The sequence below is a fragment of the Notechis scutatus genome, chromosome 2, assembly GCF_049901735.1.
Source record: "Notechis scutatus isolate UNSWTSFEM ecotype Mainland chromosome 2, rNotScu1.2, whole genome shotgun sequence".
Classification (NCBI taxonomy): Eukaryota; Metazoa; Chordata; class Lepidosauria; order Squamata; family Elapidae; genus Notechis; species Notechis scutatus.
The window spans coordinates 85175916-85447601 of NC_142010.1; the positions used below are offsets into that span (position 1 = coordinate 85175916).

The window sequence follows — 271686 nt, forward strand, 5'->3', positions numbered from 1 at the left end:
TTTTTTAAAAAAGATGGGGGGGCCAGCCACCCAGGGGGGGGGGGGTTTTTTGGTTGGCGCGGGGCCGCGGGGGGGGGGGGGGGGGGCCCCCGGTCCCAACAAATGTTTTGTATGCTCTAGTTAGTAGTTTAAAACTTTTTTGATTTTTTATCCAGGATTTCAAATTATTACTACAGCTGTGCTGTACATTAGTTTGTTTCTTATAGCGAGCTGGTGCTAATGTTCAATATTACAGTATTGGCATCTTTTAACATGTGCTAGCTGGGGGGTTTTGTAACAGGCTTCAATGCAAGCAACATTTTTGTGCTGTTTAAGATAATCAGTTTCTGTTCCTCTTGTTTTTAGTTAGAGGACTTTGTTCTTTCTGGGGAAAAAGCAGAGGAGAGGATGGCTGGTTTGGAAATGAGAATGGTTCAATAGCTATGCTAGTTTCTTCTACTACTGACTCTATCTGTTTTGTCTCTACTATCTGAACTATTTTGGCATAGATTCCATTTCTTTGTCCTGGGTAGACCTTTGCAATTCTTCTCATTCTACTTCTGTGAATGCTTTATTTTGTATTATTGATAGCCTCTGTTCTGTTACTTCTGATTCAGGAAATTGTTCTTTCCAGAACTGGTGCATTCTTTTCAGATATTCTTATTGGACTTGATTTGTAATAACAAATCATTACTCCTTTGCTTTCAGTCATTGTATATTTGTAATGGGAAAGTAACTTTACTTCCAATGATTCTGGCCCTGGTTACTCAAGAACAATAGTTATTTCGGTCTATAAAATTTATTATTTCACACAACATTGTGTAATCATAGCTGCCAGTTTTTTATTTGGTGAGAGATTAAGTGTTGTCCAAGATTGTTTAGTATTATATCCAGTATGCCAAGAACACTGGGACCACTATAGCTGGTTTATGCCTTATTTTTTCCATTTCCATTTTCAAATCTTAATATTTTATTACCTTCAATTCTTTCTCTTCTCTTCTACTATCACCTGGTATTGTCATATCAATTATCTACACTTTTTAACCACAATTAAATTTGGTGTGATTTTATCATTTTGTATTCAGAAATTCAACAATATTTTAACCTGCTGATTTTTTACTATCTTTTCAACTATCTGTTCCCACCAATTTTTCCTTATCAGCACATGATAATTTTTGCAGATCTTCCAGTGAATCATTTTGGCACCTGTGTTATGTTATTTATAATCAGCTGTGTGATCTTCTTGCAAAACTGAGTATATGATCTATTGCTGCTTCTGCTTTTTTGCATAATCTGTACTATGAATTATTTGATGATTTTTTTTAGTTCTGGCCTTGGCTGCATTAGTTCCAATAGCTTGCATTTGAGCAACCAAAACCAAGCCTTCGGTTTCTTTTTTCAATGTTCCTATTGTAAGCAATTGCCAGTTTTACTTGATACATTTTCCCTTGATCTTTTATAGAAATTGGCCACGTAATGCCTTGCCAGCATTATTTTTATTCCTTGTTTTTAATTTATATCATTTTGATATTCATGTTTTGTCTCCTGTACATTCAGTAAGTTCCAGTTTTTAACTTGCCTCAATGTTTGATTTTGAAGATCCTTTACATCAGTGAATGCTTGCTTTTCTTCAACAATTATTTGAGTTGAAGTAAACCTCTGCCTCCATTTCTACGGGCCAGGTATAATCTGTTAATATTACTGCAGGGATAATGCATAGTGACAGTCATGAATTTTCAATCCAAACTGTCCAGTTCAGCTTGTGTCCAGTTAATTCCATCTGTGTATGTTATCCCCAGGTATTGATGGCTTTGATGATGTTCCCATCGTTAAAATTATTAAAGAATTTAAAGAATTATTAAATGGTTCATCTTATAGTCAGCCAGATATTCAGACTGAATTTTATTTATTTATTTAATTCATATTGCCGCCTATTCGCCCATGGCGACTCAAGGTGGCTTACAGAATATAAAATCACATTTAAAACAATAAAACTAATTAAAAGAATCAAATAACTTAATATAGTATAACAAAATCATCCCCTACCCCAGCAACAGCAGATCACATGAGCCGTTTTAATGGGCTCCATCCTGCTCTGGGTTCCCCAGGCCCGCTGGCAGAACGAGGTCTTCAGCACCTTCCGGAAGAGTGGGGGGCATTCTAATCTCTAGGGCAGGGGTGTCCAACCTTGGCAACTTTAAGACTTGTGGACTTCAACTCCCAGAATTCCTCAGCCAGCAAAGCTGGCTGAGGAATTCTGGGAGTTGAAGTCCACAAGTCTTAAAGTTGCCAAGGTTGGACACCCCTGCTCTAGGGGAATGATGTTCCAGAGAGAGGGAGCAATCACGGAGAAGGCCCTTCTTCTGGGTCTCACCAGCATTCCCTGCCTCCCCACTCTGATGAGTTGGGTATATGTGACCAGCAAGAGACGGTCTCTCAGATAACATTGGTGTTTTTATCTATCTATCCAGGCCTTCCTAAGGATCCTGGATAGGCAGATGTTGATGTGTGATAGTGTTAGAGATATCATCGCAGAATGTGAGCTGTTCTGAGTGAAGCTGCCTATTGCAATTGACTGATGGTGAATTTGTTAAAAAAAAAAAAAGTTATTAAATTATTATTATTTAAATGTAATACATGCCACCCAGTAGTTCTGGATGTTTTTTTTTATTTGCAGTAGTCATGCAATTGCAACAGTGGTGGGATTCAATTTTTTTTACTACCTGTTCTGTGGATGTGGCTTTGTGGGCATGGCTTTGTGGGAATGGCAGGGGAAGGATACTGTAAAATCTCCATTCCCACCCCACTCCAGAAGAATACTGCAAAATCCCATTCCCTCCCCCCCACCTGCTTTCCAGCTCCGTTCTCCTGTGCAGGGCAACAAAAGAAGACCCAGCCCACCAGCTGGGACTTGGGAGGCAGAGAATAGATGGGGGTGATGCCAGTCAGAAATGGTATTTGCTGGTTCTTCGAACTATTCAAAATTTCCACTACCGGTTCTCCAGAACTGGTCAGAACCTGCTGAATATCACCTCTGAATTGCAATTTACATGCATAGAACTACTTATTCACCTACCAATGCCTTGCAGCATGTGCCAGTATATTTTGTGAATTTCTTTCAGATGTGTTATAACTACTCTGAGAATCTTGGATACTGTGATTCTTGCACACATATAGGGGCCATTGGGTTTAGAGTTTTTTTTAAAAAGTATTTATCTCTAAAAATAGCATTTTACACTTAAAAAAATTATTTTGGAAAGTCTTATATATAATATAGCACACAGAGGGGCTTGGCAAAAATCTGGACATACCGTTGTACAATAATTTCTGCTTCTGCAAATTAATGTTTGTCCAAGTCATAATTGTTAATGTTCCTATTGATGTTGGATTGGGAAAATTTAAGCTAAATGCACATGGAAGCACAAAACTAGTATTGACCTTGCCATAATCTCCTGTGAATATGTTTTTGCACAGGTACAATAGGATATTGTGTTGCCTGAACGTATTAAAGAGGAAAATAAATGTAATATAAATAGACAAACTTTAAATGGTTTCAGAAGTTCTAGATGTCAGGGAATTGATAAAGTTTAATCTGTGGCTGAGATGCTAAAGCTTTCCTAGATACTCCCAGTAAATTAACGATTGAGGCAAATTCTGAACTGAAACACCATTATCTGCTGCAGAAAAGTTTAAAAATGTATTATTGCCACACACTCAGAAGAATTAAGGGTTGATCTGTTTCATTCAGCAAACTCTTTTAGAGAAATCAATCTTAGAATTTACCAATTCCAGTTTGATGATAATCAAGAAGCATCACTGAGTTTTTTTTAATCTGCAGGGTTGTTTTCTAGTTATGCCACTTATTTCCTATGTAATTAAGCCTAAGATACAATGAGAAAACAGCATCCGTTTTATTTTGTGTGCTTTGACCATTGACCCACTTGCAAGAACACAATAAAATACCAAGTAAATTCTAGGTTTTAAAAAGGAATAGCTGGCATGTTTTATATACCGATCAAGGTACAAGTACTTGAAAAATAAATATATTTAGCTTATAGGACAGACCTTGGACTATCACTTTAGTAGACATTAACTTATTAAATCTTTGTGTCTCTAAAGTGATCTTTGTCCCTTGAATAAGCTGGCAGGGTGATGCAATGGGAACTTGCATCTATAAAAGGTGAAAAAGGATGTTCAGGTGTATTCATTCCCTTTTGCGAAAAAAAATTGATGGGCCAAAAATCCAAAGATGATTCAGACTTTGAAAGTTTTGGCAATCTTCTCCATTTGTTCAGCCCTACTATTTCAGGTAAGGACATAATTGGCATTTGAATTTCAAAATGGTAAGGCAAATGTATTTCAATAAAAATTTCATGCCTATGTCTATTATCAGAAGGGATTCAATATCTGATTATCAAGAATACAGGAATGACCTATTACTGTTTCAGTATTGGACTTCCTCAATGGAATGAATCACATCAGTTGCCAATGGCTTCTGGTTACCCAGTAAGTTCAGGAAGATGGACTACTCCAGGTCTCTTCTCTTAATGTCGTCTTCAGAGACCATGGGGGCAAACCTTCTCAGTTATGGTTTCCATTTTTTGGAATGGCATTCTTCTCAAGATTTCCACCACTTTGGTTTATTTGAGAAGCCACAAAGCCTGGCTTTTCTGGGAAAGACATTGATGATGACATCTTATGCTCCAGGGAAATTTACTGTGATGGGTAGCTGTGTGCCTATGTATGTATGTATGTATCTGTGTGTATATTTATCTATTTGTTTAACTTATTGGATTTTGTTTAACTTGTTTAACTTATTGGTTTTTGCTTGTTCTTTTTGTACAAAGCCCAGTGTTTCAAAATTGGACTAATCTGCAAATACTGCCAATAAATTAGTGTAGAAAATTGGTAATATTACGATGCAAGTTATATGAATTTCTGTGGGATGGGCAAGTTTCGAAATTATCATTGACTTAATTAATTTTTGTACAGAAAGAGTAAGCGGTTATACATTTCATGCAGAAATGATAGGATCTGAGAAAAGTCTGAAGAGAATTCTAAGAGCTGAATGTTCAAACAGATTTCACTTATAGCCAGATTATAATTATGTTTCAGATACACTGTGCTTCACTGCATTCAGAAAATGCTCAGCTTCTTAGGCCAAAAAGAACGACACCTTTCTGGAGAGGATTTTCAAGACCAGTTGGAGCACCATGCAGGGATAACAGTGAATGCTTTACAAGAGAGTGCAGGTAATTTCCTTCTCATGTCTGAAAATGAAAAGTGTTTCATGCTAACCTGAAAGTGTTTTTACCGTTTGGATAACTGCAATTATCAGGTCATTTTGACTAGGAGGAAGATAAAATAAATTAACATTTCCCAAAGTCTATAAAGTAGCAGAAGCAAAAAAATCAGTACAAAAGAAATTACAAATCTAGACTTCATTTACAAAATATTTTCTATTTAATGTTAAAACTGAAAACATTAAACAGTAATTTTTTAATATAGTACAGTACAGATTGAAACTAAAAACATTTTGGAAAATGTAATGCAGGCAATTCTAGGACAATCTAACATGAAAACTGATTTAACTTTATTGATACATTTCTTATTCCTTGCAATTGTACATCATTACCATCAAGAACAAAAATCTCCCATTTGGATGTGCAACTCTAAAAAAAGAGCTAAATAAGTACTGGTGGCACTATTGCTTTCCTGAAACAAAGTAATGCAGTTTGCTTCAATATTACAGAAACTATTGTTAAAATACTTTCTTACACATCGATTAATCTTAATGTGCCTAAAATAGTAATCAGACTGATTCTTTGTTTTATTTTGCAGGAACAAACTATGCTCTTTAAGAATATTGCAAGAGTAATTATGTCTTAAGAACAAGCTGTTACCTTGGATTATGCTCCCCTTTATTTATTGTCACCTTTCCTAATATATATATATATAGATATATATTTAAAGCTTTTCAATTGGTGCTTCAATTGTATGGACAAATGAAAGAATTTCAACTTGGCAGACATATATACTAATTTAGTTTATATTTTTCATCTTGTTTCAAGATGCGCTTTTATTCCAAGCTATGGTAGCTTCAACTGATTTTATCTTTTATTTGTATTTTTTTCTGTGCAAAAAAATAAATAAATACCTGTAAGAGCAACTACAGTTTGTTATTTGTCTTGCATACCATTCAAAAGAGAAAGACACATAACAATTAAGACACACTGAAATTATTCTGAGAAGAGATGGACTTTTCCAACAGATGATTCTTCTGAGCAAAAGTGATAATATTTTGACTCTATCTAACCATTAATAGTGCTAGACAGTTTCAAGAGTTTCCAGTCTTAATGAAGCACTTAAAGAACATTAAATTATTAACAACAGGCATTTAAATACCACCAATTCCAATACTCTTCCAAGTTTTTTTCCCTTTTTAATTTTTCTTATGGCTTTCAAACTTTCATTGCGTAGTGGGGTAATGCTGCAGTCAGCTTAATGAAAATATTTCAATGATAATCGTAGGAAGTCATGTCGCTTTCCCACTATTCTGTGTTCAGGAAATGAGAGGACAGCTTGCAATTGCTCCCATTCTCAAACCGAAAAGCTTTTCTGATCTAATGTGCAGTGCCATGGCAGAAAAGTTTATACTAAAGGATTAATTCAAGCACAGTGCTTATAAAGTTTAATACAGAAAATCTATTTGATATTTATTAAACTTAGTTTCTCCAGTTACAGTTCTGCATTGTACAAAGCATTTTAATGACACAGTAGTTAAAAAGATCTTTACAAATTGAAATGCGATACCCTTTTCTCCAAATATTTAATTGCCATAAATTTGTTTAAAAATACACATTAAACGCATATTTCAGACACTAAACTTTCTATAATCTCAATACCACAAAATACATAGAGAATACTATACAGATGTGGAAAAAAATCTGGTTAGTATATAATACTTTGCTCACCATTAACATACATGAAATGCACATATACTGACTTAGAAATCCTAATTTGGAGCCCCAAAGTACCCTTTTGAAATTTCAAATGTATTGCAAAGGAAAGGAAAAGAAGAAAAACCACAGTTTTATGTGTTTAGTTTTGGTTGAGAACAGATGACTAAATAGTAAGTAAAATGTAAGTCATGGACACAGCATGTACAATACACACAACAGACAGCCATACTGCCAATCATAATCAGTACCAATATGCATATTCAAGGTTATTTTTTAAAAAAGAAAGGTTTTTTTTTTTAAAAAAAAGAAGATAAAAGGGTACAAATAACCTCTCTCCCACCCACCCCATCCCATACGTTTGCCCAAACTAAAAGAAAACCTTCCTTATCAAATAATTTCAAATAAGATAAAGAATCTTTAATAAATATATACGCACTTTATCCTCCATATACAAAACTTCTTAAAACCATTTAAAAGGGGAGTTTGATACAAATGTGCTTGCAGAGACTATGCTTGGGCTGTGCAGCCACGTTTTCAGATATCTGAATGTAATCATCATGGGACAGTGGCTGCAGTTTTGATGTTATTTATTCACTAAGAGAGGGAAAATGGTTGTGAATCCAATATGCCAGCATCAATTCTATTTTGGCAGTCACTTTATCAGAAACAAATTGCTTTGTCAATAGGTTTTTAAACAGAACCAAGAAACAAAGCCAACATTTCAATAAGTTCAACAAGTTTCTTAGTAGAAGCGGTGGTACAAATGAACTGAGTTTGTTCAGAACTCGGATCAATCAGTAAACGCGGAGGGCATGAAGGCATTTAGGGTAAATGCTCGCATTTCCAGGATAGCCTCACTCCAGTGAGATTTATTAGTAATTTATCTCCTATATGCTATTATAAAATGACATAAATACATAGAACTTATCTAAAAGAATAAAACTGATCGTTACACTTTATATTGTACAGCTAAGCTGTGTTTGTTACAGCCTGGGGGGAAATGAAGTTGCATAAAAGCGTTCACTAGTAAAGTATACTGTTGAACTATTGGAAACTCAAATTTCCCACAATACTGATTTCTGCTCAATTGAAAATCATCATGTTCTTGACCCAAATATTTATGAAATATTTGCTATTCAAGACTCTTATCCTATGATTTGGAGGTTCCTTTATCCTTCCACTAGTTAAATGTATTCACCTTTATTTGCTCAGGCCCATTTAAACCATTTTAATAAAAATACTGCAGAGTTGATTACAGAGCAAGGAATTATACATAGCAAAGATAGTATTTCCTATAAACTGCCAAATTTGGCAAACTATCTGCTGCAGCTGTGTCTTACTTGCCTTTGGCAAGCTATTGGCTCCATATGGCTGCACCTGCTTCGTAACACTCTTACATGAGTTGTTTTGTATATAATCATAGTAATCAAGCTTCAACAATAATCTAAAAGAAACTGAAAGCATTCCTGCTTAAAATGCGAAATTTATCACTACCATCAAAATGAGGATGGCTCAACACTCAATAGATATTGTGATGTAGTTAGATGTACTATAATCTAAGACAGATATAACAAACTTTGAACAGGCTTGATTTCATCTATTTCTGCATGTAGATATAGTATTAGAAACACGTATATTACAAATTGCATACTGCCGTCAAAAGGTCTGCAACCATTTGCTCTTCTTTACAGATAAGAGACTTGAATTGTATTTGAAGACTTGGTCTACTACCCTGGATGTTCATTTAAGATACAAAAGGAAGTAGCCACGTATCTACAAAATCACTGGGTTCTAGACTAAATCTGCCATCAGAACTTCATTTTAGAATGGAATATGCCAATTGTTTTCTAACCTATTCCTAACCCCCAAAACTAAATTTTTATAATCTCTAATACCGTGTGAAAAATTCACTGCCAACACTCTGGCAAAGCATTTCAAGACTTCTAATGGATTTCAGGCTACCATTTGTGAATTGTTCTCCAAAAACTCAGCAAGGATTTTGGGGGGAAGGGGGAGAGATCGAAATTACGTGTGCGATGAAGCAATTCATTTTGCTCACTAAGATGTAAAGTATTAAGCCATCTTATAAAGACGCATCACTGGGATATATTAAAACACTGATATGTGTTTAATACTCAGTCTTGGATTCGATAATATATAATATTCCGGAATTTTCAAATGAAAATAATTGAACAATTTCTGTTAGTGATCAAGATGGTACACACAATGGGTTCAATACAGATTAAGTCCAACTCAATAAAAGGAAGATTAAGGAAAGTCACTTGCCTTTGAAGAACTTTAAAGTTTATTACGTCCTTGCACTTAACAATGAACTTTGGCAAATTACTCATGCACTCCTGAGACAATTGAATTCTTAACTTAGATGGTATTTTAAAAGTTGATAATTTGGTTTCAATTGCTTGAAAATTCAACTGATCCTTAAATTGGAAAAGGAACAATTTATTATGAATAAACGATCTGTTGATTTAGGACACCCAAATAAGACCGCCATGAGACAGCTAATGCAACAGGTAATTCATTGCAGCTTAAGTCTACATTTAAACATAGAGAAGCCTTGCTAAATTAATAAAGAGACAAACACTTAGGAAGTATCTGGAGATATATAAAAAACCAGTCTGATATATACTATTCTAGTTTTAAAAACAATAGATAAAAAAGAGACATTTTCTTACTGCTAGACTATGTTAAATGGGTACAAAAGGAAGCAAACTAGTCAAATGATCATTGCAGCACCTTATAAGAAGATAACCTATAATCCTCTCCGGGATAATGTAAAGATTTTACTATAATAAATGTGACAGGCACTTTCAAATGTCAAGGATGTTGACTTTTGATATTAGCAGAAAAATTAGTCATGGAAAATTAACTATTTATTATTTGATGCTAGCAGGAATCTGTGCTCTTCCTCTTGAATCTGTGGTTTACGAAAATGCATATATTTTAAAATTGCTTTTCACAATTGATATTTTTACTCAAGCAGCTCACATAATAAACACTGAAAGCCCGCTAAAAATATTTCTTGAACTCTTTAATCTCTGTGTTGAGAGTAAATACAATAAATTGTTTGCTAAGGGAACGATTAAAAAAAAAAAAAAAGCTTCTCCAAGACAGCTGCTCACACTGACTGAAAGTAACACAAGTATATGGAACACTAGTATGTTGCAATTTCACATAAACAGATGGGTTTTTCCATTATTGATTAGCAAAGGTGATTTTTGCACATAGTAAATTTACAGTGATAATTCAATCACTTGCATGGCAAAACCACAATATACTTTTTTGTATAAATAAAAATGCTGTATGGTTGTGCCTACATGTTTTTCTTCTGCTCTCACAACTCATTCTTGTGCTGCAGGGCGCAACAGTAAACTTTCAATGACTTTGAATACAAACCAAGTGATTAGCAACTTCAATGCAACACAGCCAAAGTATCAGGGTATAAAAGAAACCATGTATCCCCATCAGGATACAAATCTCTATGAATATACAAACTATTTTTCAGTTGTTATAATTTATGAAGCAATTGAACTTTCACTGTCCCAAAGATACTGCAATACTAATTGGTGTAAAATTCTATCCTTCTTTCAAAATTCGCCATCATTTTGGCACATAGCTATACAGCTAGACATAATTTTAGTGCAATTGTTTTCTTGAACATGCATGTTCACATCTGGGTGGGTTTTAGGAACAAGGGCAGGCAAAGCAGCATATCACAATTCCACAATAAAAGATTTTAGAGTCTGACTCTAAAACACAAGCAACATGAATTGTCAACAAATGACAGCCACTAGAATTAGGAAAAGGAAGTACAATTTTACTGCTGGAGACTGACTGGATACCAGGTCCTAAGTGTAAAACGTCTTGTAAACAGTATTTAAAATCTTCATCTAAAAAGGCATAAGGCACACCAGACATGATAGGGACGCTAAAGCAGTATTTTTTTTTCTTTTAATCAGATAAGCACCTTCTATGAAAAGGTACCTTGCTTATTAACCTTAAAGCAGATTTCCATGCATGATTCTTGCTGATCACAGTTGTTTCATTATAACTAAATAATCTGTTCCCATCACAAACATTTAACATTAATGAATGTGCCACAGAATGGCATAAAAGCAAAATTTCCAATTAATTGGACCAAAACAGTTTAAAATGTCCCTGTAATTCACAGGTCTATTCTCTACCCCGTGTTGTCCATTACATACACTGTAATTCTGACAAAGACAGATGTTTATGAAGCACATCAGTTTCACATAGGAATTACTAATGTTAGAAGCTTTGGTGTCTAACAAATTACAAGTTAGGAAATAAAAGAGGCTGCACCAAAGTACGAGATTGTCCATCTGAAACCATTCCTATTTTATACTTGGAGACTGAAGTCCATTACGTTGAATATTGCATTAAATGCAATATTTTGTAACGTACTGAGATTATTAGTGTTAAGACGTGTGTTTCGAAACTGATTTTCCATACAATTACTTGAATATTTTGACTTCAAATGATTTAATTGATGATGAAGTTATAACCTTGGAACTTAGCACATCAATAAAACTGTGGCTATCATTAAGGGTTGACTTAAATATGCAGGAAAATGTGTGTGTCTACACTTTAGAATCTATCAACCCTGACTTTCTCTTACAAGCTCCACCATCACAAGACATTACAGAATAACAAAGCTCACAAAATACTTAAATAAAGTGTCTACATTTAATCTTCACTAAGTACTTGATTAGGTAAAATTCATAGGAAAAACAGCTACGTTTTAAACCAGCCCCAAAACACAGCTTTTAAAAACAAATTAAAATAAATAAGTTTTAAAACAGATTTGTTAGGCATCATTATTAGAATTCCAATCCAATCGCAAATCAGTGAATCCATCTTACATTAAAACATTGCAGAGTTTAAACTATTTTTAAATATATATATTTTAAAATGGGGTCAGCTGAAAAAGTTCATTAACACAATGTTTGGAGGTTCTTACACACATGATGCTGGGAGACACAGGAAAGTGTTCCTTCTTCTTTGATTTCACTTTCTTTGCTTTCATTATGGCAGTCTTCCTTATTTTTTTTATGACACAGTGTTGAAAAAAATCAGAGGCAGCAAGCCTCTTATACGCTTTAGACTTCTTCAATCCAGTTATCACTTGGCATCCGAACGCAACCAATGTAATCCCTGTCGGGTGTAATGTACCAGGTCTGTCATAACACTTGCATTAAAGATCAGAGGGCCCATAACTTTGTCCAGTTCTGCAAAAAATTCTATAGAAAAAAAAAAAAGAAAGAAAAATAATCAGATTGAACCAGACTGTTTCCCATGACATCTCCCAAAACAAAATTGATAAAATCACGTTAGTTTTTATAAAACTATAATCCAAAAAGAGATTGGGAAATATATCAAAGCTTTATTGCTTTAATCGACTCAGCAGCAACTATGCTGTCATTTAAAAAAAAAATGTCAAAAAGGTTCACTCCCCTGGAGTATAAATGAATGCAACCCAAACTTACCCTTTTGTTCTCTGGCAAGCTGATCTGCTTGGTCCCAAATTTCAGTGGCATACAGAAAATTGGAAGTAACCTGGACGTAGCTGGCTGCCATCTGATGTATCCTCTGTGGAATAGTAACTGAAGAAGCACTCCCTGAAGGGTTGGTTGACCCTGACGAGTAATTTCCTGAATTCCCTGGAGACAATTTCGGTGAAACTGGAGATGGCATACTGACAGGTTTGCTAAAAATTAATTAAAAAGGGAAACTTCCTTTACCAACACTTGCAAAACTATTGCAGTACCTACTGAAATAGTAACGTTACTCAAAACCTGCATTCTGCTATTGACTCTAAAAATACAATTTCAATATTCATGCCCTGAGTTATCTGGTGGCTGCAGCAGAAACCTAGGTAGCATCCAGTATTAAACCTCCTTTAAACACCTTTTCTAAGAAGATAATTGAATGGAAAGAGTTCTGAGCACTTCTTGGTTTTTTAAATTATTTTTTATGTTTAATTGTAATTTCTTTGATTGTTGTGAGCAGCCCAGAGTTCTTAAGAAACAGACAGCATGTAAGTTCTGTCTATCTGATTTTTCAAACACACAAACACATAGGTGTGTTTTTATGTTTGTTCTGAAAAATGAATTATTTGGGTCCATGTGTATAATCTCTTATTTAAACCATCCAAACCGCTTATAAGTGTTCAGTGATATTGTTAGTTTACAATGATACTATTACTGCTCTGATAGATGATATAATTATGCAATAAAATTCCCTTCCCCTTTATTTGTGAAAATTTGACAGAAGTTTGCATAAGAAGTTTGAATCTATCAGGAGAAAACAGAAAAGTTCTGTCATATAAAACATATAGGAAAGATTTACCCACAAATTAATTAAAAAATAAAGACATATAGAACTGCTTTTATAATGTTTTAAAACCTGGATCGGAATTTCAGATATCTATTTCATGTTTTTACTGTTTAATTCATGCCTTCATACAAAAGTCACAATAATGCATTACATAAATGCTTACCTTCCCATACCAGGTGATGGGGCTTGAGAATTGTTATAGGAATTCTGTTTAGGAAAAACCCACAAATTTTAAAATGAATGCATATTCAATACTATATGTTCTACAACAACAGATTTCTAAAATAACAAATCAATCCACGAGGTGCTTTGAAATTGTCAATTTAAAAAATGTTACAGCACCAAGAAGAATTTGAGTAAGAATGGAAGTCTAATCTAGGCATAATTACTACTAAAATGAAGTGTAAAAATGTCTGCATAATTAAATAAGTGACACAATAAACTTTCCATAAGCATTATTGCTGAATTATATATCAATGATAATGTCTATTTAGGAAAAGACAAACAATCTTTCAAATTACAAGTTAGTACATTTTTAAAAAAACACACATTTTTACCTTCAAATGTTCAGTCAGTGTCTTGGAATATTTTAATGCACTCTCCTTCTTCAGCTTGAAAAGTCTTAAATATAAGAGGGACTGGCATCTGAGACTAATAAAAAGAAGAATGCTACTACTTTAGAAATTTGATAATAAAAAATCCTCACTGATCTATAATTTGTTGTAAAGTAGAAATTACACTACTACTGAGATTCTTTAAAAAATAGCTTTTTATTGAAATAATTAAACTTCAATAAAGATTAAAAAGAAATGCAAGAATTAAAACCCAATTAAGCTTTTTTTTGCTTTATTATTAATAATAATAAAGCAAATAATAATTATTTATTTTATATAGTGATTGTGCTGCTTCCAATCTAAGCAGATATTAAACTAGAATAGCAATACATGCTTTATCTTACCACCCACAAAATGAAAGTCTGCCCAAATACATTTTGCCTCTAGCTATTCCCATCTTTCTAATTTAGTTCTGAATACATACCATAGCACTGCTAGCCTTTTGTCTGCAGCAGTTGCATCTGGTGCTGAGCAATTCTTTAGCTTCATAGTGTACCTTCAACCAAAAAACAAGACAAATACATTTAAAAACTCTTTTCATTTTTAAAGAACTTATATACTGAGCATTCTCCATTTCTTAAAACCATGTCAAGTATAGCAATATACACTGTACAAAGCTAAGAGTTAACAAAGTATTTAAAGTGATATTTAGTTTTTTAAACACTTGCAAATATTAACTATTTCTATATAAGATTTAATACCTTACTTTGGCCACAACTAATAACAACCTAATGATATATCCTGTTATACATCTCCAATCCTAGTTGGCAAGGCAATTTAGTTCAGATGTTGACTCAGTGCCTAGAGGCTGTGAGAATCTGGATGGGAGGAGCCAAATCCAACCAATCTAAGAAAATGTAACGGTACTAGGTTTTGATCCCCTTGGATCTGATGCCATGTGGGGCTCCTTTCCCTTGGATAGAGCTGGATAGAGCTGGTGCACAATTTGGGGTGGGGGCATTCTGGACTACGGTGCAAGCTCAAGGAACAAGTGGGAGTCATGACTAGGGGAGCTTTTGGACAGATTCATCTCATTCAACAATAGGACAGATTCATCTCATGCAGCAACTGCACCCATTCCTAGACAGAAAGGTCTTGCTTACAATCATGTACTTCTTAATAATTTCCCAGTTGGATCACAATGTGATTTACATGACTTCCCTTCCAGATAATCTGTAAGTTATAACTGGCCTGGAATAGGATGGGTGATTTAAGAGGCTCCTGATTAACGAGCGGCTATGCCCCTGTGACAGAGCTGAGGTTGAAACTGTGGAGCATGTCCTTTTATGTTGCCCTATGTATAACGCAGGCAGATCTAAGTTACTGTCTCTCCTTGAAACAGACCCTTCTAGACCCAATGTTAGTAATTTGTTCTTATATTGTCTAGGGGATGGCTCCTCATACATCACTGCTCAGGTTTCCAAAAAAATTTTAAGAGCTGTAACCATCAGAGGAGAACGCTGTAATTCCCCTTAGTCAAGTTTTTGGTGACCAATTGTTCATGTTTAATTTTCCCATGTTCTTCTTTTGTTGTACTTGTGTTTTGGTCTGTGACCGCAAATAAAGTATTATTAACTGGCCTGGAATGCAGCAACATGCAAAGTTTGGGGTAATTTGCCTGTACTTCTCCACTGCTCTCCAGTTTCATTCCAGGTGCAATTCAAAGTGCTTAAGTCAAAGTGTACAATATCAGAGAAGGTGGACATATTGCCATCTGCTGGGACCTAGAAAGCAGGCCATTACTCTCCTTGCTTTCCCAAAGGCCTTGGAAGAACTGATTCTTTCATGCTCTGAGTTAGGATGAGGTTGTAGTCTGGTCAATGTAAATACTGCTGAACGGAGGATTATTTTTGGGCCGTTGGGAGTTTTTGATGTAGATTTGTTTGACTCCTTATGTTTTTATTGTTATTTTTGTGAGCCATCCAGGATTATTGTACAAAAAAAGCTGCCATATAAGTCTTATAAACAAATGGTGGCAACTGAAGAGCACCTCTAGAACCAACTATTAATAGTATATCAATTAAAAGTACAAGTCTCTATTGTGTCTCTATTCTGGTAATTATACTACTTGATTTGTCTATATAACTTACTTGATGAGTTCCACAGTTTCAGAATACATAGGGAATGGAGACTTGGATTCCTGAGCATTTTTCTCCAATGCATTCCCACATTCAATAAATGAAACTACAGCATCAAGGTATAAAACAGCTTTTTCAAACCTGTCAAACTAAAAAAAAAAAAAAAGTCTCACATGGAGATTTATGACAGTCAAATAATTCACCTTGAAAGGATTCAATCAGTGGACAATACGTTTTGCTTACCAATGCATCAGCATTATGTTTTAATTTCTTTGCTTCTTGCAAGTAGTGATCTGCTGAGTAGCTTCTGCAACATAAAATGAAATCGATAAAATAACAACATTTCTAGTCTTCGTTGCTCTGCTTATTTCATTATTTGTGTGTATTTGAGGATGGAATGCAAAAAGTATTTATTCAAAATATTTACATAGCTAGCCATCTTGCAACAAACTATGGGTGGCTCCTAAGAAATTTTAAAAAAATCCATAATAAAATATAAAAGCCATATTAAAGCTATTAAAGCCATAAATATTAAAGACAAAAATCTGGCACCAAATGAAGCTTCTGACATGCAGTCACCTTATCCTATCTCGGAGATGATGGGAAAAGCCCAAGTTTTCAGCACTTTTTGGAAGGCTAGGAGGGTAGAAGCCTGCTGAATGTCAGGGTAAGCAGTGTTCCATAGGATAATGGCTGCCATAGAAAAGGCACACTTCCTAATTCCCATGAAGTGGCAAAGTTTAACAGAAGGGACTAGGAGTGGGCTAAATATCATATTTAACTGAGATAGAATTTTAAAAACATGGAATGAAATGGAGAAGCCTGGCTAAATTGTCAGTAATTTGGTATAGGATAGAACTTTTCTTGGGTTGCACAATTATACACAGATACCAGGAGCAATGAACACTTTTAATATTATTTAGGATACTGTACCAGAAACCAGTGGTGAAATAGTCATCTTCCTGCCTTCAAAACAAACACAACCCCCCTTATCTTCCCCAAGACATAACTCCAGTCTAGTAATGTTCACTGTTCTTCAATCTGCACTAACACAATGCAGAGCATTTAGAACAGGGGTCCCCAACCGGTCGGCAGCATGCCAGAAACCGATCCCCCCACTGGTCTGTGCAAACCGGTCCGCCCCATCTGAGGGATGCAGGCAGCACATGAAACCATGCCCCCTTCCATCTGCAGAAAAACCTCTCTCCACAGAAGCAGTCCCTGAGGTTGGGGGCCGCTGTTTTAGAATACTGGTGAAAATGGACGTGTTCCTGTGTTGGTATTTAGCATTAGGTCCTCTGTACAGCGGATGTACATCTATACATCTCTGTGAATAACAGATATACTGGATTGAGGTTTGACTCAACTGCAATGTCATTAATATTCAGGCTGAATATACAGTAATGAATTTGGGTCAAATTTTACAAGATTGCCAGAAAAAGCACCTTTGGGATCTTAGGATCCAAAAAGTGCTTTTTCAAGAGGCAACTGGACTTTCTGGTTTTCCTTTGAAGAGCTGAGCTGAAGAAGCTTCTTCAAAGAAAACCCAGAAGGTCCAGTTGCCTCTTGAAAAAGCACCTTTGGGCAACCATGACGTGGATGACTGAGAATCTCTATAGATATATCTTAGGCTGGAAAGTCAGTTCAAAATACTGTTCAGCTTCTGGGAACAACCTTATTCATCAGCAATTTTTAAAATATAACAAAGCAACAGTATTTTATTATATTGGCACCCCAAAAATGTAGCACTACAAAACTGGAATGCCCCTCTGCATTTTTTGTAAGACAAACAGCTCAGACCTATTAATGGAACAAATTAATTAATGAAACAAATTTGACAGGATTCAGAACAAGCATAAAACAATAACAGAACATTTTAACCTCTCCTGACATTCTATTACAGATGAATACTCATGAATGCTTATGAAACATGTTCATCTTAAAAAGTGCTTGCAGAATCTTTTTGATTTTTGGCTACCATAAATTTTCCTATAACTTTTATCAAATTACAGTATAGTTATGAATTTTTTTAATATGAACTATACCCAAACGTTTCTGTTATTTTAGACACGCATTCTAGCAACAAAACCATTTCATCTTTGTTCTCACCTGTCATCAAATACTAGCTTTGCTTTTCGGGACTTTGAACTATCGGAACTTGTGGTGGAGGCAGAAGGACAATTAGAAGAATTATTTAAAACCTTTTCCTTGGAAAAAAGAGAATGCAATTAATTAAAACACTGTTTGGAGGGAGAGGCATTGCAATTGCCAAGTTCAGGCTAGTTAAATCAGCCCAGATATTTGCCACAAATCTAACTTGACAAAGGTGTTAACCATAATAATAAATTCAAAACAGAAAGCAGATAAGATTTTAATAATGGTGCTATTATAATTTGCATGATGATTTTTAATACAATAATTATTTTGCCTCATTTAATACTTTAATTATAAAGCTTTGTTGTCTCTCTAATGGTATATTAACTTATGTTGAGCTAGGCTATGCACCAAATATTTGACAAAAAATAGGCTTCATCCTATTTAACTGTTTTTTTCCCCCAACACAGCTTTTCATCTAAAAAAAATAGTAGTAGAATTAGCAAAATAGACAAAACTATATTCCGCATGCTTGAATTTATTTCATGGCAAATTGGGATGGCGGGGGAGAATTGGAAATGGATATGAAAACCAATATGAAACCAATATGAACATATTGAACATATATTGAACCAATATGAACATATTGAAACCAATATGTTTGGCTACATCTGTATATCCTTGGGTTAAATATTCAACTATTTCCCTGCCGTGAAAATATAAGCTTATTTAGGAAAGTCAACATCAATTGGGATCATATCAATCAGCTCAGCTTTCAATGTTATCTACACAAACCTGATCTGTTCCCGAACATCTTAAACTTAGCTCAAACATTTTCAGGGAAGAGGTCTTTGGGCATTTACCCATTTAGGGACTCAAATGATGCCATGTTCCAAATCACATAGCCATACCTGTTTTACACAGAGGGGCATGATGTGTGAGGCCACTAAGTGGTATTAGGAAGAGGATTAGTGGAAGGCCTGAGTTTTAGTGCAAGACATTTAAAAAAAAATAAAGTTATGCTGAATTTCACACAAGATTAAAAGACTCCAAAAACAAGCTATAATGACTAATTGAAGTTTTTTTTACCTTTGTTTCTTTAGTGTTATTTGAAGCCTTCCCTTCTGTCTTCTTTTGCTTAGATGAGCTACTTTTAGTGCTGCTATTATCCTTGTTACTATTAGTGCCTGATTTCAAGGAAGAAGACTGACTGATAGTTCTTTTCCGAGATCCATGCTCTTGCTTTGGATCTTTTGCAACAACTGAGGTTGTGGCTGGAGATGGGAGAAGATCCTTCTCTTTAACAGTGCTTTGCTTTGAAGACCTATCCTCCCCAAATAAAATAGGAAACAGAATTAAAAATTTTGTACTTAATTATATGCAAAGGATATTTTTTGTCTTTGAACTATTAGCTTCCAAGCAACAAGCTTATTTTATCAAACTATTATATTTTAGAAAGAGAATGGCTTTAGACTGACACAGTTATAAAGAATAGCTGGAAAAGGTCATATAAATTTGCAAAAGGTAAGTTTACTTGAAACAGTTTACATCTTGCAATGATACCTTTAACAGCATCAAATAACAAATCTGCTTATCCAGATCCTTAGGAAGAATTCAATAGGTAGATAAAAAATGCTGGATCCAGTCTAAACATCTGGCTGACTACACAACTAACCATAATATGCCAAAATCACAAAAAGATTCCATCTTCTCTAATCCATGTCCTAATCCTTTCTTCTTCAAGATATAAATATAACTCAGCATGCAATACTTTTCATCTAATCAAAACTGTCACAATCTGAATGGAAGCAGGTATTTTGAATAAAACAATGGGATGCAAATGTGAAATAGTAAGGAAACAGAAAAAGAGGCTTAGAAAGCATTTAAAAATTTTTTTTGCTCCTATAAATAAAATTAATAATTACTATATTAAGGTGGTACAGATGTTTTTTTTAACATAAATTGGTTTTGTTTTAATGTGTTATATTGTAAACTGCCCAAGAGTTTTGATTATTGGGAAGTTTGAAAATAAGAATAAACAAGTTAAAAAATAAAATATGGAAAGTTCCAGAGGCATTATAGCAGCTGGAAGCACTTCATTTGAAGTCTCCAAATAAAGTATTCTGTAATCCAGACAGATGTTCATGCCCAATATTTGGAATAATATCTCTTAAACATGACCTCCCAAAGATTTAAAAACTGCAATGGAAATATCAAAGGTGTAAGAAAATAAACTTGGCATCAGTGCTTGTTCGAATAATACTATACAACTGAATTTTTAAAAAGAAAGTATGTGTCTGATCCCTAGATAAAGTGAAAATTAGAAATAGAATACATAAGAATGTGCTTACACCATGTACTTGTGTACTATAGCTTCGAAAGTTACTCACTCTCTATTACTAGAAGTCTTGTGTGCTGAAGGTTTTTCTTCTAGTTTAGTTTTCTTGCTTTCAGTGCCTCTGCTGTCTTCTGCGTTCTGTGCCAGAACATTTGAGAAATAATAACCAAGTCAAAATTTAATAATCTCAACTATACTGATTTTTATAAATCATCACAATTCTCAAAGAAGCCACTGACAACATTAGGATGGTATGAGTACGGAATGGGATAACTTGCCACAGGTAACTTGGCCATGGCCAACTCACTGCTGCCAACTTGCCACGGCCAATTCACCATGGCCAACTTACCACAGCCAACTCTCCATGGCCAACTTGTTGCAGGACAACTCAACAATTCTATTTAATTCTTTAAATAATCAAAAATTGTTTTAATTGTTGTCATTCGTATTTCATTTTATCCCTCTTTTGGCGTCACTCTTTATTATTATTCTATTATTATTCTATTCCACCATTTTTTGATATTAGTGCAACTCTTGTTCCGTGGCGAGTTGGCCTTGGTGAGTTGTCCCGCAGCTATTTGATTGCAGTGAGGTGACCATGGCAAGTTAGCTGCAGCAAATTGGCCATGACGAATTATCCTAGACCAGGTATGTCAAACTGATGGCCTGGGAGTCAGATGCATCACGTGCAGGCCACACCCACTCCAGCTCCGCGAAGGGAAAAATCATGATGCATCACGTGACGGCAATGTGACGCAGAAAATTTGACACCAGTGTCGTAGACCCTGATGAGTGACAGTAATCTTGGCAAAACAGCTCAATAGCTGTGTAGCTGGGCCAGACCAAGGAATCAAAAATACCTCAGGTTTCAAGAAGATAATTTTAATGCTCCCCTAGGGTAAATATTAATTATTGGAAATTATATTAAGATATTTCCCAGCCTTATTTTCAGTTATATTAAGGCAAAACGCCTTTGAAAACTATGAGTGTTTCCCCCCATATTTCTCCCCATTTGGGCCTAGTTGTCTTTTATGAAGCTGTCAACAAACTTAGTCATTACTATTTCTTCCATTTTTTACTACTATCCACAATTCCTTACAACTGTTACAAATAATATTCCTCACATTATAAGTAGATAACATACATTGATGATGTATGATGCCATGGTACAAAAAATACTGCTTAATTTGATGAATGTAAAGAAATGTAACTCCTCACTTTTTAACTGACCACAGAGTGTCAAAATGGCTACAATTCTTGCTATCCTAACAACAGCATTTTTTTTAAATGGAAATTTCTAGTCCTATTTACTGTACTATTTCCAAAAATATGTAAGGATATATTTATAATTAAGCTGTTAGATTAGTAGGATTGTGCAGTGTTTTGGCTTCAAAAGGGAAAAAGTGCAACAAGAGATACTCATTTGTGAGGAACTCATTAAAACAGCTCCATCGTTTCTCTGGCCTTTGCAGCCATTACATTGGCCCGGTATGATTCAAAAGACCTTTTCCCATCAAAACCAAAACGGTACTGTGACCATTAATTATGTATTAAATCAGATCTAAAAACATTGAGTATATCTTCTCATTAAAATGAAATAAAGATTATATAGCAATATAACTATGCAAATATATTATTATATGATAAAACAAAATAAGTTTTAAAAATAAACCTTGCAGGAATGTCAAGCTGCATGATGGACTGGAAAAAAAATAACTTTTCTATCTACCCTAAGCCACCTGTACTATACTGCTAAGCTAATAAAATTAATGCAATTATTTTTTTAAAATGAAACAAAAATTGTCCTATGTCCACAAGGACTATACCATAATCTACTATTCCATCCTGTTTATACAGATAGATCTAGACAAGCTTTAAGACCTTTGCATCAAGATTGCAATCTATACTGTAAAAAGAACAGTACTTATTTGTGAACACTTTTTATTTATTTGATTTGTACATCATTTTTTAGGAATTCCAGGCACAGCACTTTCCTCCTATTTTCCTCCACAACAACCCTGTGAGTTACATTAGGCGGAGATCACACAAAATAACCTCGGGATGAAGGCCACAACTTTAAAAACTACTTTATTAAATGTTCAGTTCTGATCACAAGCTTCATGCTGAAAACTGACCTGACATAATTTATGCTTTTTTCTGCCCTTGTTGGAACTTTTGTCAGAAGTTATTTTCTGGGGTTCTCTTGGATGCTTCTCGCACACATTTTTTCTCTCTGATTTTGATAGGTCTGTCTCTTTGTAAGGCTTCCCTGGTATTCTGGTTAGGAGGCTCAAGTCAATCTTCACAATAAGGGGATATCTTTCCTCAGGATCGCTGAGCGGTGAAAGGAGTTCCTTCTCTTCCATAGGAGAGAACATTCGTTGTCGTAAAAAATTGTCATCCTCCTCTATGGAAGGTTTAACAGGAGTCCTATTGCTGTCCGAATATTTGGGGGTTTGTGATGAAGGAGGAAGGCTCTCATTCTCATCAGAATCAGAGGAGGAGGTATCTGTTTCAATGAATTCCTTAGATTTCTGGGCGGGTTTGTTTGCCACCTTGCATTTCTTCTTCTCTGTGATAGGCCGAGGGGATGGTTTAGGCTCCTTTTTTATATTTGGTTTTCTGGAGCCTTTTGTGGCTGCTTTGTGTCTGTTAGAGGGTATGTTTGTTGCCATGTCCAGGGGGGTTTCACTTTCTATTTTCAAGCCTCCTCTGGGCTCTTCTGCTGATGGTTTCTCTGCTTTTTTGGGCTGCTTCTTGCCTACAGTCCTCCTTTGGATTGCACTATCACTTTGAGCAGGGGACTTCTGTCGACCACGATTGCTCTCCGATCCTTTCTGGCTACCTTTTGAATCTCTCCCAGGTGTGGAAGATATGGAATCCTTTGATCCACTTTGGTCTGCATATCCTCCCCCTGTGCTCTGATCTCTTCCCTCTTTTTTGTAACCTTGGGTTGATGGGATGTTACTGTCAACGGAGGAAGCTGGTGATACTTTGTGTGGGTTCACCTTGTTTAGCCAGTTGTCAAGCTGCCACTTATTTGTTGGAGGTGGCTCAGGCTGAAGAAAGAAAAGAGGAAAACCCAAATGACAAAATTCTGCATGAATACAGCCTGGAAAAAGAGGAATTATTTTGCCCACTTCTCTCCTATGGCCCAAAGGCTGTGACCGCATCCAAATTTGAAAAGAGGATCATCTAGAAATGAGAGGAGGGCTGTCATAACTTGCTACATTTCTCAACCAAGAGAACTGCATCAGAATTACAGAATTCAGCTCACAATTCATACCATCAACCTGGAAGGAAGCGCTGCTCTTTTCAAACAAGCAGATTCAGTGTTACCCAAAATGGCTGATACAATAATAAACGACACAAATCAGCAGCACAATTCTCTCTACTAAGAGAGCTATTCCTAGGGGCTCAGCTAGCACAGTACAGAAGTTTCATTGTGCAATTCAGGGATCTGGTTTCTTGACAGTGTCAACCATGACTACAGGTAGTCCTCGACTTATAACCACAATTGAGCCCAAAATTTCTGTTGCTAAGTGAGACAGATGTTAAGTGAGTTTTGCCCAATTTTACAATGTTTCTTGCCACAGCTGTTAAGTGAATCATTGCAGTTGTTAAGTTAGCAGCACAGTTGTTAAGTAAATTTGGCTTCCCCAGTGACTGCTTGTGAGAAGGTCACAAAAGGGGATCACATGACCCTGTGACACTGCAATCGTCGTAAATATGCCAGTCGGTTGCCAAACACCTGAATTTTGATCACGTGACCGTGGGAATGTTACAACAGTTGTTAAGTGTGAAAAACAGTCATTTTTCAGGGCCATTGTAACTTTAAACTGTCATTAAATGAACAGTTATAGGTTGAGGACTACCTGTATTAGTAGTTTACTGTTTTAACATTTGCTTTGTTACTTATAATACATTTTTTAAAATACAACATTTTCAGCAGCTTGGATATTCCATGTAACAGTTAGCACATTTTAAACAAATAAGCAAGCCGGAAGGCAATCATGAAGAATGGAAAAGGAACAACATTTTACTTTCCTTCATTTTGGAATATTCCTGTACTATAATTCTACAAGGATGACATTTTTAAATCATTTTAAATCATTTTTAAATCATCAAGGTGTATGCACATGCATTTTAACCCACTCTCCTTCCAGAGGATAGACTGTTGTTTGATCAAATCACTGCCATCCATATCCCACCACCTCATTTCCTTCTTTATAACTATCAATGTGACATTTTATACAGGTGGTACGTGACTTATGACCACAACTGGGACCAGAACTTCCACTGCTAAACAATGTGGTTGTTAAGTGAGTCATGCCTGATTTTATGATTTTTTCTGTCACATTTGTTAAACGAATTACTGCAGTTGTGAAGTGAATCATATGGAATCAGCTTCCCTCATTAACTTTCCTTGTCAGAAACCAACTGGGAAAGTCGCACATGGTGATCACATGACCCCAGGATATTGCAACTGTCATAAATACATGCCAGTTGCAAAGCACACAAATTTTGAACATGAGTCATAAGCGCAGTCATAAGTCACATTTTTCAGAGCTGTTGTAACTTTGAACATATTATTTAAGTGAAGGACTACCTGTATCTTAAGTATAGAGTTAATCAATTCACCCAAGATTTCCTGACTTTGGTGTTTGTTGTGAATTTGGAGATTTCATTTCCATGGAACAAAAAGAGTTACCTCTAGGTTTCTCAACATACAAATGTTAATATACAGTGTGTAAGATTTAGCAAAATATAAAAGGTAATCAGAACAAATTGAACACATTTACTTCTGCAAATTTTGGAAATCCTGAGAGTAAATAGAAATCACCAGTAGCTTTTTGGTTTTAAGCTAAACAGGCATCAGACTATGTTCGCTGTTGATTGCAAACAGATTATCCGTCTAAACTAATTAATTGATTCCATAAACATAAAGAGTTATTGCTGTTTATTAAAAGTACCTGAGGACAAGTCACGTCATGGTTGCCAGCCATAACACTATTTGAAAGGCAGAGAAAAAACAAAACTTACCTCAGGAGATGCACTTTGAGAAGGCTCATTTGCCTCGCTATCGCTGGAACTACTTTCACTTTCTGAGTCTGAACCCGAACTGCTTTCAGACCCGCTATGGCTGCTTGAGTCATCCCTAGAATTATCTGCTCCTTCACTTGTATGTTGGGAAGGCTCAGAATTACTAGGAGAAAAAGGGAATGGAGAACAAAGGCTGAGAGGTTTTAAAATCTTAAAACATTATTCATAGGTTGAAGAGTAAGTAACTAAACAACCACAGAAGGGCTGCATTTGCAGGTAAAATTCCACTGCCTCTTGTTTCAAAACCAATTCTCGAAAGTAGATTATATGCGACTACCATGCATATTACTTTAATATAACTGCATACTGCCAGACACTGTATCTACATACCTTCCAGGTGTACCTCTTGGTACTGTCTTATCAAACTCCTGTAAGTAAAGAAAAAAAAATGCAGATTAGCATTGATTAAAATTATGATAATAGCTTTGTTAGTGATTTACAACATGGATAAAGATGGATCATCTGTATAAATTAAAACTGAAAACAATCTGAAATTAGATTGTCAACTCATAGTCTAAATACTACTATACACTGTAAATTGATATATCGTAGATTTGCATCTTTTCCTCCTCAAAATAACCCAGCTTTTCTTCCTATGACTGGTACCTGAGGTAAATACACTTATGAGTACAATCCCAGTGTTGCTTTTTAATTTTTAAAGTTTTACTTGAAATGAAGTAAATGACAGAAAACAGCATTTTTCCAATTCAGTTAATTTATCTGCCATGAAACCTTCCACCGACTTTATTTTCTTAACACTTGATTAAACATTTTCTCCAGGCTTTTTATAATGCCCACTGTGATATTTTTCACTAGTGAAATAGTTTATTACATGTTTGTGTCCTGTCAGGTCTGTGCAATGCTTCTGATTCCGTTAGAAAGAGGTGGGAAGCAAAGGGGTATGAACACAACACCTATTTGGGACCCACTAAAGCCAAGACATCTGTTTACAGTGTATATGATTGGGCAGGAAGTCTCCCTGCAGCAGGGGTGTCAAACTCACATTGTCACGGCAGCATCACGTGACCTAACGGGACTTTCTTTCCCTTCAGTAAACTGGCCGTGGGCATGGCCAATGTGTGATGCATCCAGCCCATTGGCTGGAAGTTTGACAGCCCTGCCCTACAGCAAATCAATACTTCTGGATAAAGACAAAGCTGCTTTAATGCATTGGACACGAATTGAATTGATGCTCCCATGCTCACTGAAGCACCTTTCCAACAGAACCTAAAGCACTGCACAGCCTTACTATTTCTAATTTATTTTTGAATTCAAGATAGATCTTTAATAAATGCTTTAATTGGTATAGGTAGTCCTCGATTTACAACCACAATGGAATCTGTTGCTAAGCAAGACAGTTAATTGAGTTTTGCCCCATTTTATGACTTTTCTTGGCAGTTATTAAGCGAATCACCACAGTTTTTAAGTTATAACACGGTTGTTAAGTGAATCAGACTTCCACATTGACTTTGCTTGTCAGAATATTGCAAAAGGTGATCACATGACCCTGGTTTACTGCAACCGTCATAAATATGAGCCAGTTGCCAAATGTCTGAATTTTGATCACGTGTCCATGCATAGTCATAAGTGTGAACAATGGTTGTAAGTTACTTTTTTCAGTGTGTTGTAACTTCGAATGGTCACTAAACGAACTGTTGTAAATTGAGGACTACCTGTAGTGGACAACTTTCTCTAGCTAGAGATGTCCTTTACAATTACAGGTAGCCTTCGGGCATTGTTTTAACAATGGTTCAAAGTTACAATAGTGATAAACAAAGTGACTTTATGAACTGTTCTCAAAGTTACCACCAACATATCACCCTTGCAATCATGTGATCACAATTTGGGTGCTTGGCAACTGGTTCACATATATGACACCTGCAACATCCTGTGGCCGTGTGGACGCGATTGTGACTTTCCCCGGGCTTGCAGCCTCCCAGAGTCCTGGAATTGTCATTTGCAAGCATCTGAGGGAGCTTCCGACAATCAAAGTCAATGGGATAGCCAGATTTGCTTAACAACCACTTAATTCTCTTAAAAACAGTGGCAAAAAGGTTTGTAAATAGGGCACTACTAACTTAACAACTGATTTGTTTAGCAATGGAAACTTGGGGCTCAGTTGTGGTTGTAAGTCAAGGACTAACTTTCCACATTTTTCACCTTGTTTAAGAGTACACTAATGCATTTTACATGCAATTGCCCTTGAAAGTGAATACCAACACATCATATGAGCTGTCCAGGACCCATTTCAAAGATTTGCCACTAAGGACATGGCTTGGGAGCCAGGTGATAGCTTCACTATCTTTTTTTTAAAAAAAGTAATGAAGTTACTATTTAAATAGGTTTTTCTAGAACAAAGAGTTTAATAGTGCTGCAATTTAAACTGTGCTTTTTTTTTAAATATTTGTCTTGCCTTTGGTTAATTTCATTTTTGTGTTTATATTACATTATTTTGATTATGTCACAAGGCTCTTCAATTTGGGAGTAAAACGGCACAGAAATTAATAGTAATAATAACCTGTTCACCATCGCTATCTTCACTGCTGCTGAGTTTCAAATCATTTATCAGAACACTAGGGGGGAGAGGGAGAGATGAAAGAAGCAATTTTGGTAAAAATATTATCAGATACACCATATCATGACACTGTCAATTTTCCTTTATTATTCAACTGAAATAGTACCCCAAGAATGATAGCAAGGGCTTACAATGCTATCAAAGCCCAATAGTTATTCTGAAAATGCAAGCATTAATTGTAAAAATTCATACCTCAGAAAACAACATGGTAACTAGCATGAATAAAGTTCAAACTATGGTTACAAACATGTCTAGATGCTGCAACAGACTACATCTAACCAAAATTTAAAAATCAACCAATAATAAATCAGGAACATATTTATCAGAGACCTGATTTTGTTTCAACAATTATAATATAAGTAACTAGCATCACTGAGGCTATAGATAATTTTACAAAAGATCCCAACTAAAAACTGATACAGTCGATACCAAGCTAAAACCTATTTTTAGATTTACAATTTAGGAACTGTTATAACGTTTTAACTGAATTAAAAGTTATTAACTCATACTTCCTTTTTTCATGCTTTACTTTGAAAATTCAAGACCTGGGATTTGAATGCTTTACATATAACTAAATCTGAACAAAATATTTGTATTTTTCAAAAAATCAAGACATTACATTAAATGATAAACAATAACAAACATAATATCTTACTTGGTCTGGTTTGATTCACATCTGGAATAGAAGCAGAAATTGGGTTAAACATTTTCAAGCTAAAAGACTTCAAAGTAAAAATTAATCTTAGACTGAGTGATATTTCATTTACATTCATACTTGACTTCTACACATGCAGCAGAAAAGACACTAAAGGTAAAGAAATGGATTGTGACTGCTGCAGACTGCATACGAGACATGTCAGACAAGATGCCTGCAGCTGGAGGAAGGTGGAGTTTAGAGTCATCGGACTGAGAACTGATTGGAGATTGTGACTCTGAGGGGAGGTTTCAAACTTTTGCTTTTTACTGGGTCTAATCCCAGAATCTGGCCAGAGTTGGAATTACACCAAGACCTTGCCAATTTGATATGTTTCTAATAAACAGACTTTAAAGAAAGATGGATGCCTTGGATTTTATTTCTGGGGACATATTTATTTATTTATTTAATATTGCTGCCTATTCGCCCATGGCAACTCCAGGCGGCTTACATAATGTAAAACCATATCTTAATTTAAAAAAAAAAACTAACAAAAAGAATCAAATAAATTAATAAAGTACAATAGATCAAAAATATTACTTGGAACCTTGGCATTCAAGCTCTTAATACAAGACACCAATTACCTGCTTCACTAGCACAAGTTCTATGTGGCATGGATAATCAGAAGCAGCATTTGAGAATGTTTCTAAATAACTTTAGGGATGACCAAGATGATCAAGTAAGGTTTTAATAGGACCCTGAAACCTGCTCACCATATTTATGTGGTAAGGGCTCTCCTGTTCAAGCTGGGGAATGATGGAATCATCCCTGCAACTGCATTGCACTTACAGTAATACTATAATACTTTAAACTATAAAAACCCTGGAGAGGAAGTCTGAGATTGCTATTTAAATGTTGAACCATAAAGTATTAAAACGGTCTGTCTGCCTAGTTCTAAGTCTAGAGCAGAAATAGAAAATATCAACTCTACAGTTGTTTGGATTGCCAGGCCAAACTGGGAGGCTTCAACTCCAGAACATCCTTGATAGCACATACAAATGCAGAGCAAGATGAGGAGTAGGAGCAAGGAGGTATCGCAGGGCCTAAAAGGCAATTCAATAAGGCTATGAGGGTCAGTAAGGATGGATCTAAATAGTACTTAAGTCGTAGACTCCCAGCAAACATCAGGGCAATAGGTTGGCCTGGAAATAAAAAACATCCTATTTCAAACATTTCCATATTGCTGCCAAGTAAACTGAATATGCGTCGAGCCTTACACAATTTTACAATAAATAAAAATTTATTAAATAAAATAAAAAATATGGAAACCTAGGCCCACGGTCATTTCCTGTTCTCCAGGACAGATTCCATTTCTATTCTTTAGGACAGAAAGTGAATTATTTAGAAATAAATATACCTTGGTATAGCAAACTCAGGTATCTTGAAACAGTATTTGTATAAAATATAACCATTGCTAATTAGTTTATATTCACTCAGAATTATAGCCATACTTACGACTTAGACTGGTGGCCATTAGATGTTTTCAATGAAGGATTGTATCTTTCTGAGTGGAAGAAAAAGAGAATGTAATGGCTTAAAAGTAAACTCCGAAAACATGTGCACTAACCAAATTACACACTTTACAGACTATAACGGCCCAGTTTGACATAGCAAGATTGGACAAATTTATTATTTCAGGGAAAAAAACCTGTAAATGTGCAACAACCATCACTTGTTCAGGATTTCAATGTAAGCAAAATACAGCACATTAAAGCGCACTATATTAGCAAAATGTTAGATACAGGGAAAGACGGCATAGAGAGGAACCTGGTAAGGAATAAAGAAAGAAATCAAGGTGTTTGCAAGCCCTGACACTCAACTGCAGACTATATACATGAAGTAGATCAGTCATCAAAGTTATAGAAGAATAGTCTGATATTTCAAATTGCATGCAGCAATACTAGTTAGAATGCTAGTTATAATTATTTTTGACAACAATTGTTTTTAAAAGAAATTTGTTTTAAAATGGAATCATTCCAATGTAAGAAAATAAAAGAACAGGAAAATTATTTCACAAAGGTCTGGAATAGAAGTTGCCTGCTTTCAATTCTGTCCCAATTAGAAAAACAAGTATAGACAGCACTGCTGATGCTTATTTTTCTTATTTGTGGATATTATAGGATTCATGAATCACTTCTGTAGCTTCAAATATATATCAGATTCAAAATATATCATAAAAATACCTAAATTTAGCAATAGAGCAAATGTAAGGAAATGCAAAATTAATTGTAAAAAGCCAAATGTTCTAACTTTACCTCCTGTTAAACAAGCAAGTATACAACTGTAACTGCAAAAATGTATGAGCAACGTGATTCAGTTCTTTCCTCTGCTGAAAGTCCCACCAGATCAGTATTAAATGTTTATTTATATTTTTTTTAAAAAAACAGCATTCCAAAGGAAATCAGAATGTAAAATATCAAAATTAGTCAAAGAAATAAATTCAATAGAAAGATTAAGCATGTACTTACTTTGATCCCCAGTGCCAAAATTAGATTGCTGAGTTTCCTGTACAAAACAGAAAACTTCTGTTATTAACAGAACATATTAAGAGGAAAAGCTTACAATGTACCTTTTACCATTGTGTAGTCCATTGTGTAATTTAAGTAATCATAAATACAAAGTTTGTATATGGAAAAAGTATGGGTAATCCTTGACTTACAAAGGCCCTTAGGACCAGAATTTCTGATGCTAAATCCAATCCTGGCAGTCTTGACTGCCATTATTAACCAAAGCCCAAGATTGTTAGGCAAGGCAACTCCCTGCTGACTTCCCATAACCAAAGTCGTTGGGAAAGCTGAGACAAAGTTGTAAGTGCCAAGCCAACAAGCAGACAAGTGGCTGCTGCCAAGTGGGGGGTAGGATGCACAAGGGTATGCATGAGAGGCCTGGCATGGATCAGGAAAGGTGTGTAAGAGCTACATCACGAGTTGTAGAAGGTGCGCAGGGATGCATGTTGGGGAGCTTTTGATGTGGATTGAGGAGTGTGCAGGTTGGGGAGGATGTATGAGGATGCAACGTATGTCAGGAACAGTGCACAAGCAGCTGTTGTGGTTCACCAGCAGCAGGTGAGGATGGCTGCGGTCTCGGAGAGTGAGGACTCAGATGAGGGGCCTGCGTGTGAGGCAGGGATGCGGCCAGGACCATCAGGGAGTGGAATGCTGCCTTCGGAGATTGTGGAGGCTAGCAGCAGTGATGAAGAGGTTCCCGAGGAGCCTGTGCCCAGTGCACGCGCGCGCAGGGCTGCTCAAAGGAAAGAGCAGTTGCAGCAGCACGGGCGACTCGGGAGTAAGGCTACAAGGTGATGGCCCCTCCCTCAAGAGATAAAAGCCTGCTGAGAAAACAGAGTTCTTTGCAGGAAGCAAAGAAGTTTTTGCACTCAAGTCTTGTTCGGAATATCTTGGTTGGTGTTTGGAGACTCTTTGTGTATGAACTATTTCTTAGTAACTTTACCTAGTGTTCTTGGCAGCCTTGCACCACCTTGGCAGGGCTCATTCTTATCAGAGATAATTAGTTTGAAACAGCCTTTTAACTGTGAAGGAACAGAATTTGTAAAGAACCATTCAAAGGTTTTTCTGTTACCTCTGTTTCGTGTTTGTTTCCTTGGAACAAGGTTTGGGTCAGAACAGCAGCCAACATGAGCACGAAAGGGTTGGGGGAGGGTGCATGGGTGGGGAAGACTTGCCCCAGTGACCTGTGACCTTCTCTGCTGGCTTCCCCAATGACTTTCTGAGGAAGCCAGCAGGGAAGGTTGCAAATGGCAATCACATGATCACAGAGTGCTGCAAATGCTCATAGGTGTGAACCAGTTGCCAAGTGTTGAGAAGCAGGACCATGGGAATGCTGGGATAGGCAGAACTCAAAGAACTGATGGTAATCATCATTTGTTCAGCACCATCATAATTTTGAACAGTTGCTAACCAAATGGTGAAGTCGAGGACTACCTAAAATACAGCCCTACATTTATCACTACCTCGAATTCTGAAATTTGGATCAGATGCATCAGATCAGATGCAGATGATTACATTTTTAGAGAAAACAGTCTTATTTAAATTTTAGGTATTTAGCTTGATATTTCCCTTGTTCATCATGCCTACATCAAACAAACTCTCTGAGATCTTCAGAAAGGTTATAGATGACAGTGAGTTGAAGTGATTTAAAAATATTGCCAAACAACTGGACATAAATCATTTCATTGTCCAGAAGATTATCTACAAATGGGGAAAATTTCAAACAATTGCCAACTTTCTCTGGGCAAGCTATTCCAGCACATCAAGCCCAAGAGCAGTATGCAAGATCTCAGCAAGAACATCAGGCAAGGCTCATAAACACCAAAGGAAAAAACCAGGACTTCTGCAACAATGTGCTTTAGAAAGATGAGGTAAAGATGTGAGTTTTTGGTCACAGTAACAGAAAACGTGTTGGCAAAAACCAAAGACAGCCTTTCATCAGAAGAATCTGATACCAACTATAAAGCAGGGTAGGGAAAATTTAAGAGCTTAGAGTTGCTTTTCTGTATCAGGGCCTGGGCAGCTCACCATCATATGAATTCTCCATTGTACCAAAGAATGCTTGAAGATGATGCAAGCCCATCTGCCAGAAGATTGAAGCTCAACCTTGCAGTATGACAATGACCCTAAACATTCCACTTTTGTTATTTTATTTTATTATTATTTTATTATTCTATCAACAAATGGCTGGAGAGGAAACGGATGGGTTCTGGATTGACCAAGTCAAAACTCAGATCTAAATCTCATCAAGATGCTATGGGATGATTTCAAATGGGCTGTGCATGCAAGAAGCCCCTCAAAACATTGCACAGCTGATAAAATTCTTCCCAGTCAGTGTCTGAGACTGGTAGATCTAATATAAGAAATGCCTACTGAAGTTGCTTCTGCCAAAACTGTACTTGCTTTTTCCACAGAATGTAATGGTTGGTAATCTGTTTTAGAAACACTAGTTTGGTAGCTGATGTGCTTTTACATCTGGATGTACTTCTACATTCTTGGATAACAGCTTGCACCTAGTGTGGTTTGAACACCTTTAGTGGAAACTATATGAAAATGCAGCTTCATCATTTTGTCTTCTTGGGATTTCAATATTAATTCAATATTAATATTTCATTGGTATCTCCATAATGTTCAGAAAATTATAGCTAGCGAAGAACACAGATGAATAATGTTGACATGTTATAGTGCCATTTATTTCATATATTCACAATTTCTGTCAACTTTTGTCCCACTGAATGCTCCACAAAAGTATTCTACTAGTTATTATTAATTGGTTTCTAACTCATACCAGAAAATTCTCATACACAAGTTTTGCTTCTATAAACAATGCACATTGAAAAATATTTGCCTAAATGCTTTAATTCATCATTTCTTCCACTCAAACTACTGAGTTATTAGTTGCTATTAAACACAGGCAAATTTGTTATCTAGAAATGTTTGCGCTGGTGGTTTTTCATTTTGTCATTTTTCTATTCAATTTTTGAGCAGAGAAACATTAAACCACATAAAAACAATTTTGTGCTATATAAAACATTTAGTATCTTCAGAAATTCTGCCTAACTAATTAAGAAGGTATTCAGGATATGCAAATGTCTAGGTAATTGGCTATAAATCTTCAAGTTTTTCCAAGCAGAAATTATTTGAAAATAGAAACATTTTTTAAAGTTGTTGAATAAAAAAAATATTGAGAAAGGAAATATAAAAAATGTCATGAGAAATTGCCATAATTGCAATATGAGCACATTTCATGTGCTCAGATAAAAGTTTTTTTTTAGCATATGACTACCACTTCCAGTCTATTAGATTCTCTGATTTTGCCCAGTGCAACGATGTTTTGTTAATTGTCATAGTTTTGGATATTTTTTCTTTAGAATAAACAGTCACATGCTTGTTAGAAATCTAGAAATCTAGCACTGCACCATTTACACTGGATTGTCTAAAGTACTAGTAAGACCCTTTGAAGGCAATGAAGTGCCATGTCAGAAAACAGCACAACAAGCTTCCAGGCAGGATTCCAGTTATGAATAATTGATACTATTTAATATGTAGAATATATTAAAAAGATGTTTACCTACAGGTGAAATAATAGTGCATAATATTGTAACATCAAAACAGTTACACAAGAAAGAGAAGTTTCAAGGCCACAAAATAAGCAAAGTGTTGAGTTGAAATAAACAGATTTTGAAAATCATGCTTCAGAAAATATTGTTTCCTCATCTTAGGCTTATTTGATTTCTAACAACAGATACTTGTAATATTTATAGCATTGTTCATTTACCTTTGTTGGGAATGGAAACTTTGAAGGTTCAGTTTTGCAGGGTGTGTGTATTGCAGTAAGTGGCGGTGGCCAAATATGGGTCATCTCCTGTTGTGAACAGAAACCCAAAACATTAGAAAAATTCTTTAAAAATACACTGAAACATTCTGTTTCAGTACAATACAATTTAACTACATACCTATAGGACACTATGAGTGTCGCTCAATCATTTTCTAGACAGTGTTTCTCAACCTTAGCAAGTTTAAGGTATGTGGACTTCAACTCCCAGAATTCCCCACCCAACATGGCTGGCTGGAGATTTCTGGGAGTTGAAGTCCACATGTCTTAAATTTGCAAAGGTTTAAAAACACGGTTCTAGGTTCACCTTAATCTCTTTCCTAATGATAATCATCCAATTCCCTTTCACTTCTTAACTTCCCAACTATGGAGCTATAAGTATAGAAGAATCTATTCTGGACATTTAAAAGTAGAGTAATTGAATGGATATTGAATGGAAAGTATCCATTTACCAACTACATTTTTGTCAACTGAGTCAATGAAGATCTCTAGCTATTGGATTTATTGCCTAAATAAAGTTGAGGCTGAATTGATAAAATGGAGATACTGTATTGGTATTTCCATGTTTGAAAAATAAGTACAACTCATTCTAGTTAGAGCTACATTCTTATCATGAAATAAGTTATTAAATTTGTATGCTGCCTAATTCTCCACAACTCTGAGCAGTGCACAACAGCAAACAAAGAAATTACTATAAAGCCAATAAAACTTAAAAGGTAAAAATGGCAAAGACAAGTAAAATGAGATAATTTTTTTGCGAGAATTCACTAAAGGCTCAAGTGGCTTCAGGACAGCAGAATGCTTTAAATAAATTTCAGCTGGTTTCCAAGTGTTTCTGGAATGATCTGACAATGATAATCCAGTTCAGTTTTCAGACTGGGCTTCTATTTGTTACTGTCTGTCCCTTGATGATGACCCCAAAACCTTAATGCAGAATGCAGCAGCTACAACTGGTACAATTAAATGGGATCAATATAACATTTCACTTAAAGATTAGACCACCTGTCTATTCTCAACCAATCCCAAGATGCTTATGTTTGCCTTTAATTCCATAACTTGCTTGGCAAACAAGTACACAAAAGATCACTTCTTCCTATATCAATACTAAGATCTTTAGGGGCAACTTTTCTCTGGATATTGTGTATGTGTGTGTGTATGTGTGTGTGTGTGCGTGCACGTACGCGAAGGGGTCATTCACAATGGCACCTGTTCTTTGAATGTTTTAGTTGCAGAAACCTGCCTGGCTAACTAACATTGCTACTTGGCACTAATCAAAATACAATTTGCTTGGTAATTTTAAAATAATCAAGCATTATGTTCATTGTCTTTTAATTATTTTAATGAAGACTGTGTTTACCTTGTGTGGTTTTTTTCAATTGGAATTAGTATTTTTGGTATAACTTAATGGTGCTAAAATATCAGCGGGCTCATAAATGATAATATGAATTCTACAGTGTTATTCTTTCTTTACCAGCTGTCAAAATGCTCATTGAGAATTTAGAACTGTCCTTTTCAGGATAAAGGAGAATTAATTAACATCATTAATATCTGTTCCAGTGAAATGCTCCTTGTGAATTTTGCTTTCTACTTTTCTCTTAATATAGGAATATGCTTTTTTTAAAATAATTTTTAAAATTATACCTGAAACTTAAATAACTTTTAAGTGTTTTAAATCAGGGGTCCCCAGCCACCGGTCCGCGGACCAGTACCGGTCCGTGAAACAAGTCCTACCGGGCCGCTGGTTTGCTGGGCGCCGCCATCTTTTTTTGATGAAAAAGTGCTTCCGGTGAGCTTTTCCGGGTAGAAAGCTCACCGGAAGCACTTTTTCATCAAAAAGATGGCGGCGCCCAGTTAATGCCGGTACCAGGCCGCGCCATAAAAGGTTGGGGATACCGGGCCGCGGCATAAGAAAGGTTGGGGATCACTGTTTTAAATAATTAAGCCAGTAAACAATAATAGCCAAGGTAAATGGATAACTTACTTTTAGAATCTCATCCACACTGTTCATATCACCGGATGCTGAAGCCTATAAATCAATATTGAAAATTTAACTGGACTACATGTCAATATGTTAACATCTCCAAAACTTACAGCACTATCTAAAATGTCTAACATCTTCACACGGTACAGATAAGTCTTTGACTTAGAACCATTGGTTTGTTGAACGTTCGACATTACAACAGCACTGAAAAAAGACTGCTCCTCATATTTATGACTGTCACTGCATCCCCAGTCATGAATGGTTGCAGTTTTGGGCTCATTTGATCAACATTTGCCACCTTCCCAATGGGCTTCCAAAAGCAAGGTCAATGGGGGAAACCAGATTCACTTCACAATCACACAACTCACTTAACAATTGCAGTGCTTCGCTTAACAACTGCTGGTCCCAACTGTGTTCATAAGTCAAGGACTATTGTAAAGAGCTTTTGTGGGTTAAAATTTATATACATTTTATAAAGCAGTCAAGTTTTCAACTCAATTAGGTACTTTCATCTAATAACTGTGATCTTCTAGCAGTAATTTGGATTCAACTCACAGAGCAACTAATAAATTATAATTAAACCTTAGACTTTAGCTCATTTAATATAACAAGGTTGTCAAAATTAGCTGTTTGCATTTCAAATTATCAGACCCAATTATCAACACAACAAAAAACACTGCCATGTACTACAGCTGACTAGTGCCTTAATGCTAAATTAATAATAATATGCAGACTGGAGTTCAGAACTAATATTTTAACAGTTATGGATTTTAGTGTATTTAATGGGCTTTATATGAAAATGTGCATGCTGTATATTCTTAGCAACTTTCTTAATGCTAGTTTATATTTACAGAACATCAGAGGTAATCATAGTTCTGACTGGTATAACCATCATTTTTTAAAGACAACTTACATCAAGTGGTTGAGAAGGAATTTTCAGCTTTGTTAAATGTACTTTGCTACTAGGTTTCAGTTCATTCATATTGTTGCTATGAGTCTGGCTACTGTAGTGTTCAGAAGATAACTTTGGTTCCATTGATTCCTGACCATCCATAGGTCTTACATAGGCCGTAGGCTTCTGCAACATTGTACTTGACTTTGACATAAGCGAAGGAGGAAACGACTGACTACCACTAGAAAAAGACGGTACACGGGAAGGTGAGTCCCAATTGGTATCTGGGTCTCGTGGAGATTTGGATCGCTGATGTTCTTTACCGTGATGGTCATTTCCATGAGATCTGGAATGGCTGGGGTTCAGAGAAGAAACAACAGATGTTTTTCCAGGACTGGAAGAATGGGATTTTGAATGTTCTGATCCATGCTGGGTTTTTTTGCGGCTACTGCTGCTTCCACCACTGCTATATGAGTCACGATCATGCCTCTGTCCGCTATTGCTAGTGCTGTTGCCACTGTTGCGTTGACTACTATGTCCACCCTGTAAACCTGAGGACCGTTTCTGTGACTGGGAAGAAGTGCTAGGCGCTGGGCCTACAGGCGTCCATTTGCTGCTCTGATGAGAGCCAGTATTGTGTCTCTGATCACCAAAGAAACTTTGGTTTGATTTGTCATCTGTTGCTGATGGACCTGTTGGTTTGGGAATTCTAACAAGTTTCTGGAGAGACTGGTCACCTATAAGTTCCGTCATTTCATCATAGTTTCCAAGCATGCTTTGGATACGGCTAGACAATTTATCTTCTTTGCTGGTCTGTATGAAGAATGAGTAAAATGAATAAAAAAGATGCATACTGTTACAGTATTAAAATATACAGAAAAATAATACATAATTATTACCCAGAAATATAATCAAAATTCCTTTGATTTTTAAACTATATTTGTTATTTGAAAAAGTTGGCTTTGTACCAGGTGTGCCACACTTGGTGAAATATACACGGAGGTGGAGATTGCGAAGACTTTATTCTACACAGAACAAGAACACAGGGGCATCACTCTGTAGGCCTATGCAAAGGCCACTCCATCAACAGTACAGTTTTTATAGTTATTTCTTCAAAAGCTCAACTTATGCCCGTTCCTTTTAGGTCATCTTATCCATGTTACCTGAGTTCAGCCAATATTGCTCAGCTAGCATCAGCATTATCTAGCAGCAATCAGCACCTCTGTCCCTAATTTCTAGTGACAATTAGCACATTATACCACAATTAGTACATTGCCCCTTGGTTCCTATTTCCCAAGACACTGCCTTGTCCTATGATATGTTTGGGGTTTCATTTGAGCAAGCATTCTTGACCATTCTTGCAGGCTACTAAATATGAAGGCCTATATGCTTCTGAATATAAAGGTATTAGGGGAGGGGCCTTTTAGCCTTTCCATGACACTCACGGTAAACAGAGTTTTTTTTTATTTTCAGGGAAATACAGAAAATACAGAAGAAGTTGTATAAATTTGAAAGACAGATTGCTGGTAAAACTGACAGCAAAAAGTTTTTGGATATATATAGGCTCCAAAAACCCAGCAACGAAAAAGCTTTCTTCACTATGCATATTATTTGGAAACTACAATTTTCATCAAACTGAGTATGCTTATCAAAATTATTTTTATTTCTATAATAAAAATATACAGCATCTTGATTTCTTATTTCAAAAGTGCACCATCTCTTCTAGCTTTTTAAAATGTGGTTTTTGTAAACATGCCTTACCTCTAGGAAACTTTAAAAAATCATTTCAATCTTGCAATATAAATTTAAGGCAGAAACTTGAAACCCTATTTTTAAAGAAACTGATAACCTGTCCTCCTAGCTAGCGGAACTGCCACTTGTAACATATAAAGAGCTTTGTTCACAGTGTTGAATGACTGACTGACTAAGCAAAAGTGCAGAAGAGGAACTTTCTTTTTCTAGAGATCTGTATCTCTCTTCTTTGAAATCAAGGCAGGGCACAAACCATATAAGGCAAGAATGGAGAACGTTCTCAACACTGAAGGGTTACTTCCCAACAACCTGTGAGCCTTCCAGTGCTGCTATACTTTCATACCTAAGTTTCTGGATGAGTTTATACACGGATGGTGAAAATAGGAAGACATAGCATTCCCATTCCAACCTTGAAGGCCAAAAAAAGATACTGAATTTGTGGCACTATTTCAATCATATGGGGGAGTCAAGAGGTTTTAAAAGTGAGAATAGAACAGTCCACTTCCCATGATGCCTCTGTCATTTCCATACTTGTTTGAAGGGGAAAAATCAATGGTATATTGTGTCACTAAAAACTGACCATTTTGTAAGGCAATGTTGGAAAGCCTGGAATACCAGACCATAGAATGGTATAGAACTCATAAAGAGAATGGAAAAAACCAACAAACTGTCAATCTTTGCATAGAAGATGGTTTTGTATTTTGCATAGAAAGATATAAATGCCTATGTTAGAAGAAAACAGATTTTTAAAAAATCATATTCAGAACTTAATCTTTAAAAATAAATTAGACTTTGAAGTAATTAAACTAAAGAACTAACACAAGTTAACTGAATAAAATAAATATATAAAGAAATAGAACCTCTCTCAAAGGACAGAAATATAACAATTTCTGCAACTAAATCATTACCTATACAGTTAGGAAGGTAAATAAATAAAGCTAGCCAGCAGATAAAGCTTTTTACACTAAAAATTCAAATCCAAATACATATATATGTGCCTTATATTGCATTGTCAATTGTCTCCAATTGTTTCTTTCCATTTAGTACACTCTGGCAGAATGTTCTGAACACCTATTAAATATTGCCATCTTGCATAATTGAGGTGGTTTGCTTTCTCTGTTGTGGCCCCATCCTCTAGAACAGCACTCCTACTCCCCAAAATAATGACTGTACTCTCTCTTTTAGCTTGGTCCCCGATCTGGAGTTAATATATAGTTTAGTTTATTTATGTATTTCCCACATTTATTATTTTTATTGTATTTTGGGGGCCCTCATTCTGTTTGATTTATGTTATTTTTAAGATTGGTTTATTCTTATATGTTTTTATTTTTATTGTTTCATATGCCATCCAGAGTCAGTGGAGTTGTCCAACTGTAACAAATTTGAATAAATAAATTTCACTGCACTGTTTAATGCAGATGTTATCTTACTCTTAATTTTCACCACATGTATTTGCCTTCCTGTACTGAGAATGTTACTGAAATCAAAGATGACTGAAAAATAAGTGGGAAACTTTTCCTTCATTCTTGTTTTTTATTTCCCTCTATCGTTTAAAAATATTTAAATACTACATATTTAATATTGAAATACACATAGTACCTTTAATAAGGGGACAAGGAAAGCAACAACATATTTTCTACTCCTTTAAAGCACAAATAAAAATGACAGTTTATGCTTACATAATGTATGCTCTCATTATCAGGAAAATAACGTAACTGCATGAAAGAAACACGTTTTGCAGCATCAAAGTGAATCTCTTATATACAAACAGCCAAGCACTAGAAATATCAAGCCCTAACAATTACCTTTCATCTATAGAAAACATTCTCCGCAAATCTCAGTAATGCTACTGTCTTGAATCACTCTTTTGCTACAAGGCAAGAGTACATTGTAACAATTATCTCTGCAAGTAATGTTAACCATAATTCTATTCTACCAATTCATATTTAGACAGTTTGGGGGTCAAGTGGTTTGAGCTGTCAGTGCTGGGATATTAATAAAAGAATGTTGACATGAACGAGCTTTTATTATTCCTAACAATCATAACATTTCATTAATAGGTCTATCAAGTTTTTTAAAAATAATGTTAAGTTTACAAAACATCTTTTTTCCTCTGTATTTGCATCTAGAGTGTAAAGTTCAAATTCTTATTTTCATGTTTCTAGAATACTGATATTACAGTATACACTACATTTACTTAGAAAGTTCATCACAGTACTCAATTTACAGAAAAAAAAATCTGTCGTGTGATCATTAAGAAAAACAACAAACCTCATGCACTTACAACTTTATATGGTTCAGCAAAAAGAGGAGAACTAGGTGGGAAGGCTTCTTCACCCTGTTGAATTTCTTGATTACGCCTCTCTCTTTCTTTAATACGCAGCGCATTCCGATCTTCACGGTTCATGTTGCTATAAAGGAAAACAATGTAAATTTTGTGACAGGGCACAGAAAGTAAATGATTCTGTTTTTTATACCTTGACTGTCTGTGGCTTTGCTCTCTCTTTACAAAAAAACATTTTAATGCACATTGTTTCTAAACTAGAAGTGCCTAAACATCAGAAATCATCTTATGCATACATACTGACAAAACCTAGCCATTTACTTTCATAAGAAAAGTTATGCTGCATTCTTTAAATAAACTATTAAACATATTGTCTAATTTTTTTAAAATTACAGTGTTACCTCGGTACTTGACTGCTTTGAAACTCACTGAATTTGGTACTCGATGCATTTTGACGCAAAAATTTTGTCCTGGTACTCGTCATTTGTTGGGTACTCGACCCGCAAGCTAGAACTTGTTGATGTCAATTGCCTCGTGCCCTTTCAGCTGAAACAAAGGGTCACGCATTAGTCAGGTGGTTTGGCTTGGTACTCATTTTTAGTACTCTTTACATCTCCTAGAACCAATTAATGTGTACTGAGATACCACTGTAATTTTTATTGCTTTTCAATTAATCAAACGTAAGAATGATGATACATTGTCAAAAAAAACACAAAAAAACTCCACATTAAAATGTTCTAATAAGTGAAAAAAATGACACATATATCATAACAATAAATAATTCTATATACTTGTCAAATGCAAATATTATCCAAATATGTAAATATTTCTAACACATTTATAGATGTATTATGTATAAATGATATATTTATACATATTTCATTATGCTTGTCCTTACAGAGTCTACATCTAGAGACAATCCACTTGTAGGTGGCAAGAGCAATCAGGCTGTCAGGATTCTGGCAGTTACCCCAATTCAATGAATACCTTTAATTCATTGAAAGAAAGGGGCCATAAATTTATAATTCCAATGCTGCAATATCAGTATTTTGACCATAGCAAAGATGTAGAGAATCCATTGACACTGTCCACTTGTCAACTTCCATGTACTAAGTGTGCAGCTTAAGACAGTAATACTCTCTGAGAATTGAGAGAATATTTTCTCCCAAATCTTGGGAAATGAGATCATTGTAAAACATGTGATTTAAAGAAGCATTATCCTTATTACACTTCCAACAAAATTCCAGTTTTGACAGTCCTTTTCTATACAAACATAATGGAATCTAGTCAATTCTAAATATTATTTTTGTTGTATAAGTAAATGCATTGTCTAATTTAACATTTAAAAAGTTTTTTTTTAAATAATTGAGGAATTCTGAGTAAAGTACAGGTAGCCCATGGCTTATGTCCATTTATTCAGTGACTTTTCAAACTTGTGACAATGCTGATCAGTGGTACTTATGACTAATCCTCAGAACTGCAGCTGTTGCAGTGTTTCCATGATCATAATTTACAACTTTCCTTGCTGGCTTCTGAGAAGCAAAGTCAATGGAGAAGCCATCAAGAAGTCAGAAGTCACAGTCACATAAGATCCTTTCTTAATGATAGCAACTGGGACTGCCTAAACTGCTGTTGCTGAACAGCATGGTCACATGACATTGTGTTCTACGACTGTGTCACTTAATGGTGGCAATTCCAGTTCCAATTGCTGTTGTAAACACTGCCTGTATTTTATTCAAAATTCTTACCAGCAAGAGCTATGTTTCTTCATTCTTATATACAAAACCTGTAGTCCCCCCTCCCTCTGTCAGAGTCTTCTTAGAATGCTCCACAGAATGTCTCTTACTTTACTCTTCATATGCTCTCTAAAAAGGATTTGTTTGTACTCTAAATCCACATTTTAGTAAATAGCTCCAAAGTTATAGCAACCTGTAAAACACCTAACTTTCTCACAAAATAAATTTGAATTTAATGTTATATACTGTCAACTAGCTTTTGATGAAATAAATGTTACTGTGAATATATGATATAGGTATTTCCTTGGATAATGTTAAGAAATTCTATTTGAAATGTTAGCTCCTTTTTGGTTTGTAACAACCAGAAACTGCATTTTATCCAAAATGATCCAAGTAGTACTGTGTTTATTTACAAGATTATGCATTTGCAAAATAAGATCAAACTTCAATGTTTATATTAAACAGCACGTAAAATGTGACTAGAAGGCATGAAGACTAATAGCTAGATACAAAACAGCTATTAATCTAAATAAATATAGAAACAAAATATGTGAGAAGGATATTAATGTTCCCTTGGGTAATCAAATATATTTCAAGAGAAAAGTATAAATAACAAAGGTCATTCTCCAAAATGTTAAAAATAAAGTTAGGTTCATTATCAGCCACCCCGACCTCAGAGAATAATACAGTACAGGTAGTCCTTGACTTGAAACTGATTACTTAACAACTGGTTGAAATTATGATGGATCTCCCCAGAGCTACTTATGATTCGTTTTCAAAGTTACGAAAGCTGCACCTCCACTCCATAGTCATTTGATCACATTTTGGGCACTTGGCAATTTATTCACCCTTACAACTGTTTGACTGCAATTTGCAGGTTTCTTGCTGGTTTCTGGAGTTGACTTTGGTTTCAGGCAAAAAATGCTCATTGGGGAAAATGAATTTGCTTAACAACTGCAGCATTCACTTCAACCACTATATTCACTTAATGACCACCACAAGAAATGTCAAAAATCGGATCCAGTCAAGTGATGCCTCAACTAATGATTGCAATGACTTATAACTGCAATTCCAGGCTCAATTATGTTCATAAGTTGCGACTAACACTACCTGCACTGAAAAAATGAGTTTATTTTAAAATTTAGAATAATGCAATCTTTCAGGACATGTTTAGCTCCTACTAGTTCTTATGATTTTTTAAAAAAGAAATGTTTAGATAGACTTTTAAAGATTAATAACGTTAGTTTCAATTGTTTTCATTTCTAATCTTTTAACTAATTGGAGTGTTCTACGCAACATAAAAATACAAAGAAGAAATAGCTCTTAGCAGATGTTGCCAGTGAGCAAGACATGACACAATTTTACTCCTGCTTGCCAATATTTAGTTATGAATGATAAATAAGCTTCTGTGCTACTATAAATAACTAGTTCTTTGTACACCCATCTAAACATATTCATTTAGGATGGCCAGCTCCCAAATTACTGATTTTAGAGCAGATTCAATTAAGTATTTATGTGTACCATATAAATCATGTACTGTAATGTAGAAATTATCTCAAAAGTATTAAAAAATAAATATGCAACATTTTATTAGATTCTTTATTACAGCCAAACACTAGCTCAAAAATAAACAAAAAACAGGAAAAAAAACTGAGATAGCAAGAAAAACTACAGTAAAACTCAATTATAAAACTGGTGTGTTCAAGGTTTGACACCTGAACCTTAACAATGTTATGAGAAATAAAATCACATTGGCAATAACAATTATAAATAAAATGGATCTGGGTGATTTGAAAATTCACCCTGATGGCATATTATTAACTGTAACCAGGCATCTTTGTAATAGGAGCAATGTAGCAGAACATGCATTAATATTCAGGAATTCCATTATAGGAGCAAATATTGTATTTGAGTGTGCTACCACATAATTTCCCCCATGAATATCTGTTGGAAGGACATTAAAACTTGCCAGGACAGGGATCTTCTGACTATGGGAATTATTACTTGGCTTAGGGAAGCTTGAGGGGAAAAGTGAACATATCTCTGGGTGTGAGACATCATCCAAGTTCTTAGCCTGCTGTTTAAAGATTGCCTCTGCCCACCCCATTATCAGGATTGCACTAAACTGCAGTTCAACTTCTAATGCAACACCCTTATCGCAAAATGAAGTAGTCATTTAAAATGAGGTAGAATTAGGTTCCATGGTGGAATAAAAGTAACGTTAGCTAATAAGAGAATATGCAAGTTAAATATGGGTTTTAATTTTGTTCAAGTCCAACTCATGGCACAACACTACATTAGCAACTCATTGTTGGGGCTTGAAATATGTTCCTTAGGAGTTTAGACTGTACCCTCTTTAAAATGTAAAGCACTGCACAGACTCTAAACAAAGATTTTGCCCATTTTCTGGCTGAGAATGCTTTTAGTTAGGCAAATTTGAACAATGCATCTCTAATGTAATAATTGTATTAAAAAGATTGTTGGGTTGTTTCTTTGCATTTTGGACAATATTCTCTATATGTGCACTGCATTTACTAGATGCATGAAACTCTACTTTTATATACTTGGAGATCTGATCAGGTGTTTATTCAGTTGCTGGGGATGAATTTAGGGCACTTAATAAATATTAATACTTTAGTTTTAGCATAATTGATTTTGAGTGCTACTACACTATGTTACACTATGTACAGCTAGAGCCCATAAAGCTTGCTTTATACCAACTGGTGTCTGAGATAACAGCATAGCGTCTTCAGTATATAAGAGGATTGCAATATGTCTATCTTTCCACTTAGGCAGATGATGAAGTAGATTATTTATCTTAACTACAAGAGGATTGATATATAGATTAAACAGTAATGGTGCCAAGATACATTTTGGGTGCTTGCTCTGCTGATAGCAATTTCTTAGCGTAATGCCCTTGCCATTATCTAACTTTTAAACTGAAATTCACACTAAGCTCATATAGAAACAGGAGCAGGTGCCTATCGACAGTAGAATTCTTAAATTTATGACATAATTCATGTCTAGGGAGAAGTTCAAAAATGAACCTGAAATGATAAAAGCTGCACATTAGCATGGATAACATTATCTGAATTATTTCCCATAATCTCTGAAAACTAAGGGAATATATTTGCCTAGGCATGTCATCAATTTTTCTCATCATAGTCTCTGAGATTCACACAAGTTTCTTACTTGGAAGAGAGTCTACTCAAAAATAACTAAATTGAGGCTAGTCCTTACAAAAAGTTCTCTCTCTCTAGCAGTGCACTTGGAGTAAAGTGTTGAATGAATGTGAGGGCAGAGTCCATTTAGTGGCTCAGCTAACATCCTATAGACCAGGGGTGTCAAACTCAAGGCCCGTGGCCCATATCCCGCCCACTGGGTCTTAGATCTGGCCTGCGGGGCCACCCTGGAAACAGTGAAGAACCAGCCCACGGTGCCTCTACCAGTGAAACTTTTCCTACCTATGTATTTATCAGAATAAATACATAGTCAGCATTAATCTATCATTTGTTTTTATTTCAAAAATAAACATTTTGATCCCAAATTCTTCCCTCTGTTCTTCAATATTTGGTTGAAAGCAGGGATGGTGTGGGGTGGAGGACACTAAAAAAGATGGTTCATTGAGCTAATTGCTCCCTTCCCAAACCAGCTCTCCAGATAGTTTTAGCCATTTTTTATTAATATACAACTGGTCAAATAAGCAATAAACAAGTCTAAGAAATATAATTATCAAAAGGCAGGGAAATTAAGCCTTACTTGGATGAATCAAGAATTGATGAGCGGGCATCACATTCTAGTACTGAAGAAAAAATGATGGAGGAGGACATTTCATTGGATTGTGCAAAAATCAAGCACCACCTATGAAGTAACTTAGAAGGTGGCTCAGCAGGAAATTAAATTAAAGCAACTCCAAAAAGAACTAAAGCCATATTGGGATGCCAGCCAACATTGTTTCAGAAGGATTTAGCAGATATGTTCGAGCAAGTTAATAAACAACTGAAAAAATGGCCTTAAGTTTCAGATGTTGTAGAGTCTGATAGTAAACATATGTTGCTACTAAAATAAAATAAACAAAAAACCCCAAACCAAAATAAAATAATTTGATATTAAATAAATATTACAGACATTAGATTGGATTTAGCTGATTTGCAGCATTAGAAGGGGGGAGGGAGAAGAATTAGAGAAAATGCAGAAAATACTAATTTAATTGGGTATCTCAACTCAAAAGTTAACCATATAGCAAAGTTCATGCTTTCAGACGATGATGTAAATGTTTCCATAGCATCTTTTCTCCTGAACTCAATCAAATGCAAAACTCAAGAGATAAGTAGTAATATTTGTAAATGCTTTGCTGAAGGAAAAAAAATCTACTAAAAACATATAGACTAAAAAGAGATAAACTGGGTTGGAAAGTTTAATTTTTTTCAAGCTATTGAGTCCCATCCCATTAATAAAGAGGAAAAGCCTTCAAACATCTGAATTATTAAAAAGAAAAATTATGTAAATAGAAATTCCCCTTCAAGCTAATTTTATTTAAACCACAAGGAAGAGAGAATACTTATGTTTATGATTTAAGTATATGAGTTATGGTTATGAGAAGATTTTATTATAAACCTAAAAATATTTAACGAAGGACAGAGAACAATCTTTGAAGTCCAAATAACTGATACAACTTTATAGAAAGAAGATACGCTAAAAGAGATTTGGGGAAAATAAGACTTGGTAAGTAAGGTGGTTGCTGGTTGTAACATTCATAAAATACTAATATTTAACATAGTTTCTTATTAATTGGGAAGTAAGACAAAATACAGAGATTGGTAAAGATTGATATAAAAGTTCAATATAATGAGATGAGCTGTCAAGAGCTGAACACAGCATTCCCTTAAACTATACTGCTTAGAAAATTTCATTAATCCCTGGAACTTCTCTTCAGATGTGCTCTAAATGGCTTAGGGCTGGGATTATTGGGAAAGGGAACTGAGAAAAGGATGATGACGATAATAAAAGACTGAGAAAATTGCTTTTCATTTCATAAATTCATTTAATTTAAATTAATTAAATTTAATTCAACTGTAAATTTAATTCACAAAAATGTTTATTGATAGGAGAGACAGAGTTTCATATTTGATGGGTTTAATTTGTAGGAATGATAAGCAAAGAATAATGGAAAAGAGCTCAACATTTTAGAAACTGACAAAGTATTAAATTTTATTTTTCAAGCAAAATATACAAATGTAATAATAAGAATTTGTAATTATTGAATAATAATCTGAAAAAAGATATATAAAGGCAATACTAAAGGTTCCTTTACCACATACTCAAAAGTATGTAAAAAGTATTCATAAAATCTGTAGACTTTTTGACAGAATTGTACACCCCTATAAGGTAGCAATATCAAGAAATTAATAAGTGCAAAGAAATTTAGTTTTGTTAGAAACAGGAACTTCATAGCAACAAGAAAATTGAAAGGGTTTAATAAAGAGCTGCAATTACCTATTAATTTTATTTGCAGGCAATATAATAGCAACTTTTGTAAATTGTAATAATTCAGCTAAATATATTAAAACACCCTGGTATCAATCCCTGCTTATTTGGATATTGATTGCTGGCAAGGTGGTCTTTTGTATCCTTTTTAGCTTCTTTACTCTCTCAGAGAGCACTAAGGATTCTACAGCTTATAAATTGCAGATTATGGGCAAGCAAGGATGTAGCTATCTTCTTAATAATAGTTTTACTACTACAATCTCCAGAGTACTTGCTACTTATTTCTCTTATTAGCTTGCCCCTCCCATCATGCAACAATGAATGAGACAAACCATCACTCAAGGCAGTGCTATTCAGAAAGAACTATGTGTGCTACTTACTGTATCCTGTTAGCAAATATACAAAGAAAATGCAGAATAATTTTAAAGGAAATACAAAGTTGTTTTGAAAGTGAGCCAAAGTGGCAAAAAAAGGAAACTCCAACAGAGTGAACTGAATTAAAAATAAATATGGGGAAATGATTTCTCGTAAAAGAGAAAGCTGGAAAGAAGTATTTATTGATTTGTATAAGAATGACACTGAAAAAAGTGACTTACAATTGTTTTTCAACTTATGACATTTGTTGCAGCATACCCTAGGCACATGATCAAAATTCAGGTGCTTGGCAACTGGCTGCATTGTCCTGGGATCATGTGATCCCTCTTTGTGACTTTCCCAGCCAGCTTCTGACAAGCAAAGTTGATGGAAAAAGTCAGATTTGCTTAACGATTGATGGTTCACTTAACTGCAGTGATTCATTTAATAACTGTTGCAAAAAAGTCATAAAATGGGACACAGCTCACAACAACTGCCTTGCTTGACAAAGGAAATTTGGGGCTCTATTGTGGTTAAGGGCTACTCATAAAAAACTTGTACACTCTTAAGATTGAAAATGTAGATAGTGCAACTGGAGAAATGTTAAAATATGAATGTTACTTGTTTGAATAGGAACTATGCAGCTACTTTAATGCATGTGTCTAATAACACTAGCACTGATCCCCACTACAAAGTAAAATATAACAAAAGTGCAGGCAAAAATTAAAAGGGATTTGCTTGCTAGGTGTTCTTGGAAAAGTGTATGGCAGAATTCTGATCAAAAGGATACAAGAATTCAAAATCAGCAAAGTTTGAGAAATACAGTGTAGGTTTATGCATTTGTACAGGCACATATATCAAGTTTTATTCTTCAACACAACTCTTATGAAATAAAAGAATCTGAGAAACAAAGTTATCTATCGGTTTAAGAAAAGTGTATGATAAACTGAATAAATGTGAATGTTAGCTGTCAGTGTGGCAGAGCTATATACTGTATGATGGAAGTAAAGCATGTATAAAAAATTATTTAACAAATGGTTCAGCAGGGATCAATGTATCAGTGTGTTATGTCTCTCTGATTGTTTATTGTATCTATAGATAAATATACAAAATGCTTGGTCAAGGTGTGTTTCCTGGGAATTTGAACATATGTGTACTTCTCTATGCAAACGATTCCATGCTGTTGGTTGAGAATCTGAATGAACTTCAGTGATTGTTAGACTGTATGGTGCATGATGACTGTGGATCTTAAAATCAAGTTTTCAAAGAACAAGTAATTGTGTTTGAAATGGAAAGTACAATGAACAAACAGAAATTATGAACTGTGAGAAACTAGGGCTATTGAAGACGTGTTGTTACCTTGTTTACTAAAGATAGAAAAATGGATGGAGAAATTTTAAGACACACAAATATTGATACAGTACAAAGGTTGTGATCTATTGCAAGTAATGAATATTCATTTTTAAAAAGGCACAAAATGGCTGCACATAAAACACACTTCTGCCTTAGTTTATATAGAAGTGAGAATTAAGTACAGGTAGTCTTTGAGTTACGAATGCAATGGAGCCTGCCCATTCCATTTATAATCTGAGATTTGTAGGAGTGAATTGAGTAACTTGAACACGATCACTCCCTCATTTCACCCTTGCATTCGCTAATCAAATGCACGGCTCATTAAGTGCACATGAGGTATCTTGGGATGGGGAAGGCCAAGGAGGCCCTATGATGGAACAGGCAACCTGCTTCAGACCACCCAAGGCCTCTCCTGACCCAATGAGATATCTCATTCTCTCTCCCCTGAGGTCTCCAAAATTGATCCCCCAAGCTGCCATGCTGGGTCACTTATGAAGATCTGTCTCCTCTCCAATCTGTTTCTTTGCCTGCTTCCTCCTTTCTCATCGGCAAAGCGCTTGATGAAGCCTTCGGCGATGAAAAACAAGGCACACAGGGATGCCCGTGACCTTCCAGGCCTCCTTTCTCGCTGCCAAACTGCTTGATGAAGCTTTCAACAACGAAAAAGGAAGCCCGGAGGGATGCATGCCCACACCCTTCTGGATCTCTTTTCTTGCCACCGGAGCACTTGAGGATTGCGTCCCTGTAGGCTTCGGCAGCCCTTTGCAAAAAGCTTTTGCCAGTAGGAACAGAGCTTCAGAGGGATGCGCCTGCCCCTCCCAAGCTCCATTGGTGCCAACAAAGGCTTTTTTCAAATGGCTGTTGAAGCCAACAGGGATGTAATCTCCCTGCAGGCTTCGGTAAGAAAATGGCAAACGGAGAGAAAGCGAGAAGGACTGAAGCCTTCCTCCATTTGCAAACATCCAGGCCTCAATTCACAGAGAATAGAGGTCTAAAGTGCCAGCTCACATGAGATAAGTAGCACAAGATCTCGGACTTCTGATCTCACATAATCTCATGGGTACCTTAGGCCTCTATTCTCTGCGAATGCATCGAAAGCTTGAACCAACAAACCAGGCAAAGAAACCGTGAGAGAGAGGAGATCTTTGCAAGGTGAGTCTCAGCAGGCAGAGTGCCCATGAAGACCCAGCTGGGGGGGAGTGGGGGGAATAGGGCAAATGTTGCAGAGCCTCTGCGGTCGTTTGTAAGGGTGAACAACTGCCACGGTGCTGCATTTGTAATTTTGGGACTTGTTCGTAAACGCCAGGGGACACTTTTCATGTAACTTCGAACGTTCACTAAGGGAACATTCATACCTCAGGGATTTCCCCGTATATGAGGCAAAACAAAAACTAAATGGAATGGAGAATTTTAAAACAAAAAGAGATAGCCATGAATAAATGGATGCTGAATTAATGTGGGAAGGACGCTAGAGTTGACAGAAAAGCTGTGGTTGGATAGAGTTGATAGGATCCTCAAAACAAGAGGTGAGAAATTAAGTGAGAAGTTTAAACAATGAAAAGCAACAATCAAAGTGGTAGATTCATGTTTCATGATAGCTAAGATGTTTGCAAGAACATGAGAGGTGTGTGAGGCACAGTGACTGAGTTGGTGTAAACTAGTTTTACATGTTTCCTTTAAAAAAAAAATCTCATGGCTTTAATTTCTTTGGCTTACTATTTCCTTTTCTGTAATCTGCATAACTATGCTTACCCTGAAGAGACTTTGGGGGGGAGGGCACACGATTAGCATGCCTCTAAGAGAGACTGATGTATACACTTCTGAATCTCTCCAGATAAGGAGAGGAGAGGCACACATTGCTCTGGATATCACCTCTCCAAACCTCCAAATCAGTTGTTGTCATATGCTGAGGGAAGAATAACAGAGCATGGATATTTCTAAGCCTGCAATTCAGAAGGCATTGCATTTAAAAATTGTGCTAAATTGTGCTAAAGAAAACTTTTCTGTCTCACATAAATTCAATTATACAAGCAGAGAACATCTAATCAATTATTATTCCAGCTACAGTTTATAGACAAAACAAAACTGGCAATTAAGCAAGCATTATGAACTTGACAAAAACATCATCAAATTGTCAAAGAGAAAAAAGAAGCACCACTTACATAGTTATGTCTTAGGTATGGAAAAGAAAACCGTTCCACTTCAGCATTATGTTGATCTTTTTTATTTACAATACTGCAAACTTATCTGGAGGTAGGAAAATTCTACATTAATACAATATGCAGAATTTTGTACATTATATTTAAAACTAGCTAATTGTTAATTATGCTTAATTGGTGTTTTTATACACACGTTTTCATACATAAAAGAGAATTTAAATTTCCTTAACAACGATATAAAAGTGGTTTAGTTTTTTTTAAAATGGCAACATCCTTATTCAATTCCATACATCTATTTTTATGTCTAACTTGTTCTTGTTAAAATGTATGTTATTTATGGAGATGACTTCAATATTTAATGGTATGATTTATCAAAATGTTATTAATGCTATTGTATAGCAGTGTCATTGTCTTTAGCAATAACTTTCATTACGTGGAAAATATTTGTAAATTACCCAAAATTTAGATTCGTGTGCAAATTAATAGCAGAATTATAAAAACAACAATATATACCGTACTTATGAAATGCAATTCCTTATGCAAAACCTTGTAAGTAATGTTACTGTAAGATTGTGGCTTGAATACAATTTAGCACTTTGGGTAGGAGCATACATACTTACTACAAAAACTCCCACACACTCACAAAGAAAAGCTAAGTTGGGGGGAATAAGCACTCTGGACAGAAGAAGCTTCAACAGCCAACATAGAAGTATTCTATGACTGGCGTCATGCACAAAGCAGGTGTTATATGAGCATCTATAACACATGGACAAAATTGCCAGCAAACACACTTCCTAATTCCTGTGTTAGAGAACTAGCACACTTATATAATCAAAAATCATACTTCCTCAAATATTTTAATACACTTGACAACTTGAAAAAATACCTTTATTTGGAGATGATGAATTCTAAACACGCCATATCAGGAAAATAAATATTGGATAATATATTTATTGGGAAAAAATGCAAAATAAATGTGTACATTAAAAAAAGGTATTGAACATATCTACAATTTAAAATTTGTAAATCAAAATCTTGCTGGATAAGATCCCATTCAAAGTTAAAAAAATATGATGAAACAGCAGAAAATTTTTGAACATTATTTAAAATTGAGAGGAACACTATTACTCATCAAAAGATATGGCAAATATCAACTTTGTTCCTATTGTAAAATTATAATATTCCAGAATTCTCAATAAATGTATGTTAGCAAACAATTGATCGCTATTCTATCATAGTTTTCCCTAAGCTTTTTTTCCCGGGCTACAATTCCAACAGTCACAAAACAATATGGTCAATCCAGCACTAAAAAGAAAAGAAATAAGAATTTTAGTCTTTTGTTTAAGCACTATAAACTAGTAAGATCTATATAGAACTACCAGTTTCAATTTTTATTCTGGCACTAAATGTATAGTTGTAAATCAAGATTATTTGTATTTGGCCATACTGGTCAAACACAGATAATCTTGACTCACAAACATTCATGTAAAAGGTCACGTGATCAAAATTCAGCCATTTGACAATTGGCATGTATTTATGATGGTTGCAGTGCCTGGGGGTCATGTGATTCCCCCAGATCCCCTTTTGCAAAATCAATAGGGAAGCCAGATTTAATTAACAACCATGTTACTAACTTAACAGTGGCAAGAAAAGCCATAAAATGAAGCAAAACTCACTTAACAACTATCTTGCTCAGCCACAGAAAATTTGGGCTCAATTGTGGTCGTAAGTCAAGGACTACCTACCCATATGTTATCGGGATATAGTCAGTATTATCTTTCTTTGAAAGACAGGTTACAGCAGGGGTATCAAATTCACGTCATCATGATGGTGTCATGTGTTGTATCGGGATTTTTTCCCCTTCACTAAACCGGGCGTGGGTGTGGCCTACTAAAAATATATTATCCAATATTTATTTTCCTGATATGGCGTGTTTAGAATTCATCATCTCCAAATAAAGGTATTTTTCAAGTTGTCAAGTGTATTAAAATATTTGAGGAAGTATGATTTTTGATTATATAAGTGTGCTAGTTCTCTAACACAGGAATTAGGAAGTGTGTTTGCTGGCAACATGACGCATCTGGCCCACGGGCCGAGAGTTTGACAGCCCTGGACTACAGGATATGTAGACAACTCTTTTCAATTTCAACTACACTTTCTTGTCCTCCCCTGATTTGGAAAGGTGGTTACTTTTAAGGGTTGCTATGCATGCCATAAGACACTGATTTCACCTCTTAAAAATCTCTCCACCTTGCAAATACATAGATTGGTAGTTAGTGATTCTATCCATTTCAATTACAAATAAAAATGTAGGACAGAACATATCTTTGGCCACAAAATTGGAAGGAAGGCTAACAAATACACGATGAACAATAAATTTCAAGTGTAGCACATTAGGGTTGGAGGTAATCTTGTCTTAAAGCTTATCACACTTTGTACTTTGTGAGCTCACCAAACAGAATTATGTGGTATCTTCAGATGTTTGCCATTAGAAGAATTCTAGTTGAAAGTATTGTTCATGCTACCTGAACCTTATAAAAGCTGTAATTCAAAACTTCTGGAATGCACAATATTGCCTACCACCAAAATTTGTGCAAGTCGTAACAATAATTCAGACCATTAATGCTATATTAATAGCATTAGCCATTTATATAACCTATGATTGATACACAATTTCATAGAATCTAGCCAATGAATGTGCTTCTAAGCAAACTTCTGTGGTAAACTGAAAAAGGAAATCCAGGAGGGTTATACATCTCAGATTAACTGAGCTCAAGTCTAAGAACAGCAAATGAATCAAAAGATGTATATAGACTAAGGTGTTTTTTTTTAAAAAAATAAGTTTTTAATTAAACAACTTGGTTCTTCTGATTCTTCCCATTGTACCTTTGTTTCAAATCACAGCATCAAAAGTAAGTTCTGACTCCTGAATTTAATATAGTAAATAATATTTTATACTGGCCTCAGTTTCATAGTTATAAATTGACTTACCACAAACTGAGCCCAAAATTTATGTGAGAAATTTGTTAAGTGAGTTTTGCCCCATTTTATGACTTTTCTTGCCACATTTGTTAAATTAATCACTGCAGTTGTTAAATTACTAATATGGTTTTTAAATGAATCTGGCTTTCCCATTGATTTGGCTGATCAGAAGGCTGCAAAAGGACACTGCAACCATCATGAATATGAAACAGTTGTCAAGCATCTGAATGTAAATCATATGACCATGGGGATGCTGCAACGGTCATAAGTGTGAAAATGGTTATAAGTAACTTTTTTCAGTGTTGTTGTAACTTCAAACAGTCACTAAATGAACTGCTGTAAGCTGAGGACTACCAGTACTACAATATGAAGATGCCTGAAAAATAATAGACTGGACGACAATTAATAAACAAGATGGAAGAGCTGTAAATTGATAGTGTCCAAGCCCATAAATCAAGAGAATTGTTTGGTTTAGATGAATATAATTATAATTCATGTATATTCAATTTACCTGTCACTTGTGTTGCCCAAACTCTTAGTAGCACAAAACAGCTATTTCAATTCTAACTACTATTTAATTATCAATACTTTTAGAATAGAATAGAATAGAATAGAATAGAATAGAATAGAATAGAATAGAATAGAATAGAATAGAATATTTATTGGCCAAGTGTGATTGGACACACAAGGAATTTGTCGGTGTAAATACTCTCAGTATACATAAAGAACAGGTACATTTGTTAAGAATCAAGAATCATAATGTACAACACTTAAAGATAGTCATAGGGTACGATCAACAATCAAATCATACTAGGAAACAGTCAATATAAATCATAAGGATACAAGCAACAAAGTTACAGTCCTACAATCACAAGTGGGAGGGGATGGGTGATAAGGAGTGATGAGAAGATTAACAGTAATAGTAGTGTACACTTTGTAAATAGTTGAACAGTGTTGAGGGAATTATTTGTTTAGCAGAGTGATGGCTTTTGGGAAAAAACTGTTCTTGTGTCTAGTTGTTCTGGTGTGCAGTGCTCTATAGCGTTTTGAGGGAAGGAGTTGAAACAGTTTATGTCCGGGAGGTGAGGGGTCTGTCAATATTTTCACAGCCCTCTTTTTGACTCGTGCAGTATACAGGTCCTCAATTGAAGGCAGGTGGGTAATAATTGTTTTTTCTGCAGTCCTAATTATCCTCTGAAGTCTGTGTCTGTCCTGTTGGGTTGCAGAACCAAACCAGACAGTTACAGAGGTGCAGATGATAGACTCAATAATTCCTCTGTAGAACTGGATCAGCAGCTCCTTGGGCAGTTTGAGCTTTCTGAGTTGGCGCAGAAAGAACATTCTTTGTTGTGCTTTTTTGATGTTAGGTGTCCATTTTAGGTCATGTGATATAGTAGAACCTAGAAATTTGAAGGTCTCTACTGTTGATACTGTGTTGTCTAGTACTGTAAGAGTTTTGGGTCTATCTATGTTCTGCTAACTTCTTGGTTGTAATACTATATAGTTTTATAATGTTATTATAAAACACTATAAAACACTTTCACATGGAGATGCCTTAAAACTGAATTGGAGCGAGCAGCTTGCACAAAATGCAGCTGTGAGGGTGGAAACTGGTTTGGCAACATGAGGCCATATAAAATTGATCCTTCAATAGTGCTGGTTAATTATCTGGCACCAAGCCCAACTCAATGTGCTTGTTTCATGTGCAGAACTCTGGCCTAAATGGCTTTGAACAAAAACTCTGAACTATTCCTATATTATTTTGCCTTAAAGATGTGAAATTATATATATCTGGATTGGTTTTAGGATGTTTGCATTTTGTCCTCACAATTGTTGTATCATGCAATGGTACACACAATTGCAATCAATAGTGAATCTTTTTCACAGCCAATCAATAATTGTTTTTGTTGTTTGTCTGTAGAGACCATCCCCATTCTATCTGAGATATGCAAGTCTGGAAGTTCACAAGAAATCCTTTATATATACTTCCTTCACAAGTTTTATAAACACAAGTCCTTTGGAGACTTGCTGTTGATTTCCTGAGCACTTGAATTCCAAGCGTGATATGGCAAAGACTAATAGGGTGTGGTGAAAATATACAAAAATGATACACTTTGGACTAGCAAGGCAATAACAAAAATATACTCTTCTAAACATTTGTTTTTGGAAAATCTGTAGATTTTTTTTATGGATTTTACCAAATTTTAAGAGTTAATTAATAGTACTGAAGTTTATATTTTTAACTTTAGGGTCCCTTTTCTGTGTTGGTTTTTACAAATTTGTTACCTAGACGTATTCAACAAAGTAGAATATCAGAGAATAAATAAAATGCAATTAATTAATGGTATGGTGATAAATTAAGGTGTCCTGGGATGACCTTCCCCAATAGAAAAGAGAAATGTCATAAAACGTATTGGTGAGTGAGGACATTTAGTGGATGACTGAGGAAAAGGCACAATTTATAGGACCGAGGCACAAACCAAAACCTGAATACAAAGGTTTCTGGGATCCTTTCTCCACAATCTCACCCCAAGAATGACGCAAGCAGGCATTATGGCAAGGCTAGAAAAATCAGTGGTTTGGAAAAGCCCAGCATAAATGATCTGGACCTGCCAAACTTGTAATAAATCTTAATCAACCCCAGCACCACAGAGTTTGTTAGAACATCCCTTCCTCTGGAAACCAGGCTGGTGACACCTCTGTGTTAGTGTAGCTCCAGGGGAAGTCATTTCTTTTCCACCAAGCATTTTTGAGTAATAAACAACCCTATCAGCACGGATTTCTTTGGGTTTTGCTTCTGACTCAACTGGACATGTTGAAACACCGTGGGGGCGCTTTTATTATGAGAAGAAGCGGATGGGCTTGTTGGAAGCACAATAACTTTGAATGAGATGCCCAGTGTTTTAAAACACAGATAGCAAAAGTAGAAGGAACAAAGCAGTGACGTCAAACCCCCCGATTCCGATTAAACCCAGCTAGTGCAAGAGATGACTGGGCCCTCCCGTCAAAAGCTTATCTCATATTTTATCTCCCTCGACTTTGCTGACACTTCCGAAAAGGAAAGGGGGAGGAAAAAAAAAAAGGCAGGCCATCCTACCTTTCATCGGCGGAAGGCAGAAGAAACACCTAAAACTTGCCGTGTGTGTGTGCGTGTGTGTGCGCATTTATTACCCGCACACACACAGACACACATGACTCATATGTACAAACCCGTGTCTGTCCATTTTGTAACACGAGCCTCTAGATCCCGGTACTCTCAAACCTTCCAAGACGACGTATTCACCCCCCCCCGCCCCCCAAAAAAATACCGAGCTCGGCGTGGGACGAATAAGGGAGGAGGAGGGATCCGAGGCAAAGAAGCTACCGGACAGCGAAGTTAATGGGAAATTCAGGGCGGGGGACGAGGCTGGGGAGTGGGGAGAGAAGGAAAGCCAAATCCAACTTGAGATCAGAAGCAACGAGTCCGAGTCTCTTCTCTCTCTCCCCCCCCCCAGCAGCAGCAGCCGATGGAGGACAGGCATACAAAGGCACCTCGCTAAGCGAGGGGTTGGCTCCCCGGTGGATGGGGCGAGCGGTCCGCCCCCGGGCCTCCCCCAGCCGGGGAGAGAGAGGGGGGGGGAAGAGACGGGGCCTATCTGGTTCTGAATTGCTTAACTGAGCCTCGCCCCGCCCAGCCCAGCCCAAAAGGCTCTTTCGACGAGCCCACCTCCCCGTGCCGCCCATCACTCACCTCCACGGACTAGTCCGCTATCACCCCGACCATTTCTCGGGGGTGGGGAGGGGGGGTGGGCGCTGCCGCGCGAGGCACAAAAGGCCGGAAAGGCCCCAGGAACGGCAACGGCGGCGGCAGGAGCCACTGACGAGAGAAGGGGAAGGGCGGGCCACGACGGATCACCGCCCCAAGGAAGGCACGGCGGCAGAGTACCATCTCCGACGCCACTCCATTTCGACGGCTGCGAGGCTGAGACGGGACCGAAGAGGGTGGGCGGCGATGTCAAGGCCCGGGCGGTTCCTGCCGCTTTCTCCTTCCTCCTCTCCCTCCCTCCCCCTCTCTCTCTCTCTGCCCCTCCCCCTCCCTCCCCTGAAGAAGACTACCCAGCAACCCCCGCGTCCACGGGCCTTCTCCTCCTCTCCCCCCCCCGCCCCATCCGGCGGTTGAGGGGGGAGGGACCAAATAGGCGACCACGTGATCCTCTCCCGGAAAGGCCGCTTCGGGAAAGAGACTGGCCAGGTTTCCCAGTTTGGAGATTGTGAACTCGGGGATGGTCGCTCGAAGGAGGTGTTCGCCCAAACGGGCAGCTTAGCCCGCTTCTTAGGCGGAGAGGTCTCAGATAGGGGACGCTCTGCGAGCGGATCGGTCGTCGACGGAGCTGTCAGTGCTGGTCAGACGGCTGCAGCGACGATTTTCCATTGATTGATACTCGCCACTCGTGGCTTACCAGATCAAAGTGAATTTAGTTTCCATCAATCGAATTTAGTTTTACCCCAATACAATATAGTATTGGGATACTTTTCCCAAGTGCTTAATTTTAACCGTTGCAGAAATTACAATTAAAAAGTGGTAAGCGATATTTGATCAGAACTGGTAATATCAAATTCTGTAAAAAAAATAAAATAAAATTCAGCAGTGGAACCACAAAACTGCATTCTGAACATATTCGTTCACATGGCTAGAACCAGACTCAGCCTGTGGGTTTTATTAGACTGGAGGAGCAAGAAGAGAAAAAATAGGCAGAAACATTAGCTCCTTGAGTAAGTTTGAGTACACGATCAGAAGTTTTTGTAACTGATGTGCAAGGCATCTTTCATGGCACAAACATTCTACTGGGCAGCTATGAACTGTTCTTCACTTCAGCCAATTTTAGTCAGAATCCAAGTTGAATAAGAAAGGAGGTAGATTTTTCTTGATGGCATTAAGGGGAAGGTCAGATAAGTTTGTATAAGAACCCAGCCCAACCAACTTAAAAAGAAGCCTAGCCCACAGAAGGTCATTGGTGGTTGTCAATAGTAAAAGGAAGAAAAAAGGTGGGGTGGCTCATTTTGGAGAAGGTGGTTGAATATTAATAAATGATGGGATAACGACCAACCTCCTCAACTCCTACTTTGTTTCAGTGGGAATTGTGTTGAAATGGATTTGAACAGAATAATCGATACAAGGTAAGTAAAGGATTATTATGGAACATCTGGCTACTATGAATGGTTTTGCCTCTGACTTGTTACATCCATAATTAATGCTGTATTGGAAACCTATTTCTGTGACCTCTGAGAAATTAAGATAACCATGATGATGCCAGAAGATTGAAGAAGGGCAAATATTCCTACCTTCAAAAGAGGGAAGCAAGGAGCACCCATGCAATTAGATCATCAATTTGATATTGATACTGGGTAAAACTCTGGAATAAATTAAGAAATTGTAAACTTTTAGAAGAATGCATTGCATATCGGGACAGCATGGATTTATCAAGAAATAAGGCATTGATCTTTTTTTGATAATGAGTTTTGTTAATTATAAAAATAAAGGTAAAAATTTATCTGTCCAGACTCTAGGGTATGGTGTCCATCTCTGTTTCTTGGCCATGGAAGCCAGTGTTATTCAAAGACATTTTCCATGGTCATCTGGCCAGCATGGCTATATGTCAAAGGTGCATGGAACCCTGTTACCTTTCCACTAAAGTAGCTATTAATCTATTTGCATTTTGCATGTTTTTGAATTACTAGGTGGTCAGGAGCTGGGGCAAGTAATGGGAGCTCACCTCATTGTGTGACACTCAGGTCTCGAACTCGGGCTGTAAGGTTTCCAGCTGACAAGCTCAGTGTCTTTAAAGCTGAGCCATTGTGCCCTTGATTACAGGAATTCAGTGGTCATCATAATTTAAGTACACCAGAGGTTCCATGAGCTCTTTACAGAGAAGTTGACAAAATGTAGGCTAGGTTACACAGCTATAAGATGGATGCGGAGTTGGTTAGACAGTTATACTTAAACATTGTGAATGAGTTGAGAGGGATGCAGTGGATCAAGAGACATCTAGCACTGCTGCCAGAAGACATAGAATGAACTCAATTAAACATGGATAAAACTGCAATTAAAGCCTTCATGAACTGAAATGGAGATACTTGTCCAAATGATTGCTTCTGCAGATCCAGCTGCCCTCTTTAAGGTGACCAGATTCCTTCTAGGTGCAGGGGTTTGCTGAGGAATTTGATGATTTCCTGGCACACAGTTCAGATTTGTTCCCAGTTGGATATTGGCATGGATACTGGTCCAGTGGAGAAGCCTGAGGTAGATTCTTAGCCAGTTATCTAGGAATGGTTTGACCCTGTTGCTCTTGAGGTAATTGGCAAGTTCTTAGGAAACATGAGCTTGACAGCTTGTGTTTTAGATCCATGTTCCCTCTGGTTGGTAAAAGTTTCCAAAGAACCACATGCAGTTGGGTACTGGTGATAGTCAATGCATCTTTGGATGAGGCCGTGATGCTCCAGCCCTTTAAAGGAGACAGTGGTTTTGCTGTCTTCTTAAAGAGCCGTCACTAGATCTCACTGTAATGGACAATTTTTGTCCTAACTAGAACCTTCCCTTTTGGGGGAAAGTTGATGAGAAGATGGTTTGCTGCAGCTCCATAGGATCCTGGATGGAAAAAAACAACCTGAATCCCATTCTGTCAGATTTCTGGTCTGGATACAGGATGGAAACATTGGTTGCCGTTTTTGATGACATCTGGCAGGAGTGGAATGAAGTTAGTGAGTCTGTCCTTGCATAACTTTATTCTCTGTAGCTTTTGATATCATCAACTACATATCATTCTGGGACAGCTTTGGAGGTTGAGAGTGGGGACTGTTGTCCTGGTTCATTTTCTTCATTAAAATCCATTTTCAGTTGGCTTGAATGAGAGCAAGAGATCCAACTTGCAGCCTGTTTTGTAGCATTTTGCAGGGTCTGGTGCTTTCTCCAGTCCTGTTTAATTTGGTGAAACTTTAATGACCTGGATGAGGTCATCTTTCACCATGGGGTGAGGTATCATCAGTATATTGATGATACTCAACTTTATAGCTCTGCCTATGTTAAGTGATGCCACAACTGCCCTTAGTGCCTGGAGGCTGTTGAGGTCTGGAGATGTGGTGAAATGTAGACCAGATTCCCAGAAGAGAGGAAATGCATTCCAGAGAAGCAAAAGGCAGCAGAGTTTAGATAGTTTGACTGGGAGGAGGATAGTCGGAATAACACCACCTCTCTAAGAGCTCTGAGTATTGTTTAATGATGTAAGTAGTTTGCTTTAGTTTAGCAAGAGCACAAGGAACAATAAATGAAAGTGCTTAGAAGAAGCTCAGCATGTCTTTGTTAGTTTTTGGACCTTCACAGGATAGGGAGGAATAGGTGAAACTGAACCCTAGCAACACAGATTAGCTTTAGGTTTGAGGCTTCTTGATTCTTGGAGAATTAACATCTTTGGTTATGGATGGTATGTAATCTGAGGATTCTTCTGGACTTGCAACTCCTGCACGAGGAACAGATGGCACTTGTGGCCAGAAGGCCTTTATACAACTGCGAGTTATGCAACAGTTATCCCCATTCCTGTTCCACGCCCTTCTTATAATCACCAATGCCCTATCAACTCCCACTTGGAATATTGTAAGGCACTGTATGTGAAATGAACATTGAAGAATATCCAGAAGCTTCAGTTGGTTCAAACTGCAGCAGCTTGCATAGCTTTACATAAGTCTAGACTGACACGTGTCACCACTTTTGTGGGAGCTACATTGGTTGCCAGTTTATTCTGGGTTCAATTCTAGGTGCTATCACCTTTAAAGCCCTACATGGCTTGGGGTCAGATTATCTGAAGGACCACCTCTCCCCAATTGCATCTACCAACTCACCACAACTGGAAGGCAGAGTATGTTGTGGGTCCCATCTGTCAGAGAAATACATCTAGTGGGACCAAGAAAAAGGGCCCTCTCTGTGGTGGCTTCCTTCCTATGGAATATTGTTTCCCCAAATATAAGATTATACTTTTATAATCTTACCTTGATATTTTTCTGGAAGGTGCTGAAGATGTGGTTCCGTCAGCAGGCATGGAGACCCCAGGTTGACACAGAGCCAATCAAGTAATTGGTTTGATTGTGTTTGATACTGCTGCAGGGGGTCAGGGAAGGTTTCTATATTTTGGATTTTTAATTTTGTAAGCCACTCAAAGTCTCTCTTACGTGAGCAGCTAAATAAACTTGTGAAACAAAAAACAGACAGACACTGCATGGTATTTTTTGTACATACCAGTACCAAGAAATAAAAAAAAATTAGCTTATTCATTGCCCTCATTTCTGTGATGTCTTAGCTCAATGTTTGTCCTGTCTATAATTAATTATCTTGATTGCATAATATTTTTGCACTCCTAGGTTTGAAAGCCAAAAAAATCATATCAGATAATTATCAACAATTCCTTAATGAGTTGGCCTCAATTTTCAAGAGCCAGAATAATTCTAAGTATATTTGGCATCTAATCCAGATGTTCTGCATCCTGCTTAGTATCCTTATTTGAAAAATATCTAAATCTTTTCTGAATATTTTAAGGGAGGTAATGGCTAGATGATACACACTATAAATGCTAATGTTATTATTTCAGTAAATGGAATATTGTACATAAGCAAACTCACAAAATTAGTGTAAACTCAAATTGTTCTATGCCAATGTGTGAACCTGGGCAACGGGATAGTGTTTCCAAGTTACTAGCCATTTAACCATTGTAAGTGGGTCACCATATTCTGCAAAAGCAGTGAATTAGATACCATTAAGTCTCGCTCAACAATTAGGACAAATGCCCTGCAGTTTGACCATACCCATCTGCACATTTGTCTTTCCTGCCTATTCCCTGAACCCCCCAAGCATATTTTTAGTTCATCATACACTCACATTACATGCCCAAATCACATGAAGTTTTCCTTATTCATCATCCCTTGAAGGGAACATCCAGGCTTCATTTGGCCTAGAATTAGATGATTGGTTTTCTAGTCAAGGATAACTTTCATAGGCTTCTTGAAAGACATCTACCTATCTAACTACCTATCATATTACCTCTGAGGAAAAAAATGCTTTAACTATTCTGATCTTTGTTACCAGAGAAATATTTGTATTGTTCAATTTTATCTATCGCCGTCTTCCTCCTTAAAAGTCAAACCTTTTATTTTTCTACTACACTATCCATCTTTATTCTTCAACTGAGCAGACCAAAACTACTTACCAGCTTCATTTTTTTTGCCAACAATAGCATAGTCACTAGGCATGCGAGCTGACACTTTATGTCACTGTTTTAACATAAGAGTAATCCATTTTTGCTTTCATGAGCCAGGAGTGTTGCAAGCTTTTGCTGCTTTTGGCAAGAGTATCAAAAGCAACGTATCACTGCAAGATCCACTCCTCTTGAATATATGGAGATGGGCAGTTCTTAAATATGATTAAATAAATAAATGTGGTAATGAGCATATTTTGCATCTTTCACTACACTCGCCCTCTCTGCTAAGTCTAGTTTCAATAAATAAAATGATGTGCATCTCAACTGAAGTATTATAGCTTCCTGTTTTGACTTCTGTTGTCATCTCTTCCACCTTCACCATTTTTATACACAAAGAATTGGGAATTTTATACTTCCTTGTTTCATACTGAATCATTCTGTCTCCAAGCTCAGTTCCTACAATATGTTCTTATAAAGATTTTTCAGAATAATCAGATATATTAGCAACTCTCATTAGCCTTATTATACTGAACATTTTGGCATGATCTATTATAGTCAAAGGCTCTGCTATATCTGATCAAGCAAAAACAAAACTCATTCTTGGGGGTGGGAATGTTGTTTCTCTTATCTGATTTACGTTATCTGTCTTATCTTGGGTTCTCTGCCTTTTCTGAAATGTGTCTGCTCATTTGGCGTTTCCCTTTTCATAAATGACTTTATTCTTTGTAAGTTGTAAAGCAAATTTTCATTTGCAATTGCAATTTGTGCAATAGTTGATAATTGCTTTTTCCTGTTAACTCTCTTATTTGCTTAAGTATTACCCATGTTTTCCAATATCTGGACCATAATCTGGTTACATACCACGTTCCCCAGAAAACAATATCTATCCCAAAAATAAGACCTAGATTGATTTTCACATGTAAGCCCAATATAAGCCCTACCCCCAAAATAAGCTCTAAAGAACCCGCCCACTCCAGTGCACCTGGATGCACAGGGTGGGGCGAGGCGCGTGGGTAAAAATCAAGGTAGGGTGGGGATGGAGAGGGTGGAGCTGCTTACCTTTGGACAGTTGCAGCCAAGCCTTGCATACCCTGACACTTGCCTTGCCTTGCCTTTCTTCTGCAGTTGCTTGCCACCACTTGCACGTGTCACCCCCAGCCTCTGTTTCCTTGTCAAAGGATTTCAGGAAAGGCTTCTGCAGCTGATAAAAGGTCCAGATTGATGTGTGTGGCACCCCTAACCTCTGTTTTGCTGTCAGAGGCACTGTCAGAGCTCATTTCTCGGCTGCAGAGGCCTTTCCTGAAGAACACTGAAGGCGAAAAGAGGCTGGGGGGTCACCACATGCATCAACCCAGAACTTGTTTCTCGGCTGCAGAGGCCTTTCCTGAACAATGAAACAGAGGCCAGGGTGCTGCCCCAGTCAATCCAGAGCCCATTTCTTGGTTGCAGAGGCCTTTTCTGAAGGCCTCAGATGGTGAAATGAAACTGGGGGGTGCTGCATGTGTCAATCTGGAACTTGTTTCTTGGCTACGAAGGCCTTTCATGAAGGCCTTTGATGGTGAAACAGAGGCCAGGGGTGCCACAAGTGAGCGGCAGCAAGTGGCAGCAGAAGAGGGCCGGCAGCGGCCACACGGGCCCCTGCTGGGTGGGGCTGTTGTTTGCCACCACCACAATGTGACAGTGGAAGACATCCCCCCAAAATAAGACCTGGTGCCTCTTTTGGAGGCAAAAAAAAAAAAATGTAAGACCAGGTCTTATTCTCGAGGAAACTTATTTGTAGGAGTCATTAACACTTTTACTGCCTTTTCTTTATGGCTTTAAATCTCTGTATTTGTACTTTCCATTCTGCTTAATTAGCAGGCAACAATCCTGTAGGTAAAGCTGAACAGTCTCTGACATCATCTAGTGAGTTCTTTCATTATCTTTGATCGTAGTTAGTAGTCATCATGAAAAGATCTACAGTATTCATACTAAATTTACAATCTATAAAATAAAAAGTTTAAACCCTTAATTTGCATTTAATAATTTATTAATTTCTTAAATTATACATTCTATAGCATGATTCAAATAATTTTCTGGTAGTTTTAGAGTTATAGTGTCTAAATTTTGCAAAACATAGAAATGGTTACAGACTAAAATGCACAACTTACATAAACATTTAAATAGAACATTTGTATTCAAAAGTCATTCTACACACATTTTCATAAAAATATAAAAAAATAGTTCAATCATTGATTCATACTTTAACTAGACTAGGATATTTAAGATGTCCCTTCCCACATATTCCTCATAAAAAGACTCCCATCAAAAAAGAAACTATAAAAGAAACTGTATTGATTTGTGACTACTGCCAGTAGCTATAACTCATCACAATGACCTGTTATTTCTTTTCTGTAACCTACAAGAAATGGACTGCAATCTTTCATAATATGCATTTTCCATTCAAATTCATTATATATAACTTGTGCTTTGCAAAAAATAAACATTTTAAAATAAATGACACTAAATTGGAATATGACCAGATTAATCAAATGCATATTATAGGCTAATAATTTTTATGCAAAAATATCACAAGGGGGAGTATTTAAAGATATCATTTTTTATCCAGCTCCACTGAAAATAAATATTTTTCTCATTGTAAGTATTTGTATAATATTTTTTTCTAGGTGCCCAAAATAGCGTGCAGACGACAAAGCAAACACCTCAAACTCTTCCATTTTACAATGCTTTCAGGGCATATTTAATATTAGGGAAAGGCACAAAGATGAAACATTTCAGTTGCAGCACTGAAGACTCCATGCACAGTGCATGCAGTGCAAAAACTAGGGAAGTCTTTAAGCTTGAACAGGTCTGATTAAAAAGATCAAAGCATTTGCGCTTGTTTCAAAGATTCTGATGCATGGTGAAGAGAGACATGTACATAGCTGCCTGCAAGGATTTTTATTACAAAACTGAAGGTGGTCTTTGTTAGTACTGGATAGTGCTGTTTCTCTTTCAGTGGACAGAGGATCACGCTTCTGTTCCAAACCATATTAAAAGGAGTATTCTAGCCTTGTAGATAAGATGAGGCCCATTGGGTACACTAAACCACTTAGATCTGAATGAAAAGAAAAATTGCTATTACAATGTTAAATCACTATTTAAAGAATGACAAAAGTGCAGAAACAAGTGTTGCTAAAAATAATAAGTACTGTTGGTGCCATATGTTCTCATACAGCAGGCTGCTCCTTCAAGATTTCCCTCTGATTTAAGGAGCAATTTGCTATTCATCCTGTATAAATTCATCCTCTATAAATTTGAACATGGAGAACCTCTATCCAAGACATATTCAGAGGGATGAGGCTGTCCCACATGTCCTTCAGGTTCAATCCAAGATCTCTCCCTCTTTCTAGAAGGCTGGAAGAAGCAGAGAAAAAACATCCACCTCTGTCAAGCACTGATCAGAAATAAGTCTAATCTAAAATTTGAACAATTTAAAAACAGTTTGATATTAACAAAGGCAGTTTAAAAGCTTAATTACAACAGCGGGGAAAGGATGTGTTGATCTGCCTCCAGAAAAGTAATTTGGAGGCAGCAAACTTGAAGTGAAGTGGCCCTATCGACTTTTGCTTGCAGCATCGTCAACTGAAATCAGTGTTGCCTTGAGTGAAATAAAGTGAAATAAATAATATCTCTGGCTTAAATGCTTTTTGCAAGAGGATGCCCAGGATTATTGATTTTTTATTTAAATGTTATAACTTTCTGTTTTAGAAAATGCTACTTTTTGGATATTTCTTTACTCTGCTTTTCAGAGTCATTGTATTCCCTTCCCAACCTATAATAAACAGAAGTATGCTCTTTTTTTAAACCCTGTAATGTAACCCTAAGAATTTATTCTGAAACCATGTCATCATAAACAAGGATTCGGCATTTAAAAAGACAACTTAAAATGATCTGGAAAAAATATTCACTCTGATTACCAATGACTTTTACATTCCACTAAATTACAACTATAAGAGCTCAAGGATTTTGGTGGGGGTGGGACAATTAATAAATGGCAAAAGGTAAAAATGCAGGCTAGAAAGAACAAACATTACTAACTCGATGGTTAGTTGGCAATATTTTAGATTTTTCCAAATGTAAAACATAGCATGAAGTCTTGCAAGGATTTCTGGGCTGAAATATTTATCCAACAACCAGGTGCCAAGCTAATGCTTTACATGACAGTAAATTTAAACACATCCCTTTCTCTGAAAGGAAGAAAAATATGAAAGTAAGTTATAAGACTAGAAGGAGTCAGGAAGTACCCCAAACTCTTTCTTTCCCTAACCTCCTCTAAACTGGAAATAACAATTTTTAATTTTGAAACTATAGCATAAACTATTTTTATTCCTTTTGGCCATTTTTTGCTTATAGTAATATTTATTTCTATTGGAAACACAATAGAATACTCAATGAAGTTTTCTTCGCCTGGAAGAGTGAATGAGGGAATAGATCTTACCTTTCTCTTCCCCCAGCTATCATATCCTCTCCCACAAGTTTGTGTACTGTGTAAGTAGAAGGAACTAGCAAAATTAACAAAAGAGCAAAAGGAAGTTGTATATGGCAGTCAATCAAAACCTAATGTTACAGGAGGGGTTGCTACAAGACTTTAGGAGAGAATGAGCTTAATTGTAGTAAGATACACACTTCTCAGTATGATGCAAGATCTCTAGCATCATTTTTGTAAGTCTAGAAGGGCAATTGAGACAGAGTCTGGTTTCAATAGGCTGAACAATCCTACTGGACTGAGATGGTAATAAGATCAGTATATAGGATACCAATCACAAAAGAATCCAATTAATGACAATTTGATACTTAACTATTAATTGACTACAATATTGAACTTTTTTTTTACTTTTTCAAACAAGCTTTTCCTGTACAAAATGCAATATTGTTTCTCTGTAACTGAGGAGGGACATTAAATATGGCTTTGGGTATCTTAGCCATCTGAAATCAAATTTCATATTCTCCTTCCATCTTACGTAGACTATAAAACTGATGTAAACACAAGATTGCTGTATGACTATAACACAGGATGATTCAGAAAATATATTCCACTTTCTGGCATGTAAACATCAGGATGACTGGACCTTAATTCATATAAATATTACATTTCTTTAAAAATTAAAAAGAAGGTAGCATTCCCTATTAAACAGTAATCCACAAAAATACTCTTTCAGTAAGTATTACTTGCCATTTAACAGCTTATGGCCTATCAACTACTATGTAAAAACACATACCGTTTTACAACTGTAAAAACAGACAACTGGTTAGTTTCGTTTGGCCATTATGCATTTCCAATGGGAATTATTGTTTAATGCCACCATAGTCCTAGCATCGCACTAAATTGTTCTTCTTCTTTTTCTTTGGTGGTTCATCATCTGTGCTGCTGTCTGTGCTGCTGCTGCTGCTACTGCTGGAAGAACTTGACTCTGTTTCAAAGTCAGAAGAACTAGAAGAACTACTGGATGATGGAGAAGATGAAGAACTGGATGTGCTTTCATCACTATCGCTGTCATCTGATGAAGAGGAGGAGGAGTCATCACTCTCTGATGAAGACTCGCTAGCTGAAGTGATGCTGCTGCTGCTGCTAGAACTTGTCACGCTTTTAGACCTGGACAAAAATTTCAAAAGGACCACCAGACATTATTTAGCAATTTTACTAAAAGATGTTAGATTTTTAGTAGGAAAAAAACCTAAAAATATAGTATTAGGGGACAGCTTGCATCTTCTCCCCAAATATTTTGACATTCACTCAAGGGCTGACATTTCAGGTTACCTTGCAGAAGGCCTATTCTGTGAGGTTTTGCCTCAGCATACATTCTCTCAAAGCAGAAGAACCTGCTGCTTTTCAAGGTTCTCCTGAGACTGGCATGTCAAAGAGCAAATCCTTGCCTGGGGGAGGAGCACGATGGAAAGGGACCCTTATCAAATGATTTGCACAGGCTTACCATATAGTCATCAATAATCATAAAAGAACAACAAACATCAGAAAAAAGCCTTTTTTAAAAAAAATTAACACATTTAATTGATTCAAGTAATAATTCTCCAGGCATAGATATCAGCCCATGCAATGATATAGAAATTACTAGATCATTCCCTGTGTCAATGATTTATAGCAGGCATTAAGTTCATGTATCTTCCCCTGCCCCCTTCTTCCTGATGATAAGGCAAGAAATTCTGCAGATATTTAAGTAAAGTCTAGTTTTCTGCAGCAAGGTTTCTATGGTGCATTATATAATCATCCATCCATGTTATACAATCTGAATTGATTGTAACATGTTCCAGGCAAAGTTTAAGGTTCTTTTTCAGTGCTTAAGACAGCTTAGAATTTTGCTATCTCACAACCACCCTTATGCAAGGGTGTGCTGATAAATGTATAACAACTGGCTCTGCCAGTTCCATTGCTACTGTTGCACTGCCAAATAGGTGACTGGCATGTCAACTGTTGCAGTTCAGCTCTGCTCTGGTCAAAACTGGCTCACAACATTCCAGAACATTTAACAATTGGCTCTCTCTCAAGCTGGCTCCAGTACACCACTGGATTTAACTCAACAGAGCTTGTGAAGCAGGAAAGGCCCTCTTAAAGAAGCTCTCACATTTTAAGACCAGTTTAGCCAGCAAACAGAATGGCCTTCTATATTTTTCTCAAGCTACAGAATATACGGCCTCAGAAACTGAGTTTGGTCTCTGATTTTTTCCCCCTTTAAGTACCCAGGAAAGGTCTTGGGTACTTGTGGGAACCCACTGTTAGGTCAGAGAATGTACCGAGTCATTGTGGAGCAGCTTTGAAAAAGGCAGAAATCCATGCTAGAAAAGGAATGGACTAAAAAAAAAATGTCATTATAATGGTTCTATAAAAATCTATAGTATATCTACATCCATAATACTGTAAACAGTATGCCTGTTACATGGAAGGGGGCAGGCAATATCACAGATTGAAAACTACTGAAGATGAAACAAAAATATTTTAAGAACTCAAAAGTCTTCCCTTTTCACATCTGATTTGTTCAGTCAGTCCCAGCAAGAAATCGCACCAAATGGGCGTTGTTTACCTGAACAACGCTCTGGAATCTTCAAATGGCCTCTTCTGGCCACAAGGTCCTCCCAAAATGGCCGCTGCTGGCCCACAGACCTTCTCAAAATGGCCACTGCTGGCCCCAAGGCTCTTCCAAAATGGCCACCGCCTTCTGCAATGGCCTCTTCTGCCATGAGGTTCCTTCTGCTGTTGAACTTCGCTGCTCTCTAATGCAACCCCAATCGCAGCAGCACTTCGAGCTGCTGCTAATCTTCACCGCGGGGGAAGGAACGATCCCGTGGCTCCAAGTAGAGTGTGGCCGATGCCTCTGCTCTTCAGAAAGCCACCTGACAAGAAACCAGCTTTCTCTTTGCCGTGGCAAGCCCAAAGCAGCAACGAGGGCAGAATCGCCTGCCCTTGCAAAACAGTCCTGTGACCGAAGAAACTCTGATTCTTCGCCACGGAGGGCTAAAATCGGCCCCTACGGCCCTCCAGAGCAGTCCTCAGCTGTTTGGTGGCTCCCAAACATCAGCTGTGTAGCAGAGTGCCAAATTCAAAAGGGGGAGACAAACGGAGACTTTTTTTCTCTTTTTTAAGGATTTCCTTGCAAGACTGCCTTTGGTCAAAAAACCCCAAAGGCAGGAGAGGCAATACTCTGCATCCTACTCTGCTAAGAACCGAATAGAAACTGGGAGGGGCTACCTGGAGTGGGTGGAGCTAGGCTAATAAGCCTTTTGTACAGACTCAGTCCTAAGCAGCTAAAGGAGACTATCACCCATCCTGACCTGTCGCAGCCTTACAAAGCAAAATGACTAAGGCAGCCAACGATATTTAAAATAAAGGTAAAAGAAGTACATTCACAACTACAAAAAATAAAATACATAGTAGCTGAGAAAAATACAGCAGTCACTAATATAGCTAGGAGACATTAGGAAAAAGTAATGCAAGGAATGAAAATTGTTCAGCTGGAAACCAGTAGAACTGGGCTAGAGAGCACTGTTATGTCAACACAGACCAAGTGCCTTTCAAGGCCTACAGAAGAACATCCAGGTATTTACTGACTTGGAAATATAAACAGAAGGGGGTTGATTTATGTATAGTGCAGGGGACACATTTTTTAGGTGTATGTGGCTTCATGCTTGTCTGGTATAAAAACACAAAAAAAATCCTAATCAACCTGAGTTGTGTCTGAAATCTTTCTACTATGTGGACCAATTTCTGAAAAAAGGTGCCCGGAGAGCCAAGAATTGCAGGGAGCCTGCATAAAGCCTGACAACTGTGGATGGGGGAGGGAAACATTCTTGAGGTACATTTGCTTCTCAAAAGTATAGAATCAGATTTTCATCCAATGAAAATGGCTGAAAGGAAGTTCAGAATCTTTTTTTTTAAATCTTCACAGAACATATAACTAGCCTATGAAATTCGTTACCAATTGTGGTGATGGCCTAGATATGCCTTTAAAAGAGGATTAATTGAGTATGTAGTCGATCAAGATCAAGGGCTTAGTTTTGAAGACTCAAATGTTTCTCTTGGGTTGGCAGGGTTCCTCCAAATACCAGTTACAGAGCAACAATGACAGGAGGGATTAGGTCTCCAACCACTGCTTACCTCAGAGACATTTGGCTTGCCAATGTGAGAAACAAAATGCTGGGCTAGTGTGGGCTTAGGCCTGGTTTATCAGTTATTCTCATGTTTTGTTTTTTTTAGCTAGCCGTTTTCAATGTGAAAAAGTTTTGACATTTAAACCATTTTACTATATTTCTGTGTTGGCATTTTTATTATTGTTAGTTTCCCTTAATAACAGAAAGGATCTAAATCAAAATAATAATCATATTAAAAAGAATATCTTCTTTCAAGCTAAGAAAGGATTGGAAATGAGCGTTGATAGAGGTTACCGTAAACGCCCTTTCTATCTATGCTGCAAGAGAGCCCAGGATGGGTTGACTCCTTCCTATGACATCATTTAGCTGAGTCTGTACTAAGATATAAAAGCCAGCCCCCGGAAGAGACCCCAGCTTTGGCGAAGATACTTGACAGACTGAAAGGTGTCTCTGAAAGCACAAATGAATACAGAAATATGTCTTACCCTCTCCGAACGAATCAAGGGAGGGGCTGGGCTCTCGCAGCATAAATAGAAAGGGCATTCACGGTAACTTCTACCAATGCCCATTCTGCTCCATGCTGCATTGAGAGCCCAGGAAGGGACACACTAAAGCTTGCATGTCCACGGGCGGGTCCTCATCCGGCTCATCACACCGACTGTGGAACCACTTGTTGAAGCACCCGTCTGCCGAAGGCTGCAGTCGCCGAGGCAAAGGCATCCAGAAGGTAGTGTCTGATGAAAGGAGACGGGGATGTCCACGTGGCCGCACGACAAATCTCCTCCAAGGATGCTTGGGTCGCCCAGGCAGCAGAAGTGGCCGTGCTTCTGGTAGAGTGCGCCATCAGACCTCAGGGAACCGGAAGGGCCGCAGCTTTGTAGGCCTGCTCAATGCAAGTCCTGACCCACCTGCTAATAGCAGGAAAACATGCCTTGTGCCCCAAGTGAGAAGGGAAAAAGGAAACAAACATGGCTTCCGATTTCCTGAAGGAGGAAGTGTGCTTAATGTATATTCTAAGAGCCCTTCTTACGTCTAGCGTGTGCCACTTCCACTCTAAGTCATGGTGCGGGAGGGGGCAGAAGTCAGGCAACACAATGTTCTGGGACCTGTGAAACCAGGTGTTAACCTTTGGAATAAATGAGACATTCAAACGGAGAACAACCCTACCATCGTGAAAGGAACAAAGGTCCTGTCTGATGGAAAGAGCAGCAAGCTCGGAAACCCGCCTGGCTGAAGTGATGGAAACGAGGAACACTACCTTCAGAGTCAGGAAACGGACAGACACTGTTCTAAGGGGTTCAAAGGGAGGCTTCGTTAGGGCATTAAGGACCAAATGAAGGTCCCAGGAAGGATACCTGTGAACCACCGGCGGGTGCAGGTTGGAAGCCCCTTTCAAAAACCTCCTGACTGAAGGGTGATGGGATAAGGAAGGAAACGAACCCCATGAGAGAACTGAGAAGAGGGCCACAACTTGCCTGCATAAAGTGTTGGGGGCCAAACCTTTCTCTAGACCATGCTGAAGGAATCTAAGAACTTCTGCCAACTGGGCTGAAGCAGGAGAGAGACCCTCCCTAAGGCACCATCGGGAAAAGTCCTTCCAGGTGGCATCATAGATGCACCTTGTAGAAGGTTTGCGAGACGCCAGGCTAGTGAGGATGCCCCTTTCTGGGAGATCAGCCTCCTCTAGCCGCTGCTGCTCAAGTTCCACATGGTCAGCTTGAGCCACTGAGGCTCTGGATGGAGCAGAGCCCCCTGGTGAAGGGAGATTAGATGGGCTGGGATCCTCCAAGGAGAAGCCACCGATAAGTTGACCAGGTCCACAAACCAGGGCCTCCTTGGCCAATAGGGTGCCAGGAGGAGGAGCTCTGCTCGTTTCTCCAACATCTTCCAAATTACTGCTGGAATCATGGGAAGCGGGGTGAAGGCATAGAGGAGACTCTTGGCACCGAAGAGCATTGGTCCCCTCCGCTCCCTGGCAAGGAAACCTGGTGAAGAATCTGGTGACTTGGGCATTTTGAGGAGTGGAGAAGAGATCCACCTCCAGTGTTCCGAATCTGAGGGAAAGGTCCCTGAATAGAGATGGAGGAATGGACCATTCTGCCTGGTCGACTAGGCTCCTGCTGAGCCAGTTGGCCTGGGAGTTGTCGACTCCAGAGATGTGGTCCGCCAAGATTGACAACAGGTGTTTCTCTGCCCATAACCCCAACCGTTGAGACTCTCTCATGAGGGCCTTGGACCTCGTCCCCACTTTCCAATTGACATGAGCCTCTGCGGCCATGTTGTCCGTAAGGACTAAAACATGAGAGCCTGAAATGCTTGTGAGCCAGAAAAATGGCTCTAAGCTCTAGCCAATTTATGGGAAGGGTCTGCTCTGACCTGGACCAAACGCCCTAAGCTATCTGGCCCTGCATATGGGAACCCCAACCTAGGAGGCTGGCATCGGTGGTTATCACTAGCCTGTCTGGGTCCCTGAACAGGAGTCCCTTCCAGATTGACGGGGAACGCCACCAATTGAGAGATTGCCGGATTTGTGGCGGGAGTGGGACCTTGATGGATGAGTGGCTGGTTCTTGCTTGTTGGTAGGGAAGCAGGAACCATTGGAGCAATCGGGAGTGAAGCCAAGCCCACGGGACGATGCCAATACAGGAGACCATTTTCCCCAGAACTTTGGACAGCAGCGACAGGGGGACAGTTTGATGTTGCTGGATCTGGCTGATGATCTCTGCAAGGCTCTTTCCACGAGCTGGGGACAGGAAAACCAGGCACAAACCTGACTGCTCCCAAGTGTTGCAATTTGGTTGTGGGAGAGAGCTGGTTCTTTTTGGTGTTGATGGAAAACCCATGGCTCTGGAGATATGACAGGGTAATTTGCAGATCCCGATGGGCCGCATGGATGGAAGAGGACAGAGTCAAAATGTCGTCCAAGTAGCATCCTCACTGGATCCTCACTGGAACAGAACGCAGAGATGCCATCAATGCTGCCAGAACCTTTGTTAAGACCCTTGGAGCCGATGAAGGGAAGTGCTCAATACTGGTAATGGGTATTCTGATAACAGAAACGGAGAAACTGGCGATGATGAGGCCAAATTGGGATGTGGAGGTAAGCTTCCGTGAGATCAATGGAAGAGAGGAGGTTGCCCTCCCGAACGCTCTCTAAAATAGAATGCAGAGTCTGCATTTTAAATCGCCTGTATTTTACAAATTGGTTGAGGAATTTTAGATCAAGGATGGCTCGCCACCCCCATCCCCCGAGGCTTTGGGAACGATGAAAAGGCGAGAGTAAAACCCACATCCCTGTTGAGAGGGGGGAACAAGTTGAATAGCCCCGATGTCAAGAAGGTGTTGAATGGTCTGATTCATGAGGGCTTGCCTTAAAATGTCCTGAGAGACAGAACAGATCAAAAAATTTTCTGGGGGTGGCGCTGGGGGTGGGCAGTCCAATTGTAACCCTGACCTAACAGTGCTGAGCACCCAGGCATCTGTCGTTGACTCCTCCAATTTGGAGGCAAAGAAGGCTAGGCAACCTCCAATGGGTGGGGAGAATGAGGGATTACTTAGAGCGAGGGAAGGAACGACCCCCTCCTTCCCGAAAGGGCCGTTTACCAGCAAAAGGTTGTTGCCTGCCAGATGCTTCCGCACGTTGGTCTTGGCGTTGGGAGTACAGCCTCTGAGAGTGAGGGAAGCGGGAGGAGGTCTCCACTCGAAAAGCAGGAGGGCGATAAAGAGCTGGGTGATAGTCGGCTTTCTTCCCACAGGAAGAGAGAACTTTATGTTTATCTCTGGTTTCGATGAGATAAGGTCCCAGAGCATCACCAAAAAGTTTATCGCCTGCGAAGGGAACTGAAGCCAACTTCAATTTTCGGCGTGACTCCGCCTGCCAATTTCGGAGCCATAAAAGTCTTCTTGCTGCTACTGAAGATGCCATGGCCCTAGATGCAAATTTGGTGGAATTGAGAGTGGCATCTGCGGTGAATTCCATTGCTGCGATAATTTTGTTAAGGTCTTGGTGAGACCGAAGGTCAGAAGCAGGCAATCTATTCTGGAGTTGGCGCAGCCACCATATGGATGCCCTCATGAAAAAAGATGCTGCTGTTGAAGCCCAAACAGCCCATGCAGGGGCCTGGTGATTGCACTTGAGGGGCTGTTCGGAACGTTTATCATCCGGTTTCAGGATATCTTCTGGCTCCGTGGGAGTGACAGAAGATGAGAATGAGGCCACAACCGGAATGCCAACAGAACGCACTGCCAGGGCATTGTAGAGGGCTGTGCTGACATTGTAAAAACACCTATCCAGAGAAGGTGGGCAGGGACCTGCTGAAGGGGAAGCGCACTGTTCCTTGACCATGTCCAGGAACAACGTGGGAGAAGGCAAAACTTCCGCATGCACTACAGGCTTGGAGAAGAGTGAGTCTCCTTGGCCAGAGAGATCTCTTTGTGACTCAAGAGCCACCTCCTCTGGTGATAGCTTGGCAGTGACCAAGGCCTTGCTGAATAATGGCCTGAAGAGAATAGGTTTGAAGACCAATGCAGAGGATGTCTGCTCTAGGCAAGAATCTTCTTCCTCTGAAAGATTTTGGTCATAAATCTCACGCTCTGAACGAGGAATAACTGTGTTCAGAAGCCCTTCCTTTCTCATCAACCTCCTCCCATTCTGGTAGCGAAGAATGGACCCTGAGGTCCTGGGGCCTGTGAAATTCAGGGTGAGGAGGCAAGGAACTTATAGATTGAGAAGGGAGAAGGGCCTGAACCCTTTCCAGAGGTCGAAGAATTTGCTTGAAGCCTTCAGCCAATCCCTGCCTAATGGCCAATGAGACAACATCTTGGATATCCCCTGGCCTACGCTCAAAGGTGGAGGCAGAAGGCCAAAGGCCCGCTGCTGTGGGAGTGAAGGTGGCTTCAGGCCTAGATTGAGAAGAGGCTTGAGGTCTGGAGGAAGTGGGGGGCATAGGGCCCAGAAGCCTGTTGGAAGTAGGGCCCAAATCTTCTGAGATCCTGAGGATCTGATTGTTCTGCAAAGGCCCCAGGAGACCAGGATGGAGGATGAAAAGACTCATATATAACTTCTCCTCCTCTGGGAGGGCTTGGCTGGGGCCCACGGGTATCACCTGAAGCTTGTTGCAGTTGCCCTCTCATCTGTTGAATTGTTCTGTTAAACTGCCTCTCTAGGACCGCATGTCTGCGCTTTCTGCCCTCAACTCAGCCTGAGTTGCCTTCTTAGGGGCTAGAGCCTTAGCTCTGATTTTAGCAGCCACCTCCCTCTGGACTGATTGGGAGCGCTGCCTACGTCTTTTTCTCTTATTAGGCTTAAGAGATTGATCCACTGGGGGGGGAAAGCTCTGCCTGAGCCTTATTTGTAGAAAGGAAAGCTCTTGCGTTGGGAAGAAGCTGTTTAGAAATCTAGAATAAGTCCTTTAGGCAGGGGTCCCAACCATTACCGCACCGTCCGCTGAACAACCCTACCGGGTGCTGTTTGGTGCGCATCTTTTTCATGAAAGTGCTCCGGTGAGCTTTTCCGGAGAAAGCTCACCGAAGCACGTTTCATCAAAAGATGGCGGCGCCCAGCTGATGCCGGACTGGCCGCAGCGCCCAGCTGATGCCGCACCGGGCGGCGCCAAAAAGGTTGGGGATCACAGCTTTAGGGTATAAAATGGCCCCGGGCTTACAAAATGGCCGCTCACCTTGTGATGGAAGGCTTCAATCCAAGATGGCCACTGACTAGGAAACCAGGCTCCGAGATCAAAGAATTGCTCCTTAGGCTATAAAAAGCCCCAAGCGAAGTCAGCAGAAGAAAGCACAACCGCCGGCCACACAATCAGCTGGCTGGCACTGTTATCGATTTGCCAATCGTTTTTACGATCGCTCAAACCGCAGGCGTGGGGGAGGTCTCAAGATGCTGCACAGCTTGCCTGCACAGCACTCTGGCAACGTTGTTCTCAACGTTGCAGGAGAGGGAGCCCTGCTCTCCTGGAAGAGCAGCTGCCCTGATCCCTGGGAGCTGCTTGAAATGAGGAAAAAAGTCCTGAAGATAGTTGTTTATTGGTATCTAACAGAACGCTTTCAGAGACACAGCTACTGACTGAAAGAAGCTGAGTCAAAAGCTGGGGTCTCTTCCGGGGGCTGGCTTTTATATCTTAGTACAGACTCAGCTAAATGACGTCCTAGGAAGGAGTCAACCCATCCTGGGCTCTTGATGCAGCATGGAGGAGAACGGAGAGCATGTCAGTATGAGTCCAAGTGAAAGATAACAATACTATGAAACTATTCCTGCGATGAAATCTATTTAATTTTATTAAAATGATTTATTCACATACCTTTTCTTCTTGTTCTTCCTGTCTGTAGTACATTCGCCAGAGCTGATTGGGAGGGAAGGGAATCAGATGGAAGGAAAGAATTACTTCAATTAATATGTATTTTTTTACAGACTTCAATTAGAAAACCTGCACTAATATTAGATCAAAATCAGTTTCTTAACAAATAAGAAAAATAAAGGCAAAGATGGAAATCTAAGGTATAAAAAATAAACAAAACAATAAAAAGTACTAAATAAATAGAACTGCATATTTAAACTATTTAAATAACCCTAACCCTATTTAAATAAATGTTATTAGTAAATCATTCAAAAACATTCATAACTAAATAGCATATAATTATTGTTCCTATATGAAAAAATATTTTGGCATATTTTGGCATATTTTGGTTTCTTTTGATTAAGTCCAACTTAAAAGAGTATTAGTTGCACATGTTTAACTGTAATGGAGTATCTTAATATAAGCAATTCAGATACCATAAAGCAAGTACACTGAACTTTTTTTTTTTTAAAAAAAGATGTTTTAAATATTATCCTTTAATCTTAACTAAATCTTTCCTGTCTGCCTATTAATTTGTTAAGAGTTGAGAATACATAGTTTTGACTTTTATGCATGTAGTAGGCAGATAAGCTTAAACTAAGATTATAGGAAAAAATAGTTAAGATTAAAGGATAAAGGATAATTTCAAACATTTTTATCAGCAACAAAATAACAGAATGCAGAATAAACTATAAATTATGGTATTTAAATTGCCAATAAATTTTTCAAACTTTGAAGAAAAGATCTTAGCCATACAGGAATACAGACTGGATACTTCTTTGGTTATAGCTATTATTCCCTCAACATATTTCTAAAAAAGCATAACAACCCTGATTTATTTGCTGGACTGAAATGTCCAGCAATGCCCTCTTAAGGTAAATAAATGTCCATTATATAGAAAAAAAGGTGATGTCACCAAAACAAAAGTGTTAATAAAAATTAGTCTCTTCCTATTTAAAAAAAAGTCACAGAAGCAGAAAAAAACACATTTAGAATATGTCTACTTTGAACAACATCTCACTGAATTATTATTTTAACGTCCTTAGGATGCGCAAAGTTCATTGAGACAGAAATGGACAATTTCACAGAATTCTAGAAAATTGTATTTCTCTTTGGATAATCTGAACTCCTGGACATATCATTTCAGGGACTATTTGGCTGTTTCATCTGGAATGCTGTGTTCAGAACACATTGGAATACTGCTGATTCACAGAATTTAATTCTGGAAAAAACTGAATCTCCACCCAGAATAGCATGGTCCAAACTGCCTCCCTGGAATTTGGCACAGTCCGAAGGGAAACAGAACATTCCATCTCCATTTAATAATGCATAAGCTTGAATTACATGAATACTTTTAACTATGAGGATAAATAGTGAGGGAGTGGGCAGGAAAACAATGCTAGAAAAATAAATGGGGTGAAAGGACTAAAAAGCAAAGAAAAATAAAATGCAGAACTGCAACAAAGGGAGAACTGAACTACTAGCACAGGAGTGTCAAACTCAATTTCATTGAGGGCCGCATCAGAGTTGTATTTGACCTCAGGGGCTGGGGTGGGCATGGCCAGCTTGATATCACCCGTGTTGGGGATGGCTATGACCTGAGCGCTCTGCCAGAGAAAACAGGCTCCCAAGCTCTGGTTTCGGCTGGGACGGCCTCCTGCTACCCTCTGCCAGCAAAATGGAGGACCACATTTTTGCTGGCAGAGGCACCGTGGGCCGGTCCTTCACTATTTCCAGGGTGGCCCCGTGGACCAGATCTAAGCACCCCGTGGGCCAGATCTGGCCCCCAGGCCTTGAGTTTGACACCCCTATACTAGCAGAATAAGAAATAACAAACAAGGAATAAGAAAAAAAAGCGATCACATAATAGTTTCATGAAAGAAAATAGTTCAAAACTGAACTGGAGGAATGTATTTACTACTGACTTAAATAGCTACTGTCAGAGTTCTGTTGATCATGATAGACAGACAGATATTAAAAACAGACCCCACTGCAATTGTTTTACAAACTGATTCATAAACTTGACAAAGGCTTGCTCTGACTTTATGTCCAAACATACATCCTTATGAACTTATGTCTATTTTAATGGTTTTCCCGTAATTAAAGAGAAGAGGCAGCGAAATAATATTCTCTTTTCCCATGCACAAGTTTCAGTCTTCATGAAATGTGTCAAACATTTCCAATTTGAAACATTTCAATTTCTAAACAGGCAGTTTTGTCCTCAAACTGCAACCTTGCCAGAACCCATTCTAAAAACGTGGCAGAATGTTCTCCACATTATTTTTCTTGTGTAATCATTAGCATCTCCATCAAATCATAATTTACACTGTGTAAGATCTTACTAATGGTGAGCATTACCACTATTGGAACTATTTCAATGTCAAGATTGCATCTGTAGTGTCCTAGAATCCCTTTTCCCCAAGTGTGAGAGGGCAGAGACAATTCAGATTGCAGAGTAACTAGCTGTGCCTGGAAGAAGATGAGCAAATTCAATTCCACTTTTCCCCTCTCTCCTGTTGTGTTTTAGCAGCTTCTCATAGGCAGTGGTTTTACATCTGGGCAAAAGTTCGCCTCCAATCTTTCTCTGTGATTTGCCTTATTCACATGAGACTTGATCCTAACTTAAGGCACCAATTCTTTATCCTCATCATAGGACTTCATGAACTCCTGGATGGTTTAAATTTGAAATGGACCACTTCAGTATCACAGTAAGCATTCCAATGATATACCAACTGTATTGAGACAGCCCCATTTCAATATCAGAATGCTTCTGGTAAGGTTCCACTGAGGGAGCAGAACTTGGCTTAATTAGACCTGGTCTGAAAAACTGCTTTACTATTAGTGGGCTTTCAAGATTCTGTAGCAACCCTGAAAGCAATAAAGGTATTTTCAGAAATCCAAATGGTTCTTGTTTTCTGAGCTTGCTTGTCTCATGGGACTTAACAAGTTAAGAAATGTACTCACCTCCACTATTTTCTAACTTTTCTAGCCCATCATATAACCCTGCCAGATATATGTTAAAACAGAAAAGGAGCATTTTTGCCAATACAAAATTTCATCTCTGTTTTGGAAGCAGAGAGAGAATTAATGCTTTATTGACCTTGTCAATACTGTCAATACCTATACTGACAAGAGGCTGTTCATTTAACTCCTGATAACCTCACCCAGGATTCTCTCAAGCTAAAGCAGGGGTGTCAAACTCTCAGTGTCACAGCAGCGTCACGTGATATTTCTCTTGATTTCCCCCCCTTCACTAAACTGGGCGTGGGCATGGTCAACGTGTGATGCATCTGTAGGCCAGAACTTGTTCAAAGCTTTTCATTGTCTTTTCCTTGTACATATATATTTTTCTATAAATGACATATAATCTTATATATAGTAAATCATACCTTTGTTGAAGTAGCTGGTTCTCTTTTTCTTTAAGTGCTTTTTTAAATTCTGCTGTTCGTGATGGTCTATGCAGATATTTTCTTTTCCCTGTACATTCGTATGTCCAGTGTCCAAATTCCAAACATTTCTGACACCTTACATGTTGTTTATTTGCCTCCCTGTGGAAATACATAAAAGTGACTGAGACCAGTTGTTTTTATTTAAAAAGTCAAAGAGAACAAAAATTGACCCTACTTTGCTTGAAATTAAGTGGCAGTTTTAAATTAACTTTTGCTATAGTTACATTATTTATAACTTGATTACTCAAATCCTCACAGTTCAATAAATTTCATTTATTGAATCATGTTTTCTGAGACCTGCAGATGCAGGATGGCTTTTGCTAATCAAAGAAATTCAGTATGTTCCTCCTGATACGGTAGATATGATGGGATGGATAGAGATAACTAAAGAAAGATGATCCCTGAAATAACCAGTCCCCATGATTCGAAGGGTTTTATAGGTACAACTCACAACTTAAATTACACCCGGAAGCCTATTGAGAGCCAGGATAGCCTGAGTAACTAAAGTTAACTTGGGCATGTCAGATGTAGCCACAATTCTATCTATGGTTATCAGATTCTGCAACAACTAGTTGCCTGATGCCCTTCAAATCAGCCAATGTAGTAGAGCCCATTTCAGTAGCCCAATGGAAGATAACCACAGAACAAGTTACAATGAACACTGTGTTCTGTGGATGTCCAGGAAAGGGCAAAGCCAGCATGCCACATAAAGCTATTCCAGGTCATAGTTACCACTTGTTCCTCAAAAAGGAGCCATGATCTAGGAGGAGCCCGAAATAGCACATTGATTCTATGCCCATCCAGAATTAAGGATGATAAATCACTGGCATAAGGGAATCCTAGCACCTAAGTTTTGCTAGAGTTGATCTGGAATCTATTCTTCCCCCTCCAGATCCCTACAACCTCCAAACACCAAGACAGAAACTGCACTCTAGTACGAATTATTTTATTTGTATTCCACCTGATCCCTACAACCCAACTTTACAGAAGTTCCTGTCCAGTCATTTACTAAGACTGCATTACTATTATTCTTATGACTATAACCTTGTTGCTTGTATCTCTACAATTTATATTGTTTTGTTTCCTAGTATGATTTGATTGCTTATTTAGTAACCTATGACTAACACTAAGTGTTGTATCTTATGATTCTTGATGAATGTATTGTTTTTCTTTTTATGTACACTGATATGCACCAAAGACAAATTCCTTGTGTGTCCAATCACACTTGGCCAATAAAGAATTCTATTCTATTCTATTCTATTTTGAGATAGCTCCTCTAAATGTCATCAGAATGTCCTAGATTACCAAAGCTAGTCCCTGCTTCCACCTCCTGGCCTTAGCTTGATATTACAGCTGAACCCCAGGCAGGCAGATTTCCAAGAAGGCAATCTTCTTCTATGCTCATCCAAGTTTCAATAATATGTGCTAGGTAGCCCTCTCATCCTTATCACAAGTGCGGGAGGTTTATTATGGATTGACCTGGAATTTAGTAGCAGCATCCAAAAGCCTGGGCCTCTGAAGATTCAATGATTAAGAAATGTGACAGAGAGCAGTGGGCTGAAACACAGCAATGGTACAAGACATCCTAACTACATTTCCTGAGTGAGGCCTATTTCTTATCTCCTGCCATATTTCCCACAACTCAACTCCTGCATGACAAAGGCCAGATAGCTGTCATCCCAAACCAGAAGCTGTTTAGCAGCCATAAGGCCCAGGCTGATTGATCCCTTCACCAGCCTTCAATTCCTCCTTCTACCGCCAATCAGCTCTTATCATCAAAGAGAATCTGCTGCTGCCCAAACTCTTGCAGCCATATTCAGCAGAATATCCAGACCATTTGCCAAGATTCTCCAGCACCTTCTTCTTCATCCTTGTCACTGGGCCATGCTGATGGCCCCAACATCTGATTGGAATTGTTGTGGCTAGCACACCAATCAACTGACTTAAAACAGCTCCCCTCCTATAAGCTGTTGATGGTTATTACGATCTGTCACTTTTTAAATGCATGTTCATAACTCGGCACAAGGAACGTTTTACATTGTTTAACAGCAGTCAAATTCAAGAGATGTCATTATTAAATGCTTTATACCTAAATATCACGATAGTTGGCACATTCATTTTTTTTAAGGACTATCGGTAATTCATTTATGCAATTCAGAAATTCATTGTTTGGAATGCTATCATTTCAAAGCATTTAAAACCAGCTTTGGAGCATATTTAATTAATAATATATGTTAAGTATAGAAAGGTGTTAGGTGGAGCCCACAATGGATGGGTTCACAAAAACAAGCTAAATATACTTTATTTACTTTTAGTTCAGCAGGCTATTCAAATTCAGTCACCGCAGTTTATATCAGTCACAGTTAATGGTTCAGGAAGTTCTGCAAATGCAGCAACTTATAAATTGAACAACTCATGGCTTAGTATGGTAGATAAATAGTCACAATAAAACCAACACTCACTGGTTACTTTGCTATTCAAATTTTGTTAAAATATTGCTGTGAATCACTGACCTAATTGGAATTTATATGATTGATCCACAGATTACTTGACTTGAATTTCATCAGTTTTTGAATACAAACCAACTTAATGTATCTTAATAATTCAAAAGCGTGTATTGTACCGACTCAAATACAATGTTTGCTTCCTTGGAATTTTTATTTAAGGGCTTTTTTTCTAGTCCGTAAAGTCATCTTTTAATCTCAATATTAGCTATCTCTTTCAGAATTAACAGCATAATTTAGAGGAAGATTTATGATGTGTTGTGATGCAATCTTTTTCACTTAGATACTTTCATGTGATATCAGGATACAAGTTAAAAAAATGTTAAGTGTTCTTGTTCTAGTTTTTGTATTAGAGCTCCTGTGCTTATTCAGAATGCACTGCAGGGGGCAAACTAACTCCACACCAAATTTCAGGGATAACATTAATGTATTTAGCTTCTGCAAGATTTAAATAACGTATTTTTCCATTCACCTCCCACTCCCATTGTAAATAATACAAAAGTAGGGTTTGGGAGACTGCAAAAAAGATTGCAATGTAAACTAAATTAAATTATATCACGATACTATCAGAAAAAAATTCGTTGTTCCTAATGTATTTCATTCACATGATTTTAAGAGTATTTTATGAATCCATTATCATTTTTCTTGCAAAAATATTGTGTTCTTTATGCAGTCATATTAAGGTATAGAGTTGCTGCAACTGAAATGGCCATTATTACTTGCTGCTTGAAAGAGTACAAATAGAATTGAAATAATATAAGGATCAAAACTGAAACTTCAGCACAGAGATAGGATTTTGCTAAAAAGATTATGATAGGAAAGGGTGAGAATGAAGATTGAATGTTTAAAATCCTTTAGACTCTATTTCTAACTAAACAGATTTGATTACTTTATTAAACATTGCTGTTCGTTATATGATTATGGAAAATTGGTTCTTTAATAATGTTCTAGATTTTTAAATAAAGTATTTTGTTGCCAGTATTTAATATTACATTCATAAAAGTAATTTAGCAGAATTTTTCAATCCTGTAAAGACATATAGCATGTGGGCTGGGCTGTTCACTTCTTATATTCATATCTTTCCAATTAACTGGATTAGAATAAGATTGTATACAGAACTAAAGGTAAGAGATTATCCCCCTTGATAGGGTGATCTTTTAGGAGTCTCAAAAATAATTCTATAACTCCACTAGCTGATGGTGAAGAATGTTGAAAATTGTACTTCAGCAGCTCTAAGAGAACCAGAAAAGCCCTGAACAATTAAACTGTAGATTGAAAACTGTGGATTGAAGAATCAAAATGCAGCTAGCCTATAACATAGATAATATCTGAATGGGCCATCAAAACATCTACACAAAAATTTCACCATATATTTGCAATAAGCTTCTTCTGATGAAGTAGTGGAAAAAGGCAACAGAATGTCTGAAGACCAGTTCAGATGAAATGAAGCAAAGCATCAGAGTGTGTGTATAAATCAAACAGTCTATTCAAGAACACAAACATTACTGCAAATTAATATCCTGTGATATTCTCTTATCACAAAAAGATAAACCATCTTGATTTTACATCTAAGCAATGTTTACGAACATGATTAATTTTAGAAAATTAAGACACACAACTGGGCTCTCATTTTATGTGGCTCATTTAACCATGGTTTATTGCTTCCTTAAAGTTATGAATGACATCCAGTCTCAGAGAAGCTGCCACTGTCTGCTTGATAGTTTCAAATTCTGATTATTGCTGACAGGAATACTAAAAATTGTGAGATTAGATGATATAGTCTGAAAGTATGTGTGTGTTATATAAATAACAATTGGGACAGGGTTGAAGACTTAGAATTAAATGAATGTTATGAAAGATTCCTAAGAAGTTAAGAACCTCTTAACTAATTCCAGCGTTGCAAAATATTTAGATTTACAGAGAGAAAACAGAGTGCCAGAACTATTAATGAAAGCTCACTATAAAATGTTAAATTAAGAGCTAATTAGAAGGCATGCATTACATTTAATGTAATATATCTAAACTGTGTTACTGAAATATTTGAAGTGTAAGCATGTTTCTCACCATGTTTGAACAAGTAACCTTTTGTGAGAAAGTTATGGAGGACGGTACTTGCAGGTGCACGCCACCAAGCAAAGCAAAATAAACAGGGCAAGAAGTTACGACCAGAACTGCCCAGATACCCATTAAACCGCTTGCTCAGTATGGTTTTTCCACAGCAAGCGATGCTGAAAGAAACATACCGCAACACACAACGGACCGAAAGAGGCTCTCCTCCCGAGGTTACTATCACGGGGGCTAGGACATCTTTCGCACCTCTCTATTCCCTGATCCCAAGCAGAAGCAGCGGGGTTCTAGGTACTTCAGCACCTGCCCCCTCAACCCGTACACGCGAATCCAGCCTCCTTAAAAGACCAATTGCACACATGCAACTATTTCTTGCCTTTTTAAAAAGGTCTTCCCAATTCTTAGCGCTGTCCTCCCATAACAGCTGGGAAGCAAGTGGTTTGGATTCCCTCCCATCCTTCGCCCGCAGAACTGCCTCCAGCTCGCTTAACGCCCCTCTCTCGAGAAGCCCTGAGTGGTAGCTTCTCCCTCGCCAAGCCCTTCTTTGCCCTCCACACACACTCACGCTTGTCTCCGAGCAATCAAACGATGCATGGGAGTCGCCATCTTAGCCATCGGCTGGGCACGGACTCATGAGGCATGCCGGGAATTCCACCCTCCCTTTTCCTGTTCTATCGGATGACGTATTTCGGTAGCCCGTGAAAAGAACGCGGAGGGGAACGTCCGGACTGTACCATTGGGCATCGTAGGTGGGGGTCTTTGCTCTCTTCTGCTTGCCCGCACTCTTTTTCCTCCCAAGCATCTCTCGCCTTCCTTAGCCTTCTTCCGAACTATTAGTAATCAGTTTTTCTGGAGGATTCGGCCAAAACAGAGCAGTTTTTATTGAAGTACTTTTGATGTACAATCAGAATGGAATAAGCCATTTCGTACTGCAAGTTCTTTCTTAAAAGAGAACATTAGCTATAAAAAGGAGGCGGGGGAGATGCTGGTCTCTAACATGGAAACACACACACACACACCCTTTATTTCTTTGAGAGTGGTAGAACATTCAAAATTATACATATCTTTCTGCAATCTCAGGTAACACTGCCAGAGTCGTAACTTCATACAATGAGGTTCTAAAATCCATAGGAATAAAAGTGGGTTATTACTTGAGAATGTATGTGGTACGGTTTGTGATGTTATGTGCTCAACAAAAGAAGAAGAAATCATAATTTAAAAAATATTTATTGTACCACTGTTTCCTTGTTATATTTTGCTTACATGGAACGGAAGTATTACAATCAGGCAGATCCTCAGACCGAATCTGGCATTTTTATCCGCCTATCAAGTCTTTCCCAACCTGGGATAGGTGGATGTTTGATGGTGTTAAATGTATTATTCTACTTCTATTTTCAGGTATTTGTATTTTGTGATTATCTCAAATTCTTTTTTTTTTTACTATTTCCAGGTACTGCCAAGTCCACTATCCAAACTTTTTTGTTTTTCTTATTGACAATTGTTAACTGAGGTATTATATGTTGCACACACACTTTTATACCTCACAAGTTATAACATAATATGATAAGGTTTTGATGACTCAGACAGATTGGAACTTATGCTTGAGTCATCTTCGCACAAGTATGACCAAAGCTAAAATAAATGTAATTTTATCTATTACTTGTTCAACCAATATCTATTTACTGTAATTGGCCTTTTTAATGAATGAGAATTGGATTGGTCTTTACAAGATTATAAACAAAATGTAACTAATTACATACTCATTGATAAAATCAACTATTTCCTGTTGAGGGATAAACTTAGGAAAATATGCTGGATACAAAGGCCTGCTTACCTTACAAGGTTACTGGGATTACCGAGATGAGAAAGCTGAAATATAGACAAAGGTTTAACCTAAGAGAGACAGCAGGAAAATGATATCTGATATCTGATATAAATATAGTATCATTTTCCTCAGAACTTGAGTTCAACACTACACTCCATAACATCATTGTAGAAACCCTTCGAATATTGGAACAGTGCTATCATATCACCCGTAGTCCATTTTTTCACTAGGTGAGACATACCCAATTCCTGCAATTTCTTCTGCTTCTGAAAATTGGATGAGAATGGGGTGGGCTTTCACATGGATTTTTGGAGGCCGCAGAGACTGCAGAAGAGCATTCCACAAAACTGCTTCAAGAATGAAGGTCTTATGTGAAGTACAGCAGCCTTGGGGAGCTGCAAAGGTCTGTCAACAGAAAGAGATCACTGCCTGAAGGTAAGTGGCATGTGGCAGATCCTGGAGATCACCCGATTAGACCAGTGCCCCCCAACCTTTTTTGTGCCACGGCCCGGTACCAGCATCACAAAATGATCCGCGGCCCAGTACCGGCATCAGCACGCATGACAAGGCAAGGCGAGCCGAGCAACCGGCCAGCCAGCCGTCCCCCGCTTCTCCCCGCCACCTTCAACTCCTCTTTTGTACCTGTTTTTGTGCTTTTTTGTGCTTTCTTAATCTCCTCCGCCATCGGGACGGCTCTTCGTTCGAAGCCGCCCCCTCCTTCGATGAAACTAAGGCGCGAGGATTCCTTCTGGACCCAAACGCCGCTTTCCAACCGGAAAAGCTCATCCGGAAGCACTTTCTCGTCGAAACAAGATGGCGGCACCCAGCAAACCGGCGGCCCGGTAGAAAATGATCCACGGACCGGTACCGGTCTGGGGCCCAGTGGTTGGGGACCCCTGGATTAGACACACTCTCTCTCTCCCTCTCCCTCTCTCTCTCCCCCTCCCTCCCTCCCTCTCTCTCTCCCCCTCTCTATATATACTGTATATATGTATATGTGTGTATGTGTGTGTTTTCTTAAGTTTTCGTGGGTACTTACATGTACGGCATTCAGCTTTGTTCGGGTATTTTCCGACGTCATTATAGTTGTGCTTTTAAAGTTGTAGCAACGTTTCGGCAGAATCTCATCTGCCATCATCAGGCTTCTGTATATATATGAAGTCCCCTGTGCATCATGCCGGGCCACATACATTGGACAGACCAATAGAAGAATAAGTACCCGCCTGGATGAACACAAAAATGCAGTAAAAAAGCTGGAACACATTTCCTCACTAGTCCAACACATGAAAGCCACAGGTCATAGCATCAACTTCAATGGCACCAAAACCCTAGCCACCATAGAAAACCCCAGCCACAGAATTATCAGAGAAGCCATATAGATTGAAAAAAGACCTGAAAGCATGAATAGAAGAGATGATTCCACCAGACTGTCAATCATTTGGAAGCCTGCACTCACAAACAAAAAAAATCTCCACACCACCAGCCAGGCAAACACCTGGGCACAAACAGATCCCCCCTGATACCTCCAGCTCAAACACACCCCAACCAGGCACCCAGATGAAACCTAGCTTCCTAACAAATGATAGCCGTCCATTTACTCGGAGCCAAGCTGCACTAAAAGCCTCCAATACAGGAACACAATGTTGCCAGCCAATCAAGATACAAAAAAAAGCCACAAAACAGACAGAAGATATTAGAAACACCAATCAAGCAGAACACAGCAAACTCCAAGACCAATAAACACAGACCAAGACTCCCAACCAATCAGGATGAAGAAAAAACCATTCTGGCACAGCAGTAGGCTAGCCCCAAATTTAAAACTGAAACAACTGTAAAAGTCTGACTCACAGATAAACACAATACAGAAGCCTGATGATGGCAGATGAGATTCTGCTGAAACGTTGCTACAACTTTAAAAGCACAACTATAATGATGTGGGAAAATACCCGAACAAAGCTGAATAACATACATACATACATACATACAGAGAGAGAGAGAGAGAGAGTGAGTGAGTCCAATCGGGTGTCCTATATATATAGAGAGAGAGCCCATACATATATTTAAATAAATGAATATGTAAAAAATTGTTTCACTTTTGTTCAGGAGGGAATTTTTTGACAAGTTGAGCCCAAAAGATTGTGTATTCTTCTTATGATTAATGATATAATGGATTTGAACATAGCAATTATGCATGTTCCTATTATGACGTATGAACAAATTAAAAATATTCATATTTAGAGACAACTGTTCTTCCTTTCATGGATTTAATATCTGTAACAAAATAGGAAGCTGTTAAAATAACTAAGTTACATAATCATTTCTGAAAAAAAAATGAAATAGCTGAAAAAGTCTTAATATTGTAACTGCGTGAGATAATAGCTCAATATAAATTTTAATTCAACAAGAGTTCTAAGAACTGTGTAATATTATCTGCAACGTAATTTGAATTTGGCATCTGAGAAACATGATATTCCCAAGTACCATATGTGCATGAAGATCCCAGAATAGAGAATGAGCAATGTGGTGCATGACATGTTTAGATAATGCACAATGACATCAGAATTGCATGGGATTAGTATTAGCTGTAGCTTTTATTATGATCACAACAAACAATTTCTATGTAGACATAGAAAAGGATTTAATGGACAGGCAGGGCATATACCGCTATATATTTCTATTTTTTAATGTTTATAATATTTTGTGTTATACAACAATGTGAATGGAGGGAAGAGTTAATAATATTCTGAGCTTATAATTTTACACATCAAACATAATTATATCTGTCTAGGTGTTCAGAATGCTGACTTCCAGCTGCATCAGCCAATAGTAAATGAGGGTTCCTGTTCCCACACAGCCATTCCTTGGGCACTGGAATTAATTGACTTTTCCCTCAGATGCATTGTATCAGAGGTGGTATTCAGCAGATTCTGACCAGTTCTGGAGAACTGGTAGTGGAAATTTTGAGTAGTTCAGAGAACTAGCAAATACCACCTCTGTCTGGAGATTTTATAGTATCCTTCCCCTGCCACACCCACCAAGCCACGCCCACAGAACTGGTATGAAAAAAATTTGAATCCCACCACTGCATTGTAGCAAAACCCATAAATCTTCCAGTGTAGAGGAAGGTGGCTTTCCACTGGCTTTCCTCACCTTGCTTCACAGCTTGTCTCTCTTAACACCATCACTTCTTGGTTTATTGTAACAGGCAACAAAATAAAGTGCTTTGGCAGCTTGTCTACTGCTAGATAAAAAACCCAGCTACTTATTTTCAGTACAGATAATCTTGAGTTTGATCACAATTGGGGTCAGAATTTCCATTGCTAAGCTGTAAAATGAGTCATGCCCGATTTTATGACCTTTTTTTTGCCATGGTTGTTAATCAAATCACTGCAGTTGTTAAGTGAATCACAAAGTTATGTAAATTTGACTTGTCAATCACCTACTTTGGGACACAATTGTTATATCCCAGTTGCCAAATACCCTAATTTTAATCTCATGACTCTAGGGATACTGCGATGGTTGCAAATACAAGGATGGGCCACGTCACTTTTTTTTAGTGCTATTGTAGTTTCATATGGTCATTAAATAAATGGTCATAAGTCGTGGATTTCATTAAAGTTGAAACAATTACCACAAAGTAGGTTTTTTAAAGACTTCATGGTGCGGCCAAACTTCATGATGGCCTGCATACCATTGATTTGGCCTCTGTGTTGCTCTTAGAATGGATTATTACACGGCCATGTGTTGAACTGGATACAGTCCTGTGATAGCTTATGAGTGATAACATCAACAATATGCATTGGAAAAACATAGATGTAGTGTATTGTTGTTTTTTCAAGATCATCATTCAAACCAAATATTTGGCTTAACCAGTTGCAATAAACTGCAAGATATTGTCATTCAAGACATTGCCATTTTATTATATATTCATTATGCTGTTTGTGGGATTTAAATTTACAATCTGGCAGCCAAATTTGGAAGGTTTCTGAAGTTTCAGTCTGTATTAAAAGGTAAAAAAATATTTCGTGTATCAGTCTTTGGAAGATTAGAACAATTTACTCAAGCAAGGTCTAGCTGTAGGATTATATTAATATTTCCGTCTTTTAAATAATTTTCAATGGGAGTTACTGTATTGCAAGGTGTACTGGATCAATCAGCAGTGTAAATTGCCCATTAGTACCACCTTAGGTGCCTTTAGTATCACCTTAGATGTGTTTATGCATATTTATTTCATAATTACAGAACACAATATGTTTATCTAAAAGTTTCTTAAAGTGCCATTTGTAACTGATAGTGTCTTTATTAAATACACATACATGTATTTAATAAAAACACTATCAGTTGCAGGTAGGACAGTTACTCTTCTGAAAAATATATCAATAACCTCTTTTCCTTCCTGATCGATGTGTGCAGTTGCATTCTCACAAGCAGTCTAGTCGGAAGAGAAAAAGAAGAGGTAGAAATTGGGCTTAAGTGACATGCAGTATTGCAGGGTACTTCTGCTAACTACCGGTTGCCAGCAGTTCGATTCTCATTGCTGACTCTGTAAATCACCTAGAGAGGCCTGTAAAGCACTGTGAAGCGGTACATAAAGTCTTAAGTGCTATTGCTATTGGGTACTTAACACTAAACTGTATGGGGCTCTTCTTCATGGCAGAGTCATAGTGCCATCCATCAGTCCTCAAGGCAGCAGAAAATCTGAACAAAATAAAATCATCTGCCCCTTGTGATTCCCCTCCTGCTGCAGGCATGATGGCATGTGCTGTTGGCATTTATGGCAAGCATACGTTGTACAGGGCAAGTTAAAGACATACCTGGTGGAATTCCCATGGCTTTGTTTCCTTCCCCTTCCACCAAACTTTACCCGTTGGCAGGAAAATATCCATCAAACACTCTGAGATGGAATAGGAGTGAGGTTTTCTTTACAGATTGCTGGGCTAGCAACCTTACCATTTATCAAAGCCCACTCTGGTTTGGCACGGATTACTTGGATATGCTCAAAGCTGATGATCAGGCTCCTTTCGACAGGGACTTAGCACTACTTTTTTTTTCCAACACTTTATTGGGTTTTCCATTTATACATACCATTACTAATTGAACAATACTGTTACAATATATATACATGTATGCATCCTATCCACTCTTTTCTACTTCTGTACCCTCATAACTATTTATATACATTATTTACATGTTCTATTCTTATATCTATTGTCAATCCAGATATACCATGTTTCCCACATTGCATTGTATTCTGTGTCAGCTTTCCCTTTTAGTGCCGTAGTTAATTTATCCATTTCCACGCACTCGAAGATTTTTTTAATTATTAAACCTTCGGGAGGTATGGCATTTTTCTTCCAGTACTATGCGTAGGAAATTCTGGCTGCTGTTATTACGTGTAATATAAGGTATTTTATCTTTCTATTATAGTTTCTTTTAATTATTCCTAAGAGGAATAGTTCTGGGACGAAATCAATTTTATTTTCAATTAACTCCTCTAACCACATATGAATCACTTTCCAGTATTTCTTCGCTTCGGGGCATGACCACCAAGAGTGAAAGAAGGTACCTTGTTGATGTCCACACTTCTAGCAATTTGATTGTAGATTTGGGTAGATCTTGGCCAATCGTGAAGGTGCCATGTACTAACGATAGAACATTTTGTGTTTGTTTTCCTTGTAAGCTGCCAATTTTGTTATTTTATAATTGGTATTCCAAATCTTTTCCCACTGTTCTAGTTTAATAGTATGTCCAAAATTTCTACCCCATGCAATCGTTGATCCTTTTACAATCTCCTCTGCTCTATCCCATTCTAATAAGTGTTTATATAGTATATTTTAGATAATAATTTTTCATCTGGGCCAATCAAAATTTTATCTAATTTTTGTAATTCATTGTCTATTCCAAATTCCTGTCTTTTTTATATCTTGTTTGTATTTGCATGTAAGTCCACCAATTCAATTTTATTCCCTGTCCTTCCAATTCCTGCCTACTCTTTAGATTCCCTTGTGTGTCTAAAATTTCCCTGTACCTGGCCGTTTTCTTGATCTCCGTTATATTACGGTGGACTACTGCTTCAAAGGGAAATATCCAGTTTGGAATTTTCAGATTTATTTTTTATTTGTCTCCATGATTGTATCACTACATCTCTTATTCTGTGTCTATAGAAGTGTAGATATGGTTTATTTTCTTTATCCCACAGGAAGGCATGCCTAGCACTACTAATCCTGATAGTTTGTCCAAGATAGTCTGATTCTGGAATAGCACTAAGCTGCTCCCCAAAAGAACACACCTGTACAGAACTCTTGTAGCAAAACTGTGAGACTCCTTTTTGACACTGGTTTAACTTCATTCAGATGAGCGCCACATCCACGTTCAAAAAATCTGCACAAGAGACAGTAGCTAGGTAAGTTGCATAATGATTGCAGCAGCAAGGAAAGAAAGGCTCTTCTCCTATTTAACAGGTAACAGATAATCAGAGTTGGAAGGGACCTTGTAGGTCATCTAGTCCACCCTACACCATTTCTGACAAATGGCACTCTTCTTGAAAGTCTCAAGTGATGGTGCTCTCACAACTTCCGAGGGCAAGTTGTTCCATTGGTTGATTGTTCTCACTGTCAGAAAGTTTCTCCTTGTTTCCAGGTTAAATCTCTCCTTGTTCAGTTTCCATCCATTATTCATTGTCTGGCCTATTTCAGTATGGAGTCCTTGGCCACTGCTGTTTCAGGTTGATTCAGGTCTCTGAACTTGGATGGTTTAGCCAGGACAGGTTTGAAGGAGACTCTGCTGTTGTCTAAAATCAGAAGGGGCCCAAGACTGGCAGACACGAAAGATCGGGATACGCCTGCCCCAGCCTGAAGTGGTGAATGATGATCCCGTCCTGGGAGTGGAGCGGGCGGGGGGAGTTTTACCTGACTTTTAATACCGAGGTTGACGGAGTGCGTCAAATTGCACAAAAGCCTAAACTGCTGCGGGTTGTTGCCTGCTTCATACAGTACATGTTTTTGGAGAAGAGATCAAAACAACGTCATGAGGGCACGGCAGAAAAGTTGCCCGGGCACGTTCTTGGCGTGCATCGGAGAGAGCAGTGAAAAAGGCCGAGCTCTGAAATTGCAAATAATCCGAGCATGCGCTTTGGGAGCCCTTCTGGGGTGCAACCTATCCCTTCCCCCACCCCCCCATCCCTATTCGCCGTCTTCATTTCCTCATCGGCATCCGGGCGCTGCGAGGATACCGTAGCGAGATTTATCACGACCCGTGCCGCGCGGGCGCGCTCATCGCGGCCCGAAATCTCGCGAGAGAATCTCCCGCTTACCCCTCCCCTTTCCTTTAGACGGGTCAGGATTCTTCGAGATCTCTCTGCGGTGCCGCTTCGCCTGTTCCTTCCCCCGCCCCACCAGCGCGAGGAGCCAGTCCGAGTCGCGTGCTGCGGCAGCCCATTTAAACAGTCGGAGCGGCCGCTCCGGGTGAACTGCGAGAGTCTCCCGGCTTTCCCCCCCCCACCCTACCTCAGGCGGCGTCCGCTCAGAATTATTCTTCTTTTCCTCCGCTCGCCTCTAGTTTCTTCGCCTACCCGGCCCGCCGGCCCCGTGCAGGAGCTTCTTTTGAAGTAGGCCTCTCGGGCCGCTCTCCGGCATTTCTCTCCCTCGTCCCCGAAGGCATCATGTCCGTGGTGGGAATCGATTTGGGCTTCCAGAGCTGCTATGTGGCCGTGGCCCGCGCGGGGGGCATCGAAACGATCGCCAACGAGTACAGCGACCGATGCACCCCGTGAGTAAACTCCTCCGGCGGGAAGCCGGGGATCAAATTTAAGGCGAAAGCTCCGGGATATGTGAGGGGTGGTGGCGGCGGCGGCGGGGGAAACGCCGCAGAGGGGCCAGGAAGCGCCGCAAACTTGTCAGAGGTGCGGTTCCCCCTCGAGCGCCGGTGGCCTAGAAAACGCTGCCATCCTCCCTTAAGCTCTACCTTCTCGCTAGAATGGGAAAAGAGGTGATTATCACACGGAGCGGCCACACCTTTGGGTTTTCAAAGCAGAGGGAACCGGCGGGGGGAAAGCGCCCTTAATTCGTGAGTAATGCGAGGTGCTGCTGCGTCTGGGAGGAATACTTCCCCCCCTGTTCTCTCTCTCTCTCCCTTCCGCCCCACGTGGAGTTGTCCCTGGGAAAAGGTAAGGGAATGGGTTCGGTACCGTCCAGTCGTGGAGCTGACTGCTCTTAAGCAGAGCCAGGGGAAAGGAGCCACGTTTAAATGTTTCTGAAGCTGCCTCCCCTAAACTGCGGCATGCCTCGAGGGAATCGGAGCTCTGATTTGAAAGATCATCCCGACCTACACCGACAGTGGAATGAAAATAAGCTAATCACCCAGGAGCTTTTACAGTTTCTATAAACCATTATGACTATTAAATTTGTATTTGTATTTTTTTAATTTTTTTTTTTGCTCGGTTGGGCAGAGGAGAAGGAAGTATTGTTCACATCGTTGAAAATAGGCGTCCTGGGGGGTAGTGGTGGTGTAGGCTTCATCCAAACTGAAGGGAATTTCATGAGGTTGTCAGTTTGCCTCCTCTAAGTGTAACTTCAAAGCTGTTCTAGAAAAATCCTACGTAATACTTAAAAAATATGATCCTGTGCAGGTAAATAAAGTCAACTTATAAAATATGTGCAATGCAACACAGCAATGCATATACCCTGATGAACAAATATGGTGAGCATAGTAGGACTGGACTTTGGATCATCAGTGGGCGATTTGCAGTAATGTAAAATGTATTCATTGTTTAATACTAGCATCAACAAAATGTCTCTTTCCCTCCAATCCTTCATTGTACTTTTGGTATTATTTGTATGCAATTCTAATTCAAATTTTGTATGCTGCTTGGTTCTGCCAATAGTTGTTGCACTTTGGTATTTTCTTTCCCAATGCTGCTCTTTCCCTTCCACTATTTTTAATATTTAGTATTGAAATGAAAAACTCCATTCTATTTAATTTTATTTAAACGAAGAACGTAAATTGGAAGAGATCCAAAGAAGTGCAACAAAGATAATCAGAGACTGGGAATTTGGTATCTTTACTTTTGAAGAGAAAGTTGAGGAGAGGGATGTGAAAGTGGTTCTCTTGTATTTGAAGGAGTGCCATACAAAAAAAGGCTGTGACAGACAAAGCGTAATTGTACTACTATTACAAGAAAAAGGTGGTGATTGAATGTTATTTTTAAGTTTACAAAGGAGTGGTTGACAGTAGAATCAACCAGGAGAGGTGGTGGACTTTTCCTTTACTGGATGTGTTTCTCTCTACACTGAACATGAGGTTGGATTCCATTATTTTACCTAAATTACCTCTTGCAAATCTGTGCTTTCCTGGGAAGAGGTTATTTGTCTTCAGGGAGATAAGTTTAGTTTAGTGTGATTTGTCAGATGGTAAACTATTCAGTGAGAAACTTGTTAAGCGTTTCTGAAATCAGGTTCACTAATGTCTTAAGTATATCCTTCAGTGTAGTAGTGGGGAAACTTTAGTGCCCCTAATTCTTAATCAGGACAACCAGTGTGACCAGTTGAGGTATATAAGTTGTAGTGTAGTAACAGAAAGCCAGACTTCTGCCATAAAAGCTTTGATTAGATCAAGAAAATTAATTCAAATAGGTTAATGGAAGCAGCCCTAGTGTACTCTAGCTATACACTTAGTTGGCTTATCATCTGATGCTGCTTCCACTTTCCTTAAAGATGCTAGAAATCCTTTTTAAACTCCACATTAGAGAACTCCGATCTAGTATTTTGGTGTGGGAAATTTTGTATTTTATAAACCTTGGAAATAGGATCATTGTAAAATCTACATTTTAGAAAATATATTTCATTCTGGATTTATTTTAAATTCTGTATTCTCTGCATAGTTTTCATATATATATTTTCCATTTTGTAAATAAATTGCCTGTTGTAGCTGCACAGTATTTACATTTCTGATTTTTTTCTCAGTTTAATCTTATTACATGCACATGTATGTCCTTCATCCTTCCTTTATGTCCTTATTTTGATCTGTGCATCTTTGATCTCTTTCTTACTCTGTCATGTTCAGTATGTATTTTTTATAAACTGAACTTTAAGACCAATTATATTGCGAACTTGTTTGTTTTTCCTAAGAAAAATTAATCTGTATATGTCTTAAAAGTGAGGAAGTTTAGTTTTATGTTTCTTGATTCTTTGAATATGTTCAAATATATTCATCTATTTAAATGGTCTTGTACCATAAGTTTTATTAAAAGACACATTACATTAGTAATAGTTTGGATTCTTGGCTAGTATCAGATTTGGAAAGAAGATATTTAAAATTTGATAGTGTAGAATATATTGTGGAGAAATATATGTAAGATATAGGGATGGTGTTGTGGTTAAAGTGTTGGCCTAGCAATCAGGAGACTGAATTCTAGTCCCACGTCAAGCTAGTGGGTGACTTTGAGCCAATCATTCTCTTTCAGCCAACCCACCTCACACCTGTTGTTCTGGGGAAAATAGTATGTATGTTTATGTATAAAGGCAGGATAAATACATTATTTTTCAGTGGTAGTTTGGGCAGCAGTGCATACTGCTTTAAAATAATTTATTCTGTATTGTATTTTCTTCTACCTGTGTAGTTTATAACTACTAAATACAACAATAAAACAGGCACCTTTTCCAGTAAAGTTTCATTTATATACATTTTTCATGGGGCATACTTGTGGTTTTGAGTGAATTCCATAACACAAGTCTTCTGTGGGATGAATTAGGATGTATATCAGCTTCTCTTAATCAGACGCGGAGGTTCTCTAAGTATTGATATTATAGTGTTGCATAGTCAACCAAATGTTTAGACTAGATCTGGCATTTTTGTCCATCTATCAAGTCTGTTCCAAGGATTATTATTACCAAATTTTATGTGCTGCCTATCTCTTGGTTCAAGGAGACTCTGAAGATGACTCTGAAAGGATAAAATACTATATATGTTCTCTCTTCAAGCTCTCTTGAAAATCTGTTTCTTAAAAATTGGAAATCTTGGGACAGATTTAATAGGAATTAATTCTATTTCTATTAATTTCTATAGCAAAAAAATCTCACTTAAACCCAAGTCAGTAACATGATGAATAATAATCCTAAAATCATTTGCCTATAAATTTATCTATAAAAAGTTTATCAGAAAAGCTAACTTGTTGGAGAAAATTTGGTGGGCTGTGTTGAATGGATAACTAAAAATGGTTCATGTTCCATAGAAGCAATTTTAATTTACCAAGATTTATTTATTAGATTTATATCTCACCTTTTGTATTTTATAAGCAACTGAAAGCAGGAAATATACACAATATTCAAGTTCTCTGATCTAACTTTTAAAACTTTTTAATTTTATGTTAGGTCATGTGTATCATTTGGACCCAAGAACCGTTCAATTGGAGCTGCAGCCAAGAGCCAGGTAAGGCTTTTATGTTAATTTTTAAAAATAATTATACAATTGCTAGAAAAACATGAGAATACTTAATTGTACCAGTTTTTGGTATGTATGAAAATAGTTGTGTTAAATATTTCATATTCAGGCTTAATTAATTTGAATTCTTGAAACATATTTTCTATACTGTGTTTGCTTATCCTATAAAAAGTATTCTAACTTGGTGAATAATGTGAAATGTATTCTGGAATTCTATTCTGGAAATTTTTATAGTGGAGTAAACTAATGCCAATATGTCTCTCGTGTATTTCTTTCCTGTTCTGGTTGTTTAACTGTCCTCAGTAATTGAATTTAAGGAGGAATTTAGTCGCTAAATTAAGGCACACACACAAAAACAAACCTCAAAAATTCCATTCCTGATTCTGGATAAAAGACTTTCAGAAATATACAAACTACACCTGTAAAATTTCTATTGGCCCATTGTATAGGGGATGAAGAGATAATCCAGAGCTGAATTGTTCCAACATGAAATTATAAGGGGGTTGTAATGATATGTCTTTTATTTTATAGTACTTGCATAAGTTTAGAAGTGACATGATTTACCTATGATTATGAATTATAACTATCTTTTGCTTTAATATTTGAACACTATTATAAGATTATTGTGCTTTAGCCAATTGTGATTGAATAGGATCAGCTGCAGTGAGTATTTAAGCAAACTTCATGGAAATTCCAAGGATGTAGAGTGGAAAATAGATAAACTATCCCCCACAAAGGAAATAACTTTTATAAAACTGCCAAGAAAATGGTAAGGATACCAGATACTAGGAGTTGGGCTCAATTTGAGGAAATCTTTGTGTTTTCATATAGATACTATACTCAGATGTATTGGACGCCTTGTAGATGCCTGGATCAGTCAAATGTTAACTCAATTTATATGTTAAAACAGAAAAGTGCAAATTATTAATGCAGCTATGTTTCATTTTCTGTGTTAGGGTTGTTATGTTTTAAAATGGAAATACTGACATGGCCTACATTATAATATGTGATTTATGAGAGGCTTGGCTTGCAACACTCAGATCAGGTGGTTGCTAACAAATAGGACATAACAAAAAAAAATAATCTTTACATGGCCTTAAAATATAAAGGAAATTGTAATGATTTTTTATCTTCTAGATAAAGATCTTTTTTTATCTTCTAGATAAAGATCTTTACTTTATCTAGATCTTTACTAATTTTACTCATCCACAATATCCTTTCACCTTAAATTCTGACTTGACAGTATATTGACTATTTGCTTTACTAAGGGTTAACCAAAAATATTTGATACTATCACTAGTTTTTATTTCATTAAGGTTGCATCACTCCTACCAGAAAGAAATGCATTGAAAAGTTTGCTGGTAGTTGAGTTAGTGAATTAGTTATAGCAAGAAAAAAACAGTTTATTGCTCAAGAAAATTAAGTAACTGTTGCACAATTTAGGTGACTAAATTTCTTCTAACCTCATTTGCACATATGGGTAGTCCTTGGCTTATGACTGTTTAGTAGACATTCAAAGTTATAATGGTACTGAAAAATGTGACTTATGACCAATCCTCATGCTCACAACCATCACAATATCCCTATGATCATGTGATCAAAATTCAGGTGCTTGGAACAGGCATATATTTACAATGGTTGCAGCATCTCAAGGCCATTTGCAACCTCCCTATCTGACTTCTGACAAACAAAGTAAATGGGGGATTTAATAAATTTAATGATAAATTTAATGACTACATGATTCACTTAATAACTGTGGCAAAAAGGTCATAAAATCAGGCATGACCCAACAACTGCCTTGCTTAGCTGTGGAAATTCTGGTCTCAATGAGTTGTAAATCTAGGAGTACTTGTAATTGGTTGAGTAAAGTTCCTGAATGGCAAATCCTCAATATTATATATGGAAGTATTATTTTGTATATTCTATTTATGATATATGTTCAATAACTTACAGTTGTTTTTCTGATTGTATTGTGTAGCATACTTTGATACTTTTCAAGAAAAATGTGTAAGTTTATACACCATTAAAAATATGACATTATATAAAAGTGTTCTTTTACTTTCTCCTCAAAGTGTTTCTACAGCTTACTGCAAAAGTATTAATGTTCTGTTACATGAAGCTAAATTCTGTTCTTTTCTAGGTAATTTCAAATGCAAAGAATACAGTGCAAGGTTTTAAAAGATTCCATGGTCGTGCATTTTCGGATCCTTTTGTTCAAGATGAAAAAGCTAAACTTGCTTATGAGCTTGTCCAGCTGTCTTCTCTTTCACTTGGCATTAAGGTATGACCTTGAATGTGCACATATGCTTATTAGAATTTTTGACAGAAAAAAAAATAAAAGCAGAAAAATACAGATATTATTCAAATCTTAAGAATTAAACTGCTACAGTCTTCCTTAAAGAGATGAGAGTTGTGTGGCTTATAAATTATTGTTGGTTAGTCAGTCAGCCAGATGTTTAGACTAAATTTCTGTCTACTTATCAAGTCCTTCCCAAGGACTTGAGATAGGGAGATGTTGTTTATTAATATTAAAGTTAAACAATGCAAGATACAAGCTGTTCCAAGTAAAGTTATCTTTTGCAGTTGACTGAGATACATTCTTTGAGATAAAATAAGTATGATCAGAATTTTTTCTCTTAAAAATATGAAAAATAAAACATAGTGTTGATTGCTCTTTTGTGCTTATTTGTGAAGCAAAGGGGAAAATATATTTAAACTTTAAACATACTGTTAAAGATTTAGTGGGGAAAATTACTCTGGAAAATTACAAATTAAAATATCATTTTGTTTCTAACTAAGGTTAAATATATGGAAGAAGAACGAAACTTTACAGTTGAGCAGATTACAGGAATGCTTCTCACTAAACTAAAAGAAACTGCAGAGAATACTCTTAAAAAACCTATAGCTGACTGTGTTGTATCTGTAAGTAATAAATCTGTATGTTTTTGATCTTTTCTAAATTTAACTTTATTAAAGGTTATGAATGAAAATGAATGAAATTGATTACAGCTTGTTGCTTAGGTTCCTTAATGATGGTTTATCACAGTGCTATACCAGGTGGCTGATATTCTTTATTTACAGATAAGTAAAGGAAAGAGAGTATTTGGATTGTAAATGTGATTAGTCAAATTATTGAAGATTGATATTTTGGCTTGTAAATATTGTGTCTGTCACTTACAGGTTTCCATAAAACTTACGAATATTAGGGTCTTGGTCAAAAATATTTTTCTTTGGCAGATTAATATTTAGTCACCACAACATGCAAGTATCTTCTGGTTACAATGATAATTCTAGCTGGTCCTGGTTGCTGTCATTAAGCAAGGGCCATGTGTGCTGTTAAATGAGGCCCTCATCTGACTGTAACCTGTAACTTCCTGCCAACTTCCCCATTGACTTTGCTTGTGGGAAGCTGGCAGGAAATAACAGAAATTGTAGCCACATTACTATAGCTAGTTGCAATGGCAGAATTCTGAAGACTGGTTTAAGTCCCCCCTGAAGACTGGTCTAAGTTAGTGCTATTGCAAGTTTGAACAATCACTAAATGATTTATAACCTAAAGATCACCTGAAACAAAAACATTTACTTAGGATCCAGGACTACCTTGTTTTTATCTACCCAAGTAATGGTATAGGTATGACAAACTTCAGGCTCTTTTCAAGCCTGGCAAGGTAGGTTTATCTATGTGCTGATCTTTCTTTTTTTGTTCCTGACTTAAATATTCTGTTTAGTAAGATTTTCTATTTTAACATAGATTATTTTGCAGTTCTTGTATTGCAATGTGTCTTGTAATAAACAATATGTTTATTTATTAAATATTAGTTGTTAACAATGTTAGTAGCCAGGTCATTTAACCTTTACTTCCCTATCCTATGTGTGACTTGGAGTAAAATATAATAAATGTGGATAAAAATCAAATTATTAAAAATCTTTTATTTGAAAGCATTCCTTTTTAAAAATCAACTTTGAAATGTCTTGTAGGTTCCTTGCTTTTATACAGATGCAGAGCGCAGATCTCTCATGGATGCTACACAGATTGCTGGATTAAACTGCTTGAAGTTGATTAATGAAACTACTGCAGGTAGGTAGATAACTGCAAAGAATACTGAATTATATATTTGCAAGTCTTGCACCCAGGTTTAAGGTTTTTTTAGTCTTAATGGTACTAATTTTTTATTACATTGAATAAAGGGGAAATAATTCAATATTTATTTCAATTCACTAAACGTTTTTTCTGTTACAGTCATTCAGATTTGTACATGAGTAGAGTAATTATTTTCACATTTTGATTACTTTTAAATGTGAAAGCATAGAAATTCACAAAAGAAATTTTGAAGAACAACAAAACATATCTGAAATATTTTTTCTTTTTAGTGTTTTCAAACAAATTAATCTACAAATTAAAAGTTTTTCAGTTAGTTCTTTTTCTCCAATGGAATAACTTTTTTGTTGTAATTGAGATAGGCCATTGCCTCTCTACATTTTCAGAATTTTTTAAAATACAGTACATTTTGCAAAGTGGAAAGATTGAAGAAGATGAGGGAAAAGAACCATTATTATAAACTGTTTTGAGGTTTAGGTTTTTTTTTTTTACAGAAAGCAGCTTAGAGATGCAAATAATAATAACTTGTAGAAATTATTAAAATTGGATTTCAGCCAAAATATTCTGGAGATAAACCCTGAAAAGGGGAAATGGCTTTTCTATATGGCTTCAGTGTTTCTAGAAATGCTCTCTCTGTATATACTTAGTTTGTACACTGTTTATTTTCTTTATTTTATTCATATTTCTTTATTTTATTATGAAACATTTTGAGATTTACAGAGAGTGTTATGAAAGTTCTTTCTATAATAAAAAGGTAATTTATCATATAGGCTATAACCCATATTAAGAATATATATTTTCTGGTGGATGATTGCAATTGTGCACTAAATGTTTTAAATGGTATTCTTAGCCAAAAATTAAAACAATTCTTAAATAGAGGATCATGACATTTCTGTATGTTTCTGTCTAGTTGCTCTGGCCTATGGGATCTATAAACAAGACCTGCCTGCATTAGAAGAAAAACCAAGAAACGTGGTATTTGTTGATATAGGGCATTCAGCTTATCAAGTATCTGTTTGTGCATTCAACAAGGGGAAATTGAAGGCAAGTATAAAGTCTATTCATGTTAATTACAATATTTTTACTACCATTATAAGTATTGAAAATGTGGAAGAGTTGATGCACTTGACAAAAAGAGATAGCAATTAAAAAATAAAACTAACCAGATGACTGCAAAGAAATAGGATCCTTCTACCCCCACCTCCCAAATCCTCTCAGAACTAACCCTTCCATTGCCCCCACCATCCTGTCAGAACTGATGAAGCTTCTTGGATAAGAAGCGAAATGTCTTCTTCAAAAAAACAACAGTCCAGTTGCCTTTTGAAAAAGTACCTTTGAGGCATAAAGCTAATTGTTTAAAGGAAAGTTGTAGTAGAAACATCACAGTAACTGGTTTGGACATTGCAGTAAGCCATTGCCCTAACTTATAATGTGGTTTGTGTTGTTAAGGCATAGCGGTTTAATGTTATGGCATATTAACCATTTTCGTGTTTATGGCTGAATGTTTTGCGTTATTCAGTTTAGTATTAGTAATTCAGCAAACCATGACTTAATGTAATATATCAACTTGGAAGCTTCTTATAGAAAGCAATATAATGAACTAAACTGCAGTGATTGCTTTATATGTGACTAGCAGAGGAGGTAATACCTTACATTTATTATATCCTTTAATGTTCGTAATGTCAAATATTCCTTGATTGATTTATACATTCATTCATTCATCATTCAAATTCTATAGTTGCCCCTCTCAATCAATGGCTCTGGGCAGCTTATACAGTAATTTAAAAATATACCCCAAAAATGGGTGGAAATGTCTGTGCATCTTATAGAGTGGGTGTTGCTTAAGCCCTGCCCATCCACAACCCCCCACCCTCTACCTCCCAGCAGTTTGCCGCCTTGCAGCAAACAACCTGGTCAGCTTCAGCAGAGTTTGGTTTAGCACGAGCATCTGATTGGCGGTTGGATCAGCCTCCCAGAATACCACTGATCAGCTGTTCCAGGCTGCGGGGATTGCCGCCTCCGCATATCCCATTTTTGGCCTCCATGCACCCCATTTTGGAACGGGACGAAAATGGGACGCACAGAGGCCAAAAATGGGACATACAGAGGCGGCGATAGGTGGTGGCAATGGGCGGCGGTGATCCCCGCAGCCTGGAACAGCTGATCGGTGGTATTCCGGAGTACGAACCAAGGCGGGAGGGGTGCGGAGCTAAAACCCACCCACCCCCATGTCCTGCACTGGCTTATCTGAGCACCGCGCCAGCCAGGCACTGAAACGCCACAACTACCAGCGCAGCAAGATGGGGGGGCTCTCCAGACTCTCTGTATATATATATGAGTGTGCAATTCCTGCTTCAGTCGGGACATTGAAGCTGCTGGCAGCTTTGGTTGGGGGAGGCGGCAGCAGCCACCGGAGCAGTGAGGCGGGGGGGGGGTGGAGCTGCCCCATCCCCACCCTGCACCAGCTTACCTGAGTCCCCAGCGTCACAACTGCCGCCGCAGTGAGAAAGAGAGAGGAGGGGGGCTCTCCAAACTGTGTGTATGAGAGAAAGAGTGCACGATCCCTGCTTCAGTCAGGGCATTTAAGCTGCTGGCAGCAGGCGGGGCAGGAGCCACCTAAGCAGCCATTTTTCTCTTCCTCCCCACTGAAGCAGTGGTGGGCTTCTGTGGGACAGTAGGGCCTCTCATTTCTTCCCTGGTGTGGGGAACTCAAGCACTTAAGCTGCTGGTGGCGGCAGCCACCTAATAATTGCCCCCAACCAGCCAGCCAGCATTGGCCGATCTGCTCCTTGCCTTAGCAGCCAGTGCAAAGCCTCACCATTCTCATCCTCCCCGCCCAAGCAGCAGCAGGCTCTGCGGGATAGGGTCTCATTCCTGCCCCAGCACAGCAAACTCTGGGGGGCTGGACGCAGCTGTGAAGGGCCTGGCCCCGCAGTGCTTCAGCGCTCAGTTGAAGGCTTCATTCTGCCTTCAAACATTAAGGCTGGCCGTGGAATCGGAATTGGCCATATGCAGGAACCAAAGCTGTTCGTGGCTCTGGTGCGCTGCTCACTTGCGTGTGCCAGCCTTACTGTTTGAAGGCTGAACGAAGTGTTCAACTGAGCGAGGAAGCACTGTGGGGCTGGGCCCTTCACACCTGCGCCCAGCCCACCAGAGTTCGCTGCGCCGGGGCAGGAATGAGACCCTGTCCTGAGGAGCCCTCTGCCGCTTGGGCAGGGGGGACGATGAGAAGAATGGCGAGGTTTTGTGTCAGTTGGCAAGGAGCAGGTCAGGTGGTGCTGGCTGGTTAGTTGGGGAGGGGGCAATCGTTGCTTAGGTGGTTACTGCTGCCAGCAGCTTGGATGCCCCAACTAAAGCAGGGATTGCTTCCTCGCTCTCAAACACACACACACATACGCACACAGAGAGTTTGGAAAGCCACCCTCTCTCTCTGTCTCACTGGAGTGACAATTGCGGCGCTTCAGTGCTTGGTTGGCAGGGCGCTCAGGTAAGCTGGTGCCCATGCCACTGCCAGCAGCTTGGGTGCCTTGTACGGATCGCTCTCTCTCCCATACACATACACACATACAATTGAATCTCACCCCATTTGCATGCAAGCCCGCTCACCCCAATGAGGTCTCATTAATTGGTTAAGTGGAAAGAAGGTTTTTTTGGGGGGGGGAGGGGGAGGCATCAGGAGACTGGCAAACACTTTTCATGCCAAGAATGAAAGTTTCTGGGTCCTTGACTGCAAGAGGGGATGGGTGCCTGAATCTGCACGGTATTATAGCACCCAGGACCATCCATTCCCAGCACAAAAAGCATTTCCCAACCAACTCTCCCTTTCTCAAAGCAAAGGCAAAGAAATAGAGAAACAAAGAGAGGAGACAAGATGTTTACAAGGTAAGTGAGTCCTTGTGGCAGGAAGGGAGCGAGGTATCTTCGTGGGTCAGGGAGACCTTGAGGGCATGAGGTATCTTCGTGGGTCAGGGAGACCTTGAGGGCCTGTTCTGTCACTAGCCCCCCCCCAATGGCCTTCCCCACCTTGAGATATCTCATGTGCACATTGATGTTCTTGAATTGTGAGCTCTTACGAAAGTATTCCCTCCTTGTGTATTGCAAACAGCTATTTCCAGTGGGGAAAACAGGACAAAGAAAGAGGGGAGGAGATCGAGGAAGGAGAAAGAAGGAGGGGAAGGAAGAAGAAAGAAAGAATGAAGAGGAAAGGAAAAAGGGAGGGAGGGAAGAAAGGAAGGAAGAAAGATTAAAATGAGAGAGAGTGAGGGTCTGAGGTAAATCCTGCCTTAGCACTTGGCCACCAGTAGCCCTGCTGCCTTTTGCCATCCCCTTGTCCCCTCCTCCTGACCTCTCTTGGTGGTCTCCCATCCTATCACTGAGGATGCTTTGGTTACCAGATCTCCTTGTAAGGAGATGGAGTGGGCCTCCCTCTGACCCACACACTTTGCCTTCCCGCACATACCATGAGCAACCTGGCCGAGGAGAGCAAGCACAGCAGCAGTGGGAGCTGGCCACACCCACCCTGGGCCCCCAAAGTCAACCACAATCTGATGTGGCCCTCAATGAAATTGAGTTTGATGCCCCTGATATACATGTATTCCTCGACTTATAGTTCATTTAGTGACCGTTCAAAGTTACAACAGCACTGAAAAAGTAACTTAAGATCATTTTTCATACTTACAGCTGTTGCATCATTCCCATGATCATGTGATTAAAATTCAGATGCTGAGCAACTGATTCATATTTATGATGGTTGCAGTGTTCTGGGATCATGTGATCCCCTTTTGCAACCTTCTGACAAGCAAAATCAATGGGGAAGATAGTCACAACTGGCAAAAAAGGTCGTAAAATGGGGCAAAACTCACTTAACAACCACCTCACTCAGCAACAGAAATTTGGGGCTCAGTTGTGGTTGTAAGTCAAGGACTACCTGTATTGCTCACTTTAACCCTGAGTGAAAACAAGCATTGCCTGTATTGGAACTGAAATAAATAATGGCACTGTTTTGTGATTTGTTGAGCAAGGATGTACCCATCTGGAACATGGATTCCTAGATGGTGAATTGAAAGAGTGGGTTTCATTTGTGATATCAACATTGCAAAACAAATTACGTTTTTGAAAAGAAGAAATTCAGAATATGATCTATACATAGGCAAACATCCTGAAATTATTTACCATTGAATCATACTTGCAGTTAAAGTTACGTTGATGTGAAAGGTTGATCAGAAGTGAAAATAGACAATGCAAAAAGAACAATTACTGCAGAGTGTCTTTAAGTTTACCTTTATTGCAAAACCTGAAAATTAGCACATAACACTCTCCAACATTGTCACATACATCATGAACAATATAAAGTTCACTCTTCTTTTCCAATTACCAAATATGTGGCCCCATTTCAGGCATCCAGTAAAGAGACAAAGCAACATTTCATTTAATGAACGTTTCATTTAATGAACAATATGACACAAAAGAACACAACAAATTAGAAGTTTAGCTAGCTAATGGATTCAACGTTGACTGTGACTGTTTATTCCCACTGGAAAAGTGACAAGAACGGACAAAGTGACAACTGAGAGGAGCTTGACTGTAGCACATAATATCTGTGTGCAGGGTGGGGGTAGCTAGTCCTTTTCTCAGTTGGTTTATTTAAATAATCTGTGTATGCTCATAAGTAGAAAGGAAATCGGAATAAATTCACTTCACTCTCCGGGTAGGTTAATGGATGCTTAAATATATGGTATGGTAGTCATTAACTTACATTTAGATTATACCAGATGGTTTAGCCATACTACAACCATATTCTCTGAATAATTTGCTAAGTATAATAGCATGGTTCAGTATATTATGGAAAAGCATTCTCTCTGCATAAACTATTCTGTAATTGACAGTTGCTAAGGACATTAAAGATACATAGTCTAGTGCCATGATGGCAAACCTATGGCACATGCAGAGCCCTCTCTGGGCATGCGAGCTGTCACCCCAGCTCAGCTCCTGCTAGCCAGCTCATCTTTGGGTCTCTGCTGCGAATGCATGGGGGGCAGGGGCATGCAGGGGAGGGCGCATGTGCGGGGGATGCACGTGCATGCACGGGCACGGGGCACATGCATGGGGATGCACGCACATTGCACTTTGGGGATGTGTGTGCATGAGTGCTTTGGGCACGGTGTCAAAAAGGTTAGCCATCACTGGTCTAGTACAATGTTTTCTATGTTCTGGTAACTTTTCTTTCTGTTTGGAATTGTCTCGTTATTGATGTATAAGTAGGATTGGTGTGTGTGTATGTGCATGCACATGCGTGCATGCATGAGTGCTAGTGATTATACATACTATATGGCTGCTGTAATTTGTTAAATTAGTACTTTATATGACTAAGCTGGATTCATTATCGATGATTGGGTTAATCGGTTGATTAATAACTTGCCATCTGTTTAATAGATAATATGCTTTTTCTTTTTATTGTGAAGGTACTTGCAACAGCATTTGACACAATGCTTGGTGGCAGGAAATTTGACGAAGTATTAGTAAATTATTTTTGTGAAGAATTTGGGAAGAAATACAAACTAGATATAAAGTCCAAAATTCGGGCCCTGTTAAGATTATCTCAGGAATGTGAGAAGCTGAAAAAACTGATGAGTGCAAATGCTTCTGACCTGCCCATGAACATAGAATGCTTCATGAATGATATTGATGTCTCTGGGACTATGAACAGGTATTGCAGATTAATACACCTTAGTAATGAAATTCTAGAAGCTTTTTTTAAAAAATCAGTGTTTTAAGTATGCAAGCACACTCCCTTGTTTACATGTTCATTTTAATTGTTTGGCTAAATGGTATATGTAGTTTTTGCTTAAGAATGCTAATTGGAAACTGGAAACTCCATTGTTAATGATACAATTGTTAGTTGAAAAAAACCCGCACATGATTGTGTCACTAAGCCACATCAGTTCTAGCAGTTTTCAGTTGCCATTTCTAAGTGAGGAGCGCGTTAAGCAAGGACCTCACTTGACTGTAACTTGTGACTTCCTGCCAGCCTTCCCCATTGACTTTGGTTGTCAAAAGCCAACAGGGAAGGTAACAGGTCGTGATTGTGTGACCACAGAATGCTGCAGTGGTCATAAGTACAAGGATTGGTCATAACTACTGCTTATTCAACATCTCTGTAAGTTCAAACTATTGTTGAACAAGTGTTTGTTAAATAACAACTACCTGTAATGAAGGAAATGGAAAAGTGGACAGTTATATGTTAGAATTAGGAAAATTATTAACAGTTTCTACTACAGTTTTTTTTAATCTCTCCATTCTTTCTCCAGAGCTGGATCTGAGGTTTTGATAATGTGAATTAATTAGGAGTGCTGTTTCTATCATCTTGGAGTGATGTGTAGGTGTAGATGTAATCTCCAAATTGCTGCCAAATTACAGTTTTAACATGGAAAAAAGAGAAGAGTATTAAATATATAAGAAATAATTGCATAATACATAATGTTAAGTTCAGCTTAGCTTGTCCTCTCTGACATAAGTGGTAGATGGAGAAGACATTGTATAACTCAGAGAAAACAAGTTATGTACCCCGTCTGAAAATAGTCATTGTATTTATAAATGTATATTTCTTTAAATAAATTAGTCTGCAAATACTATATTATTGCAATAGCACGTCCAAAAGTATATAACAAAAATTTTTAATCATTAATTCAAAACCCATGACCATAATTCCGTATTTGTGTACGCGTGTGTGTGTGTATCTCTCTCTGTTTCTCTCTCTCTCTTTCTCTCTTTCCACCTCTATCTTATCTAATCTATATATATGCTATGTATTTAATCCTTGATTTGTACTCTATAACCTTGAAAACATAAGTGACAATTTTACTGTAAGTTGGAATGAGAAAAAGAGGAATGTGTCTTAATATAAAGAAATGTCTTAATATAAAGAAACTCAATTTCTGTGTGGCATGCTTTGATAAAAAAATTTTTTATGGATTGTGTGAGTGAAATAAAGAAAAAGAAGCACCTTACCTATACAAAAAAGAGCTGAGGAATACAGCAGACTGAACTATCTGAGTTTTGGTTTATAATCTAAATATAACTTACTAAATGCAGCTTTGTGAATGTTGCCAATTTGAGGGATTATTTAAGAGTGTGCCATTAATCTTTATGCTTGTTTTCATAAAAAATAATTTTCCATTTTCCACCCATAGAGGTAAATTCTTAGAGATGTGTGATGATCTTTTGGCCAGAATAGAACCACCTCTTCGTAGCATCTTAGATCAAGCTAGTAAGTATACATTTTGTTATTTGGAGTACAGTGCAGGACTAATAAATGTAACTGCAGAAACACTAAAGTGCGTAGTACAGCAATTTATGTTTTGTAACTGCTGGATAAAATAAAATGAGCATCACTAATGGTCAGTGATGTAGAAGTTAGTATTAGGAAAGTTCAGATTCAAGCACTCAATCAGCCATTAAGTTCTCTGGGTGACTTTGGTTACTTTCTATCACTCAGTCCACTAACTTCACAAGGTTGAGAATAAAATTAAAATACTAAGAATGTTTGCCCCTAAGCTTCAGGAAAAAGATGGCATGTAAATCCAGCAAACAAAAAGATATTTGGAAATATCATAATTCTCTATCAAAGCACAACTGTATCTTCTTAAGTTTGTATTGTAAATATTATTAAATATATTCATTATGTTGATTTCAGACTACAAATACCTTTCGTATAATTAGATTGCAAAATATAAAACAGTCTGGACTTTTGGTAGAAAAAAAATACTGTCATTTGTAAGGACTGTGTTTGACTGGAAATTTAACTATGTTTTCATGTCTAGAAAATACTAGCCACACTATTGTTCATGTATTATGTTGCCCAGTTACACACACTGTGTATGTGTGTATATAATACCAACCCTCAAATATATTCCCCTTCCCAGTAAACAGCCCCTCACGATATATGAATATTCAATATCATCCAATCAACATCAAAGATATATTTAAAAAGAAAAACGCTCTTCTAAACATCTGGTAGACAAGCCCTAAGGATTGCTTTGAGGGCAGTATATTCCATAGTTTTAAAGCTATAACCGAGAAAACAGAATAATAGAGTTGGAAGGGACCTTGGGCATTTTCTACTCCAACCCCCCCCCTGCTCAAATAGGAAACCCTATACTATTTCAGACTGATGATTGTCCAATAACTTTTAAAAACCTCCTTTTCTGCTTGAGAAAAATCTCTTGAGAAAATACTGAAGATAGAAATACAATTAAAAATTACAAGATATTTTCCTTATTCAGATCCAAATGGAATACTTCAAAAACCTTTCACTTGAATTTGTTGTGTATATATGTATATTCCCAGACTAATATGCCAATGATGCTTGCATTGCTTAAAATGTCATTGTAGCACATGTTGAAACCTGTGGGATTCAACTAATGCAAATGAATTTAGAATGACTACTGGTGTTTTTCTTCACAGAATTAAAGAAGGAGGATATCTGTGCAGTTGAAATAGTAGGAGGGACTACCAGAATACCTGCTGTAAAAGAGCGGATCAGTAAATTTTTTGGTAAAGAAGTCAGTACAACTTTGAATGCAGATGAAGCTGTCACACGAGGCTGTGCATTGCAGGTAAGAATGGCGGCATGCTGAAAAATATGTTTTCTGCTACAAATGTAGTTTTTAATTCAACACTGGTTAACTTTCAGTTTCAAAGGAGCTACAGATAAATGTTATGGTTGAATTGGAAAGAAATGTTGAGTATTTGTTAGGAAATGCATTTTACTCCAGTTAAATGAGTTTTTTAAAATGCAAATTTATATAGTCCAAAACCCAACACAGTTGCACAAACTAGGATGTGTACAGTGTAACATTTTTCTCCTTTCCACTCCTCTGCAGTCCCTTCCTAAACAAATATCTAGCACATTTTGGGGTCTTCCTTTCATATGTGTGATCAACTCCAGAAGAAAGAGAGATTGTGCCCTAAAATTTCAGTGGATGTTTCTTTTGTATTGTCTCAGCATATTTGGCAATAGGGATGTGCAACACTTCCAATCTGAAGCTAATAAAGTGCTTTGGAGCAGGCTGGTTTTCTGGTTTATTTACTCATTTATACAATGAACTGCTGGGATTCATAGTTTGTGAGAAGGATGGCTTTATAAATCTTAAATCAATCAAGACTTTTCTGTATCTGATTAGAGCTATAGCTTTTATTACTTATTGCCTTTATTTTTTTCAAGACTTATGTTTTAGTGACATATTAAACATGTAGTGACATATTAAACATGTTAACCTTTTTAAAATAAAACTGGGATTCAAACTTTGTAAAATAACTCAGTGACACTTTCACTTTCCTTCTCTTTGCCACATAACGATATAAGCATATCTTTTCAAATATTTGCAGTTATCAGTTATGTTTAGTAAACAAGTATGGATAATGTGTTCATCTCTAATTGTTTGTCTAATTATTATATAACTAAAGCTGGCTTCTTGAGTAAAAGCTGAAACGGGTTGTTTTGGGGTGGGGGAATAGCTACAAAAAACAAAAGAGAAGTTTGTGCAAGCAGGTGGCAACCAATTGAAGCAGCAAAGAAATAAACTTTTCCATCTATAACTGAATTATATTTTTATAGCTTTAATTTTTTAAAATTAAATTGCGATGATGAGATGAAGTCTGACAAGTGCAAAGAGATGTGACAGACAAGATGATAAAGCACTGTACTTTCATACTCTTTACATCCAGAGTCTGACTCTATGACCATACGTTAATTGAATAAACAAGAGTTCTTGAAATAGAAACCTATCAGCCTTTTGGTATTATACATAATGATATATGATTTGATATTATACATAATTTGATGCTACTGAACTTTTTTTTTCTTACAGTGTGCTATTCTATCACCAGCTTTTAAAGTGAGGGAATTTTCTATCACAGATTTGGTGCCGTACCCCATTTCTTTAAAATGGAACTCCCCTGCAGAAGAGGGGATAAGGTAACTCCTAACAAAGCTGTATTGTATATCCTGTTATAATGTATATGTATATAAAACTCCATAAACATAGCATTAACAGTTTTTCATATATTTAAACAATTGACATAATTTTTGTAACGTAAGCCTTTTCTGTGCCTCAAAAAATGCTTATTTGAGTGAACAAGGATGTATTCTTTTTATAGTGATTGTGAAGTATTTCCAAGGAATCATGCCGCACCTTTCTCCAAAGTCCTTACGTTTTACAGAAAGGAACCCTTTACTTTGGAAGCTTATTACAGTTCTCCTAAAGAATTGCCATACCCAAACCCTGCAATAGGTATGTAGCATAAGAGATACTGTTTGTTTCTGTGTATTTAATATATGTATCACAATCTAGGAACACACCTGTCAGTTATTTTGTCATGAAATCTTGTGTTAGTGTTATCATCCTTGCTAAAATGTAAGACAAAGCCTCATTTGTAAGATTGTAGTCAATACAGTTATGTGTGAGATTGCCGGGACCTATCATAAACCTTTATGGTCCATGGCAAAGTTAGAAGAGTAGCAGTACATGCTGCATATTAGCTAGAAAGAATAGCATATAAGCTATTCATAGCATGGCTGGGAAGGAAGGACACAACGGGATGAAAAATGATTAAGGCAGAAAAAAGGACAAGATGGGTAGAGAGGGGTAAAGAAAACTAGACCAAAATTGAAGAGATGGAGGCAAGATTAAAAAAAAAAAAAGATAGAGTTTCAAGGGGAATGACGCATTTTACCAGTGCAAGTGGCAATAAACTTGGCACATTCTACTGAATGCAAGGAACCTAAGATGCTTTTCCCAAAGGAAAGAATCGGGAGATCTACTTTCACATCCATAGAGCAGATTGTGCAACCAAGTCTTTAAAATGGCAGTGTCCCCATAATTTAAAATAATTCACTACAGTATCCATCTGTCTAAAACTGTCCTTGAGCTGTGGAATATGTAGCAAAATGACTCCGTTTCAGAGGAAATGTCCTCATTTCAATGAACCCTTCTTGGCACTGAACCATTGACTTAAAGAACTATCCTAGACAGATATAGAAGCGCTTCAAATTTATTTTATTTGCTCCCCCTTTCTGTTATCTAGAACTGCCAGAGACCCAAGAGACCCATGTATAGTTGGGGAAGGAACCTGTTTACCTTTGAACAGTGTAGTATTTTCGAGGCACTGAAACTAACAGCCTATATCTCTCTTAGAAATTTAAAGATATGATGATTAAATACTGTCTATTGTTTTAACCAATTGTTTAATTAATAATTAGGTTATAATAATTTAAATTCCTGTTTTGATTGTTTTAAATAGTGAAAATGCAAGATAAATGTTTAGTAAAATAACTTGATCAATAAAGGAAAATCAAATATTTGCTGCTATATAGTATCTTTGGTTTTATGTATTTGGAAAATTCCATGATCTTCTTTTAAGTTAGCAAATTTTGTACTGCATTTATTAAAACATAATAAAGGAAATAATGGAATCAGTAGATATTTCAACTATTTTCTGTTAGCAATTCCAATTTAATTTTTTTACTTCAATGAAAATATTTTATATTTCCCATTTAGCTCAATTTTTAGTTCAGAAAGTAATACCCCAAAAGGATGGATCCAGTTCCAAAGTGAAAGTGAAAGTCAGAGTAAACATCCATGGCATTTTCAGTGTTTCAAGTGCATCACTTGTTGAAGTTCATAAATCAGAAGAAAATGAAGAGCCTATGGAAACAGATCAACATACAAAAGATGAAGAGGTAATGTTTATTTGTTGTTGTTGTTTTGCCAAATGCTGCTCTGCTAATTTAACAACAATTTAGTTCTGGTAACAGCTTCCTTTATAATTAAATTTCCAAGTACAGGATTTTGCAGATCCAAGTCTAAGTGTTACAAGATTATATAAAAACTGCTAACCTAACCATTAACAGTGTCCACTGATTTGTATGGAGAATGTCTACTTCTAAATAGGTGGTTAAAGAACTTAAATTCATGAAAGTAAACACATAAGTTCTGGAGTGTACCATATATGCCATGGTGGCTAACCTTTTCGGCACCGAGTGCCAAAACCAACGCGCATGCATGGGAGCATCAGAAACCGGAAGCTTAGCTTCCCGGCATGATCATGCACACTGGCCACCTGGTCTTCCGGTTTCTAACGCGCATGCGCGCACAAAGATCAACTGGCTGGCGCGCACTGGGGAGCTGCTCTTCTGATTTCCATTGCTCCTGTGCACACAAAGACCAGCTGGCCAGCACACATGCCATGCCGGAACCCAGAAGAACAACAGGCAATGGCTTTGCGTGCCACGTCTGGCATGCGTGGCATAGGTTCGCTATCACAGATATATGCTATTAAAACAAAGTGTTGCTTAACAATCTGCAAACGGGCTGTCAGTTATGTGCCTTAAAATAACATCAACAAAATGTGCTTTCCTTCTAAAAAATAAAGAGGTGGAATGGGATGGAACCCATACAGTTGAGTTTCTGTTGGTATCTGAAATTCAGTGTTGTAACAATCCCTTCAGTGATTAGTACTGCAAGTTGTTGAGTGTGGGTGGGCATGGGGTCTTGAATTCAGAGGAGGACTTTCAGTTGCCCATATTCAATAACATGGGGGGTTCATGTAATCCAACATCTTGCTTTCTAATTTCAGAAGATGCAAATAGACCAGGAAGAGCAACAGAAAAATGAGGAACAACAACAACAAACACCAGCTGAAAACAAGACTGAGTCTGAGGAAATGGAGGTAAAAGTTATGTCTGAAAATAAAACATGCTCTAAAATCAGTTGAATAATAGAAAGAAAATGGCAAATGGCTTTTCTGCTCTAGGGATGACTAAAATACAATTATTAAACAGCCTATTTGTAAAATAATTTGATACTTTTTTCAGTACATGTTTTTAAAGGCATATGTCCCAGTTCAGTTGATGGGACAATTTAGGGCAGAGTTGTTCATGAAATTGAATAGCCTAAAAACCGGAATTCGTTACATGTTTCTGTCTTGAATTCTTTTTAAAAATACCGTTTTAATGCAGACATCTCAGGCCGGATCGAAAGAAAAGAAAACTGACCAGCCTCCTCAAGCTAAGAAAGCTAAAGTAAAGACAACAACAGTTGATCTTCCAATTGAGAATCATTTGGTTTGGCAGATAGGAAAGGATACGTTGAACTTGTTTATTGAGAATGAGGTAAGTTAATTTAAAACACTTAACACAGGATTTTGGCCAGAATTGAAACCAAAAGGTGCAATGTAGCCTTGTTATCTCACTCTGTCATCCTGCAGTAAAGGAAGGTGTGATGAACTATTAATGGTTAATATTTATTGTTTACTTTAGAAGAGATAACAGTGGGCTGTCTTGTTTGGGCTCAGAAGGTAAGCTGTTCTGACCCAAACCCTTTTCCGATAAAACAAACATGAACAAAGAGAACAGAAACCTTTTAATGATTCTTATGAATCCCTGGTTAAAAGGCTGCTGCAAACTAATTAACTTTGATAAGCACAAGCCTTGCCAAAACTGTGTGAGGCTGCCAAGAATAACAGATAAGGTTTCCTAGAACTATTTTACAACACAAGTCTTCAAATACCAACTAAGATACTGCAATGTCCACGAGGCTCGAGTTTCAAAACGTCTTTGCTTCCTGCAAAGAACGTCCGATTCACAGCTGGCTTTTATCTTCTTGAAGGAGGGGCCATTACCTTGCAGCCTTACTCCTGAGTCTCCCATGCTGCTGCAGCTGCTCTTTCCTGCGAGCAGCCCTGTGCGCATGCACACTTGGCACAGGCTCCTTGGGAACCTCCTCCCCGCTGCTGTCAGCCCCCACAATCTCTGAAGGCAGCAGTCCACTCCCTAATACTCCTGGCCCCTCATCTGAGTCCTCGCTCTCCTCAGCCATCCGCACCTGCTGCCAGCTAACCACAACATGAGCAGTGTTTGCATGAGATGCTAACAGAGAATACCGGGACACAAGCTAAATTGGAAAATTAAAAGACACTTTGGAAGAAGGTAGTGTCCAACTAGTTGTTAAGAAAACAGCATAGAGATCTCTGAATTTATCAGACGTCAAGCTTGTTTCCATGGAGGATGCTTCAGGTGAGAGAATTTAATAGTACACAGTCACAGTAACCATTTTATATTTCCTGCAGGGTAAAATGATCATGCAGGATAAACTGGAGAAGGAACGGAATGATGCCAAGAATGCAGTGGAGGAGTATGTTTATGAAATGAGAGACAAACTCTGTGGCGTGTATGAAAAATTTGTTAGTGATGAGGTAGGTATTTAATGATGTGCAACTAGGAAAAATAAGCTCAGAATGATCTAACATCAGTGTTGCTAGTGTCCAGCTTATCTGACTAAATTTTCAAGCATTTCCACAGATGTGCTTAATTTAATGAGATAGCACATTTTAGGCAATGTAAACTTCTGTGGAATTTGCTGCTACATCCTTTTTACAAATTTGTTTTCTAACTGTTAAGTTTCAAATCTTGATATCTTTGACCCACTGATCTCTTTTTAACTCCACAAATATTTACAATACAAATAGTCCTTGCTTAATGACCATTTTTTCAGCAACTATTTGATGCTACAATGATGCTGAATGAGGAGACTTAAAGACTGTCCTTGAAGTTGCAGCCATTGCAATGTCCCTGCAATCATGTGATTGCGATTTAGGCTCTTGGTAACTGGTGCACAATTACAGTACAGTAATCCCAACATTCTGCGGTCATATGATCACCACTGATGCTCACTGATGGAACTGTTGTCGTAAGTCAGCATGGTCAAGTGATTTTTCACTTTATGACCATGCCACTTAGCAATTAAGTTCTGGTCCCATTATAGTCATTAATTGAGGACTGTCTGCATTATATAACCTGGTAGCATATTTGGTTATCAAAATTAGGAAGCTGGGAATTCAGTTCAATTGTATCAGAGCCATTCTTCACTGAAGAATAACATTTTAATTTATCTGAATTATTTCCAGGATCGTAATAGCTTCACTTTGAAGTTGGAAGACACTGAGAACTGGCTGTATGAAGAGGGTGAAGATCAACCAAAGCAAGTTTATATTAATAAACTTGCTGAAATGAAAGTAAGTGGGATGGAAAACCCCCAGGTTTTCTTAGGTTATAAAGATTTTCTATTTATTGAGCAACAGAAAGAAAAAATGAAATTTAACTAATCCATTTGATCCTGATAGCATGTAGTATAATGTTCCTTTTTCCATGAAAACATAATATGTAATGTTCTGCCTTTAACATTCCTTAACAAGTAGTATTTGGATATTTTTAAACTGAGTACTTTAGTGAATCATCTTTCTGTAAAAAAAATTCACATGTAATTCTTAGGAAACATTTGAATATGCCGGCCAGGTTCATGTATTAGGAATAAGCTAAGGTTTATTCAGGTTTGATTTCTGTGTCCTGCGAACTAAGCCATTAACCTTTAAACAATATATTAGAGTGATGATATGCACAATTTTAGCTTTTGGGGCCTATTCAGCAAACCATAGTTAAACTATGATTTAGCCATATGAACTAGTTGTAGATTTCAGTAACACAATATGTTATACAAGTATTGTTGAGAAATGATGCTGCTACATCTAAAGTTGGGTTTGGTTAAAGATGCATATTCATTGGTCATCTTAGAGAAAGCCCTTCTGCCTTCATATATTTATCATTGCTTTGAGGTTTTTTAATCAGGCATGATATTCTTCCGATTAAAATCGGAATTCCGATTTTTTTGGGAATCGCCCCCTCCTTTCCCCCCCACCCCTTCTTCTCCTCCTTCCCCTCCCTCGGAGGCCCGAGTCAGGAGTTGCTGGCGCGGCTCCAGTCCCGCGTTGCCTCAGGAAGGGAAAGGCAAAAAGGAAGAGCCGCGGCAGCGCTTTGCAATGGCAGCAGCGGCTCCTGGTTTTGCCTTTCCCTTCCCGAGGCAACGGGACTGGCCGCGTGGAGCTGTGCCGGCGGTAGCAATTCCTGACAGCCCCAGCCGGATACCAGAGCGGAGCCCGGGCGGTGCGAGCGGAGGCCGCTGAGCGGCAGGAAAAGGGAGCTGGGCCAGCCACAGACCAGCCTCCGTGCAACACGCCGCCGCCCGGCCCTGGCGAGGAAGCAGCGGGCGCTCCCGGGCGCGCGGCGGGGGGTCTCTTTTGTCCGGCCCCGATTTTTTTTCCAGAGCGGAATATCATGCCTGTTTAATGAGGTAGGCTAATAAACATGGTGCTTCCTTTAATGCAATGCTTTAGTTTTAGCACAGGCATGCAGAGGCTAGTTCAGGTTGAAGGTTGAATTTGGTCTAGATATGCTAGAAGTCATACTCCAAAAACAGATGAGGCTAGGAGGAAAACTAGATTTGATTTATTTAGTTAAAATTATGTGTTTAGTTTGCTTTTTATGTCACAGTTAATTCTAGAGGGCACTCGTTAATATTAGTGCCTGTTTATGTAACGGTCTTCAGTTATGGCACATTGGGTATGCCCTCCAGTCTCTCTCCAAAAGACAATTGCATTGCAGGCTGGAGGCCAAACCCAAGACTTTGAAGGGCTACAAGTTATAGCATGCTTAATTTGAAATAATTTCAGCAACTTAAAGCAGTTTTTAATATGAGCGCCATTCATCTTGCAGGATACTAACTCCTTGATAAATTTTGCTCTTAATTCAGGCTGTGGGACAGCCCATTCAGGCACGATTTCAAGAATCTGAAGAAAGACCAAAAGCTTTTGAAGAGCTTGGAAAACATGTTCAACAATATATGAAAGCTGTTCATGCATTTAAAGAAAAGGTGGCTTTTTATCTTTCTTAACCTTCAAAATAGATTTTAAAAATCTCCATTCTTTTTTCAGCACTAAATTGTGAGAATGTTTTCTCTCTCCCCCTCCCCCGCCCCCCTCCCGCCCCACGCAGGATGAGCAATATGACCACTTAGACCCTGCCGAAATGGCTAAAGTGGAGAAGAGTACAAATGAAGCAATGGAATGGATGAACAACAAGCTTAATCTTCAGCACAAGCGAAGTCTTACTTTGGACCCAGTTATTACAGCAAAGGAAATTGAAGCAAAAACGAAAGTAAATAAGTTTTTAAACTTAATGCACTGGTGATATGATTTGTTTTAGACTTTTTCTATAGATTTTACAGATAAAATTACCTCAGGCTGGGGAAAAAATATATGATTTGATTCAAATCCTTTAAGCCACAAATTAATAAAAGTGTTTCATACACATCTTGGAAAAAGAAGGAAGGGGGTACCATACTTTGATACTTTAAAGCTTTGATACTTTTAGCTCTGATACTTTAAAGTAGCAGAGCTCACATTGTTCCTCTTGTTTTGAAAGATTAACAAAGCAGTGAGTGGACATTTTTAAAAAAATAGTGGTTGTCTTCCCAACCCATTTAATGGTCTACTTTGATTTGAATATCAAGATGAAAGAGTTAATTATTGATGGGAAAAAAGGAATTATATCAAATTTTTACAAAGATTCTGCATCTATTCCAAGGATAGATAAGACAACAATAGAGGAACAATTAGACCGAACATTTTAGTGACTACTATGATTTCTAGTAAATTTATTCTGACTAACCTGCAGAGTTAAATTTAGATTTAGCTAGCTACCCTCCTTCACTGTAAGATTTTTTAAATTTCATCTTGAGAACGTAAAAGGGATGTTTTATGGTGTAAAAGATCTTACTACAAAGAGAAAAAAAAACAATTTTGGATTGAACGAACAGTGAGAGACACATGGATAGTAACCTAGATAAATGTTTCAATGTAGTTGTCAAGGAAAATTCTTTCAGCATTACTAAATATATCATTGTATTTACATTGTTGACATTTAGCCCAATTAAGAATATCATTGGCCATTCCATGTTAACCTTCATACATTTTGGGAAGCAGCTTTGGTATAATTTGTCATTCAGTGCTGTTCAACTTTCATTTCAGGAACTAATAAACATCTGTAATCCTATTGTTACCAAACCCAAACCCAAAGTGGAACCGCCAAAAGAGGATCAAAACCCAGCAGAACAGAATGGTCCAGTAGAAGGTCAGGGTGATGCCACCAAGGTTTCTCAGACTGCTGAACAGCATACAGATTCAACAGCTCCAACATCTACAGAAAAGAAACTTCCGGAAATGGATATTGATTGAATTCCAGTTCTTTATATTACATACTATATAGCTTTATAGCTTTATGTTGTCTACTTTATGATCTGAATATAAATGGGAGCCAATTGAGAACTGTTATTTTCTCACAGTACCTTTTGGGATGGGATTAGTTGGTAGGGAGCAGCAAACTCTTGGTTAGTTAAATCTTCAGTTGGATAAGTTCCGTCTTTTGCCATATGATGCCAGAAATCCTTGATAGCTATTAGATTTGCACATCTGCTCTTTCAGTTTAATCCTGTTCATGTTGTGAATCCCGTTATTTAAAGTGTGTAAGAGCAACTAGAACAGTTTGGTGATTTGTTTTTAATCTACAATTAAATTACTATTGTGGATTGAAACATTAGTTGGTGGAAAATTACCAGAAGTATTTAAAGCTCTGGTTCTAACACAAAAGAGCATAATAAAGATATTAGATTGTGATCCCTTTGGAATTATGGAGGCAATAATAGCATGTTTTATACCTGCAAGTTTAATACATTTTTATTGCACCATTTTATGGTTATGTGAGATATAAGGCAACATGGCTCAGATGACTTATTCAGGTTAAATGTAAAGAAATGAAGTAGCTGGAGTGTTTTTTCCCGGTTCATGTTCACACAAATTAATATTCATTATGTCCTAGGTGTTGTATCAAATCGTTTATCCGATATGCAGAATAGCATTTATCTAAAATATGCTATTAGATCCAATATGTATCCTCATGATAAATTTCTCCCCAGCTATAAGAAATGCTGTGTAAATTTCTGTCTCTAGCTTAGTTGTAGGGGAAAAAGGAGGGTATACTGCTAGCTGCCTCTGGATTATTCTGATTAGTAGCTAACATAGAAGATAGTTTTTGTTTTCCTACACTTGAAAATGATTGTTTTATCTTCCAGCTAAAGAAGGAATCTAGCAGTTTGCTCTTGTGTTCATTTATACTTTGGCTGTGTTATTCTTCTAGTATTGATAATTGTCATTAACTTGTATGTGTTGAAATCAAATGAAAGCTTCCATACACATTACAAGAAATAAATGCACTGGATTCTATTGGATTTTTTAAAAACTGTTGATTACAAGAAAACTACATGAAACTCTTTAAGATTAGAAAATAAGTAACAGGAATTACGGTACATCTCTTTAAAACCAACTGTAAAGTACTCATTGAAAATACATTGGACTTGAAAGCCATGTTCTATAATCATGAGGGTTATATAGTTTTAAATGTTTTTGCTTTTAACTTAGGTGTTAGTTCATTCTTGAAATTCGGAGCACTGTCAGTGTTTCAACAAATTTCAGAATTTCAAAGAAAAAAAAAGTATTTGTACAATAGTATTTTTATTTTTCTTCTTTGAACTTAGACAGAAATTAAAGTGTTCATAAAAGATTCAAAACTAATTTGATATCTCCAAATATTGCTGTTTTCTGCATGTTTGATCTATTCATGGCAGTTGAAAACCTGATGAAATACAGTACAACCTTTATCTTTACATATTCCATTGCCACATAAGCTTTTATTTCTTTGAAAATATCCACTGTTTTTCTTTAAATGACACTCAAGAAAGATGAAAAACTACAAAGTGGTACAGATGAGACTATGCTGTTTTAATATGCAGTGCATTATAAATGCCTTGCATCACAAAAGGTGAACAACATATAAATCTTAATAAAATAAACTTATGTTTCTTATACAACAGCTTTTTTGCTTAACATTAGAATTAAAGAGGACTGGAGTTTGAGGTTTTAATCTGATTTTTCATTGCTGTATGCTGCCTGGAACCACTCTGACAGCCATATACATTTCTTTTAAAAATAAATAATGGGTTCTTACTGACAATTCTTATAAGGACAAGAAGTCAGATTGAATAGTGTGTAAAGAAAGGAAGGACACTTGCATGGAGACTGAGTGAATTCTAAGCCTCAGGGATGAAAGTTGCCTGGGTGACTTTGGACCAGTCTCTCAACCCAACCATCCCCACAGAATGATTGTGATGAGTGTAGATAGGGCTGGAAGAGACCTTGGAAGTCTAGCCTGACCCACTGTTCAAAGCAGGAGGCAATATAACATCCTGATGAAATGGTTGTCCAGTCTTTTTTTGAAACCACCTGATGGACCACCCACAATTCTGTGACACTTAATCCTCTTCAATAGGCTAGACATTAATTCCCTCAACCATTCATCATATAATTTAGCCTTCATATTCTTTCAGTACATTCTTGCCTATTTTGACTTGTACACTTCTGTTTTCCTTGGTGTTACTTTTTAAAGGTTGGTCTATTATAAAATATTCAAAGAAAGAATTAAGCAGTTCTGCTTTTTCTCTTTTGCCAGTCATCTTGCCATCTGCTCTCATTAGGAGCTATCGTTTCCTTGACTTCTTGCATCTTACATATTGAAAGAAACTATTATTTTTCACATTACTTGCCAGTCTTAGCTCACTAGGGCCCTTAGCTTTCCTGACTGCCTCCTTGCAAATTTGGGCTGTTTGCTGGTATTTTTGTTTAATTATATGCCCTTTCCAATTTTTTTTTATTTTGACCTTTTTGTCACTCAATCTGTCAGAGCTCTTTTTGCAACCTTGCTTGTCTCCTTGGGTATCTTGTTTTTCTTTCACTGTGGTATTGCCTTTATCTCATTTTTTAGGGTTTCACAAGCATCCTTGTGGGCTTTCTATCCATGGAATCCTTCCTAATCTCTTGAAATTAGCTCTTAAAAGTCTAAAACACTAATTTGACTTAGCTTCCTGTTGTTGCATTATGGTGAATTAAAGTATATGATCGTTCTCCAAAGTTTCTATAGCTTCTACTCTCAACCATGTTGTCCCTATTAGTAAGAATTAAGTCTAGGTGTCCCTCTACTTTTCTCCTCTACCTTTTGCATGCCAAAAATGTCATCTAGGCACATGAGGAGCCTGTTTGATCTCCCACTCCCCGCAGAGTTTCACAGTTGATGTCAGGATAAAAGTCCCTCATTACTATTCTTGCACACTTCAGCTAACTGATCTACAAAGAGTTCATCTATTTCCTCTTGGCAGTTTGGATGACCAGTAGTGCACACCTACAACAAGAGTCTAATATTTAGCCCAACTATGAGGAAGGCTTTCTTCATTGTGTATTTCTATGGAAGTGTATTAATAACTTCTATACAATTTGACTCCCCACTCTGGTTCCTTTTTGGTTAGATGCAGGAGTATTAGGGATTTTCACTGCCTTGTATCTAGATCAAAGAATACTATGACAAAACAGCAGGCTGAAGTGTTGTGATCATTTAAAAATGGTGTGCTGCAAAAACAAAAAATGGGGAAAGTTGGTGCATGCACAAAAACACCTAAAGCCTACTAAGACTAGGCCTGCACTGGAATCATTTTACAATATAAAAATGTTTCAAAACTAGTCAATATGCTCGCCTTTTCTGTTGTCTCCACGGTTATCAGACCCAAGCCCAAAGAAATCTGTTCAAATTCAATCCTTTATTTGCTTACACCTAATGGACAAAAGGTTGCCAAACTAAAGCCCTAACTTCCTTACTTAAAACAAAATACATTCTGAAGATATTCTAGGGTATGGCTATTCTGAATCTCTTCCCCCATCCTGCTCAGATATGCAGAGTCCCTTAATCCAGGCCTCTTTCTGGGAAAACTATGCTTTTCAAAACTTCCCCCACTGTTCCTGCAGGTGCACATTCCATCGCAATGGTAGTGCATTCATGTATTGCCTACCTATAAACCAGATAGGTTAATCTCTCTTAGATGTGGCAGCATTAAAAGATTTTGTCCCTTATTCCAACAGCATCTAAGAACAGCCTTGCTGTATATAAAATCAGTTGAGCTTTGTTGCCAATTACCTTGGAGAGAAAGTGGCAGGCTTTAAGATGAATACAAGGGACAGCAAATGTTGTATTTGCCAACTCAAAGGAAGGCAGGTAGCACTTTAATTCAATAGAATGAGAAGATTTCAATTTCTTACATCAAATATATGTTCTAACCCTTACCTTATGTTCATCCTATCATGTAAGTAAAATGATATTCTTAATGAATAAAACTGCTGCCTGAATTAATGTTTGTATTTGCCATTGCAGTATGGAAAGCAGAAAGGCATCTTAACACAGATAAAACCTGTTATCAGTTGTTAAACAAAATATTCTAAGAAAAAAGGGGATATTGAAATTACTGCTACAACCCAGCTGAATTTAAAAGCATGAAATCCACATGTTCCTTAACTGGGGAGGGTTGCTGTATAGTTTGTAATTCATTTCATGTTAATCTCAGACAATACACCATTTGCTGAAAATACTGATTTACACCATCCTGCAAATATGCAGCTACCCCATCTGAGTTCTCAAAATGGTGTGATCTGTTACAAATAAAACTTGCTGCAAAGGGATTGGAGTAGAATTCAAATTATGTTGGTACACTAAGATTATAGGTACAATTAGCACCATCTTATCTTGTTCACTAAGATCCTGAGGTCTCATTCAAGGCCAGCCTAAAACAATTTTCTGCATTGAACAGAAACAAAAAAATCACAGCACAAGTTCTTTTTTTTTAAAAAAAATTTTTTTATTAATTTTCTTTTTAACATAGTAAAACATCATGGTATCAACGTTCTTAGCATCTATAAAAGATTTTGCTTTAAATATCATAAATTATATTGCGTTTATCTACTATTAAATAATATCTTTAGCTATAATTACTATTCTTATATCTTTATATAATTTACAAAATTTTATTTTACTTTCTTAAGGGTTGTTTCAATTAACATTTTTGTCTCACTTCTTGGTTCCATTTGTTAGCCATTTATACCAATTGTTCCAAATTGTAAAGAATTCAGAATCGTCTTTTTCTTTCAATTTCATTGTTAGTATAGTCATCTCAGCACTTTCTGTTACTTTGTGTATTATTAGTTCTTCATTGGGGGTATTTGGTGTTTTCCATACCTGCGCAAAGGCTATTCTGGTGGCTGTTATAATATGTAACATTAGTATTTTACTTCTTTTGGTAGTCTTTCTTTAATGATTCCTAATAGGAAGGATTCTGGTCTGAGCTCAATCTGATAGCCAGTGATCTCTTAACCAATTTTTAATTTGAATCCAGTATGTTCTGGCCTCGGGGCACATCCACCACATGTGATAAAATGTACCATCAACTTTTTTGCACTTCCAACATTTAGGACTCATATTGGAGTAGATTTTTGCCAATCTTGTTGGGGCTAAATACCATCTATAGAACATTTTATATATGTTTTCTTTGTATGCGGCAGATACCGTTAATTTATAATTTATATTCCATATTTTTTCCCATTCCTCTAGTTCTATAGTGTATCCAAAATTCTGTGCCCATGTAATCATTGTACTTTTGACTATTTCCTCTTCCATTTTAAAATCTAATAAATATTTATATATTTTAGTTATAAGTTTTCGTTCCGGTCCCATTAATATTTTATCTAGTTGGTTCTGCCCTTTGTCAAATCCAAAATCTTTTGAGTCTTTTTTATATTTATTTTGAATTTGCAAATATGGCCACCAATCAATTATAATTCCATTTTCTTTCAGTTCTTGGTTTGATTTCAATTTCCCTTGACTATCTAATAGTTCTTCGTAGCTTACCATTTTTCTGTAGGTCTAATCTATTTGGATGTATTATGGCTTCCATGGTTGACAGCCATCGTGGGATTTCTGTATAGTGTTTACCTTTGATTTTTTTCCAAATTGTTATCAATGAATCTCTTATTAGGTATTGATTGAAATAGGTATGTATATTAGTTTTATTTTCCCACAAAAATGCATGCCAACCTATCAAGAGGTCATCTCCTTCTAATGTTAAGATTCTCTTGTCTCTTAGTTTAATCCAGTCCTTAATCCAACTCAACATCGCTGCCTGATAATAAAGCTCCCATTCTGGTCATCTGAGACTGCCTCTGCTCCTATTATCTTGTAGTAGTTTCATTTTAATACGTGGCCGCTTGCCCAACCAGACAAACCTGGATGTCATTTTATTTAGTTCTATAAAAAAAGATTTCCCTAATTTAATTGGAATCATTTGGAATAGATATATTAATTTTGGTAAGGTATTCATTTTCAACGTTGCTATTCTTCCTAATATAGACAGTTTCAATTTGGCCCATAATTCCAATTCTTTTCTGATTTGCTTAATCAGTTTGACATAATTGTCCTCTTTTAATGATGAACATCTGGGTGATATCCAAATTCCCAGGTATTTCACCTTTTATTATTTGCAGTCCAATAATGTATTTTCTAATTCTACTTTCTGTTTTGTAGTTTTTGACTATCATCTTAGTTTTATTTTTATTTATTTTAAATCCTGCTGCTTCCCCAAATTTTTCTATTTGTTGCAACAATATTGGTCTCGAATTCATTGGATCTTCCACTATAAATACCAATCATCAGCAAATGCCTGAACTTTATATTCCTCATTTCTAATCTTAATTCCATAAATCTCTGGGTTTTGTCTGGTTGCAGCTAGCAACACTTCTAAAGACAAGATAAATAACAGAGGCGATAATGGACACCCTTGTCTCACTCCTTTTGCAATTTCAAAATCTTCAGTACAATCTCCATTTAATAATACACTTGCTTTTTGATTTGAGTATATTTCTTGTAATGTTTTTCTATATTAGTGCCAAAATTCAGCTTTTTAATTTGATATAGCATGAATTTCCAATTAAGATTGTCAAATGCTTTTTGTGCATCTAAAAAAATTAAAGCTGCCTGTTTTTCTGGGTGAGCTTCATAGTATTCAATCGAATTTAGTTCTGTCCTAATATTGTTTTTAATTTGTCTATTTGGCAGGAAACCATTCTGGTCTGTGTGTATAAGTTCACTCAAAATTGGTTTCATTCTTTCTGCTAATATTGTCATAAATATCTTATAATCTGTATTTAGCAACGAGATTGGCCTATAGTTCGCAATTAGTTGTTGATCAGTGCCATCTTTTGCAATTAAGGAGATGTATGCCTCGGACCAGGACCTCGGAAGTCTAGCTTGCATTAATGCCTCATTATATAGTTCCTGTAATATTGGTTCAAATATTTCAGATAAATTTTTATATAGTTTGCCTGGTAGACCATCCGGGCCTGGTGTTTTATTTTTTTGTTTTTGTATTGCCTTTTGTAACTCTTAATGTTATTTCTTTATTAAGTGCTTCTCTGTTTTCTTCTGAAATTGGGCTCAGACTGTTTCCCTCCAAGTAGTATCTAATGTTTTCTTCTTGCTTATAAAGCTCACCAAAATACCTTTGCGCAATTCTTTTTCTCCTCCATCTGATAATATACTGTCCCTTCCTCATCCTTGGGTTGCTGAATTAGTCTTTTCTCTTTCTCTATTTTTAATTTATGGGACAACCACCTTCCTGGTTTATTTGCTGATTCAAAGAAATTATGTTTAAGAGTTTTTAAGTTACGTGCATTTTCCTCTATCAAATTTAGTTCATGTCTAATCCCTATTTCTTTCTTAACTTCCATATTCTTTGGGTCTTTTTGGAGCTCATATTCAAATTTTTTAATCCTTTCTTGTAATTTGTTCTGTTTCTTCCATTTTTCTTTATTTTTCTTAGCTATATAGGCTATTGATATGCCTCTCACGAAGGCCTTTGTAGTGTCCCATCAATTTGGAAAACTAGTATGTTGTTTTAAATTAACCTTAAAGAATGTTTCTAACTCATTTTTCATTCTTGAGATATATTCTTTTTCCTTTGTTATTTGTGAATTTAATATCCATCTCCTTTTCCTTTTACTATGTCCTTTCCATGTAATTTTAACCAGGTCAGCCCATATATTAGGCATTATCTCTACTTCACTAATGTCTTTCTCGATTGCCCCATTAACCCATACCATATCGATTCTGGACCATGATTTTTGTGGACTAGAATAAAACATATTTATTCTCATTTGGATTCCTCTTCCTCCATATATCTTCCAAATTGGTCTCACGTGTTAAATCAAACAAATTTTTGGGTAAAATTCTCTTTTTTTTCTTCCTAGTCTCTTCCATACCAATATAATCTGTTTTAACATCAACAATGGCATTAAAGTCCCCTATCAAGCAAATATTTTCTTCACCTACACTAATTATTTTATCATACAGTCCCTTATAAAACTTCTTCTGGTTGTCATTAGGGGCATATATCCCCACTAATAGTAATTGTTTTTGATGTAAATTAATTTGTATCATTAAAATTCTGCCTTGTTCATCTGCATAGATTTTTTTTGCATTTATCCCTGTTTTTACGTAAATTGCTACCCCCTTTTCTTTTGATCTGCCAATGCTGTAAATAATACACCCAACTTGGGATATTCTAGATATTTTTTATGCTGTTTTTGGATATGTACTTCCTGTAGGCATATAATATCAACGTTTTGTTTAGTTAATTTGGTTAATATTTATTTCCTCTTGATCTGGGAGTTTAATCCATTGATGTTTATTGAGAGTAATTTAATCTCTTCTTCCATTGTTAATTCTGAGTCTACCTAAATCTTCTGTTTGTTCTTGCTTCTCTTTGGGGCCTTGTTTTTAGTCCTTCTCTCCTTGGGTATTCTCTCTTTGCTTTACCTCTCTCTTCCTGGTCCGTTTCCTGTATTCCCTGTTGCTGATCTTCTTGTTGGTCCTCCTGACTCTTGCTTTCTGACTCTTCTTTACTGCTCCCCTCTTCCTCTGTTTCCATCAACTGATCATAAAGTTCTTGTGCCTTTTCAATACTATCAATTTTTACTCTTCTTTCTTGCCACGTCACCAGCATTCCTTCAGGGTCCAGCCACTGGAACCAGATGTTTCGTTTATTCAGTAGTATCGCCAGAGATCTGTAGTCCTTCCTCAACTCTCTTACCCGCCTCAGAATTTGTTTCAAGGTCGTGATCTCTTTTTCTTTATGCACCATCGGCTCGTCCTTTGTGATTATATATACAATGTCTCTTACATTTTTTCTGGCGAACCTGATGTGGACCTCTCCAGGCAGCTAATTATTTCACTATTTCCTGCTGGTCCCTTTGCAATGCCTCTGCTATTAAGTGGGACATTATGTCTCCCAGGTCTTCATCTTTGGATTCCAATACATTTTGGAACCTCAAACAGAATGCTGCACATTCCATTTCGAGATGGATAATCGAATCTTCTAAGTCTCTGTTCATCTCTATTACTTTTCTATCCATCCCTTCCAATCTCTTATCTGTTTGTTCAGCTTTAGTTTCTATATTCTTTGTTCTTTGTTCATTCTTCTCTAGTGTCTGTTGGGTCGTTCCCATCTTCTCTAAATGTTGAATCTTACCCTTCATGTCTCCCATTTCTGTCCTCATATCTGTATGGTTATTAACCATTGTCTCCTGCATTTTAAGCATCATTTCCTGAATAGCTGTTAATGTTGCTTGCATCGTCTGCATGTTGGCCATGTTGCTCATCTTTTCCATATTCAACATTCCTTCTATTGTTTTTTGGCCCGCTGGAGATGCAATAGACATTGATGAACCAGACATTGGTTTTTTCCCTTTCAGGTTCGCTATTGTAGTACTGGTCATATTCCTAACTTTATTGTAGATATCTTCCCACTTTACCATTCACTGTTTAATTTTTCTTTTGTTATTAGTTCTATTCAGTAGTTTCCCTTAGAATATAAATATCTTTTCCCACTTATGATATTCTAAATTATTCAGATTTGATTCAATCTTTTATAGAATCTGAAACTAACTGAATCACCAAAATTAAAGAAGATAAAGAAGGGAGAGAGCTAAAGGGATGACAGGAAGGATAATATCAAAATGAGAGAAAAAAGGGAGAAAGAGTATGATATAATATCCTAAAATATACTTGCTGTAAATTGTTCTTATACAACTATTTTATATACTATATTATGGTACATCAACTGTATTCTTTATCTTTAACTGTAAAGTTCGGTTTCCTTTCTATATTCCACTTCTTATATATATGACCTTACTTATTTCATTAGTTGTTAGTAATCAATCAATCAATAATCATCAAAATAGTATTTCACCAGTTTTCAGTTTCATATCATTTAAACTTTTAAATTCTTAATAAATTCAATCAAACCTTAATCAAAATGTTATTTCATTAATTATATTCTATGAAAAGAAGTCCAGTAATATTCAATCACTTTCCTTTCCTTGTCCGTTCACGTTTTGTTTAGTCACAGTCTGTTACATCAGCTTCTCTGTATAATCTCAAAATGTCACTTCTGTTCTTGGGTTTAGTCCTGTCTCTTACTTTTTTTCCACTGTTCTTCTTTTACAAGTCACAAATCCATCAGGTTAAACTCCAAATTCCTAGATAATCAGTCTAAATCAACTCCAAATTTTTCAGAACAGGTCCAAGACACCAGCCAATCTTTAATCAACTAAATCGTCTTTGATCTCTGTCTTAAATGTTCCTTGCTTTCACCGCCGGATCGCCATTTCCCTTCAGACTTCTGTCCTCTTATTTAAGACTCACAGTTCTGCCATCTCTGCTGTTTCTCTCCTCGACTTTCACTTTCCGCCTCCTTCACTCCAAGTTCAATCCATCAATTGATGCCAAAAACGCTGTTCGTACTCTGGTATCTTCCTCATTCGGCTAAAGCGCTGCGACTTCGGTCTGCCATCGAGATGGCCGATCACTGACACGTTGGAGCAAATGAGGTCTCCCTCGAAGCTGTCAACAGCCGCCGCTGTCAAACTTCTCCTCAGGCTTCCTTACACCTTCGTCTTCCCCTCCAGGGTCTACGTGCCCCTCAACGGGGCCTCCAAACATGCAGACTGGGGATGAGAGAGCAGAGCTTGCTCTTCTCTCCCCACCCCGCCGCAGCGCTGCAACCGGAACCACAGCACAAGTTCTTATCTGGATTTGGTGTCTAGAATTTTCTTGAAATATCTCTTCCCTTTAATTTAATTAGCTGAACATCTCAAGATTCCTGGGAAATTTTAATTTTAATCAAAAGCTCTTTTTTTCCTGGGTTTTTTCATCATTTCCTCTAATTCTACTTTGTCCTTAAGTCACTCTTAAATACAGCAAAGCTATCTTTGTTATTGGAAAATTCATTTGATTATTTTCCTGGAAGAATGGCTAATCAAGTTATGCAACAATCAGGGTGGATAAAAATTGATTTAAAAAAAAACAAAAAACCCAGCTTTTTAAAAATTTAAGTCAGATTTTTTTCTTTTTTATCACATTTATTTTAATAAACTGTTTTTGGAGTAAAAGTTGATCTAAGATTGTTTTCTATTAATGGTTTAGTTTATTTAGCACAAAATGGAGGTTAGTTATATAGCCTGAGGCTGTATATTCTGCAATATTTACATTTTTGGTAAACCCATTCAATGAATCTAAGCTGTGCAAGCTAAATAGGAAACCATTTTGTTTGCAAATAATATTAAAGATTCTAACTACCAGCAAGAATGAGTCCTTACATTTAAAAAGCTCCTGTCATTTCAGATCCATCATGGCAGCGCCTGTTAGCGGACATCCACTCACCTGCTGCCCATCCCATCCCTCACTTTGTTGTGTCACTGCCACATCACCAGCCATCCCATTAAAGTGAATGGGACTGTCAATCAATGGTGGGTCAGAGGAGGAGCCACTGTGGGACAGACAGATGACAGTTGGTCTTTAAAAGTTATGATTTAAATCAAGTTGATTTAAATCAAGCCTTTTTACTAGTGATTTAAATCTGATGCAGAATTCCATTGTAACTGGAAACCATTGTTGGGTTATTACAGGTTGGTGTTAAACCAGGTACCCTTAGTTGAAAACTCAATAGTGAAAGTTTTTGCTTTAAAAATGATTTAACACATTTCATAACTCAAATATTAAATAACAAGGATTATACTTATCTCTGGGAGATTTTAGGTTTAATGTTTACTTACTTGTACTTTACTAATTGCATTCTACCATTTTATTTTTTACACTTATCTGTTCATGGTTCATTTCTTTTAAAAAGTACTCAAATTTTCTATTCCAAGGAGAGAAGGAAGGCTGGATTAGGTCTGTCATGACAATTAAAAAGTGGATCTGATATTTTGGAATGCAGAGTGATGTTCCTAAGATCTCTGCTTCCATACTATTTTTTTTTTTGCAGCCCAACACTAGTAACTCTACATAATTTAATCTAACATAATTGTTCCCTCACACATCATTTGGGGACTAAGGGATAATGAGCGCATCGATTCTGACTACTTTGAGCAGCTTAAGAAATAACTGACTAAACGCAATAGCGCAAGATGCAAAGAGGCCAGCGTGCCTACCGTCCCTTGTCTTACTGTCCCCATTTATCTGTATTTACTCCCTTTGTTCGTGTTTATGTTCACACTTACACTTATCTTGTACCTGTATGGCAAATAAATAAATAAAACAAATAAACACACACCAGAATCCCGTATTAAGCAGCTCTTACAAGATCCTTCCAAGTAAACTCGTTCTGAGGCAAATAGACTCGTTGAGTCTATTTGCCTCAGAATGCAGTTTCCAGTGGTTTAGCAGCTTGTCGCAAACGGAAAGCCTCGAAGCACGTTGTGGCTCCTAAAAGCCTGCTCTTCTTTTTCAAACTACAACTAAAGGCAAAACCAGGAAACCTTCAGCTCAACCGATTCTAGCGCCATCCACCCCTGGGCGGAAAACAAAACGCGATTTCGGCAGACACCGCTCCTGCGTCCCTTCCACCCGCGCGACCACCGGCGGCCTCGGCTCCTCGGACCCCCTCACTATAAAGCTTCGCCAAACGAAACCGGAAACCGGCGGACGCACATGACCTCGCTAGACTGAAACGCCGCCCTCGCTTTCCCTTCCTAGCGTGGTTGGTTTTTGTTTTTTTCCCCCCTTCTCCTTTTCCCGAAACTCTCGCAATCCGAGACTGAACTGGTCGCCGAAGCCAGGCTTTGCAAGTGGAAGAGGAGGAGGAGTGCCTCGGGAACGGGTGTCCTGGTCAGCGGGGGAAAGGTCCGAAGGTGGGACCGAGGGTGAATCGAGGCTTGTGTGGTGGTGGTGGTGGTGGTGGTTACAGCAAAGAAGCGGGATGGAGTGAAAAGCGGACTCGAGTCAGCAAAGGCGGAGCTGGAAGGGCGCGTCGTGTATTGCGGCGGTTTGGTTCCCTTCGCTCTTCTTGAAGGTTCTGTGACGTCACTCGATCGCTAGCACCTACCTACCAGGACTGGAAGGCGCTCTTGCGCTTTGGGGCGCCTTTCAGCTCTCTCTGGAAATACCAAGGGAAACGCCTCGGCCTTTTCAACAGGCTCCGCGCTTGGTTTTTAAAAACCACGAATAGGCAGCTCGGCCTCTTTGGGTGGGTTCCAAAGTTGTTGTTTCCTCCCCCCCTCCCCCTCAGCAAAGGCGCTCTTTTGTCGCACGGCTATTCTTTTTTGTTCTGGAGAAAATCTTTTTATCAATGGGGTCTCTCTAGAGGTCGAAAACGTTTTGATGGCACCTACCCGATTATTTTTGTTACTCCGACAAACCTTAGAGGATCCCTGTAGTAAGTATTTTGTGTGTGTTTAGGGTGGGTGGGTGCTGCAGCAGTGAATGGATATTATTTGTGACCTGGGTCAAAACCAAGCGGTCCATTTCTTTTAAGACAAGGCTCTTCAAACTTGGCACGTTTAAGACTTGTGGACTTCAACTCCCAGAATTCCTGAGCTAACTTGACTGGAGGAGGAATTCTGGGAGTTGAAGTCCACAAGTCTTAAAACTGTCAAGTTTGAAGACCCCTGCTTTAAGACTTTGGTCATTTGGATGTCCGTTCTACTGTTCCAAAGAGTTTGTGTTTCCAGCTTTTGAAGCCTCTTAACCATCAAAGGATACTTTTGCAGTCTTTTGAATTAATAGCATATGAAATCTGTTTAGGGAAATTAGAAAGTTTCTGGTGTTTTTTTTTTTTTTTTAACAAAACATCTTTCGAAAGCCTGCTTATGGGAATTCATTGAACATAATATCTTAGGCAGGACAATAATTTGTGATACACACACCTTTTCCTGGCCTATATTTTTAACCTACTTTCATTTCTTTGATAGATAAAATAATTTCCAAGTAAGCCAGATTTAGGAAGGGGAAACCTTGCTAGTTTTAATGTTCGTATGAAACCAAACTTAATTATCAAGAACACCATTCATGAAAATTTATAGCATAGTCAGAAAAAAATATCTTTCATCCCTTTTTTTATAGAAAGTGAATACTATATTTCTTTGACTCTTTACTGGACAAATGGGTTGTTTTTTGCTTCTGGCAAAAACTTGCATACATTTTTCTGATTATTCAGAAAATAAAATTATATCATGTGACTAATTAAAAAGATACCAATTGCACCTGGCCCTTTGGAAGACTTTACCCTTTAAGCCTAAGCAGGAGTTTCCAATCTTTTTTATACCCTGCACCCCTAGAATGCTTCTAATATATTCTTGCATCCCTTAAAAAAATAAATAATTATATGCATGTAATTATACATCTACACTATAATTTTGAAACTTCTAAACCCAAGTTTTCGCACCCCCTGGAATATCATCTTTCGCCCTCCAGTTGGGAACCCCTGCTTTAAGGTAAAATCCGCCTCCAGCCTCCTATGCTTTTGCAAAAGCGCCTAAGGACCTGATTCTGCTGGTTGGCCTGGGGATCAAATGGGGGAGTTCCACACTGGAGGTGGCTGCTAGATTGATGGCAGCCTCCACCTTCCCTCCAGTTGTGCTACTCGGAAGGTTCTGACCAGTTCTGGAGAACTGGTAGCGTCTGACTGGAGATTTTATAGTATCCTTCCCCTGCCACGCCCACCAAGCCACGCCCACAGAACTGGTAGTAAAAAATTTGAATCCCACCACTGCTTCCCTCCCTTTGCTCTCTGCTCTCCAGCCAGCCATCTTTTTGGTTATCCTATTGATGTATTTATTTTTGTTGTCTTCCTTTCTCATTGTTTATTTTATTCTATTTTACTCCTGTTTACGCCCTTTCATTTTTCTTTCTTTTTATTATTGTAAGCTGCTTAGAATAGCCCTACAGTGAAATAAGTGGCAAATAAATTTAATAAATAAATGAGGTGAAAATATAACCGAATAGGTGAGATCATCCAATACTGTGAGATGAGGTATCATCAGTACACCGCTGATACTCAACTTTATATAACCGGTGTGACACAAGTGTTGCTGTCATTTCTGTTTCACGGTGTCTGGAGGTTTTGGGGGAACAACAGACATCACTTAAATCCTGGCAGGACTGAGTGGAGCCTTGAGACCTAGTTTAACAACTTTAAGTTCTGGATGAGGTTATACTTCCCCAGACAGATTCTGTGCACAACCTGGGAGTTCTAAACCAGGGATGTTAAACTCGTGGCCCATGGGCCAGATGGGTCATACGCTGACCATGCCTAATCCCCATTTTAGTGAATGGGGAAAATACGTCATGTGATGTGACACGAGTTTGACACCTTGTTCTAGACTCACCTACTCAAAGAGCAAGTGGCAGTCGTAGGGGGGAGTGCATTTACTCAACTTCGTTTTGCACCCTTTCCTGGATTGTGAGTCCCTGCACTCAATCACTCATGCCCTGGTCATCTAATGCTTGGAGTACTGCAGTGTGCTCGACATCAGGTGTCTCCAACTGTGGCAACTTTAAGCCTGGCGGACTTCAACTCCCAGAATTCCCCAGCCAGCAAAGCTTGGAGTTGCCAAGGTTGGAGACCCCTGCTATACATGAGACTACTCTTGAGGAATATTCAGAAGCTTCGGTTGGCACAAAATGAAGCAGTGTGAACAGTTTAGGTGGCCCGTGTAACAAATCTGTTGTGTAAACTGCACTGGTTTCCAGTTTGATTCCAGAACCAATTCAAGCTGTTAGTTATCACCTTTAAAGCCCTTTATGACATAGCTCCGGGATATCTGAGGAACCATATCTCCCCAATGGGATTGGCCCACCCCACTTGTGCTAACAAAAAGGGGATGTTGTGAATCCTGTCAGCCAAGGAATTGTGGCTGGTGGAGTCCAGGAGGAGAACCTTTTCTGCCTTAGCTTCCGCCCTTTGGAACATCATCCCCGCCTAGATGTGAGATCTACCCCCCACCCTCTCAGCCTTCCAATAGGGCCTCAAAACGCTGGAGATGGCTTGTAAATTCGATAAGATCCCACCTCCACACCTGCTTAGTCACTGGTCCTTTATTTAATGTATTGTTAATGTTAGCCATTTCTGTTTTAAGACTTGATATTTTTTTTAATGTTTCCATTTTAATTGCTCCTGATACTGTAAACTGCCCAGAACTAGTGAGATGGACAGCATAGAAATCCAATCAATCAATAAATAACCATTCTTAATAAATCTGATTGATGTATTCATGCAAATAATTTGAGCAGTAAATTTTTTTTGGTGGAATAAAATATATTTTGCATATGTCTTTTTAGGTAAGATTGCTGTACTAATAATGTAGCTGAAAGTCATGTCTTTGCCCTGTGGAACCAAGAGTCATAATTTTGATATTAGGGAAGCAGCAGCAGAGGAAGAGATGGCAAGTGGAATCATTAGGGCAATATATGATTAAATCAATTATGTACTTACCATTATTTTTTCAATCTTTACCATTGCCATTTTGTTAATTTTTCTACCAGTGTATTCTTTGATGCTATACAGATAACAGATAACGTTACTTCTTGCCTAAGCTGTGCTGAAAACAACTGTAGCTTCACTGCTCCAAGTGAAGTAAAAAGAGGAATAGAAAATTCAGAAGGGGAGAAGCTATTTTGGTCCAAGAAAAGTGATATCTGAAGCCAGAGAGGTTAGGGAGAACTTGAAGTTTTCCAGCACAAGATGCTATGCCATGAGCTACGGTTTAGAAATGACAATGACTGAATCAGAACAACAGGCCAACCTGTTGTGTGGCCAACAAGCCACACAATCCATAGTATGACTTGATTCACACAATATCTTAAATTACTGTGAACTTAAGGTGAACTTACATGACATCATTTTCCTCTTGTCTTGCACATCTTAGCCATTTTCATTGAATCTTTCAGGCTGTATAAACCTGAAACTGCCACCTTTAACTTCCCATTAACTGCAAGTAAGATTTCAAGTTAAGCTTTCTTTATCTAGCTATTCTAGATTTGTGCAATGTACTTAAACTTTGAAAAGTTTAATTAACAAGCTGAGCAAGACAAGGTTAAGATGATGGTGGTGATTGTCTATGTTGATTCATGCTAAGTTATTACATGCTGCATATCAACCCAGTTGCTAATAGCCTAGTGAGATTTATTGAGTGGACAAAATTTCATTAGTAAAGATAAGAATACCAAAGATTGATTTATTCAATCTCTTTACATATCACTGTCTTTATTTTAAAAAAAAATATTTATTTATAGAACAGAACAGAACAGAACATTCTATATTGGCCAAATGTGATTAGACACACAAGGAATTTGTTTCTGGTGCATAAACTGTACAAGCAACAAAATGATAAATCATAAGATACAACCAACAAAGTGATAGCCATAAGATACCAATAGGAGTAGGTAATAGGAAAGATGAGAAGAATAATAGCAATACAGCCATACTACATGAGTAAATATCCTTAGGCATAAGATAATGCTGTGGTAATTAGGCATTTAGTAGAGTGATGTCAAGGGGTGAAATTGTCTTTGTGTCTAGTTGTTTTCGCATGCAATGCTCTATAGCAGCATCCTGAGGGGAGGAGTTGAAACAGTTTATGTCCAGGGATATGAAGGGTCTGTAGATATTTTCTCAGCCCTTGTTCTATATTTCTTGTGCAGTATAGAGATCCTCAATGGAAGGCAGGCTGGTTGCAGTTTTTTTTCCTGCACTCCTAACTATCAGTTGAAGTCTATACCTGTTCTGTGGTAGCAGTGGTAGAATTTTTAAAAACCAGCTAAACTAATAAGTTTACAATGTATGTTTTAATAGTTTGTAAAGATTCGAGAGAATATTACATTTGATTTAACTTTTAAAGTAATGTTGTATGGATCAAATATTTTTCTCTGGGCACTATATTTCATGGCAGGGGTGGCACTTCAATGAAAAACTGATCAGAAACAGGAAAGGATCCTGGAGGAGTTTTATAAGGAAGAAGAGAGCCTTTCAGGTGAGGTCCGTGATGAGATTAGCCTATTTCACTCATAATAGACAGTTGCTTATCATTATTTTCATGTGTCTTGGGCTTTTAAACTCTTTCCCCCTTCCAAGCCACAAGGAAGAGATTGGAAACTTTTAATTTCTGTTAAATACTTTAGCATGGGAACCTTAGTCTTCCTTAAGTGTAATTAACTGAAACTAAACTGATTTATAAACTGTGATTGAAGTTATTTTGTTTCAACTTCCAATAGTTAAGACCAACTGTACTGCATTTTGTTTAAAGACAATGTTTAACTTTTAAAATAAGTAAAAGCGTTTGAATGTTTCCTGGAATCTCTACTTGAGATGAAAAGATTTCATAAATCAGAAAATTTCATAAATCATAAATCTGCTGCTGTCCATTTGGGTATTGATGAGCTCTCTCTAGTGACTGGAGCAGATTATTCAGTCTACGGTGTCTTCATAATATATTCTAGAAATATGTTTATCATCCACAGATCATTTAAATGTCTTCAGAAGACAAGGAATCTCAGGAGGATGAACTTCTTGCTTTGGCAAGTATTTATGATGAAGATGAATTCAAGAGAGCACACGATGTACAGGGAGGAGAAACTCGAATCTCCGTGGCTGTGCCTCAGAATTTCAGAGTATCTCTGAGTGGTAAGTCCAACTCCTTTTTAGATTCTGATTTTCTTGAAAGGTATTCTAGTACTGCCAAATATGGAACATTGATTGATCGATCAATCGGTCCTATTTCTTAACTACCTGTCTCCCTCAGAGTTATGCTAGCCTGTGCAAAACGTAAGAGTTGGCTTACACGATATTTCAGGATATATGTTTCAGAGTTATCTGTTTGAATATATGTGCAAGGCAGGAATTCATATTTTGCACACACTTCGGACAGTTTTACGTTGTAATCCAATCCGAGAATAACATGACTAGAAGACAGTATTTCTAACTCCAAATTCAAGCCCAAATTGATTTTGATGGAAGTCAAAGTGATTTTGGAAGTGGGTGAAGAGGGCTAACGGGGAACGTTCAGGAGCCAGCCAGATTTTTTTTTCTTTTCTTTTTTAATATTTTTATTGTCCTTTTTTCTTTTTACAAATAACAAGGCATCTTTGTTACACACGCTTTTCCATACATTTCTAATTATTCATATACATTTCTATATCTTCTTCTAATCTCTACAATTCTTATTCCTATTGTCCATCCATTCATACCAATTTCCCCCAACCGTATAATACTCCAAGCCTTCCTTGCCTTTTAACTCTAGGGTGAGTTTATCCATTTCCGCACAATGTAAGATCTTTTGGATTGCTAGACCTTCTGACGGTATAGTATCCTTTTTGCAACATTGTGCAAGTGCCATTCTTGTTGCTGTAGTTGTATGCAAGATGATGTATTTATTTATTTTATTATATTTCCCCTTAATTATCCCTAAAATTCTGGCTTCAATTCTATTTGACATTTTATAATTTTGTACAACCATTTTTGTATTTTAATCCAATACTTTTTTTACTTCAGGGCATAGCCATCATGAGTGAAAGAAGATACCTTGTCCCTCTTTGCATTTCCAACAACTTGGGTTCAGATTTGGGTACATTTTTGCCAACCTTGTTGGGGCCAGATGCCAATGATAAAACATATTGATTTTCCTTGAATGCAGCGGACTTTGTTACTGTATAGTTTTTATTCCATTTTTTTCCCCCAATCTTCAAGTTCAATATTATGTCCAAAATTTTTGGCCCATGCTATCATGGGTCCTTTTACTATTTCCTCTTCCATGTTGAATTTTAGTAAATAGTTATATATTCTTGATATATATTTTTTTCTGGGCCTAACAAAATTTTATCTAGTTGTTTTAATTAGGTATCAAATCCACATTTCTCTGCATCTTTTTTATATCATGATTGTAGCTGAAGATATGGCCACCAATCTATAATTATTCCCTGATCTTTTAATTCCTGATTGCTTTTTAATGTTCCTTGATTATCTAAAATTTCATTATATCTAGCCATTTTACTTACATCTAGTGTATTGGGGTGGATCATTGCCTCCATGGTGGATAGCCAGCTCGGGATTTTCATGCAATGTTTTTTCTTAATGTATTCCCAGGTCTGTATCAAGGAATCTCTCAATTTGTGTCTATAAAAATACAAATGTGACTTGTTTCTACTTTTCCACAGGAAGGCATGCCACCCTATCTGTAAATCATGCCCTTCCAAGGGTTAATTATTTAGATTTACCATTCTCTAATCCATACCAGAGCTGCTGCCTCCATCCAGGGTTTTCTTGATACGTTATGTGTGAGACAGAAGATGCGAGATCCTTTTCTCTGCATGATAGTTGTGGTGAATCAAGAAAGTGGTTGACAAAATAACCCTGTACCCTAACATAGACGGTTCTGTGTTGTACAAAGAGATGCCAACACATGGGTCTCCAGAGGTCACTGAACATCTCCCATGAGTCCTAGTCTAGATCACCAATGTTGAAGAAGTGGATGGGGATTGCAGTCTTAACTATATTTAGAGGGCCACATTTACTCAACATGCCTGAACTAAAGCAACATTTGAAGGAATTGTCATGGGAATTTCTCAATGGAAAGGTTTTATGGAAATAATATTGAACCATTCAGTTAAATAGCATAACTTGGAAATTGGGTGATCAGATTAGTCTGTAAGTCGCCCAGAGTTGCCTTGCAGTGAGATAAACAGCAAACAAATTAAATAAATAAATAAATAAATTTTGTTTCAGGCAACTTCACAGGGAGTCTTGAAAACAGCAAGCTTGAATATACAGTAAGCTTTCTGCCTCCAATAGTGCTGAATTTTGAATTCCCAGCGGACTATCCTTCAACTTCCCCACCTGTGTTCCTTCTCAGTTGCAAGTGGCTGTCTCAGGCTCAGGTTTGGCATCGATCTTTTACACAGCATATAATTTATATAATCCACCAGGATGATAAGGAACATTTATGATAAGGTTTTTAAATGAATGATTGGTGATCTTGTTGCAGCCAAGGGAAGATTGCTAAAAGGAAGCATCATAATTAAAATTCAGGTTAGCTAGGGAAAATAATATGTGTGTTAAAACTTCTCATAAATTATTTTTAATTATAATGTCAATAATTGTGACTTTAAAACCTTAATATTATTTGTATAGAATATTTGGAAATTGTGTATAAGTAATTTTTGAAGTTGCGTTTTATCTCTGCAGGTATAGCAGTCCTTAATGTTCAGATAACAGCTTCATGTGGAGCTTGAAATATGGATGTAATACTATTAAAATACTGTTTCTTTTCATGAAATCTTGTTCTTTTAAGGATATAGTAAGATTGACTTAAGATTTGTGGGGGGAAATGTTTTTCTAACTCTTCTTTCTACTCCTCCTCTCTTCCAGCTCACTGCTCTTTGCAGGCACCTAGATAACTTATGGGAAGAAAACAGAGGTTCTGTGGTCCTGTTTGCCTGGATGCAATTTCTTAAAGAAGAGACACTTGCCTATCTGAATATAACTTCCCCGTTTGAACCGGAGATAACTGAGCAAGAAAAACAGCCAAAGGAAGAAGATGGTTGCTATGACATCAGAGATGCTGCATCCGCACATAAAGAATCCTCTGATACAAGCACTGTAGAGGATGTTGAATCTTTGTCAATCCTTATTAAGGAAATTTTAGACTTTGATCAGTCCCAAAAGGAGAAGAATTTCAACTGTAAAATGTTCACATGCAATATCTGTTTTTCAGTAAAACAGGGAAGCGAATGTATGGACTTTAAAGACTGCAGGCATGTGTACTGCAAGATTTGCTTAAAGAACTACTTTGAAATTCAAATCAAAGATGGACAGGTCCATTGCCTGAACTGTCCAGAACCTGAATGTTCATCTGTTGCCATTCCTGGGCAGGTAAAAGAAAAGACAGTTATGGGTCAGACATGGTATGCATCCTGCCCTGTCATTGGAACATAAAAATAGTTGGGCATTCTCCAGAAAGGAAAGCTAGTACAGGTAGCGACTTATGTCAACTTGTAACCACAATTCAGCCCAAAATTTCTGTTGCTAAGTGAAATATTTAAGTGAATGTTGCCCCATTTTACCACCTTTCTTGCCACAGTCGTTAAGTGAGTTGTTAACCATAGTAACATGGTTATTAAGTGAATCTGACTTCCCCATTGACGCTGCTTGTCAGAAGGTCCCAAAAGGGGATCATATGACCCTGGGATACTGCAACCGTCGTAAATATGAACCAGTTGCCAAGTGTATGAATTTTGATCGTGACCATGGGGATGGCTGCAATGGTCGTAACTCACTTTTTTCAGTGCTGTTGAAATCTTGGTCACTAAGTGAACTGTTGTAAATCGAGGACTTAAAAATATACTATAATGACCAATTATAGCAGTGACTACCTATGTTGTTAAAATGATTCTGGCAGCTAATATTGTAAGTGCTTAAAGAGATGACCATATCTTTTGCAAAAGAAGTAGGATCCCAAAGAACTATGCCAGAGCTTTAGTATTCACCTAATTTATAAGAACAGACATGTGTAAGGTGGTTTGTCCTGCAGTATACAAAGGTTTATTATTTTATTTTGTTTTGTAAATTAACTTTTCGATAACTTTAGAATTTTGGTCTAAGCTTAGGGTTAAATATATGTTTCTACGTTTTCTAATGAATTGGCCCCGGTATAATTCAGTAATATTCTGGAGTCCTTTCTAAATCTTTGAAGTCTTTGGATTGTTATTAACTAAGACTTGGAAGCAGTGGTGGGATTCAATTTTTTTTACTACCGGTTCTGTGGGTGTGACTTGGTGGGCGTGGCAGGGGAAGGATACTGTAAAATCTCCAGTCAGAGATGGTATTTGCCGGTTCTCCAAACTATTCAAAATTTCAGCTACCGGTTCTCCAGAACTGGTCAGAATCTGCTGAATACCACCTCTGCTTGGAAGTATGTATTGATAAGAAAATAATCACTTCCAATTTTGATACAAACTGAGGGTAATAGCTACAGCTTCTGCAGATCAATTGATTAGTATCTTTTGTGCTCTTCTGTCAGATTATTTTCATAAATATAATATAGGATAAATCTTGCTACATCAAAATCCTCTAACATATTTCATCACTTGCCTTGAAGGTGAAAGAGCTGGTGGAAGAGAAGCTATTTGCACTTTATGATCGCCTTCTGCTTCAGTCAAGTTTGGACTTGATGGCCGATGTAGTCTATTGCCCACGTCCAAGCTGCCAAACCCCAGTGATGCAGGATCCTTCTTGCACTATGGGCATCTGTTCACAATGTAATTACGCATTCTGCACTTTGTGTAAAATGACCTATCATGGAGTTTCCCCTTGTAAAGTCACTGCAGGTGGGTAACCATAAAGGACCTTGCATTCAGTACTCTCTGAATATTAATGCTTTATATAAGAGAATTAGTGTAGTGTTGGAGAGTAAGCTCTTAAAATGATGGACTGGCACTGAGGAAACTCAGGTTCTCCTCAGCTTTTGCCCATAACTTATCTTTTAGATAACGAAAACAGTCCAAATGCTATGGCCATTCATCTTTGTCAACAAAAGTCCAGTAAGGGCAGATGCAACTGTTTTTTTCTTTTAACCCTGGTCAAGCAAGCCAATCTTATAAACTTTCCTGAGTTTTTAAAATTATTATTTGAGTCCTTCAAAAAAAAAAAAAAGGTAGAAGTAGTTTGCTGATCATCTGTATTTCAAAACAATAATCCTTAAAACCTTAAACAGATTTCTTTTGTATCAATAAGTAAACTTGATCTTTTTGTTTATTGCTTCTAATAAAATCCTTCCAAATCTTAGCAGAGCTCTTTTGAATATGCAGAAGAAGAAGAAAAATCCAAATCGGTTTCCTGGTGTATTAGCTTCATCTCCTTCAGGGAATAAGTCATGTGTCAGACCCATTTAAATCCCCCTTCAAATTAATTTCATAGGCATCCATTGCAGCTCTTTTTATTTAATAACTTTACTAGAATATGGTCTTGTCAATTTTATCAAGCGTTTGATCCTTTCTTTCCAAAAGCTTTGCTCAAAGGTATTCAAAAGTTTACACTAAGGATTTCTCCTCCATTTTATTTTATCCTCTGACTCTAATGTCTAACCTTCAAGGTATCCTTATCACAAAAAAGCCCAAAGCAATTGATATTTTCCCATAAGAAATTCTTCTAAATCAGCAGTGTCAACCTTGATTCCATTGAGAGCCGCATCAGTGTTGTGTTTGACCTTGGGGGGCTGGGGTGTGCATGGCCAGGATGGGGGTGTCCAGCTCGATGTTACCCCTGTTGGGGGCAGCTGTGGTGCCTGAGCGCTCTGACAGTGAAAACGGGCTCCCAAGCTCCGTTTTTGACTGCAACAGCCTCCTGCAACCCTCTGCAGGGTCTCCCGTGGTACTTGCATGCTCCATTTTTGACTGCGATGGCCTCCTGCAACCCTCTGAAGTGAAAACGGAGCTCTCGCCATGACCCTTCCGAGCTCCATTTTTGTTGGCAGAGGAACCTCCGGCCAGTCCTTCACTGTTTTCAGGGCAGCCCTGCAGGCCAGATCTAAGCACCCTGCGTGCCACATCCAACCCACAGGCCTTGAGTTTGACACCCCTGTTCTAAATAATTTAAAATGATAATTCCAAATTCCTCTGTCCCATTAATCCCCTGTTAACTTTTCACAATCCATACAGATAAGCACCCTTTTGTTGCATAAAGAATGGTATAAATATTATTGCAAAAGTTTTTAAAATATGTGATTTTGGGGAAGGGATTATGCAAAGTAGCTTGATGTAATCCCGACTCCCAGCCATTCCACTGATAAGACAACTGAAAATGGTAGTTTCTGCAATCTACTCATGACAAACAAATGTTTTGATCATGAAGTCATGAGTCTCAACTATCTTTGTTCTGGAGAAATTATGCTGGCTTGGATCCAGCATCTAGTTGAGATTTGCCTCATAAAAGCCATTTTGTTAGCTAGCAAAGGCTAGCAAGACATCAGCTAGCCATGGTGCCAACACAGGAAGTGTTTTATTGATTAAAACATATTGAAATAGTAGGGCTGACATCCTCTGAAGAAAGCATTTTTGCATGAAGTGAATTCTTGATACCTATGTTGATATTCAGTATTTCTTATTTATTTATTTATTTATTTATTTATTTGATTTGCCAATTGTTTACAAGATAAGTATAAGTGTATACATAGTTGTGAATACATGAAATGGGTACATATAAGAAAAATAAAAGAAGAATAAGAGAAACAATAGAACAGGGACGGTACAGACCTCTTAGGAAAGGGGTGAGGTCAATAGTAGACAGTCTAAGGTTAAAGTTTTTGGGGTTTGGGAAGAAACTACAGAGTCGGGTAGAGTATTCCAGACATTGACCACTCTATTGCTGAAGTCATATTTCCTGCAATCAAGTTTGGTGCGGTTAACATTGAGTTTGTATCTATTGTGTGCTCTTGTGTTGTTATGGTTGAAGCTGAAGTATTCATTGACAGGTAGGACATTGCAATGTATGATTTTATATACCATGCTTAAATCAGACCAGACGGCGTAGTTCAAGGTTTTCTAGTTCTAGAATTTCAAGTCTGGTGGCATAAGGTATTCTACAATGAGTAGAGGAGTGGAGAACTCTTCTTGTGAAATATTTCTGGACTTTCTCAATTGTGCTAATATCAGATACGTAATGTGGGTTCCAGACTGATGAACTGTATTCGAGTATTGGTCTAGCAAATGTTTTGTATGCTCTGGTTAGTAGTGTGATATTACCAGAGAAAAAGCTACGTAGAATTAGGTTAACAACTCTTAATGCCTTTTGGCTATGTAGTTGCAGTGGGCTCTAGCACTTAGATCATTAGAGGTGAGTATTCCAAGGTCCTTTACAGAGCTTGGGTCATCAACAAGATCTTGAATATTCAGCTTGTATTTTATTTTCTGATTTTTTTGCCAATATGTAAGACAGAGCATTTATTTGTTGAGATTTGAAGTTGCCATTTGTTTGACCATTCTGATACATAGTCAAGATCTTTTTGTAGGGTAGCAGTATTGTCTGTGGTATTGAACAGCTTTACATCATCAGCGAAGAGAACGCAATTGCTCTTAATATGATCACAGAGGTCATTTATGTAGAGTATGAAGAGAGTTGGTCCTAGAACACTGCCTTGGGGGACACCACTATTGACAGGTACTGAATTTGATAGGACGCTCCCAATTTTGACCATTTGTTGTCTGTTTGACAGGAATGCTTCTATCCAGTTATTCAGTTGTCCAGAGATACCATAGGATTTTATTTTTAGGAGTAGTTTGTCGTGTACCACTGAATCAAAGGCTTTACAGAAGTCTATGTAGATTGCGTCTATTGCTTTGCCCTGGTCAAGTTGTGTCGTCCATATGTTTTTGCAGTGTAAGAGTTGCAGATTACAGGATAGTTTTTTTCTGAAACCAAATTGTTTATTGGAGAGTAGGTTATTTGTCTCTAAGTGGAGGATGATGGATTGGTTAATAATTGATTCCATGACTTTACAGGTGACGCAGCATAAGGAGATTGGCCTGTAATTTTCAACTAGGCTTGGGTCTCCTTTTTGAAGATGGGGATGACTGTGGCTTGTGACCATAGGTTAGGCAAGGAGCTGGTCCTGAAAGATTTTTCAAAGATTATGCTTAGAGGTTTGGCTATGGCAGTGGATAGCTTTTTAAGAAGTAGGCACATATTCCATCCGGTCCAATAGATAGAGATGGTTTTAGATTGCGTAGTGCTTTTTCAACATTGTCTTCTGTGAAATCATTATGTATTAGATCATTGTTGTTATCTGTGATACGGCTAGGAAATACTGGGCATGATCCATTGCTGTTTACAAATACTGAGCCGAAGAATGTGTTAAAGATGTTGGCTTTAATGGTGTCGTCGTTGCAGTCTTTACCATCAGGTCCTATCAAGGGAGGGATGGACCTTGAGTCTTTTAGTTTGTTGTTTACAAAATTGTAAAAAGCACGGGTGGAATTGGTGCTTAGAAGGTTTTCCTCTTGTTTAATGTGATAATTGGTGCATTCAGTCTTTATCTGGTGGCATAAATTTTTGTAACGGCTTTTGAAATTGGCAACGTGACCAGATTTGTTTTTCCGCCAGAGTGATCTCTTTTTGGATTGAAGTTTCCTTATTGTTATGGGTAATCTGCTTTTTGTTTTGTTTTGGGAGTTGTTGTTGGTACATATAGTTTGATGACTCTTTTGACTTCAAGTAAAAATATGTTGTAATGGTCTTCAACAGTATTGCATCCAGTGAATAGAGATTGCCAATCAAGGGATGAGAGATGCGTTGTCTATAAGATCATAGTTGCCTTTTTGAAGTTACAATTGGGGATTACATCATTGTGGTGATTTTTGTGTGGGCGTATGTTGAGACAAAAGTCAATCATATTGTGGTCACTGCTGGAAAAGGGTTCTTTAGTTTGTAATCCGTAAATTAAATTCAAACTATTGCAGAAGATGAGATCGAGGCAGTTGTTTAGTCTAGTGTTGTTGGTTACTAGTTGTTCCAGTCCCAGATTTGTAATAGCATTGTAGAAGGTTGTGTGTATGATTTCAGTTGTACAATCATTTAGGGTCCAGTCAATATGAGGTAGATTGAAATCACCAAGAAAGATAAAAGGGTATGGGCAGGATGCAGCCCATGTTAGTAATGTATTTAGCTTGTTTACATGTTCGATGTCATAATCAGGTGCTCTGTAACATAGTAAGAATCGAATTGTGATATTTAAGGATAGTTCACAGATGATGGTCTCAGGAAGAGCAAGCTCCTGGGTAACTTGGATATTTTTAGATGTAAGGATTTTTATAGAATATAGCAACACCACCTCCTCGACGATTTTCACGATCTGATCGGTAAACATGATAGTCTCTTACTGTGGTAATGGAGTCAGGAGAGATGCATTGAGCCATGTTTCACAGACAAATATAATGTCGAAGTTAGCTATATTTAGTAGGATGAGAAATTCAGGTATTTTATTCACGAGGCTTCTTGCATTGAGTAGTTTGCATTTAAGGCCGGCAGTAGTTGGAATTGAGGTAGTTGGGGCGTGCGTGCCTAGTCTTGGGTGATGGTGGATCGGTTGAGGTAGGGTTGTGGTTGAGGGTAAAAGCTGAGTATTGGGTTGTGTGGCTTACTTTTGATACAGTCAGCATGGTAGTCAATGTACAGGTCCTTCTCTCCATTGTCTAGACGGTTTTGAGTTCAATGCGGAGTACACGGGAGCGGGCATGTTGCTGTATGGTTAGGTCAGGGCGACAACGGAGGTTCTTATGGTTGGTGTTGGTTTTGGCGAGTGAGTTTATAGTATAAATGAATTTACGTTTGCTTGATTCATTTTGCAAATGACTCTGCACAGGCGAGGCCACAGAGCCGTCACTGTTATTGAGCTCTCGGCCAATGCGTGAAATGTCAAGTATTTCATCAGCGGAGATGGTTGATTCTTGATAATCCCTGATGATGTTTCGGACAGTTGTGATGTCATCATTGTTATTGGTGACCTCTAGACCAAATAAGATGGCGTTTGGGCGTTTCCGTTCACGCTCAACAGCTTCTCTGATGAGGATTGGGATATCAATATTTGTCTGGGTTGTGTTTTTTTGTGGATTGGGTTTTGGATTGGGTTGTGGTTGTTGGGTAGAGATGTGGTTTGTAGCTATTGGAAGTTCAGGTTTTTGCGTTGTTTCTTTTTTTTTCAAGGTTGGATATTCTTTCTTTTACGGCGTCCAGGGATGCTACTATGGTTTCAATGGTATCAATTCTTTCCAACAGATCCAGTTTGGGTTTGCATGATTTGCAGTAATATGGAAACTCATTGGATGATTCCAGGTATTGAATAAATTGCTTGGTTAATCCCAAGCAGTCATGATGAGTGTATTTCTTACACAGAGAACATTTGATGGAGTTTTCATTATCCTCTAGATTTTTGTAGCATTTAAGGCATGTTCAGGAATCTTGTGGTTCATTGGTGGGGATTATGTTCTCTTTCTTAAGAAAAATATGAAAAATATTCTATCCCATGTTACTATTTTATTACTGTTATTTGTTGAAATGCATGAGTTTGTAAAACTAATGACTTTTTTTGTGAAACGGGTAATATATTTGTACAACTTTATGCCATTTTCTGTTCTTAATGCAGAGAAGCTAGCAGATTTGCGCAATGAATATCTTCAAGCAGACGAAGCCACACAGCGATTTTTGGAGCAACGCTATGGCAAAAGAGTTATTCAAAAGGCTTTAGAGGAGATGGAAAGTAAAAAATGGCTAGAAAACAATTCCAAATCATGTCCTTGCTGTGCAACTCCTATTGAGGTAAGATCATAGCAAAGAAGGGCATGACTGAAAAATGTTCTGGAGACTCAAAATATGTTAGTTTAGTTTTTTATGAGCAAGAATTGTGGTCCAGCTTTGAATTCCTGTGGATAGCAAATTTTTAGAATATCAGCTCAGTCCAATCCTGACTATATGCTAGGATCATATCCACAGTAACTTTTGGTTGTGTTGGGAATGATAGGATTTTCGTTGCCCCTTCCTGTGGTAAAAACCTGTAAATGGTAAGAAGGCTGTTTCTTAACATCTAGAAATACCTGTCTTATAAACTGAAAGAAAAACACTACAAATACATTGTCTCAGATTGTCATTATATAATCAGCAATAGAACTAGTTAGAAACTGCTAGAAAAATGTTAACGAGACCAAGAAGAACTGAAATATATCCACACTTTTCATCGTCAAAGCATTTTCCAGTAATTCATACAATATAATCTTGAAGGGAATTAAAAGTCACTTTTTCAATTCAGTTTTCTCAGTTCTTTCCACAGGTTTTGAACTTAGGTACAGTTTTGAACTTAGGTTTTTAATTCAATAAAATTATTTCCTTCGTTTAAGAACACCACTTTAGAAGTTGGAAAAAGTTTCTGGAGAACGTTTTCATATTAGTTTTCAAAGACTGTTCTTTGTGGTACAAACAACTCTGACATTCTCTCTCTCTTTCTCTCTCTCTCTCCCTCCCTCCCTCCCTCCTCCTTCTCTCCTCCCTCCTCTCTCTCTCACACACACATACCTGTAAGTGCCTGTATCAGTTTATGTCACTACTGTTGATATGCTTCCTAGCAGCTGAGAATAGAGGATTGTTGACAATGGATTTTTCTGTTATTTCTGAAGCTCCACTTTGGCAATACTATGAAGTACTGTACAGGGAGTCCTCAACTTACAACAGTTCATTTAGTGACCATTCAAAGTTATAGTGGCACTGAAAAAGTGACTTATGACCATTTTTCACACTTATAACCATTGCAGCATTCCCTATGATCACATGATCAAAATTCAGACACTTGGCAACTGACTCATGACAATTGCAGTTTCTTGAGGTCATGTGATCACCTTTTGCAAAACCAGTCAGGAGGCCAGATTCACTTAACAACTGTTCAACTAATTTAACAATTGCAGTGATTCACTTTAACAACTGTGGCAAGAAAGTTTGTAAGATAGAATAAAACTCACTTAACAGCTGTCTCACCTTGCAACAGAAATTTTGGGCTCAATTGTGGTTGTAAGTCAAGGACTATCTGTAAGTAAAAATCCCATTTAGTGCTTCAGCTATTTAGAAAAGACAGGTAGAATTCTCTTCCTTATAACAGTCAGACAGCATTTGTTATTGCAGTTTCATGAGTTAATACATTAGGAATACTGAGTTGTAAATAGTATGAGGGAGTAGCCTCTACATCTTTTATTTTCCATTTAACAAAGTACAGTGGATCATAAAGATTTCAAGTCAAATTGTCTTTTTCTCCTTCTTTTTCCCCCCAGAAGTTAAACGGCTGTAACAGGATGAGGTGCACTGCTTGCATGCAGTATTTCTGTTGGCTTTGTATGGGTGTTTTATCAAGGATAAATCCATACAAGCACTTTAGTGATCCAGACTCACCATGTTTTAACCTGTAAGTAACCTTTTTCTCTACTGAAAGAAAAGTGGAATTTCACTCTAGATCTGAGTTTACAAGAGTTAATAGGGTTTGCATTCTGGAAGACTTTGGGATCTCTTACTACAAAGTAAGCAAAACAATAGGTCAACATTTTTCAAATTTGGTAATTTTAAGATGTGTGGACTTCAACATCCTGTCTGGGGAATTCTAGAAATTGAAATCCACACATACTAAATTTGAAAAACACTGCAATGGTTAATAAATTGAAAGCTGGTTAGTTTGGAGCTTATTCCACAAGTTGGTTAAAGACTTTGCTGAACTATTGTGTATAACACAAAAACCTTTGACCTTTTTGTCTGCAAGAGACGATGATATTGAAAAATTAAAACTTGCTAAAATTATTTTAACTGCTTTGAAATTTTATCTGGGACTCTTCATTGGAAAATAGTAAGTTCAGTAAGACTGCATTCATACATTGTACTAATCCATAATGTGACTTGTTTGATTTTATTTACTTAGAGTAAACCCAGCTAACTTTAATAACTATGATTAAACTATAGCTTATCAAAATACACAATACAGTTTACCTTCATTAGCATCGCAGCAGATTTCCTACCCAAATTTAATATTTAACCAAATTTTAAATAGTACTGTAGTATTTAAATTTGTGCCAAAAGCTAATGCTGAAGCCAACTTCCAGGCTGACTAAAATGTCACAAAATAAGGGGTTCTTTCTGAGCTTGGTTGTCTTCTTCCAGACATTCAGTTGGGCTGTTTACTGTTGTGAGAGCAAACCCCATCCCTTACTGATGAGATGATGTTATCTAGTTTGGGTAATAAAATGTCTGCAAGAAAACCACCAAACTTAAAGAGCACCAAAGATCCACACTTCAACCCTGAGCTACAATATTCTCCTCTATCAGGGTCACAAAACAGTTTGCAAAATGATGCATTCCTCACAGGAGTAGCTGTAGGAGCTGTCAACAATATCAGTGATATCACCAGGCACTTAGAATCCTATGCCCTTTTAAGATGTGATACATGCATCACATACATAGCAGGGCATTCAGTCACATCCTCCATTTTATTGTTGACAGCTCCTGTGAACACCTCTAAGTCTCCAGAACTCTTTATCCACATAAATAGCAGACAAAATGGGGAGAATAGAAAAAGAAAAAAGAAAGAGAAGTGCTGGCTAATATGGAATTAATGAATACGGGAGGATGTGGCAGACGTTTACATTAGCTACTGCTAGAAATCATAATTATTCCAAGTTTCCCTAGAGCCATAAATTACCTCTTGTTATGATTACATTTTGTGTTTTAGTTTATAAATAATTGTATCAGAAGTAAAATGCAATGCAAAAGATATCAGTGCTTACTTGAAAATAACAATACAAAGTATATTTTACATTACTTAAAAGAGAAGCATTTTTTTTTCTGGAACAAATCCCCAAAAATGTCTCTGCTATTATAAACAATAAAAGTACACTAAGTGTATGTAGAAACAGTGTTTAAGTCTTGAGAAGTCAGTTTGAATGCACTATTTCAGATCTTTTAATATTAACATTTTTTTGATAAATCATGGCCTGAGTACTATTAAGTTGGTTCTTCTCTTTACTGAAAGTAAAGTAGAGAGGAATACTCTCTTAAAACATAGCATGTTCATTAATTTCTGATATTACAAATAAGATAACAGTGCAAATCTGCATAATTGTGAAAAAATCCAGTTTTGAAAACAAACTTTCTTAGTTTTGCTGTATGATTCTGCTACTCTTTTGGACAGGGGCTTTTTACAGAAATATACGTGTGAGTTGTTACCATGTTGGTAAAATATTCTCCCATGAGCTGTTCAGAGCATCCAGAAGTGGGAGGTACTTCAGTCTCTTCTGGAAAGGCTGGGCTTAAAACTCCGGGACGCTCCTCCTCCTCCATGGGACATCTCCTCAGTGTCCCCCAGTTTTAGCTCAGCCTTTGTAGTAAGAGGTTGTGCACTCCCTGACTAGAACGGTTTCTGATTCAGCTAGTCAAGATTCAGGTTTGCTCTTGGGTTAATTTGGCTTGCAAATTTTTCCCCCTATTAATCTGGCGATTTCAAGGCTTGTGGCTTTATTAGGTTATCACCCCGATCAGTTGAGAGCAGTTCTTTGTGACTGGCGGAGCCTGCCACTTCGCAGGCAGTTTGAGATGGCCACTTCAGGCAATTAGCCTATCTAATTCCCCGATCGTCTTATCTTTGCGATCTTGCCGGAACGCTCGCAGCTGCGGCTCACTTCTCCTTACAGGATCATTTGTCTGACATTTTGGAGAGTCAGCAACGGCGGCTTGTTAAACTGTTCAGGCATTTAACTTCGGAGTTTCTGCCTTCCCGCCTTTTTAAACGAATGGCTTCAAGTTCACGCTGAAATATTACAGGCGCCATTCCCCGCTGGTTTCCCTTCTTGGGGACCGGGCCAAGTACTTTCCCACTCCACTTTCCTGGGATTATTTCTCTCTTAGCCTGCTGGCGTTGGATAAGCAGGCTAGTCCTTAAACAGGAATTGCTTTTGGATCGTTACATTGGAGCGAAGCCTCAAATGCCATTTCAAACAGCGGGACGTTTTTTACAGGAAAGGATCCATCCAGGACCTGTCTAGCTGGTTTCTCTTGTTGGGGACCAGGGATCCTGAATATTTCTTGCTTGGAGCACTTGGGGGGGTTTCCCTTCCTGGGGACCCTTAGATACTGTTTCCCATATATACGGGCTTACATATAGATATAGGCATATGTATATATATGTGTGTTTGTGTGTGTGTGTGTGTGTATATATATATATATATATATATATTTATTTATTTATTTATTTTTATTTTTATACTCTTGGAGAAGCACCCTACTTTCAACCACAGGGGTAGGCACCACCCCTAAGTACAAATAATAATAATAATAATAATAATAATAATAATAATAATAATAATAATAATAATAATAAAATATAAAAAAATTAAAGTTAGAGACACGAAATTCAGTCCTCCACAATGGAAGGTGACAACGTCTTCTACTCCAAGACAAATAAGTCCTGAGATAAGTCAGTGGGCCCCAAAAAGGCCTCTAAGGCGGCAGATAAGGATTTCCCATAGATGGCACCAAGCCTTGGAAAGGCAGTGGCAGAAACGGGCCAGGGAGGCGGACAAGATGGCTATGACACAACAATCGGATCAGGGCCTAAGTACATTGTTGGGGCCCTTGGACTTATCCACCCAGCCCAGACAGGCTATTTCTGGACAGCCTCCCATAGGTATATCTCCTCCAATGAGCACTGCCCGGTGAATCCCAGAGGCAACCTTCACCCCTACGGCTGCCGGTTTAAGACAGGAGGAGGGATTACCTGAGACTATTCCCATCGAAATGAGGCAATGGATGGAGATAGCCATACAAAAGGGCATTGCGGCTGGAGTTCAGCAATCCATCCGGACCAAACACTTTTCGGCTACTTCGGAAGCAGGATCCCTGTCTGTTCGATCCTTTGCGCATATGGGACATCATCAAACTCAGGTATTCCCCAATATCCCTGACATACCAGCCCAGGGTCTTCGGGAGGAGGTGGAATTAGATGACCAGGATGTTCCCATGGAGGTGGGGTCAATCCATCAGATGGACTTGGGGTTGTCAGAGGCTGACCCACTAGAACGAGGAATGTCGGAGGACGAAGGCCTCATTCTGGACCAACCTACCTTTTCTGGCCTTTTTCGTCCGCACCTCTTTAAATCTTTACTGTTCAAAGCAAAGAACACCGCTAAACTAGGCACATCAAGCCCTCATCCATTGTCAACAGGGTCTCAGGACGAATCCGAGGATCTAATATTCTCACAACCGGCTAATGAGGCAGAAACTATTCCTGTTCCTCATATGTTTGCTGAATTAGTACAAAATCAGTGGGCATCAGCAGCATCCTACCCAGCCCCAACAGGGTACGATAAATGATATTATAATTTGGCACCAGAGTTTTCAAATTTTCTCAAAATGCCGGAGGTGGATGAGCCCATTGTGGCACTGGCCTCTTCTTCAACCTTTCCCAACGAGGCGAGGAAGCTCTGAGACCGGAAGAAAAGAGAGCAGAGTTGGTACTCCATAGGGCGCATGTTTCTGACGCCTGGGCCATTAGGGCAGCTACAGCTGCGTCCTTTTTTACACGGTCCTCCCTATGATGGCTCTTCCACTTGAGGGATATATTGCCGGCGTCAAATATCAGAGCCCACCAGGACATTGCTAAGATTATTGCAGCGGCAGAATTCTCCGCTGACGCCACATTTAATGCAGTCAAATTCTCGTCTAGAGCCATAGCATCTCATGTATCAGCACGGAGACTGCTATGGCTCAGACACTGGCAGGTGGATACCAAGCATAAATGCAAGCTGGCATCAGCCCCAATATCGGGGGATACATTATTTGGCAGTGTCTTGGAGCCCCTTCTTTTTTTTTTTTTTTTAAAAACAAGTTTTATTAATTTTTAAAACACACCAATTATCATTATTCATTACATGTTTAAACCTTTTTTCATTGTCAATTTAACAAGTCAGATAAATTATAATTCTGTTTTAAACCATTTCCATACAACATACCAAAACCTCTTATTCAATTTCTCTTTACTTCTCTTTACTCTTATTCAATATCATTATTATTATTTCATCTGTTTCTTTCTGACTTAGTTACCATTATTCTCATTCTATATTTTTACAAGTTTTAACTAATTCTCCCCCCCAAAAAGACATATACACACAACACACAAAACATAAAAAAAAATCTTTTTGGAAAGTAACTTGGACCCAGGTGTCTCTCTCTTCATGGACTTCAATTATATTCATGCTCATCTTACATATCATTATTTTATTTACCATTCTAAGCCTTCTATATTAACTTCCCCACATATTTCACACTTCTTACTTCTATCTTAATTAATCATCTTAGTTTGAATCATTATATTTATATCTTTTGTCCATTTCTTATCATCCCTTTGTCTCATTCCTTATAAAAAAAAAGAAAATAAGTTTCTCCTGAAATCATTAATCAGAGTATGATGCCTTTCTATCTCCCCCCTAAGTTAATCAAATTAATCTTTAAGGTAATATCTAATACCCAATCCGATTTTGCTTGGTACATTCTATCTAACTAATACATCCAACACAATTAAGTGCATAATTAGACAATAAATCCAAATATTAAAAAAAGATACTATAATAAAAATTTTATAATAACATCAATACCATAGTCTTATTAAACCCTTTAATTAAAACAATATTCTAAACCTCCCCTATTATTAAGTTTTAAAGCCAATCATTTTTAAACATTTTAACATTTTAATCTCTTATCAACTCTTAAATCATTACAATACTACCATCTCATCTTATGTACCTTGCAAAATCTTTTTTTTTAAAAAAAAAAATTATACTTTATCCATTATCCATAAAAATTTCTTTTTTTCATTTAATTTCAAAACATTGTAGCTTTTCTCCACCTTTTCCCTTTCTTTCTTCTCCCAACAAACCTTTCTACCCCCCTTCTTCTAGCCTCTGCCTTACCAGCTTCCCTTCTCTGTCGTATTCCTTTTCCCTTTTGTTTACTATCATCATATTGGTTTTGCACCTTATTTTTCCCTTTCTTAAATGTTTTTTTAGATCTTAAGTCCTTAAGTCCTTTAGTTTTCTTCTTTTCTCTTCTTTTCTTTTCTTTCTCTCTTCCTTCTTTCTGGATCAAATTCTGAGATTCATTAAAAATGGCTCCTTCCTTTCTTTCTTGTTCCTCTGCTGTCTTCATCTGTTGTAATGTTTGTTGATAATTAATAAGCGCCATTTCTAAGAAAAGGAAAGCTTCTTCCACACCATCTTTACCATTTTTTTTGCTTGTTCATATTCTTTTCTTAGTTCCTCAACAGAAAGAGCCATTATAAATCTTTTCTTTTCTTTTCCCCTTCTTTCTTCTTACAACAACCAGAATATTCAAAAAAAAAAAAAAAATAAAACAGTCCCAAAGTTATCAGTCAGTCCAAACCAAGGCAGAGTTCTCACTTTCTCCTTCTGGGGTAATATCAATCCAAGAGAAAGAAAGTCCAAATCTGTTTAAAATCTTATTGCAATATATTCTAGTCTTCAAATCCTTAAGGCATCTGCTCCAACAAAGTCTTAGCATACAAATATTTTCTTTTTAATCCTCTCTCTTCCCACTCATCGCTTAAAACCAATTTTCACCTAAAAGAAATAGGTTTCTTAATATCCAGTTATTTATTCCGTAGGAAAAGAGGGAAAGCTATCCTTTCAGCACCTTCAAACAGCCGCTTTTTTCCTCTTCTGGCAGGTATTATTCAGAAAGTCATACTTTTCAGGAATTTTATTAAATATGTCTTAGAGTCCTAGGAGCCAAGAAAAACTTTCTCCTCTCAATCACTTTCTCCACTTCCTCCTGCGCATTCTTACCCGGCTGCCAGCTTCTTTGTGGCGGCCATTACAGACCGCCGCTGCACCGTCCTGGGAAAAGGGAGTTCTGCCGGCCAGGGAGGGAGTCTGCAACACCCCCAAACCCTTCTCCGGATCCCCCTACCTTCAGCTGCCCCTGCAGGGCAGCTAGCTCCGTCCCGTCTGGGTCGGAGCCCCAAAACGGCTAGCGTGGCAGGGATCGCGCAGCCGCAAATCCCTGCCGCTCGCGAAGCCGACAAACCGGAAGGGGCGGAGCCTTCTTATTGTGAATAGAAACAAAAAAAAAGTGCTTCACCTTTTTTTGAGGTCTGAAAACAGAACGCCCCAGTCATTTCGAAGGGGTTCCTTTCGGACTGACTATCAAGGCCCGTATGTTCCCAGATCGCAAAGAACATCAGGCTACAGACCCAGTTTTAGACAGGATAGGTCGGAATTTCCGACAGAGGTCGGCGGGGAGTCCAAAACAGAAGAAACCCCAGAGGTACCGGAGGCCGATTTTTTCACCGCCCCAAGTGAGTCCTTGACAGCAGCTCCCATTGGAGGGCGGCTAAAATTGTTTGCTGATCAATGGGAAAGCTCCACCTCTGATGCGTGGGTCAGGGACTCTGTTAGGTTTGGTTTGGTGCTAGAGTTTCAATCCTCCCTTCCAAACTTTTTCATTAGGAGCCCGAGGTCCACGGACCCCATTAAAAGAGTGTTGATTCAGGAGGCTATCAATCATCTTCTGCATATTCGGGCCATTAGAGAAGTCCCATCTGAACAACGGGGTCAAGGCTGTTACTCTCTATTGTTTGTGGTCCCAAAGAGTTCGGGGGGCTGGAGGGCAAACGTCTGAACATTGGTTTATCGAAAATTCAAAATGACTACTCTCCAGTCCATTCTGCTCAGCATCAGAGAGAACGATGTCCTGACCTCTATAGATCTGACAGAGGCTTATCTACACATACCAATTAGACCTGCTCACTACAAATGTCTTAGATTTTGCTATTGTGATCGGCACTGCGAATATGTCACCCTACCATTCGGTCTGGCTTCGGCCCCTAGGACTTTTACCAAGGTCCTAGCGGCTTTGGCTGCCTCCCTCAGGATCAAATCTATTTGTTTACAATGTTATCTGGATGATATTTTAATTTTGTCATCTTCCAGACATCAAGCAAATTTGGATACCAAGATTACTCTGGAGACCCTTCAAGGTCATGGCTTTTCCATAAATTGGGATAAAAGCCATTTGATCCCTTCAACTAGGTAAGTTCATTTAGGGGCAGTGATAGATACCGTGGAGGGCAAGGTTTTTCTCTCTCAGGACAGGTTGAACAGTATCCGGTCTTTGGCCAGAGAGATCAGAGCCTTAAAGAGGGTTTCCCTGGCAGTGCTGTCTCAATTGTTAGGGAAACTGATTTCTTGTATTTCCATTGTGCCTTGGGCTCGATTCCATTCTAGAGATCTGCAATGGTTCCTGCTACCTTTCCAGCGATCCGGAAGAGCCACTTCCAACGTCCGGATAAGGGTACCGCACAATGTTCTCTGATCACTCCGCTGGTGGTCGGAAAACACGATAAACAAGGGGTGTCCTTTCAAGGAACCTTGCAGGGTAACGATCACAACCGACGCCAGCCTGGTAGGATGGGGAGCTCACTTCCAATCCCACACTGCACAGGGAAGTTGGACTATTTCCGAACAATCACAAAGCAACCTGTTGGAGCTGCGAGCAGTTCATCTGGCGTTACGCAGTTTTCTACCCCTTTTCCAATCACGCCATGTTCTGGTCTTGACAGACAATATCACAACCAAGGCCCACGTAAACAGACAGGGGGGTACCCACTCCAAACTTCTGATGCTGGAGACGGCCAGGTTGTTCAAGTGGGCTGAGGCCAATCTGTTGTCGCTCAAGGCAGAGCACATAGCAGGGGCCTTAAACACACAAGCGGACTGGCTCAGCAGGGCCTCGATAGATCAGGCAGAGTGGCGCTTACACCCGTCTCTCTTCCAGGAAGCAGTGCGGAGGTTTGGGCAACCGGTGACCTATTTGCCTCTCCCCTCAATGCCGAATTGCCCCGGTATATTTCAAGGTAACCAACTCAGGGGCGGAGGCTGTCAACTCTCTGCGATGTCACTGGCCTTCCGGGCTTCTATATGCATTTCCTCCACTCCCTGTAATACCCAGGTTGATCCAGAAGTTATTGCAGGAACGAGCGGAACTGATATTGGTCGCCCCTTACTGGCCCAGGCGAACGTGGTTCGCGGACATACAGGACCTGTCAAGAGAACAACCTTGGAAAATTCCACCGTCGAGGGTTTCCCTCTTGCAAGGGCCGGTACTTCACCCGAACCCACAATGGCTTAGCCTTGCCGTATGGAGGTTGAGCGGAACCGTTTAAGGACCTATCAGATTTCAGAGGATGCCATTGCCACCATACAAGCATCCATATGGTCCTCTACAAATTGTATATACGAGGTCACGTGGTCCGCTTTCTGTCTCTGGTGCCAGGGGTCTAAGATCAACCCAACTGCCCCATCAATAGGACAATTATTGGACTTTTTACAGGAGGGGTTGACCAAGGGCCTATCTCCAAATACTTTATGCAGACAGGTGGCGGCCTTAGCCTCGGTGATATCCTGGGGTGACCTTCGTTCCATAGCGCACCATCCACATACCCGCAGCTTTCTTAAGGGTGCCACAAACTTACGACCTCCTGTAATTCACTGCTATCCCACTTGGGAGCTCAACAAGGTGTTAACCGCACTTACAACTGGCCCATTCGAGCCTTTAAGAACCACTAGTCTCAAATTCCTGACATATAAGGTGGTCTTCTTAATTGCGATCACATCAGCAAGGAGGATTTCCAAGTTGGCAGCATTGTCAATGAGAAAGGACCTGTGCGTGTTTCATGCGGACAGAGTGGTTCTCAGATTGGATCCATCATTCATCCCTAAAGTAAATTCAGTCTTCCACAGAGCTCAGGGGTTGGTGCTTCCAAATTTTTGTCCGAAACCATCTCATAGACTGGAGCATCAATGGCATCGACTTGACGTTCGAAGGGCGTTAAGCATCTATCTAGACCGCAGGGCGGCATTTCAAAAATCTGAGGCTCTATTCCTTCAACCCATCCACTTTAGGACACAGGGTGTCGTCAACAACCATTGGTAGATGGTTGAGAGCCACCATAGCTAAAAGTTATGAATGCCAGTCCATCTCAGTTCCTAAGGGCATTACAGCCCACTCGACAAGGAGTGTGGCAACATCAGCAGCATGGGCCACTCGGGCTTCCATGGACGAAATCTGCAGAGCGGCGATTTGGGCTTCACCATCACCCTTTGTCAGAAATTATAAAATTGATGTCTACGCCTCAGCGGACGCTTCATTTGGCAGAAGAGTCCTGCAGAGGGTCCATAGAGTTTAGGAGTGGATTTCAATCCAGACGGAGTCCCTCCCTAAGGACAGGCCAAGCTTTGGTATGTCCCACTTCTGGATGCTCTGAACAGCTCATGGGAGAAAGGGCGTTGGTACTTACCTGATACGCCCATTCTCTGTGAGCTGTGAAGAGCATCCAGCCCCACCCATTTCTTTCCGTCTGGTGGGGTTCCGTTCCGGTCAGGGATCTAGATTAGGTGATGAGTCCCGGACTTTGGCACTCAGTCTTCGCAAAACTGGGGGACGCTGGGGAGGTGTCCCGTGGAGGAGGAGGAGCGTCCCGGAGTTTTAAGCCCAGCTTTTCCAGAAGAGACTGAAGCACCTCCCACTTCTGGATGCTCTTCACAGCTCACAGAGAACGGGCGTATCAGGTAAGTACCAACGCACTTTTTCTTGTTTAAAATTCAATTTTCTTTTCTTTCAGGCTGTTTCAAGCTATGGAAATTGAGGATTAATTTTGGAATGAAGAGAAATGATTAATTTTTAACCAGAATCAAACGCTAAAGAAATTAAGATGTTCAACGCATGTTCAAGTTACTTTGATTATCGATAGATGAGACACAGAAATCAGCTCAGAATGTGTAGAAAACTGCTTTTGTTTGCTACCACTAATTTCATGGATGTTGTCTTTTAATTTTCAAAAGCACTGAACATTTAATCAAGCACATTAAAATTTCACGATGTGCTTTTCTTTTTAGTTAGCGCTATTATCACTAAAACCTGTTCCAAGAACAACAACAGTGGAATGTAAGCAATTGTTTGCTGTCCTTGTCCTAGGAACAAAGAATAAGGGTAAAAACGTGTGATTTCTTCAGGTCCTGCAATTCTTAACACTTTATCCTGTTAACATGGATAATGATGCTGCCTGAGAGTTTCTTGGATACTACTTATCATGACATGGATAGAAAATGGACTTTAAAAGGCAAGGTTCAATACAAAAGAAGACTGTAGATTCAAATAATAGACCTGTACTTTGAGGTTTCTACAACACCCTATTGGATTTGTGGGCAAATTTCTGGTCTTCTGATCTTAATTAGTTTGCCTGAAAAACAGATATTTGCAAATGGCTGCCTTTAGCCGTAACAGTCATTTTGTATGTATCCTTCAGCTTTCACAAAATAAACTACTGCTGGAGCCTGTTGGCAGGTCAGTCCATAGAAAGATCCATTGTTTGATTATCTCTCTGGTTGATAAGTTGTTTGATCCATTCAAATTTGCAAAAAAAATGCTTGTCCAGAAGAGATCAGAAAGAAATACTTTTAGGCCAAGATGACATGAAGTTGTCTGCTCTTCCTATCTGCAATGTGTTAAGCACGAACTCTATGGTTATATATAGAAGTTGGAAATAAAAAGATTCCTACCAACTTTTGAGTTTTTATAGCTAAAAGTTAGCACTTCAACTTCTACTACAAACTGGAAGCAAATGAATTTTTTTCTAAGGCAGGCACAAATGCCAAGAACCCTTCTGCTGGCCACTTAGAGAACAGAGAAGGAAGAGGGCAGTATGTTTTCCAGCACCCTTAGAAGGTTCCCACTTTAACATCTTCCAGATTGAATTATAATTCACAGAATTCCTAGCAAAAACTCAATCAGATTAGGAAAAGATAACTTGGGTAATAATAAAAAACAGGAACCAAGAGTGGATGCTTCCCCACATTACATAATTGTTCCACTTTAGAAAAGTCTGATATTTCTGCATTAAGAGTTGAGGTGCAGTAGATTGTCTGAAAGAGTGCTTTTCGTTTGTTTGCCCCCCCCCCCCCGCACCCACCCCAGTTTCTGAAAAGGCTACTTTCCAACTCTTGTTTCCAGTTCTTAACAAAATAAATATATCCCAAATTGTTCATAAACATTGATGTGTTTAATGAGAAGTTCACAGCCTGCAGATTTTTTTCCTACACATAATTACAATTCTAATGTTAACATTCCCATCCCAGAAACTCTTAAAACTATTTTTTCTTTAAAGAAAATGAGGTTGCTGTTATCTCATTTGCTCTACATTTTTTTAAGATGGTAGGAAATTGATGTGTAATTAGTCCTGAGTTACTTGAAATTGCGTGATGCAGTTGTATCCACTCCTACTCTTGCAACTGGTGGAAAAAAAGATGTTTTTCAATAATTGAGTCCAATACTGTATTTTGTATATTGAAAGACTGCTCTCCACCAACTTCTTGTTGTGGTACCAGAAAGATCTATTTAGCCAGCTGCTCAGAGAGGCTAGTCACTGTAGGCTTTTTCAGATTGACTTTCTGGTCCAACTTCTTTCATGCTGTAGAGCGGTTCCACTAGTTTGTTATGAACAAGCATCAACCCTGGTTAAAAGAAACAAAAATAGTTCAATTCTTACATAGATGTCATATTTTATCAAGTAATAACTTACACTTGTACCAAGTATATTTGAATCTGTGGGGCAGTGAACTGAAGACCTCAAACTTTTCTCCCTCTGGGTCCCTATACAGCCCTGCCTAATGTATTTGGTATCACTAGCAACTTGATAGTACCTACTACCACCACCTATCTTCCAAGAAGATATCCAACCTGGTATCCTACTCTTAACTTTGTGTATATATGAAAGTGTGCACTGGGAGGAGGGAATTCCCACAGTTGGCTGTATTTCTGGTATATAAAAATGAAATAAAGCATTGCTACAGCAAGCACCATTATAGAAAACAGAGGCGTGATTAGAAATATCAAACGTAGGACAATCTAATGAGATACAGAAAAATAAAACTTTGTTAAACAACCCCTCCAATATAAAATCGCCTTCAAGGTTAGAATATTAACCTTATAAATATGAAACCAATTCAGAAAACCACAAAACAGCACTTTATCTATTGCAGAGTCCACAGGCTTCAAGATTTATCAAGCATCAAAAATTCCTCATGAAAAAAAATGTCAGATTAGAAAAAAATATGTATTGAAATATGCATACAAAATGAAGTACATACAGTCATGGAGCCTGTACAAAGATACAAGAAATATTGGACTGAAGCACAGAGAGCTAAAAAAAATTTTAACAAGCTTTTGCCTGTATTTATTTTTAAGATATAGCCTGAATTTCAGAGGATATGGGTATGTGTCTGTAAATATGCATTCTTTTTTTACTTCTTTTTTATTGCTACTTTCATCCCCTTTTATTTTTGACTTAAATTAGTAAAAGCAAAACTTTGTTTCTTCAAAAGTAGCACCAGGCACAGCAGTTTCTCCATTTATCCAATGTTCTGAGTTTTTTTTGTTTTTTTTTAAAGTTAGCTTTTCTTCATTCTGGAAAGGGAGAGGCTTGGCGTCTGCCTTTGCTTTATGTGTCCCAATGCTGATTCTGTTTGATACGAAAGGATGACTGTTTTCTTTCTGGATGCAGACAGGCATCACTCCAACATCCTCTCTTTTTAATTCTTTTCCTCTTAATATTTTTGAATGTTGTGTCTAGGAACAGGAAAATGCAATCCTTATATTCTAAGATAAAGCACCAATGTGGAGGAATGGATAAGATGTGCGATTAGGGCTGGATAGGGTCAAGTTCAACAACTCCCTATATATATATGTATATATCCCATTGCTAATAGGAAATTAAGTGAAAATTGAAGACAATAGTGTTTTGAACTTCAGTTTCAAGGCTGACAATGATTGAGGAGACTAAACATTTTTATAAACAGCCACTTGCAAGCTCCTTCAGTAACAGTAAAGATGATTGTTAATGTGCTGGCTAAGAAAAGCAGTGCCTTAACATGATATGTGAAGCCAGCTGGTACCATCATACCTGTTTGTAACTTCCTGCAGATATTTAGTTATTCATTGTTGGTGAACACCAAGATAATAATTGTGGTGGTTCGGTGTAACTTTCACCAACATCTGTACTTGTTATACACCACTATACTAGAGACACAAATAGCCTTTTGTTCCTTTATTATGCATTTAATGACTTACAGTAGATCCTTGGTGATGTTTTTACATACCCCTTTATCTATTTAAAGCTTCCTTTCAATTGGATTCTGGCTCAAGAAAGTTTAAAGAGAAGACATGCTTGATGGGTGTGGGTGGGTAAAAGATACAAACATTTCACTTAAAATGGCAAAAATGAGCAGGTTGAAAAAATGAAGAATCCAATTTCCGAAAAGCATAAGACGGAAGGGCAATACTGAAAATGTTAATCTAAATAAGCCAAAAGCACTTACAGACTTGTGAGAAGCTCTTCAACAAGAAAATGCTAAGAAATAGTGGAAAAACCAATAAGACAAGTTTGTCTTACAAGTCAAAATCTCCCAAGGTACTCCTTGTATTTAAAGCATGACAGTCCCAAATCGTATTTGCAGCTCCTTGATACAACATTTTAACTGTGGCCAAAAGAGCTTCATGGAGGATTTTTGCAGCATTGATTTGTAGAGGTGAATTGCTAAACGTTACTGCTGCATTAATGCCATTTTATATTCTAGACATTTATAGACTATTTCTCAGATTTGAACAACAATTTACCTTGAAAATACTTCACAGTTTTTACTTTAAGTTCCAGAGTAGCATCATCATCGCATATAAAGATGGTTTGTGGATGTTGCTGAAATGCGGAAACAGTCCACATGTGGTTCACCCCTTCTTCAATTGCTTTGTATAATGCAAATGCTTTATGGGCTCCTGTGATCAGAATCATCACCTGAACGACAAGGCATACAGGAAACACAATTAGGCTTTTGATGACAAGCGTCGTAAATACTAAATGGTCCTTGCTATTCTCAACTACCGGTAGGCATGTATTTCAAATTGGGAAAAATAACTAGATCAGGGGTGTTAAACTCGATTTTGAGGGCTGCATCGGGGTTGTGTTTGACTTTGGGGGCCGTGTGAGTGTGGCCAGCTCGATGTCACTTGTGTCGGGGGCACCTGTGATGGCCCGAGCACTCTGCCTGTGAAAACGGAGCTTGGGAGGCTGCGACAGCCTATCTCGAGAGGGCCGCTTGTGGCCCTCCCAAGCTCTGTTTTTGCTGGCAGAGGCACTACGGGCCAGTCCTTCGCTATTTTTAGGGTGGCCCTGTGGGCCAGATTTAAGCACCCTGCGGGCCAGATTTGGCCCCTGGGCCTTGAGTTTAACACCCCTGAACTAGATAGGACACTGATATCTGCAAGAACTAAGTTATAACATCCAATGATGTTTCCCCAACATCTGAAAACTTTTTCAAGAGAATAAAAGGGAGAGGATATTGTAACTGTTAGAGCTATGTAGAATTCTACTTTACAGAAGTAGAATTGGGGGGGAATAATATGATGATCAAAAACAAAAGGAGTGCTCCATGTTTTATAGCAAGCTTGTAAAACGGCAGCTTGCTTTTGGTTATATCAGTTTATTCTAGTAGGAGCTAATTTATGAATTGTACAGATTCTGTGTCCTTTAAGCAGAAACTCCAAGAGTTTTGTGTTACTATGCAAGACCAAATGGACTAATAAACATTGGTGAACTAGAACCTGCTGAATTTACCTAGCAGACTTATAAAACTAGTTATAGCTGATCAGTTCAGCAAAAATGGACAGCATATAGAAAAAAATCAGGATGAGTATCAATTCTCTTACCCTTTTACCTATCAACAGTGATAATGCACTGAGCAATGGTTTCAGAAGATTTAAGAGGTCTGCAAAATCCTTGTTCCAAAAATAGTGTCAGTGTATTAACTGACTACATATAATAGTTTCATAATACTATAGTGAATCTAATATTTTATATACTTAGCTTTTTATTTGGAATTTTGTAAAACAGCAAAATTTCATTCAGGGGCTTTGTGTTCTAGTCAAGTACTATATGATTGGTAAGTTTCTTCCATAGACTTATTTATTATGCAACAGAAAACAAAACTTCCAATAAAGCAAACAAGAAATATGTTTGGAAACATCAGAAAAGCAGCCCATTTATGGTCATCACTAGGCAAATGGTCAGTTTGTATCCTACACTACAAATATCAGAGAAAGGAACCCAAAGGAACTTCCCTCTCTAAATTGTGCATCATGCTCAATGTTTACATGCATGTGTAGACCCCAATTAGCACCTTAACACACTACATGATCTATACCTAAATAGGAAAGGACATTGATTTGTTTTGAAATAAATACACTCCATATTAAGTACCAAACCACATTCCAACAAACTAGAACAGATTTAAAGAGCAGTGAGGATTATCAGGATATTAGAAAGTCCTATGTAGAAAGATAAAAAGAAATGGAAACGCAGACCTTGAGAAAATGGCCAATGAAGACATATAATAGCATTCTTCAAACACTTGGGAGGATATAACACAGAAGATAAAGATTCTCCATTTTCCAGGAATGCAAAAAAGAAAAGAATTAAGGATTCCAGTTTTAGGAAGATAGGTTGTGATTGAAAATGTAAGAAAAACTTCCCAGTAATAGCAGTTTCATATTACAGCTGATTACTGGAATGAGGTTCACTTTGCTGGAACTACTCAAGTAGGGTTGCACAGTGAATTATAGGGGACAGTTTAATTTTGATTCCTGCGCTGAAAAGGAATTGGACTTCATGGCCAACATGGTCTCCTCCAGGTCCAGTATTCTATAATACTGAGTAACCTAGAATTCCTCTTTTCAGACAAACTGCTTGTTCCATATCCCCCTGCTGTTTCTTTTCTGTAAGTAGCTATTATGCTTCTAACCTCTCTGGCATCCATGACTGTACCCACTCCAACTGTGAGAGCCATTGTGGGCACTTTGGAAAGATCACCTTCAAAGAATCTAGCATTCGCTAATATTGTGTCCATAGCTAATGTCTTGACTCTAGTTCTGGATACCAGGCTTGACCCTGGTTCATTGAAGGCAATATGACCATCTGGACCAATACCTGTAGGGGAAATCATTGAAATTATTATAATTGATTGATAGTTGCTAAACAGTAAATATGATTTAGGATTAAGTACTGCAGAATAATAAGTGCATCATTTAAACAGATGGTTGTGAATGTTTCTTTAGGCCATAATACAGACAGTAATTGTCAAAATGTTTACGTTACTGCCAAACATCTGAAATGAGAACATTCTCTTACAGGAATTAGCAACATTTCTGGAAAGAGGATTAGAACTAATGATGCAGATCAATGTAACTCTGGCTGCTCTTTTCAGCCAAATGGATTTCCAAATTCAGGGTTAAGCTCATAATCACAGAACCTTTCCAGATATTCAACCTACCCCCAAAAAGACTCACAAAAGGACTTTTATACCCACATGCAATATTTCAATTTGCCGGCTCATAAAAGTTTAGGCTCATGGCCAATTAAAAAATGTTCATCTTCCCTGATAATATCTCATTTAATTTTACACCTTGCCTTTTATTCTGGAGCTCAAAGCAGTAGAGAAAGTACTTGCCCTCCTTTCTCTTATTTTTCCTCAAAACCCTGGGAAGCAGGTTGGGGTGAGAGTCAACCAGTGAACCTCCATGATCAAAGTTGAATTTTCAGGTAGATCTCCCTGATGCCAGTATAACACCTCAGTCACTACAACTATTTCCATAACAAACCCTCCCACAAATGGTATCGGTATTATGGCCTTATTTGTTTGTACCTGCATCATCCTTTGAACAAGATCCAGTTTATTTCCAATTCATCTTGCTTATACATTTGTTCATTTAAAAAACCCTGTTCTTACTATCATTGTTATCCTTGTTTTCTCTTTTGAGTTTAATTCTGAGAAACATTACCGAGATTAACTGAGCTTGAAACAGGACCACAAGCCTGCTCACAGACTTGTTTTATATCATTTGATTTGATATTTGAGTCTGATTTGCAGTGTCAAAAATATCTCTCTTGAAAATTGGGTTTTTTGAAGTAGTCTGAAAGCTGTGATGAGTCTCCCCTCTATAACCTCAATCCTGCTTCCGATGCCTTTAAATACTCACCCCCAACAAAGAGTTCTATTCCTCCAGCTGCTTTTATTTTGTCTTCAAAGGCATCACACTCTGCCTGTAAGTCGGCTGCATTCCCATCCAGAATATGAGTGTTTTCAGGAGAGATGTCAATGTGCTTGAAGAAGTTATTCCACATGAAGGAATGGTAACTCTCTGGATGTTCCCTTGGAAGACCTGACAGAATAGCGTGTTAGCATGCAATTGCTTTTAGTTCATTTATGTCTCATCTTTCCATCTGTAATATTGAAAGGACAGCTTACGACAGCTATAACATAGTAGGAAAACTACCTGTTCCATATGCAGAAGGTTTTAGGTTTAGCCCCTGGCAACTCCAGTTAAAAGTGATTTGGTAACAAATTAGAAAAGATAGCTTGCTGAGCTCTTACAGAGCAGTTGCTAGCTGGAACTATGCACTCAGAACTAGATGAACAAATATTATGCCTTAGAACAGATGAACAAACTTATTTCTACATTGTAGCTTGGTGACTCAAAACCTGAGCTGTGAAAATCCTTATAGACCTAAAAATATAAAAATAATAATAATAATGCAATCTGTTTCCCACCATGATCAAGGTGGGATACACAGCAATCCTTTCCACAAGTTTTCCCTATACCAACCCTGAGAAATAAATGAAAAGTCTCTGTTGAGGTAATTCCCCGTTAGGAGAATGAGCGCATACAGGGAGACGTATTTGAGAGAAGTGTTTGAATAATACACACACAACACACAGATACACTGTACAGTAAATCTAGGTTTTTACTTCCAGAAAGATTTAAGCAAAGTTCAAAACGCAGTCCAAAGTCATTCACAGGTAAGGCAGTCAGTGTACAGTCCAGGGATAATCCAGTAACAAAGTCCAGTGTCAAAAATAGTTCAGTAACAGACTTTACATCAAATCCAAGAATATCAGTCAATTAGGAAGAACAGCAATACTCTCCAACAGAAAAACAGAGATACACTCACACTCTCTTCTGAGACTAAGTCTAAGTCAACCCAGGTTTCTGGCTCCATCTTATGGCTGTTTTGAGAAACCACACCCAATTACACTTTTGCATTTTCTTAAAGATACAGTATTAAAATGTTTATCCTGGTTTATATATTTCCAACCCAAATAGTTGTTAGGTGACTTATATTCCTAACAGTCTCTACTCTAAACCTGGCTTGAGCAAGTGTAGTTACATCCTATAAAAAGCAATTGCTCCTCAGAAATTGCCACAGAGACAATTTGGGCAGGAGAAGAGCAAGTCTGTTTCTCAACCTGTCCCTCAACAATTTTTACCAGAATCAAAGAAAGTAGAACCATCCTAGCCTTCTTACACATGAGTCTGGAAATAGTAGAGCAAGGGTCTTCAAACTTGGCAAGTTTAAGACTTGTGCACTTCAACTCCCAGAATTCCTGAGCTAACATGACTGGAGGAGGAATTCTGGGAGTTGAAGTCCACAAGTCTTAAACTTGCCAAGTTTGAAGACCCCTGCAGTAGAGTCAAAAAGTGTCAGTTCAGGACTTTCTCATCCTCAAGTTGCTTTGAAGGCTGTTAGGTGGCCTAGCCTGAGTTAACCATTCAAAGGGCTTCGTTTCCTCCTACTACAATGGGATACTCATTTGCCTACCTATTGTTTTTCACAGATGACACCTTAAAGAAAAATATTCAGAAGCTTACACTTTCAGAAACTACATCTTAAAGCTACTTTTTATAAATAACCACACAATTTAATATAACAGTTCTTTAAGGTAGATTAGTACTATTATCCATATACTTGCTAAGAGAATGGTTTACTTCTGCTCAGATGGGTTACTGCTAAAAGAGCTTATAGTTCACAACTCAGGTTTTGACTCACCAAACTACAATATAGAAATAAATTCATCTTTACCTGCATGTAATAAAGAAAATCTATTGACAAGAAGTATAAAAGATGACACCTCCCTACAGCTTTGAATATGAAGGTGACTCACCTACATACTCATCCATATTGAAGGTTTTCACATATTTGAAAGAGAGATCTCCATTCTTACAATATTCGATCAGTTTTTTGTAACACCCTAACGGGGTACTTCCTAGAGAGAAAAGAAAGCAATACACCATCCATGAAAACAAAGGTTGTGCTACAGAAAAGGTTTAACTGACAACTGCAATGGTTTATTTTACTACAGAAACAATGGCTCAAACATGCTCTTCAGCTCAGCGACAGCTTCAAGATCTTCAAAAATGCAATGGCATTCACTGCCATTACCCTTTCTTTGTTGCTAACGGTGAAGCATTCTTCAAAATATTGCTGATGAATGCATGTATTCATCATGTAATTCATGAAATGAATATAATTCTTTTTATACCTCCTATGGAATGATGTAGTCGATAGGAATTTGGGATAAGTGTTACTACCTAATGAGTTCTTTACTATGCAAATGATAAATGGCCAAATGTAGTAGGATATTGTAGTAGGATATTCAAACAGAGGTAGGATTCAATACTACAACACAAGAGAATAGAGTAAAATAACAGATAATGGCAAAGGACACAGTGATCCTGAAACAGGGCCAGAGAAAAAAACAATATCATCCTGTTTCTTACTTACAATAAACTTTATTAATCTGACAGGAAACATCAGCAAGGGACCCCCACCAACAACCAATGAAATGAAGCAGCAGTTAATATCCAAGATTAAATTATTCGATTTTATGGAAGGTGTTTCGTGCAGTAGTTAAAGCATCAGGTTAGAAACTGGGAGACTGCCTCAGCACAAAGCAAGCTGGGTGACCTTGGGCCGGTCACTTTCTCTAACCCCTCGGAAGGAGCAAATGACAAACCAGTTTTGAAAACTCTTGCCAAGGAAACTACAGAGCTTGGCCAGTCAATCTCTGAAAATCAGACGACTGCATGTAAAAAACAATGAAAAGAAAAGGAAAACTTAAAACATGCCTCATAATATGATGTCTTTGTTGGAAAAGATAGGCACATGCATTTTGAAAAAGAATACATTTCATTCCAACTCAATTTCCAATCAGCAACACAGAGTACGGCTTGAGGTAAATTATTAAATATTATGGAGGAAAAAGCGAACATGTCACAGGAATGATTAACAATGGAGGGAATAGTGGGTTAAAAATTAAATTAAAAAGGCATTTAATTCCATCTACCATTATAGCAATGCAAGCATTGTTATTATGATAAAAATAATATGGACTATTAATACAGAGGTGGGTGTTTTATTTTTTACTATTTTAGTGATCTATCAAACTTTAGTGTCAAAAACTATGTAAAGTCTGCTCAGCCCATTAGCAAAGTATCTAGCCAGACTTGCTACGGGCATTTAATTGTGAGAATGCTCATGACAGATATTAGTCTAGTATATAAAAAGAATTTGTATCCCAATTAAATGTCCGTGTATTCAAACAAAATTGCAAGCTCTTGATAGATTATTTCCATGTAAAGTTTTTTTCTTCTAAATTTGAGAAAACAAACTGCCTTCCAAAATATTAGTCACCTAATAATCATTTGTGACAAACATCCTGTGAAAAGAAAAACAGCTTGATCATAATACTGTTGAGACAGTCTTTCATCTGAATTAGACCAGAGTAAATTATGACTCCATAGCTCACCTCCTATGAACTTCGGTTTGTAACTTACCAGTGGGAAGTCCAAGAGTGAAATATTTATTTGGTCCTGGATTAAACTGGATTATTCTGTTCCTAATGTACTTTGCAGCCCATTCACTGGCCTCATTGTAATTTTCTAGAATTATAAGCTTCATTGTAACCTGCAATTTTGGAAGAATGCACGGATTATACATTTCACTTGTAGGCTAAACAACTTGTGAAGGCAGGATTGGCTATTTATGTAGATGTAAACATTACAGGTAGTCCTCTATTTATGACTACAATTGAGCCCAAAACTTCTGTTGATAAGTGAAACATTTGTTAAGTGAGTTTTGCCCCATTTTATGACTTTTTGTGCCACAGTTGTTAAGTGAATTACTCCAGTTGTAAAGTTTGTAATATGTTTGTTAAATTAATCTGGCTTCCCCATTGACTCTGCTTGTCAGAAGGTTACAAGAGAGGAACACATGTCCCTAGGACACTGCAACCGTCATAAATACGAGTCAGTTGCCAAGCGGCTGAATTTTGATCATGTGACCATGGGGATGCTGCAAAGGTTGCTTGTGTGGAAAATGATCATAAGTCCCTTTTTCAGTGCCGCTGTAACTTGGAACAATCACTAAACAAACTGTTGTAAGTTGAGGACTACCTGTATTGTATTCAGATATTTTTCCATCTAAGAGCTTTTTTCTCCCCCAAATACTTGACAGATATTGTGTTCATTGTTCTGAAAAAAAATTAAAGAATAGCATAATATTATCTGTGAAGGGTCTTTGGTGCCCCCTCAGCTTAGTTATTTTACTGCAGACTTTTCATTACCCAAAGTAGGTAACATTATCAGTGCTACCAGAGACTGGAGTTTCCTCTCATTTTATATTCTAATGCAGGGTTGTAAAACTGGCGGCCCCGTGGCTGGATGCATCACACGCAGGCTACACCCACCCCGGCTCCACAAAGGCAAAAAATGTCGCAATACGTCACACGACATCATGTGGCACAATCGAGTTTGACACACGTTCTAATGGCTTGCCCTGTCAGTGTAATGGGAGTGATTTTGGTGGTTCTTTGGTTGGGTTGTTTACTGATAGCTTGTTTGGCAGTTTCTTGCTTTGTGTATGATTTGCTTCTTGATTGTTGGTCTTATATTAACCTTGGTGTTAATCTCTGCTCATCTGAGTGTTGATTGCTGATGAGGAAGCATTCTGGTCTGTTTGTTATTATCTGCAATTTGAATATTCTGCAACTTGTTTCCTCTTCCCTGTAATTAAGATTCACACTTCATGCATTACACGGAATGGACAGTGCTCCTTGAAAACCTAAACCCGTGATGGTGAACCTATGGCACGCATGTCAGAAGTGGCACGCAGAACCACTTCTGCTGGCGCGCGAGAGGTCGCCCGGAAGAGCCCCACTGCTCAGGTATCTGGTGCGCATGCGCGGGGGTGAGGGCGCCTGCCCGCACGCATTGCCTTCTGGGTGCTGGCACACGAGCGCGTGCAAAATTTTCAGCACGGGAGCCCAAAAAGGTTAGCCACCACTGACCTAAACCATAAAAATCCATTGGTTTTTAGCAATATCATCCAGACCTCTGTGACTTTTGCTGCAAATACAGACTTTACAGCTATCATCTGCATTGATTAAATACCACACTTTCATTCATAAATGAATGGATTAGAAAAGCAGCAAAGTCTTTTATGCAATGAGTCTGATTAAGTTGACTGTAAAACGTTGTAAGAGGAAAGCTGTGTTATGGTATCCAAAAATCAGAAGGGGTCTGGCGGCACTTTAGACTAAAACCGTACATATTAATAAGATTTTTGTGATCAGATGCATAGACAGGTAAAGTGAGGTAGGATTATAAATTGAGCTATGGTGAAAGAGAGAGAAGAGACGGTGGTTATGTATACATCTGAATTAGACTATTGCTTCTCTGTGTCATATATGTGGGTATATGCATAATTTTGTATTTATTTATCCTGTCATGGTTATGTAGTGTATATTGGAGGTGTGACCCTTTGAGAGCTGTATGCACCGAAATTTCATTGTAATGTATGCCGATTAGTGTACATTCAAAGTGACAATAAAGATTCAACTCCTATTCCATTCCATTCTATTCTGTAGGTCACGGATTACCAGCATTTTATCAATTGAAAGCTGTCGTGTGTTAAACACCCATTGTGTTTGTTGAGCTCTTCCGAGTTAATCTGAACATCAGAGGGAATCTGGTAGCCCTGAAGCAAGTCGTGGGTCAGAAAAGCTTGGACCTTTTAGTAAAATAGGTTAGGCTGAAAAAGTGCTCCCAGATTCCTTCTAATAATACGGTTGCATAGAGGTTGCGTTAAAGGAAAACAAGGCCGAACGGGGATCATTGGGGAAAGAAATCACGAGCTTCACGAAGAGAGGGAAGCTGGAAGCCGGAGCAAAGGAGGAAGGAAGTTTCTCAAGCGCGCTCAGAAAAGGGCCCGGGGTGGGGAAGAGGCGCAGCCACCCCCGGGGTTTAAAGCAGGTTCAAGTCCTCCTGCGTCTATGCAGAAACGCCGCGAATACGAGGTGCACGGGAAGCAATTCCCGGAGGCCCCGATCCGAGCAACCTGCCTTACCACTCACCTCTCCTCGGCGGCCACTCGCTCCCACTGGGCCCGCCTTCTTATGACCTCATTCCGTCACATGAAAAAAAACAAAAAAATGCTGAGTTCGCAGCACTCCTCGAGAGTCCCCGCCCCCGGGGACTTCCTGCGCTCCTCCTCCTCCTCCTCCTGCGCAAGCGGAAGCCTTTGTACCTTTTGTCGTCGCGCCTCCCTTTCGGCTTCTGCTCGTCTGTTTCTGGCTAAAGGATCTGAAGGATCTCCAGGCGTTCGGGGTTCCACCTCCGACAACCGTGCTCCTTTCCAGGCTCATCGATTTGCCCCTTCCCAGAAAGTTAGGAGGCATCCAGATTTTGTTTGGCCATCGTCCTGTCTTCTTTTACGGGCGTGTAGATAAGTTGCCTATGGGGATTCTCAGTCATTCAAGGCCGTGGTTGTCGCAAAGGTGCTTTTTCAAGAGGCAACTGGACTTTTTTTTACTTTTTTTCTTTGAAGACGTTTGGCTTCTCATACAGGAAGCTTCTTCAGCCTCTTCATTCATTCAGACCTGAATAAACTTCTTGACTGAGAAGCCAAACGTCTTCAAAGAAAAACCAAAAAGAAAAGAAAAAAGAAAAGTCCAATTGCCTCTTGAAAAAGCACCTTTGGGATCAGTTCCCATTCTGAGTCTCCTTGTTGCTGTTTTTTTCAAACTCCTGAAAATCTCATAAAGTGGGAGGACAGAATAACTGGCTGTAGGATAGCCATTTCTTCCCTAACATCTGTAAAGAGGATTCAGTTCCTTTTAATTTTGCTTGTTGGGCGGCTCTGCAGTCCCTCCCTGGATAAGAAAGGGTGGTTGGGTGTCTATCATGGGGACCTGCTATTTTATTATGCAAAGGAAACACATGAATAAAGGAACATGATTTATGGAGGTTTATATTCCCTGGTGCTGAAGATTAGACTGGCTTATAATATTAGTAAAACAAACCAAAATAAAAGTTGTCAATCTATAGGATTAGAACTGTAATGTAAATAAATTATATGTTCTGTTTTCCTTGGAAAAAAATATAATTCTGTGGGTTATGCTGTTCTTTTAGCAAGTAAGAGGTGTCTCTAAAAACAAAAACTGAAAATATCGACTTTCTTTTAAATAGTCAACCATTCCTACTTTGTTCTCAAGGAAAATGCATGGATCTCTTCATAAGGCCACTAGAATTTGAGGCCAGCTGGAAGGCTTTACTTTTATTTTTTTATAGTGTCATATAACCATTGCTGTGCTGGTAGAACAGTGATAGTGATGGCTGGTTAATACAATAAATCACTGATGAGGAAATGGCCGGTGCTTTTAAATACAGCAGTAAAACCACTCACTGAAGCTTATTCCCAGGTAAATGAAATCCCCTGTAAGCTTCCATAGCTGATCAGATATTTTAATTCAAGAGTTACCAGTAATGCCCAGTAGCCAGGCAATTCCTGGGCCAAGCAGGGCCGGAAGCTCAACAATGATCTTTCTATAAGAGGGAGATGGAAAAGGCTTTTAGAATGTAGCTTGCTATTTCACTCCTGCCCTTGAGAAACATTTATCAGGGGTGTTCAGTCATGGGTGTCAACTGTTATGATTTTTTATCAGACTTAACAATAAAGCATTATGTCAAATATCAGATTTGTTGCATTTGGTCCAGGAATGGTAGAAAAGTTGGTTTTCTTAAAAACTAATAGGGCTTGCCACAAAATCTTTGTATAGTGTTGAAGCAGTCAGCAATGAGTTTTAAACACTATTATTTCAAGACTTTCCCCTGCTTTTGTATTCACTGCTCCTGTCATTTCATGGCCAATTGAACAATATTATTCGATTCTTAAAGTGCTGCAGGTTTTCCAATTTCTTATCCCTGTACAAATACTTTTGAATTTCTGTAGACTTTTCATATCCTGCATTTTGGACATCAGATAAATGCTAATACCACAAAAATAGGTCAGTATGGGGGAAAAGGTGGAAATTTGGGGAACATTTAAGCAGCAGGTGACAGGTTGCCATTAACTTTCTTTTTGAAAAGCTTACCTGAACTTTAAAATTTTCAAAGAAAGTCCATTTAGTCCTGCCTTCATAGTAGATTTATTTGACAATACAAGATTGTAGAATGTGAGTTCATTATTTTTTTATTAAATTATTTGGCTGCATGTTTCACAAATGCCACAGGAAAGAGCTTTAATACTATATTAAAATAAAACAAATTTAGCAAAATAAAAACCAACGTTTATTGAAGATGAAATCATCAAAGGAATATACCTAAGCCACTCAACAGTCATCTAACTTTCTGACGCCCAGGTACTGACACACCCTGAACAACAACAATAGCGCTTTGGGGCAACTGCTCAGACACTATTGCTTGCCAGGAATGTCAAAATATCTCTTTTATGTTCAGTTGATAAAGACAATATCACAATCTTTTAAAATTTAGATGTAACCTGGCTTTTTGCCAAGATGGATATTAATTTAACTTGTCTGCATGTCTTTAGTTATATTTTTAGTTTTAAAATTTGTATTCACTATGTTGAGTACCATTTCCCAATGAAATGCAACAAAGATATACAAAGAGAGAAGCATTTTCTAATGTCTTGGAGAATACATTATAAGCAGAAAAATGAAATATAAAATATTCTTGATTTATTAAATCTTTTGCAGATGTTTTGCAGATGGATCACTTCATTCATATTCATATGAATGACTTGGCTGGTACTCCCATAATTTACCTCACTAAATTCTTGTCCGTTTTCAGACAGATGGAGATTGGGCCTGAAAATGGTCACTTGTTAGCCTAATGCAGTATCTATATTTTTCACCCTAACAGCAGTGTTTCAGGAGCTCTACAGTGAATTCCACCTTTACAGGTAGATACAACTTATTGTCACAATTGAGGCCAAAATTTCCATTTGCTAAGCAAGGCAGTTAAGTTGTCCCATTTTACAACGTTTCTTGCCTCAGTTGCTAAGTAAAACACTACAGTTGTTAAGTTAGTACCTCAGCTGTTAAATGAATCTGACTTACCCATTGACTTTGCTGGTCAGAAGGTTGTAAAATGTGATTACATGAACCTGGGACACCACAACCCTTATGAATACATGCCAGTTGCCAAGCATCCAAATTTGGATCAGTGACTATGGGGCTGCTGCAACAGTCAAGTGTGAAAAATGTAAAGAACTGCATTTTTTCACTGCCATAACTTTGAAGGGTCACTAAATGAATGAATGTAAGTCAAGGACTACCTTTAAATGCGGGCATGCACTCTGGAAAAAGAGTCAAACGCAAGGATGGGCACAACCGGGCCATATATGAAGGCTATCCAATCATGTCCCTGAAAAGTCCATCTCGGGGAGGGCTCCTCGAAAGAGATGCCAGCTTTCCCTGGGCGCAGCACTTAGTTAACAGAATAACAGAGTTGGAAGGGACCTTGTAGGTCATCTAGTCCAACCCCCAGGCCAAGCAGGAGACCCTACACTATTTCTGACAGATGGCAGGCCGTCCAGTCTCTTCTTGAAAGCTTCCAGTGATGAGGCTCCCACAACTTCTGAAGGCAAGCTGTTCCATTGGTTGATTGTTCTCACTGTCAGAAAGTTTCTCCTTATTTCTAGATTGAATCTCTCAATCAGTTTCCATTCATTATTCTATGTCTGGCCTACAGGCGCTTTAGAAAATAGCTTGACCCCTTCCTCTCTGTGGCAGCCCCTCAAATATTGGAAGACTGCTATCATGTCTCCCCTGGTCCTTCTCTTCACTAGATTAGCCATGCCCAGTTCCTGTAACCTGTTCTTCATATGTTTTAGTCTCCAGTCTCCTAATCATCCTGATTGCTCTTCTCTTAGTGCAATATAAAAAATGCAAATAAATTTTCTGCGGACCACCAAAATTTTCTCGCGGACCACCAGTGCTCCACAAACCACCAGTTGATGGCCGCTGGTCTCTCTAGATAGTTCCCTCTTCGGATGGGAAAAGATCACCAGACGGAATTGAGGAGATCTTGCTGGGGATCGTTTCCACCAACCTCTGCTGAGGTCTGGTGGATTTTCCCCTTTGACTGCTGAGCGGCTGAAAACGCCGAGCAGCGGAAGAACCTAAGGAAGAGGAGGAGGAGGAGGAGGCGGCGGCAGCGCGTGACGGCTTGGAAGGGAGGGGAGGGGCCGGGCCGGGCCTTCGGCAGCAGTCGCGGCAGAGAGTCCTCCGGGTGGCCGCTGTTGCCGCCTTGCTTCTCCAGTGTCAAGCCCTCCTCCTCCAAGCCTAGCACCAACAGCGCCCTCGGGGGACGGAAGTGTCCTCAAGCCGTCCCCGACGGGCCTCCGCCCGTTTCCTCAAAGCGCTCGGCGCTCCAGGCAAGTGCGCTCGCTCGGTTGTTCCCCAGCGCTATGGCGGCGGCCGAGACCGGCAGTAACGGCAGCAGCGGCGGCCGATACCAGCAGGTGAGGAAGCGGCTCGCAAGTGGGGGAGGGAGACGGCTCACGCGAAAGCCGCGGTCTCTTTAGGCCGCGGCGGGGTTTGGGCGTTGAGGCGAGTCGGCGAAGGAGGTTTGGAAAAGCGCCCTCCGGCTAGAAGCAAGGCAGCTTTAAACGCCTCAATCATGTTCTCCCCTCCCCCCAGGATAAGATTTTTTTTTTCCCTCTCTCGTTGCTTCCATTTTGGCCTCTTGATTTGTAAGGCAACTCCAAGGTCCCCCCCACTTTTAAAACGAGCATCCGGTTTCCCTCCCCGTTTACTTGGTGTGTTAAGTTTTAAAGGCCAAAGGAGAGAGAATATGCTACCCCCTCCCCCCCAACCATCTGCTTGATCCGTTCGGAAACCGACGATAAAAGCAATTTTATTTCTCTTCTCCCAGTCTTTGGTGTGTGATTTGATCGGAGGGTAGAAAAAAATTAAAACGCCTGTCCTAAATAAACCGCGTTCTCGGTTCTCTGCATCCGTGGCTGGTTTGGTTACTGACCGACTGACTCCATATTGCAAGGATGGATGATTTAAGATTAGGGAATTACGCAGTAGGAGTATCAAAAGCCCTCGTCCGTTTGGCCTTCTAAATTCTTCATCCTGGATAAGATGGAGAATTTAATGGGCGCTGATTGTGGGTGTGAAGGCCAGTCGGTCCTGTGGTTGTGCTAGCTAGAGATTTAATGAATTGCTATAAGGATATGATGGAGGCAGCAAATTGTTGGGAGTCCTAATTCTTAACGACCTCTGGAGTTTCCCCCATATCCAAATAATAAAACACTGCAAATTCCAGAACTTTTACATTTACAGATGTGAAATTCAAATTAAATAAGCCAGCTGGTTCCCCTGCCTTAAGGGACTCTTGTCAGAAAAAAGTATGTATTGAAATACAGCATTGGGTAAAATATTACAATTACTGTATATGTATCAAAAATGAAGAATAAATTCACCTAAATATGTTCTGAAAGATCTCTGTGATCGGCGTTCTTAATCTAAATCTGGGATGGGAAAATTGTGGCCCACCAAGTGTTGCTGGACAATTGCCTGCATCCCATATCATTAGCATCATTTAATTGGATTTCAATTGCAGTTTCAGTATTCATTTGAAATTATTGTTTGCAAAGTCTTGTTATTACCTAAGTGTCTTTCAGGTTAGAACCCAAAGAGAATATCACAATGTCTTTTGAGGTTTTCTAATTACAAAGTGTAATTAAATAGCTGTCTCTTTGTTTAGCTGATAGTTTTGGAGGGTTTAAAGCTGATATGTGCATATTGCAAGATTAGGTACAGAATTTAATTTGCTGATTTGAAAACTCTCATTTCAGTTTGGATCCTGAATCCAGATTTTTATATGTTACACTTAACATAATCGTTTGAAGTTAGCTGTAATTTTTTGTTCTTTATTTTTTTAACAGACATTTCAGGAAAGTTAGTTCTTATGAATGAAATTCAAATTTCCGAAAAATAAATGTAGATTATTTTATGTTCTGGGCTTCTATTTTTTACTTTTAAAAAAGAGAAATATGTTTTTTAATTTCTTGGTAAACTGAAAAAAAAAATGTGTGCAAGTAGAAACTTTTGTAAGGCTTAAGCCTGTTAAATTTCAAATAAATATATTCAGGTTTTATTGAACAGAATGCCATTTTATATTTAATTGTTTTTTAAAAAAACCATAGCTTTAATTTTAATGGGAAACACACTGAAAAATATTCAATCCAAACACCACATTGTTTGGTTCCTCCTGAATCTTTAGAGGGTTCTTATTTAATTTTGTCTGCTTTGGATAAATCCCATGTCAATATTAAAAGCTCCCAAGTTGTTTTTAAGTCAACTTAATTCAGGTTGAGATTTAGTCAAAGGTCAACTGCTGTTGATTACGAGTAGTCCTTGACTTATAATTGATTGCACAACAGCAGTGGATTTGCTTAATGATCATGGTGTTCACTTTACAACCACTGAGGTCGCTTAATAACTGTCACCAAAAAGGTAAAATTGGGCATAGTCTCATGGTGACTCGTTTAACAACTTGCAATCATGATTTAGATTTTAATTACCATTGTAAGTTGAGAACTAGTAATACCGGGACATATCCAACTTGTTTTTACGTAACAATACAGAACCAGTTAACTATTGCCTTGTTGGAGCTTTTTTTTAAAATCCCATTGTAGTCTACAGTCATGATACAGTATTTCATTAAAACACTGACCAGATTTGACCTTGCTTATTTTAGCCAAGGTTGGCTAGATACTAACCTAGCTATGACAAAACCATGATTTAAAACATGCTTGCTGACAGAAATCAAATGGATTTTTGGCTTAAAAAGAAAATCTGTCAGTGAGAAATCATGGAGAAATTATATGTTTAGTCATTTGTATGGAAATCTTGATGTTTCATTAATTTGTTTGCTCTGGCTTGTATGCCTCTCTAATCATAATGACTCTTAAGAAACTAACAACTATTGGGAGAGCATTATTAAGAAATCTTGATTATGGGGTCCTTGCAAATTACAGTTCCTTGGTAGAGAAACTTAGCACATCTCCCCTCCAAGAATCAACCTGGGCTAGATGGTCTCAGAAATATCCAATATCTGAACCATGTGAGATTTAAAGGTGATAACTAACATCTTGAATTGCATTCATATGTTGATAGTTAAAGCAGATCCCATATTAGTGATATTAGATGGGCTAATCTAAACACAGCCATAATAACTGAAATGTCTCGGTATTATAATGAACTGCTGAATCTTCCAGATGGTCCTTAATGATAACTCCATGTACAAACATTACTGTATAGTGGTCCAGACAACAAAGGCATGAATGGCCATCAACAAAGTCTCTTTCAGAAATGATAGAGAACCAATTGCAGAAAGGACCGACCCCCTGGCCATATTTTTACCCAATGTTTAAGGGTTCAAAGTGCAGAAAACAGATTGTGAGCCAGTTCTTTCTGCAAGAATGTAAACCTCATCCAGAATTGTTTCTGGAATCAATTGACTTTTGAATCCATAATTACTTTATATTTGAAGTTACTGTACTTGGTAAAATTGTCATGTATTGTTTTTTAACTGAGGGTAGTGGGAATTTTTTTTGAAGGGCTAGTGATAGCTTAGATGCTTCCGAAATCTCCTTATATATTTATATGTAACTGCAAATATAATTAAATATATAGTAGTGAGGCTGAACGAAAGCATTAGCTTCGGTTACATTCACAGTGGTATGTTTACTTTCTATGCAACTTTAAAAATTTGGAAATATTTTTTGAAATTATGTATTAATAAGAAATATATATTTCATAGGAATTTAGGTGACTATTTTTTGGATTCAATAACTTCAGGGCTATAAAAAGGGCTTTATTGTGATGAGGCCTGCAATAATGCTGTTTTAGAACAATAGACGTGCATGGTTCCCAAACAATGGAATTTGCTGAAAAAAACAGGCATTATTTATGTGATCTATAGCCCAATATACATACAGATAGTCCTTGACTTATAAGCATAATGGAGCCTGCCCATTACACTTGTAAGTCGTGATGGTCATAAAGTAGGTCACCATGTCACAAGACCTATTTTTGCAGCCTTTTTTGTGGCGGTTGTGAAGCAAACGCTGTAGTTATTAAACAACAGTTTTCTATGGGGTGATGTTGCTGAAAATGAAGTAAATGCTAGTTTAGGGCAAAAAAACCATAAATTGCAGTCACATGACCATGGGACTCTACAAATGGCCATAAATGCAGGCTGGTTACTGAGACACCAAGATGAAGTCATGTTGAGGTTGAAGGCATATAAGTTTAATGAACAAATGTGACTATTGGGGGAACCCTGGCCCTTGGAACGTTGGAACTGGGTTGTAAGTACATTTGGGAAGGAGGGGTCCATTGCAATTTTGAATGGTTGCTAAGTTACCTGTATTCAGAAATAAATCCCATTGTTCTAAGGGACTTATACTCAGGTTTGCGTGTGCATTAGATTGCAGTCATTTTGTAGTTTTATTTTAAAAACATTAGATTGATAAGAGTTGGGTTGCATGGTAATAATTTAACATTCACAATCATCTAAAAATGCTTTTGTCCCATTTTCACAAATGGGACTCTTTGTTATCTTGTCTGTTTCTTGGCCAACATCTTGAAGGCAGAAGTTTTTTTATTAGATTTTGAGGTTATTCTTTGAACACATAACAATTAATGACATAATTTACTTACCTTATAATTTCCTTTGTCTAGCAAAATCCTAAGTGATAAAATGTTCATATTTTGGAAGAAGGAATTTTATTATTGTTTGTTTTTAAATCCATATTTAGTACTCCTTGTATATGTAATTATCACAACATATCCCTAAAGATATATGTTGTGAACATGTTCTTATCTCAAAATTATATAATTATATATAGTACATAATCAATGAATATGTATTTCCCTGACAGCATATAAGAAATTGTTAGATAGAGTTTACAGCTGTTGGAAGAAAGTCAAGTCCCTCATTTTCATTTAAATATCCTTTTGAACTGTTTTAACCTCTTATTTTCAAAATGATTGTGGTTATAAATCTAATATTACGTTGGTTCTTTTCGTGGAATTTATTCTTTTTATATTTTTTTTCTGCAATTCCAGACTTCAGAGTGTTTGGATTGGCACCTAAACTTTAAAAATACATTTTTGTTGAATTCTGAGGAACAGCCTCAAACTTATGTTGTAGCAGGGCATATAAAGATGCACATATGAGAGGTGTTGGATGCACTCTTCTACCTTCCACAAAAGAAAATCTCTAATCCTTTTACCCATAATACCACTGTATTTTCCTCACAACTCCTGGGAAGAGGCTGTTCAGTAAAATATCTATTAATTATTTTTGCCCAGATAAAGTATCTTTGATGCTGATGCTACAAATCATTACCAAATAGTTTGGCTTCCATTAATTTATGGTGAAGCAGATAATCTATAAGTGGAAAAATATTCAACATCATTATTCCTTTTCCTAGGAATGGTCATCTAAGTCAGTGATCCCCAACCTTTTTTATGCCGCGGCCCAGTACCGGCATCAGCTGGGCGCCGTGGCCCGGTACCGGCATCAGCTGGGCGCCGCCATCTTTTTTTGATGAAAAAGTGCTTCCGGTGAGCTTTCTACCCGGAAAAGCTCACCGGAAGCACTTTTTCATCAAAAAAAGATGGCGGCGCCCAGCAAACCAGCGGCCCAGTAGGACTTGTTCCACGGACCGGTACCGGTCCACGGACCGGTGGTTGGGGACCCCTGATCTAAGTCACAACAAGAATTAGGAATATACTACTCTGAGAGGTTGCACAAAATACAGGGTAATGGCTGAGAAGCTGCAGATGATTTTCATCTGATGGATCTGATTTGGAGGAGTGTGAAAGTACCAATCGGAAGCCCAAATCTACACACACAGACACACACCAATCTTAACTTCTTTATAAAGCCTTATCTCTACTTTTCCAAGTTCTTACATTTTTTCTAGCTCTCGCCAGTCATATTTGTCTCATAGCCAGTTGTGTAGCTTCAGTCAACTTGGGTGTAAGGCTGGTGTTATCAACTTTTTACTGCTTCTTAAACATTGCTGCTGCTGTCAAGATATTTAGTTTCCTGGTTCTTGGTGGCAGTGATGGCTGCCACTCAGAATTGTTTCCTGTCCAATTCTTCAGTTTGCCAGCACTACTTCTGTGGAGTTGTAGGTTTTCTGAAACTTCCTTCTCTCTCTCTATCCATTACTGTGCTAGAGTCAATTATCTCTCCACAGGCATTTTTGTTGCTACTGGTATACTTACTGATCTGCCTGACATTCTGCTCCCATGCATCTTCAACTATTTATCAGCTATTCTTGTTGAGCTGTTATTACTCTGCCAATTCTGCTGGTTCCACAGGTTCCTCTCTGGAACTGCTGTTACCTCTGCACTCAGTTTTGGTGCCTGAGACTTTTTCTGGGCTATTTTACTATTATTCCTTTTTCAATTGTTTTGTCCGTCATCTCTTTGTTTCTATTGTCTTCCATCTTCAACTTTTCTCCATTGTTACCACTCTTATTTTCCTCCAAAATTTCTTTTCCAGCCAGGTGTGTGTGTGTGTTTAGCAGAGCTTTTACCTCAAGTAAAGGAAGGACAGGCCCCTTAAAAGATAACAAGCAGGTAGGAATAAAGGCAGGGGTGGTTTTTTTGCATGCTTCTTTGTCTTATGCCTCTCTCGTTGTTTGATGTCATGAGTCCACCATGAAGAAACAAGAGTGGTATGTGTGAGAGGATACCAAGGAAGAAACCAGAAAGTGCATTGCTGCTTCACTCAAGTTTTCCAGGCACCACTAGATGATTCAATAATCTATTAGAGCAGCATTTTGTGAACAGAAGTAATAAAAGTGGAACTATTTATTAAGAAACATGTTTGGAGAAAATCTCAGCAAAAAAATTTAATCCCGACTCTGGAAAGATACGTTTGGGACTGCAAAGATCTGGATGGCTTACAGTCACTGAAGGAACACTGGATTATGGATTGTATCTTTAAATTATACAGAGAATAGCAGAACAACTGACTGTGACCTGAAGCTTAAAGTAATGTAAATCATGCAACGTGATAGTGATCCTAACAAAGAAATAGAAATTAAAATCTGCTAAAAACATCAGTTTTCCTCTGCAGGTGCCAGCCACAGTTGGCAGAAAAACTATGTTGACATCAGAAAACTAGTCCATGGCAGTTCAACTGGGAAGCTCATCATTCTTTGATTCCCTTAGATTCCTCCAGTGATGTCTTTGTTCTGAGTCTGCTGAAAAAAGAGACTGCCTAATGGGCTGTGCCTTTCACTGAAGGCAATCGTCATTGCTGCATTGCTGCACCAGAACTTCCTGCAAAGTTTTAGAACTGCCTTTTGTTAATTCAGCAAGGAGCAACACCAGATCAGATTTATAAACCAAAGCAAAGGTATTGCAGGGTTTGTAACTTCCTATTGGATTTCCAGTTATAGGCCAGAAATGTGGAATAGAAGGACTTGCTGATGAACTGAGAGATGTTGATAAGATAAGGCAAGCTGGGTAATCCGGAAGAACAGTTCCAGCATTGTGTGATCATTGCTGGATGATTGGAGGAGTTGAGCAGAGAGGAAAGAATAAGAGGAGAAGGTTTTATCCTTTCTGCACCACTAATCTTCTCCCTCTTGGGCACCAATTCCAGAGAATCCATGCAAATAAGAGGAATAAAAAGAACCTTGTGTGCAGCAGACAAGGGTTAGAAGAAAGATTTTGTTGTATTTCTGTATGGAGCTCAAACACCTAGCCAAGACTTGTCCCACTGAATCTAAAGTTACTAAAGCTGCGTCTGTAAAACTTCAGGTGGTACAGCAATCAAATACTCAAATTATTCAGAACATCTTCTTTGAGAAATTTCACAGGCTCCTCTCTCAAGATCTTGGCAGGGCCTCCCTGAAACCGACAATAGGGCAAATACATTTTATTATCCATGCTATTCTTTCTATACTCCCAGGCTTAGAAATACAACTCTATTATTTTAGATTCTGATCAGATCGCAGTGCAAGAGTTTAAACCTATGCTTGTGGAAAAGATTGACAAGCAGGCGCCCCAAGCTGGTCCTGTGTCTGCAATGCGCAACACCATTGCTACACCCACTTTTGGAATACCGTCTTCTACCTGTTAGACAATTGAATTCATTTGTAATCTAATTATCTGCCATCAAATGGAAGTTTAAAAAGGTGAATCAATACTTGAAGTGCTATGTCTGATATCAGCAGCACAATTGAACTGAATTTGCCTGTAACAGCTCAGTATATACCTCCAAGTTACATCGCCTTTTTAATCAGTCTATTGCTACCAGCCCTGCATCTTGCCCTCCAGAATTGCAGTATCTACTCTTGTTCATCCCTTGGACATTCTGCAGGAAAGGCAGATTGTTCAACTCCTCTTAAAGGAACAGATTTTTTAAAGATTTATTGGTCTCTTCCCAGTTACCGAGAAAAGTAACCCATTGGCCTTAATTTGCAATTGTCTGCTTCACTGATCATCTTCCTCACTCGTCTTCTGTTAGCCAATGTTCATTTGTGAGGAGCCTCTCTATGCCTTGCATTCAAAATCCCCATTTGGGGGCAGGGAAGTAGAGAGTGTGAAATGGAATACCCTATATTCTAGATTTTAGATATAGGAGGGGACTTTAGGAGTATCTTAATCATTGGGCATCCAGTTCCATCTGAAATTTCCACATAAACCATATTTTTAAAAGTGCTGTCACTACCAATACACAATTATCGCTAGGGTGAAGATGATTCCTTACTTTCTGACGCAGTTACGATAAACTCCATATTTCTCTGTACCAAAAAATGTGGTGTGTGTGTGTCTTTTCCAATTGTCTGATTCTGAGTGACAAGACTTACTTGTTGATCTTGGGGAGTTGCCAAGTAAGGTTGAAAGAATGAATCTGTAGACATTCCCCTTAGCAACCTACTAGAACCTTCTTTGAACCCAGGAAGGAAGACTGATGGAGGGGAGTAATCTTAGACTTAGAGGGATACGTAGATAACCTTAAGGATGGAACTCAAGAACTTTTAAGCAAACAACTCAGACTGGGAAAGAAGAAGGGTTAAGAAAGCAACTCAGCATAAGCTTGCCTTGCTTATATGTGGTATAAAAAAGCACAGAGAGAAAACTCAAATTTCTAGGATTCTGTAATTACGGCCTATAATCAATAATACAGAGTTCCAGTGGTACTTGTGTTGCCTGTTCCCCAACTTGACCTACCTTAAAGGGTGGCTTCAGTGCAGTGTTCTTCCATAAGGATGGCAGAAGGTGGTACTCATAAACTGGAGAGAATTACTGTATTCTTTAACAAATATATGCTACATAATGTGTTCATATACAACTTTATCTTAAGCATATCTAAACATAAAGATAAATGTATATGTTTATGTAAATTGAGGTGTGTGTGTGTGTGTAATGCAATATTACCATAATCCTCTATCTTTCACATTGCTGCTAGAAATTTTGAAGATTTCCCCTGTGTTACCATAGCAACAGGATGAGTTTGACAGTGGTATCAGCAGTCAATAAGCTCATATTGTATTGCCATCTGGTGACTGAGCAGTTTTTGCTCCACTGAATTAAGCTACATAGTTACAGTTTAATAATAGAATGTATGTTCCGTATTCCAGTTTTTCTGTGTTGGTTAGAAAGTAGTGCTTTTGTGTAAATTTAGATTTGCAATATTGTTTCTATTAAACAATTGTGGATGATTTATTGATTCACTGATTGTTTGAAAAGGTATGTGAGACACAGAAAGAAGATCTGTTAAGATTTAGATACGTGCATTAATAATTTCAAAGTACATGGAAAGAAATGTAAATTTATCTTAGGAGCCCTATGTTCACTAATTATTTATACGTTAGCCCCAGTAAATCCTAATTTTATATGTGTTCCCTTATTCATATACATGTGGTCTTATTCAGTATCTTTCTTAAACACCCAATTGTATGTAGATTTTAAGAACTTTTCAGCAATACAAAAAGCATACCAGAAAGGCAGGTTTACTTTGCTATCTCAATACTATTTAGCTGTGAACTAAAATATTTAATAAAAATAAAAGTATGTTAAGGAAAAATGTTACTCAGAATTAATAACTCAATTTTAAAAAGTGATGTATATCTCTCTTAGAGGGATGATTGGAAAATTATATATATTTAAAAATATATTGATTTTTTAAAAATTATGAAATATTCACCTTTAAAATATGTGTAATTGTAAAACATTTCTGTTTTGTGTGTCGTCAAAATCTGATCCTTTATGCATCATAATCAGATTAAATTAAAGAAAAAAAATCTTCTCAGTTGCAGAACCAGGAGGAACCTGTTGAAAACGTGCCAGTTGTAAATGATTTTCCACCACCTTACAGCAGCATTTCTGGAGAGAATTCAGGTAAAAACTTGAAGTCTTGTATCAGAATAGCTTTCTTGATGATTGAAAGTGCAGCAAAATGTTGTGTGAACAATCTAAATTTACAGAAAAATAAGTGACTGATAATTCTCCCATGAGCTGTGAAGAGCATCCAGAAGTGGGAGGTGCTTCAGTCTCTTCTGGAAAGGCTGGGCTTAAAACTCCGGGACGCTCCTCCTCCTCCACGGGACACCTCCCCAGCGTCCCCCAGTTTTAGCTCAGCCTTCGTGGTAAGAGGTTGTGCACTCCCTGACTGGAACGATTTCTGATTCAGTTAATTCGACTTGTAAATTTTTCCCCAATTAATTTGGTGATTTCAAGGCTTGTGGCTCTATTAGGTCATCCCCCTGATCAGTTTGAGAGTAGTTCTTTGTGGCTGGCGGAGCCTGCCACTCCGCAGGCAGCCTGAGACAGCTGCTTCAGGCAATTAGCTTATCTAATCCCCCGATCGTCTTATCTCTGCGATCTTGGCGGAGTGCTCGCAGCCGCGGCTCACTTCTCCTTGCCGTTTCGACTGACGGGATCATTTATCTGACAATTTAGAGAGTCAGCAGCAGTGGCTTGTTAAACTGCTCAGGCAATTAACAGAGATTCTGCCTTCCTGCCATTTTCAATGGCTGGCTTCAAGTTCGTGCCTAAATATCACAGGCGCCATTCCCCGCTGGTTTCCCTTCTTGGGGACCAGGGCAAGTACCTTCCCATTCCACTTCCCTGGCATTATTTCTCTTTTATCTTGCTGGCATTGGATAAGCAGGCTAGTCTTTAAACAGGAATTTTTTTCTTTTTGCAATTGCTTTTGGATTATTACATTGGAGTGAAACTGCAAGTGCCATTTCAAACAGCGGGACGTTTTTGACAGGAAAGGATTCATCCAGGCCCTGTATAGCTGGTTTCCCTTGTTGGGGACCAGGGATCCAGAATATTTCTTGCTTGGAGCACTTGGGGGTTTCCCTTGTTGGGGACCCTTAGATACTGTTTCCCATATACACAGTTTTACATGTAGATATGGGCATGTATATGTATCTGTGTGTGTATATATATATATATGTGTGTGTGTAAGTGTATGTGTGTGTATATAGATATATAGAGAGAGACTCCTGGAGAAGCGTTCTACTTTCAACCACGGGTAGGCATCACCCCTAAGTACAAATAATAATAATAATAATAATAATAATAATAATAATAATAATAATAATAATTAATAATATAATTTTAAAAAAAAAGAATCAGTCCTCCACAATGGAAGGTGACAACGTCTTCCACTCCAAGAAAAATAAGTCCCGAGATAAGTCAGTGGGCCCCCAAAAAGCCTCTAAGGCGGCGGATAAGGATGCCCATAGATGGCACCAAGCCTTGGAAAGGCAGTGGCAGAAACGGGCCAGGGAGGCGGACAAGATGGCTATGACACAACAATCGGATCAGGGCCCAAGTACATTGTTGGGGCCCTTGGACTTATCCACCCAGCCCAGACAGGCTATTTCTGGACAGCCTCCCATAGGCATATCTCCTTCAATGAGCATTGCCAGGCGAATCCCAGAGGCAACCTTCACCCCTACGGCTGCCAGTTTAAGACAGGAGGAGGGATTACCTGAGACTATTCCCATCGAAATGAGGCAATGGATGGAGATAGCCATACAAAAGGGCATTGCGGCTGGAGTTCAGCAACCCATCCAGACGAGACACTTTTCGACTACTTCGGAAGCGGGATCCCTGTCTGTTCGATATTTGCGCATATGGGACATCATCAAACTCAGGTATTCCCCAATATCCCTGACATACCAGCCCAGGGTCTTCGGGAGGAGGTGGAATTAGATGACCAGGATATTTCCATGGAGGTGGGGTCAATCCATCAGATGGACTTGGGGTTGTCAGAGGCTGACCCACTAGAACGAGGAATGGCGGATGACGAAGGCCTCATTCCGGACCAACCTACCTTTTCTGGCCTTTTTTGTCCGCACCTCTTTAAATCTTTACCGTTCAAAGCAAAGAACACCACTAAACTAGGCACATCAAGCCCTCATCCATTGTCAACAGGGTCTCAGGACGAATCCAAGGATCTAATATTCTCACAACCGGTTAATGAGGCAGAAACTATTCCTGTCCCTCGTATGTTTGCTGAATTAGTACAAAATCAATGGGCATCGGCAGCATCCTACCCAGCCCCAACAGGGTATGATAAACGATATTATAATTTGGCACCAGAGTTTTCAAATTTTCTCAAAACGTCGGAGGTGGATGAGCCCATTGTGGCACTGGCCTCTTCTTCAACCTTTCCCAATGAGGCCGAGGAGACCCTGAGACCGGAGGAAAGAGAGCAGAGTTGGCATTCCATAGGGCGCATGTTTATGACGCCTGGGCCATTAGGGCAGCTACAGCTGCGTCCTTTTTTACACGGTCCTCCCTACGATGGCTCTTCCACTTGAGGGATATATTGCCGGCGTCAAATGTCGGAGCCCACCAGGACATTGCTAAGATTATTGCAGCGGCAGAATTCTCCACTGACGCCACATTTAATGCAGTCAAATTCTCGTCTAGAGCCATAGCATCTCACATATCAGCACGGAGACTGCTATGGCTCAGACACTGGCAGGTGGATACCAAGCATAAATGCAAGCTGGCATCAGCCCCAATATCGGGGGATAAATTATTTGGCAGTGTCTTGGAGCCCCTGCTTATTGAGAATAGAAACAAGAAAAAAGTGCTTCCCCCTCTTTTTTGGAGGTCTGAAAACAGAACGCCCCAGTCGTTTCGAAGGGGTTCCTTTCGGCCCTACTATCAAGGCCCATACGTCCCCAGATCGCAGAGAACATCAGGCTACAGGCCTAGTTTTAGACAGGATAGGTCGGAATCTTCCGATAGAGGTCAGCGGGGAGGCCAAAACAGAAGAAACCCCAGAGGTACCGGAGGCTGATTTTTTCGTCGCCCCAAGTGAGTCCTTGACAGCAGCTCCCATTGGAGGGTAGCTAAAATTGTTTGCTGATCAATGGGACAGCTCCACCTCTGATGCATGGGTCAGGGACTCTGTTAGGTTTGGTTTGGCGCTAGAGTTTCAATCCTCCCCCCCCCCCCCCGAACTTTTTCATTAGGAGCCCTAGGTCCGCGGACTCCATTAAGAGAGCGTTGATGCAGGAGGCTATCAATCATCTTCTGCATATTCGGGCCATTAGAGAGGTCCCATCTGAACAACGGGGTCAAGGCTGTTACTCTCTATTGTTTGTGGTCCCAAAGAGTTTGGGGGGCTGGAGGGCAATTCTGGACCTCAAACGTCTGAACAGATCATTGGTTTATCAAAAATTCAAAATGACTACTCTCCAGTCCATTCAGCTCAGCATCAGAGAGAACGATGTCCTGACCTCTGTAGATCTGACAGAGGCTTATCTAGATATACAAATTAGACCTGCTCACTACAAATACCTTAGATTTTGCTATTGTGATCAGCACTGCGAATATATCGCCCTACCATTCGGTCTGGCTTCGGCCCCTAGGACTTTTACCAAGGTTCTAGCGGCTTTGGCTGCCTCCCTCAGGATCAAATCTATTCGTTTACAATGTTATCTGGATGATATTTTAATTTTGTCATCTTCCAGACATCAAGCAAATTTGGATACCAAGATTACTCTGGAGACCCTTCAAGGTCATGGCTTTTCCATAAATTGGGATAAAAGCCATTTGATCCCTTCAACTAGGTAAGTTCATTTAGGGGCAGTGATAGATACCGTGGAGGGCAAGGTTTTTCTCTCTCAGGACAGGTTGAATAGTATCCAGTCTTTGGCCAGAGAGATCAGAGCCTTAAAGAGGGTTTCCCTGGCAGTGGTGTCTCAATTGTTAGGGAAACTGATTTCTTGTATTTCCATTGTGCCTTGGGCTCGATTCCATTCTAGAGATCTGCAATGGTTCCTGCTACCTTTCCAGCGATCCGGAAGAGCCACTTCCAACGTCCGGATAAAGGTACCGCACAATGTTCTCCGATCGCTCCACTGGCGGTCGGAAAACACGATAAACAAGGGGTGTTTGGAACCTTGCAGGGCAACAATCACAACCGACGCCAGCCTGGTAGGATGGGGAGCTCACTTCCAATCCCACACTGCACAGGGAAGTTGGACTATTTCCGAACAATCACCAAGCATCAACCTGTTGGAGCTGCGAGCAGTTCATCTGGCATTACGCAATTTTCTACCCCTTTTCCAATCACGCCACGTTCTGGTCTTGACAGACAATATCACAACCAAGGCCCACGTAAACAGACGGGGGTATCCACTCCAAACTTCTGATGCTGGAGACAGCAAGGTTGTTCAAGGGGGCCGAGGCCAATCTGTTGTTGCTCAAGGCAGAGCACATAGCAGGGGCCTTAAACACACAAGCGGACTAGCTCAGCAGGGCCATGATAGATCAGACAGAGTGGCGCCTACACCTGTCTTTCTTCCAGGAAGCAGTGCGGAGGTTTGGGCAACTGGTGATCGATCTATTTGCCTCTCCCCTCAACGCCCAATTGCCTCGGTATATTTCAAGGTACCCAACTCAGGGGGCAGAGGCCGTCAACGCCCTGCGATGTCCGTGGCCTCCCGGACTTCTATATGCGTTTCCTCCACTCCCTGTAATACCCAGGTTGATCCAGAAGTTATTGGAGGAACGAGCAGAATTGATATTGGTCACCCCTTACTGGCCCAGGTGAACGTGGTTCACGGACTTACAGGACCTGTCGAGAGAACAACCTTGGAAAATTCCACCGTTGAGGATTTCCCTCTTGCAAGGGCCGGTACTTCACCCGGACCCACAATGGCTCAGCCTAGCCGTATGGAGGTTGAGCGGAGCCGTTTAAGGACCCAACAGATTTCAGAGGATGCCATTGCCACCATACAAGCATCCAGACGGTCCTCTACAAATCGTATATACGAGGCCACGTGGTCTGCTTTCTGTCTCTGGTGCCGGGGGTCTAAGATCAAACCAACCGCCCCATCAATAGGACAATTATTGGACTTTTTACAGGAGGGGTTGACCAAGGGCCTATCTCCAAATACTTTACGCAGACAGGTGGCGGCCTTAGCCTCGGTGATATCCTGGGGTGATCTTCGTTCCATAGCGCACCATCCACATGTCCACAGCTTTCTTAAGGGTGCTGCAAACTTACGACCTCCTGTAATTCACCGCTATCCCACTTGGGAGCTCAACAAGGTGTTAACCGCACTTACAACTGGCCTGTTCGAGCCTTTAAGAACCGCTAGTCTCAAATTCCTGGCATATAAGGTGTTAAGAAGGAAGAGTATGTGGAAGAGAATTCTTTTTCCTTCTAGTGCTGCTTAGATAATAGTTTCACAATACCGCAGTGAAGAGATCACAACTTTATATTTGTAGAAGTTAACTGAACTGCCACATACTGTATATTGAATGATTGAGTTGCTACTTGGGGCAGATGGGGGCAGTTGCAGAATCCCTGTGGTTAGTCAAAAGGGTGGGTGGAGTGCCAGGCACCCAAATTGGGATCATGTAACCATAAGGGCACTGCATTGGCTATAACTTCGGGTACAGATCACAAGTCCCTTCATTCAGCTCCATCGTGGTTGCAAATGGTCTCTAAACAAATGGTTGTGAGTCAAGGGTTGTCTATATAAAGTCCCAAATCATCTGTGTTTACAGTTAGCTAGAAATATATTTGAATGTAGCATTGAATTAATAGGATAAATTAAATACCACAATATGTTTCTAAATAACTTTGTGATTCTTATATTTGACAAGTTTCTATTTTGCAAAGTAAGAAATTGTTACGCTATTACTTGGAAGTAAGCTGAAAGGAGCAGCTAATTTCAGAGTAAATCTGTTTGCTTTCCTGTCATATCACATGCTTTATTTTATGCAGTTTATAAAATAAATGTGCCATTTATTCATATTTTACTGTTACTATAATGTGCCAAAATAAGATAAAGGAAAGGACAACTTAAGGATTGAAAAGCTAAATAATAGAAGACAACGTTCATATTTTATCAGGCAGTTGATAGATTAAAAAAAGACAATTGGCCTAATTAAAATACTTTTTGTCCTGAGAACAAAGAACATTATAATCAATAGTGAACATGGTTATTTAATTAATATTTACTTATTATTAAGTAAGTAAATGCTTAATATTTACTTTCCCCTTCTTTCCTACCTCCGAGGAGTTCAGATGGCACATGTAGTTCCTCCCATTTCCTTAATCCTGTGAACTAAAATACTGTAATCTGAAAATAGGTGACTGGTATCACTCATTTATGCATGCATTAAAATATGCATAAAAGTTAAAACATTTATGTGCCACCTGTCTGCAAAACATCCTTAGGTAGTAGATAAAATTAATGAGCCTTTTGCCTTAGTGATCTCCATAGTCTTAGTCTGATGTTTTATTAACACTCGCTTTTATGACTCATTGTTAATTTGATCTCTGTGTAGAAATGCCTATTATTATGATTGATAACCAATGGAGAAGCTTTATTGTATTGTTTGTTTTGTCCCCAATCACTGTTCTTGTCCTGACTTACAATTTACCTCTTTTGGGATTTTGGGCCAATCTGATTTGAGAAAGGATTGTTCTCCACGGTTATTTCCCTCAGTCTTTCCCAAAGTGGTCCATCCAGATTTGTTGACATGATAGCTCTGGGAATAACTCATTTGGAGGGTATTGTATTGGAGGAATATACTGTATTTATTCAGAAGTACATCCACTCCAAGAATATAATGGATTTTTGTCACTTTTCTGAAGATAGAAAGTTGGACGTGTTGACTTTTCAACTCATAACATAGTTCAGTTTAGAAATGTTAATCATAAATTAATCATCTTATCTCTCCTGCTTGCCAGCATATTTTGACTACAAAGATGAAGCTGGGTTCCCTAAACCTCCTTCATATAATGTAGCTACAACTCTGCCTACTTATGATGAAGCAGAGAGAACTAAGGCAGAAGCTACTATTCCCTTAGTTCCTGGAAGGGTAAGTGTGCTTTGATTCTCTGCAAACGTATCAAAACATGTGAAAAACTAAATATGCTGATGCAAGTGCTGTTTAATAGGTGATGTTTTTCCACAAGCATATTTAGGCCAATACAATTCCCTTAAGAAGTGACCATAAGCTAAGTTTGCTGATGTAATTAGGTAAATAAATAACAGGAATAATTTATCAATTTGTGCAGTTTTAGGATATGTAGGTAACACTTTTAAATGGTTTTATATTCTTGATTTCTTTTCCTCACTTTAAATCTGCAGGGTATAGTTATAAGGTTGCTATTTTGTTTACTTTTGTATTGTCCTATTTGTACATTAGATACAGTTCACTTAGTCTTAGATCTTTCTTTTTAAATTTCTCTTTAATTATGGTATTTCACTCGTGTATATGAAATATTTCTCATTCCTTAGTGATTTACACTGAACTAGGAGAAGGTAGGTATGCTTTGTTAAACACCTATCTGTATACTATTAAAACTCTTGTGTCTGGTAACCTTTAACTGGGCAAAATGGTGCATCAGAGAGCAATGATTTTTGAACCAAGATACATCAATGGAATAATTTACAGAGTGTGCTCCAAATCCAAAACCTGTGACTCCCATGGAATTGAAATTTGGCAAATTTTATAAAATATGGCATTAAAAATTATAATACAAACAGTTTACGATATAATAGAAAATGTCATAAAACATTCACTGTCCTGATGTTTGACTGCTATATAGTTCATCCTGGGCTGCTTTCAAGGCAGATACATCTCTGAATATATTCCTGAATTTTGAAGAACATTAAAATTTCTGCCATTATTGAAGGCATTGAATAATCTGGTAGGGAAAATCTCTAATTTTCACAGGTTTTCTAGTACATTCTCCTTAAGGAAATGCGACATGTTGTTATTATGAACCAGATTTCTGCTAACCATTTTGTTCATTTATGTCACAGGAGGAAGAGTTTGTGACACGGGATGACTTTGATGATTCTGATCAACTGAGGATAGGAAATGATGGCATTTTCATGCTGACTTTCTTCAGTGAGTACTTTTAACAGAGTGCTCATTTAACAAAATTGAAATTGAAATAACATTTGATTTTCATATTTTATAAGGCCATCTAGATCAGTGGTTGCCAACCAGTAGGCTGTGGCCCACTGATGGTCCATGAAAATTTTTTGGTGGTCCACAGAGAAATGTCACCTCCAGAGCACCCCTCCAAAGCAGTTAATTCAGCCTGCGCAGGAACACAAGTCTGCCCTGTCCACATGGCCCGCGGGAACCCTCCCTGCCCACTCACTCTTTACATGGCAAACTTGCCTGCTAAGTTGCTATTTTTCCTCCCCCGACCATTAGCTGTTCTGCTGTGTGGGGAGATTAGATTAGCTAGAAAGCAGGAAAGTTGGATTTCTTGCTTTCTAGCTAATCTTTAAAAGCAGAGCTGAACCTCCCTTGGGACTGAAGGTTCTATTATTCAGTGCAGGCTCAGGTAGCCGATTGTAGATCGATAGATCTCTAAGTGAATCTGTGATTCTTTGAGCAACTCAATCTGCCTGCCTGCTTTGCCTGATTTTGGGTAAAAGTTACTCTTTTTTATAAAAATGCAATATTTATATAAAGATTTATAATATTTATACAAGCCATGGCCAGCCAGTCACATGACCACCAAGCCACACCCATAAATTAGGCCACACCCAAGAACCGGTTGTTTGAAATTTGAATCCCACCCTTGCCTCTGTGTGTTTGTGTGTGTGTGTGTATGAGGGAGAGGGAGAGGTTGAGGTTAGATCAGATCTCTCTCTCACTCTCACTCTCACTCACTCCCAGAAACGTCAGCAAGCCACCAAGCCACCGTCAGTCAAAATACATATTAGTGGTCCCTGGGATTTAAAATTATGAGTTTGGTGCTCCCTGAGGTCCAAAAGGTTGGTGACCCCTGATCTAGATAATAGAAATATTTTTTTCTGTGCTGTTACCAAGACTGCACATATGGAGCTGATATTTTTTTTAAATAATAATGACTTTCACTTTCATCACAAGTATAAACAAGTTTAGTAACTTATCACTTTCTCTTAAAATACAATAATCTTTTCTTTCCATATTTCACATCTTACTATAAACAAATCCTTGAAACCTCATTGTTTCAGTCCTAATCACCAAAAGCCCACTAAGGGAGAGAACAACATACCTATTTTAGAGAGAACAGCATATCTATTTTAGCCTTGATCAAATAAACCAACTTCCTTTTACTTTTAAACAATCATGATCTTCAGTCCCCTGAAATAATGACCTAGAGCGTGATTTCTTTTCATCTTTTCTTGTCCCTTCTCACAAAATTATTCAGAGCTTTACTAAGCCTCTTTTGTAAATCCAGTATAGGAAAATAATTCATGTCACTTTCTTGGTTAATTATTTGTATATCCTTTTTAATTTTTAAATCATGAGTGGATTTCTTCTGAATATCCAGTGTAGCATTTTTTTCATAGACTGTCACTTTAAAATTCACTTTCAGATCCTTTCCTTCTACTTTAGCACCTTAGTTACATGGTGATTGATGAGATTTCTCTGGGAAGCTGAGAATCAGGCATGAAGGCAGTTACCCTTTTCTCTTTCTACCTCTTCAAGTGATGCTGAGAGGCTTTCTGACTACTAGCCATCTGTAGATTGCCTTTGACAGGGGAGTTTTCCTTCCGTAACTTTTCACGTTAGTCTTTTTTAATTACCCTCTCAAATTCTTCAGGGCATCCTGGTAGCAGCAAACTTCTTTAAATTATAGTATGACTGTCAATAATTAGAACAAAATTAAATCCATTATCTGGCATTAAGTATTTTCTTTGTTTTGCTTTTTTAGTGGCATTCCTTTTCAACTGGATTGGATTCTTCCTCTCTTTCTGCTTGACTACCTCAGCAGCAGGAAGATATGGGGCTATTTCTGGATTTGGTCTTTCTCTCATTAAGTGGATTCTGATTGTCAGGGTAAGTTACAGAATGGAAAAAGAAGTTATTACAAGTCTCTGTATTTGATACAGAGTATTGTATTTCATTATTTCCTCCTTGTGAAAGTTTAGAAAACTAATTTAGACAAACTATTATGTATAGAATATTCATTGTATTTAGGAAATACAATATAATAGATTCTGTTTGAGCCTTGTGATCAGTTGTGTGGAGTCCTTAATATACATTTGCATGCTAATTTGTTTAGTCTTCTTTCAAACTTATTACTGTTTTAACTGAATGTTTTTTTTATATTTTATTGTGCAGCATTTGGATACATGTTAGAAAACTAGTATATATAAAATCCATTTGCTCTTGGATAGGCACTCTGCAATTAATAGGAGGCAGTTTGTTACAAGTAAATCATGCAACATTAATCTTTTTTTTCTTGTTTGATAAAGTTATTACATTAGTACATCAGGTAAATGCCACAGACATAATTATCTGGACTTCAACACTCTTTCTTTCTCTCCTCCTTTCTTTCTTTTTTTCTTTAGAATGCTAGGAATTGAATCTAAAATTAGCTGTATAGAAGACATAGGATTTTCCATTAATTTGTATAACTATATATGTGGATTTCCCATATATACATGGTTCTCATCTACTGGTAGGATTCCCAAAGCAGCACATAAAATTAATGAAATAAGTTTGAAAAACTGGATTAGATAATATAAAATACAACTTATATAGATAAATTTTCCTTAAGAATAGCTGAAGGCAAAAGAATTAACTTTGATACCATCTCTCCATTAACAATATTTTACAAAATTGTCTTTAAACATAATTCAATTTTCCATTTTGGAGAAAAGACAAAAGGTCATTAAAAATCCAAGCTTAATTTCAGAGAATATATCTAAGAACTAGGCAATAGATACTTTTTTAGAATAGAATAACAGAGTTGGAAGGGACCATGGAGGTCTTCTAGTCCAACCCCCTGCTCAGGCAGGAAACCCTATACCATTTCAGACAAATGGTTGTCTAGTCTCCATGCAAAACTGGAAAATAATGCAGTTGCTACAAGAGTGTTATTAACTGTTATGAGTCAGCTTCTTAGAATAGGGACCGTATGTTTTACCTTTCCAATCCGATCCAACAGATTGGGCATGCTGTAGATCCCGTCAACCAAAGAGTAACAACTGGCAGAAATTAGAGGATAGGCTTTTTCTGCTGTAGTCCCTGCTTTATGGAATATTTTCCTCTTGGAGATTAGAATGGTCCCTGTTGGCTTTTCATAAAGCTGTAAAAACCTTGCTTTTTCCTCCAGGCCTGCAGCTCAGGTCTTAGTGGCCCTGTTCCTTGGCTTTACTGTTGGTTAACTATCTTGGTTGCAGTATGTATTTATTTTTGGGCATTTTTATTGTTTCATTGTTTTTAATTGTTTTAACATTAATTTTAGAATTATAAGCCACTCAGAATCACTTGGTTTAGTTGGGCAGCTATAGAAATTGAATGAATGCATAAACAAATCAATATTCAAAATACTTCTGAATAATTTTAAAGTGTACAGAGCCCAAGAACTTATACATGACACAGATCAGTGCAAGAGGCAAACATATTTGTGCATCAAAACTTTGATAACAAAAGGAATCATTTGTATTTGAGGAAGAATATGCAGAACGCCTAGCCACTTACCTTTTCCAACAGCAGATTTTCCTCATTGTTAACTTCAGCAGTAAAGTACGTCATGTTTGCTCTTTCTCCAACCAAGAGTAAATTGTTGCTGTGTTGGTCTTATGGAATCAAGCAGTGGCCATCTTATATTCACTTCCGCTAAGAAAGTATAAATGAAGGTATTTTACAACTGTTATATCCTAAAGGATTTCTTTCCAGAACTATTAATACTAGCTCAATAAATAAATGTAAGTGAGCAGTTATTTGAACACTAAACCATTCCTGCTTTGGAGGATTTAGCAATTGTTCTACTTAGCTAGCAACTAATTAGCAGGCTGAAAAATCCCACAAATGCTTACCAGGTTAATGCATTCTTCATTTTTGTTTTTAATTTTTAGTTCTCTACCTATTTCCCTGGCTATTTTGATGGACAATACTGGCTGTGGTGGGTGTTCCTTGTATTAGGTAAGTGGGTTTCAGTGAATTTATTTTAGTGTTATCAAGTTGTTGATTGTAATTATTTTACCTGGGGCTATAAATCAAAATTTAATTTGTAAACTTAAAAAAACCTTTTCATAAAATAGCTTTTCTGTTAGCTTTTTGACTTAACTTAATTTTTAACTTTAATTTAATTCATTACTTGAGAAAGGTTTAAGAATGTAGGGCCCTTTTTAGGGATTTCATATAAATGAATCCTGCCACCTAGTGGAGATGTCATTAGTTGCATATTAAAAAAAATATTGTCTGACTTGGCATTGGCCAAATTCAAATCCTGTAGCTTAATCAGATAGAAAATGTATCAGAGATAACGTGTGAAGGGAAGACTCAGATTGGTCAAATTTCTTCAGAACGTTTCAAGATTATTCAGAATCACTAGAACCCAGTAAATACCACAAATCAGGAGAGGCATTAACAATTTTCAAAGGATAATGGTGTAGTTAAATAATACCAAGAAAATGATAAAAAGCCAGAATTCTTTCTTTAAGAAAGGCGTCTTGTAATAGAAAAGAAAAAACTCCCCAGGTTCTGGTAAAATAAATGAAAAATAAGTAAATAATGGAAGCCACTATAATCAAACGCATGTTTAGAAACATCTATGCTTTGTTGCAGCTGTTAAACAAGTTGTAAATTTTCCTAGAGAAGGTAGTTTTGATTATATTAATTCATGTTTTAATCAGTTCCATTGTTGCTGATGAGTGTTTGATGGATTTTTAAATTTGTAAAAAAAATGTAATGGTTTTATGACCATTAGAACTTACTAATGTTCCATTGTCTACAACATTTTTGCAGTGGTTAAATGAACGCTGTGAGCATTAAATGAACGCATTGGTTGCTGTGCTGTGTTTTTGCTGAAAACCAGAAGTGCCAGGTTTCAGCAAAACTGTCATAAAACACAGAATGAGACCACTGGATGTTGCAAATGGACATAAATCAGCCATAAAGTTGAGCATCCGAAATACAATCACATGATTGCAAGGGGCCCCGACTATCAGAACTTTAGATCCAGGTCATAAATCCCCTTTTCAGATAGGTTATATGATGACTCGGGGCTGGGTACAGAACCAGCAGAGCCAGAAAGAAAGCTTAACTCCCCTTTATTGTTCCAATGTTCCCCCCCAAAGTCCCACCGTTCACTGCAAGTCCAGGAGCAAAACTAAACAGGCACTTCCAAATAGTTCCTGGCTGCTCTTTGTCCAGAGGAGCAGTATGGTTCTTAAAGCAGCCACAGTTCAGGGAATTTGGTTGAGGAGAGTCCTTGTCACAGGAAGAGTTCCCTGGAACTGTAGCACTACCCGGAGGAGAACTGTGTCACTGCAACCTTGCATGTAGCCATAGCCAGGGCAGGCCAGCACGGCAAACAAAGCAAACAAGACAAGCACAGCAAAGTATCCAGATGTTGGTAACAGCAAGTGAGACTGGAAAAAGCAGTGCTTGTTCCTGACAAACGCCCCTCCCAATAGCGTCTCTTTAAATTTCATTCCCCTTTGGAAGAGGGGCGGGGTGCCCTCCCGAGTCGTCGGATTGCCCTGCGCTGATCCCGCCTCCTCTCCATTCTCCATTCTCGGGGGTCGGGGGGGGGGAGAAGAAATAATTCCTTGTTGCCGGAGCTCCATTGCTGCGCTGCACTGCTTGCCCTGTCCTCCCACCTCGCCTGGTCTTCCTGCTGTCCCTCTCCCTCACTGCGACCCTTCCCAGGCCTGAGGGATCCGGAACTGCCTCATCCTGCTCATCTGGTCATTCCTGTCGGCCCTAGCTCTGTCTCATCCTTCTCCTTGGACTCAGTTTCTGACGGAGCCGTATCAGGTTGCTAAGCAATTGGTCATAAGTTGAGAACTACCTGTAATTTAAACTTACCAGTACTTTAAAATAGTTTTTAAAGGCCAAGGGAGCTAAATATGGAACATTCTCTCTTGGCTCCATATAGGCCTTTCAATATGAATTATTTATGTGTAATTACATTTTTTAAAAAATATTAGTCTTAATTTTTGTAGTATTATTTGTAATACGATTTGTAATTGTAGATTTTGTTGGGGAACCAACTCTTCAGTGTTGGAGATCTTGCCAAGTAGATGCATTAGTAATAAAATGCCAAATGAGTATATAGACACAATATTGCACACTGGGATAAATGCAACTATAAATAATTGGTTTCGCAATGCATTGAAACCTTCCAAATATTGTTTTTGCTATAACAACTAGCCTGTCTCTCTCTCTGTGTGTAAAAAATAAACGTGTTGATTAAATGTTCAGCTAATCTGAAGTTTGCTTCAGGTTGGTTTAAGAAAAGAAATGATATGTCTTTAAATGTTAGCAATCACAAATACAATCAAGACAATAAGGAATACACTAATTATTAGAAGAAATGTATTGTTCAATGAATGCATAGATTTTAGATCTACATGATCCTAAGAATTATGGATAAAATTTCACCTTTAAACAGAGCTTCTCCATCTTGTCTCGGACTATGCATTCAACACTCTAAAGCTGTAACTCTTAAACTGGCCAACTGTGCTAAGACAAGAGAATGAATAAAGCTATGGTTAAGTACCCTAAGCACAGTCTGTAACTGTAAGGAAATATAGATTGTTTGGATATTAAATGGTATTTTTTCCTCATTTGGAACTCTTCTGTTTATTTTAGTAATGTGACTTTGAACATGGGATGAATATTGACTGGTTCAGTATAATGTTTAGAAGCAAAAATTAAAAACAATGTTTACTGTTCAACTTCAACTGAAGTTTGCTTTTCTCTTTGTTGAATAAAATAACAAGCTCATTGTTAATAAACCAGTGTTTCCACTTGGATACTTATCTTTTATTCTTTAGAAATAACTTTAACCTTCTTGAACTTAATTTACTGTTACTTAAACAGCTCATGCTTAAGTGCTGGAAGTTTTATAAATTTCCACCCAAACCACCCAATAATTCCTTCTGGTCCAGTTGACAGTTTGCCACTTCAGCCTTCTCCAGTCTCGAGCCCAGGGATGACAAATTCGATTTCATTGAAGGCCATGTCAAGGTTGTGTTTGACCTCGGAGGATCTGGGTGGGTGTGGCCATGGTGGGTGTGGCCAGCATGACATCACTCATGTCAGAGGAATGCCTGTGGTGACCGGAGCACTCTACCAGCAAAAGCAGGCTCCTGAACTCTGTATTTGGCTGGGACTGCCTCCTGCAACGCTCTGCCAGTGAAAACAGAGTTTGGGAGAGTCACATGTGGCCCTCCCGAGCTCCATTTTTGCTGGCAGAGGCACCGTGGCTGGTCCTTTGCTGTTTCCAGGGCGGACCTATGGGCTAGATCTAGCACCCCATGGGCTGGATCCAGCCCCAAGCCATGAATTTGACACCCTTGCTCTAGTCCCTCTTGTAGGATTCTCACTAAGAGGGGCTCCAATTTTATATTCTTTGAATGACAGTCAATAAATTATATATAGTATTTCTAATGTAGTAGCCTTAGCTTAACAAACTATCTACATCATTTTTAGACAGAGTTTTTACAGTTTAACTGTCTCACTTCTTATTTTCCTGTTTCCACTTTCATCTGCTCATGCTTTATAAAACTTCAGTACTTTCACTTGTTAGGCTTCATTTTAGTTTAGGGTCCACACTTACTCTTTCCTGAGCTTCTTGAAATTCCAACACCTTTATCAAGCTATCCTTGCTAACATTTGGTTGGTCATTTCCAAATGTCTCGCTTAGCAACAGAATTTTGGGCTCAATTGTGATTGTCAATTGAGGACTACCTATAATTCAGAAATGTCCAACAGTCTCCATTGCCTAAGGAATTTCTGTTTGTCTAGTTTCATCAAAAGCTAGACCTTTCTGTTCTTAACTATCTTTATTAGGATGAAAGCTTCTTCATGTCTTTGGATTATTTTGGCAAGGAGGGGGGAAAATAATCCTGTGATTTTTACTTTACAATTCTGTCCCAATCAAGGATTCCCATCCTGCCAACCTCTTTTCCTTTTCATCTCTTCCCTTTAGCTGAGAATTGCTTACCTGACAACAATCCTGGTTTGAAGATTGTTTGAATTAGCAGAAAATCACTTGACTTGCTCATTATTTGACCTTGTTCCACAGTAAGGAATGTAACAAATTAAGGCAAACCATAACAAATTAGAAACTGATTGTTAGGCCCTTGAACAAACAGTGCTTTTTGGATCAAAGGGAAATAATGTGTTTTTTCATAAAAATATTCTGTACTTTTTCTATAGGGTTTCTTCTGTTTCTCAGAGGATTTATCAATTATGCAAAGGTTCGGAAGATGCCAGAAACATTTTCTACACTCCCTAGGACAAGAGTTCTCTTTATTTACTAAAGGTAATATCCTTCAATAAAGTTTGCTAATTTCTTGGAGGGGGGTGTATTTGAGTATATAGACACGTGTGAAATTTTTTTTAGAAAATTTCACATTTCCCTGTTATTTATAAAATCAATTTATATTATTTGTTGCATTTGTTGTCTTTTTTGTATGATCACAAAATACATTTTTGTAATTCAGTCATATTGACTGCTAAAAGAAACTTTCAAGTTGCTTTAGGAAAATATGTTTCCTTGACCTATATGCACAACTTCATTTGCCAAATAGATTTTCACTATTGAGTTAGAAGGCAATATCAAAACTCGGGGAGGAAAAACACCATCATTAGCCACATAAAGACACTTGAAGTAGAGAAGGTTTTATTCGTTGTTTTTTAAACTGTGGCTAAGATATCTTTAATCCTTTATTAGTGATTTGACATCTCCTGTACCCCTCCTGACTAGGAGAAATTTCCACTGAATTACAATTTTCCTCACTTCTAAGTTTCTTTCAATACTAATGTAAAAAATGGGTTTGGCTGGCAGGTCATTCCTGTTCTTTTGTTTCTACTGAAATCAGAAACTATATTATTTCTCCAAATGTAGGTTTAGTTTATTTTTAGCCCATCTTCTTTATTTTTATAAATAACTCAAGGCACTGATCATACCTAATGCTCCTTCTGCCTCATATTTTATCCATTACAATCCTGTGAGTAGGTTGGGCTAAAAAAATAATGACTGACCCAAAGCCACCAGCTGGATTTCATGCCCAAAATGGGCCTCAAACTCAATCTCCTGGTTTCTAGGCCAGCACTTTAACAACCACATCAGACTCCTGATGTAGTTGATGGGGGGGTGGAAGCCACATAATTTTGTATCTACCCAGTGTTTATTTTGATATGTGCAAAAAGTGACTTTTTCCAAGTTCGTGGATTAGAACTCTTACATAAAGTAGGGTGCCTGCCTATAAATGAAATTTTCGAGCCTGCCAAATTAAAATTGAGTAGGCAACAAAATGTATATCTTTCTTTATTAAAGGTGCTTGATGCTGGTTCAATTGGGCAAATTTATGCAACTTACAAAGCAATAGCTGTACCGTCCAACAAGCAGCGGTATTCATAATAAAATTTGTAGTAACTTCTAGATGTGCAGAAAAACAGTTCAAAAAGGATGCTTATAAACAATGTGCAGAACCTACTTGCTTGAAGCTCCTAACACAATTATTATCCTAAGCCAGTGTTTTGCAGTCAGTATGCAAGGAACTAATGCAATTTTTTTTATATTATGATTAGTTAAATATAATTAACTAAATTGTAGTTATTAATTATGTTTACTATATAGTAATCTTATTCCTTGAGATTAAAGTAAATAAAATTAGCAATTTTTAATCTGTTCAGATTTGAACATGAATGCAGGAGTTATAATGATGAATAAGATTGTAGATTGCCTCTTCTCATCACTTGAATTTTATTGTACTTTTTATTTTCAGTATTCTTTATAAATTGATACAAATAAATACATGCAAATTGATACAAGCAAATAAAATCAATTTTTCATACAGTGCTTGCAGGCTGCATTCAAAATATCAAAGTCATTTGTTGTATCGACCTGATTATGCTAAGCCAGAGAAGGTAGCCTTTAGCCTCCCCCCACCCCCCATTTGTGAACCTCCAGTGTCTATTTTAATATGATCCAATAATACGTTATTGCTGTCTGAAGTATAGTTTGTCTAAACTTTTGAAGAAAATAGCATGACTCTGTAGAATATAGAGCTGCATGGAGCAGATATAGAGTAACCGCACAACACCGTGGTTGAGCGGTTAAGATGCTGGTCTTGTCAACCAGAAGGTTGGCAGTTCAAGACCCAAGTTTCGTGTGATGGGGTGAACTTCCATTCCTGCCCCAGCTCCTGCTAACTTACCAGTTTGAAGGCATGTAAATGTGAATAGACAAATAGGTGTCACTCACCTGTTACCTTGATGGGAAGGTAACAGCATTCTGTGTGTCTCAGCATATATTCATACCAGCCAAATGAGCATGCAAGCGTCTTTGGACAATGTTGACTTTTTAGCTGTGAATTGGTGATGAGCACCACCCCCTAGAGTCAGACACAACTGGACAGGAAAACTTTACATTTAGAATGAGTTTGGCCAGTGTCTTCTGTTTCATTCTTCAAAAGCTTGACATCAAACACAGATTGTGTCAAACACAGATATATTCAGCTATTAAAATGAAACAACAGAATGAAGAATGTAAAAACAGTCAAGGAGACAAACACATGAATTATTACGCTATCTCCAATAATTTGTGTATGTAAAATGTTTCTTCCATATACATAACTTGTTTTATGACCATTCTTCTCTTTGCTATCATTTTGCTTTTTTCAGACTGAAGTCTTTTGGCAACATTTTCCTGCTTTAATGAATCCTCCCTCAATTAACATATGGACATCTGCAGGAAATGAATCAAGACTGAACACCAACAAAAGAAAAAAAAAGTAATTAATCACATGCTTAAAATAAATAAAGTTTTATTGGAAAAAAAGAAGCATTTCTTTCTATTTGTTTTTAGATGTAAAATTTTAATAGTACAATGCAAACTCCTGTAATCATTAAATCATTAGTGGCTAATGTTTGAAACAGCTCTTGCAATCAAGTTTGTGATGTTACTAATAATGCCTTATTTAGTATTTGTAGTCTTTTAAATAGCATGAGCTATTGCCCTGTAGCCAGAAGGGGTCAGTCTTGCTTTTTTCTCCCCTTAAAATGAGCTTGGAGTATACTCTCTTAGTGTAAGATACTGTAATAATGCTGGCCATTGTGAAGGGATGTTCTTGGATCTAGAAACTTGTTTTAACTGTATTTCTGCACATAATATGTATCTGTCATTAAATAAAATGATAACAACTTGGAAGTACATGCACAATCTGAACGTTTTTAAAGAATAACTGTGAGAGTATTGCTAAGATGATAGAAATATGTATTAATTTTTGGTAATATATGATAAGTCCTTTATACAATTGTACTCTATCCATTTTGGCTTGGGATCCTTGCAGTGTATGTTGGTAACGTAAATTTCAAATAATTTGATACTGCCATGTGTAAAATCAGACAATTATGTTTGATGAATTTAGGGGTCTTAAGATCCTTTACTAATTAACATTTCTTGTTTTTCTAATTTATGTTACAGTTAAATATAGTTTATTGTATGTTTCTGTGATTTCTGCAAAGCAGTAATTCAGAATTCTATTGTGTTAAAACTGTAAATATAGCAGAATATTAATAAATGTCACTTACATTAGTAGGATTTTCATTTTGCTATGTACCAGTGTTCACATGGAAGCTTTAAGGGGGAAATCCTAAAACAGCCCAATTAGCACATGCACGCTCTCTTTTGGGCCATTGGATGGCAAATGGCAAGGATGGAAGAAGATATGGCACTATTTTATTACAAGTTTCAGTTTATTCTATTACTCAAATGTCTGCTGTCTTAACCAATTCTCACATCTAAGGCTGTTGACAGACCAAGTAATTGTTTATTTCAAAATTTGCTCTATTGCATAATGTGTCCTAAAAAATACAATCTTCAGCTAGTCTAGGCCTAATGTTTATGCTAGGAGGGATATCACAGGCAGAATGTAACTATTTTTCATGCTTGAACTATACTTGTGCACGTATGTGATTCACGTACATATTACATTGGTAATATTTTGATGAATGTGACCTGTATGTAGTTTCAAACAGATAAGGATTCCACTTGTAGGATGAAGATGTATAGTGCATATACAAGTGTTTTCTGTGGATTTTTTGAGGGTTGTGTTGTCTTCTTTAAATTAAACTCTTTTAGGGCTCTTACTGCAGCTTCAGTTTCCCATCTCAGAATAACAGAAATCTTTGATGCCAGACTTCAGCAATTTTGGTCAGAGATAATTTGTGCAGGGAAGGAGCAAAGGGAGGGGGGGTTTGTCATTTGAGGCCTTGTGCAATTCCCAAGGCCTCAGGTTCTCCATCTCTTTTGTATGGAAGGCACTGACATAATGAATTTCATTGAATTCTTGTAACACAGCAATCATGTTTAGTATTTCTTTTTGGAGTACACGAAACGTACAGGAGACAGGATGAACAAAGTTCATTGTATCTGGTTTGGCACAGCCCACTTGCTAAATATGCTATCCCATCTTACTGCACGACTTTAAAGCTTCTTGTTTTGATAAACATTATAATACATTTTATTATATCTGGTGCTTTGCAACAAACGGCATAGGTGAGAAAAACTTCCCTGCCACACTAGAGAAAAATGCTGACCATACAAAAATACTAGGTCTGTTATGAGACTTTTAAAATTTCATGTGTGTTTTTAGCTTGCTCATGGAACCATGTAAAATAATTTACAGAAACAAATCCCCAAATGCCTTCTTTCCTTTAAATAGGTATCACCAGGGATTAATAGTATCACCTTCAGTAGAGATGCATTTGTTTTCAAAGTGGTGTCAAATCCTCTCTTCATTTCCTGGGTTGTTTAAGACAACAAGCTTTGTAACAGTGATATTTGAGTCTTTTGATAAGGTATTTTGAGACAGCACTGTTTGTATTTGCAGAGAGATGCAAATCACATCCCTTCAATTTTGGGGGGGGAAATGCCTTCAAAGAGGTGTGGAAATTTTTTGAGTAATATTTCTGTAGCCTAATTATTTTTAATATCGGCCATCTCCTCTGAATTATCATACAATTTTTAAAACCTTATTCAGTGGTTGAAAATATATATGTTAGGCTTGCCGTCCTATAGCCACTTCCTTGATGAGAAGTGATTTCAGCACACCTTAATTTTAGATAGATACGTAGAATTTTGCAGTACATTATATGTCATTACTGAAAAATATGTAAGTAACATGTTTTTATAATGTCTGTTTTGTAATAAACAATGAAATCACAATTTTAAAATATGCCAACTGGCTTTCTAACTGCAATTGTAAGCATCACTGAAAGCAAAGCAACTTCTAAATGGATAGGCCAGAAGTTTTACTATTCTCATTCTCTGTATGATAATCCAAGCTGTTGATCTTCCCTGCACATAAACTGCTTGTAGAAAAGAATATGCATGAGGATTCCTAAGTACCTGATATTTAAATTTTAATGTTTCAAGCTTTAATAACATTTAATTATATTTATTATTTGAATCTTTGGAGGGCAGGAAAAATATGGCTAGAAAGAAAAAAGATTGGAAACTGTGGAACTGGCAATGATATTTTGAGTGTGAGTGTATTTGGGGATGGAGCGGGAGACTGGTAAACAAAGTTGTTTTATTATTTTGACTTTTTAATTTAAAATGAGGATTGTTTCTGTCAAGAGCCACACATTTTAATTATTATTGGATGGGACCCATATGCTAAGGGGAGGGGGGGAGGGCTAAATCCAATAATGAAAAGAGAAACCAAATGAACAAGGCCACTCTTTTCTCTCAGACCCGCTCCTATATATCTTCAATATCTCTTTATCATTCTCCCCACTCAACATATTCCCCCAGAGAAAAATTGATACTCTGACCAGGATTGAGGTTTAATTTGGAACAGGTCTCACACAACTTTAGTAAAGAAGATTCCCTTTGGATTTACATTGAGAAAGAAAGGAAGAGTGAATAAAGTGAACTATGAACCCTTAGGCAGATGAATGGGCTTAGGTGTAACCTACTAATAGATTTGGATATTTCAACTTGTCCTAGAGGTTTCAGGCAATTTCTCTTACCCCTGAATGACATCTGGAGAAATGATGTGGACAGATTTTTGGTGCCCACTACCATGCACCAAATGCAGGGAGTTTTGCAAAAGAACTAGCCCTTGCTTCTGGATCTTGTCCCCAGTCCTGCCTTAGCCATAGTGGCATATTTATTATGAGGATCCCCGTCTAAATTCTTAAGTTCAGCAGCCCAGATGCACTTTGGCACTTTAAAAATGTAAAATGATATCAATCATGCAAAAGTTATAGATTAGCTTCCTTAAGATACTATGTTTATTCTTTACCTGGTAACCCTGAAAAGCTCTATCTGGTGATTTTTTCCCCCTTAACTTGTGTGCTATTCTAATTATGGTAAAAGTTGCTGGAAGTTAGATCCCGCTACAGATAAATGATCTACTCAATTCTATAGCTATTAGAAATAGCTCCATCACCCCGCATCTTGGGAAATTTAGACATTAGAGTTGACTGCAACAAAAGCTGATGAAACCTGCACGGTGCATCAAATATTAAGAAAATTATAGAGGCCTAATTTAGAGCAAAAGGGGAACGGGAAGTAGTAAGCACTGATGCAGATGTACAAAGAAACTTTTGTGGGTTAGCTTAAACAGACCTCCCGGAAGCAACAGGAACATAGTATCAGCAGCTTATCTCTTTACCGTGTTTATTTGCACCTACCAATCGGCCACATGTTTACCTTGTATTGATAGTGCAAAGTTTAGAATTTCAGTGGGGTGACAATGGTGCAAGTTAGGTTATCTTCTGCAGCAAACAATTTCCAGGTGAGGTAGAGAAAAAGGATGTTTTGTGTAACTAGACAGGTGTGGCTTTCTTGAGAAGTTTTATTTACATTTCCCTGGATCTAGTTAGCTTAAATGTTGCTTTTAGGAAAGTGTAGAAAGATATCTGCATTGATTTTGCTATACCAAACACCTAAACCAAATGGTGCTGTTGGAAAACAGCTACTCGCTAATCAAACCAGGAGGAAGCTACTACCGCTAGTGTCTAGAGATTTAGAACTGATGGCAGGATATGAACATATTACATCTTCTAAAATCAGTACAGTACCTTGTTCTGAAATGTCATCTAATTTCTTACCAAGAAAAAAAACAAAACAGAATTTGCCTACACACTCCCAATACATTTTCTTCTAGAGTTTGAACTGGAAAGCATTGGTGGTAGGCAGCCGTTTTGGTTTTTTTTGAATCGGGATTAATTCAGCCTGAGTTGTTGGAAGACTTTGGCTGCAATTCAGTATGCATTTACTTGGGAGTAAGTCCTTTTGAACTCAAAATGACTGCCTTCTGTGTAGATGTCTACAGAGTTAGGAGTGGATTAGACATTACTGTTGCTCTAACCTACCTCTGGTTCATTTTGTCTTGACCCAATGACTGACTAGCACACAGATATTGATTGACTGTAGATTAACTCCTATTGGGGACACAACTTCCTGTTCTGACGCTGCTGAGCTGTCAACATACCTTTTTATGTTGCTTCTATTTGTGTTGAATAACCTTGGAATCATTAACTGTGATTCTTATCTGAGCACCAGGTAGCAGCTTGGATTACTCCGGCTATTTTCTACAATATCTCTTCCCCCTAGTTTTGCCAATAGATCTTTTCAAGGCAACTCACTCACTTATCTATATGTCTGGCTACATTTATGATTTATTTTAATAAGTGAAAGCTAATTTTTTGAATCTCAAGGATCCAAACCTCTTATGTGTCTTTGGGTATTGCTGCTTATCCAGCCTCCTTGAACTAAGAGGCTGGCTACATCCTTTGGTGCAAATAGGAAGCAGTATTTTATGACTGAGTAGCCATTCCTATAATGATGGGTTGTTGGGAATGTTGTCATATTTGTTTCAGCCTTAGCCAGGAAAAAGAGATTAATTCTTCTAAAACCAGCAACAGCTGGATAAAGCACAAATCCCTGGATATCTCATCACCATGTTATTCTTACATGGTTGTTTTTCAGGCTAGGTTTCTGATTCTGCTGCTGAAGTCAGAAAGGAGAAGATCTGGGATGAGGAAAAGTGTCGCTTGAAGTAGAATATGTATTGGGGGCAAATATCTATACACAGTAACTTTCTCCACAATTTATGGGTTGAATTGAGAGAAGGTGATTGACCCAAGATCACCCAGTGACTGGAGGTGAATCAAAGTCTGGGTCGCCACATTACACGATACTGGCTTACTGGCGTTTAGGTCTTGAGACTCTTTCTCTGAATGTTTTTCTATTATTAGGAAAGAAACTAATGAAATTTTAGAAATCATATTCCTTAACCCTCTTCATAGGGGAGTTGGCATTAACGAGATTCTATATTTTGCAACACGTAAGATGAGTTTTCCTAAAGAAATGTCGCAAGCAGAAAGTAAATGAGTCAAATGCCCAACACACTGAACAAGAGATGGGATGTTTCTAATAACAGTCAAGAAGTTTGCAGCAAGTGGTAGCATCTGGCCAATCTTGTCTAGGCTTAGAAGCTAAGCTAAACCAGATCTGGTTAGCATTTAGTTGGGAGATCCCTGGGGAATACAAGGGCTGTGGACTTAAGCTGAAAAATAGCCTGGGATAAAGCAATAGGTTTCCATTCTTCACCAACAATGTTGTGCAGATGGATTTATGAGTCTATTTGATTTAAAGGAAGTTTTATCTGGCTTGATGCTCTGGTGAGCAATTATTGTTGTTATTACTAAACAAGCTTATATGGCTGTCAAATCCACACATGGTGACTCTGGGCAGCTTGCAATATTAAATGGAACGGGAATAAGAGATTTATCAGAAGGGTGGGAATCAAGTCTAGAAAAATCTAAAGGGATCAAAAGGCAAGGAGACATTGCTTACCATATAGCTGGTTATGTGTTATGATGGATTTCCAAGACCTTGCTATAACATTTGAAAAATTAGCTGCCCAGTCTCTGCCCAATATCTTCCTGATATGTTCAAATGATAAAAAAAATATTGTAAAGGTGGTGGTACTAAGATAATGGATACCTGTAAACCTCTGAATTGTAGTTCATGAACTGGGACATCTTGACACAAAGCTTTCCTGATATGAAAAGATTTTTAAAAACCCAAAAACATGTAATAGAAGGTATGCGGAACTGAGAAAAAAGTCTGCCAGCTAAGGACATCCTGGGTTGGCAATTCTGTCTCCACTAAGTGCCTTTTAAGCTCAAAATGTTGTTGGAAATATCTGAACCATCTGCTAAGCCTCAACAGAGCTTAGATTTTAGTAAGCACATTATTTTTGTGCTTGCTGTTCTTATCCAAGAATGTGACTTGGTTTAGCAAGCCATGAAATCTCTAGAGTCCACTGTGAAATGAGCCAGAAGTGCAGCAATTGCTCCTCTCTGAAAAATTAATTTTGGTTACTTTCGGTACATATCTCTGAACTATTTTTTAAAGCCACTAGAAAATCGGAAGCAGCATAGAATCTATAATTAAAGACCCAGTGGCTATAATGGGAATGGATTTTTGAACTCAAGGCAAACCCCTTCTGGCAGTTCCTGTGCCTAATAACCATCAACAGAAAAATCACATTCAATTGGCTCCAGCTGTTAAGTCGACAAGAAACACAATTATTGCTGGAGAAGAAGAAAGGAAAGTGAACTTTAGAAACATCACTAAAAACCCACAATACCAAACTAAACCCAAGGGTGAATTTGCTCGAACGATGAAATGGCACCATTCAATTGGGTCCATAATATTTTGTGAAGAGAAGAAAGAAAAAAACCAACTTGGGCAGCTTTTCACTGTTCTGTGGCAGGCTAGCAATGTGTATCTATTCTGCTCTTGTGCGAAATTAGTACTTAACATTTGGGATATTGTTGGATTTTACTAATGTGTTCAACGTTGAAAAAGAATCTCCAGCATTCTGCTTTTTCCTCTTGCCCAACTACCTATCCTAGTGATACAAATTTTCTTTTGAGCTGCCTGGGGATATCAGCTGAACTTGACCAAAACTCCTCTGACCTGTTTCACTTCCTTTCTGTTGTCACCTGCTTGCTTACCTAACTATTCTAGATCCAAGGAAATATTTTTCTTTGAAGATGTTTAGCTTCTCATCCAAGAAGACGAGAAGCGAAAAGTTGCCAAAGAAAGTCCAGAAAGTCCAATTGCCTCTTGAAAAAGCACCTTTGAGGTAACCTCTTGACTCAACAGAAATGCTGTCAGTGATGATGATGGAAAATGGGGAGCAAGAGTTTCTTACCCTTTCCTCTACTGCTATTGGCAGTAACTTGTGTTTGTTTGTGTGTGTGTATGGGTTGCACTAGTGTTTTTCTCAGTGCCTGGGCAATTGATGGAACTAATAAGAAGCTAAAAAACAATGGGCCAGAAAATTCTACCACCGTATGTCTTAAAATTCTTCTCTAGACAGGGTCTCATCCATAATTAAGTGTGGAATGGTCACAACAGAAATTAAGGTATGTGAGCGATTGAGGTTAGCTGATCAACCTCCCTCTTAGCTAACATTATTGGCCAACACTCAGTATGTTCCTACTACCTTACCACTTGTACATGACCTTGCAAAGCTGGCTATTTTTCATTTCCTTTTATCATCCCTAAGCAACTTCACCATAATATTTGGAAGAGCAGGGAGTGACTTACAGAGAGAACACTGCTATAACTACAGTTGTGTTGCTTCTTGAGAAATATCTCGGGTCTCTTAGCCTAGGATGGCATCAGTATGGGGTGATATCATTTGTTTTGTTCCCAGAACTCAGCGATTGTGGCTCTGCATATACTGTATAATAGCTTGTACTCTATTCCAGCAGGTCTGTTCTCCTGGGATCTGCCTGCTTTGTACATATATATTTGTTTCTAGTGCCCATCTTTGACTGATTACCTCTGGCTGTATCTGTTGGATGTTTGGTCTTAGTGATGCCATGAGATGGGGGCAACATATCCTCAGACACCGGGGGAGGTATTGCAGTATTAATTCTGGGAAAACGCACATAAGAACCAAGCTAAAGAATCAACACAAAGAGCTCCTTGGCCCAGCAATTAGTTTCTAACAGTGTCCGGCTACAAGTTTATAAAAGAGCCTAAAGGCTTCCTCTTTCTACTTTGCCATAATATCTGGTGCTGGAAAGGATTAAATGGTTGAAGCAAGCATACCTAATGGCTTACTACACTTGAATGACATCCAAAATCTACATCTAATATGGGAGAATCCAGCTTCATTTTCTCTCTCTCTCCCTCTCTCTCTCTCCCCCTTCCTCCCTCTCTCTTTCTCTGCAGTAAAGCTTGTTCTCAGAGGCAAGACATTTTATGTAACATTCTTGTTTGGTGTGATTATTTATTAACCATCAGATCACAACGGAAATGTCCTGGTGCAAACACAGCTGCAATGACAGCAGTGTTGGCTTGACCTCTAAACGGGGCTACAAGGAATATTGCTGTAAGACAATGAAAATAACAGAGCACTGACTTGAATTAATAGGCTTAGGAAACCCAGAGTTGCACATGTTGTAATATGTGGGCTTATATCTTATTTTCAGATTTCTAAAAATGCAATAGTATCTCCTGCAAAGGGGACTGATAATTAACAGAACTAGGAGAGACATGAAGGGTGAATTTAACTCATTCCTGCCTTACTGTTCCTGAGGAAAGTCCTCTTCTGCAGCTTCTACTTCACAAAGGGGGGGGGAAGCAATTTGAGGAAAATAACTTTAAACATGTGGTTCTGAAAGCCCATTGTTTTACACACCATGGGCATCTGTAATTGTGCTAAGCAGTCTTGGGATTATAATAAGACTGCTTAGCACAATTGCAGTTTGTTGTCACGTGACAGCACTTTGCAGAAAATATTGGATTTCTGGACACAACAGAAAAATCACCTTAACTTTCTACAGAGAGGAGAGACGTTCAGATTTTTTTGCAGGCCAGTTGAAATCAATGCCTGGTAAAAGCAGTTGAAAGTGCTGATATCTGACCACATTCCTTTATCTGAAAGATGCCTGTGGAAAACCCGATGGAATTGTGTGATGAAATTGGAAGCCTGCTTGTTGAAGAAAATGTTTTTGAAGAGAACTATATATCTTTGCCTCAGCCTGGAGGCCAGTAGTATTCAGAGACAGCAGAAAACTTCTATCTAGAGAGCCTGTTTTCATTGCAAAAAGAATAACAGTGGGAAGGGACATTGGATGTTTTCTAGTCCACCCCCCTGCTCAAGCAGGATGCCCTGTACCATTTCAGACAAGTGGTTGTCCACTCTCTTCTTAAAACCTCCAGAGATGGAGCAGCCACAACTTCTGAAGGCAAGCCATATCACTGATTGATTGTTCTATCAAGAAATTTCTCCATATCTCTAGTTTGCTTCTTTCCTTGATTAGTTTCCATCCATTGTTTCTTGTTCTGCCTTCAGGTGCATCTTTGCAATGGTCTAGAGCAGGGGTGTCAAACTCGTGGCCAGTGGGCCAGATGCGTCACATGTTGGCACCGCCCCTGCTCGGTTTAGCAAAGGGGGGGGAAGTCCTGCTATGTCAAATGACAATGCTGTGACACCGTGAGTTTGACATCCCTGGTGTAGAGTTTGCAAATACAACCCTTCCTGCTGCCTCATCTCTGGGAAGAAATCCTAGGTTAAAAAAATGTTAAAAACAGAGTCTCGCATTATAGTATATTAACTATAACAAAGGCATGGGGAGATAAAGAAGAGGAAAGGGAGGGAAGGAGGGAGGTAGAAGACCAGTAAGAAATGGAGAAATGAAAGTATTCTGAGAAAGATAAATGAGAGCCAACATGGTAAAGACCATATTTTTGCCTTCCCTTGTCTATCAATCATGAATGCAGGTGGGACTTTTACATGAAGGAAATGATGTGCATTTGACTGCTAGTCTTCTGTCATGTTTCACGATTGATTTATAGGAGAGAAAGTGATGGCGGGGGAGTTTCATTATACTGTTCAATTTTAGCTACTTTCCTACTGGCTCTCATTGGAAACCACATGGGTTGGCACTTTTCTTTAAACTTTACAACAGAACTTTAAGAATCATTTCCAACAATGCCAAGATACAGGTTAGACCAATGTAGGTAAGACCAATAAAGTACATGTTGGCTACATGACACTTACATCTCTGTCCTTCAACCCAGGAGTGCCAGTTGATAGGTTTACCTAGTGTCTGCCTGCTATATCATCAAATTTGTCCAAAATTGCAGGAATGGGAATTTCACCTGAAACATGAGTATAAAAAGCAAGGTTTATTACCCTTGATGGCAGTCTAGCAACACACTTCTTCATGGGCCTTTCTCACAGCATTCTCCACAAAACTTTGAAAAGATGCCAGTCAACCATCCCAACATCACCAATGGGAGTATGGGAAAAAATGATGGGGAAATCATAAGAAACATTTCATCTCCAATGTCCACAGTTGATGTGGCTACTTCTTTCAGCCAAAAAGGAGAGCTGAATTCTTAAAATATTTAATCATGAAGATTTGAATCAGAAAAGGATACATATTTGAGGAAAGGAGAAATATGTAAGAAACGTATCAAGAAAATATGTATTTATGGGTGTCCACAGGCTCAAGAAAAACTCATGATGGCAAGTACAACTGTGTGACTGAAGCTCTCCCTTTTTAACAGATCACATGCTCATAAAAAAGAGGTGGGGTTTTGTTCACAGAGTTCTGGTGGACTAGAAGACTTCCAAGGTCCCTTCCAACTTCTATTCTGTTCTGTTCTACTCTAAGAGGGCTGTGAAAATATTTACAGACCCCTCATATCCTGGACATTAACTGTTTCAACTCCTTCCCTCAAAACGATGCTATAGAGCACTGCACACCAGAACAACTAGACACAAGGACAGTTTTCCCCCCGAAAGCCATCACTCTGCTAAACAAATAATTCCCTCAACACTGTCCAGCTATTTACAGAGTCTGCACTACTATTACTGTTAATCTTCTCATCACTCCTTATCACCCATCCCCTCCCACTTGTGACTGTATGACTATAACTTTGTCACTTGTATCCTTACGATCTATATTGACTGTTTCCTAATATGATTTGATTGCTTATTGTACCCTATGACTATCATTAAGTGTTGTACCTTATGGTTCTTGACTCTTGACAAATGTATCTTTTTTTTATGTACACTGAGAGCATTTGCACCAAGACAAATTCCTTGTGTGTCCAATCACACTTGGCCAATAAAGAATTCTAATTCTTCTAATTCTACTCTACTCTACTCTAACTCTACTCTACTCTAATTTAAGATGGAAAGTATTAATTATAATAATTTCATAGATTTTGTGGGAAGGAACCTTAATTAACACTTTGTAGTATAGGGTGCTCATTCTCCATCATTGTGTTTTCCTATTGTGCAAATGTTAAAAGCATAGGCAATTTGCCAGAAGGAAATAAAAAATAATGGTAATTGTACAAATATGGGTCACAGCAGTCTGCCAAAGCACATGCTCTCTGTACCATTGTACAAAATGTCAACAGAAAGGGAGAAAATGGGTCTGCTTGGAGAACACAGTGGTCAGCCAAGGAAAAGAGATAGCATGGCTATTTTCATGAGGCAATGACGAGAGGTTTTCAGATGTCAATGTGATATAATGGTTATGGTGTTGGACTAGAACTGGAGAAACCTCAACTTAATTCCATTCTATAGAAGCTCCAAGGCAGACACCAACTCTATTCCCAATCTATTTTGTAGAGTTTATGTGGAGAAGAAAATGGAGAACAAAGGGCTATGCTGTGTAACCAGCATGGGTTCCAATGAAATAGCATATACTGTAAATCTAACCATAATGGAATATGTGAGTTGTGCAGGGAGAGAGATTTCTATCTGCAGTTTCAATGTTGAAAGAAACCCTTGAAGGACATTGTATGGACAGGATAAAATGTTTAGCTGATTTCTAAAACTTTGCATTTCCTTTGAGAGTGTCAATTTAGTTATAGCTATTGGGGGCCAGGGGAGGAAAAGAAATCCTGCTCCAGAGAAAATTGCCATAGCAGAACCAAATAATGGAGAACTTTATTGAACCGTATATTCATCTGACAATCAGAATTTGTTCTATTAATATACCAATTAGGAGGCTGTGATTTTGTGCTAGTAAAGTTAATGAATTCTTGATGTTGGCATAGTAAAGATTTTTTTTTTTTAAAAAAAAAATCTTGCATCTGTACAGTCTTGCGCTACCCAATGCCTTGTTCAACATTTGTCTTTCCCTTATAAGGCATGATCTACACTGCATGAAAATTGACCAAGCTTTCTCAATGAAAACTCAAACACTTTATAATCGCCTACTGGAAACATCCTGAACATTCATGAACACAAAGAGGAGGATTGCCTAAATATGATTCTTGCAGTTGTAAAGATCATCTTGTTCCTCTGAAGTGCAAAGCAGTAAAAGCAAATAATGAAGTCAGCTGATCCACATAATCTTCCATCATGTATAACCAAGTTGACTTCAAATCTTTCAGCACCCACTTTGGTGCCCCCCCCCTTCCTTCTTATACTTAAGGCATAAAGTAAATAATTCTTAGCCAAGGTGAGCTCTTTTAAAGGAGAAATACATTAAAGGTAGTCCTTGATTTGTGACCACAACTGAGCCCAGAATGTATGTGGCTAAGCGAGACATTGTTTAAGTGATTTTTGCCCCATTTTATGACCTTTCTTGCTACAGTTGTTAAGCGAATGACTGCAGTTAAGTTAGTAACATGGCTGTTAAGTGAATCTGGTTTCCCAATTGACCTTGCTTATCAGAAGACATCGCAAAAGGTTAGGGTTTGAACCCAGGACATTGCATCATAAATAGGACTCAGTTGCCCAATTATTTGAATTTTGAACATGGGACCAGGGGGATATTGCAACGGTCGTAAATGTGAAAAATGGTCATAAGTCACTTTTTTCAGTGATGTACTTTGAATGGTCACTAAATGAACTGTTGTAAGTCAAGGACTACTTGTACAATAATCAACAGGTTTTGACTGCTAGAACTGAATGTAGCAGGTGCCATTTTTCAAAGCAAGATCTCATGTCTGACAGAAGATGAATAGACTTGTTTCTTGCCACCCTTCTTTTTCCCCCTATCTAGGAGGAAGGAGAAAACATATTTACTTCCTTCAGTCATTGTATTCAGCAGATTCTGACCAGTTCTGGAGAACCGGTAGTGGAAATTTTGAGTAGTTCGGAGAATCAGGAAATACCACCCCTGACTGGCTCTGCCCTCATCTATTCTCTACCTCCTGAGGCTCAACTGATTGGCTGGGTCTTCTTGTGTTGCCCTGCACAGGAGAACGGAGCTGGAAAGCAGGTTAGTGGGGTGGGGAGGGAATGGAGATTTTGCAGTATCCTTCCCTTGCCACGCCCACCAAGCCACGCCCACCAAGCCACACCACGCCCACCAAGCCACACTACACCTACAGAACCGGTACTAAAAATTTTGAATCCCACCACCGGTTCAGTCCCATGAGTCCAAGAGCATAAGTTGGAAGAACAGGTTCAAGGTTGCTCTGGAGGTCAGCAGGAGTGACCCAGAAACGCTTACTTTGCTCATGGTATAATTAAGGCATAAAACAGGAAAAATTATGGTTGGCACTTACTGTGCCAGTCTATGCATTCATGGAGATGCATATGCACTAGTTTAAATGCAAAGGGTGGGGCTCTGTTTTGAAGGGAAAATAGTCTCCAGTGGGGCATAGATGTTGAGGGTCAGCTTTTGGGGGGGGGAAAGGTCTTCTTTTTAACCAACCTACTGGTGAAGAGTAGAAGGATTGCTGCTGTGTGTGCGTGTGTGCGTATGTGTGTTAGTATAGGTATACAAAGAATAAACACCAACTGGTAAAAGAGTAGAAGGTTTGCTGCTGAAGTATACTCTGTGTGTGCATGTGTGTTTGTGTAGATATATAAAGTATATATTAAAACCTTAACTGGAGGGTTATTTAGCTATAAGAATATAAAAAGAACCTTAATGGATTAGCTTAACCCATTACCCGATTATTCTGCTTAGACAGTGGTAGCAAGGAAGCCTATAAGCAAGCCTTGAATATCATAGCTTTCTTCTACTTTTCTTGCTCTCTAATGGTCAGTGTTCAGGACCTGGATATTTTTGTTTGTTCCTTATCCTCGGAGAAATCAGCTTTCGCTAAGTTCCTAAGTCCTTTTGAAAGCCATCAAAATTAGCAATTCCCTCACGGGGAAGCAATTAAAAAACCATAAGGGCATTATGGAAGTATTTTGTATTGGTTGTTTCTGTGTGTCTTTGTTAGAGTAGGGCTAACATGAATCAGCTAGGCAAAATATGCTTAGATTTTCTTATCCTCCCATTTTACTTTGCATCTTAAGCCACAAAGGAAGCTACAAAACACCATAGGTCTCCGAAGAACTCTTGATGACTAAAATGTTTCCTGATTCTAAAATGTCATCAGATGTTGCTAATTATTTTTTCATATTTTAGCATCATGATAAGGACACAGCCTGGCTTTAAAAAGCAATGATCTGAACTTCTAAGCATATTGGGACATATCCTAAGTAACTCTGAAAGATGTAAATACACCTAGATGTAACTTGTTTTCCTAATGCTTCATCATCGGATACAATTATTTGGTGAAAAGCCACTACCTTGGCTTTTATATTACTGAAAGACATTGTTACAAATAGAGAAGCCATTATTTTCTTTATTATCTTGCAGAGTCCTCTAGGTAAGTTGTGCATGAACTGAAATAAAGTATAAAGGAACAATGTATAGCATGCAGCTTGGACTTGTTTTCATGGCCCACTATAAAAAGGTAGTATATTGCAAAATAAAAATACAGTATATTATCTTAACTTCTGTTTTTTTCAGAGTGATTGGACAATGGTTTCAAGCCTTGCCCAGCAATTTAGCTTCTAGATCAAATGCTACTGTTGCCTTATTCCCAGATCAACAGTGAAAAAAGGCTAGCCACACCTCATACAAGGCATTCTGCAACATACCAGCTCCATCACAGATAAAATGTTTTCTAGGTCGTGTTTTCCTTTCCATCCTATAACTATGAAAAATCAATCTGCTTTCCTTCATCAGTCAGGATCCCATTCAGTTGCATCCAAAAGATGGATTTTTTTGTTTTATTTAGTTCAACATTCTCAGGATAGCTTTCCCAATTAAGAGTCAATTAAGGTCTTGAACTCAATGAATGTATATTCTTCTTTAGGAGCCCATTGAGAGCATGATGCCCTGGCCATTCAGAACTTGATATAATCCTTCAGTTCCTTCATGATGTCAGTACCTACACCTCAACAGACAGCAACATATGATGCTGTCTAATCTAATATTGTCCAAACTTGGAAGCTAACTAGGATTATAGGCTAGACTGGTAAGCTTGAAAAATGTCGCATAGAAGGTAGTGGCAAACCACTTTTGTTCAGCTACTAAGAACTGCATGGATGCTTCCATAGCAGGAATTGAGCTTGGCATCTTGGAGACTTCATCTGTGTTGTCTTTATCGCTGAAGCATATCTATTCTGTCCTCTATAATTACTGACTGAATGTATAAAGGCAGATAGATAACTCCACAAAGCATCCATACAAAGTCTTTTTATTGGTTCATCAGGCATCCTCAAGATAACTCACAGTTATGATGAGATTCTTCTCAATGTCCAATTCTTTGCATCTGTCTTTCTGGGTAAAAAGATGATAATGAAGGAGCAAAGGGTGAAGCACCAGCATGCTGCTGGGGTTCAAGCAAGAGTGAAGAAACCTCCCCCAACCCATCGAGGGTCAATTCAGTGACCAATCAGGGTTATAGATGTGGCCACATGACATGAACTACATTTCCCAGGATACCTTAACTATATTTACCATGATGCATTCCCTTAAGGGGACAGCTCCCAATTACTAACTAACTATACCAATTCCCATTAACTATGACTGGCTGGACAGCACAATATCAATAACTTAAACAGCAGAGCATTCCGTTAGAACTTCCACATTGGAGTGATTTATCGAGGCAGCTGTAACTGTAATAGAAATCTGGTCTTCTTGGAAAGTAGATGGCATTTTCTGAACATGTATCATAGAACAATCAAGAGTTGCAGAATTTTCACCAGTGAAAGAAGCACAGATCTGAGGAGAAATGGACAAACTTTATTCAATAAGCATTGGGTGCCTGCTTTGAAAAAAAAGAGAGAGAGAGAGAGAGACACCCTGAACAATAGGAAGATAAAGATTTTTTTTTATAGAATTTGGGGTTGGGGTGGAAAATATAAAGGAACTGATTTGTGGAGACATTTTGAGCAAGTGAGATAGGCACTTAAACCAAGGAAGATGTGTTTTTCTATTGTAAAATAAAGCTGTTAACAATCCCATAGTTAAGAGGATGAAAACTGGAGACAACCAAGCATGCCGACTTGATTAGAGTGGGCTATCTGTTGTTTCTCACCACCTTATTTGCTAGATAAACTTTTTAGGTGAGAGTTTTCAATTGTCTTCTTGTAATTGGATTAAAAGGCTATTTTGGCAGAGGAAACATAGCAACGTCTGAGTTATGTATTAACCTGGAGCTGGTCTGCTTTACAAATGCAAGTGGTGTGGAGGAACAAGGAGAGCAGAAGGAAATGGGGAAAGAGTTTGAAACTGGAGGGGGAGGAAAAAAGGCAAGGCAAAGAAGAAGGACGGGGGGGATTTGGAAAAGAGTTTGCAGTTTTATTATTTTTATTCATTATAATCATAATTTTATTTTATTATTATTTTTATTGTTTTTCAATCACACCAACAATGCTCTTTATATCTGTTTCTGTGATTAGAAATCACTTCTGTAACTGCTTCTTTTTCCCACTCCACCCAGGATCCTCAGAGTTTTTCTTACCTTGTGTAGGATTTGGCATTTTTTCAAGTTTGCTCTAAGCCAGCTCTTCTTAATCTTCTGCTCGAGATACCTTGAAGTTCAACTTCCATATCCCCCAATTGGGGACCGAGGGATTTGACATCCAATATAATTCCAGCTTGTTTGGGGAAATCTGGCTCAGACCAACAGCTTAAGTCGAAACCTCACTGATCATAGTCAAACGTGGTCCTACTACTAAGCAGATAACATGATTGTCCCTTTCCTCTTTTTATCCTGGAATCTTCTAATCTATCCTTTAGCCAAAGTAGAAAGAAAGTTCTGTTTCCAGTCTAGTCACTTTCTCTGTGTGAGAAATGGGTGTGAAAAAGTTCCTCGTTTTGGCACAGTATGAAGCATCTGTTAAACATCATGATGAGAAGCCTGAATTCAACTTTAGATTTCCAAAATTTCCTCCCCCAATTTTCCCATTTGTGTATTGGCACAGGGGACCCTTATTATTCCCCTTAGGGCCATTAGGAAGGTAGATTAGGCCTCTTGATAATTTCTGATTGATTGGCTAGATCTAGGACATTAGATATTAAACATTTTCCTTGATAGGAAAATCAACATTTTCTCCAATGGTTTCAAATATTCTCCACAAACTGCAAAAAGGATCAGGGAACTTCAGAAGAGGAAAGAAAATAGGAAGAGGCAAGGAGAAGCTGCCTATCAACATCCAAACAGAAGACTTAGATGATCTCCTTTTCGCCATCCTATCAACAAGAATTCTGAACACCAAGAGCTTATTCAAGGAAGTTGTATATTCTCTTGTCCCTTTCTTTGTTTGTTGTTTAATAAAATGGTACATATAGCAATAGCACTCAGACTTATATACAGTAGTATTTCATAGTGCTTTACAGCACTAGCCCGGACTTTTGGGGGGGGGGGGGGGGGGGGGGGGGGGGGGGGGGTTAAGGGAGGGGGGAGAAAAGAGGGGAAAGAAAGGGAAAAGGGGAGTAGTTGGAAGGGGGAGAAAATATTTTTTGTTTATGGGTGTGTGTTAAAATTTTTTTTTTTTTTTTTTTTTTGGTTTTTTTTTGTGTGATTTTTTTTTTTTTTAAAGGTGGGAGGTTGATTTTTTTTTTTTTGGGGGGGGGGGGGGGGGTGGGGTTTTTTGTGTGGGGTGGGGGGGGGTGGTGTTGTTGTGGGGGCGGGGGGGGGGGAGGGGGTTTGGTGTGGGGTGGTGGGGGGGGGGGGGTGTTGGTTTTGGTTTGGGGGGGGGGGGGAGGGGGAGGATGAGGAGGGGTGGGTGGTGGGGATTGTTGGGGGGGAGGGGGGGGGGGAGGGGGGGGGGGGGGGGGGGGGGGGGGGGGGGGGGGGGGGGGGGGGGGGGGGGGGGGGGGGGGGGGGGGGGGGGGGGGGGGGGGGGGGGGGGGGGGGGGGGGGGGGGGTTTTTGGTTTGGTGGGGTTTTGGGGGGGGGGGGGGGGGGGGGGGGGGGGGGGGGGGGGGGGGGGGGGGGGGGGGGAGGAGGATGTTTTTTTTTTTTTTTTTTTTTTTTTTTTTGTTTTTTTTTTGGGATAAAGAGAAAAAAAAATATTTTTTTTTTTTTTTTTTTTTTTATAGGGGATGGTGGGGGGCATTTGTCGCTTGGGGGGGGCGGGGGGTTACCTTTAAGCAGTTTATAGAGTCAGCATATTGTCCTCAAAAATCTGGGTCCTCATTTTACCAACCTCAGAAGGATGGAAGGCTGAGTCAACCTTGAGCCAGTCTGGATAGAACTCCTGGCACTGGGCAGAGTCAATCTGCAATTTTTGCCTTTTAAACACTGCGCCACCACAGCTCATATCCTGTCTCGAAGGAACAGATCGAATCGAATCGATTCTAATTATATCCTGAGGGTAGGACTTTTCCCGATCCCCAGCTTGCTATCAATCGCAAAATAACATACACACGCTCCCAGACAGCAATATTGAGAGTGCCATAATTAAAATGAGGGTTCCCTGCTTTTTTAAAAAAGGAAATATAATTCATGATTCTACATGAAGTAGATTTACATCCAGGAGAAGCATCTAAAGATTAACCATTATTTTAAATATTTTTCTGGCAGTGATAAGGCATACTGTGATTGCTTGGTTGCAGTGCAGAAGACAACAAGGATAGGTTGCTCATAAAACTATTGCTGTAGCTTAACATCATTTAAGAAAATAAATTCAACGTTATTTGCCAAGTAAGTTGGTTCCTGATGTTTCCAAAGCCTCTAAAGGACAAATGCACTCCAGGTGTCACGGCAGCACCCAATAAAGCAAGCCCTTACATCTGAAACTTACAAGGGGATACCAAGAGAACAAGTGAAAAGTGGAGTCTTTTCATACTTAATGTTGGATTCATTCTAATTTTTTCAGAAGGCACCAGTTTGGGGAAAATTACTCAGTGACATAAGAATCAATGATGCTTAATTATATTTAACTGAACTTGGTTCCTGTGTAATTCAGAATTCCTACAATAGAGAAAATAGCCTTAAGGGAAAATGCCCTGATTTCTCAAACTAAAGTAAAATTGGCTCACATGCTTGAGTTATACCTTTGTTGATGTGTTACATTTCTATTTTATCTTTCATTCAGGAGCTCAAGACAGTGTACACCACACTCTTTCTTTCCATTTGTATCCATACCAACACCTCTGTGAGCTAGAGGTTAGGCTGAGAGAGAATATTTGACTCAAAGTCAGCCAGTGAGAATCTCAGCATAATAGTGGATTTAAACCCAGGTCTCCCCTGTGCCAGCCTTAGTCTCTAAAATCAAATAGAGTAATGAAAATTCATAAAGATTCAGTCTCTTTGGAGCCCATATCATAAGGGAGGTGTGTGTGTGTGTGTGTGGGGGCAGGACAGTCTCACTGTGATGCCCACTGTCCCTACTGTGGTGGCATGGTTCTCATGTCGGCTGAGGAATTCTGGGAGCTGAAGTCCACATGTCTTTAGGTTGCCAAAATTGTCTGCTATAGACATAGTCTAATGCTTGATTAGGAGAAAAGTCCCAGACACAATACCTGCAGGAAAAGGGGCTAGTGTTATGAGGCCAACAAATGTTTTCATTACTTTCCCTGAAACTGCCACATTCACCAATTATTGATGCTGTCTGCATGTTGGATATATATTAAACACACTCATTGGATAGCAGTACTGTTACTATCTAAGCAATTTACTCCTTTATTTTGCAAATGATCCTGTTTTGCACATAGGAAAAAGTACAAAATCAAAACAGGAAGCTCATTAAGCTAACACCAGTTCTTCTAAGTAGCTCAGCACAAATCCAAGTTAGACTATTTGCAATGATATATATTTCAGTTACATCAATAATTCTATTCTTGTTCAATTTGTATAAACTGTTGTTAGATGACCCATCCTATTTTCCTGGTATTTTTACAAACAACATTTTAAATGGGCTAATAAAACTTTCCTATTTATTACAAGCAGGAAAATAGCAATTACATTCCTCCTGAAACCAAGGATCCAACCAACTTTGCTGTATCCCAAGTTCCATTACAAAAGTGCTTTATAATACCAAAGAGTTAGGGGGAAATCTATTGTTTTTATGGGTTAAGATGGACTGTGGAGTCTTTGACATAGGAACTGAAGCTCCGAATCCTCGGCACATGATCCGTTATTCTTGGTCTACAGCCTGCTTTTTCCCACTGAGGTTGCTCCTTCATTGTCAGCCACTACCTGGCTTCAAACAAGCGGAGGTATCTCAGAAGAACATAGGAAAGACATTGATGAATGGGAGATGGAAGACATCCCTTGTTTCATGCAATTGCTTAAGCATTTCACTTTCAAGTAGGAGGTTGGATCCATGACAGAGCTAATAAGAAATGGTTATGCAATGTTGCGCAAATATTTGTGAACTAAAATTACCTCCTACAGAACATTTCCAAAGAGTGCTTTCATACCCCCAAATGGCCTTTGGCAACTGTAACAAGTACCTTTGCACTAGCAACTTACCTTAGCCTTCTATCTTTCATTCAAGGAGGTGTCAGATGGACATGGTAGACGCCAGTTCTTGAATAACGTGTATAGCCTTAAAAAATGACCCCGGATTGCCATAATAGTGTACATTTCATTGTTGACAAGGTGCAAAGGAGATTGCTATTCTCTATTTGTAAGATTGTTCCTACATCTGGAGGACAAATTCCCTACAGACAAATTCCTAATCAAAGTTTCCTGAAGCTCATTGGCTCCCACCAGTTGTGTTCTGAAGCTATTCCAAATTAATTAGCAGATCTTTCTTTTGAAGAAAAGCAGGCAAAAAATAATAATATAGCAGTTTCCCTCATCAAAGCAAGGGATTAGATAAAGTCCTGTGGACATTGTTTACTAAAATCCCACCTAATTCACTACAATGGCTGGTGACCAGATTATGGCCCTGATATTTGGATACCTGTGCTTGCATGCCATGTAGTAGAATTAAAGGTCTCCATTCTTTGTTGAAGAACTGGGGAGGAACAAGGTGAATTGTATAAGTCCTTTTAAACAATCTGAGAGCAGCCATGACAAAAACGCAATCCAGTTTGAGATTGGGAAAAGGGAACTCTAATCCTGCCACAAACCTCCTTGTTTTATTGTGCTCTGGATTTCACATTAGGTCCTGTACAGGTAATCCTCAACTCGCGATCACAATTGGGGCCAGAATTTCTGTTGCTAAGCAAGACAAACTTTAAGTGAGTCATACATGATTATACAATGGTTTTTTTTGTCATGGTTGTTAAGTGAATCACTGTAGTTCTTTGGTGAATCATGCGGTCATTAAACAAATCCAGCCTTCCCTGTTGACTTTGCTTGTTAAAAGCCCTCTGGGAAGGTTGCAAATGCCGATCACATGACCCTACGATATTGCAACCATTGTATATACTGTCTATGCCGGTTACCAAGCGCCCAAATTTTGATCATGCGACCCTGGAGATGCTGGAACAGTTGCAAATGTAAGAACCAATTTTAAGTCACAGTTTACAGTGCCATTGTGAGTTTGAACAGCTGCTATATGAATGGTTGTAATCTGAGGACTACCTGAACCTACTTCCATGAGAGGAAAAACTCTCATTCATGGTAACCTGTTCATAGAGATGTTCCTTCCATAGAGCTGCTAGGAAGCCTGGAGAGAGACAGAGTTAGAAGCCGGTCTGTGCTGCCTCTCTCTTTCTCTCCCTCCCTCCTCCCTCCCTCCCCCCCTCTCTCTCACACGCACACACACACCCCTACTTACCTACCAGGGGTGATATTCTATTGATTCAGCCCAGTTTGGCCAAACTAGTAGCTCCAAGGATCATCTGTGAGCTAACCAGTTCGCACCGACGATCAGCTGCTGGGCTCCCTCACCCACCCTGGCTCTATACTGATCTTTATTTCCTGGTTTTGAAGCTCAGCTGCTTTGCGCAGCACAGCGAATTGCCGCGTGTCGCCTGTTGAATACACAGGGAGAGTGCAGGATTGTAGGAGAAGGTCAGTATCAAACCCTCTGCACACGCAAAGTGCGCCCACCAAGCCACGCCCACAGAACCAGTGGTAAAAAAAAAAGTGGAATCCCACCACTGCTACCTACCTACCTACCTACCTACCTACCCACCCTCCTACTACTGTGCTGGCTAATTCTTTCTAAGAAGCGAATCACCTAATTACTCATTGCTTGAATGGCATCAGCTCTGGGGAGGAGAAGGGGTCTCAGAAACCTGAGCTGAAATACAAACCAATGAACAATGAACCGGGTGAAATCCAAGGGAGAAAGATTTGTCGAGAACCAGCAGTGATGGGCCCTTGCAGCCCATGTGCTATCATTGGGGAAAATATTTCTCACTGAGTTGTGCGTGTCGTCCCTCCTGCCCCCCCCTCCCCCCCGGTTTGTTGCTTTGTTCTCATCTTTGTTATTGTTTCTTTTTTTTTCCTCCATTGCGCACATCCATCTGGGTTCATTTCCATGTTCCTTCTTTTTCCTGAGTACATTCTGCTGAGGAAAACCATCTAAATAATTATTCCCATGGAGTGAGGAATGAGCAAATAAGGCCATTTTAAAGCAAATAAATAAATAACTGGGCCAACCTGTGTATTGACTCATGGCTGCAGTGCTGGCAAAACAAAAGGTAACCCAATGAGCAGAAGGACGTGTCCTTTGCGTGAAAGGCTCAGTCTTTTTTTCTTTTCTTTTCTTTTTCGGCCTGTGTGTCCTTGCCTGTTGTGTAGTGGGATATTTATCAGACAGGAACAATTCATTACCCAATCCCTCTCCAGCTGGAGTTCTAGAGGAAGGAGATCTTTAGGACCACAAACTTCCTGAGTTTACTGCGAATTACCTCATACATATTTCAAACAATAAGCATGTACAGCCAAGATTACTTGGCTGAAAGCACCAGGCTGTTCTAGGAGAGGAAAATGGATTTCCTGCAAGAATCATCTTCTTCCCTCCTCTCTTTTCTGTGTCTAACTGAAGCTACAGGTTCCTTCCTGCAAACGTTGGGGGTCTCAGGAGGGTATCCCTCTTTGCTTTGCCTTAAAGGCCAGGTTGAAGCATTCATCATAACCTCATCTAAAAAAAACCCACAACCATATGAAATTCTTACTCTTTGTGGCTATTCTTCACTTTCCTTTAGCAACTGACCCTTTTTTATTTGTGTCAAACTTCAACAATCAACACAAATTGGGAATTTCTGTCCCAGCTATAACTTGATGACTTGTCATTCTGTTATTCTGGTCTATAACTGTGTCCTCACTATCCCCATGATTATGGTTCATTTTTGAAAGGGACTTGTAGTTTTCTCTGTTCTGCAGTATTTCCATGCAATGTGTTCAGAGGCTCAAAAGGCAGATAAAATGGTTATTTGGCAAACAGAGTTGTTATGTTACTTAAACAGAGCTACCAGTGAGCTTAAATATGGGCTTTATTTCCCATTACAGTTTCTTTTTCGTGAGTTATAAGAAAAACCACAATTTAAATTCAGTCTATACATATTTCATACCATACATTATTCTCTTTTAACAGAAGCCCAGTGAGATTGTTCATATTTTGTTTTAGTAAAAATCACTTTCATATTAATGACTATCTTATAAACTATTATGTATCTCCTTCCTAAATAGAATATATTTACTGAATGAGTCCAGCATGGTCTAGTAATGGGGCTATTAGGACCACTGTAGGACCTAAATCAGTATTGTAGGGAGAGATGGGAGGTTTTAAATCCTCTGAATTCATAGCTTTTCTTAGCACAGGGGTGTCAAACTCAATTTCATTGAGGTCCATATCAGGGTTATGTTTGACCTTGAGGGGGGCAGGGTAGGCATGGCCAGGGTGGGCGTGGCCAGCATGACATCACTCATGTTGGAGGTGAGTGACTGTGATGGCCCAAGTGATCTGCCAGTGAAAATGGGCTCCTGAACTCCATTTTCAGCTGGGACAGCCTCCTGAAACCCTTCGCCAGCGAAAACAAAGCTCAGGAGGGCTACACATGGCCCTCATGAGCTCCGTTTTCGCTGGCAGAGGTGCCGCGGGCTGGTCCTTCGCTGTCTCCAGGCCAGATATAAGCATCCCATGGGCTGGATCTGACCTTGAGATTGACACTCCTGTCTTACCATATCTTGTGGGCCCAAGAAAGCATATCACTCTTGGGATTCTTCTGACAGTATTGTTTGGAAGTGAGAAAGAAACTTTGGAATGTCTGTCTTTTCTAGTTAAAGGAAAGGAAAGAAGGAAGAAAATTATGCTCCTTGGGATTCTGTTAGGAATTGATAGTAACCTAACAGTTGGGTTGGAAATATATAAACCAGGATAGACATTTAATACTGTCTCTTTAAGGGAATGCTAAAATTGTAATTGGGTGTGGTTCCTCAAACGGCCATAAAATGGGTTGTTTAGTCCTGTTGTTGATAGCTGCTAGTTGGTTGATGTTCTGATGTTCGATGCTTTTGGTTCCTGAATTTTTCCCTATTTACTGTTGCTGATCATCGTTCTTCTTGGATCTGTTACTGAACTGTTTATGATACTGGACTTTGATATTTGGATTATCCCTGGACTGAAAAACTGATTGCTTTTACCATGTATGACTTGGACTGCTTGTTGAACTTTGCTTAACCGTTTACTGGAAGTAAAACCTACATTTTTACTATTCAGTGTATCTGTGTGCTGGTCGTGTGTTATTCAATATCACTCTCACTACGTTTCCCTGTGTGCACTCATTCTCCTAATGGGGAATTACCTCAACAGATTCCTTTCCAAAATCTAGAGGATTCTTATTTTAATGATTCCAACAATGCTAGCCAAGCACATCATAACTATGTGCCAGATAAAAGAATTGACAATGGACTTAAACAGTGGTGGGATTCAAAAAATTGTACTGCTGGTTCTGTGGACGTGGCTTGGTGGGCATGACAGGGGAAGAATACTGTAAAATCCCCATTCTCTGCCCACCCCACTAACTTGCTTTCCAGCTCCGTTCTCCGAGGCAGGGTAACAAAAGAAGACCCAGCCAATCATCTGGGACTCAGGAGGCTGATAATAGATGACAGCGGGGCCAGTCAGAGGTGGTATTTGCCAGTTCTCCAAACTATTCAAAATTTCCACTATCGGTTCTCCAGAACTGGTCAGAACCTGCTGAATACCACCTCTGGACTTAAAGCTTAGTGATAAAGCTACTTATTGATTCAGAGCTTAAGCAGTTACTTCTGCAATATTATCAAGAATTCATGGGAGAGCTTAGGCTTCTGGGGTGAACTGAAGACAGCTCTGTGAAAATGGAGCCAATGACCATGGCAAAGATCAAAGATGAGTATACTGATTCCTTGGAACATTTCTGTATAAGAAAAGGACAGGAGATCACTTGCATATGCTCTGGATGGCTGCTTCTTACAAGGAGAATGCAGGGCAATTATTTTCCAGTGCCTGAATATGATGGGATTAACTCTCTTGCTTGAAATGTTATTTTTATTTATTTATTTATTTGTATCCCACCTCCTTTATTACAACAGTTCATTTAGTGATCGCTCAAAGTTACAATGGCACGGAAAAAAAGTGACCGATGACTGTTTTTCATGCTTACGAACATTGCTGCATCCCCGTGGTCATGTGATCAAAATTCAGATGCTTGGCAAGTGGTTCATATTAATGACCCTTGTAGTGTCCCAGGGTCACATAATCCCATTTTGCAACCTTCTGACAAGCAAAGTCAATGGGGACTCCAGATTCACTAAACAACCATGTAACTACGGTAATTTAACAACTGCAGTGATTCACTTAACAACGGTGGCAAGAAAAGATGTAAAATGGGGCAAACTCACTTGACAAACATTTCGCTTAACAACATGTTTTGGACTCAACTGTGGTAGTAAGTTGAGGAGTACCTGCACTTTTTACAAATAACTTAAGATGACAAACATATCCAGTACACTTCCTCCTCCTTTTCCCCCAAAAACAACCTTGTGAGGTGGGTTGGGCTGATAGAGAGTGACTGGCCCAAAGTCACCCAGGCGACGAAAACTTTTGAAGGACATTAAGGATTGCAAACTTCACTTCGTTATCATTTTTGGAAATTAACTACTTCTAAGCTATAAGAGCTAAGGAGCAACAAGTTTGAAAATGCTGGGTAAGACTGCCTTCAATCCTGAATAAAGGAAAAATTTAATCATAAGATTAAGAATGTAGAGCATCTGAGATAAACAGCAAAAAGCAAAATAAGATTTTGATCTTAGAAAGATATAAATGGACGAACAATCTGGATAAAATTGGAATATAGAAACTTTTACAATAAGATTTTGTAATTAATTATAAAGAAGAAACAACTTCTCACGTGAAATAGATTCTGTTTTTTTTTTTACAAGACCTAATAGAGAAACAATCTCATGATTTAAAAAACTGGACAGTAGATGAGATTAAAGTTTTCAGGTACAAGAAAAATTCACAAGCCTGTAAAATGTTACAAATCAGAATAACAATGAAAATATTGATGGAGAGTTTTAAGAAATGAAATCAGAAAATATTAGCCACAATATCATCATCAGTAATCATGTCTGCTTCTATGGATAGACAGTGTCCAAAAGATATCAATGAAGAAACGACAGGTGTAGAACAAATTATATTTGAGTGATAGAGATGGCAACAAAAATGGATTTATAACTGATAGGCCAAGAGATTATTGGATGTTTCATTGGATTTACAAAAGAAACCAACTGAGGTTTTAAAATTTAAAAGGAAAACAAAGATGATAAATTGAGAGAATAACCTGGATGTTTTTTTTTACTGGATTTACAAAGCAGAGTTATTAAAGTTTTGAAGAACTTGAATGAGATACGAAGAAATGAAGAGAAATCAAATCCTATGACAATATTTGAATGAACTAAAAAAGTAATCTGTTAAAAATAAAAGAAATATAAAGTTGGTTTATTTAAAAGAAAATAGATTGTTGCTTCTGACAACCCTTTATGGACTTTCTGTTGACACCAGGCCTCAAAGATGATGTGATGTGGATTTGTTTATAGGTAAGAGATGAAATATAGATGAGAAGACAAATATTTGTAACTTTAGAGGGATGAAGAGTGACTAAATTTCTTTAGACCTGTTGGAAGTTACCTCTTTATATATTTATTTTCTCTTTCTTTATTATATTCTTACTTTTTTCTTGTAAGATTTTCTCCTTTCTATTCTTTTTTTAAGTTTAGTTCATATTAGATTTTATTACATAAACAAATCTGTCTGTATCTATCTATCTATCTATCTATCTATCTATCTATCTATCATCATCTATCAATCTAATATTTATCATAGCTTACATAAAAGAGAAAAATAATATCACAAGATCATCATAGAACATTTTTCCCAACAATGAGTGATTATATTATACCTATAATATGTAATCTACAATAATCAACACTTGGCAAAGTGTCTTCATCTTCCACGATAACAGTGTAAGTATAATGTTTACACAAAATCTCAGAAATATGACAAACAGTTGAAATCTGCCCAAGAAGAAAAATTGTGTTCCAAAGTAATCACCATATAAGTAATGTTTATTGTAGAAAAATTTTCTCTTTCAAACATGTTGCCAAATGGAAATAAAATAAAAATAGCATGATGCACCTTTCCCAATCTCTTCATTCTCCAGATATCTCACAACTAACTCCAAGCCAGCATGGAAGCCATGTTGGCTGTGAAGTCCTACTCCTAACTCATCTAGAAAATGTCAACTTTCAGTGTCAACCATGCTTACTTCCTGCCTAGTTTGTATTCCCATTTCAGGCAGATTTCTTTAGTCATTAATATAGGGATATATACATAACTTTCTAGTTTTAATTATGTTCTCATTAGGGGAATTGAAGGGTAAATACGTATATTGAATGAACTTATAATTTATGAAATGCTACTTTACTCTCTTGTCCATTCAGAAGGCCTACATTTGTAAACAGGTGAATTACTTACAGAACATTCAAGAAAATATATAATAATAATAATGAATTTCCAAAATTCATTCAGGAGATTGAGCAAAGTATCTGCCAAAGCAGACAGATTGGGTAAAATCTAATCAATCAATCAATCAGTCAGTCAGTCAATCAGTCAGATTTGTTCAGAAGCAGCTTTAAAGTCAGTAAGTCTATAAATTTAGATTACACTTAATTTCTGTGAAATTACTGTCTTTTGTTTAAGGTAAAATTTATCACAGAAGTTATCTTTTCTATTCCTTGATGTATTATGCAGAACACATATAACATCATGATCAAGGTGGGTACAGTATCAAATTTATGGGATTCTTAGAGCAAGAACAGAATTGATTTCAATTGTCATAGCTACCAATGATGAGATGCAAAAAGGCTTTTCTTTCATAAGTGTCCAAGTTCATCTAGAACTAATACCTATTTTTTGTGGGAACTTTCTAAGGTATCAGATTATTATTTTGAATTGTAATGCATTCTTTATCTAGATGTATTAAGATTGGATTTATAGATTAACATTTACCACAAGTTAACCACAAGATTCTGGTGTGGAACTGTAAATAAACAAATAACTATTACTAAATCGCCTCAAGCCAAATACATCATTCAGTGCAATGAAGATGTTCTGTGTTGAGTTGTTCTGTGTTGAATAAGCGTGTTTCACAGGTGTAAAAATGGGTAAGAATCATTGGATCAAATGTCATTAATGTTTAGGTGTACCTCTTCAAGTAGGCCAGAAACAGACTCCACAAGTATTGCTGGGACTGTACTTTGTTAGTGCAGGGTATAACAAAAGAATCTTGAAAACCTGACAGTTTTTCTTTCCTCCCTTCTATTAAAGAGAAAAGCAATCTTGAGTTTCTTTCTCACCCTCTCTTGTCTTTTAGGACTAACCTGGTGTAAATGTCCTTCCATTTCTTCTTCAGGGTTATTTTCTTATTCTTCTAGAATTCTGAAGCAAACTTACAACAACAACAAAATCTCATGTCCCTTAGTGGATGGAATTGGTGGCATTTTTGTATAACATGCTTAAGGTGGTCATGAGGTGGGATAATGTATCATGTGAAGTTGAATACCCTAGCTCAAACACCTGTCCCAGACAATTAATTCAACAGGAATTAGTCATAACCTAAATAAAACAACTGTTGTTTTTAATATTCATTTTCTCTCAGCCCTTAGAAACAGGCAACGACAAACTATTTCTGAACAAACTTTCCAAGAAAACTTGTCCAAACAGTCTCCCAAAATGATTGAACAGGGAAAAAAAGCAGAAAAGTAGCTCAAATGTTCAGAAATCAATTAAAAAACAAAACAAGTAGTGCATTGCCCAGTGAGTGATGAGCTGGTTCTTGGCTATTGCAGCATTTACTCCTCAGTCCACAAGGTGATCTCCATTTCTGATCCAACCTCTAGCCAAAGAGAAATTGGAATCCCTTCCTTGCCTTCTCTTGACTCTTAAGTTTGAGAGTCAAACCAACACTTGCCTCTTAGAAGCATGCTTCAAAATGAACCTTTGCAGTAGACCTTACGAGGCAGAGCAGTTTACAGTTCTCTTTTCACCATACGTGCATAATAACGATGAGCAGCTGACCATAGGGAACATGGCAACATGTAAGCAAATATGGAAACTATTAAGCATTATTTAGCAACATAGACCACATGCAGCTGTTTTGGTGCATTTATGCAAGCTATCAGAATTAAATTAGGTCCTGAAATGGAGCAAACAGGGTTATTTCCGTTTTTCGTTCCATCTTGGCGTGAACAAGTGCCAGATGGGAAGAAAAGCTAGCATCCAGAGGTATTCAACAATTTTTTCAGCAATATTTTCCTATTTTAGTTTGACACAGAAATCTTCTTGACTGCATGCCAGTGTTGTGTTTTATGGGTATTATATGCCAGCTAAAAGAAAAGTATTGCCTTGGTTTTGGCCAGAGATTTCAGTGGGCCCAGGGAATAGGAGACTATTTCCTGAGTACTATAGAGACTCAAAACTTGTATTATTAGTAATTCCCCTCTACTTTTTACCAATAAAATAAGGAATAGCAATTGTCTACTTTTGGCTCCCCTCCCCCTCGTACTTTCCAAAGTGCTAGTGGTACATTTTATGTTGCAGAGGATTTGGAATGTTTTTTTTAAGCACAGGCAGAACTGGAGATGGCCACCTGTCTCCAATATGTTGTCAAACAGGATGCTCTTTTTGTTCCATGATCTCAAAATGCACATGGCACCAAAACCCCTCCATTTTTCCTGATGTTGTCTCCAATTTCCAAGGCTATTTCAGTTCACATAGAAAACCACTGAGGCCCCTTGAAAGTTGTTGTGCTATATGAAACAGAGGACGAATGTAAGACTGTTTTTTTAAGTTGAGGATGGCAGAGAACACCAATAATGCTTGGAACATGGCTAATTTTGGCAGGACAGTCCTGGGCTCTAGAAAATCCTGGTTAATCTCATCATACATTTTTGATGGATGAAGAATAATTAAGTCATGTAAGATTGAAACATGAAGGGATGCAGAGAAGGACTGCGATAATTGTGTACCACTTTTAGCTTCTGGAAAAACAAACAAACTCCACACCCCTTTTCACTGCCCTGAGAGAGTTTTCTATTCTACTGAATTTTCTCCCACCTTATGGCAATCAGTCAACCAACCATTTTTTGTCCATACTGATAGGCTATCTTTTTTCTTATATCAGGCAAATAAGTCCAGGAGTTAAATGTTTTAGATTACCTTAATGTCCCTCTTAAGCCTTAGAAGAAATTTTACTGAAGTTCATGCCAGAAATTGAAGGGCAGAGAACTATTTGCCACAAGGACTGCTCCACTGAGGTGGCAGATATTGTCCCTTCGTCCAACTGTTTTTAAAGGACTCGCCTTCATGACACGTCTGTTTCATTTCCAACGAATTATGGAATCACCTACGTTGTTTTTAGTTCTTTCTCTATTAAAGTGGTGTTTTCCCTCTTCTTTCACCACAAATCTTGCCATAATAACAGTGCCTTGTGATCATGTCAATCATGAGATGGGATTAGCCATCTGAAGCTTCTGAACACCGTTCTTTACCCTGGAGTCACAGGGACCAGATGATGATTTTACCTTCAGCAAGAAGGAAGAATAAATATCGGGCTGTTTCTTTTTATTTCTCTTTTATGTATCCATTTCATGTATTTATAACTATGTTTATACTTATACCTGTTATCTTATAATCACTTGACAAATAAATAAATAAATAAATAAAAAAAATAAAGAGTGGCCATCCTCACCTGTGTTTTGCAAAAATGTCACATAGGTGTTACACATTCTCCTTATTTCTAGGCATCTATCAGTCTCCTGGAAAAATGGTATATTTTTTTAAAGAGACAACAACATGTATTTAATGGTCTTGCAGAAGACCAGTAAACCTGCCTTTAAAAAAAAACTGGTTTATTTACCTAGTGAAGATTGGATTCTGCCAACAATTTTTATTGCTAGGGTCCAATAGGGGCTGTAATGGTCATATTTTCCATTACATTTTTCAAATTAGAGAATCAAGTGATTTTGCCCACTCTAAGGCTATTTTGCATACTTTTGGGTACTGTTGATTGCAGATTATTGCTGCCAGCACTGCAATCCTTGTGTGGTACTTTTCATATGGAGATATATCAGAGTAGGATGAACTTGCTGAGATGTTTTTTTAAAAAACCTTTCCTGAATACAAGCCTATAAATCTTCTGGGAAATCAGCAATATGCTAATAAATAAATAAATATTCCAGCTAGCTGGCATGTCGAAGCAAGACATAACTTTGTTGATGTGTTTGCAAGTTTTCTCCTGCTCCACCTTGCACCCTCCTCTGCCTCACCAATCTGTCAACCAAAACTTTTTTTGGACATGAGAATATCCATCTTTTGGAACATTGGCATTCCTATATCCACCCCACCTCCTCTAATAGAGCTGTTGAAAAGGCAGTTCAATGATTGCTGGAGTCCCCCAACCTATCCCCTTGATAGATTACCTGGAGTGATTGAAGGTTGTTTTTCTGCCAGTAGGTAACACTGAGCAGAAGAGGAGAAAAAAGTGGAGAATCAACCAATCCTCTGCTTTGAGGTGGGACCACGCTAAACTACCAAAATATGTGAAAGCTTAGCCATGTGAGACAGCATGTGTGGAATGCACCTTAACGTAGCCATTGGAAAGAATCCTAAAGGAGTTAGTACAATTTAAACTGAGATGCTTTCAACCTCTTCCTCACCAACTGTTCTGGTTGATAAAGTCTTGCCCACATAACCAAAACACAGTAGTGATAAGTACGTAACAAGGTGGTTTCATATATGCATGTGCTGGTTTTTTCCAGATAAGCAGCATTGAATTCTATCTTGCATGTGTGTCTGGAATATTAATGGCCATCACCAAAGAAAGAAAAGTATAGCAAACATTTGCATATGAACCTTTCTTTGCCTTTGGCTCTTACTTCCCAGGGAAAGAAGGCACCCTGAAACATATGGTGTTTGTTTTCACTTGTGCTGTTTCCGCTTGGCTTCAGACATTTGCTCATCTGCTACATTTATGGCTTCTAAGTTTAAACTTAAAACAGAGGGTAGGCTGGATGTTGTGGGGAACATATGGGTAGATGGAAAATAAACAGCTGAAAGAATCTTTTGCCTATAAGGAATTACGAGAAAGGAAAGGAAAGAAGTCTGTCCAATACACCAGGGAATCATCTGCAGACCTGGAAAAGTTCAACCAAGTTATGTTCCTCTAGTCTTCCCCTTCCAAAAGAAATTGTCACAATGAAAAATATTTTAATTCTTCCTGAATGTAGTCAATCATATGTTGACTCCCTAAAATAGCTCTTATTTGATGAAACAGCTGAGGGAAAGTTAAAAGGAAACAAAATATGGTAACACTTGAGCTTTGTGGAGCTTGGACCATTTGTCCCTTGGAGTGATTTCTTGCTTTATCACTTCCCCTGAGTTTTAAGCTCCAGTTTCCCTAGGAGGTCCTTCAAAGGAGATGCTGGTTTGATTGTTTCATAATTTTCTGACAGGGAAAGAGGGAAGTATGAAACTGACAAGAATCCATTAGTTTTCTTTTTCTCTTTAGTCCTGGGCAAAACGTTTTTGTTTTTGTCTTTTATGTGAAGGGGATTGGGTGAAGGAATTTTGATCACTGTTGGACTGGGAGAGGCAGCTACAAAAGCCACAATGATTTTCACTTGTTGTTGTCAACATTACTGTCTGATCAAGTTGTTCAGTGGTCGGTTTCAAACTGCTTTGGAGAGCTTGGAGATTGGAAATGGTGATGGGAACACCCAGTTTCTGGAGCATTTCTTACTTCATAATCAATATTTTCCCTCTTACTCTCTTTAAACTGGAGCATTTCTTCCTTCCTAACTATGTTGATCTTTATTTGAAAATATACTATCCAATTGCTTCCATAGATCCTTGGCCTACACAGATGGAAAGCAATACATATTGGCAGTAACCAACTTCTCAAAGAAGGTTAGGCAGGTGTGCTTCCCACCTGCTAGAAGATGTCACGCCTGCCAAAAATTGCTTTTTTCTTTCTGGGTACGGAAGGAACACCCTTTAAGATAAGGTGTTGACAATCTTGTCAAGGAGTGTCAGTAGCCTGTTCAGGCAAGCAGCAATTGGTATCCTGATGAAAGAAAAATTCTGTGGCCAATGCCGAAAATTAGGGAGGGTGTGGCTGAAACCAAAGAAATCCAGCCTTATCACAAATTGTAGATTTGGCCCATGGATCATCATTGCCATTATACACTGACTGGCAGAAGCCTTCCAGATTTCAGATAGGAGCATTTCCCAGAACTCCCTGGAGAGGAGGAAACTGCACGAATGGGTTATTGTTGAAGTCTCCATCTTTGTGTCATTATTAGCTTGACCAGCAGCAGGAAATACTCCTACATAAATATGAATTCACAAGAAGAATCCTGCAAGATTAGATCACAATGACCTTTCCTCCTTTATATAGACTTGGTTGTGTCTTGGATGTTTTGGGATGCCAAAAAGCAAGAAAAGAGATCATCAATCTCCTACCTCTGTTTTCCAAACTTGGGGTCTGGTTTAGCTTTATGACTAGTGGTCTTAATGGATTTGTCCAAACTACTTTTAAAGGTCTTTCTGCTAGAAGCTCTCCTCATAACCTCCAGTAACAATTTCAAAAGTTCAGTAATATATTTCCTTTTGTCTATAAGCAAGAAAAAAGAAAAACTTCTTCCAAATCATTCTTCTACATACCACTTGTAATTTTTCAGCCTGTTCTCAAATGTCCTCTATTCCAATGGATTCCTAAATTTAAAAATCTTGAAACATTGCAAAGTTTCCTCATTGCACAGCTACTGCACCCCCTTTGCTTGGATGCCTTCTTCTGTACCTTTTTGAGGATTACAATAAGGAAATATATAACGAAAAAAATCATTCTTTAAATAATATTTTGATAATCTGCTATATTACTCATGGAAGGACCCACCTGACATTATAGCTCATAACTCAAGTAATAAAGTAATGCAATATGGATTCTTCTAAAGTAAGATCAACTGAGTTCAATAGATTTCCCTCTAGGTAAATCTAGTTAGAATTGGAGCTTAAATTCCCGCACCCCTCTGAAAATTTTTGAGGTAATTTTTATTTGCATTTTAAAAAACTTTTATTGAAGAAAGCCAGATCATGTAGACTTTGATTAAAAAGAAGAAAAGAATGTCCTGCTTTTTTTTCTCTTCTAAATGTCGTGGAAATTATGTCAGAATTGAGATACATAAAATTCCTCTGAACCTTTTTTTTTTAACCAGAGAAGGGAAGTGATCTGAAGGTGAGCTCCTTTAAAAATTAAATCATTTGTTATAACAAAAGTACACACTTTTGTTATATGGTATTTGGTTTTGGTATATGCATACACACATATATACTAAGCACTACTCACATGAATATATCCAATCATGGTTAAGTCAATGGATGTTGTTTCCTGTTCAATAAAGCAGAAGCCAATTACAGGTAGTCCTAGACTTACGACCACAACTGAGCCCAACATTTATGTTGCTAAGTGAAACATTTGTTAAGTGAATTTTGCCCCATTTTACAACTTTTCTTGTCATTGTTGTTAAGTGAATCATTGCAGTTGTTAAGTTAATAACATGGTTGCTAAGTGACTCTGGCTTCCCCATTGACTTTGCTTGTCAGAAGATTGCAAAAAGTTGATCACAGTGCAACCATCATAAATATGAACCAGTTTCCAAGCATCTGAATTTTCAACATGGGATGCTGCAATGGTCATAGGTGTGAAAAATGGTGATAAGTCACCTTTTTCAGTGCATTGTAACTTTGAATGGACACTAAAAGAACAGTTGTAAGTCAAGAACTACCTATATAACTGGTATTTCTTTGCCACTTAGAACTGTTCAAGAATTGAATAAGCAAAGCACATTCACAATCATTTGCTTGTATATCATTAAACATGGAGAATTTTCCATTGATTTAACCAAATTTTTACTCATTGCTTTGAGCTGCCTTACCATTTCAAGTTTCAGCTAAGAACAAACTGTTTTGCGGATCTATTTATCAGGAATCCAAGTAATAAAAAGCATTCAGAAGTAGTTGCCAAAATGCCTCTGATTATTTTCATGAAAAACATTTTTCTTCTCTTCCTTCCGCATTGTGGGTTTTCAGATAATGGCATGAATCCTAGTAAAACAAGGCAAACATTTTTATTTTTCTGAAGGGAACCTCTTCCTCCCCCATCCATACAATTGGATTTTCTATTTTGATTTTGATAAAGAAGACTTTTCAGTTTTCACCTCCTCTCCCAAAGGTAATTGTAAATAATTATCTGAGTTAGACATTATTAATTCAGAATATTTCAGCACTTATTTTAAAACACACATCACTGGCTCAGGTTTGCTGTCTCAACCAGCTCCATCAACTTTACCATCCATTTTTCCATTGGAGGTAATTTCAAATCTTTTCACATGAAATTAAGGTGAGAAATATACCACCTGTTTTCTGGTTCATCCTTTATACCACCACCAAGACAAAAATTAAGAAGATGAAACTTCTCTTGATCTATACTAAATCTTGCTTTATTACTTGATGACAGCCAGTCAGATCCTGGATCAAGCATAGAAAAAAAAATATGTCTCTATCTAGTTTATAGGATTCATGTGATAACATGTACTGTGCTGATTTTTATAGTTTATTTTTCAGAGCAATATAGTGCACAATATGTATGTGTGCTGCACAACTACTCAACAAATGAATCAATAGAATCTAGTGTATTCAAATTAAATCAGTTTTTCCCAGATGTACTCCAGATGTGTGAAAATAGTACCTTTTAGATTTCCAGAGTGTGATCATGTTGGCTAGAAATCCTTGGATAAGGATTTTAGGGCTGGGGCCTAAAAGATGTTGAGAAAAGTGAATTAGTTTCGTGAAATTAGTAATTTCAGCCCTTCTAGGAGGTACTGTTATTTCAGATTTTTATCTTGGAAAACCCTGGAACAAGCATCCATATTATCAAAACCATACTGGGATGTATGGTTTTCCCATTGCTTCTGAATCCATTTTAAAAGGCACTGAGACCTTGGTTGTTTGACTACTTCCTGACTGGATTCCCTTTTGAGGACCTGTATACTGCATGAGCCAGGAAGAAGGTTGGAAAAATCTCTACACACCCCTCACATCCTGGACATAAACTGTTTTGACTCCTCTCCTCTGGATGTTGCTATAGGGCATTGCGTGCCAAAACAACTATGCACAGTTCCCCCACCTCCCCAATGTCATCACTCTGCTGAACAACTAATTCCCCATAGCACTGTCTTGCGCGTAAGGTTATTTACCTATGTAGTGGGGCTGTACTGTACTGCTATTATCCTTCTCATCTTTCCTATTACCTTCTCCTATTGGTATCTTAGATTATATCATTTTGTTGTTGTGTTTCTTACGATTTATGGTGCATCTAATGATTTATGAATTAACCCTTTGTTGTTTGTATGTACACAGAGAGCTTATGCACCAGAGGCAAATTCCTTGTGTGTCCAATCACACTTGGCCAATAAAGAATATTCTATTCTAAATAATATTCTATTTTTGACTTAAAGATCCTGGTAGGGAAACCTGGTAGAGGTGAGTCCAAATGAGCCCATTTTATTGCTGTGAATGGAGCAATAAAACGCCTTCCCTCTCATCCTCTGCTCAGGAGAAGAAAAAATGGCTGAGTGTTGTTGCAAAAACAAGGCAGACAATTTTAAGAGGATCTTCCCTGGATACCTTTCATATCAGTGTTGGGATTTGATTTTTTTTTACTACCGGTTCAGTGGGCGTGGCAGGGGAAGGATACTGTAAAATCTCCAGTCAGAGGTGGTATTTGCCGGTTCTCCGAACTACTCAAAATTTCCGCTACCGGTTCTCCAGAACTGGTCAGAACCTGTTGAATACCACCTCTGGTCCTTATGCTTGGGGGTGGGGGGGAAATAGGGTTATATATTCCCAGTCTTCTTCTTCTTAACCCTCTTCCCTCAAACATCTCTAGTCTCCAAACTGTTTTGGAAGCATTTGAGATATCTCCAAGAATGAAGGCCCTGACTGTGGACACTTCTTTAACCCTGCAAGAAGTCTAAGCATTTTTCTCCCTTTTTCTGCTGTTGCCTTTAAACAGCATTTCCTTAATGTGTAGAGTGGCAAATCCCCATTACAACATGGTTCAATCACCAAAACATTGAAAACAGGATTTGCAGTCCCCAAGCAGTGTATATACTTGAGGAAAGCAAGGCTAGTTTTGAATCAAGCAGCATTTTTCATCTCTCTCGTGTTATGCTTTAATGTACGGAAAAGAAAAAAAGAGCACAAAAACACAAACAGAACAAAAATATATATTTAAAAAACCCAAAACATATTAGGGTACATATAATAATTCGATCACATTTTTCTATCCATCATTAAACTTTAACCACATTAGATAATATTCATCAGTTTTTCCGATACGGTGGTAAAGAGCCGGTTGATAGACAGAAAGTAAACACATACCCAAAATTATGAGTTGAGAACACATACTGTTGAGATGATAAATCTGGGAAGCCTCCATCTTTCTGACATTGAACAGTTTGCTATTCTCCGTGTTGGATCAATAAACAGTTCCTCATAGAGTGATGTTCTAAATTTTTGGTATGCAATTCAAAAGTACATTCAAATCTTTAAACTGTAATGAACTTTGTAACAATTTAATATTATGAATCTTAGGGTTTTCAAACCAATCTTATGGTTCTTGAATCATGGGTGTTAAGTGTTCCCTTATTCATTTTACTCTTCCACCTGAATGAAGCTGATAAGCAACCTTCTGAAATGCTTGAGAGAAACATGAAAAAATAATAAAAATATGTTCATAACTTTATAATAACATTAATTTCATTAATTGATTTTCAAATCACAATAAACATGGTATCCTTGATATGTTTAAACACCCTTTGCTATTGAGGTTCTAAAATAGGACAACCCCAGCTTGTTCTTTCAGAGTTCTTGAAAATAATTAAAATCCACTATAGCTACAATTGTTTCAAAACAAAATAGCCTACATTTAGGATGATCTACTGTAAAGCCCATTCCAATAATGCTAATAATATAGAATTTTATATATTGTTAATGCATTTGGCCTTCCTGGTTTTGCCCAAAATTTGCAAAACCAAGAGGTGTTTTTAAACTGCCATTTCACTAAAACTTAAGTGCCTTAAACCACAATGACTTATATCCCTACATAATCAGGCAAAGTAATTTTGATTGCACTAAAAGAAGTAATGTACAGGGAGATTGTATTTGCATTCAGGGAAAATTGTTTCAGTGAAGTTGAACATACAAACTGCACAATTATCATTCACCTCCTCTACCAGGATTGTACCAATTTTCTATTATTCTTTCACTGAGAAATACATTCTACCATTCTCCTAGATAGTCACCCCTATTTGTCATGTTACCTTCCTGAAAGACTAAACTAGCACAGGAGGCCTATGTTTCCTCTCACTATTGTTTATCCTCTATAAAAAGAGGTTAAGGGAGTCTCCTGTCCTGGTAACTTGCCCATCTGATCTATTTGTGTCATGCTATGTCCAAGACAGCTGCAAAGGTGAGTTTATGCTTGTCATGTGAATGCTTTTACCATACAGTGAACCTTATCTTTATTTTTATGGCCCTTTGGAGATTTTCTCCAGGCCCTAGTCTTTGTTTCCTGTGTAGCTATGTAGAGATATTATGTGGGCTGGAGAGCAGCCATACATGAAATGTAACCTCAGAGGCCAGAGAATTGCTTTCCTCTGATTAATATTAACTAATATTGTTTTAGAATATGGATACTGAGTTTTAGAAACAGATTACTAAGATAGCCTGCACTCTGCGCTGAACGTGAAATAACAGGATGGGGACTATATAAAAATGCACATTTTTAGTTCTTTTGCAAACCCATTCTCAACCTTGGGTCTTCCACATTTATTAAACTAAAATTTCTGTTTTCCTGGCAGACATAAACATTGGCCAGGTTGACTCCTCCAGATGTTCTTCTAGTCATTCTTTCAAGGGGAGTTTTCTAAAGTTAGTGGTCAGTGGACTATAACCTGCATGGTCCAACTGAGGACAGATACCTTGTTTATTATGTCAGCACAAACATTTTTTTTCCTGATAAACAAAGTACTTGTTTAAGTTTCTAACATATCTCATCCTCTCAAAGAATCAACATTCTTAGGAGAGACTTACAAACAGCAGGAAGAAAACTGGAACAGACTGTTCCCAGTAAGACCATTGGTTCATCTGCCCCAGTATGGCTTACGCTGGCTAGGATGCACTAAGGCAAATTGGCTGGCTTCCCATTTCCCATTAAGCCATTTGCATATATCTATCAAGGCAATTGGCGGATTCCTCTAGCTTTGCTACCCTTGCTCTTCAGTGGATCACCAGCTGATTTGGCATAGTAAGGCAGGTTTGACTTCAGGATTTGACCCACTGCCTCTCACAGTCTTTTGCCATTGCCCACTGTGATGGAGAGTTAACCTCCCAAATGGGTTTTGTAAGCAGCCATACTTTTGGCAAACACAAAGAAGATAGTAATTAACAGCCAGAGGCATAGCGTGGAAAATGTTTCAGATCCTTTGAAAAGGATCAATATTCTAGGGTTGCTATGTAAATAGGATAACTTGATAAGGTCTTATTATGCAGACAGGAATGTAGCAAGCTTAAGCCTGATGCATCATTATACATTTCTCAACTGAATGAATATAGATTCGGTGATGATTGTTTATGCTAAGGAGATTTCTGGGTCTGTGAAAGACCTACTTTCTGGAAATGAAGTAAGATGATCCATGATAGCTATGTCATTGACAATGACGGCTTCTTTAAGCTATTGAAATAGACTGCCTGTGATTCACTATTCTTCTACTTGTCCAGACATTCATACCAAGGCAACCTCATATGTGTTGGCCTAGATAAAGTTTGGTCACTTCAGAACGTGTTGTTTAAGATTTGCTTTGCATCTGGACTAGCAGCCACTGGCAGGCTGAAAAACAGATAACTATTAAGTCATGTGTCTTTTCATGAATGTACCATGGGCCTTCTTACTGTCTACCCATCCACCCATCCACCCATCCACCCTGGCAGAAAACTATATTGGAATGCATTTTACTGTCCCTACTGATGATTCCCATCCTCCATCAGATTCCCAGTGATAGCTAGGCTACACCAAGACTCTGCACAGTCTTTCTGCATATATTTGTCTTTGATACCATCACGCATGACCTGCAGCAGAACGAACCCTGGACTCAGGGGTCTGCAACCTTAAACACTCAAAAAGCCATTTGGACCCATTTCCCACAGAAAAGAAAACACCAGGAGCCACAAAACCTGGGTGGGTGTAGCCAATTTGATGTAACTCACTCCCACCCAGTCACATGACCTCCCAGCCATGCCTACCCAGGTTTTGTGGCTCCCCATATTTTCTTTTCTCTGGGAAACAGGTATCTTTCTCTCTCTCTCTCTCTCATCTCTCTCTCTCTCTCATCTCTCCCTCCCTCCCTCTCTCCCATCTCTTTCTCTCCCATCTCTCTCCTCATCTCTCCCTTCCTCCCTCTCTCATCTCTCTCTCATCTCTCTGTCTCTGTCTCTCTCATGTCTCTCTTTCTCTCATTTTCTCCCCCCCCTTCTCTCTCTGAAGAGCTAGGAGGAAGCAAATTCCACACCCAGTAACTCCAAAATATTTGAAGGCAACTTGAAGACAATCAGCAGTGATGCCACTGGGCTAATGTCTAAGACCCCCTTAGAACAAGGAACAGAAAGTCTTAAAATTATGCCTCAAATTGATTATTACCAAACTGTATGTTTCATCATTGGGTGATGCCTATCACACAAAAGGAGCAAGAAGGCTCAGTAGTTTGAAGCGAAGAATACACCAAACTTTTCTTGTGAGCTCATAGCCCTCTCTTAATTTTTTATTATTTTAAAATAAAGGTTTGTTTTTTTCAATCCATGTATCTGGAGGGATGTGATTCTTTAATGGATTGAAACTAGTTTCCTTTCCTAGACAGCAGAAGATACCCTGTCTTTACTGCTTAATCTGGGCTCAGCTGCATTCCAGTTTTATGTTTGTCAGAGCATTGCCTCCCTTAATCCGACTTATCCTATGTCTCCCGGCTGCCCTCCTGATTAGTAATGCATTATACTGGGGCAGACATTAAGGAAACATCCTCTTAATAAAGATAGATGGTCTACTATGCATACGAGTGAGAAAAAAGTAAATACATTAAACATTAAGTATTAAAATCCAGAACCACATGTTCAGTGCTCCCATGATCAGATTTTTTTTATATTTCCTGTAAAGTAGATCTTGAGGTTTTGTCCCTGAGCTTTTGCAGATGATAATTCAATTACAAGAGAAAGTGCAGCTATGGCTGGAAACATGCCCATCTTTATTTTATAGCAAACATAATTGTTGTGGTGAATATGTATTTTATTAGAGCTCAAAGTGCATAGGATGAAAATTCAACTTCCTCTTTCCTTGGCAAGCATTCCTGTTGATGCAGTACATTTAGCAAATTTTGTGTCCAAGACAGTGAAATTACTATAGCTGAATAGGCCCAAGTAATGAGTAATGTAGCAATAATTAGGTCAAAAGAGCATTTTTTTTTTTTGAATTAAGTTCTTATTATGTCCAATTCAGCATAGCCATGGGAGATGTACGCTAAATTCTGGAAGGTTATAACATACTAGATCCAGGTCAAAATGCATTTAGAGCATATCACCTACTTGCCCAGAAAGGCCCGCAGTAAAGCAGAATTGACTCAACTAAAAGGCATCAATTCTTATTCATTCATGATCAGACATGGGGATGCTACGGCTCTTCAGGTGTTTTAGTTTCCGACTTTGTTTAATCCTGCTCAGAAGCTATGCCTGCTGAGTCAGAGGTGCCCCAGTTCCATAGTCCCACTGTAAAACAAAATGCAGAGTATATTTGCTAAAGTGAAGTATGAAACATCATACAGATGCTATTTATATATTAACTTAGAATGACATGAGTGACAGAAATAGTTTTTGTCCCTTGTTAAAGACTTCTAAAAATAACTCCAAAGTGAGGGGCGCTCGTGTTTGTAATATTACTCTATTAAACATACATGTTCAGATATTTCAGCCTTCAGGATGACAAGATAATACAATTGGATATAAAAATGACATTTTCACAACCGACCTTTTGTCATGGAAGGTTTTCAGGGACAGGATTTCTGACCTGAACCCGCTCTGAAAATTTCTGACCCCAGTTAAGGGTGTACATGTTAGTGGTCCAAAATCTGCCAACCCTTCTAGACTCACAGCTCCTGCTTGAGGAGCAGATGGCAGCTGTGGCTAGGAGGTCTTTGTATGATTGCAGCATATAAACCAATTATACTTTTCTAGACTTGGAACCATACTCATAGTCACTTGCATCTTGTCAACTTTCAGTTGGTCTATTGTAATGCCCTAAACATGGGGCTGTCCTTGATGAGCATTCAGAAGCTGCAATCCATCAAAAATGCTCTAGTTCAAGTTGATAAACATATGTGTGTGTGTGTGTGTGTGTGTGTGTGTGTGTGTGTAATATCACTATGTTGATAGCTGCATTAGTTATCTGAACATTTATGAATATAATTCACGTAATATAATGTCATATTTTAAAACTTTTAAGGTTTCTAATGTGTGTATTTGGGGGACTGCCTTCTTCCTATGCCCTCTACCCCTCCAATGAGATTTTAAAGACTTTCTCCAGGTTCTTACCTTTAGGGAATGTATTTAACCTCAGAGGCAGGTCTTCTCTGCTGCTATCCTCTTTTTTGAACAATTTGTCCCTCTCCCTGGAGCTCAAGTGATCCCTCAAGATTTTGGCTTTCTGCAAGGCCATTAACCCCCAACCTGTTTCAGCAAGCTAGGATGATTCCTCCTGCAAGGGAACATTTGTTGATTCTGGAATTTCAAAGCACTATGTTTTTTTGTTCTGGATTAATTGCCATTTGGTTGGCAATGTTATTATTACTTTTTGACCTTTTTAAATTCACCATTGCAAGAACTGGGTGAGCTACTCAGAGTCACTTGTTGATTGAAGATGCATATAAATCTAGCAAACAAGCTAGCAAATAAATATTTTTGTTTACCTCCTTGTATTTTCACTTGCTTTATTAAAGATTTCAAAGTCTTACGGAAGTATCCTTCTGCTACATGCCGGGGCGAATGCATCCTTCAGCAGCACCTTTCCCCAGACGTCTGCTCCCCACTGGGACACTGACTGAGAGATGCTTGATTTGCACTTCAACACATCTGGAGGACACAAAATTAGAAAAGGCGGTGCTACGTATTAGTGTCAGTTAAAATATGTGACAGGAAATAAAGAGAGACTATAAGCATGGATGTTATACCAGTTTAACTGGTGTAACTTCTGCCAAAGAGTTCCATGAAAATGTAAATTGGGATTTACCAGTCAATCTTCGTAGTCTATCTGCAAGATTTCCAACTCCTTCTTCTTTAATAACAACGAAAACGAAAGGGAACTGTCACCTTTCCCTAGACAGATTTCATGGGTGCAAGAAGAAACAATTTTTAATGACCAGAGCCAGGTTCCTGCAATCCGTGTGCTATTCAGAGAACAGTGTTGATGAAGATAGCAGGGGGGGGAAAGGCATGGTGTTAACTTTGTTAAACATTTGGTAGCTAGAGATAAAAAAGCAAATTTGGTTTTGCTAGGATTTAAGTGAGTTAAAGTACACGCTCATAGTTTGATGTGACTTTTTTTTCTATTTAAAATATGGGAACGTAGAATGAATTGGAAATCATGGAACAGTTGGGGCGTGCGTGCATAGGTCGAATGAAATCTTAATTGGGTGTTGCCTCTAAAATAATGCAGATGTCTATCAAATTCCAGCCTTCCAGGTCATAATTACTCAATTGCACTTAAGAGAGAGAGAAAAAACAAGATTATTTCTGGGTATGAATTCATTTTTTGCTAAAATATTTTTATTTAAACATGTAATCCACCGGTTTTTCCAAAGCAACTTATAGAAATCAAAAGAACACAAAGGCATAATAACAAAGGAGAAGGAATACAGAACTCGGGTGAGAACGTGACCTAGCATTGCATATCAAGATTGAACATACCTATAGAAAGGTCCAGCGGACTTGGAATAACACGAATGGTGAAAATGTGTGGCTTATGATAAATAGGCAAATCAACCGAGGGAATAACCTGCAGGGATTGGCTACAAATTAACACTAGAGTACAAGAGACAAATTAAGAGTAAAGTAGATAACTGAAGCTTCAGACAACTATGAAGCATTGTGAGAGATTTCAGATACCCCACCCAATTGTTGCAAGTCCAAGGTCATGTCAGACCCCGACTCAAGAAAGACATATGGAGTTACTTCTGAGCTGTTTCCCATATTGTCCCTCACCTATAGGCAGAAATCTTGCCAAACTAAAGCAGCTATTTGCATCCCTATAGCTATATTCTGGGAATAAGTAAAATGATATGTACAATACTTGTCTTATGGTACATCTGCACTAAGTTGTTAAAATGGTCTCATGACTTGATTCTAAATCAGCTTAAGAAAATCATTTTTTACTGACAGGATTGCCAACAGCTTGCAAGGTGTTCAGTCTGGATTGCAGACTATTATATCCTCCCCTTGGATAATCGCCCTGCTGTGGTGCCGCTCCTATTTTTCTTCTCCAGCAAAGTGATTGACAGTTCCTTCCTGTGGGTGAGTCTCCTTGGAGAGAAGGATTGAGAGAGATAAATGACGTGCATGCACACAGACACACATAGGTACACAGACAATTCGATTTATATATATACAAATTTAAGGCATTAAATGCATGTACTGCTTTGCACAGCAACTACAAACACTTTTACTTTTTTTTAAAAAAAACTTTTCTGTATTTGTTTTTAATGATTGTTTTAAAAAATTATATTTTACATCACTGTTGCAAGCTTACAGTAAGTATACAGCCGTGATGGCGAACCTATGGCAAGCGTGCCACAGGTGGCATGCAGAGCCATTTTTGCGGGCACACAAGCCCCAGCCAAAACCACCTGCTCTGCGCATGTGCGTGCCTCCCCGCTGATTTTCGGCCCGTTTGAGGCAGTTTTTGCCCTCCTGGAGACTCGAGGGAAGCCTCTGCAGCCTCGGGAGGCCAAAAAATGGGCCTTCCAGAAATACTGGAAGTGCCAAAATGGGCCCATTTTTCGGCCTCCGGAGGCTGCAGAGGCTTCCCTCGAGCCTCCAGGAGGGCAAAAACGGCCTCAAATGGGCTGAAAATCAGCTGTGAGGTGCACACACATGTGCAGTGCAGGTAAGGGAGTGGGGTGGGGGTATTGCATGCTCATGTGTGGGGGCGCACGCATTGCATTGTGGGTGCCGTCACGCACTTGCTTTTGGCACACTACAATAAAAAGGTCCACCATCATTGGAATACAGGTTGTCCCGACTTACCAACTCTAATTGGGACTGGCAATTCTGTCATTAAGTAACACGGTAATAAAATGAAACATCACATGGTGGCACCCAACTTTCAATGTCAATTCGGGCTACAGTCACTAAGTGAAACACCTGCAGTCATTAAGCACAAAATCAAGTGACTGCAACTTACAACGTCCTGCTGGTTTCCTCATTCACCTTGCATGTCAGAAGCCGGCAAATGGTGATCAGATATCCATGGGACACTGCAATCATTCTAAATGTGCACAGATTGCCAAGCATTCAAATTTGTGACCAAATGATCACAGAGATCTTATAGCACTGGTGTCAAACCTGATCACATCATGGGTCGGATCAACGTACCATGGTGTTTTTTGCCTTTGCGGAGCTGAGATGGGCATGGCCTGCATGTGATGTATCCAGCCCGCAGGATGCCAGTTTGACAGGCCTGTATGGTGACTGCAAGTTTAAAGACTGGTTGCAACTTATGTGAAATGGAATTGTTGTATGACTATATTGTGGAAGAAGAACAATCTTAGGGGTAGTAGATTGTGCTCTTCTCTTGATAACTTTTTTTTTCTAGAACAAGGAAAATTGTAACCTAAAAGTTTTTGGGTTGCTGCGTAGAATTGTTTCATTTTTAATTTGAGGTAATTAGTTCCAGATTTTAAAATGGAGACTACATGTCATCTTGACACAACTTTATCTACCACTGTAATCACACAAATATTATTAAGTGCACTATAAATGGTACAATAATAGAAGAAAAATATCTGGACAAGGAGAGGCCACAGAGAAGTGCTAATTATTATTATGCATTGTATGCATTATTAGTATGCATTGGCATTATTTAGCAATGGTCCAGATTACGACAAGACAGAGCCATTTAAATTTCAAACTTATTTATTACATTAATCAAGTAATTAATTACATTAATCAGAGAACATTGCTGGGCTAAATTGTAAATTTCAAATATTTGTGTTTGAAAACTTAAAGTGTTTTCTTTTTAAAGAGATCAGAAATGCAAGTGCAGCTGAAGTTAATTTCCATGTCATATATGCCCACTGTTTCAGACTTTATTTTCTGCACTGAAAAAATGTAAAGAGATTTCCACAGAGTACCAATAAGCTATTGCAAAGTTTGGCCATATTACCAAACTGCAGTTTTGGCTTCAATACTTTTTTGTTTTCATTTCAAATGGTTGAGAGATTCTATAGAAGTGCAGCACAGGCAATATAATGCTTTCCAGGTTTTGGACTACAATACCCATCATCATTTATCATTGCCTGTGTTGACCCAGATGATGGAAGTAGGAGTCTGTAGAGTTGAAGTTTAGTCTTTTATATGTGAAAGATTTTTCCCCCATAAGCGATGGTTACATCACTGAGGAAAAACTGAGGAAAAGACTTTTCTTCATATTCCCTTTTTATCTATGTATTTAAAACAAACATATATTGCTTTCAAACAATATAATAAGTGGACAAAGAATATTACTAAAGTTATACCATTAATGTTGTATTCCCTGCTCTGTGAATTTTCTTCTTTTTGTGTATCCTTTCCAGCGTGAAATCTTTGTTGTTGGAAAACTATGCTGGGTCTAGGCTAGAACACAGTGAGCTTATCCACTAAGCTCGCAAAGCCAGTGCTATTTATGTGCTGTGCAGTGTTTTGACCTTCTGAATTGGTTTCCCATTTTAGGAAAGGAAGAGGCAGAGATGGAGAGAAAGAGACGGGCAGCTTTTTTTAACCCGCTCCACAAAATGACTCGATTCCCATCCATTACATTTTTATTACATGATCTGGGAACAAAACAGCACCTCAGTGGTTTAAGAGGATGTACCAGTGTGGACTCCCACAATTTATAAGATGAGACCGGAAGACCCTGATGATTTATAAACACTAACAGAGTCTCTTTTTGTTGTTTATAATCTTTAATTCCATGGTTTTCCTTCTTTCAGTCATGTTTGTGTATTTTAGACCATGCTTTCATTTTGTCAGGACAACGTTGTGTGTGGTTCCCACACATGAGAAATGTTGTTGACTGCCTCGAGGCTGATCCCTTATAGAAAGTCAGAAATGATAGAGATTTCTGACTGCACCACATCCTGACATACTGAATGTGGGTCATTTTTCTAGCACATGAATGACTGCAGCTGTATCTGTCTTCTCTAAACTGATGCCCTCCAGATGTGTTGGATTACAATTCCCCTTAATGTCCAGCAAGTAATGGCTATGCTGGCCAGGAATGATGGGAGATGAAGTCCCACACCAAGTGGGAAAGTTATGCACTCCTCCCTTAAAATATATCCATGGCTAATGGCATGAGGCTAACATACGCCTGTCTCTGAATCACATTTCTCTATATGTGTACTTTTCAGGTTAGTTACTGGATTTTTCAACAAAATATTAAATACCTGAAGAAGAGCAAGCATTTCCACAAAAGATTTTAGGTTTAGATTAAGCCTGGTTAGTTAAGCAAGTTTTAGTTTCTAGTAAAATTTAAAGACCTTTGATAAAAGTTTCAATTGTTTCAAAAGCCTAGTATTGCATATTCATCAAGTGTCTACAGCAATACTGGAATCTTTACATAACATCAGAGATACTAGCAAATTGTCTTATAGATGAGTCATAGGGTTAGGGTTAGTCATAAACAAACAGTCAAGCAAACAAGACCCAGGAGCATCTATAGGGTGGCTCCAAAAAGCGAAGCTGGCAACTGTATCTGAATAATTCAAATGGCCATTTCAACTTTTTTCATCCCCCATCCTTGCAGACATCCTTGGATAGAAATAAAATGGCAAATGAGGTACAGAAAGCTAGGTTTTGAGAACTGCAGAAGGGGTGGAAGAGATTAAAAAATATCTATCCCTCATGTCCATCCATGAAGACCCAAAAGGACTCAAATTTAATCTAACCAGGACCACAGTTGTAACCCAGGTGTCAAGGAGAGAACGGGAATTTTTGGAAGCCTGGTTTTCCACCAATAAATCAATAAGCAGGCACACTGACATCGACCCAATCTACCAACCTCTATCAACCACGATCCGGAAGGCAGCATTTAAAGACCAACAAACAGCCATGCTGCAAACAAAGTTGTAACTTACAGATCACAAGAAATCAGACCACATCACACGCAACTGATCAAATCAACCCGAAACCAGACTATGACATCATCAGAAGACATCCAAACAACAACACCAGCACTAATTTTCATCACACAGATGGTACTTAAAACCAAGGACTATGACTCAGCAACTACAGACAGCCAATCACACAACCTGAAATCAGACCAGGACACAGAAAGGTATTTAAAGGCCAGGGCTCCTCCAGACAAGCACAATCCAAAGCGCACTGAAGATGTCTCCTCAAAAGGGGATGAAACGGTTGTAACAAAATCGCCAAGCTTGGAGCTCAAACCAACAACATAATTTAAAAAATATGACTGATGCTGGGATGCTATAGCTGTTTCTATCACCTCCTACCATTCACCCATTATTTTGCACCTGTCTCTGATTAATTGATCTGGAAGTATTTCATAACATAGAGAAAGTCCCTCAATGCCTGTTTCTGCTGACAAAAAGCAACCGATAATTTGAACAAAGCGCAATCTCATAAAAAGGATGTCAAGAAGCTAAACTATCCCCGAGATCCTTCCATGATTATTTTGATGTTCAAGAACTAAAGTTGAAAACTTCCAGGACTTTTTAAAATTCTAGGTTAAAACATATTGTGTCTGTTCTCTCTAATTTTATGTGGCTCAAGACTAAAATCAAGGATGTTACTGCTCATCCCAAATAATGAACACATTTGGCTTATGCTCATGATAAAGGAGCAAAAGATAGTGTGTAAATTGACTTCTGCTACTTTTGCTTTGGTTAAAACCTAGGCAGGTAGATTCTTGGGTTGGTATTTATCATGCATTACTGTAGTGCATAAGTCTTTGCCCTCAATGAAGTTCTGGGCCAGAAGACTTAACAAGAATATCTTGACTCAAACGCATCCCCAGGCCTGGTGACAACACAGGCTACTCCTTGCTCCATGCCACCCTGTCACAAATACCTTCTAAATGTTTCTTCTAGCCACCCACCCTCTCAGAACAGGAGGTCCCTAAATTTCCTAACTGAATGAGCAACTTTTTCCTCAGAAGGCAATTTGTCCAATTACCAGCACATTTGCAACATGCAGAAGTCTAAAGACCCACTCATTTTTAGAAAGGCCACATTTCCTCTTGAAAGTCATTAGGCTGCTATTTCTTGTCCATTTCCTCTTGGGCAGACGGTTGGAGGAGGTCAAAGTTGCGCTTCCCAAGGAATGCACCGGATCTTGCTGTTGTCATATTTCTATAATTGTTTGCATCTAGAGTCCTATTGGAATTGTACTGTTCCCAGCCAAAATCTATTTTTGAACACAGAGGGACCACGCTTTGTAGAAATCATCCTATGCCCCTGCTCTGGTATAGCTTTTCCAATTTAGTATCTTCCTGATGTGCTGGACCAAGATTGGAGGATAAAAGATTGGAAAAGTCAAACAGTAACCCCTTTCACATCATTAGCACAATGCAAATAGAATAGCTGATATTATACAGCAATGGTGTATTCTCTAATATTAGACAAGCAGCAGCAAACCAGTGGGGGAGGCTAACAGGCAAGCAAGAGAATAGTTTTGATATGAGATCTCCCCCTCTCTCCAATCTTGAAAGGTAGAAAAAATGCTATTCCTCAGTGTCATCCACTTATAGCTTTATCTCTTTTAAAATTCATGAAAAATTGGCTGTTCCATGTTATTAGAGTGTTTATTAAAATCCCCGCAAATCTCTTGGAGTTCAAGTTTGTTTGTTTGTTTGTTTATTGCATTTAGAAGTTGCCGAATCTTATGACTCACAGCAGTTTACGACACTAAATGTAAATAATAAAAATATTGCAGGCTGGAGCAAAGCTGTCAATTATTTTTTACACCTAATTTTTTTTTACATCCTGCTAGTTCAAACCTTTTTTAAAAAAAAAAATCCCAAGAATGCAATTGTGTGGTCTCTGCAAGGATATTCTGTGGAATTAAAATGATGCAGAACTTCCCTCCCACGGATGGCTGGATAACTCGCGTTGCCCATAGAAAAAGAAGAGGAAGGACTTCCCGTTTTTCATAGAGATGGAGGCCAAAAGGGGTTGATTTAACAGAGCATCCACACAGCTGGTGACTTAAAGGATGAAAGGATCCAAATTCCTCTAAAATGCTGCAAATAGAAGCTACGGATGTCCCAAAGTTCCCCTGGTCGGTTTCCTTTTATTGGAGGCTAGAAAGACAAAATACAATTGCCATTTTTGCCTCTTACACAATGAGGAGTGATAAAGTTCTAGAAGAAACAGTAATTCCCCAATAAAAAAGTTCACCTAATAAATCGGCCACTCAGTCATTTAACAAATTCGCTTGGCAGATCCTACGACAGGGCCTTTTTGGTAGTGGCTCTTTTTTTATGAAATCCCACCCCCACCCCGATGCACGACTTAGTCCTTCTTTTCCCACTTCCCCATTTTCCATTTTTTTTATCTTCCTGTTTTAAGAAGCTGCATAAACAAATACGATAGAATGTAGTGATTGATTCAGAGTAAGAGTTCCTTTTAGATTAATTCGGGGGTGGCCTAGATTTTACTCTTTTACAAAAGGGCAAATGAAACATATGCCCACCCCTGACTTTTGAAACATACATGCATGTGCACTACCCTCCTCCCCCCCCATTGACTTTAAAAGAGGCATTTGCTATTTTACTCAGTGACTAGTATTAGTACTGGTGCCTTCGGCTCTAGCTGTTACTTGAGACTCTCTGAGTTAAAACTATAACATTTATGGTTCCTCTGAGGCTGAAGGGCCTTGGCAAATCATTGGCTTGTTCAAGAGGTTATTATCTTTAGAAGTCAAGCAAAATCCGGAGAGAGTTGCTTTTTCTGACAGCCGTTTGGTTGATGCTTTTCAGAGATCTTTCACTGGAGGTGACAGATATTGTCTGGGAGAAGTCATCATCCCCATCCAGCCAAAGGAAACCCTCACTGACAGATAGCTCCCTGCATTAACACTGCACCCTCCTTCTATTCTCTGCCATAATTCCGCCATGTGCTCTTTCTGTTATAAATTATTTATAGAGGAAATGCTGAGTCAGGCCGCTGAGTGTATGTAAGTGGGGGCCATGAAACTCAATCCATGCTAATTGAAAGCTTCCTGTGCTGCAGTTTTGCCCACACAGGCTATGGCTCAGAGCCTGGCTGGTCGTGCAGCACCTGAGGACATTAGGGGTGGCCATGCAGAGGGAGCGAAAGCTTTGAGCGGCAAGGGGGCATCTCTGACATCGCTCAATCGAGCTCATAATGGGATCAAGCCTAGAATGTCCATCCAATTTCAATAAAGCCAGGGAGGAAATGCAGGCACTGGGAGAAGTTGTGGCAGAGGGAGTCTGTTTTTACATAAATCTGCATTTAAACATTACACTTTCTCCCTAACTCATTGAGGAAGGCCATGCCTACATGCAACATTAACATCTATAAATGCAGGGGTGGGAAAGGATCTGGAAGTAGTTAACTGAAATGACAAATTTGATTAAAACTGAAAAAGTGGTAACTTCTGAAAAGCAAAATCACTTCCACACACGAAAGGATTGTACCCTTTTGGGGTCAAGGTCCTTGTGTGCCCACAATATCACTGGGCTTTTGGTGATCTGAGTGGGCTGAGATGATGCTTCAGCCACTGGTTTTGAAGCAACACTATGGAGACAGCTTTGCAATGTTTTCTCTGGAGCTGTAAAACACAAGGAATTATTACCTTCTTTCTTAGATTATCCTGCCCTCCGTCCAATCAGGACTCCATAGAACCTTGCTGCTGATTGGGGAACCTAGGAGGCAATGAATCTGTAGAAGGAGTAGCAGAACCTCATGTCAGAGTTGAAAGCGGGATCAGCCTAGAATCCTTACATAGCCACAAGTGAACAAAGCCCAAGTCTGTTGACCTTTTCTAACTCCATGCAAGTGTTAACTCAGAGGTGGGTATTCAGCAGGTTCTGATCAGTTCTGGAGAACCAGTAGCAGAAATTTTGAGTAGTTCGTCGAACTGGCAAATACCACCTCTGATTGGAGATTTTACAGTATCCTTCCCCTGCCACGCCCACCAAGCCACGCCCACAGAACCAGTAGTAAAAAAATTGGAATCCCACCACTGTGTTAACCATCAGTTGAGAAGGTTCTTGTGCATAGACATGATTAGGAAAATATCAGTTGGACCTTCACATGTGGACTTGATCTTTTCCGCCTGACAGAATCTTTACCAAAGGAGGCAGAACAAGACTAATATTTGAAGGGGTTATTTTTATATAACTTTTTAATATTACTTTTCAGGAATAGCTGCAGGGTTCAATAAAAAAAAAGGCTGGAAGGTGGCTGCTATAAAATGATTTAAGCTCTTCCTGTTTTTTATATGCATCCATCTGGGGCATATATAACGATTCAATCTCACCATTATGGCCACCATATTATCTTTTTTGACCCTAATTGCAGACACTTCTGTTCTATTGATATCAACCTTTGGCACATAGCAGAATAGATTATGATGATTAAAATCTGATAAATCGAACCTACTAGCTTACGAATTAAATTTCATGCACACTATTTTCATGAACAAAACTTGCCCTAAAACTTTCCTACTGTTTTTCTAAGAGACAATATTTCGATCTTACTGACAACGTAAGATTCTTGTTAGTAGCTGATTAAACACAATCTATTTGGAAAAAATGAGTTTATTATTTTTTGAAATTTCAAACGCAAAGAACTCTAGCAGTTAGGCCATCTCAAAGGTTTACAAAGATATGCAAACTTCAGAACTCTCCACATAACTATTTACCTCTTCCAAGTTAAGTTGTTCTGACATATAAAAGCTGACATTTTGTCTTCTGGAGACTTTCTGTCAGATTTGGATTTGCAAATGCACATTTCATCAATAGTATTGATTTCAGGAGAAAAAGCTGCAATCTTAGGTGGGGGGTGAATGAAATCTCAGATTTAAATTGCTTCCGGGAATCATAGATCAATGTGACTGTGCACCAGTTTCCACAGTCACTTCCGAGCTCAATTAATAGTGCTTTGATAGAGTTCGGATTGACCCCAAACAATCACATCCCTTTGATATGGAAAAAAAATGCTCTGCAGTACATAGAGAGTGGGTTGTTAGAGTGCATTGGATTGTCTAGAGTGGATTCAGAGGGCTATTTCAGGAAAGGGAGACAAAAGTTAAAAGAAAATTACGGATGAAAGCAAGAAAGCTTGCTTCCAGCCTGTAGTTGTTACATGCTAATATAGGTGTCAATACAGGAAGTTGCTTCTAATGACAAGGGGAAACGAGGAAACTCTTTCATTCATCTCCTGCTTAGCACATACAGATGTATTCATAATTATCCCTTGCCTGAGGGGAAGCAGGCCCAGGTGGGATCCGAAGCAGCGTGTATGCCTGCCAGAGAGCCCAGCAAGGAAGAATGATCCCTCAAGACAACTGGAATGTCATTTAGTGAACAAGCACAATAAACCTCAGAGCTTTCTTCCTGTCTCTGAGACCCATAAATTACAAACATTGCACCTGCCTCAGGCCACGTTGATATTGTTTAGTTAAACTTAGGGAAGCATCAACTTTTCAGCTGCTGGGGGGAAAGAAGGAGTTTAAAAAAGGGGAACAAGATGTCCTAGATGTCCCCTGCCCTCCCCTCCTCCTCCTCCCCCCTGCCCTTGCTGGCTCCTGGGACAAAGCTGTGGGCTTACCTTAATGCCGTTTGTCATGACTGAACATTTCAAGTGGATTTGTAATGGTTTTGTTATGAAGGCACAATTGAAGAAAGAAGTGGGGAGAAGCCATACAATGCAAGGAACCCTTTGAAGAAAACCTTCCTGAAAATATGTCTGAGCTTCAACTTCAGATGTTGGTCTTTTGTGTGTCTTTTGTTATGGTAACAGCTTTATTTTCGTTGTGGCATAGAACCAAGGCTAAATTTTAACACACAGGTAATCCTTGACTTACGACCACAATTGAGCCCAAAATGTATGTTGTTATGTGAGAAATTTGTTACATGTGTTTTGCCTTATTGTACAACTTTCCTTGCCACATTTGTTAAGTGAATCGCTTTAGTTGTTAAATTAGTAACGTGGTTAAGCTTCCCCATTGACTTTGCTTGCCAGAAGGTTGCAAAAAAGCATCACGTGACCCTGAGACATTGCAGCCATCATAAATATGAACCATTGGTCAAGCAGCCATATGTAAATCACGTGACCAGGGGGATGCTGCAATGGTCATAAGTGTGAAAAATGATCATAAGTTCCTTTTTTCAGTGCCGTTTCAACTTCGAATGCAGAGGTGGTATTCAGCAGGTTCTGACCAGTTCTGGAGAACCAGTAGCGGAAATTTTGAGTAGTTCGGAGAACCAGCAAATACTACCTCTGACTGGCCCCGCCCCCATCTAGTCTCTGCCTCCTGAGTCCCAGCGGATCAGCTGGGTCTTCTTTTGGTGCCCTGCACAGGAGAACGGAGCTGGAAAGCAGGTTAGTGGGTTGGGGAGGGAATGGAGATTTTGCAGTATCCTTCCCCTGCCATGCCCACCAAACCACACCACACCCACCAAGCCACACCCACAGAACCGGTAGTAATTTTTTTTGAATCCCACCACTGTTCTAACGGTCACTAAATGAGCTGTTCTAAGTCAAGGATTATCTGTAGTTAACCAGGTTTCCTATTTAAAATAACAAGGCTAAGTTTACACAGTAGGCCAAACCATGGTTAGCATGATCATGATTTGCTGAATAAACTACAACGGAACTGAGTTCACACTTGCTAAACCAAACCAAGCACACTTCTTATAGCTTTGTGTGATTTTTTTTTCAAACAGGAGTCTACAACGAAGGGTTTTTCAGCTTTTTCAGGCCACAGAACTCGTTAGTTGAAAAATAAATCCATAAAATCCAGATCAAGAGGAAAGTTCTAGTGATAGGAAACCCGGCTTCATTTTTCTTCATTAGTCTTTCATGGAACCACATCACATTCACAAGGGAACTCAGTTTGGAAAGTCCTGGCATATAATTCTAGATTTTACATCTGAAAAGCCAAGTCTCAAAGAAGCTACCTTCATGAGAAGTCGTGAATAGAAGGCCTTGAGTGTGCAGAAAAAGAAAAAAGGACAGGCTTCGATTGTGTGCTTGTGTTGGCTATTCTTGGCTATTTTGAACAACCACCTCCTTGCAGATACCTCTCCCCCATTCCCCCCCCCCGGAAATCGGTTAAATCCCCATTCCCAAACTCTAATAAGAAACCATGAAAAACTATCCCCTTGCTCTGCCAACAATCTTGATCTAAAATCAAGAAGGCTGCATTGGGGGTGGTGGTTTGTGATAGGAGGGCTGTGGAAGAGCAAGGCCTGCTGTGAGAAGGGAGTGATGAGAAATATCAAGGACTATGACACATATGGGAAAACCAAGGTTTTCTGGGGTTGCCTTGGGATTTTGGTGGAAGGTTGGATTCTTTAAAAACACATCTCATCTTCTTTAAGACCTATACTTGGTTTTGGTGTACGTTTTTAAATGCCTAACCCCCGAACGGTGGTAAATGATGTTTTCTAATTTTGACATTTGTGGACTGGTGTTGGAGAACCACAAACCAGGAGTTTGAAATTGCTTGAAATCCTAGGGCCTCAGGGGGTCCAACCCAGCTCTAGATAGGCCAAAAGCCTGACTCAGAAGACTGCAGCTTCCTCTCTGGGTGGGAAACGATGCGATCAGGGATGTATATATCTTTGTGTGCTTACATATAAGATGCTTGTAAATAGGCACACTCACAAGCCCACAATCACAAGTACCAACAGAAGTTAAGTCATGATGGGCTGTGGCTTCTTCCTGCCTCACAAGCCAATTACCTCAGAAAAATGAATGTTTATGCAAGTTAGCAGAGATGGCTAAATTGAACTGCTTTAATTAAAGAAATGAATACAATTAAGTGTTGCTGCTTGGAAACTGCTTTTGGACTTTGTGGTGGGGGAAAAAAAAGAAACTTTGACTTAGGGTTTGCTGATTGGATTGGTTTGTTGTTATAGGAATGGCTAGTATATATTATGTAAAAGTAAAAAAAGTCAATGCTTTCCTTTTTCTAACCCTTACATATTTTCTCCTTCCCCCTTTCCTTCCCTATTTCCCCATTATTATTTTCATTTTTTCTTTGTATTTTTGTATTTGATGTTTTGATAAACTAATAAAAATACTTGAGTCAAGACAATAAAAAAAAATAAGTAAATGCCTTGTATGCTTGTGATTATTGAAATGCTAATAACGTTTTAGTGCCTGTGAGGGTGGCTGGTTGATATGCAGAGAATGATGAAGATCAGGCTCACCTAACAAGAGCTGAAATATTGCTTATTCCAGCTCCCTAAGAGAAAAGCAGAAATTCATGCAGGAATGATTCCGGTTCCAGAAAGAGGTTCCTGCCTTCTGCACATGGGAATTAGTGCTGTAATATTGCTTAGGAGTTCAAGGTTTCAAAGCTAATAAAAACTGGAAGAAATCCCAAAAGTAGGGAGGGTGGGTGGAAGGACAGAAATAGAGGAGACAGGAAGGAGGGAGGCTGGTACATAGCTTATGGACTTTGGGAACATTTAAAAAACTATCTCTAACTCTTTACCAGCAGACTGTGTTGAGATTGGACCTCACACGGTCCTGCAACAGATTTCTTGAGGTTGGAAATGGACAGGTGACAAGGTGACCATTAAAAAAATGCCTTTTTGGTGATTTGGGACACAGTGTATCTTTCTCATAGAGGTACAGCATGAAAGTCTTTACCAGACAAACCAGTGTTTCCTTGGAAAAAAAAAAAATTCTAGGACAGGCTTTTCCAATGTTTGGGGCTTGAGAGTCAACCTGAAAGTCCATGAATGGGTTGATGAACCGAAGAGTTTAGGTCCTGCTTTAAGCGGGTTGGTTGTATTTATGTGGTAGACATCAGTCAATGCAGGAATATGCATAAAGTCTGGTGCTCCTTGAGCAGAGTTTGACTTCTAGTGACATAAGTAACACATCTAGGTAGTGTTTCTTAGTAGCCATACAGAAGTGATTTGCCACTGCCTTCCTAGTTCAATCTACACTATGGGTGTCAGACTTGCGGTGCCACGTTGCCATTATGTGACACTTTACTGTGTTATTCCCCTTCACAGAGCTGGGGTGGGTGTGACCTGCGCATGATGCATCTGGCCCACAGGCCACCAGTTTGACACC

At 38.4% G+C, this 271686-nt stretch overlaps 7 protein-coding genes and 1 long non-coding RNA gene across 37 annotated transcripts; 4 read left to right on the plus strand and 4 right to left on the minus strand.

Annotated features, from left to right (window-relative positions):
* The first annotated feature begins 4129 nt into the window (after positions 1 to 4129).
* On the plus strand, positions 4130 to 6148 carry LEAP2 (liver enriched antimicrobial peptide 2). The gene is made up of 3 exons (XM_087955382.1): positions 4130 to 4288; positions 5095 to 5231; positions 5821 to 6148. Exons 1-3 carry the CDS (start codon positions 4229 to 4231, stop codon positions 5855 to 5857), a joined length of 234 nt encoding a protein of 77 aa, XP_087811508.1. The 5' UTR covers positions 4130 to 4228; the 3' UTR covers positions 5858 to 6148.
* Positions 6149 to 9234: 3086 nt separating this feature from the next.
* Positions 9235 to 60196, minus strand: AFF4 (ALF transcription elongation factor 4). 19 transcript variants are annotated; one of them, XM_087955373.1, is made up of 25 exons: positions 59865 to 60196; positions 53156 to 53240; positions 42493 to 42609; positions 42064 to 42190; positions 41585 to 41649; positions 38049 to 38840; positions 37136 to 37180; positions 35098 to 35184; positions 31281 to 31317; positions 30268 to 30316; positions 28774 to 28794; positions 28062 to 28116; positions 25874 to 25911; positions 25484 to 25646; positions 22576 to 23499; positions 20493 to 20578; positions 19192 to 19426; positions 18118 to 18215; positions 16252 to 16315; positions 16021 to 16157; positions 14355 to 14426; positions 13874 to 13967; positions 13480 to 13523; positions 12467 to 12687; positions 9235 to 12220 (listed from the first exon to the last, which is right to left on the minus strand). In XM_087955373.1, the coding sequence occupies exons 6-25, from the start codon at positions 38799 to 38801 to the stop codon at positions 12102 to 12104; spliced, it is 3342 nt and encodes a 1113-aa protein (XP_087811499.1). In that variant the 5' UTR covers positions 38802 to 38840; positions 41585 to 41649; positions 42064 to 42190; positions 42493 to 42609; positions 53156 to 53240; positions 59865 to 60196; the 3' UTR covers positions 9235 to 12101. The 19 variants fall into 19 exon arrangements, with proteins under 19 accessions (XP_087811499.1, XP_087811503.1, XP_087811495.1 ...); XM_087955377.1 differs by having other exon boundaries at positions 42051 to 42190; XM_087955369.1 differs by lacking the exon at positions 41585 to 41649 and adding an exon at positions 49883 to 50011.
* A 7170-nt stretch (positions 60197 to 67366) lies between these two features.
* On the minus strand, positions 67367 to 89064 carry ZCCHC10 (zinc finger CCHC-type containing 10). Of its 2 annotated transcripts, none has more exons than XM_026687753.2 (4): positions 88928 to 89064; positions 83732 to 83890; positions 80307 to 80348; positions 67367 to 70990 (listed from the first exon to the last, which is right to left on the minus strand). In XM_026687753.2, exons 1-4 carry the CDS (start codon positions 88975 to 88977, stop codon positions 70708 to 70710), a joined length of 534 nt encoding a protein of 177 aa, XP_026543538.1. In that variant the 5' UTR covers positions 88978 to 89064; the 3' UTR covers positions 67367 to 70707. The 2 variants fall into 2 exon arrangements, with proteins under 2 accessions (XP_026543538.1, XP_026543530.1); XM_026687745.2 differs by lacking the exon at positions 88928 to 89064 and adding an exon at positions 88739 to 88895.
* Positions 89065 to 97370: 8306 nt separating this feature from the next.
* Positions 97371 to 125891, plus strand: HSPA4 (heat shock protein family A (Hsp70) member 4). Its single transcript, XM_026687732.2, has 19 exons — positions 97371 to 97954; positions 101554 to 101611; positions 103764 to 103904; positions 104423 to 104545; positions 105602 to 105701; positions 106633 to 106766; positions 112184 to 112428; positions 113912 to 113988; positions 115185 to 115336; positions 116591 to 116697; positions 116880 to 117013; positions 118280 to 118461; positions 119358 to 119450; positions 119740 to 119892; positions 120849 to 120974; positions 121686 to 121793; positions 123365 to 123484; positions 123607 to 123768; positions 124641 to 125891. The coding sequence occupies exons 1-19, from the start codon at positions 97848 to 97850 to the stop codon at positions 124845 to 124847; spliced, it is 2529 nt and encodes an 842-aa protein (XP_026543517.1). The 5' UTR covers positions 97371 to 97847; the 3' UTR covers positions 124848 to 125891.
* Positions 125892 to 137450: 11559 nt separating this feature from the next.
* Positions 137451 to 166858, plus strand: RNF14 (ring finger protein 14). Of its 8 annotated transcripts, none has more exons than XM_087955387.1 (10): positions 137980 to 138304; positions 141208 to 141311; positions 142818 to 142903; positions 143386 to 143548; positions 145646 to 145797; positions 146288 to 146791; positions 148017 to 148245; positions 154053 to 154225; positions 155722 to 155852; positions 166122 to 166858. In XM_087955387.1, the coding sequence occupies exons 4-10, from the start codon at positions 143395 to 143397 to the stop codon at positions 166150 to 166152; spliced, it is 1374 nt and encodes a 457-aa protein (XP_087811513.1). In that variant the 5' UTR covers positions 137980 to 138304; positions 141208 to 141311; positions 142818 to 142903; positions 143386 to 143394; the 3' UTR covers positions 166153 to 166858. The 8 variants fall into 8 exon arrangements, with proteins under 8 accessions (XP_087811512.1, XP_026543558.1, XP_087811513.1 ...); XM_087955383.1 differs by having other exon boundaries at positions 142818 to 142898; XM_087955386.1 differs by lacking the exons at positions 137980 to 138304; positions 141208 to 141311 and adding an exon at positions 137451 to 137629 and having other exon boundaries at positions 142818 to 142898.
* A 678-nt stretch (positions 166859 to 167536) lies between these two features.
* GNPDA1 (glucosamine-6-phosphate deaminase 1) lies at positions 167537 to 230150 on the minus strand. 3 transcript variants are annotated; one of them, XM_087955388.1, is made up of 9 exons: positions 230042 to 230150; positions 212642 to 212730; positions 205732 to 205869; positions 177218 to 177347; positions 175546 to 175647; positions 173582 to 173764; positions 172348 to 172532; positions 170171 to 170345; positions 167537 to 168009 (listed from the first exon to the last, which is right to left on the minus strand). In XM_087955388.1, the coding sequence occupies exons 3-9, from the start codon at positions 205783 to 205785 to the stop codon at positions 167915 to 167917; spliced, it is 924 nt and encodes a 307-aa protein (XP_087811514.1). In that variant the 5' UTR covers positions 205786 to 205869; positions 212642 to 212730; positions 230042 to 230150; the 3' UTR covers positions 167537 to 167914. The 3 variants fall into 3 exon arrangements, with proteins under 3 accessions (XP_087811514.1, XP_026543603.1, XP_087811515.1); XM_026687818.2 differs by lacking the exons at positions 205732 to 205869; positions 212642 to 212730; positions 230042 to 230150 and adding an exon at positions 179794 to 179919; XM_087955389.1 differs by lacking the exons at positions 205732 to 205869; positions 212642 to 212730; positions 230042 to 230150 and adding an exon at positions 178337 to 178446.
* Positions 183916 to 213808, plus strand: NDFIP1 (Nedd4 family interacting protein 1). Of its 2 annotated transcripts, none has more exons than XM_026687830.2 (8): positions 183916 to 184205; positions 194046 to 194133; positions 200978 to 201108; positions 202059 to 202146; positions 203957 to 204081; positions 206109 to 206175; positions 210424 to 210529; positions 212896 to 213808. In XM_026687830.2, exons 1-7 carry the CDS (start codon positions 184152 to 184154, stop codon positions 210525 to 210527), a joined length of 657 nt encoding a protein of 218 aa, XP_026543615.1. In that variant the 5' UTR covers positions 183916 to 184151; the 3' UTR covers positions 210528 to 210529; positions 212896 to 213808. The 2 variants fall into 2 exon arrangements, with proteins under 2 accessions (XP_026543615.1, XP_026543622.1); XM_026687837.2 differs by having other exon boundaries at positions 194052 to 194133.
* Positions 230151 to 235261: 5111 nt separating the features above from the next.
* Positions 235262 to 256712, minus strand: LOC148132111 (uncharacterized). The gene is made up of 3 exons (XR_015747601.1): positions 255722 to 256712; positions 248965 to 249133; positions 235262 to 235454 (listed from the first exon to the last, which is right to left on the minus strand). It is a non-coding gene; the product is annotated as an uncharacterized LOC148132111 (long non-coding RNA).
* Between the last annotated feature and the right edge of the window lie 14974 nt (positions 256713 to 271686).

What these genes read in the sequence shown, in the direction of transcription:
- LEAP2 (XM_087955382.1), top strand. Translation starts at nt 4,229, where the DNA reads ATGATTCAGACTTTGAAAGTTTTGGCAATCTTCTCCATTTGTTCAGCC. An exon ending in GTTCAGCCCTACTATTTCAG is followed by an intron (nt 4,289 to 5,094) that starts GTAAGGACATAA and finishes ATTATGTTTCAG; the next exon opens with ATACACTGTGCTTCACTGCA. An exon ending in TGCTTTACAAGAGAGTGCAG is followed by an intron (nt 5,232 to 5,820) that starts GTAATTTCCTTC and finishes TTTATTTTGCAG; the next exon opens with GAACAAACTATGCTCTTTAA.
- AFF4 (XM_026687680.2), bottom strand. Translation starts at nt 42,547, where the DNA reads ATGACGAGTACCAGGACAAAATTTTTGCGTCAAAATGCATCGAGTACC. An exon ending in AGTTTCCATTCCCAACAAAG is followed by an intron (nt 31,318 to 35,097) that starts GTAAATGAACAA and finishes TGTTTTGTACAG; the next exon opens with GAAACTCAGCAATCTAATTT. An exon ending in GCTTGCCAGAGAACAAAAGG is followed by an intron (nt 12,221 to 12,466) that starts GTAAGTTTGGGT and finishes TTTTTTCTATAG; the next exon opens with AATTTTTTGCAGAACTGGAC.
- ZCCHC10 (XM_026687745.2), bottom strand. Translation starts at nt 88,818, where the DNA reads ATGGGAGGGAATCCAAACCACTTGCTTCCCAGCTGTTATGGGAGGACA. An exon ending in GGGAAGACCTTTTTAAAAAG is followed by an intron (nt 83,891 to 88,738) that starts GCAAGAAATAGT and finishes GTATTTCCACAG; the next exon opens with GGAGGCAAATAAACAACATG. An exon ending in AACCAGCTACTTCAACAAAG is followed by an intron (nt 80,349 to 83,731) that starts GTATGATTTACT and finishes CCTCCCAATCAG; the next exon opens with CTCTGGCGAATGTACTACAG.
- HSPA4 (XM_026687732.2), top strand. Translation starts at nt 97,848, where the DNA reads ATGTCCGTGGTGGGAATCGATTTGGGCTTCCAGAGCTGCTATGTGGCC. An exon ending in CTCTTTCACTTGGCATTAAG is followed by an intron (nt 103,905 to 104,422) that starts GTATGACCTTGA and finishes TTTCTAACTAAG; the next exon opens with GTTAAATATATGGAAGAAGA. An exon ending in ACTTGTTTATTGAGAATGAG is followed by an intron (nt 119,893 to 120,848) that starts GTAAGTTAATTT and finishes TATTTCCTGCAG; the next exon opens with GGTAAAATGATCATGCAGGA.
- RNF14 (XM_087955386.1), top strand. Translation starts at nt 143,395, where the DNA reads ATGTCTTCAGAAGACAAGGAATCTCAGGAGGATGAACTTCTTGCTTTG. An exon ending in CTGTTGCCATTCCTGGGCAG is followed by an intron (nt 146,792 to 148,016) that starts GTAAAAGAAAAG and finishes CTTGCCTTGAAG; the next exon opens with GTGAAAGAGCTGGTGGAAGA. An exon ending in GCTGTGCAACTCCTATTGAG is followed by an intron (nt 154,226 to 155,721) that starts GTAAGATCATAG and finishes TTTTCCCCCCAG; the next exon opens with AAGTTAAACGGCTGTAACAG.
- NDFIP1 (XM_026687830.2), top strand. Translation starts at nt 184,152, where the DNA reads ATGGCGGCGGCCGAGACCGGCAGTAACGGCAGCAGCGGCGGCCGATAC. An exon ending in GCGGCGGCCGATACCAGCAG is followed by an intron (nt 184,206 to 194,045) that starts GTGAGGAAGCGG and finishes AAATCTTCTCAG; the next exon opens with TTGCAGAACCAGGAGGAACC. An exon ending in TTCCCTTAGTTCCTGGAAGG is followed by an intron (nt 201,109 to 202,058) that starts GTAAGTGTGCTT and finishes TTTATGTCACAG; the next exon opens with GAGGAAGAGTTTGTGACACG.
- GNPDA1 (XM_087955388.1), bottom strand. Translation starts at nt 205,785, where the DNA reads ATGACGTACTTTACTGCTGAAGTTAACAATGAGGAAAATCTGCTGTTG. An exon ending in CAGTCATGGATGCCAGAGAG is followed by an intron (nt 170,346 to 172,347) that starts GTTAGAAGCATA and finishes CTTGTCGTTCAG; the next exon opens with GTGATGATTCTGATCACAGG. An exon ending in AACTGTGAAGTATTTTCAAG is followed by an intron (nt 168,010 to 170,170) that starts GTAAATTGTTGT and finishes TCTTTTAACCAG; the next exon opens with GGTTGATGCTTGTTCATAAC.